General features: G+C 45.5%; 1 protein-coding gene, 2 non-coding genes and 1 pseudogene across 11 annotated transcripts; 2 read left to right on the top strand and 2 right to left on the bottom strand.

Moving 5' to 3' along the window:
- Positions 1-124,099: 124,099 nt before the first annotated feature.
- LOC144509816 (tumor necrosis factor receptor superfamily member 5-like) lies at positions 124,100-249,986 on the top strand. 9 transcript variants are annotated; one of them, XM_078238662.1, is made up of 17 exons: positions 124,100-124,406; positions 124,558-124,646; positions 149,850-149,937; positions 192,838-192,944; positions 194,123-194,145; positions 196,585-196,687; positions 201,138-201,263; positions 202,745-202,891; positions 213,909-214,002; positions 216,378-216,562; positions 217,508-217,533; positions 219,447-219,586; positions 226,970-235,595; positions 237,909-238,068; positions 240,537-240,676; positions 245,485-246,034; positions 249,493-249,984. In XM_078238662.1, the coding sequence occupies exons 5-13, from the start codon at positions 194,137-194,139 to the stop codon at positions 226,971-226,973; spliced, it is 834 nt and encodes a 277-aa protein (XP_078094788.1). In that variant the 5' UTR covers positions 124,100-124,406; positions 124,558-124,646; positions 149,850-149,937; positions 192,838-192,944; positions 194,123-194,136; the 3' UTR covers positions 226,974-235,595; positions 237,909-238,068; positions 240,537-240,676; positions 245,485-246,034; positions 249,493-249,984. The 9 variants fall into 9 exon arrangements, with proteins under 9 accessions (XP_078094788.1, XP_078094790.1, XP_078094791.1 ...); XM_078238664.1 differs by lacking the exon at positions 124,100-124,406 and adding an exon at positions 148,469-148,551 and having other exon boundaries at positions 124,489-124,646; XM_078238665.1 differs by lacking the exons at positions 124,100-124,406; positions 124,558-124,646 and adding an exon at positions 149,273-149,319.
- On the bottom strand, positions 155,387-155,520 carry LOC144510276 (U2 spliceosomal RNA; annotated as a pseudogene).
- A 16,209-nt stretch (positions 249,987-266,195) lies between the features above and the next one.
- Positions 266,196-266,359, bottom strand: LOC144510272 (U1 spliceosomal RNA). Its single transcript, XR_013500588.1, has one exon. It is a non-coding gene; the product is annotated as a U1 spliceosomal RNA (small nuclear RNA).
- A 2,790-nt stretch (positions 266,360-269,149) lies between these two features.
- Positions 269,150-269,313, top strand: LOC144510313 (U1 spliceosomal RNA). The gene has a single exon (XR_013500617.1). It is a non-coding gene; the product is annotated as a U1 spliceosomal RNA (small nuclear RNA).
- The last annotated feature ends 19,045 nt before the right edge of the window (positions 269,314-288,358 follow it).

Raw genomic sequence — 288,358 nt, 5'->3', positions numbered from 1 at the left:
ATCAGCTGGGGAACTGAGTTTAAAAATTGGCAAGTCATGTTGTAGCTTTATAGGACCTTAGTTAGGCCGCACTTGGAATATAGTGTTCAATTCTGGTCGCCACATTACCAGAAGGATGTGGAGGCTCTGGAGAGGGTACAGAAAAGATTTACCAGGATGTTGCCTGGTATGGAGGGCATTAGAGAGGTTGGAGAAACTTGGCTTATTATCACTGGAAAAATGGAGGTTGAGGGACAACCTGATAGAAGCCTACAAGATTATGAGGGGCATGGACAGAGTGGATAGTCAGAAGCTTTTTCCCAGGGTGGTAGAGGCAATTACTACGGGGCACAGGTTTAAGGTGCGAGGGGCAAGGTTTAAAGGAGATGTACGAGGCAAGTTTTTTACACAGAGGGTGGTGGATGCCTGAAACCCGCTGCCAGTGGAGGTAGTGGAAGCGGATACAATAGTGACTTTTAAGGGGCGTCTTGACAAATACATGAATAGGATGGGAATAGAGGGATATGGTCCCCGGAAGGGTAGGGGGTTTTAGTTCAGTCGGGCAGCATGGTCGGTGCAGGCTTGGAGGGCCGAAGGGCCTGTTCCTGTGCTGTAATTTTCTTTGCTCTTTGTTCTTTCCCGGTCAGGGAGGTCCTCGAGTTGGGGCCTGGGGGGGGGGGGGGGGGGGAGCTGTTCAGTTATGTGCTTGGTTCAGCCTGACCTTTCGTTGTACGTACTAACTTATCATTGGCAATAAAACCTTTGTTACTTTCAGCCACATCGAGTCACCCTCAATTTATTCCACAAAGTCATTGAGTGGGATTCTCCAATTTTGTCTGTTCCCGCCACTGCCGTCAGCATTAGAGAATCCCAGCCGCGGGCGAGGTCAGAGGTTTTTGGTGATTGTAACCATATGGTATGTAGGAGTCAGGCTGTTCTGCTGCACTCGTTCTCTTGGAGCCTCTGAGCCATCAGGCTACTGATGTCACACTTACATCTCTAGTGTCATCCGGGCGGCACGGTAGGACAGTGGTTAGCACTGATGCTTCACAGCTCCAGGGACCTGGGTTTGATTCCCGGCTTGGGTCACTGTATGTGTGGAGTTTGCACATTCTCCTTGTGTCTGCGTGGGTTTCCTCCGGGTGCTCTGGTTTCCTCCCACAGTCCAAAGATGTGCGGGTTAGGTTGATTAGCTGTGCTAAAATTGCCCCTTAGTGTCCTGAGATGCGTAGATTAGAGGGATTAGCGGGTAAAATATGTAGGGATATGGGGGTAGGGCCTAGGTGGGATTGTGGTCGGTGCAGACCCGATGGGCCAAATGGCCTCTTTCTGCACTGTAGGGATTCTATGATTCTATGATTCTATGGTCTCATCAACCAGGTGACATGGTGGCACAGTGGTTAGCACTGCTGCCTCACAACGCCAGGGACCTGGGTTCAATTCCCAGCTTGGGTCACTGTCTATGTGGAGTCTGCATGTTCCCCCTGTGTCTGCATGGGTTTCCTCCGGGTGCTCCAGTTTCTTCCTACAGTGCAAAAGACGTGCTGGTTAGGGTGCATTGGCCATGCTAAATACTCCCTCAGTGTACCCGAACAGGCGCCAGAGTGTGGCGACTAGGGGATTTTCACAGTAAATTCATTGCATTGTTAATGTAAGCCTACTTGTGACAATAATAAATAAACTTTAAACTTAGCTATGATCAGTTAACTCAACACCAGCAAGGAATCAAATTTGGGATGAATTGATCTGTACAACTTTGGGCCAGGTTGAAGAACATTTTTCCCGTATTGGGCCATGGAAGAAGCTTTGTGTGAGGGTGTTAACATGCAATTAAGCATCATTTCACTTTGCCTTTTCAGATCCTTTCATTGTTGAAGTAAGAGAAATGTCAGCTATCAACTGAGCTTACAAGTTTGTATGTTTTTCAATAACTATAATCTAAAAACAATTATGATCTCAAAAGTGTGTGGTTAACAGGATTGTACAACATTAGCGTTGCAGAGTTTTGAAACAGCGTTGCCTTGTTTTAAAGTGATCGATCCCTCATGCATCGAAACCCATGCTAAATACACACTCTCTCATTCATTGCTGTCTGATCCAGCAGACATATCGATAACTATGGTTACGTAGATTGGCTAAATCTCAGAGGGGGTCGATTGCAGGGGTGGCACGGTGGCACAGTGGTTAGCGCTGCTGCCTCACTGCACAAGAGACCGGGTTTGATTCCCAGCTTGGATCACTGTTTGAGTGGAGTTTGCACGTTCTCCCCATGTCTGCGTGGGTTTCCTCCGGGTGCTCCGGTTTCCTCCCACAGTCCAAAGATGTGCAGGTTAGGTGCACTGGCCGTGCTAAATTCTCCCTCGGTGTAACTGAACAGACGCCGGAGTGTGGCAACGAGGGGATTTTCACAGCAACTTCATTGCAGTGTTAATGGAAGCCTACCTGTGACTAATAAATAAACTTTACTTTACCAAGAATTAGGTATTTTGTGTTTAATTGATTATGTTATTATGTAGGTGATAGCCCAGTGGTATCACTGAACTATTTAACCCAGGAACTCAGTTAATATTTTGGGGACCCGGGTTCAAATCCTGCCACGGCAGATGGTGGAATTTGAATTCAGTAAAAAAAATCAGGAATTAAGAATCTAATGACGACCATGAAACCGTTGTCAATTGTTGGGAAAACCTATCTGGTTCCTTTAGGGAAGGAAATCTGCCGTCCTTATCCGGTCCAGCCTATATGTGACTCCAGAGCCACAGCAATGTGGTTGACTCTTAACTGCCCTCTGAACAAGGGCAACTAGGGATGGGCAAGAAATGCTGGCCTGCCAGTGACGCCCATGTCCCATGAATTAATAAAGAAAATGTTCCACAAAACCTTGGCCTTTTCCTCAACTTTTCTCGACTCTCCTTTCCCAAGTCACAGGACAACGTAACATCATCTTACCCTCAGATCTTTAGTTCTGGGAGTTTCTGCCAGAGTTTCTTTTATCAATCTGTTTATTCTTTCAGGAGAGACAGATTTATATCCAAAGAATGTCTCCATAGATGGAAATATATCATAATTTCATAGTACACCCCATGTACATGCAACCTCTTGGTTTTAATTTGGTGTTATCCATATTATGGGGAGGTGATCCATATATGGGGAGGCGATGGCCTAGTGGTATTATCGCTAGACTATTAATACAGAAACTCAGCTAATGTTCTGGGCACCAGGGTTCGAATCCCACCACGGCAGATGGTGAAATTTGAATTCAATAAATAACATCCGGAATTAAGAATCTACTGATGACCATGAAACCACTGTCGATTGTCGGAAATACCCATCTAGTTCACCAATGTCCCTTAGGGAAGGAAATCTGCCGTCCTTTCCTGGTCTGGCCTACTTGTGACTCCAGACCCACAGCAATGTGGTTGACTCTCAACTGCCCTCTGAAATGGCCTAACAAGCCACCCAGTTTCAAGGAAAACTAGGGGTGGGCAATAAATGCTAGCCAACCAGCAACGTCCATGTCCCATGAATGAATGAAAAAAAATATTATACTTTGGTAACTCAATCAACTTGGAGATGGTAACCATCTGAGAATTTCAAAGAGTTCTTTCCCAATGTGCTCTCATTAACCCAGAAAAATCACTCAAACAGGTTGCTTCGCTTATTGCTGTTTGGGGAACTTTGCTGTGTCCAAATTAACCACCTTTGCGAATGAATCAAACTGGTATTTTGCATCGGTCTTCACTGTAGAAGACACAAGTAACATCCCAGAGATAGCTGTAAACAGGAAATGGAAGGGAGGGAGAAACTCAGGAAAATTACAATCACCGGGGAAGGGGCACTGAGCAAATTGTTGGGGCTGTGGGCTGACAAATCCCCGGGTCCGGATGGTATTCATCTTAAGGTCTTGAAAGAAGTGGATACTGAGATTGTTGATGCATTGGTTTTAATTTCCCAAAATTCCCAGGATTCGTGGAAGGTTCCATTAGATTGGAAGATAGGAAATGTAACTCCTTGATTCAAAAAGGAAGGGTGACCGAAAGCAGGAAACTACAGGCCAGTGAGCCTAACATCTGTCATAAGGAAAATGTTAGAAGCCATTATTAAAGATGTTACAGCAGGGCACTTGGAAAAATTCAAGATAATCAGGCAGAGTCAACATGGTTTTGTGAAAGAGAAATCATGTTTAATCAATTTATTGAAGTTCTTTGAAGGAGTCACATGTGCTGTGGATAAAGGGGAACCAGTGGATGTACTGTACTTAGATTTCCAGAAGGCATTTGACATGGTGCCACATCAAAGGCTATCATGGAAAATAAAAGCTTATGTTGTAGGGGTAACAAATTGGCAAGGATTAAAGATTGGCTGGCTAACAGGAAACAGAGTTGGCATAAATGGGTCTTTTTCTGGTTGGCAGGATGTGCCTCAGGGATCAGTGCTGGGGCCTCAATGTTTTACCATTTATATAAATGAGTTGGTGAAGAGACTGAGAGTATGGTTGCTAAATTTGCTGACAGCACAGAGATGGGTAGGAAAGCAAATTGTGAAGAGGGCGTAGGGAGGGCACAAAGGGATATAGATAGGTTAGGTGAGCCATTGTTCATTTTTGCTGGCAGAGTAAAAAAGAAGTTTATTATGTAAATGGTGAGAGATTGCAAAGCTCTGAGGCGCAGAGGGATCTGGATGTCCTAGTGCATGAATCACAAAAGGCTAGTATACAGGTACGGCAAACAATTAGGAAAGCTAATAGAATGTTACTGTTTATTGTGAGGGGAATTGATTACAAAAGTAGGGGGGTTATGCTTCAGTTGTGCAGAGCATTGGTGAGACTACATATGGAGTATTGAGTAGTGCGTTGGTCTCCTTATTTTAAAGAAAGATGTAAATGCATTAGAAACAGTTCAGAGAAAGTTTACTAGACTAATCCCAGGAACGGGTGGGTTGTCTTATGAGGAAAGGTTGGAGAGGTTAGGTTTGTATCCACTCAAGCTGAGAAGAATAAGAGGCGACCTGATCAAAACTTTTTAAGATCCTAAGGGGTCTTGACAGGTTGGATGTGGAGAGGATGCTTCATCTTGTCTAGAATCTAGAATGAGGGGTCAGTTTTTAAAAATAAGGGGTCACTAATCTTAGACAGAGGTGAGGTGCATTGACCGGAACAGGCGCCGGAGTGTGGTGACTGGGGGATTTTCACAGTAACTTCATTGCAGTGTTAATGAAAGCCTTACTTGTGACACTAATAAATAAACTTTACTTTACTTTTGAGTGTTTATTCCTCTCAGAGGATGGTGAGTCTCTGGAACTCTTTTTCTCAAAAGGCAATGGAAGCGATGTCTTAGACTATTTTTAAGGCAGAGCTAGATGGATTCTTGATTAACATGGGGGTGAAAGGTTATTGGGGTAGGTGGGAATGTGAGGTTGAGGTTACAATCAGATCATGAATGGCGGAACAGGCACGAGAAATTGAGTGACCGATTCCTGCTCCTAATTCATATGTTTGTATGTTTTTCTCCCCCCCCAATAGTGATTAACCACAAAACCACCGTTGGTGGCACAGTGGCACAGTTAGCACTGCTGCCTCACAGCGCCAGAGACCTGGGTTCAATTCCCAGCTTGAGTCACTGTCTGTGTGGAGTTTGCACGTTCTCCCCATGTCTGTGCGGGTTTCCTCCGGGTGTTCCGGTTTCCTCCGATAGTGTGAAAGACGTGCTGGTTAGGTGCATTGGCCATGCTAAATTCTCCCTCAGTGTACCCAAACAGGCGCCAGAGTGTGGCGACTAGGGGATTTTCACAGTAACTTCATTGCAGTGTTAATATAAGCTCACTTGTGACACTAATAGAGATAGTAGTAGAGGCGGGTACAATTTTATCTTTTAAAAAGCATTTAGACAGTTACATGGGTACAATGGGTATAGAGGGATATGGGCCAAATGCGGGCAATTGAGATTAGTTTAGGGGTTTTTAAAAGAAAGGGCGGCATGGACAAGTTGGGCTGAAGGGCCTGTTTCCATGCTGTAAACCTCTATGACTCTATGACTAATGAATAAACTTTAAATTAACAAATTGGTTATGAAGTGCCTTGGGATGTACTGTGGATAAGACAGGAACTGTACAAGTAAGTTTGTTCTTTTATCATTTATCAACAGCAATTAATCACAGTTCGATGAGGTGATAATCGGTGTGGCGGGATATGCTTACTTTTCTATTTCCTTATCCAATATAGTGCTCTCGGACATATCGTAGCCAAGCCAGAAAATAATGAATTACACCCCATTGAGAGGAATTAATATTCATCATCAAAGATTCAAAATGGTGTTGTCCTAATGAGAGGCTTGAGCCAACAGTGACTGGATGGACTTCATTGAAGAAACTTTAACCTTGCTACCTTGCTCTTTAATAAATGAGGCTGGAGAGATCGAGATATACTGAGAGATGTTTGCAATGGCTTATTTTCTTGACTTGCCTCAAGCGGTTATTATGCGAGGGTGACCTTGTTCCCCTTTGATGAGCAATAATACAACATGGCTGTTGGCTTTCTGGTGTGAAACACGTTGACATTCCAGGCTCCTGTCGTCTGATCTAGTTTTCTGAATGGTCTTCAGCTGCACTGAAATTGAATTATTCTGATCTTCAGTGGGAGCTCTCTCCAGATAAATGTGTTTGCCAGCGAGGGGTACGTTCGACAGGATCCTGCTCTTCATGCATTCTCTCCTGGCAGAGCGAAAGTAAAGAAAGTTGCTCTGAACTCACTCTCGCTGCAAACTGCTCGTTCTTTAAGTGAGATAGCAATTTGTAGACATGCTGAGGAATTCTGAAGACAATGACCGTAGATTTCCTGGGAATCGTAGCGGGCGAGACAGAAAATTCGGCGGAACAATCAAAGGTCTGTTGACCTTGGGCGGGAATTTTTGGTCTTGGGGCGCGCGAGCCGGCGAATCCTGCCCAATGGGTGGGATCTCGAGCCCGCACGCTCCATCCACGAGATCGCCAGCGGGGGCTCAAGATTCGCCAACACGTTTGCGATCTCTGATTTGTACCGCCCCGCTCCAGCCACGTAATTAGGTTCATGCCCATGATGGGAGAAACTAATTTGCATTCATTTAAATGAATTTTAATCTCATTAATGACCCCCCCCCCCCCCTCCCCCCCAACTCCCACCCCTCACTAGATTTTCATACCTCGCCAATGTGACCTGTTGAGGGGATTTTTCCCTGGGGCACAAAGGTCACTATAGCCCCCCCAGGGCAGAGGGACATTGTCAGGCAGTATCCTAGCAATAAACCCTGGCACTGCCCCAGTACAGGGTTGCACTGGCAGGCTGGCAGTGCCAAGAGGCAGTGCAGAGGTGGATCCTATGGAACACCTCACATGGGGATTCATTTATTTGTGACGGGGGGGGGGGAACGGACATTGCGAGTGATGGGTTTGTCAATGATGATCGGGGGGGGGGTGATGCTGGTGATGATAGGCGGTGTGGGAGGGAGGGCAGCAGGGGACTCCGTGGTGGAGGAGAAGGGGGTCGATTAATTTTAGTTATCAGGGTCGCCCCGGTTCCCGGCTCTAAGAGTCCCTGCCTCGCCAGAGTGACGGCGCAAATCGCAACTATTCTCTTTTGGCAGTTTTAGTGAGAAGGTCTGGAGGGAAAAAACTGATGTTTTTAATAACCTGGTGTTGTTAAACTTCTTACTGGGAAAAAACTGGCCAGTGGAGCGAGAGAGTTCCAGAACTGACACTCTGCCAAATTTTTAGAATATTCGGCCAATTTATGAGACCACATATCCACCATTGCGCTAATTCCTTTGCTAAGGTGGTTTCCAGCTATAAAGGCCACAATTCCCTGGACCACTTTGATTCACAGCGAACTAAAGTTAAAGTTTACAAAGTTTACTTATTAGTCACAAGTAAAGCTTACATTAACACTGCAATGAAGTTACTGTGAAATTCCCCTAGTTGCCACACTCCGGCACCTGTTCGGGTACACTGAGGGAGAATTTAGCACGGCCAATGCATCTAACCAGCACGTCTTTCAGATTGTAGGAGGAAACCGGAACACCCGGAGGAAACTCACGCAGACATGGGGAGAACATGCAGATTCCACACAGACAGTGACCCAAGCCGGGAATCGAACCCGGGTCCCTGGTGCTGTGAGGCAGCAGTGCTAACCACTGTGCCACCATGCTGCCCCTGAACTAGAAAACTAGCTAACCAACAGAGAGCTGATACAGCTAGGCACTCAAAAACTTGGACACAAGTCTCTGGCCTGTAAAATCAAATAATAGTGAAAACGCGGCAGGGCCCAGGGTAGTGAGTTGCAGATGCACTCAACACTCCTTCATTCGCTCGAGGGAAAATAGATCAAAAATACATGGAATGCTGTAACAAGTTCACAATGCCCACAGTGTGACCTACTGTTCAATAGCCTATGGCAACAGCAGCAAGTGGAAACACAGGACCACAGGGAAGAAACTCGGGACCGATGTGGATTTTCAACCCATGTTTTAGACACTGCCGTAGGAATCATAGAATCATAGAATCCCGACAGTGCAGAAGGAGGCCATTCGGCCCATCAGGTCTGCACCGACCACAATCCCACCCAGGCCCTATCCCTATAACCCCACATATTTACCCTGCTAATCTCTCTGACACGAAGGGGCAGTTTAGCATGGCCAATCCACCTAACCCGCACATCTTTGGGCTGTGGGAGGAAACAGGAGCACCCAGAGGAAACCCACGCAGACACGGGGAGAACGTACAAACGCCACACAGAGAGTGACCCAAGGCAGGAATCGAACCCAGGTCCCTGGTGCTGTGAGGCAGCAGTGCTAACCACTGTGCCACCGTGCCGCCCATAAATGTTGCCTGCCTCGGTCAGCTGTGGTCAGTCAGTATGTATGGACTGATGTTGTGACTGGGAAAACAGCACATGGTATATGATTGTCTATAAATATGGAACTTTGGGCCCAAAAATGATTGGTGTGAGTAGTTGACAAATGCTTAACATATACACGTAACAAGTTATTGCCTGTTTATTTTAACATGTGCATTAACTGGTTCATTTTAAACTTCCTTTAAAAGTGCATCAGAAAGATATATGTGTAGTTAAGTGTTTGCCCATTTATATCAGCAATAATTGCCAGTCTAAGACTTAAAGATTTGCCATAAATGCAATTCAATCCATTAGTTTTGGGAAGAAGGTTTCCTCCATCCTTTGGTCTGATACTTCTAATTACGGTGCAAGAAAATAAACTTGATTTGATTTGATTTATTATTGTCACATGTATTAGGATACAGTGAAAAGTTATTGTTTCTTGCGCGCTATACAGACAAAGCATTCCGTTCCCTAGGACCATGCATTTCCCTAGCTAGTCCCCCTGACACTAAGGGGCAATTTAACATGGCCAATCCACCTAACCAGCACGTCTTTCGGACTGTGGGGGGAAACCAGAGCACCTGGAGGAAACCCACGCAGACACGGGGAGAATGTGCAAACTCTGCACAGACAGTGACCCAAGCCAGGAATTGAACCTGGGTCCCTGGCGCTGTGAGGCAGCGGTGCTAACCACTGTGCCACCATGCCACCACTGACATGTAGGTCAGACCAGGTAAGGATGGCAGATTTCCTTCCCTAAAGGGCATTAGTGAACCAGATGGGTTTTTACAACAATCAACAATGGTTTCATGGTCATCATTAGACTTTTAATTACAGATACTTTTTATTGAGTTCAAATTTCACCATCTGCCGTGGCGGGATTCGAACCCGTGTCCCCAGAACATTCGTTGTGTTTCTGGATTAATAGTCTAGCAATAACACCACTAGGCCATCACCTCCCCCTAATTCAGCCTCTTAGAGTCATTACTCTAGAGTGCATTACAGCCAGTGACGTGCTGTGACACAGAAAACACAGCCGACAGCTTGTGCACAGCAAGCTCCCATAAACAGCAATGTCAAAATGAGCAGATCATCGGCTTCTGTGATGTTGATTGAGGGAGAAATATTGATCAGGACGCCGAGGTATTTCCCTGCTCTCTTTCGTGCTTCTTTTTAACATCCACCCTAGGCAGGACCTCAGTTAAAGTCTTACCTGTAAGAAGTCACCTCTGCAGTACACCTTCAGCACTGCCGCACAGTTTTAGCTGAGACTTTTTAGCTCAATTCCTGAGTAGGACTTGAACCCACAATCTTCTGATTTAGAGATAGGCGTACTCACAATTGAACCATGACTGACACAGCACAGCACATGTGGGTTGGGGCAGCACATTTTGGAGGCATATCAGTTTAGATAAGTTCATTTCTCGATGCTCCTGGTCATGTTATTTCAATAGGGTGATTAGCCATAGAATAGAATCATAGAATCTCTACAGTGCAGAAGGAGGCCATTCAGCCCATCGAGCCTGCACCAACAACAATCCCACCCAGGCCCTATTCCAGTAACCCCACATATTTACCCTGCTAACCCCCCTGACACTAAGGGACAATTTAGCATGGCCAATCAACCTAACTCGCACATCTTTGGACTGTGGGAGGAAACCGGAGCACCCGGAGGAAACCCACGCAGACACAGAGAGAACGTGCAAACTCCACACAGACAGTGACCCAAGGCCAGTATTGAACCCAGGTCCCTAACGCTGTGAGGCGGCAGTGCTAACCACTGTGCCACAACGCCACTTGTTAGTCGCGACAAATGAGCACAAATGATTAACATACTGACACAGCTGAATTTTTTCTGATATCCAAGTTTGCTCATTTCTGAAAATTGTCGTCATTTCTCACCTGAAATCTACTGATTTCTGATTTGGTTATTCAGCTGTCAAGCTCAGAATAAGGTCTGGAGGCACCCACATTCCCGAAAATGGTGCCACTCCTGGTGAAATCTGCTAGGCAAGGGAATCAGAGGTTAATGGGGGTAGTTGGGAATGTGGTATTTGAAGCACAAACAAGCCACGATCTTATTGAATGGTAGGCTCGAGCGGCCGAATGGGCTACTTTTGCTCCTATGGTCATATGTTCCTGTCAATCTCTTAATGAGTTGACAGTAGTTTGTCATTATCCACTTCATATTCAATCTTTCCCCCCAATGCATTAGCCACTGTAAAGATGCCAAATGTGTTCTTTAAACATCACTCGTAGAAATTCAGACAGAATTGCCGATTGGAGGGGTGCAGCTAACAATCTCGACTGAGGGAAAGGGGTTGAAAGTGAAAGAATGGATTTCATTTCGGAGGAGATAGATTATCAGGAGCCTTTACAATATCTTAAACTGAGCCTCTCCGTGTGGATATGATCTTTTGTAGGTCAGTATTGTTCGCGCAGAGGTAGAAAAGGTTATGATTGAGGCCTATAGAAGTAGTGTGTTTGAATTGTGTAGATAATTGTAGGTTGTCATTTACCTTAACTGCACGTTATCAGTCGTTTGCTTGTTTTCTTGCAGCTCAGCGATGTTCTGAATAAAAATTAATTTTCACTGATTCTGCCTGAATTTGTTACAGATTTTCATATTCTGTTTCTGCACCTGATCTTGATGCCAGATCTGAATACCCCAAAAATCCTGCTTAGATCAGCAATAAAACTGACTACAAGAGCTTCATTTTCCCACTGGGGGTAAGGAGCAGAGGTCGGGACGGTTTCCAGGCACTGAACCCACCCAGCCCCGGGGAGAAACTCCCACCCGTGATTTTCCCCGGGAAGGCCAATTAATAACATGGGGCATGGGGTTCGCCTTTGACCTGAGGATGGTGGGTGGGCTTTCAAAGCTGCAGGGCCACTCAGAGTTCTCCCACTTCAAGATGGAGGCACCCTCTGCCCAATTCATTTTAAAGCCTGAGGTAAGAAATAGATTCAGCAACCACTGGGGTTGGGGGAGAGGAGAGAGAACCCTTTACAATGAAGGTGTCCTGGCTGATCCTGCACCCAGGCTGGTAGAGACGGCCTCCAGGCTCGCATGGAGCATTGATTGCCAGGCCTTGTGCTGGGTGCCCCTCTCCAGGCTGTACAATACCACCTAAAGGAACCTACAGGCCAAGGGTGTCCTTTGGCTGGTCTCAATAATGAGCCGATCAGCTTCATGCCATGTTTTTGTTCTGGTTGAGTTCAATGCTGTACAACCTTCAGATCCATCTGGACCCTGAACCCGCTTTTGAACCTCACTTAATGCACCGCCATGAATGTTTAATTCCCGCACCTTTCTGAAATATCATTCACTTGCTGCTTCCCTCCACATTTTCTTGAAAACTTTCACTCACACCTTTCTCACATCCAAGCCCACTTTCGTCCGTCCCCTCCTTGCTGAGCGCCCGAGTTCCACCTGACCAAACTCCAGCTCATCCTGAACGCTACATCTTGCCTTGTGCTAGGCCTATCATCTCAGATTTTTTTGATCTCCATCGCTTTTAACTCAGCAAACAGTGTCTCAACTTGTCCTGCTCTTCCGTATATGAGTTCAAGTGTATCTCTGGCCCTTCTCTCAAACAGCCAGGAACCATCACAGCTTGGTCTCACTAAACACCTCTACAATGGCAATCTCCCCACATCTCCAAAAGCCTCACACCTTCTCCCAATCCTTTCTTACCGGGTTGATATTTGCTTATATGAAGTTTCTTCACTGTGTTGGAGTTGCTAAACATGTGTCCTTCTTACTGAGATATTGATGTGTGGGCAGATTGAAAGGGGAACACTTTAAATCACACCGGGCCTAGTATTATTGACACTAATAAAGACGAAGGGTTGTGGGTAGCAGGAGAGCAATGAACAAGTACATAAGAATTATCTGACTAGCGTTATTAGGCATGTTGTGGAGGAGGAGGAGAGGGAGGTATGGAACCAGAGAAACCATTGGAAGATGATGAGTCATCGCAGGTACAAACTGAATCTCGATATTGCTGATGTGGAATTATCCTGCTGTGTATCATTATTTTAGAAGACATTTCACATTCAAGTGGAAATGTGAATCTTCCTCACTTTGCTGAATGTCAGCATTAAGTATTCAAGTTAAGTTACGGACATGGAAAGTGATGTCCGAGTGTTACTTACTGGAAGCTGCTGAGGTGCAAAGCGACTCTTTGTCGAGATTTGAATTACAAGTCCTTTGACCGCCCTGAGAAAGACTTTTTTGAAAATCTCAGTGTTCCACACTGCAGTTCCATTTGCTTTCACATTCAGCGGCACAGCCACGATGGACAGTTCAAGGGGAAGCTTTAATCGAAGGTAATGTTCAGTTTTTTGAAAGGGGATGTTCGTCATGGTGTAAAGTACATTAAGTAGAAAGCGCTTGTTCTCTTCCAAGGTTTCCTCCTGCCATTCTGAACAGGTGGTTCACAATGCTTGGTCATAGAATCCCGACAGTGCAGAAGGAGGCCATTCAGCCCATTGAGCCTGCACCGACTCGTCGAAAGAGGATCTAACCCAGGCCCACCCCCACCCCCCCACCCCCACCTTCCCCATAACCCTGCGCATTTAACAAGGCTAGTCCACCTAGCAGGCATTGTGGGAGGAAACCAGAGCACCCGGAGGAAACCCATGCAGACACAGGGAGAACATGCAAACTCCACACAGAAAGTCACTGGTTCTCCTTAATCAACCTACTAATCACATCCTCAAAGAATTCCAATAGATTCATCAAGCATGATTTCCCTTTTGTAAATCCGTGCTGACTTTGTCTGACTTTACCACTGCTTTCCAAATGCCGAGTTATGAAATCCTTGTTAATAAACTCCAGCAATTTCTCCAGTACCGACGTTAGGCTCACTGGTCTATCGTTCCCTGTTTTCTCTCTACCTCCCTTTTTGAATAGTGGACTTACATTAACTACCCTCCAATCTGTAGGAACCAATCCGGAGTCCAAAGAATTTTGGAAAATGACCGCCAATGGATCTACTATTTCCAGAGCCACTTCCTTAAGTATTCTGGGATGAAGATTATCAAGACCTGGAGGTCTATCCACCTTCAATCCCATCAATTTCCCCAAAACCATTTCTCTACTAATGCTGATTTCCTTCAGCTTCTCACTAAAACTTGCATTTCTCAGAACTTCTGATACACTATTTATGTCTTCCTTTGTGAAGACTGAAGCAAAGTATGAATTCAGTTCCTTGGCCATTTCTTTATTCCCCATTATGAATTCTTCCGTTTCTGACTGTAAGGGGCCTACATTCATTTTTCTCAATCTTTTTCTCTCTGCATACCTAAAGAAACATTTGCAATCAGTTCAAAGGAGTTTGAAGAGAGATGATTGAACTCCCAAGACTGACAAGAACACAATTAGGCTGGGGGGAGGGGGGGTGCGGTAGGGTTGCTGCAAAAGACTTGGGAGGGGGTGGGGGAAGATGTAGTATTAGGGTTTTAAGGGTTAATGTGTGTAAGTCACAATGATATGATAAGGAGAGGAAGTGGAGAATATACATGGCTTCAGCAGTGTAACACCTAGTCATGGATAGCTGGACATAGTTCAGTTGTATGAAATACACCAATCATTGTTTGAACAGACCAGCTTATCAGTAATTATTGTGGAGCTAGACTAACTGATATGCGACAATATGCACTGAGCTACAGCTGATATTTTAACTTGCTGACATGTGGAAAGTGGCAGTGGACCCCACAAAGCCGGATTCTCAGCCCCCTCTGATCTTTCCCAGCACTTGGCGTGTGCTATCCGACTGCACTTCCTACATTACAACAATGCCTACGCTTACTGTAATTAACTACCTGTTAAACATTCTGGAATGTTCCGAGGTCATGAAAAGCACTGTATAAATACAGGTGCGTCTGTCTATCTTTCTTTCTGCCTGTTTATGATGTAACTCGGACCCCTGTTGCTATTTTAAGGTTGGGACCAATCCAGCAAGGATGCTGGAGAGCTGTGTGTGGAATTAATCTTGTGGGCGATAGAGGTGCAGGAGTCCTGCTACGGGATACCCCCCGATCAGTCTCCGAACTGCAGCCTCCCACCTCGATCTCCCATGATTTAATGCACTGACTACTGCCCCTTCAATCTGGAGCTGCATTATGAGTGGCACGGTGGCACAGTGGTTAGCACTGCTGCCTCACAGCGCCAGGGTCCCAGGTTCAATTCCATCCTCGGGTCACTGTCTGTGTGGAGTTTGCACGTTCTCCCCGTGTCTGCGTTGGGTTCCTCCGGGTTCTCCGGTTTCCTCCCTTTCGATGTGCGGGTTAGGTTGATTGGCCATGCTAAATTGACTCATAGAAAGATTCCCTCTGGTTGTATCACAGCTTGGAATGGCTCCTGCTCTGCCCAAGACCGCAAGAAACTACAAAAAGTCGTGAATGTAGCCCAATCCATCACGCAAACCAGCCTCCCATCCATTGACTCTGTCTACACTTCCCGCCACCTCGGAAAAGCAGCCAGCATAATTAAGGACACCACGCACCCCGGACATTCTCTCTTCCACCTTCTTCTGTCGGGAAAAAAATACAAAAGTCTGAGGTCACGTACCAACCGACTCAAGAACAGCTTCTTCACCTGCTGCTGTCAGACTTTTGGATGGACCTACCTCGCATTAAGTTGATCTTTCTCTACACCCTAGCTATGACTGTAACAATACAATCTGCACTCTCTCATTTCCTTCTCTATGTACGGTATGCTTTGTCTGTATAGCGCGCAAGAAACAATACTTTTCATTGTATGTTAATTTATTATTGCATGTGACAATAATAAATCAAATCAAATCAAAATCAAAATCAAACCCTTAGTGTCAGGGGGATTGGCAGGGTAAATGCGTGGGGTTATGGAAATATAGGGCCCGGGTGGGATTGTGGTCAGTACAGACTTGATGGGCTGAATGGCGTCCTTCTGTACTGTAGGGATTCTATGATATCATGATGTGCGTTAGGCATGGGATTTTAATGAGGCCATCACACTCACAATTGCAGCCAGTTTGGCCGCACAATGTTAAATTATGAGCCATTGTACCTCCCGGTGTCTGTGATCTTTAAGTCATCTTCAATTACTGCAAGGTTCAAAAAAAAAATCACTTTCAAGCCATACCATTTTCTTTCAGAGATTGCTTACAATTAATAAATTGATTTATTACTATCCCATTCTAATCTTCTAAATTAAAATATTTTACTACATAAAACACTCCATCTTTGTACATGTCTTCACATGCCTTGGGGCTTCTCTCTAATCGACCACTTGGGACTAATGTCTTACTGAGTGAGATTTATGAGTGGAAAGATTTCCAAGCAGTCTATGTTATGTAAAATTCTGATAAATTTCAACTTAGGTCCTCGTCCAAGCCTCTATAAACACAACCTGTCCCCAATTTTGTTTCGGATTAGCGGAACTTTTGTTTATCCTGGTCCATATTAATTTCTTACATAAGGGTGACAAATGGACCTTACCATTTGTGTGACACGTTGTAGGTGGCTCTTTCTTTCCCCACCTTTTTGAACCACAATATTAACAAACTTCAGATCTGCAGCAAAATCACATTCTGAGTCTGACCCAGAATTATGATGGCATTCATAGGTGAAAGATTCCTTAAAGATTCTCAGTTTCTTCTTGCATTCAGATGTTCTCTGTCAACTTTGTTGTCTTTTTGCTCTCTATCTTTCCTGGCCCTGCCTTCCACCTGCCATTTTACCAAGTAGTGATGTGTAGTAGACCGTAAGACCATAAGATATAGGAGCAGAATTAGGCCATTCGGCCCATTGAGTCTGCTCCGCCATTCAATCATGGCTGCTATGATTCTCAACCCCACTCTCCTGCCTTCTCCCCATAACCCTTGATCCTCTTATTGATCAAGAACCTATTTATCTCTGTCTTCAAGACACTCAGTGACCTGGCCTCCACAGCCTTCTGCGGCAAAGAGTTCCACAGATTCACCACTCTCTGGCTGAAGAAATTCCTAGTACCGCAGAATATAACTTGCATTGAACAAATAGGATCCGGAATTCTCCAGTCTCGTGCATCCTGCTGTCACTGGCAGCGAGAACAGAGAATTTGACACTCCGTTCACAGCAGCAGGACTGGAGAATCCCGGCCATGGGCAAAGTGGGGGGATTCCAGCCGAGATGAGAGAAAAAAGGACAAATGAATTGCGAAGGGAAATCAGGGATCTTTGATGTAAATTTGTCACATTATTTCTTGGAAAGTGTGGTTAAGGTTGATGGAAGTTTGCCTGAGTTACATTGTCAGCGGGGACGTTGTGTAGGCAGGACTGCGGGACCCCCTGCCTGGAAGCCAAAGACTCCAGTGGTCAGAAGTCAAATTCCCTATGACATGTCCCTTTGGTCCAAGGTATCTTCCCATCAAATTTGCTTGAGATTGGCCCAAGAGTTTGCCAACAGATAGACATTTCGCTTTTATATATATAGATAAGAACAGGGAGAAGGCCTAGGGTGGTACAGTGGTTAGCTCTGCTGCTTCACATCGCCAGGGACCCGAGTTCAATTCCGGACTCGGGTGACTGTCTGTGTGCAGTCTACATGTTCTTCCTGTTTCTGTGTGGGTTTCCTCTGGGTGCTCCAGTTTCCTCCCACAGTCCAAAAGGTGTGCGAGTTAGGCTGATTTCCCCTTAGTATCAGGGGGATAAGGACTGTAAATATATGGGGTTACAAGGATGGGACCTGGGTTGGGATTGTTGATGGTGCAGGCTCGATTGGCCAAATGGCCTCCTTCTGCGCTGTAGATTCTATGAAATGCCATTCAGTCGATCAAGCTTGTGATCCCACTCAGTGAGACCAGGGCTGATCCGCATCCTAACTTGATCCTTGGCTCCCAATCATTTCACACCTTTGTCTAGCAAAAATCTATCCATCTCAGGTTTAAATTATTTATTGAGCGAGCATCTGCTGCTTTTTGTGGTGTGACCATGACTTTGAATCTCTGAAGCTAAACTTTCTTCCCTTTATATTCTTGCTGTCTAGACAAAAGCATTAACACATTAGTCTTTTCGATTTTCTTTGTACCTGACCACTACATTTTAGTCATCTGCGGACATGGATTCCTAAATCTCTTTAGACTTCCACTGCTCCTAGTTATTCACCATTTAACAATATTCTGATCAATCCATTTTTGGTCCAAAATGGTTCACCTCATACTTACCTGCTACAGAGGGAATGTTCACCAGACTGATTGCTGGGATGGCAGGATTGTCGGATGAGGAGAGATTAGGTCAACTGGGCCTGTATTCACAGGAATTTAGAAGAATGAGGGGGGATCTCATTGACACATGCAATTCTGACAGGACTGAAAAGATTGGACGCAGGGCTGGTGTTTTGTCGAGCTGGTGCGGGTTGGAGGACAAGAACAAATGGTCAGGTCTCAGGATAAGGGGGAAGCCATTTACGTCAGAGAGGGAGAGAAATTTCTCCACTCAGAGGATGGAGAACCTGTGGAATTCTCTACCTCACAAGGCTGTGACGGCCAAGTCACTGAATATATTTAAGAGGGAAATAGGAAGATTTCTAAACTCGAAAGGTGACAAGGGTCATGTGGAGAGAGCCAGAGTATGGCATTGAGGTACACGATCAGCCATGATCATATCGAATGGCAGAGCAAGCTCGAGGGTGCAAATGGCCTACTCGTGTTCCTATATTCTATGGGTGGGATTTTCCAGGCCTTTCCTTCAGCAGAATCTCCCTCTCCCCCCCCCCCCCACTCCCCAACCAAAACTGGTGACAGGGCTGGGAAAACCTGGCCTACGTTTCTATAGTTTTTCAAACACACTTTAAACCTCTTTGTAACTTTATGGTTGGAATTTTACCGGCACGTCCGTCCCAGAATCGGGGCGGGCGAGGCGCACAGAATGGCATTCTCCGTTGGACTCGGGCAGGATCGTACGAGCCTCAGGTGGGTGAGGTGATAAAATTCCAGCATAGGGGTCCATTTACACCACCTTTTATGTTACTAACCTTTGTGTTTTCAGCAAGCTTGGTACATGACTCTCTATTGTGTTATCTAAGTCATTAATAAACATAGCGACTAGTTCAGGTCATTTAGTAGTACAGGAACGATTTGAGTGCACGCCCTTTATCCCGCTGCCGTTTCTTTTACCATCTGGCCAATCTCCTAACCTGATCAATAATTTGATTTCAGTTCCATGAGCTTTAATTTTAGCTGACAGTCTTGTGGGTGGCCCTTTATTGAATACCCTCTGGAAGTCATTATTAAGTACAGACATTTCCCTGTCCGCTACTATCGTTACTGACTCAAAAAAACCAGTGCCCAGTAACTCTGCCCTTAAATATAAATTCCAATAATTCCTCCACAATAGATGTTAAACTAAAAAAGTCGATAATTTCCAGCTTTCTCTCTCTCTCTCTCCTTTCTTAAATAGTGCTGTGATATTTGCAATTTTCCAATCTAAAGTTGCTGAAAGCAGTTATAATATCCTCATGCCCTTCCTTTAGAAACCTGAGTGAACAGTGATGTAAGTGGATGAGACATAAGCCCATGGTAGATGGTGCAATTTAGATTCAGTCAATAAAATCTGGGAGTAAAGCTAACCACAGTAAGGGTGACCCTGAAGCTATAATGGATTGCCCATCTGGTTCACCAATGTTCTTCAGGGAAGGAAATCTGCCTTCCTCACCCGATCTGGCCTACATGTGACTCCAGACCCATAGCAAATGTGGTTGACACTAAACTGTCCCCTCTGACATGGCCCAGCAAGCCACACCCCATGAATGAATAAATTTTTAAAAGACTCAGGTCCTGGGACGATGAATCAATCTTTGGTGCTTTTCACTTTGGATGTCAGCTGTAACCCTAATAGGGGAGAGCTGCTGCTTTAACAGAATCAAGAGGGAGTGTCGCGTTAACAGTCTAGAGAATAATTTCTCTTTTTCAACTGACAGGCTTGCACATTTGTGTCTGTGGAGGAGTGTTTTGTGCCTTATTGTTTGCATGACTATGAAGTACTAGGATGAAAGAGCTGGCTTGTGAGCTGGCTTTGATTAAGATCTAATTGTTAACATTTGACATGCCTTATTATCAGTGAACTGTTATTGAAAGAATTTGACTCTGAATGTTGGCAGTATAAAGCCAGGGACTGATTTAAATGTGCAATATTATATACAGGTCTGACTATAGAGCCTGAAAAACTCTTCTGAAATTGTAAAGCTGTATGCTTCTGCATTTACAGGCAAATAAATACAGTACAGCAAATCGTCAAATGCAATGAAACCATCAACATGTGTCCCTCTTATTGTAAGATGCAACGCACAGTCACACGTGTGTTTACTTTGCAGAGAGTCATGCGCCATGGGAAAGATGCTGTCCATGTGTTAAAATGAATAGATTGATAAATTATACAGGGCTTTCAAATCTTCTGTGGCTGAAAATGCAGTAAACTATATTTATATGAACAAACTATAGGTTATTCACGCAAGTATACTTTATTCTAATCCACTTTGTGTCTTTGGGCCAGAACTGGTTGTGGAGTCATTTGTTAACTGTAAGTTGGTGCAGCTTCAAGTAGGAGATTGACTTTCAAATCCCATAGCCATGGCAATCCTTGAAGCATTGCTTTTGCCCTGAATCTCACTTAGAAACATAGAAAAACTACAGCACAAAACAGGCCCTTCGGCCCCACAAGTTGTGCCGAACATATCCCTACCTTTTAGGCCTACCTATAACCCTCCATCCTATTAAGTCCCATGTACTCATCCAGGAGTCTCTTAAAAGACTTTATTGAGTTTGCCTCCACCACCACTGACGGCAGCCGATTCCACTCGCTCACCACCCTCTGTGTGAAAAACTTACCCCTAACATCTCCCCTGTACGTACCCCCCAGCACCTTAAACCTGTATCCTCTCGTAGCAGCCATTTCCACCCTGGGAAAAAGCCTCTGAGAGTCCACCCGATCTATGCCTCTCAACATCTTATATACCTCTATTAGGTCTCCTCTCATCCTACATCTCTCCAAGAAGAAAAAACCGAGCTCCCTCAGCCTATCCTCATAAGGCATGCCACTCAATCCAGGCAACATCCTTGTAAATTTCCTCTGCACCCTTTCAATCTTTTCCACATCCTTCCTGTAATGAGGCGACCAGAACTGAACACAGTACTCCAAGTGGGGTCTGATGAGGGTCTTATACAGCTGCATCATTATCCCCGGACTCCTAAACTCAATCCCTCGATTGATAAAGGCCAGCACGCCATACGCTTTCTTAACCACCTCCTCCACCTGCGGGCCCGATTTTAGAGTCCTATGGACCCGGACCCCAAGGTCCTTCTGATCCTCTACCATACTAAGAGTCTTTCCCTTTATATTGTACTTGTTGAAGAGAATTGGTTTAGTTCTTTCTTGAGACCTGTTTGGGTTTCTTATTCCACCGTGTGTCTAAGTTAATACTTTTGGTTAAAATAAAAACTCAGCTTGCGTTAATTCTTCCTCTTTTGCCATTCATTCGTAAACGTCACAATTTTTTGCTTACATTCTGTGCGTAGATTAAAATCTGTCCAAACCTTTTATAATTTATTAGTGTCACAAGTAGGCTTACATTAACACTGCAGTGAAGTTACTGTGAAAATCCCCTTGTCGCCACACTCCGGTGCCTGTTCGGGTACACTGAGGGAGAATTTAGCACGGCCAATGCATCTAACCAGCACATCTTTCAGACTATGGAAGGAAACCAGAGTGGCCAGAGGAAACCCACGCAGACACAGGGAGAACATGCACACTCCACACAAACAGTGACTCAAGCCGGGAATCGAACCCGGGTCCCTGGCGCTGTGAGACAGCAGTGCTACCGTGCCACTATTTTTGCTGGAAGCAGCCCTGATTAATTCTAATAATTACAGTGAAAGTGTCCATTACTAAAAACACTGGAAAATTGCAAAATAAATTTGGGATCAAAATGGTCGCTGCGTGTTTTAATGCTGATTTTCAGCCCTCGTCACAGATCAATTCCACTTCATATCAAGAGAAGTTTGACTTTTCATATAACTTATATTGACGGGACATAGCTGTATCCCACCTTGTTATGACTGAATATTATTTTATAGAATTGAAACAAAGTCAGTGAGCTGCCATGGAATGCATACGGATCGTTTACACAATGCAGGAAAATGGGGGAGACTTTCAATAGCCTTTTATGCTACTTTATGTTAAATCCCTGATTTCTCAGCCCCTGTTTAAGAGACGGCAGCTTCTGCATTGGATTTTCAGAGTAAATGACATACCATGCAGCCTATAGTGTGAATTTACTGCATGGCATTTAACATGTAACTCTGGATATTGGTGTGATAGCTTCATAGAGGAGGGACCAATGGATAGGGAGGAATTTCCTGAACATAAGGACATAAGAACTAGGAGCAGGAGTAGGCAATTCAGTGCCTCAAGCCTGCTCCGCCATTCAATACAATCATGGCTGATCTTGTCTTGGCCTCAACTCCATTTTCCTGCCCATTTTCCATAACCCTTCAACACATTACTCATTAAAAATCTGTCCATCGCCTCCTAAAATTTAGTCAATGTCCCGACATCCACTGCACTCTGGGGTAATGAATTCCACAGATTCACCTCCCTTTGAGAGAGGTCATTCCTCCTCTTCTCCGTTTTAAGTCTGCCATCCCCTTATCCTAGAACTATGACCTCTTGTTCTAGATTGCCCCACAAGAGGTAGCTTGACATCTACTTTGTCAATCCCCCTTATACACCTCAGTTAGATCTCCTCTCAGTGATGTCAGTGTACCTTTAAGAGTGTTTCTTTAATTCATGCTCACAGCCTTAGGTGATGTCATTGTTGGGAGGAGAGAAAACTGTGGGAAGGTCAGGTGACAGGAATTCATTTTCAGTTTCAGTTCTGGGAGTTGGAGTTTTAGAAGGGACAGCACATTAAAAAGAAGTGTTTTCCCTCTCTCCCTGTTGCTTTGAAAATTCTGTTGGTTAGCTGAGAACAAGATCTTGTTTATCTGAAGGTGAAAACCTGCTGTTGTTGGGAGTTGGACCAGAGTCTCTCTGGGGTTTTGGGAAGCTGTCTTGTCTTCAAACTGTTCTGAGTCTCAAGAGCATTTGACTGCAGAATTCAACAAAAGGACTCAAATTCCCTTATAATGTAAACGTTTATTTATTTATTGATCACAAGTCAGCTTACATTAACACTGTGTTGAAGTTACTGTGAAAATCCACTAGTCGTCACACTCCGGCACCTGTTTGAGTACACAGAGGGAGAATTTAGCATGGTCAGTGCACCTAACCATCATGTCTTTCAGACTGTGGGCGGAAACCGGAGCACCCGGAGGAAACCCACGCAGACATGGGAGAACGTGCATACTCCACACAGACAGTGATCCAAGCCGGGAATCGAACCGGGTCCTTGGCGCTATGAGGCAGTAGTGCTAACCATTGTGCCATCTTATCGCATGATGAAGATTGTTCTAAGTTCCTCCCTTTCTATTTCCTCTGGTTGGATGCTAATGAAGCTTCTTTAAAGTCATTGATAATTGATGCAGCTAATGATATTTGTTGAAAATGTGAATGTTGTTGGTTTCACCATTCCATAAGTAATCTCGAATGTATTGGGGGTAAGAGATCGGACGGCCTGCTTCTAGGAAAGCCTCCTTCCGGAGTTGGCCTGTACTTGACCTGGGGACCTGGAGGCCAATTGGAAAATTCCCTGTCCTGCCCACCTCAACCCCCTCGCCTCGGGCAGGCTGGAGTCGGGTGGCATGATCTTACCGGCCATTCACACCACACACCCGTTGCAGTGAAGTCGGAGAATTTGGCGGCCAGTGAAATCTCCATTCACTGCGGTGGGATGGGAAAATCCCGCCGGCATGAATGGTGGTAAGATTCCAGCCAGGGAATTGACACATCAGCCAGCGGCGAGACATTCCACAACTACCCACCTCCGCACCTGCCCGGTTAGGTCCAGAAATACAGTTCAAAATGTTTTAATGTCTGCACCTGTCAGGCATCAGAGATGAAGCAGGACCCAAGGGGTTAAATGGAATTAGAAAACTAAAATTGCAAATGGCATCAAAACCTCAAATATTTCCTGTTTTCTCTGTTCTGGGTAAATTGGTGAAAATGCTGGTGGAGTTCTGGCATTCGGACATCCTGCTGTTCAATGCAAAACTTATTTGATCTTTTGTTGCTGCTCGACTGATCTGTGAATCAGGACTGGCTCACTCGACAAGAGCATTGCTCACCTGAGACACAAAGTATGACAAAGGCATCTTGATAATGGCAGCTAAGTTGCTTCTGGCATCTCAAATGAGGCAGCGACAGAACAGGTTAATATTAGTGTGACCTTTACATGCAGGGGCTGAACATGATTGATTTCTGGCAGTATTAGATTCAATATTTCCCCTGAACCCGTGACAGATGTGTACTTACTGAACATCTACCTCTGGTGACTTTACTGTCCATCTGATTGTGCAACGTTGACGCGGAGTTGTCATGGAGTCTCTTCTCTCAGAGTTACCATCTTAGTGTCATGTAGACATTAAGAGGAGTCCTACTGTAAGAAACAAAACCAGCGGTAGTGCAATATGCCACTTGAAATGTTTTTATGTACGTAACAGAAGCTTGAAGCTCCTGTCATTCAATTCTCTGCAATGTGACAATTTACAGATCAAGAAAGTCTAATGAATAGTTGAACAATAGTCATTTGTGAAGGCATCCATCCATTTAAATACTTAATAGTGATACTCAACAAAAGCTACACTGGCAAGTACTGTTTCCACAATTTCACAGTTCATGTAACATAAGCTGGATTTTATTACAATTATTTCACAGTCTTTGGCACGATGCTTTTCTTTGATCTACCAGCTTTAACATCTTGAATTTATTGGCCCAAGTTCTGCGGTCAGTAGCGGTTGACCTCAAAGAGAGTTGCCCGTATAGACCTCACGCTCTCAGTGCTGTGGTTTCCGACTTTCTCAATGGCACTTTCAGTCTGGTGCTGAGTCCAAGGGGATGTCTTGACATTCAGCAGCAGTGACACCAACAAGCAAGCAGGCAGCCAATCACATTGATGTATTCCCACAGGCAGCAAACCAGGAAGTCAAAAGCATTTCGTAGAGTCATAGAGTCATAGAGGTTTACAGAATGGAAACAGGCCCTTCGGCCCAACTTGTCCATGCTGCCCTTTTTTTTTAAAACCCTAGGCTCGTCCCAACTGCCCACATTTGGCCCATATCCCTCTATACCCATCTTACCCATGTAACTGTCTAAACGCTCTTTAAAAGACAAAATTGTACCCGCCTCTACTACTACCTCTGGCAGCTTGTTCCAGACACTCACCACCCTCTGTGTGAAAAAATTGCCCCTCTGGACCCTTTTGTATCTCTCCCCTCTCACCTTAAACCTATGCCCTCTAGTTTTAGACTCCCCTACCTTTGGGAAAAGATATTGACTATCTAGCTGATCTGTGCCCCTCATTATTTTATAGACCTCTATAAGACCCCTCAGTCTCCTACACTCCAGAGCAAAAAGTCCCAGTCTATCCAGCCTCTCCTTATAACTCAAACCATCAAGTCCCGGTAGCATCCTAGTAAATCTCTTCTGCACTCTTTCTAATTTAATAATATCCTTTCTATAATGGGATGACCAGAACTGTACACAGTTCTGTACACAGCTCTGTCACATTTTCATATAGCAAAATAAACTATTGTGATTGAATTAAGATAGAAATTAAAAAGAAAAACAAATTTCTTACAAAGGAATTTGTATTTCACAAATGTAAAATTAGCTATTCAGGGCCAGTGAGGGGAGGCAGTCACCTCATGGTATTATCGCTAGACTATTAATCCAGAGACTCAGCTAATGTTCTGGGGACTTGGTTTCAAATCCCACCACGGCAGATGGTGGAATTTGAATTCCATAAAAAATATTTGAAATTAAGGATCTGCTGATGACCTTCCATGATGTGGAGATGCCGGCGTTGGACTGGGGTGGGCACAGTAAGAAGTCTCACAACACCAGGTTAAAGTCCAACAGGTTTATTTGGTAGCAAATACCATAAGCTTTCGGAGCACTGCTCCTTCGTCAGATGGAGTGGATATCTGCTCTCAAACAGTGCACAGACACAGAAATCAAGTTACAGAATACTGATTAGAATGCGAATCTCTAAAGCCAGCCAGGTCTTAAAGGTACAGACAATGTTTGAGAGCAGATATCCACTCCATCTGACGAAGGAGCAGTGCTCCAAAAGCTTATGCTATTTGCTACCAAATAAACCTGTTGGACTTTAACCTGGTGTTGTGAGACTTCCTACTGTGATGACCATCCAAACATTGTCGATTGTCGGAAAAGCCTATCTGACTCACTAATGGTCTTTAGGGAAGGAAATCTTGCCATTCTTACCTGGCCTGGCCTACATGTGACTCCAGATCTACAGCAATATGGTTGTCTCAACTGCCCTCTGAAATGGCCTGGCAAGCCACTCAATACAAAGGGCAACTGGGTATGGGCAATAAATGCTGGTCAGCTAGCGACGCCCATGTCCCACGAATGAATAAAACAAAAATGAGGGTGTTTCTCAGTAATTGTAAACACTATTAAAAAACAAGTTGCATCTCGTTGCTCAAGGTGGGAAGGTTTCAGGAGATTTCAGGAGTTTTTACTGAGTGCAAGATCTCGACAATGCAATTAATTTCCTATTGGTGGACTCTGGGGATCTTCAACAGTGCCCCCACTGGAGAAGCATGGAATCACCATCAACAGCTTTTCACACTTAACTGTGCGTGTGCAGACTTCCGAAGTTGCTGTCAGTTTCAGTGCTATAACCACACCAAACACTGGCAATTTCACTGTCCAAACCACTGCAAAATCCAGGCCATTGATTTGGCAAAGGGGGGAAGTAACGGACCTGTCTCTGCGACGCCATGCTGCAACCTGAGGCAGCAAGAGTACAATGAATGTCACTGCATAGTTTAAAAAGTTAAAGTAGAATTGAAAATGCTTAGAAAGACCTTAGTTTATGGGCCATCCAATATCTTTCCTGTGGAGTGAAGATTGGAACAGAAACCAACCTTCTCAACATGGGCTCGAATTAAATCGCAATATTGGTGCAGTGCAACTTTGTGCCACAAATAAGCTGCGGTAACTGTAAAAAATGACATGAGTATAAACTGTAAAGGTATAAAGAATCCATTATGGGTAAATGAGAGACTGCTGCATTATTTAGCATTGTCATTTTGCGTTATCGTTACCCAGCATTCAACTCACATTAACGAAAGAGAATCCTGATAAGATTCAAGCCACAAAGCTCAGAAACGCAGCCAGCATAATCAAGGACCCCACGCACTCCGGGCATGTTCCCTTCCACCTTCTTCCATCAGGAAACAGATACAAAAGTCTGAGGTCGCGTACCAACCGACCCAAGAACAGCTTCTTCGCTGCTGCCATCAGACTTTCAAATGGACCTACCTTGCATTAAGTTAATCTTTCTCTACACCCTGGCTATGACTGTAACACTACATTCTGCACCCTCTCCTTTCCTTCTCTATGAACGGTATGTTTTGTCTGTATGGCGCACAAGAAACAATACTTTTCATTGTATACTAATACATGTGACAATAATAAATCAAATCAAATCAAATTAAATTGTAGAATATAATGTTCTGAGACTCCTTGTTTAGCAGATGTCAGATTCCCATTGCAGGTGCTGGTTTGGACAGTGTTACTCACTCACTGGACCGATGGTTTCTATTCTTGTTTCTCAGTTATATTTCATTAGTAATCAAATGTTGGAACGCTTCATTCTGCTTTGGCACCATTTAAGGGTAGAAAATTAATGTTCAGGATATTAGCAGAAAAGTGTTCAACGTAATTCTATCATTTTCTTCTGTCCTCCCTTTTAAGCAAGACATTAACACATTTATATTCAATGGACTGACACTAATAGTAAATTCTACCCCTAATTTCTCATTGTAGCTTTTTACATTTTGATTTGGCTTGATTTATTATTGTCACCTGTATTAGTATATAGTGAAAAATATTGTTTCTTGCATGCTATAAAGAGAAACCATACCATTCATAGAGAAGGAAAGGAGAGGGTGCAGAATGTAGTGTTACAGTCATAGCTAGGGTGTAGAGAAAGATCAACTTAATGCAAGGCAGGTCCATTCAAAAGTCTGATGGCAGCAGGGAAGAAGCTGTCCTCAGACTTTTGTATCTTTCTCCCGATGGAAGAAAGTGAAAGAGAGAATGTCCAGGGTGCGTGGGGTCTTGATTATGTTGGCTGCTTTTCCGAGGCAGCGAGAAGTGTCGATGGAGTCAGTGGATGGGAGGCTGGTTTGAGTGATGGACTGGGCTTCGTTCACAACCCTTTGTAGTTTCTTGCAGTCTTGGATAGAGCAGGAGCCAGACATTCTCTGTTTGGCAAGTCATTCAAGTCTTTCTTTGTTTAGACAATGGTAACTTGTACATCTTTTGTGCACAATTTTGTTGGTAATTGGTGGAACCTTCCCAGCCGAAGGTACTGGCTGCCCGATAACATGGACACTCAGATTCGTGTCCCGCTGACAATGTGCTTTGGTGCTCGAGAATTCTTCACTGAGTGTCTGGATCGGATGAAGCATTCAGCCAAGTGAAATTAGCAAGTCTCTCATGTTTTTGGGATCTCTCTGTGTATCAAGCTGCATTGGTTGATTGTTGAGAGTGAATATTGGCATCGTTTGGCTGATCTGCTACACTTGTTAATGTCGTTATTGTCCTCTTTGGCCAGTGTTCAGTTGTAGATTCGTCGCTTGTAATGTGTGCAAACCAGAGCATGATCCATCAGATCGCTTCACTATTCACTGCCGTATAAAAAAAACCCATTCAAACTTTCACACATGTGGGTAATGGTTATTTGAAAGGTCTACAAACAGCATGTATAATCACTCCCAGTCCCACCTCTTTCCATCTCAACTCTATCTGGTCAGATCTCTGATAGAACTGCTCACATGTCATGATGAGATCAGAGAGGTTAAGATTATCAGAACAAGTTAAAGCAGTCTAAGTGGTAATAATAGTTGTTACAATATCCACGAAAGTTTCTTATTCTTTTAGTTTCTGTTTAAAAATTTAGATTTTAAAACAATGTTTGAATTTTTCACTTTTTTTAATGAGATGTTCAGGTTATGTGAATTGGCCATGCTAAATTGCCTCTTGGTGTCCAAAGGTGAGCGAGTTAGATGGATTGGCCATGGTCAATGCGCAGGGTTACTGGGATAGGGCGGGGGAGTAGGCCTAGGTCGAGTGCTCTTTTGGAGGGTCAGGGCAGACTCAATGGGCCAAATGGCCTCCTTCTGCACTGTATGAATTCTTTGGATGTTGGCATCACTCGCAAGGCCAACATTTATTGCCCTACATGTCACTGAGCTGATTGAAACAGATAAGATTCAATGACATTGCTGTGAGTCTGGAGTCACATGTTATCCACACCAGGTAAGGATGGCAGGCAGACACTAAGAGGCAATTTAGTATGGCCAATCCACCTAACCTGCACACCTTTGAATTCTGGGAGGAAACCGGAACACCTGGAGGAAACCCACACAGACATGGGGAGAACATGCAAACTCCACACAGACAGACACCAAGGCCGGAATTGAACCCAGGTCCCTGGCACTGTGAGGTAGCTGTACTAATCATTGTGCCACCGTGCCCCCCTATATGACACAATCTCCCACCTACGACCTAACTGAGGTTCTTCAAACCTGAAGAAAGAAGAGCTCTCTGTGGAGTGTGCCAGGTGCTGGAATATTTAGATCACGGCCCAACGTTGGGGCGACCTCAGACCCAACCCTCTGCGTGATTCTGGGCTCGGAAATGGGCCGAGATTAATTTCTACCCCAGTGAACAAAGAACAAAGAACAATACAGCACAGGAACAGGCCCTTCGGCCCTCCAGGCCCGCGCCTCTCCCTGGTCCAAACTAGACCATTCTTTTGTATCCCTCCATTCCCACTCCGTTCATATGGCTGTCTAGATAAGTCTTAAATGTTCCCAGTGTGTCCACCTCCACCACCGTGAGTGTGGGACAGCCTGTTTGAACCTAATGTGGAAAGTTCCAGAAAACGGCTGTAATTATTTGTGCTGTCAATTGACATTCTTAGTTTACCGTTCAGCATGACGTACACCCTTGTTATGATTTGAATAAACTAGGGCATAAACTTAAACAACACTGGCTTTGCTTTTCCCTGTAATACATTTCAGAAATGTACTGAATTGTATTTCACCACTGAAGTGATTAAAAAGTCCCACTCTGTATCTCAGTGGAGCATCACTAATTTGACTGCTGGTTATTAATAAAAGGATAATGATAGTGGGGCTTCATTATTTTTTGAATGAGACAATTGAATTCTAAAGAGGCTGAAGCACTTTTCAGGTGACCTACACAAACTGTATGAAAAATTAAATAACATTTGATTAACGCAATATGCAAATGGAATAAACATGCTCTGAAGGTTTGCTCAAATCCTTCATTTTTATACAGATTGTGTTTTAATGATCTTTGTTTATCATTTTAAAAATATGAATTGCCCCATCTTGATTTAGATGCAGCAAAGCGTTTTAGTGCAAATAATCGGATTTTTCATATTCCATTTTAAGCTGGGCTATCGGCAGGCACGGCAGAAAATGCAGCGGGGAAAGTTGGAAGTCTAGCAGCCTCTCAGATTAGAGAAAATCTTATATTTGTAATCTCACGGTGGCACAGTGGTTAGCACTGCTGTCTCACAGCGCCAGGGACCCGGGTTCAACTCCAGCCTCGGGTCACCGTCTGTGTGGAGTTTGCACATTCTCCTCGTGTCTGCGTGGGTTTCCTCCGGGTGCTCCTGCCACACTCCATGGATGTGCGGGTTAGGTTGACTGGCCGTGGTAAATTGCCCCTTAGTGTCAGGGGGATTAGCAGGGTAAACAGGTGGGGTTTCAGGGATAGGACTTGGATAGGATTGTTGTCGGTGCAGGCTCGATTGGTCGAATGGCCTCTTTCTGCACTGTGGGGATTCTAAGAAAGGAGGAAGTTGAGCAGTTAAACCATTTTTTAAAATTTGATTTGATTTATTATTGTCACATGTATTAACGCACAGTGAAAAGTGTTGTTTCTTGTGTGCTACACAGACAAAATATACCGTTCATAGAGAAGGAAACGAGTGTTACAGTCATAGCGAGGGTGTAGAGAAAGAGAAAGATTTGTTGGAATTTTAAAATTTGTTTGTGGAATGTGGCCATACCAGCATTTGTGGCCTAACCCTCATTGCCCTTGAGAAGGTGGTGGTGAGCTGCCTTTTTGAAGCGCTGCAGTCCGTAGGTACATCCACACTGCGTTAGGAAGGGAGCTTCAGGATTTTGATCTTGCGACTGAATCGTCACGTGTACATCATCTGTTCCACCAATAACAGCAGAATATTGGACTTTTCACTCCTGAGGTACTAAAGATCAAAACTTATTTGCATTATTGCAAGAAGAGATGGTTGTGAGGAGTTGTCAGTGGGATGTCATGCACCAGGTACTTGTCCTGAATATTTTGCATGTTTCTTCAGCAATTAAAAATGTTATGGAAAATTAACTTATTTTGCCTAACGTGTTCAGTTCCATCTGTGCTGGGAGATTCTGCACTTCATGGTGAAAACTAAGATTAGCTATGGCTGATTAAAGAGGTTAAAATATGATATTTATGCTCATGACTCAGCTGAATAGACAGGAGTTAGCAGCTTAATAATTGCAACATTCTTAATTCGTATAGAGAAAACTACAGCTGTACACTTTTCAAAGAACAAAGAAAATTACAGCACAGGAACAGGCCCTTCGGCCCTCCAAGCCTGCACTGACCATGCTGCCCGACAGAACTAAAACCTCCTACCCTTCCGGGGACCATATCCCTCTATTTCCATCCTATTCATGTATTTGCCTCTTAAAAGTCACTATCATATCTGCTTCCACTCCCTCCCCCAGCAGTGAATTCCAGGCACCCACCACTCACTGTAAAAAAACTTGCCTCATACATCTGCTTTAAATCTTGCCCCTCGTACCTTAAACCTACGCCCCCTTGTAATTGACTCTTCCACCCTGGAAGAGTCACCCAGACTATCCATTCTGTCCTTGCCCCTGACAATCTTGTAGACTTCTATCAGGTCACCCCTCAACCTGCGTCATTCCAGCGAGAACAAACCAAGTTTCTCCAACCTTTCCATACCAAGCAACATCCTGGTAAATCTTTTCCAAAGCCTCCACATCCTTAGGGGAAATTGGACATAATTTGGACCATTTTGCATCTGTGAAGAAGTCCAAATTGTTCAGTATAGTCTGTCCCTTATTAATTTGTTTCGACACATGCATTGCACACTTCACCTTTAAAACATTCAGGTCTTCTAATGATATACATGCAGATTGTTGTTGGCTGAGCATCTGGTATCTGCTGGTTGCTCAGTTGACAATGCCTCTCCAGGGAATGCCATTGCTGTGCTCAGTGTTGCTGAGGGTGATGTGAAGATGCTATGTAATGCTGAATTGTTCAATCATTCATGGATTGTCTGAATTCTTCACTTGAGAACTGAGGACCATTGCCACTCATCACAATGTCAGGATTGCCATGATAACTGAAGCGTGCTTTCCGGCATTCTACAATCTCACTCATGGCCATTGACACCAGCTTGGCAAACACACAGTCATCACAGGAGTTGAAGGCGATGAGATAGTCAGTTGCAAAGGGATTCAAGAGGTCTACTCCAAGGTTTGTCTGGGATGTGATGAGTCACGAGCTTACTTAGCTTGATGTTCTTTACAAACACTACATTGACTGTTGTGGTCCTTAATCTCACTGCCCACATCTGGAGTAGAGTACTTCTCTTGCCTTCCTTAAACCAGACTCGATTCCTTGATGGCTTGCATGGATGTGTCTCAGTGTTCCTCTCCTCATTTCCTTACGGATGATAAAGCTGCATCCTTAGTAGAACATGTCATCATGGAAAATCACTTCACCTTTCTATGCCCAATACTCTCTTGTAACAACAGGTATGTCCTCAGTGGTTTTAGCTCATTCTCTCATTACCACTTCCTGTAACTCTTGGAGAGTTGCATCTCATTGCAGAGTTTGCTTGATCTGAGCAAGATCCTTTTCTGTCAGATTCAATGCCTCTGCTGGCCTGATGACCTCCAGAGCCTGTCTTACTATTGGATTGAAAAGGAAGCCTTAAGTAAAAAAAAGTTCAGTGGGATTTGATCCTTGATAACTGGGGTTCCAATGCGTGACACTGAGGGCTTGCCCTCAGCTTGTCCATGCATTGAATTCCTGATCTAACCCATGATTTTTGGAGATGCAAGTGAAGAGACTGGCTGGAATTCTCCGACCTTGTCCACAGCTGGGATTCTCCAGTCCCGCTGCTGAGCGCCAAATTATCCGATCTCGCTGGCAGCGATGGCAGGGCAAGAGAATTCTGGCCAGAAGCTTCAGGGGAGTCTGGGGAATGGGGAGAGAGTGGGTGGTGAATGGAAACCCTCAGATTTTGAAGGACCACTCTTGCTCCTTAGCTGCACATTTTAAAAAAACATTTATCTTTTTGATGCCAGCCTCAAGTGGTCCGTTAAAGCAGCCCTGCTGAGGCCATGTTCAGTAATTCTCTCATTCATTCTTGCAAACCCATTTTAAAGGAGAGTAACTGACAGGAAAATCTGTAATGGTCATGGTAGGGCGGCCCAGTGGCACAGTGGTTAGCATTGCTGCCTCACAGTGCCAAGGACCCGGGTTCAATTCCGGCCTCGGGTCACTGTCTGTGTGGAGTTTGCACGTTCTCCCCGTGTCCGTGTGGGTTTCCTCCGGGTGTTCTGGTTTCCTCCCGCAATCCAAAGATGCGCGGGTTAGGTTGATTGGCCATGCTAAATTGACCCCAGTATCAAGGGGATTTGCAGGGTAAACATGTGGGGTTACGGGGATAGGGCCTGGCTGGGATTGTGGTCGGTGCAGACTCGATGGGCCAAATGGCCTCCTTCTGCACTGTAGGGATTCTCTAAGTTGCAAATATTGCAGCAAAAGGATTAAAGCATTTACAACAGTCACACACAACAAAAAGACATTGCAGTTTGCTGGTGACTTCAGCAAAACAATCGATTGAACAATATAAAATTTAGAAATAGTTCCCTAGATTCTTAATACAATATTCTTCTAAATGAGAAGATTCTAATTGTTAGTGAAATGTCACATTCATTGGGGAAGGCATCCTGAAAGTCTGTCAGCTGGAAGAGGATGAAAGAGCCAGTGATCTCCCTCACTGGCATCTCACAGAATCATTCACTGGATAAACATAGCACAGGGGAACCCAACACGTGTGTCTTCCTCAATCAATCATTAAACTCATTCTTCCTTCATTTGTGCAGAAGAACGAATGAGAACAGCTCAAATATTGCCACGTTGATGAATGAAAGAAATGTGTTAAATAAAAAAAAGCAGCTGGAATGGCCAACATCGACCATTAACATTCACATGGTCTGTATGCAAATATTGATAGTATTAAAGATCCAATTCACTCATGGTTACATGGTCAGCCAGGGCATTCACTATATATGTGCAATTAGTTTGAGTCAAATTTTGAACTTTGGGAAGGAGTAAGGATACAGCTCAGAGCAAAGCAGCATATTTGCCCTGGAAAGCTTGGAAATGCGACACAGAAATGATTTTGCAGCAGGGCAATCAGAGTGTCTGAAGAACGTGGAGGATTCCACACAGGTGAAGCTAGGCTTATGGGGAGGGAGGAGGATGCAGGAACTTCCTTCAGAGAGAACCAGTAGACAAATATTTTTTAATATATCCAACAACTGAGTACAAATGATGGTCTCATTGAATGGTGGAGCAGACTCGATGGGCCAAATGGCCTACTTATAGAATCTCTATATTGCAGAAGAGGCCATTCGGCCCATTGAGCCTGCACCAACTCTCTGACAGGGTATTTTATCCAGGCCCTCTCCCCAGCCATATCCCTGTCACCACACATATTTACCCAACATATTTATCTAACCTACACAGCTTTGGATACTAAGGGGCAATTTAGCAAGGCCGATCCACCTAACCTGCACATCTTTGGACTGTGGGAGGAAACCAGAGCACCTGGAGGAAACCCACGCAGACATGGGGAAAATGTGCAGTCTCCACTCAGACTGTCACCCAAGGCTGGAATTGAACCCGGGTCCGTGGCATCATGATGTAGCAGTGCTAACCACTGTGCCACCGTGCCGCCCCACTTTTGCCACTTCAGCTCCTACACCATACAGTCCTACAATTCTGAGGACGGGACTTGGCAGTCAGCCACTAGCATGATGACAATCTCCCAACAACATCCCCTCCCCCCACCTCTCCTCCCAACCCCCTCCCCATCTCCCCATTCTTCCTGTGTCCTCCACCTCCAGGGAGTCTGTATCTCATTTACGTAACCCTCCGGTTGTGGAGAAGATTTATGAAAATGAGCGGCAGCATCTGAAGAAAGGGAAAAGGAAGGAAAACTGATCTAAAAAAAGAAAACTGTCCTTTTATTCGTGAAGATTGCAGCAAATTAAAACGGTGTGCTATCAGGATGCTGCTTGTGGAATAACCCCTGAAGATCAAGTAATTAGAAATGTGTCTCCTTGATAGTTTTATTCCGGATTACATTGATTTACACATCTGTTCCACTGCTGAAGAGCGTTTTGAGTAACATGGTAATGGCACCACTATCTTAGTTAATTTCGTCAACAAAACAAAAACTGTTCTATGATATCAAAGCTAATTTATTGTACGCATCTTGGGGGGAAAACTGTGACAGATTAATAAACTCGACTTTAAAACATATGGAGCGTTTAGCCAGATGTGGGACACATGTTTCCCGCTGCCTTGAATGCAAAAAAAAAGATAAAAAGGAAAGTTTTCACTTTGTAATAAGTTTGGTGGTCAAACGATAGGTTGAGTGATAAAATAAACCACATGAAAACAGAGGAAAATCCAGCTCTCGTACACAATAGTGACTTTTATAGAACATATGGGAATCAACTCTTCAAAAAACTATAAAAAGCATGTTGGTACCACTTAAAAATAGGAAGATGTAATCTTTTAATCATTAAAATATGTTTCAAAATTATTTATGGAAGTTTAGTCATTTATCCAATATTACTTTTTAATAATTTTAATCCCTATTTTGTTTGTATTCCACAAGATGGTTTAGTTTGAGTTAATTCACTGATTGAACACCCAGTTTAAAGCAACTATTTCCCTCTATTAATTTCTATCAAAGCCCTGTTTTGTTAGTATATTTAGCATGTCATTTGTGCCCTATTCACATCCTTGAAAATGTTAATCTGTTAATTGTTCATCTAAAATAGGTCATTTTAACAGCTCATTATTCACTAACTACAATGCTGTGTATCAAGTGGAAATGTCACATGTAAGGCGTCGCAAACTGTCTCATTATTGTAAACATGTTAAAAATGTTTCCAAGTGTACCTGTTGTTCAAACGCAGCTTGTGGGTCCCCCGTCATTTTTTAAAAATGTATCTTAAAAAATAGTAAGGAAATAGAAATGTGAGAGGAATTTGTTGAACACTGTTCTCATCACCAGCTATTTATTGATGCCGCTGTGGGCAATGTCTGACTGATAGATTTGGTTTGCTTTGTGACTTGTTATTAAACAGTTTCCCCGCTGTACAAATTGTTACTTCCAATATTAAAACTCCAGCACTAAATAAGTCCCTGTGTTGATAACCGTGCTGCTACATTGTAAAGAAAATTCAATTCCATTTCTCGCAAGACATTTTTCGACCCAGCTTTCAGAGATCAGCTCCTTGAATCCGATTCTTCCTGGAATTTTGCTGGAATCTTTTTCTCCTGCCTAATTTCTTGGATACAAATGGAACACAAACTCTCCACCTTCTGATTTTCACACTGGCAAACGTGCAAAGATATTTTTCCAAAACCGTTTTATCCCATCACGTTTGTCTTGTTTCACGCTGTTCTCCCTCCATTTATCCAGATTGCCTTTCTTTCAGTTATTTATTCCTTGCTGCTGCCTTGTTTACATTCTCCTCTTTTTCTGCAATTTATCAGATGTTTCTCTTTCCTTCACTCTTTTTGTATTCCTCCGTTTACTCCCCGATGTTTTCCTGTTCTCCCTCCCGTTCTTACCTCTCTATTTTTCCTTCCAGTATATTTCTCTTTGTATTACAGATATTAATCTGAGACTGTTATGAACTTTGAGTTGCTTAATGTTTATGTGACGATTCGCTTTGCATTATTTCTAGTCACTTCTGACAGCCTCTTTCATAAACTTCTCACATGTGGTCATCATATTTCTATCAGTCACTGTCCAGTCTGGAGTCCTCTGATGGTGACTTTTTCAACTAATTGTTGTGTTTTAATGGAGGCTTAATCATGACTGAACCAGGAAAGCCATTTGCTATCACTTAAAATCCATCTGAATATCATAAAAATTAATCTATTGTGCATCAATGGGTTGTGATACCACATAGTCACGCTTCACTTTCAAAAATTCAAGTATCCTGATCCTGGGTTGAGATTATTCTCAATTTAAACTAAAACATGTTCTGCATTAACTGCGAGCTCCCCAAGGCCCTCCCTGCTCTCGCTTACTCCTCTCTCCAACCCCCCCATTCATGTCTTTTTATATTCGTTCACTACATTTATTGTCCATCACTAATTGCCCATGACAAGGTGTTGGTGAGTTGCCTTCTTGAATTAAGTCTGACTGCATATGGGCGTGGACCACTTCGGTATCTGAGGGGTTGCTGGACATTGCTCGATTATCCCCACTTCTGACCTTACGATGGAGAGAAGGTCATGGATGAAGCAGCTGAAGACGGTTGGGCCCAGGACACTACCCTGAGGGACTCCTGCCGTGAGGATGGATGTGACCTCCAACTAGCACAACCATCTTCCTTGGTCATATTAATAACCTCCTCTGCCTATTCAAGGTGCACTGATAGTTTCACTCTACATTCTCATCAACTTACTTTTCACAAAACACAGCCTTAGCCTTAGCCCACATCCTGTACAGAAGCTAAGTTTCTCCTCCCAGTGTGAGGCCTGAGGCCTAAGGCTTTGAACACAGCCAAAGTGACTAACGTGTTGACCAATACAAGAGTAAAACAAAATAAACATACGGTAATCTTTAATAAAAACAGAAAATGCTAGAAAGATTAAGTAAGCCTGGCAGTATCTGTGGAGAGAGAAACAGAGTTAACAGCCAGGATTTTCCGGCCATCCATGCCCCGCAGTTGCTGCAAGTGAGATGGAGAATTTGGCGCTCAGCCATATTTCTGTTCACTGCAGTGGGATCGGAAAACCCGCCGGTGTGAACGGCCAGAAAATTCCGCCCAACGTTTTCGAGTCCGTCTGACTTTTCTTCAGAGCTTTTATTTACTTAGTAATCTTTCATGGGATGTGGGTATCACCAGCAAGGCCAACATTTCTTGCCCATTCCTAATTACCCTTGAACTGAGTGACTTTCTAGGCCACACAGTGGCACAATGGTTAGCCTTCCCTGCAGGGCATCTGTGACCCAGATATGTTTAAATCAATGATAGTTTCATGGGACATTTTATTGAAAATTTCAGATTTACTAATTAAATTCAAATTTAACTTCCGCCACGGTGGGATTTGAACCCATGTCCCCAGAGAATTAGTCTGGGCCACTGGATTAGTCGTCTAATAATATTACTTCCATGCCACCATTTCCACATACGATGCAATACAATACAAAGCAGAAGTGTTGTGAAGATGTACATCTGAAAATGAAGGATTAATGATTTGGAAAAACATAATGAATGGCTTTCTACTCAGAACTATTTCCCATCTGCATCATTACAACGAATAAATAAAATTACAAGCACAATAATATATTTCAGTGAAGTCTGTACTTGAAAGAGAAAAATATGCAGAGATATGGGGAAAGAGGTGCATGGAACTGACTGGATTATTCTTCAAAAGAATCAACTCAGACACAAAGGGCCAAATGACTTCCTCAGGTACTGTGCTTATTACTTGATTCTATTCTTCCATGGCGATCAGCATCAGTATCAAGTCTTGTATATGTTAAAAGCTGAATGGTTAACGGTGCAGTGACACAAGATAGAGAACCACCTTCAATAAAGGTTTAGACCATAAAACGTAGGAGCAGAATTAGGCCACTCGGCCCATCGAGTCTGCTCTGCCATTCAATCATGGCTGATAGTTTTCTCATCCCCATTCTCCTGCCTTTTCCCCATAACCCCTGATCCCCTTATTAATCAAGAACCTATCTATCTCTGTCTTAAAGACACTCAGTGACCTGGCCTCCACAGCCTTCTGCGGCAAAGAGTTCCACAGATTCACCACTCTCTGGCTGAAGAAATTCCCCCTCGTCTCTGTTTTAAAAGATCGTCGCTTTAGCCTGAGGTTGTGCCCTCTGGTTCTAGTTTTTCCTACTAGTAGTAACATCCTCTCCACGTCCATTCTATCCAGGCTTCACAGTATCCTGTAAGTTTCAATAAGATCCTCCCACATCCTTCTAAACTTCAACAGGTACAGACCCAGAGTCCTCAACCGTTCCTCATACGACAAGCTCTTCATTCCAAGGATCATTCTTGTGAACCTCCTCTGGACCCTTTCCAAGGCCAGTACATCCTTCCTTAGATACTGGGCCCAAAACTACTCACAATATTCCAAATGGGGTGTGGCCAGAGCCTTATACAGCCTCAGAAGTACATCCCTGCTCTTGTATTCTAGTCTTCACGACATGAACGCTAACATTGCATTTGCCTTCCTAACTGCTGACCGAAACTGCACGTTAACCTTAAGAGAATCTTGAATAAGGACTCCCAAGTCCCTTTGTGTTTCTGATTTCCTAAGCATTTCCCCATTTAGAAAATAGTCTATGCCTCCATTCCTCCTTCCAAAGTGCATAACCTCACACTTTTCCACATTGTATTCCATCTGCCACTTCTTTGCCCACTCTCCTAACCTGTCCAAGTCCTTCTACAGCCCCCCTGCTTCCTCAAACTACCTGTCCCTCTACATATCTTTGTATCATCTGCAAACTTAACAACAGTGCCTTCAATTTCTTCTTCCAGATCGTGAATGTATATTGCAAAAAGTTGTGGTCCCAGCACCGACCCCTGAGGCACACCACTAGTCACCGGCTGCCATCCTGAAAAAGACTCCTCTATCCAAAGTTTAGGGTATAAGAATTCTTGGTTATGCCTATGCAATGCTGGCCGTGTACAGCATTAGTCTCTGTTAGAGATACAGTAATTGAAGTCTTTAATAATTTCCCCAGCATCCCTAATAATGTGAGAAGTGTATTAACTATTATCATTCAAACCCACTGGGTTTGCAATGATCGTGATGTGTTCCTTGCATTTGTTGTTTATACTTTGCTTTGCCTGACTTGTGACAAAGTCAAATGATTCATTCCTGGTACTTAAGAGGTGAAGTTTTCATTTTCTGTGGAGGTCCAGAATACAAGGAGAGTCAAGCTACAGCTATACAAAGTCCTAGCTGGACAACAGCTGGAGAACTGCATGCAGTCCAGCGTAGGAAGAATACTTTAGCCCAGGATTTACCTGAATGATACTTGCTCGGTTAGTTCAGTTGGCTCGATGGCTCGAGGGAGATACAGAGTGAAGCCAAGAGTGTGGATTCAATCCCTATGTTGGCAGTGGTGGTTCATGAGGACCTGCCTCTCCACTTTGCCCCATGCTTTTGTGGTGAACCCACTGTAATACTGTCTGTATATGGGATATGCCTGGGCGCGCCCCTGCTGCCTCAATCCGGGGCTCCGCCCTCCTCGGGTATAAAGGTGGCTGCTCTCCGCCCCTTTTGCCTCAGTTCGGGTTAGCCATCGGTTTGGGAGTGCTTCTGTTCTTGTTAATAAAAGCCTGTTGTTTCACAACATCTAGTCTTTGCGTGTATCAATGGTGCATCAATTTTATTAACAACATTTTTGAAATGGAGCAACTCCTGAAACCTGACAAATTGGATTTGGATCCACAGGCAGTTGGCGCCTCTAACTCTTTTGATCACTGGCTGCGCTGTTTTGAGACCTTCATCGCCTCCTCCTCCTTCGCCGTCGTAACCGACATCGACAAACTGCATGTGCTCCACGCCCGCGTCAGCGCTCACATCTTCGCGCTGATCCGAGACGCAGAGACCTACCAGGAGGCAATCGATCTCCTCATGAGCCAATACAACCGGCAGCCGAATGAGGTCTACGCCAGACACCTGCTGGCCACTCGCAGACAGCAGCCCGGGGAATCGACTGAGCAATTCCTGTGTGAACTGCGTGCACTCGGCAGAGCCTGCAACTGCAAGGCCGTTTCAGCCGCCCAAAACACCGACGACCTGATCAGAGATGCCTTTGTCGCGGGCATCAAGTCGGCCTATATCCGGCAGCGCCTGCTGGAACAAGGTGGGCTGGACCTGAAGAAAACTGTGGAGCTTGCCGGCTCACTGGAGGTAGCATTCCGGAACCTCGAGGACTACACCCCCGACCACGAGGGCGCACCATGGACACCGCGACCGCAGCCATCGCTGTACCCGGGAGGGCCGCAAACCTACGCCACGCCCCGTCCCGAAGCCGAACTGACCACTGCGGCAGTCCCCGGGGGCCCGAGGTGCTACTTCTGCGGCCTGGAGAAGCACCCACGACGACGCTGCCCGGCGAAAGACGCGATCTGCTCTGGCTGCGGTAAGAAGGGTCATTACCTGAAAGTTTGCAGGGCAAAACGGAGCCCAAGGCCCAGCAGCACCACGTGTGATCTGCGGGAGGGACTGCCTTCGACGCCATCGACTGCGTGCGATCCGTGGGTGCCGCCATTTTGGACGCCAGCGGCCGCGTGCGACCCATGGAGGCCGCCATCTTGGACACCATCAGCCACGTGCGACCCACAGGAGCCGCCATCTTGGGTGACGTCAGCCGAGTCACGGGGGCCGCCATTTTGGGAACCGTCCACCGCATCGCCTAATCCGACAGTGGCCTCGGTCGCGTTGGACCAGTCCAGGCCTCACCAACTCGCCTGGTCGATGATGGACATCAAGGTAAACGGCCACACTACTAACTGCTTATTTGACAGTGGGGGTACGGAGAGTTTCATCCACCCTAACACGGTGAGGCGCTACGCACTGCCAATACTGCCAATGCAGCAATCATAGAAACCCTACAGTGCAGAAGGAGGCCATTCGGCCCATCGAGTCTGCACTGACCACAATCCCACCCAGGCCCTACCCCCACATATTTACCCGCTAATCCCTCTAACCTACGCATCCCAGGACTCTAAGGGGCAATTTTTAACCTGGCCAATCAACCTAACCCGCACATCTTTGGACTGTGGGAGGAAACCGGAGCACCCGGAGTAAACCCACGCAGACACGAGGAGAATGTGCAAACTCCACACAGACAGTGACCCGAGCTGGGAATCGAACCCGGGACCCTGGAGCTGTGAAGCAGCAGTGCTAACCACTGTGCTACCGTGCCGCCCAATCAATCTCTATGGCTTCGACGTCCCGGTCAGTGAATGTCCTCGGGTACTGTGCAGCAAATCTGACTGTACGGGGCACGGTGTACAACAAGTGCAGGCTCCTCGTGCTGCCACAGCTCTGCGTTGCCGTACTACTGGGGCGAGATTTCCTGTGCCACCTTGGGAGCATCACTATGGTGTATAATGGGCCTTTTCCCCCAATCTCCATCCAAAATCCACAGCTAACCAGCCACCGCGCACCACCTGTGGTCTCCCGACCCTCAAAGTCGCCCCTCGCTCGCTCTTTGAGCACCTCACCCCCGACTGCAAGCCCATTGCCACCAAAAGCAGACGGTACAGCGCTGGAGATAGAGTGTTCATCAAGTCCGAGGTGCGACCCCTCCTCGGGGAGGGGATCATTGAGGCCAGTACCAGCCCCTGGAGGGCCCAAGTGGTGGTTGTCAAGACTGGGGAGAAACTTCGCATGGTCATTGACTACAGTCAGACCATCAACCGATACACGCAGCTGGACACGTATCCCCTTCCCCGCATCTCTGACATGGTCAATCAGATTGCACAATATGGGGTGTTCTCCACCATTGATTTGAAGTCTGCATACACCAGCTCCCTATCCACCCAGAAGACCGCCAATATACTGCCTTCGAGGCGGATGGCCATCTCTACCACTTCCTTCGGGTCCCCTTCGGCGTCACCAACGGGGTCTCGGTTTTCCAGCATGAGATGGACCGAATGGTGGACCAGAACGGGTTGCGGGCCACCTTTCCGTACCTGGATAACGTCACCATCTGCGGCCATGATCAGCAGGACCACGACGCCAACCTCCAAAAATTCCTCCACACTGCGGCACTCCTCAACCTGACCTACAATAAGGAGAAGTGTGTATTCCGCACGTGCCGCCTCGCCATCCTTGATTGTGTTGTGGAGAACGGGGTCATCGGCCCCGACCCTGACCGCATGCGTCCCCTCCTGGAACTTCCCCTCCCCACCACCCTCAAAGCGCTGAGGAGATGCCTGGGCTTCTTCTCATACTACACCCAGTGGCTCCCCAATAATGCGGACAAAGCCCGTCCGCTCATCAAATCCACATCTTTTCCCCTGGCGGCGGAGGCTCGGCTGGCCTTTGACCGCATCAAAGCGGATATTGCGAAGGCCACAATGCACGCTGTAGACGAATCCACCCCATTCCAGGTGGACGGCGATGCGTCTGATTTTGCCCTAGCCGCCACTCTTAACCAGGTGGGCAGACCCGTGGCCTTCTTCTCGCGCACCCTCCAGGGCCCTGAAATTCGACACTCCTCTGTCGAAAAAGAGGCACAAGCCATCGTGGAGGCTGTGCGACACTGGTGCCACTACTTAGCTGGCAAACGGTTCACCCTGCTCACGGACCAACGGTCCGTTGCCTTTATGTTCAGTAATGCGCAGCGAGGCAAAATCAAGAACGATAAGATTTTGAGGTGGAGGATCGAGCTCTCCACCTACAATTACGACATTTTATACCGGCCTGGGAAGCTCAATGAGCCTCCAGACGCCCTGTCTCGGGGGACCTGTGGGCGGCACGGTAGCACAGTGGTTAGCACTGCTGCTTCACAGCTCCAGGGTCCCGGGTTCGATTCCCAGCTCGGGTCACTGTCTGTGTGGAGTTTGCACATTCTCCTCGTGTCTGCGTGGGTTTCCTCCGGGTGCTCCGGTTTCCTCCCACAGTCCAAAGATGTGTGGGTTAGGTTGATTGGCCAGGTTAAAAATTGCCCCTTAGAGTCCTGGGATGTGTAGGTTAGAGGGATTAGCGGGTAAATATGTGGGGGTAGGGCCTGGGTGGGATTGTGGTCGGTGCAGACTCGATGGGCCGAATGGCCTCCTTCTGCACTGTAGGGTTTCTATGATTTCTATGATTTCTAAGCACGAACCTAGACCGGTTACAGACCCTCCACGATGACCTCTGCCACCCAGGGGTTACCAGGTTCTTCCATTTCATCAAGGCCCGGAACCTGCCATACTCCATCAAGGAAGTCAGGTCTGTAACCAGGCACTGCCAAGTCTGCGCGGAGTGCAAGCTGCACTTCTATCGGCTAGACAGAGCGCACCTCATCAAAGCCACCCGCCCTTTCGAACGCCTGAGCGTTGACTTCAAAGGTCCCCTCCCCTCCTCTGACCGCAACGTATACTTCCTCAACATCGTTGATGAGTATTCGCGGTTCCTCTTTGCTATTCCCTGCCTGGATATGACCTCGGCCACGGTCGTCAGGGCCCTGCACAGCCTCTTCACCCTGTTTGGTTTCCCCAGCTATATTCATAGCGACCGGGGTTCCTCTTTTATGAGTGACGAGCTGCGCCAGTACCTACTCTCCAAAGGCATAGCCTCGAGTCGGATCACCAGCTACAACCCCAGGGGGAACGGACAGGTGGAGAGGGAGAATGCGACAGTCTGGAAGGCCATTTTATTAGCTCTCCGGTCTAAGGGTCTTCCAGTCTCCCGTTGGCAAGAGGTCCTCCCTGATGCGCTACACTCAATTAGGTCGCTACTGTGCACGGCTACCAACGCCACCCCTCATGAATGAATGTTTGTTTTCCCCAGGAAGTCCTCCTCGGGGACCTCACTACCATCGTGGCTGACGTCCCCAGGCCCTGTCCTGCTCTGGAAGCACATGTGGACCCATAAGTCGGACCCCCTGGTCGAAACGGTCCGGCTCCACACCAACCCCCAATACGCCTATGTGGCGTATCACGACGGGCGGGAGGACACGGTCTCCATTCGCGATCTGGCCCCCGCAGGTACTACATCCCACGGCCCTTCACCCCCAGCTCCCAACGTTGTCCATGATGCACCAGAGTCGCAGCACGCTCATTTAGCCCCCGTGTACGGCACGCCTGAGCCCCAGGAGCAGCCTCCACACACCCGGCAGTCTGAAGGCGCGACGGACGACTTCACCGGTTATGGACTGGCGTCTGACCCATCACCGCGGCCTCCTGAACCGGCACCACGGCTGACATTGCGGCGGTCACAGCGGCAGATCAAGCCCCCGGAGAGACTGAACTTGTAACTTGAATCAATAACTTGTGACTGTCGTCCCACCACCTCGCCCCCGCCGAACTCTTTTTTAAACAGGGGGTGAATGTGGTGAACCACTGTAATACTGTCTGTATATGTGATATGCCTGGGCACGCCCCTGCTGCCTCAATCCGGGGCCCCGCCCTCCTCGGGGTATAAAGGTTGCTGCTGTCTGCCCCTTTTGCCTCAGTTTGGGTTAGCCATCCGTTTGGGAGTGCTTCTGTTCTTGTTAATAAAAGCCTGTTGTTCCGCAACATCTAGTCTTTGCGTGAATCAAAGGTGCATCAGCTTTGCCCCATGATGCCCCTCTCTCTAATGGAGAGAGATACCTCTTGTTCTTTGGGAACTATGGCTGATCACTTACTTACCTGGACTCAAATGGTTAAACTGCGAGCAGATATTACACATACTCAAGCTGTATTCTCTGGAATATGATCAAAGGTTTTAAGCTATTAGGGAGAACAGATAGAGTGGAACAGCTGTGGCTTTATTGCCTAAGTCATGAGGTTCTGAGATTGAGACACAATCCAAAACATCCTCACCAAAAGCTGACATTCCAGCGTAGTGCTGAGCGAGTGCGTCACTGTCAGGGGCACTTCCTTTTGGATGAGACTTGAAACCAAAGGCCTGTCTGCCCTCATGAACCTCTCAGGACAACCTAAAAGATCCCATGGAACTTTTTCGAAGACGAGCAGGGGACTTAACCCCAGTGTCCTGGCCAATATTTATCCTTAGTAGATGATCTGGTCATTGTCACCTTGCTGTTTGTGGGAGCTTGCTGTGCACAAGTTGGCTGATGTGTTTCCTACATTACATTACAACACTCCAAAAGTACTTAATCATAGAAACTAGAAGCAGGCCCTTCGAGCCTGCTCCGCCATTCATTTTGATCATGGCTGATCATCAAATTCAATATCCTGATCCCCCTTCCTCCCCATGTCCCTTGATCCCTTTAGCCCCAAGAGCTATATCTAATTTCTTTATGAAATCAGACAATTTTTCGGCCTCAACTACACCTTGTGGTAATGAATTCCATACATTCACCACCCTCTGGATTAAGAAATTTTTCTCACCTCAGTTCTAAAAGGTTTACCCCCTTATCCTCAAACTATGACCTCTAGTTCTGGACTCCCCCCCACCACTGGGGACATTCTTTCTGAATCTACCCTGTCTAATCCTGTTAAATTTTTATAAATCTCTATGAGATTCCCCTCTCACTAATCGTAAAGTGTTTTGAAATATCGGGTGGCTGTGAAAAGTGCCAGATAAATGCAAGCATTTCTTTTTTTCTGATTGGGGAATTGAGGACATGGGGGAAAAGTCCGAAGGTTAGATCTTTCAGGAGTGAAACATTTACGCACAGGCATGGTAGAAGTTTGGGACTCCCTTCCACCAATGGTATTTGATGGGCAGATAAATTTTAACTTTGAGAGTGATGGATTTTTGTTGACTAAAGGTATTGAGAGACATGGAGCAAAGGAGAGAGGAGGTCTGGTGGTATATGCAGCTAGGTCACAGATCAGCCAAGATCCTATTGATTGGAGCAGAGTCAAGCAGCTAAATGGGCGCCTCCTGTTCTCATGTCCCTATGTAAAAACTCAGATCCTGGTTGAAATTTTACACCAAGATGTGTGAGATGAGGGTATTCAATAATGTAGCTCTCGTAAACAACAAAAGGAGTTGACATTTTTTAGCTGTTAGGAATGGGTTAACTGGAACCCCCCACTTCAGACCCAATTTGGATGTTAATTATTTAATAAGCACTCACCGGGATATATAAAGGGGTTACAGGTGGCACTGGGTGTTGGGGATGTGTATGTGGAGCTGAATCAGAAAATAAAGGAAGTTTATGAAGAAGCAGGACTTGCTTTTCCTTTACTGGACTGCAACTGAGAGACTCAAATATCAACAGGCTACAGGGATTGGGGAAACCAGACAGAGAGTCTAACACTGTGTACACTGCAGCTAGCAAAGTTTTACAACACTCTAAAGCCTACATTTCATTATAGCTTAGATGTGATGATGCTGGTGTTGGCACAGTAAGAAGTCTCACAACACTAGGTTAAAGTCCAACAGGTTGATTTGGAATCACGAGCTTTCGGAGCACCGTTCCTTCATCAGGTGAGTGGAGAGTGCACAAACAGGGCATATATAGGCAAAGACACAATTGCAAGATAATGGTTGGAATGCGAGTCTTTACAGGTAATCAAGTCTTTACAGGTACAGACAATGTGAGTGGAGAGAGGGTTAAGCACAGGTTAAAGAGGTGTGTATTGTCTCAAGCCAGGACAGTTAGTAGGATTTTGCAAGCCCAGGCCAAATGGTGGGGGTTATACGGAGTGTGACATGAACCCAAGATCCTGGCTGAGGCTGTTCACATGCGTGCAGAACTTGGCTACCAGTTTCTGTTCGGCAAATTTGCGTTGTCATGTGTCTTGAAGGCCGTCTTGGAGAACGCTTACCCAAAGGTCGGAGGCTGAATGCCCCTGACTGCTGAAGTGTTCGCTGACAGGCAGGGAACACTCCTGCCTGGTGATTGTCAAGCGGTGTCTGTTCATCCGTTGTTGTACCTTCTGCATGGTCTCCCCAATGTACCGTGTACCTGGTGGATGGTGTTCTCATGTGAGATGCTGGCATCCGTGTCGATGATCCGGCACGTCTTGCAGAGGTTGCTGTGGCAGGGTCGTGTGGTGTCGTGGTCGCTGTTCTCCTGAAGGCTGGGTACTTTGCTGCGAACAATGGTCTGTTTGAGGTTGTGTGGTTGTTTGAAGGCAAGTACTGGGGGTGTGGGAATGGCTTTGGCGAGATGTTCGTCTTCATCGATGATGTGTTGAAGGCTCTGAAGAAAATATCGTAGCTTCTCCGCTCCGGGGAAGTACTGGACGACGAAGGGTACTCTGTCCGCCGTGTCCCATGTTTGTCTTCTGAGGAGGCCAGTGCGGTTTTTCGCTGTGGTGCGTCAGAACTGTCGATTGATGAGTCGAGCGCCATATCCTATTCTTATGAGGGCGTCCTTCAGTGTCTGTAGGTGTCAGTTGTGATCCTCCTCATCCGAGCAGATCCTGTGTATACGGAAGGCTTGTCCGTAGAGGATGGCTTCTTTAACGTGTTTAGGGTGGAAGGTGGAGAAGTGGAGCATCGTGAGGTTATCCGTGGGCTTGCAGTACAGTGAAGTGCTGAGGTGACCATCCTTGATGGAGATGCCAGGAATGCAACCGATTCCGGAGAGTAGTCCATGGAGAGTCTGATGTTGGGTTGGAACTTGTTGTTGTCATCATATAGTTGTTTCAGTGATTCTTCGCCGTGAGTCCAAAGGAAGAAAACGTCATCGATGTATCTGGTGTATAGCGTTGGTTGCACACATTGGCTGCTGTGTTCACGAGTGACAGCACTTCAAAAAGTATTTCACTGGCCGTAAAGCACTTTGGGAGCAGTTTGTAATAGGTGCTATATAAATGCAAGCTCAAGATTAAATGTTCAACTCTAGGTTAACTTGCCTATTTGACATGAATCTGGAGATGACATCACTGCATGGGCTTCTGTCTGGAAGTTTCATCATCTCCACCTCCAACTTCCCTATTAGTCAAACAGCCTCCTCTTCCATCTTAAATATTGTTATAACTAAGAAATAAATATATTCAAATAAAATTTTTAAAAAGTATACACAACAATTTTAACATCCTGATGATTTTGCACCCTTGTTGCTGGTGTGAACACCTGCGTTGGTACCTGATCTCCATCTGTCAGATTTCTTTTTGAACGTTTCCCATTCAATCCTGGGGAATTGACATCCCTTTCCTGCACAACACAGTGGGCAGGGATACTGGAGAACCTTTTCCCCAATCCGAGTCACTGAGGCACAGTGGTTAGCACTGCTGCCTCACAGCACCAGGGACCTGGGTTCGATTCCCGGCTCGGGTCACTGTCTGTGTGGAGTCTGCACGTTCTCCCCGTGTCTGCGTGGGTTTTCTCCGGGTGCCCTGGTTTCCTCCCATAGGGGGTGGGAGTTAGGTGGATTGGCTATGTTAAATTGCCCCTTAGTGTCAGAGGGACTGGCTAGGGTAAATACATGGGGTTATGGGAATAGGGCCTGGGTGGGATTGTGGTCGGTGCAGACTCGATGGGCTGAATGGCCTCCTTCAGTACTGTAGGATTCTATGAATGCACTGGTCTAGCCACATGTAGGATGGTGATGGGAACATGTTGGAGAGTGAAATGCCTTTCTCCTGAGGCTCCACTGATGCCCACAGCTCCATTAGTGACGTGAGTCAGACGTTTGGGCTGGAATACCACAATCTCTGGCCCAGATTTTTTTGAGGCAAACTCCAACACTAATTAAATACAAGCCAGAATTCTCCGGCCGCTCATGCCCCACTGGCACTGCCAGTGAGAATGGAGACTTGGACACCCAACCAAATCGCTGGCCACTGAAGCGGGACTGGAAAATCCCAGCCACGGGCGAGGTCGGAAAATCCAGTCCACAGAGTAAAAATTCCCCCTGTTTTCCCCTCATCAATAATCTGCACCAATTTTGCACCATTTTCCCCTTCCCTATCTCAGCCTACGGCCAACCTTTGACCTCTTGGAAGATGTTCAGGCTATGGACAGTTTAGTCCTGTCACTGTAAGGATTTGGATTGGTGCTGCCCAGTTTGTTTCATGTACCAATGTGAGAGACTCATTTCATTCTAAAGTCTTGGCTAACTTCAACTCAGCCCCAGAGTTTAAAGGTCAATATATTTACCCGTTGCATCATAATCTAAATCCCCTACATGCGATTAATGTTGATTGTGGGTCATTTTCTCAAATATTTTAAGAAATTATTTTATCTAAATTATGAAGTTGAAGATTGTTTGTGGTTGATTCTGAACTCAGGCAACTCTATGGGCAGAATTTAATGCCCTCCCACATGGTGATATTGGGCATTTAATCGATTGGGTTCCTCACAGCTCTTCCCCGATCCGCAGCAGGGAGGGCTGTGCATGGCCTTCCAGTCCCGCTGCCAATCGAGGCCCATAAGAGAGACATTAATGCCCACTCGAAGGTCTCGCCTGGAAAACAAACTGTTGGTGTTGTTTGCAGGCTCCCAGACGGAGTCCCTCGTTCAGACGCACCTGGTGCCTGATCAAAGGACCCAGCATCAGGAAGAGGAGCCCAAATGAGAATTACCCACTTACCCTCGCCGTTGAACCGCCCTCCCTCTCCCCTGCAACCCAAACCCTGTGATTCCGCACCGCCCCCCCCCCCCTCCCCGCCCCCCCAATCTGCCAGCACTAAGCAGTTGCCTTGGTCCCTCGGTGATCCTGGGTACATTGCCAACATCAGCCAACCCTCCCTGGTAATGTTGCCCAGCAATGAGGAACTCTAATTGGCTGACAGTTCTCAGAGGGTGGGACTTAGACCATTGGGAAGATCCGCCACTGCCAATTTAGAGACCTTCCCAAAATGAGGTGACATGGGGCATCTCTACGGTTCTCCAGCCAGTGGGTACGATCTTCCCCCCCCTACCCATCGACCCCACTCCACCTCCTACATTAAAATCCACCCTGCGTATGGAATAGAAACTAGAATCAGAGGAGGCCATTCAGCCCTTCGAGCATGCTCCACCAGTCCTTTTGATCATGGCTGATTATCAAATTCAATATCCTGATTCCCTCTCCCCCCACCCCCCGATATCCCGTGATCCCTTTAACCCCAAGAGAGATATCTAATTTCTTCTTCAAATCACACAAGGCAGCCCTTTAAGATATATCTGCTTATTTTGCAGTAAATATGCGGCCGTCGTGTTAACATTTTTATTTAAATTACAGATTGCAGCATTTATCTGATTTAATAATCTCGTTTTACCATCTGTGCGTTTCCTGGAAGCTCTACATTGACATAACTCACACCTACCAGTTCCAGGTTGAGGATCCATGGAGCATATTTATCCCTCAGTTCTATTAATCCTACTGCAATATTTTCACACACTCCCAGAATTAAGGTTATTTTTGTGAGTGTTAAAATGAGTTATTAATAATTATAAATCAGTAAACTATTATTTTCTTGCATCGAGTCTGGCCAATCCCTACACGCAGGAAAGTGGTAGCGTTTAGCCATTGATTCAATTCTACAGCTACCTTGCACCTCTAATAATTCTTCATCAGCCTGACTTCAAAAGAATACTTCATAACAGCACTGGTATGAAATGGTGCATTTTCTAGTCCTGTGTTAAAGTGGCAAGGCAACATAGAAACTAGAAGCAGGAGTAGGCCATTCGGCCCTTCAAGCCTGCTCCACCATTCATTTTGATCATGGCTGATCATCGAATTCAATTCCCTGATCCCGCCAACATCTAATTCTTCTACAGTGGAAAGTACAATGAGCAGCCAATTCACACTACAGTTATTATTCAGTGGAAAATATAGTTCACACTGATGTTTGTGGGAAATACATTGACGCAAAACACAAATTCGACTCAATTGAACCTTTGAGGAGAGAGAGACGACAGGAGTTGAGGCGGGGCGGGGCGGGGGGGGGGTCTCTGACTCTCACTGACAGTGTTTTCCTGTGGGTTACAATACCCTTCCAGCAGATACCACAACATCTCTACTGATTCTCTCTGAATTGGCTACGGACTGATCTGCAGACTAGGGAGCCAGTTTTCCCTAGTCTAGGGCTGGCACGGTGGCACAGTGGTTAGCGCTGCTGCCTCACAGCTCCAGGGACTCGGGTTCAATTCCGGCCTTGGGTCACAGTCTGTCTGGAGTCTGCACATTCTCCCTGTGTCTGCATGGGTTTCCTCCGGGTGCTCCAGTTTTCTCCCGTAGTCCAAAGATGTGCAGCTTAGGTGGATTGGCCATGCTAAATTGCCCCTTAGTTTTCCACTGATTTGTAAGTTAGATGGATTAGCCGTGGGATATGTGTAGGGTTACGGGGATTGAGTGAGAGAGGAGACCTGGGTAAGATATTCTGTCAGAGAGTCGGTGTAGACTCGATGGGCCAAATGGCCTCTGATACACTCTAGGGATTCAGTGATTCCCCATGCTTACTGGCAGGTAATAAAAACAGAACATTTTGGAAGCATTTGGCAGATCTGGCAGCATCTGTGGACAGAAAGTCCAATATGAATCATCACATCCATCTCAAAATTAACTGTGTTTCTCTCTCTGCTGATGCTGTCAGACATTGTAAGTATTTCCAGCACCGCTGTTTCTATTTCTGGTATCCAGTATCTGCAGTGTTTTGCTGTTGTCGATGGGGTAAATGTGTCAGGATCAGCTGATGTGGTTGCTGGGATGTCAGGAGGTCAAATCAGTCCAGCTCTGAAAACAACTCAACATTTCCTCATCTATTTTCTATCACTCAACCACAAATTGCCGCATTTCTGCGTTTTGGAACCAACTCGTGTCATTAATTTAAGCTTCCAGCGAATGCAGGACTTTCACTAAGATATTAAAATTCCCTTCAAACATCCATCGTCTGAAATATGCAGAATTTTACAGAACAAAAACAAGCCATTCGGTCAAATACTGGATCTCACAGGTGCCTCCAACCGCGCTTCACCTCACCGCTCTCACTGGTCCTTTCTCCCTCAGGTAATTATCTCACTTTCCTTTAAACATTTGTTTTTCATTTCCCTCCATTTCTGTTGCAGTTTTTAAAATGCTACAGTTTCATCCAGTGATTTAATTGGTTAGAAGAGCGAGTACAGGTGTCGCGGTGAGTACAGGCGTCGCGGTGAGTACAGACGGTGCGGTGAGTACAGGCGTCGCGGTGAGTACAGGCGGCGCGGTGAGTACACAGGCGTCGCGGTGAGTACAGGCGGCGCGGTGAGTACAGGCGTCGCGGTGAGTACACAGGCGGCGCGGTGAGTACAGGCGTCGCGGTGAGTACAGACGGTGCGGTGAGTACAGGCGGCGCGGTGAGTACAGGCGGTGCGGTGAGTACAGACGGTGCGGTGAGTACAGGCGGCGCGGTGAGTACAGGCGTCGCGGTGAGTACACAGGCGTCGCGGTGAATACAGGCGTCGCGGTGAGTACAGACGGTGCGGTGAGTACAGGCGTCGCGGTGAGTACAGACGGTGCGGTGAGTACAGGCGTCGCGGTGAGTACAGACGGTGCGGTGAGTACAGGCGGCGCGGTGAGTACAGGCGTCGCGGTGAGTTCACAGGCGGCGCGGTGAGTACAGGCGTCGCGGTGAGTACAGACGGTGCGGTGAGTACAGGCGGCGCGGTGAGTACACAGGCGGCGCGGTGAGTACAGACGGTGCGGTGAGTACAGGCGTCGCGGTGAGTACAGACGGTGCGGTGAGTACAGGCGTCGCGGTGAGTACAGACGGTGCGGTGAGTACAGGCGGCGCGGTGAGTACACAGGCGGCGCGGTGAGTACACAGGCGTCGCGGTGAGTACACAGGCGGCGCGGTGAGTACACAGACGGCGCGGTGAGTACACAGACGGCGCGGTGAGTACAGGCGGTGCGGTGAGTGCAGGCGATGCCGTGGAACAGCCGCCCGATCTCTCTAGCACGAGGCACAGACAATTTAAGGTCTGCGTCTCATTAAGCTGCTGACATTGCGCTGGAGGCCCCACACGAGCCTCTTACTGCAACTCGCTGGCTTCAGGATCTGCTCAATATCAAACAACCTGAAGGCTGATCCAGATGAAATGAAGGTACAACCAGGGAGGGCTCTGATTCCAGGGCAGACTGAGCCCTGTTATCCTCCCCAGCCCCACAACAAATACCTTCAGATTTACTTTTCTGAGATCTCTCCATCGAGTCACTGAGAGGCCATCCACACCCTGTCCCACAGCACATCCAACCTGTCCGACAATCTGATTCTTGCCATAAGGCCCAAGGTGCATGGATTAAAAAGACTCCTGTCTGATTGAGATGGGAGGGTCAGTCACTGAGTCTAAGTTCCAAACCCGACTACCGTTCTGTTTGCGCCAGACACAAGGAGTTAAAGCTGCCTACGTTATCCCTATTAAGCATTCGTACACCTCATACAGGTGGAAGTTGGTAACAATGGTTTGGGAGAACTCTTGTCTCTATTCCAACCCGCCAGCACCTGGTGGCATCAACAAAGTTAACCCTAGAATGTTCGCATTCCTGTCGCGAAGATTTTGGGCTGCAAGCTTCAATGGACAGTGTTTAAATTTATTTATTATTAGTGTCACAAGTAGGCTTACATTAACACTGCAATGAAGTTACCTCCAGGTGCTCTGGTTTCCTCCCACAGTCCAAGGATGTGTGGGTTAGGTTGATTGGCCATGTTAAATTGACCTTAGTGTCAGGGGGATTGGCAGGGTTAATATGTGGGGTTACGGGGATAGGGCCTGGGTGGGATTGTGGTCACTGCAGACCCGATGGGCCAAATGGCCTCCTTCTGCATTGTAGGGATTCTACTGTGAAAATCCCCCAGTCGCCACACTCCAGCACCTGTTCGGGTACACAGAGGGAGAATTTAGCACAGCCAATCCATCTAACCAGCACGTCTTTCAGACTGTGGGAAGAAACCGGAGCACCCGGAGGAAACCCACGCAGACACGGGGAGAATGTGCAGACGCCGCACAGACAGTGACCCAAGCCGGGAATCAAACCCGGGTCTCTGGTGCTGTGAGGCAGCAGTGCTAACCACTGTGCTACCGTGCCGCCCATTTCAATTCTTTTGGTTACTGAGAAAGAGAAAGGTTCACCCTTTATCGGTTGCTCAGAATTCTGTGTTTACAAAGAACCAACAAGGGTGGCACGGTAGCACAGTGGTTAGCACTGCTGCTTCACAGCTCCAGGGACCTGGGTTCGATTCCCGGCTTGGGTCACTGTCTGAGTGGAGTTTGCACATTCTCCCCGTGTCTGCGTGGGTTTCCTCCGGGTGCTCTGGTTTCCTCCCACAGTCCAAAGATGTGCGGGTTAGGTTGATTGGCCAAACTAAATTGCCCCTTAGTGTCCTGAGATGCGTAGGTTAGAGGGATTAGCGGGTAAATATGTAAGGATAAGGGGGTAGGGCCGGAGTGGAATTGTGGTTGGTGCAGACTCGATGGGCCAAATGGCCTCTTTCTGCACTGTAGGGCTTCAATGAATATTCTATGAATAAAGGTCACCAGTGGAAAGCAACAGCAAAACACAACAACACATTTATCATATAGAATGTAACAGAAATAAAACAAATTAATATATTCCACAGCCCGCTATGTGTCAGTTATCCAGGGGGAAACCAAACAGACTAAATACGATGGGGGAAATTTTACCATTTTGAGTCTAAGTGCCGAATCTGGGCGTCAAATAGATCCGCGCCTGGAATCCTCTTTCCAGCGCGCCCATACGCGTTTTTCCGGCTCCGGCCCGATCCGCGCTGTGGGCGGGGCTTAGCGCTGGCGGACCAATCGGACCTCTGAACTGTGCATGCGCAGTTCGAAAAAAATCTGACAGAGCGCCCCCGGGCACGAAAAAAAAAGCAGAAAGCGGAGAGAGCGGTTCTCTGACGGTCATCCTCTGGTCAGGGGGGGGGGGTTCCGCTGCGTGTCTGCGGCCGATCCCTCCTGGCACCATCACTGGGACACTACCAGCCACAGATTACTCTTCCCTGCAGGTGCGAGAGAGCGGGAGAGATGGCTGTGGCTGGTAGTGAACCAGTGATGGTGCCAGGAGGGATCGGCCGCAGATGAGCAGCGGAACCCCCCTCCCCCCCCCGACCAGAGGATGAGACGTCACACCCTCTCTCCTCCCCCCACCCCCCCAGGGGATGATCAGTCACACCCCCTTCCCTCCCAACTCCACCCCCCCCCCCCCCCCCCAGGAGGATGAGACGTCACACCCCCTACCCTCCCACACACACCCCCCCATCCCCAGGGGATGAGACGTCACACCCCCTCTCCTCCTCCCACTCCCCTCCCGCCCCGACCAGAGGATGACCTGGGTCAGAGAGCCGTTGCAGTCTCTGACCCCGCTCCCCGGAGGCTGCAGCGGCGACTTCAGACTTTTATTCTGCAGGTCGGTAACAGCGCGGACGCGGATCGGGCCAGAAGACGGTAAAGTGGGATTTGGCGGGAGAGTTGGGCACGCGGTTCATTAAATCGATTTAAATGCATGCAAATGCATTTAACTCGTCGGGCCGCCCCGATTCAGGCGCAGGCCAGACCCAGGTGCAGATCGCGTTAAAGGCCCGACGCCCAACTTTACCGCGATTTCGCACCTGAAAACGGGCGCGAAGCTTTGGTAAAATCAGGCCCGATATCTTTGCAACAAATGTAATTTATCAGTTCTCCCCTTGAACTGATCCCCACTTCTGACCTTATGATGAAGGAATGGTCATTGATGAAGTAATGTGACCCATTTTGCCACGATTCTTGCATTGACTATCCTTGCTCCTGTGTTCACTCGCTGAATGCCCCATTTTGGAATATCTATAACATGCTTTCTGCTGTTTAGAATTCTTTCAGGCAGTTCCCAACTTGTGGATCTTCATTCCTGCACCAAATTGTGGAACCTCTTTAAAAGCCAGTTACATCATCGCTGTGATTTCTACCGTTGTCTTTAAAGTCAAAGCATGTTCAGTAAGCAATCTTTCTGGATGGCCTCATTTTGAAGTCCACAAACTAGACGATCTCAAATAGTATCTTCTAATGACTCACCAAACTCACAATGTTGTGCCAGCCTTTTTAAAGTTGTTACAAACTGAGCAATGCTTTTGTCTTCCACTTGATTCCTTTGGTGGAATCTGAATCGTTCCGTGATGATCAGAGGCTTTGGAGAGTAAAACTCTTCAAGGATCTTTGTCAAGTCATCGCAAGTTTTGGCTGCTAGTTTTGCTGGATGAACCAAGCTCTGGAGCAAATTAAAGGTTTTACTTCCTATTGTACTGAGAAAAGCTGGTATGAGCAACTCATTGGCAATTTCATTCACCCGTACAAAGTACTGAAAACACTGTGCATAGGAACTCCAGGATTCATTTTCTTCATTGGAAGTCCCCATGGCGTCTAATTGACCCACCATTCCTCTTGCAGACACTAGCAACTTGAGACTACTCAGTGTATATATATTATTGTCTTCCCAGTACACCCCCTTGTTACCCTGGAGACCGTTGACTTGATGTATTCTTCTTTCAGACGCCCCCTGCTGCACAGCAAAGTATCCCTTCTTTTCAAATACGCCGGATATTGCCTGGAATCTCGCTCTTCTCTGATTGGAAAATCCCCCTCTTATATATACACTCAGGGAGTGTCCACCCTTTTTCAAATGTGTAGTGAGTGTTCCGCTCTGCCACTACACATTGCAACACGTGCGCAGACCCTGTAGCTTAGAGAAATCTATCCAATTAATTTTCCGGTAATAAACACGTTATTTTTTCTTTTTGTTTTCCTGACTTGGTCTTCCATCGCTGGCACTTCAATCTTTAATCGTGTTGTTGATTTTCCCCAGCTTTCCAATATTTCCTTTTTATTTAGGCTCTTTTCCCGATGTTCTTGATAAAACAAAATCCTGACTCGTTGCCAATTTTCTTTTTGTTCTAACTTCGATCGAGGTTGTGGGTTTTAAACAAAAATGAAAAAGTTGTGGTTTGCACATGTAGATTCAAAATGACAACAGCAGATTTATTGTAGCAGCTGAACCTAATCTTGAACTTCCTAACCCACAGACTGCAATCAATAACGATAGGCAACAGCACCTCCTCCACGATCATCCTCAACACCGGTGCTACCAGTTCTCAGCCCCTACTATACTCCTTATACAACTATGACTGTGTGGCCAAATTCCCCTCCAACTTGATTTTCAAGTTTGCTGACGACACCACCGTAGTGGGTCGGATCTCAAACAATGACGAGACAGAGCACAGGAATGAGATAGAGAATCTGGTGAACTGATGCGGCAACAATAACCTCTCCCTCAATGTCAACAAAATGAAGGAGATTGTCATCAAATACAGAAAGCGTAAAGGAGAACATGCCCCTGTCTACATCAATGGGGTCGAAGTAGAAAGGGTCGAGAGCTTCAAGTTTTTAGGTGTCCAGATCACCAACAACCTGTCCTGGTCCCCCCCATGCCGACACTATAGTTTAGAAAGCCCACCAACACCTCTACTTTCTCAGAAAACCAAGGAAGTTTGGCATGTCAGCTACGACTCTCACCAATTTTTACAGATGCACCATTCTTTCTGATTGTATCACAGCTTGGTTTGGCTCCTGCTCTGCCTAAGACCGCAAGGAACTATAAAAGGTTGTGAATGTAACCCAATCCATCATGCAAACCAGCCTCCCATCCATTGACTCTGTCTACACTTCCCGCTGTCTTGGAAAAGCAGCCAGCATAATCAAGGACCCCATGCACCCCGGACATTCTCTCTTCCACATTCTTCTATCGGGAAAAAGATGCAAAAGTCTGAGGTCACGTACCATCCGACTCAAGAACAGCTTCTTTCCTGCTGCTGTCAGACTTCTGAATGGACCTACCTCGCATTAAGTTGATCTTTCTCTACACCCTAGCTATGACTGTAACACTACATTCTGCGCTCTCTCATTTCCTACTCTATGAATGGTATGCTTTGTCTGTATAGTGCGCAAGAAGTAATACTTTTCACTGTATACTAATACATGTGACAATAATAAATCAAATCAAATCAAAAAGCAGTTGCCTTTACAGATTAGAAAATGAAACTAAAGCAGGAGCCTGTGAAAATCCTCAGTGACATCACCATCAAATCATACGACTGGATCTTAAAGCAATTATGCAACCACTTAAATATATAACAGTTACCATGACTGAATACCCCACAATCAACATCCTGGTGCTTATCATTGGCCAGAAATGGAACTGGACTAGCTATGTAAATACTGTGGCTACCAGAGCAGGTTGGAGGCTGGGAATCCTGCCGCGAGTAACTCACCTCCTGACTCTTCAAAGCCTGTCCACCATCTACGAGACACAAGTCAGGAGTGTGATGTAAACTCTCCACTTGTCTGGATGGCTGCAGTTCCAACAACACTCAAGAGGCTCAACACCAAAGCAGCCTACCTGATTGGCATCCCTTCCACTAACATTCACTCCCTCCACCATCGGTGCACAGTAGCAGCCGTGTGTACTATCTGCAAGATGCACTGCAGTAACTCACCAAAGATCCTTAGACAGCACCTTCCAAACCCAAATCCACTACCATCTAGAAGGATAAGGGCAGCAGGTACATGGGAACACCACCACCCAGAAGTTCCCCTCCAAGTCACTCACTGCCCTGACTTGGAAATATATCACCGTTCCTTCACTGTCACTGGGTCAAAATCCTGGAACTCCCTCCCTAACAGCACTGTGGGTGTACCTACACCACCAAGACTGCAGCGGTTCCAGAAAGGGCCTCACCCACCAACTTCTCAAGGGGTGAACAATAAATGGTGGGTCTGCCCAGAGACGGCCCATGTCCCATGAATCAATCATAAAAAATGGATAAAGAAATTAAATTGTTCTTTCTTAATCACCGCCATTAATTTCCATCCAACTATTTTTAGACGGCAGCTTGCTGCAAATAAATGCTAAAGACACATGATGAATTTGAAATAAAAGTATTGAAGACAGGAAGTTACATCGCTGAGGTAAGTCCATCCACCTGGTTTGAATATATCGGATATTTGAAGTTGGGTTCCAGGGTCTTTGTATTTCATGTGTTTTTATTGAATAAATTACATCCTTATTTTATCAAACTTTGGGAAATATTGCGATGTAGTAGCTGTCCCCATCCACCCCCCCTCCCCCAGGAAACACTCACAAACACAAGAGTTAAGTTATTATAAGTGGATGATCTTTGCAGGACCTTTCTCTGTGTCTCTCCAATGTCTGTTCAGTTCATGTGTGCATCTAAATAGCTTTGAACTGTTTCGAAGCCACTCCGTGCTGTTCATTCAGCGTCACAGACAACTCAGAGTCAGGTATGGGTCCTCTGATATTCTGTTCATTTATGTTACCTTAGCTCATTCGTAACTTTTCACCTCAGATAACCCATCCCACCAGTACAGGAGTGAGAGAGTGCTGTATTGTCAGTACAGGAGTGAGAGAGTGCTGTATTGTCAGTACAGGAGTGAGAGAGTGCTGCATTGTCAGTACAGGAGGGAGAGAGTGCTGTATCGACAGTACAGGAGTGAGAGAGTGCTGTATTGTCAGTACAGGAGTGAGAGAGTGCTGCATTGTCAGTACAGGAGTGAGAGAGTGCTGCATTGTCAGTACAGGAGTGAGAGAGTGCTGCATTGTCAGTGCAGGAGTGAGAGAGTGCTGCTTTGTCAGTACAGGAGTGAGAGAGTGCTGCATTGGCAGTACAGGAGTGAGAGAGTGCTGCATTGTCAGTGCAGGAGTGAGAGAGTGCTGCATTGTCAGTACAGGAGTGAGAGAGGGCTGCCTTGTCAGTACAGGAGTGAGAGAGTGCTGCATTGTCAGTGCAGGAGTGAGAGAGTGCTGCATTCTCAGTACAGGAGTGAGAGAGTGCTACATTGTCAGTGCAGGAGTGAGAGAGTGCTGCATTGTCAGTACAGGAGTGAGAGAGTGCTGCATTGTCAGTACAGGAGTGAGAGAGTGCTGCATTGTCAGTACAGGAGTGAGAGAGTGCTGCATTGTCAGTACAGGAGTGAGAGAGTGCTGCATTGTCAGTACAGGAATGAGGGAGTGCAATAATTCCTCCATTATTGGGTCAATTCTTGTTGTTACAATACAATTCAGTTTAGTGAGGGGATACCTGCATGGTATGCTCAGGTACTTACCTCAGCCTTCTCCCTCGACAGCATGCGTTTTGCCTGTTCCTGAAACTTTCCTGTAGCTTTGTCCTTTGACAGAGTTCGCAATATTGCGTCAACTGGCAACTACACCCCCCTGGAGTATGTTCTTTAGTGCTCTTGGAATCAGCACTGTCATTCAGGTGGTGGCATTAGGGTTCCTGTATCAAATGGGACCCTTTAATACCCGCCTGATATTAGCACTCTCTATTGAGGACTGGTTGCATGAGATCCCTCCCCTGAGTTGGAGGTCGCTGCTGCCTGATGCCCCTTGTAGCTCCTCAGCCCCGTTCTCTGGATTCTCAGAGATGACGTTATCTCAGCAGCTTTTTAAAAGTCCAAGTTAGCTTCTGCCAACAGCTTCTTTTGGATGGTTAGGTCATTTGTGCCACAGGCCAATCTGTCCCGGAACATTTCATTGAGAGGTTGTCCAAATTCGCAATGTTCAGCTAGTTTCTGCAACCTAGCCAAGAGCTCAGTGACAGGTTCCCCAGGGGGGTTTTCCAGCCGTGTTGAAGCGATATCGTTGGAGAATGACTGGGGGCTTCAGGCCGTAGTGGGTTTTTTATCAGGTCTATCAGTTCATTAAAAGTTTCTGAGTCGAAGGTATCAGGATACGTCAGACTTCTTGTCACACTGAAAGTCGGGGCCCCGCATGTCATCAATAATATCACTTTTTGCTTTTGTCTCCTTCAATACTGTTAGCAGGGAAGAAGTAAGGTATGTGGTCAGCGTACTGTGCCCAGTCTTCCCAGTGGGGTCAAAGGGATCAAGTTTCTCGAAGAGAGGCATACTGGAGAAATTCTTGACGTTCGGAGGTTGTCTGGGGGGAAAAGATGGAGGCAAATTTTTTTTCCTCGTCGCCAATGTAGCAATTCAGCCAAATGCTAGTTTCCGATCACCAACACCCTTCATTGTGCACCAAAGGAACAGGTCACTCCCGCGGCTTACAGTCAGGTAGTCTTCACCTCGGGATCTACAACTTTGTTCCGGGTAAAGTTACAGGGTTAAAAACCCTGCTGGCTGCTTCCCATTGGGCGAGCTGCCACTCTCTCAATACGGCAGCTCATACTCCATAAAGCCCACGGGAAGATCCGCCGTGGCCTTCATCGTTGTCATAACAATTTCTGAAGGAGAGTAGGAGGTTTTCTCAATGCCTTGGCCGATATTTATCGCTGAACCAATTACAAAAGCGGATAAAATGGTTGTTCATCTCATTTCTGCTTATGGGCTCATGTGAGGATATTAAGTCCCAAAAGTATTTGACTGGCTGTGAAGTGTGTTGGAATATTCAAAGAACATAAAAGAAAAGGACTGCCATTTATATCGTTTTTCATAACCACCCAAAGTCTCCAAGCACTTTGCAGCCAATGAAGTATTTTCTGAAGTGCAGTCACTGTTGCAATGTAGGGAAGGTGGCAGCCATTTTGTGCACAGCAAACTCCCAGAAACAGCAATGTGATAAATGACCAGATAATCTGTTTTTGTGATGTTGATTGAGGGATAAACATTGGACAGGATATCAGGGACAACTCCCCAGCTCCTCTGCGAAATAAGAAATGATGTGGAGATGCCGGCGTTGGACTGGGGTATTTATTTGGTAGCAAAAGCCACACTTTGGTGCACAATGAAGGGTGTTGGTGACAGGAAACTAGCATTTGGCTGAATTGCTACATTGGCGACGAGGAAAAAAATTGCCTCCATCTTTTCCTCCCAGACAACCTCCGAACGTCAAGAATTTCTCCATTATGCCTCTCTTCGAGAAACTTGATCCCTTTGACCCCACTGGGAAGACTGGGCACAATACGCTGACCACATACCTTACTTCTTCCCTGCTAACAATACTGAAGGAGACAAAAGCTTTTGCTACCAAATAAACCTGTTGGACTTTAACCTGGTGTTGTTAAACTTCTTATTAAATAAGAAGAAAGGCCGAGGAGCTGGAGTAGATCACACGGCTCATGGAGCCTGCTCCACCATGCAGTACAATCATGGCTGATCGTGGGTTTCAACTCCATAATCCCGTCCATTCCCCTCATCCCAGTCCCAATGGACAGAAACTTTCTGGGTTTTGATGTTGAGCATTTTACTGCAATAATTATCAGCAAAATTCCCAAAAGTCGCGTACGAAAGAGAAAATTATATTTCATCTTCGTGTCATCACTACAACGGGGGAGGCAGTGGGGTAGTAGTATTGTCACTGGACTAGTAATCCCAAGACCCAGGGTAATGTTCTGGGGACGCTGGATCGAATCCCACCACAGCAGGTGGTGAAATTTGTATGCAATAAAAATCTGGAATTAAAAGTGTAATCATAGAATCCCAGCAGTACGGAAGGAGGCCATTTGGCCCATCAAGTCTGTACCGACCATAATCCCACCCAGGCTCTATCCCCGTAACCCCACACATTTACCCTAACTAATCCCCCTGACACCAGAGGCAATTTAGCATGGCCAACCAACCTAACCCGCACATCTTTGGACTGTGGGGGGAAATCGGAGCACCCGGAAGAAACCCACACAGATACGGGGGAAACGTACAAACTCCGCACAGATAATGACCAAAGCTGGAAATTGAACCCAGCCCTGGGCGCTGTGAGGCAGCAGTGCCAACCACTATGCCACCGTGCCACCTAATGATGAATCAATTGTCAGAAAAACCCACCTGATTCACTAGTGTCCTTTAGCGGAAGGAAATCTGCCATCCTTCCCCGGTCTGGCCTACAGGTGACTCCAGAGCCACAGCAATGTGGTTGACTCTTAAATGCCCTCGGGAAAGGGCAATAAATGCTGGCCCGGCCAGCGACGCCCACATCCCATGAACAAATAAAAAAATGTCTCAAGTTAAAATTCTCATCCTTGTTTTCAAGTCCCTCCATGGCCTCTATAACCTCCTCCAGTGCCACAATATCTGCGCTCCTCCAATTCTGATCTCTTGCAATTTCCATCGCTTCAGCTGCTTGGGTTCTGGAATTCCCTCCCTAAACCTCACCTCCTTTAAGACACTCCTTAAAACCTACCTCTTTGACCAATTCCTTGGTCACTTGTCCCAGTATCTCGCCATGTGCCTCAATTTCAAATCTTGGTTTGATAAACTCCTGGGAAATGATGGGAGGATTAAAAATCACTACTTCAATGCAAATTGTGATTTAATGCAAATACAGATCAGCAAAGTGCAAAGGCAGGTTTATAACACTCTGCCAGTCAGCTCATCTTCTCGACCTACCTCTGGCTGTCTCGTTACATCTGGGGAAGTTCCACAGGCAGAACTATAGAATTCCCATTGATGGTTTGAGACACGCTAAACTTCCACAGCAATATCTCAAAATATAATGTTTATTCACAGGACATAGTTAAATAAAATGGAGATGTTACTTTTAAGACAACCTTTGAGACTGTTTAGAATTATTCCAGTTCCCATTACGTGGATATAGTGAGGATACTGGGAAATCAGGAACTGGCATATTGTTTTGGGCAGTAGAAACTTCCCTTGACTTAACAAATGGAACTCAACGTTAGGAGTTGGAGAAAGAGGTGATTTACTGACACCATGTGGCCAGGATGTGTAAAGCGCCACATGTCACTTCAATCTAGAAAAGCTGGCAGGAAAGTGTGGTAACAAAATGAATAACAGACCCTGCAGAGAAAAAGAGAGAAGCCTCCGGAAATGATTTTCCGCTGGTTTTGATGTTTCTCCTCACATTGTTCTGTCTGATGTTGATCCTGATAATGACACCAGCATCTTTGCTCCATCCATTTCCCAAACTCGAAATTTCAGGGAAATAAGTCCAGCTTTATTCTGGTCACATGCCCAAACCACTATAACTTCCTTCACACCACCAAAAAGAGGGAATACAGCGCAGTGTAAAATGTGGGAACATAAAGAAACTATTTGGCTGGGCTTTGTAAAAAAGGTTTTCCATTTTTCTGATGTAGAATTATTGCCTGTTTTTAAACTTGGAAACATTGGGAGTGAAACTAAACATTGGCAAAAGTCAAAACGCACCTCAGCAAATCAGCAAGGTTGTTAGGAACCTGTCCGATTCTCCTATTCATTACAATCAATCAGTTGGGGGTATGGTTGGCAGCCAATCGTAGAATAGAATCATAGAATCCCTACAGTACAGAAAGAGACCATTTGGCCCATCGAGCCTGCACCAAGAACAATCCCACCCAGGCGCTATTCCTGTAACCACATGTATTTACCCTACTATTTCCCCTGACTCTAAGGGGCAATTTGCCAAGGCCAGTCCACCTAACCTGTATATCTTTCAGACTGTGGGAGGAAACCGGATCATCCGGAGGAAACCCATGCAGACACGGGGAAAACATGCAAAATCCACAAAGACAGTGACCCAAGCCAGGAATCGAACCCTGGCGCTGTGTGACAGCAGTGCCACCACACCGCCTGTGCCTATTTTGCACCTCCAAAATTAAAGGTCGCCTCATCATTCTTCAATCTTCATTGACAACCTTCTCCACCTTCTGAACGATTTGTTCAAAGTCTTCGAGTTCAGGAAGGGTTAAAATAAAGTTTATTCCCTCTGATTGGCAAGCTGATAACCAGTGGAAATTCCAGATGATCAGATTAAGAATGGAGAGAGAGCTCGGAATTAGTTTCTTTCCACAGAGGGTGATACCATGTGGGATCCTTCTGCCCCGAATTGTCATTGAACTGGGACCCAGAGCCTTGCAAAAGAGGGAGTGAATTGTATAGCTGTTTTTATCAGGGGACAAGCCAGTGAGTGGGATTAAACTATATGGGTGATGTGGAGAAAGGAAGAAGTGCTGATTTCATTTGTGAATGTTCTGTTTTTTAAGCTGTAACGTTCCACAATCCGAAACAAAACTCTTGTTCCAAATATAAATGGATTTAGGCAACATGACTTTTAGCTCCCTCACATTAAACGTCAGTTAATACTGCAGCTGTACAGAGAGGATAACCTAGCCAAGAAGGCTGACTGTAGCACCTCTTTTACCAACTAGCCTGAGGCAAACTCACTCAACGCAGGCTCAGAATCCTGACTTCAGTACACTGGAGGGCGTATTTGCCCCACTGGGGAGGGAGATAACAGGTCAACTTTTGAATATGAATGTGGAAAATGTTTGCCTCGAATCCCAGATGGATTCAATAGTTGTACATCGGTCTAATATACATTCCACACATGAACCAATGAAACCAGACTGTGCTTCCTTTATTCTGTATAAAAGGTGGAGCTAATAATTTAATTAACACATGACAACCTGCCTTTCCCCATCTCTGTTTGTAAGTTACTTGTGATGGATATATTTTTATACTTCCTATATTCTGTTTTATATTTAAACCCCATAGTTCAGAATGGAATGAACATTTCTGGTTAATCAGCCTCAAAGTTTTCTCTATGTTTAATTTAATAACTCTGATGGTGTAATGGGAATGGTAAAGTCATCATTGCTGCTGCTGCTACCTGTCTTTTGTCTCTTCCTGGTCGTCAGTGATTTATTTTAAAAACTAGTGAATCGAACTGACGGCAAAACAGCTGAGAATTCAGCAAATTCCGGGCACAGTTTCAAAATGAGGGGGAAGCTACTTAGGACTGAGATGGAGAGAATCTTTTTTACTCAGAGGGTTGTGAATCGTTGGAATTCTCGAGCTCAGGAGGCTGTGGAAGCTCAGTCATTGAGTGTGTTTAAAGTAGAGATTGGCAGATTTCTAAATGCCAGTGAGATACAGGGGAGAGTGTGGAGGAAAAAGCCTTGAAGTGGGTGATCAGCCCTGATCATATGGAATGTTGGCACAGGCTCGATGGGCTGAATGGCCTTTGTCTGTGCTGTGTACCTCTAAATAATTGATTCCAATATTGGTAGCAAAGAAGGGAAGAGTTTCACTCACCAGTAATAACATCCAAAATCACACTGAAATGCACAAATAGTTTTGTTTAATTACGTTCAGTTGTTCAGGTGATGTCGACCTTTTGTCTGTTCTTTTTATCATTAATATCTTCTCAATGAATACCATGTCACCGTGCTGTGCATTCCAGGAGGTTTGCGGAATATTTTTAAATGTAATCCAATATTTACCAAGGTAACATCAAAGACCTTGAGGTTCTGCTGTTTGGAATGCAAATTCTTCATTTTTCAGACGACACTCCCTCGTCCTCTATTTTAAAGAAAATGTTAGCCCACTTATTTTAACAATTCCTATCTGAATCATCACATAACATAATTTCAAGACCTAAGAGTTTGCTGCGACATTTAATATTTAGCTATGTCGTGTCTTGGCGAATTATTGCTGTCACAAGCTTCAATGAGAAGTTTCAGATGCTGTTGATGTGTTGTAAATTTTACAAGGCTCCCATCTGTCTCTGTGGGCAGCTCCAGAGTTGACTCTTTCCCAGTGCGTAGCATCTTTACATTTTCCTCATCTCTCCATCTAACTGAACACTTGGACTCGATACTTTAAAAAAAACAGTTTGTTGAAAAAGATTGCAGAGCCCTTTCAGTATCTGCTGTATTTGTGAATGTTTCTTGTGCATCAAGAATAGTGTGAATGATACCAGAGTTAGTTGCAAGATGTCAAACTACTGATGTCAGGCGCAAGCAACATACTGGAGAGGCCGAATGGCCTTTACCTGTTCCCACGTCAATACTTCATGGTCTTTCTCCATAGTCTGCTGTCATGATGACATTTGCCATTGGTAATTGATGCGCGATTAATTCACTTGAGATGCTCGATCGTACTCGGGAAATAAAGGCTTTTATTAGCAACAAGAATAGAGCATACTGTTTAACCATACAATCCTAGACTAAAGGGTCACTAGGAAGCGCAGTGACCTTTATACCCCTATAGGAAGGCGGAGCCAACCGGAGTGTACCATAGAACAATACCAACAGGTAGAACACCCCAACCCTAACCCCAACAGCAAGCAGAGTAACATATGTACAAGTACCCATAGTGATAACCATCTATGGTTCACCACAGTAATGTTGTTTTCCGCACTTCATAACTTGTAAAATAGGTCGATAACATTTTAAATTTGATTTAGATAGAACAATTAATAATATTTCCAAATTCCCATTAATAATTTGTCCTGATTGCTAATGTAGATGCTGCTCCATTGATTTGGTGATGGTGAGAAATATCTAGTCCAGGTAAGTATTTTAGAGGTAATGTTTTGCTCTGGGAAGATTATTGTTGTGAGGGTAAGGTAATTAAATGTTGGGCTTTAGAGATTACCACAGCACCTAAAAGACAATGGCAGTTCAGAATGTTGCCCATGTTCGTTTAATAGAGTATGAATAGAAAGATGGAGCCATTAAACAGTAGGTGGGCTTTCTTAGCTGGAGAACCGGAGACGTACGCCGGAATCTTGCTGCCATTCACAACAGTAGGATCTTACGGTCCCAGCGATGACGCTCCCCTGCAGTGGGTTTCCCAGCAGTGAGGCGTACGTTCAACAGGAAACCCTGTTGACAATGGCAGGAGCATAAAATCCCGTTGCTAGCAAGCAGCGTTCCGTCTCCCGCATCACGGAACACGCCACAGAGGGGGAGGAAAATCCCGCCTGTGATGCCTACACTGCTTGCAAAAAAGTGCAGTCCAGAGAGAGAGATTTTGTTTTGGGCATTAGAGCTAAATTAGTTCAAAAGCATTTAGTGAACCCTGAAAGGCTATGTTGCCATGGAGATGGGTGGAACTTAAAAAGGTTCTCTGGTTTCAATGTATCAGTGTGTTTGCTAGGAGAGGGAGTTGGGTGCAGTTTGGACCTTGTATGGTTTGCAGTTCACAAAAATTCCCTGGGAGCTGTTAGCAGACTGTCGGCATTTGGAGTTCAGCAAAGTCCTGAGGAGCTGAGATGGTGGTGGAGAGTCACTGGTTCCATGCTGGTGAGGATCAGGGCTCAGAAGAAGTCTTGGGAACCATTTATAGCTTGGTGCAGCCGGCAGGCTAGAGTTAAGAATACCCCATGGGGCAGTGTCAGTTTAGTGAAGTTAGCAGTCTGTGAAAGAGTTGAAAGTGAGTCAGTAATGAGAAGCAGGATTGCAGATTTGTGAATCCCATGGAACGCAATCTCAGGGTGGAGCCGTCAGGAGACGAGCGGCTGGTGTGAGTCAGAGCAGCGTTTAAGGGAATTCAGAGGCTAGGCGTGGGATTATCCAGTCCCTTCCACCAGCGGGATCTTCTGGGCATGCCAAAGTTAACCCCCCCCCATGGTGGCGAAGTGGCTGAACCATGCAAAGGCCTGTAAGATCAGAAGATCCTACTGACAGCCAATGGTTCACCGCAACCAGCATGGGGAAAATCCACCATGGAGGTGCTAGAAATTTTTAAAATTAATTTATGGGGTGTGGACATCGCTGGCTGGGCCAGCATTTATTGCCCATCCCTAATTGCCCTCCATTTCAGAGGGCATTTGAGAGTCAACCGCAGTGTTGCAGATCTGGAGTCACATGTGGGCCAGACCAGGTAAGGAGGTCAGATTTCCTTCCCTAAAGGACATTAGTGAATCAGATGGGTTTTTACGACAATCGATGATAGTTTCATGGTCACCAGTAGACTTTTGATTCCAGATTTTTTCTATTGAAATCAAATATCTTGGTGGTGGGATTTGGACCCAAGTCCCCAGATTTGCCCAAGGTCTCTGAGTTAGTAATCCAGTAACAACATCACTATGCCACCACCTTCACACACACAAAATCCCAGCCTAGATCTTTGCAAGACCAGAGTTAAAATCCCTCGTGAGGAAAACAGAGTTCTAACAAAATGTTGTGACTCACAGTGCTCTTTGATGTGCGTGTGGGTTGCTGAGATGTCCTGGTTGCCATTTATTGTGCAGTGTAACATGTTTGACCACAGTTTCCCCATTAATTTATGTTTACCTCAGAGTGTAAGGGTCAATGCTGTAGATTGTTCCACTTTTCTGACTTTGTGGAATAAAGTTTATTTTATTTGTTTCCTCCTGCAAGCTGTAAGTGTAAAGGTCCTTTCTTAATGTAGCTATTGTCTATTTTCTCATTTCATTCACAAGTTAGGGTGGCGCGGTGGCACAGTGGTTAGCACTGCTGCCTCACAGCTCCAGAGACCTGGGTTTGATTCCCAACTTGGGTCACTGTCTGTGTGGAGTTTGCACATTCTTCCCGTGTCTGTGTAGGGGTGCTCCAGTTTCCTTCCACAGTCTGAAAGACATGCTGGTTAAGTGCATTGGCCATGCTAAATTGTCCCTTACAGTACCCGAACAGGTGCCAGAGTGTGGCTACTAGGGGATTTTCGTGATAACTTCATTGCAGTGTTAATGTAAGCCTATTTGTGACACTAATAAATAAACTTTACTTCATAAAAGTTGCATAGCATTTGGCTGTTGTAGTCATTGGTTTAAAAGTACATTTGTTGGTCCCAGTGTACCTAGTTCGGCACTCAATGTATACTTCGATATATTTAATAAAATAAACTCTTTATAATTGGAAATGGTTTTCCTGTGATATTGAGACTGAGTGGGTTGACGCTGACACTGACTGGGATTTTCCTGCCCTTCCTGCTAGCGGGATCATCCAGTCCCGCCAACGGTGCAGCCCCACAGCGGGTTTCCCGTTGGCCAAGAGTGGATTCAATGGGAAATCCCATTGATGGCGGCGGGACCAGAGGATCCCACCACCGGTCAAAGGTGAACTGCCTCCTGGCACTGAGAAACACATCGCGGGAGGCGGGGCGGTGGGGGGGTGGGGGGTGGGGTGGGGGGGGCGTGGGGGGGGTGGGCAGGGAATCCCACCCACTGATTCCTGACTTGGGAACTTGAATGTCTACTTTGATCATTCTCTGCATTTCTGAAGATGTTTATATCCGGCTTATATCCAGCTATGTTACCGTCACCATGAGAATTTATTCAGTGATGGACATTCTTTCAAACAACAAAATCAAAAAATTGTTATCTATAAACTCCACTGTGTTGTTTAAACTTGTTCATCCGACTACTTTTAGCTTATTTGTTTTGGAACCTTTTCCATAAGAACTTGGTGAAACCTATAAATGTGCCGATCCCTGTGCCGATTAAAAAGTTTGCTTGTTCCGTGTCATTCGTAATATGGATGGAATGGAAATGGTGTTCCAGTGACTTACAGCATTCGTTTTCCATTTCACCATTCACTCTCTCTCCATTTCACCATTCACTCTCTCTCCATTTCACCATTCACTCTCTCTCCATTTCACCATTCTCTTTCCCTCCATCTGACCGTCCTCTTTCTCTCCCCGTCACCATTTACAGCAGCTGAACTGTATGAGTCAGTGACGGGGGCACTCATCGCATTCTCGCCATGAATTGCATCACATGCTTTGTTGCTGTTGAATTGGAGTGGGTGTTCCGTCTTTTGGATAAGGCCTTAGACCAGCGGTCTCCAAACTCCAGTCCGGATGCGGCCCACTGCGGGCCGGATGTGGCCCGTGGGCCGTAGTTTGGAGACCCCTGACTTAGACTCAAGGTCTGTCTGCCCTCTCAGGTATTGCACGGCACTGTTTCGAATAGGGAAGTTATCCTCTTTGTCCCGGTCAATATCTATTCCTTTATCAACCGTTGTCACTAAAACGGGATTGGCTGGGATTATCCGTTCCCGCTGCAGTGAATGGAGATTTGGCTGAGCGACAAATTCTCACTGGCAGCAGTAACAGGGCCTACGAGAGCAGATAATTCCGACCTTTATCTGGCCATGATCACGATGCCGTTTGTGGGATTTCTCTGTGCACAAATTAGCTGCCAGTTTCCTCCATTTCAACAGTGACTGCACTTATTAAGGTTACATCAGTGGCTGTAAAGTGCTTTGGGACATGCGGTGATTGTGAAATGTGTTATTTTAATGGAAGTCTTTCTTTGTCAATCTTGATATTGAGAAATAATACCATTTATTTCTGACCTTGGAATTCATGGAATCTTTATTACGTGATTTTCTGGAATTACCTCCCACACTGAAACTGACTGGGACATCATTGGTACCAGAGTGTCGAGTGATATTGATGATAAAATGGGTTTCTTCATCATTGATGTCGACTTTATTTTCCTTCCATTTTTTTTTAAACCATCACCATTTGAAAATGTCACAAACGGACGACAGTCACAGATTGTACCCATCTCATTGAGAAAAATAGCTGTTTTAATTGTTATTCCCCATGATAGAACCATTACCTTATCTCCAAAGGTCGTACAGATTCTAGTCATTGTAACATCACTAGACATCTGTTCATTGATATTATTCCATTCGGTTCCATGGTTGTTTTTGCTGTTGCAGTTTTAATTGAACTTGTGGTTTGGTTCATGTTAATTCAGAACATTTTTGCCATCACTAAAATCACTGAGGTTGATCACACAATAGACGTTGACACCTTTCTCATTAGTAACCTTCCATCAAGCTGTTCCCTATCCTCATCCTTTTAGCTAATATTGGCAAATGGAAGTTCTGTTGTTAAAGCCACCGTATGAGGACTTTATCATTGGATATTTACGTGATGGATAAGACATCATTTTAGGAACTAGATTTGATGAACCAGTGTAAAGTTCAGAATTTGTCTTTATTGCCTGCTTTGCAATTGTCATTTTGTGTAATTCTTTGGATGACATTTGCGGTGAGTGAGAAGGCTTTCTGGCCAATTAGGTTAACTTTTGTGACAGGAAAATGGGCATTGGTGCATTATTGCCACCGACACCAAACTTACTTGTCCATTGCGTGTGTTTTCTGCTGAAGCCGCCCCACTCCATAGCCCAGCTTCAGATTGTGTGACAGATGCCTGTGCTGCTCTCTCTGCGGTTTGCAAAGCTATCATCGTCGAAGGTAATTTTGAAGGAACGGTGGGAAACATTTTCTCTTTTAGTTTGGAATTTGTGGGATAGGTTGCTGCAGCAGGAGACGTTGTCTCATTTGGTTTTGTAAAACATGACAGATGTTGACATATTAGAGAAAACTTGAGGTAATTGGAATTTTCGATGCTGATTCTGATGCCATTGAAGCTGATGATTCAAAGGGTATTAAAGTTGATCTAGTTTTTGGAGTTAACCTGTCAGTGTGATTTATTGTGACCTCTGTAAATGATACCACTAAAGTATTTAGATGCCATTCTTCCTCTGATGCATGTTGCACCACCATTGATTCAGTTTTGGTATTTAGTGCTGAAACAGTTATAACATAAATGCTGTAGCCAGTCACTGGTGCACAGATTCTGCCTCTGAAAACTTGGCTATTGCAGATGTGGGTCTTATGTAGCATCTGGAGGATTTTGTGTTAGGGGATATTATAGGAGTTGGCTTTGTACTTAACCCTGACTCTGATTCACTGTGTGAAGTCCCTTGGGGGCACGGTGGTTAGCACTGCTGTCTCACAGTGCCAGGGACTCAGGTTCGATTCCTGGCTTGGGTTCACTGTCTGTGTGAAGTTTGCACCTTCTCCCCGTGTCTGTGTGGGTTTCCTCCGGTTTCCTCCCACAGTCCGAAAGACATGCTGATTAGGTGGATTGGCCATGCTAAATTCTCCCTCAGTGTACCCGACAGGCGCCGGAGTGTGGTGACTAGGGGATTTTCACAGTAACTTCACTGCAGTGTTAATGTAAGCCTTACTTGTGACACGAATAAATAAATAAACTTGTTTCTGGCAAATGGTGACACTGCACAAATTTTAAATAATAAGTGAACCTGTCCCAGTGTACTCAGACCTAAACATTGAAGTTTGTCAGTATCTGAAAACACACATTCTGTTTTGAATTTCCTTTTATCCAGGCAATCTATCAAGAAAGCTGTGCATACACAGATATTCTGTAGATTTCTACATCAAACAATCAATTATAATTATTCCATCAGAAAAAAAATCACTGATACTGATGTCTTTACTATTTACTTAATAAGACTAATTTATCGATTTAAACAGTCTGTTAAATAATTATCCAGATAATTTTTAAATGACATCAAATTCCTTACACTTGCAATCGAAATAATTGTTCAAATTCCAATGAGCTTCATTAACCATTTCTTTGATTGTCAGTTTCACATTTACTTTAATGAAAGGCTGCAGATCCATAGTTCTGATCGACTCCTGACATACCTGAAAAGCTGCTTAACTCAGTATAAAAAAGGCATTGATTAGTCAACGAGTAAGATTCACTCTTCACTGTACTTACCAATCTCCTTACCTCTGCACACAGTATCGCTGAGAACCCGCGAAAGGCCTACACATCATGCAAAAGCAATAGAGTGCTTGAAACAAGACTTGAGCAAAGGGTTGACCTAAAATAAGGACTTTGCCACACGATGCAAGCAGTTTAATTTTACTTAAGGTTCAAGTTTATTTATTAATCACAAGTAAGGCTTACATTAACACCGCAATGAAGTTACTGTGAAATTCCCCGAGTCGTCACACTCCGGCACCTGTTCGGGTCAATGCAACTAAACAGCACGTTTTTTTAGACTGTGGGAGGAAACCCACGCAGACACGGGGAGAACGTGCAGACTGCACACAGACAGTGACCCAAGCCGGGAACCGAACCCGGGTCCCTGGCGCTGTGAAGCAGCAGTGCTAACCACTGCCGCTCCTTTTGAAGGTTTATTGCTCAAATATTGTCCCACAGCTCCAGAATAGAAGTTGCAAGGATTAATCAGGACTTTATTGGTATAATTGCACAGTTCGATTACAATTCTTAGTTGGGTGGTTAATAAACCATCCTGCCCCAATACTCAGAGAAACGAGAGATCTTGGGTTCACAACTAATCAGCGGGCAAGTGCCTGTCCACTTGGCAAATCTTGTTGTTGGTGTATTATGGGTGTCAGCGTTCTAACGTCCCCCTTTAAGGGACAATCCGTCAAGGACCTGACCGGAGCCAATGGAGCACGAGCGCACAAACCTGGGCCAATCGGAAGCGAGGGCAAGCAGTGCTGGGGCTGTGGAGGGCTTCAGTTGGAGTCAGGGTGTTGTTAGGAGTAGATTGTATTAGTTGTGCTGTTGAATCCTTGATAAGAAGTTTAACAACACCAGGTTAAAGTCCAACAGGTTTATTTGGTAGCAAAAGCCACACAAGCTTTCGGAGCTCCAAGCCCCTTCTTCAGGTGAGTGGGAATTCTGTTCACAAACAGAGCATATAAAGACACAGACTCAATTTACATGAATAATGGTTGGAATGCGAATACTTACAACTAATCAAGTCTTTAAGAAACAAAACAAGAAAGAAAATCTCCACATCGAATCCTTGATGCACATAGTTCTTATTATCAATAAACCTTTTAGTTATCTGTTTGCCACATCGCGTCGCCTGGAGTTATTACATAACCGCTCCAAGTGGGAGAGGCACTGAGATAGCTCCTGGAGAGAAGGTGTGACCTCTGAGGTCTGAACATACCAAGGACAAAACATTCATCTTCAACAGCTCATTAATGCTAAAGAAACCAGTATGGCACAACACTGCCATCTAGTGAAGGAAAATGATGTAAGATAGCAATGACATGGAGATGCCGGCGTTGGACTGGGGTGGGCACAGTAAGAAGTCTCACAACACCAGGTTAAAATCCAACAGGTTTATTTGGTAGCACAAGCCTCAAGCTTTTGAAGCGCTGCTCCCTCATCACCTGATGAAGGGGCAGTGCTCTGAAAGCTCGTGCTACCAAATAAACCTGTTAGACTTTAACCTGGTGTTGTGAGACTTCTTACTGTAAGATATCAATGCAAGGGTTGAACACTGGGAAGGAAATTCTTTAACTCTGATAGCCTCTTTAAGGTAGTTTGTTTTCAGTTTTGGTTCTGGTCCTGCTGGGTTGTTTCACACTGAATTCAGGCTCTTTGTTCTCCACCAATCTCCACCTAAGGGTGTTGGCATCTTTTTTGCTGTACAATTCAATAGAACAACAATAGCAGGGGCAGCACAGTGGCACAGTGGTTAGCACTGCTGCCTCACAGTGCCAGGGACCCGGGGCAGCACGGTGGCACAGTGTTTAGCACTGCTGCCTCACAGTGCCAGGAACCCAGGGCAGCACGGTGGCACAGTGGTTAGCACTGCTGCCTCACAGTGCCAGGGACCCGGGACAGCACGGTGGCACAGTGGTTAGCACTGCTGTCTCACAGCGCCAGGAACCCAGGGCAGCACAGGAGCGCAGTGATTAGCACTGCTGCCTCACAGCGCCAGGGACCCAGGACAGCACGGTGGCACAGTGGTTAGCACTGCTGCCTCACAGTGCCAGGGACCCGGGGCAGCACGGTGGCACAGTGGTTAGCACTGCTGCCTCACAATGCCAGGGACCCGGGACAGCACGGTGGCACAGTGGTTAGCACTGCTGCCTCACAGTGCCAGGGACCCGAGGCAGCACGGTGGCACAGTGGTTAGCACTGCTGCCTCACAGTGCCAGGGACCCGGGGCAGCACGGTGGCACAGTGGTTAGCACTGCTGCCTCACAGTGCCAGGGACCCAGGACAGCACGGTGGCACAGTGTTTAGCACTGCTGTCTCACAGCGCCAGGGACCCAGGGCAGCACGGTGGCACAGTGGTTAGCACTGCTGCCTCACAGCACCAGGGGCCTGGGTTCAATTCCGGCCTTGGGTGACTGTCTGTGTAGAGTTAGCACATTGTCTGCATGGGTTTTCTCCAGGTGCTCTGCTTTCCCCCCACAGTCCAAAGATGTGCGAGTTAGGTTGATTGGCTATGCTAAATTGCCCCTTAGTGTTAGTGGGTTTTAGCAGAATAACTACATAGGGGTTCCGGGGATAGGGCCTGGGTGGGATTGTTGTCACTGCAGGCGCGATGGGCCGAATGGCCTCCTCATGCACTGTAGGGATTCTAGAAGCCAAACCGCCTGTTTCCTCACCAAAGCTGCCATTCTCTACCACAAGCCCAGCAGGTGAGCACAACAAGTCTTTGAACTACGGATAGCCCTGGTATCACTGATAATCCCAATCCTGTCCTCAATGAATGACCACCACACACTCATACCTGCAACACAGGGCACCAGATGCCAATCAGGAACATGTGCCCAAGCCTCTTTGCCCCTACTTAGTACTGCAGAAATCATAGTTGAACATTTCTACTGTCACCAACTCAACAAAGACCAGGGATGGAACCTGGAACATTTCTGGTTCTTTTCCCTTCGTTGAACGATGGTGCGGGCAGAGGTGTTATTTTTATTGGGGTTTTTTTATATTTATTTTCTTGACTTATTTCTGTAAATGCATCAAAGTGGATGTTTCTTTAAGCAGGCCATCAAATAAAACAAGACTTATCTCATTCCAAAACCAAGAAATAAGACAATTGTTCCCAGGGAACTATTTCAAGCCAGTTTTTCACTGTATTAAATTCTCTGTAAATTTTAGCTGATTGATTTGATCAACAATAGAATCCACAAAATCCCTGCAATGCAGAAGGAGGCCATTCAGCCCATCAAGTCTGCACCGACCCTTCGAAAGAGCACTCTACCAAGTGTATGGGGTTTAAATAAAATAACATTACTGACAATAACAAGACTTCCAGATTACGGCAATTTAAAAAATTTCTCAAACTTCCTGTCTGCAAAAACATGCTTCTGGTTGTCAGCTTTTGCCATTGCAGATTCTTGTGCCTACAGGTGTTCTTCTGGTGCCCTGTGTTGCAGGGGTGGCACGGTGGCACAGTGGTTAGCATTGTTGCCTCACAGCGCCAGGGACCCAGGTTCAACTCCCGGCTTGGGTCTCTGCCTGTGCGGAGTCTGCTCACTCTCCCCCGTCTATGTGGGTTTTCCCCGTGTGCTGCAGTTTCCTCTTTTGGAAAGACGTGCTGGTTAGGGTGCATTGTCCATGCTGGATTCTTCCTCAGTGTAACCCAAACAGGCAACGGAGAGTGGCGACTAGGAGAATTTCACAGTAACTTCATTGCAGTGTTAATGTAAGCCTACTTGAGACTTTTTACGTTGCTAATGACAACTGCCTGTTGTCAAGCTGTAATTACATACTCCCTCATAAATGGTGGCATTCCCACGCCACAGTTCGGAGTCTCCCTGCTCCTATATCGCAGACAAACTCCCAAATACTCACCAGACACGACAGTCAGGCCTTCTCACTCCTGTGTTTGTTAGGCCGCACTTTTCTGTCCACCAAAGTAAAGCTTTATGCTTTCCAACTTGCTATCCATTTTGTCATTTAACTATACCCAACGCTATAAAATATTGGATAATAATAAGCAGAAAATGTATGTCTTCAAAATGAAAACTTAATGTTATCTGCATGTTCTGACCCAAACATTAGCCCCCCTGTTATCCCTCTGGCCTCCCATGTGCAAAATGACACAAGAGTTTTAATAACATTGATTTTGGTTTCTCTTCTGGTCATCTGAATAACTCGTTGTATCTATATTCACTTTTCGAAATCAGGTTGCTCTGTATGAATCACATATCTTCATTACTCTCGTGATTTGATTAACCCACAGAAATCATGTTAGCCCACATCCCCACTATTGATCGGGATGCTTTAATGGAACCTTGTGACATAGTGAGCAGCAACTCTCAAGATTTCTTCTTCCAAAGAGTGTTCTTTCTCCTCATCTCTTCACAGATCCAAGTATGTGTGTCTGTGTGTCTCTGTGAGTGCGATCTTACCGGCCGTTCACACCACATTCCTGCTGCAGTGAGATTGGAGAATTTGGCAGCCAACGAAACCTCCTTTCACTGCCAAAATCCCCCCGGTGTGAACGGTGGTAAGATTTCAGCCTGTGTCTGTGAGGTAAGGGTCCAGGTTTGGGGCTACTCTTCCTGTTATTATTGTCCTGGTTTGTCTCAGGAATCCTCTTCTCCTCGCCTCCCCACATTCACAGTCTCATTCCATCAGCTCTACTGAGTGCCAGAGGAACTGCCTCGCTCTTCTTCAATCAGTGCAAGGGGATTTTTAAAATCTGGATAAATGGCTTGACCAGAACTAGGTTAAACAGCCCGTACAAATGCTGGTGCTTCCAACAATGCACAACTCAGTATTGAACTGGAATGTGAGCTCAAATTTTTCCTGCTTTTGTCCTGCTTAACACCACAACCGTCTGAGGCAGAAGTAATAGGCCTTCAAGCAGTCACGGTGGCACAGTGGTTAGCACTGCTGCCTCACAGTGCCAGGGACCCGGCCTCGGGTGACTGTGTGGAGTTTATACAACTCCCGTGTCTGCGTGGGTTTCCTCCGGGTGCTCCAGTTTCCTCTCACACTCCAAAGATGTGCGGATTAGGTTGATTGTCCATGGTAAATTGACCCTTAGTGTCAGGGGGATTAGCAGGGTAAATAGGTGGGGTTAAGGGGTTAGAGTCTGGGTGCAGGCTCGATGGGCCGAATGGCTTCCTTCTGCCCTGCAGGGAACCTATGAGATAGGGATCCTATGATTCTCTGAGTCTCGGTTACAGCCACTATCCGATTCATATTAACCACGTAGGAGTCACACTAAAGAGGCTGTCTACGAACCCTCCTTGCACATTTCAAATACTATCTGTGTTTCTTGTGCAACCACTTTGGGGACACTGATCAGTATAAACTATTTTCCGTCAATGTTTATATATCCACCTGCATTACAGTGATTAACTTCAGTGTTAGAATTTATATGACAAACTTCGATCGACCAACCCCGTCCTCTTTTATGAGGGGTATGTAAATCTCTTCAGAAAATACTGACACAGAGAGAACAAAGCTATAAATTGACCATCAAACTTCAATCGTTGAAAAGTACCATTTAGACCAGTGATGGGCAGCCTGGGCTAATGAGTTGGCTGCATTAGTGATCCTCCTTCATCGTGTGGGCCGCAAAATTGAAATCCGGCTTGTTCACTAACCATGACCCCATGAATAAGATTAAATAGACTTAATATAAGCCAAATATTTAATAGCGAGTTATAGAAAATGCTTAATTATTTATATATTGATAGAATTGTCATCAACTTCAAATGGTAAAAACAAGAGAAATCCTGACACTTTGGACACATGGGGAGCGCACAGCTCTCACAGTCAGTGTTGTGAGAAATCAGCACGCACCTCACTTCACTCGCCTTTGCTTTACATGTATGGCATGTTGAGGACCAGATCAGAAACTCCAAGGTATATTATGAAGTTAGACTAGACCCCAACTATTTTTGATTTTGGCATTAGCGCGAGCATAAGGTGTTCTTCCACTAGGAAGCTTTTATTAAAACAAACTTAATTTACCAACACGGTTAAAATATAACAAAAAGAATTGGCATAATTTTTACCAACTGAACTACTTAAACATGACAAGGTATAATTCTTAACTTCTAGTTTTCACAGTAGTTCCAATTTAAGCAATATCTCCATAGATGTAAACTCCTGTTCAGAATCAGTTAGCAAAACACACAGGCTTACATGAATTCCCAGTTCTCTGGCCTTTTCACCCCTCTGAACAGAGATACAGAGAGACATCTGTCTTTTGACTCCAAGACAGCAGCCTCCAAAGGAAAATCTGTCTTCACACAGCAGAACCCCAGTTAGACAGAGAAGGAGAAAACACCTCAACTTTTACAGACCTCTGAAGAGAGATATGTAATTTCTAGCAGGTTCCAGACTTCAATTTCCAGAAATAGACAGAGAGGGCGGAAAAGAGCTACTGTTCCTTTTCAAATTCAAACTGCAACTGCCTGCTTGTTTTTCCTCTCTCTAAGCCTAGCTCCACCCACTCACAATTTTCTTCTCGCCAATCAACCTAATCAAACCCTACTCTGAAAACCCCCCCCAGGGATAACCCTAAGACAACAAAACTGCATTAGCCCAGATTTAAACAAACATTCCAATATATTGGAGCAATTAACCTCCTGCACACTCAACATGTGGGCAGCCGGTTGTAGACAATTCGGCACCGAAATCAGAGTTGAAATATAAAACAGTGCCTTCAGAAGAAACATGACACAAGTACATTTCTTTAAGGCAGAGACACTTCAGTCATACTGGTAGGAAAACAGCTACATGGATGGGAACCAGCAGAATGTGGCAACTCTGCATATGGCAATTGTAAACAAAACGTCTCGTGGGCCGCACTCAGAACCCTGGTGAGCCCCGGGCTGCAGGTTGCCCACCACTGATATAGAAAGATTGGAGCAATTATTTGCCAAGTACTGGTGTGGGTACCAGATGTGCAACAACAACAGAAAGATTGGATGTTAAAGGGTTATGTGAGTAGAAAGGAGAAAACATCTGTTGGACATAAACTCTGGTCTAATTGATCAATTGGAAAATTGATACATAATTTTATTCATTCATGGGATGTGGGCATTTATTGTCCATCCCTAACTGCCCTGGAGAAGATGGTGGCGAGCTACCTTCTTGAACCGCTGTAGTCCAGGTGTGCAATTTGTTTAAAGTTTATTTATTCGTGTCACAAGTAGTCTTACACTAACACTGCAGTTGTTACTGTGAAAATCCCCTAGTCGCTACACTCAGTTCAGGTAGACAAAGGGAGAAGTTAGCATGGCCAGTCCACCTAACCAGCACGTCTTTCAGACTGTGGGAGGAAACCGGAGCACCCGGAGGAAACCCACCCAGACACGAGGGGAATGTGCAAACTCCGTACAGTGACCCAAGCCAAAAATCGAACCCGGGTCCCTGGCGCTGTGAGGCAGCAGTGCTAACCACCGTGCCACCGTGCCACCCCATTTTTGATGGATAAATGTGCCTTTGTAAATGGAAAACTGTTGATCTGAAACATGATTTAATTTCACTCGGGTTTAAGAATTCACACTCAAAACACATACTCCATTGAATATTCAGAATAACTCTGCCACCATCCAGGGAGGCAACATTTCTACAAGGGATCCCATATCCAGGCTTTAGATGGACAAGAGTTAATTACCTGGCTCCTGTTGGTGAACCTAAATCAGAATGTACAAAATTATTTGCCAACAATGAAAGCTAATTCTGAAATATCTTTATTTTCCAGAGTGAATTTTCTTTCTCACTTTCTCCTGTAGGTGTTGTCTACACGAGCTCCAGGTATTTCCAGTAACTCACATGGCCTTCAACCTGGGTGAGTGTGGAATCATGCTCCAACATGAACACGTTTGATATGAAATGTAAACATTGTGAATGTAACCTGCAATGGCAGGGACAGTGAATCACCTCTATTACAGTGAAAGAAATTGACCTGCGTTGCACTTTATGTCACATCAAATTTGAACGACTCTGTAATTTCACAGATTTTATGAATAAAGTGTAATTGGGGGGAAAAATGAATCATCGCTTTCGGGAAAGAAGGGGTGGGAATCAGAGGCGGAAATGTTTAGAATTTCTTGTTGCTATTTGTATTCAAAGGCACATTGGCTACCTCGTCGCTTCCTGCTCCACATCCCACAAAAATAAATGAAACCAGTAGAACAAAGAAAAGAATCGAATTCTGCAAGTCATTTACAACAACAACTTGCATTTATATAGCGCCATTGACGTAGGAAAGCATCCCGAGGCGTTTCACAGGAGCGTAATCAAGCGGAACCCAACACTAAACCACAGAAAGGTGATATGTGGACGGGCAGCCAAAAGCTACATCAAGAGGTAGGTTTGAAAGCGTGCCTTGAAGTGGTGGAGAGAGAGAGAGAAGCAGAGAAGTTTAAGGACAGAAACATGACTCTCAGTGACTTATGGTCACCATTTTTTTTAGAATTCCCTGCAGTGCAGAAGGAGGCCATTCAGCCCATTGAGTCTGCACTGACCACAATCCCACCCAGGCCCTATTCCCGTAACCCCATGTATTTACCCTGCTTGTCCCCCTGACACTAAGTGGCAATTTAGCATGGCCAATCAACCTGATCCGCACATCTTCAGGCTGTGGAAGGAAACCGGAGCACCCGGAGGAAACCCACACAGACACGGGGAGAATGTGCAAACTCCACACAGACAGTCACCCAAGCCGGGAATCGAACCCGGGTCCCTGGCCCTGTGAGGCAGCAGTGCTAACCACCGTGCCAGCAAGCAGTACAAGTTATATTTATCGAAGGTGGGACATAAGCCAAGAATGTGTTGAATTAGTCCTGTCCAGAGATAATGGAGGCTTGGATGATGATATCAGCAGTGGCTGAGTGGCTGAGGTGGGACAGGGGAAGGTCAGGAAATGTTAACGGGGTGGAAATAGGCGGTCACAGTCATGGCATGAAGTGGACAGAAGCTCATCTCAGGTGTGGCACCAAGGTTAAGAGGTAGAAAATACGTTTTGCTGTTCTGGAACCATTTCCATTGATTGTGTGGTTCAGATGAAATAGTTCAGGGTGAAGTTAAGCATGCAACAAGTAAAGACTTACAGCCCTATCTGATCCAGGTCTTTCATACTCACCACATCATAAAGACTAAACGTTAAACACAAGTCAGAACAATCAATCCGGCCAACAAACTTTGAAACCTAATAGTTCCTTTCTTGACGATGTGGTTGACCTGAGGCAGTGTGGGATAAATGCCAAAGTGCAACTGGAGATACGGAGCCAGATTCACAATCCCAATGGACCCACATTTCCGACAGAAATGTAGCAGAGTTTACTGCATGCAAATTGAATTGCAATTTGGGAGTGATACCCCTTCCACTGGGTTCAACTGTACACTTGGGTTACATTCCAGTTGTATCATTACCGGGTGACTGAGCTAAAGGCTCAGTACAGATGTTTGGGTTCATGCACAGAGGTTTGTCGAGATGACAGAATTGTCTTTTGTATTGGTGCAATGATGGTTCATCCGACACATCTCCATCCATTTCAGTCTCCAGCTCCTGTGAGAATCCTCTCATCCCTTCCCAGTCCAGTCTCGACATTTCGCAAAAGCAAGATACTGTGGATGCTGGAGATCTGAAATAAAAACAGAAAATGCCAGAAAAACTCAGCACATCTGGTATCAAGGAGCCCTCGCAAATCCAGAGTCAATGGGAATCAGGGGAAAACTCTCTGCTGGTTGTAGTCATGCATAGAAACATAGAAACTAGAATCAGGAGGAGGCCATTCGGCCCTTCGAGCCTGCTCCGCCATTCATTTTGATCATGGCTGATCATTGAATTCAATATCCTGATTCCCCCCTGTCCCCCATATCCCTTGATACCTCGCACAAAGGTTGTTGTTGTTGGTGATCAGTCATCTCCAGGTCATCAGTGCAAGAGTTCCTAGACCTAACTATCTTCAGCTGCTTCATCACTGACCTTCCTTCCATCATAAGTGGGATGTTCGCTGATGATTGCACAATGTTTCAGACATGTGTCCCGGATACCAATTGAGGAACCTTCACCAAAAGGTGGGTGAAGCACGTCTGGGGCGGAACGAATGGCATCTGGTGCTCACTAAATTGAACCCCTAGGCTCCAGTTATTCACCTGTAAAACCCTCAATACTAGCATGTCACCACGGAAACACTGCATAATAAAGTTGTTTACACTTGATAGACAATTAACAAAGCAATAATCATCATTCATGTCAAAAGAGTCATAGAGTCATAGAGGTTTACAGCATGGAAACAGGCTCTTCGGCCTAACTTGTCCATGCCGCCCTTTTTTTTTAAAACCCTAAGCTAGGCTCAATTGTCCACATTTGACCCATATCCCTCTATACCAATCTTACCCATATAATGCTTTTTAAAAGACAAAATTGTACCCGCCTCTACTACTACCTCTGGCAGCTTGTTCCAGACACTCGCCACCCTCTGTGTGAAAAAATTGCCCCTCTCTCCCCTCTCACCTTAAACCTATGCCCTCTAGTTTTAGACTCCCCTACCTTTGGGAACAGATATTGACTATCTAGCTGATCTATGCCCGTCATTATTTTATAAACCTCTATAAGATCGCCCCTCAGCTCCAGAGAAAAATGTCCAGCCTCTCCTTATAACTCAAACCATCAAGTCCCGGTAGCATCCTGGTAAATCTTTTCTGCACTCCTTCTAGGGTGACCAGAACTGTACACAGTATTCCAAAAGAGCTTACCCGAAAATACTCAACGCTCCAGAGGACACTTTCCATGCCTGAGATAAAGACTACCATTGGACATTTCATAATGTGCTCCATTCATAACTTCCATTTTCCAAACAATGACTTTCAGCAAATGATAACCGCCCGGGAATAAAACATTTGGAGTAACAGACAAATTTATCTATACTGGGTTCACCCATTCAGTAGCTCTTTATATTGCCAATAGCTGGGGCCCAAGCACTGCCCCCTACAGGACCCCACTAGTCACTGCCTGCCACTTCGAAAAAGACCCATTTATTCCTACTCTCTGTTTCCTGTCTATGAACCAATTCTCAATCCACGCCATTATGTTCCCCCAATTCCATGCACTTTAATTTTGCACACTAACCTCTTGTGCGGAGCTTTACCGAAAGCTTTTTGAAAATCCAAATACACCACATCCACTGGTTCATCATTATCTATTCTAGTTACCTCTTCAAAGAACTCCAGTAGGTTTGTCAAACACGATTTCCCTTTCAGAAATCCATGCTGACTTTGTCTAATCCTATTGATATTTTCTAAGTGTCCTGTTTATCACACCCTTTATAATAGATTCTAGCATTTTCTCCACTATCGACGTAAGACCAATTTACCTATAATTCCCTTTTTTTTTCTCTCTCCCTCCTTTTGCAAATAGTGGAGTTACATTTGCCACCTTCCAATCTGCCGGGACTGTTCCAAAATCTACATAATTTTGGAAGATGACAACCAACACGCCCACAATTTCCATGGCCACCTCTTTAGTACCCTGGGATGTAGATTATCAAGTCCTGGAATGTAGATTATCAGACCCTGGGGATTTATCAGCTATCAGTCCCATTAATTTCTCCAGCACTATTTTTCTGGTAATACTAATTTCCTTCAATTCCTCCTTCTCACTGGACCATTGAGTTTTTTTAGCTATTTTGGGAAGTTATTTGTGTCTTCCGCCTTAAAAACAGAACTAAAGTTGTTGTTTAATTGCTCTGCCATTTCCTTGTTCTGTATTATAAATTCTCCTGTTTCAGACAGTAAGGGACTTACATTTATCTTCACTAATCATTTTCTTTTTATATACTTGTAGAAGCTTTTGCAATCTGCTTTAATGTTACTTGCAAGTTTAAGAGTAAACTCTATTTTTCTCTTTTTATCAATCTCTTGGTCCTCCTTTGCTGAATACTGACCTTCTCCCAATCCTCAGGTTTGCTACTTTTCCCAGCAACTTCTCAAGACTCCTCTTTGGATCTAACTATCCATAATTTATTTTGTAAGCCATGGTTGAGATTACGTTTCTTGTGTTTTTGCGCCAGAAAGGAATATAACTGTTGCAACGTAGACATTTGTTTCTTAAATATTAGCCATTGTGTTATCCATGATGTGGAGATGCCGGCGTTGGACTGGGGTAAGCACAGTAAGTAGTCTCACAACACCAGGTTAAAGTCCAACAGGTTTATTTGGTAGCACGAGCTTTCGGAGCGCTGCCCCTTCATCAGGTGAGTGCAGGATTTGTTTCACAAACAGGGCATATATAGACACAAACTCAATTATAGATAATGGTTGAAATGCGAGTCTTTACAGGTGCAGACAATGTGAGTGGAAAGAGGGTTAGGCACAGGTTAAAGAGATGTGAATTGTCTCAAGCCAGTCGATATGTAGATTAAAGTCACCCATGATTACTGTAGCACCCTTGCTACATGCATCTTAACTTTCCTGTTTAATCCCATCCCCCACCTTACCACTGCTGTTTGGAGGCCCATAGATGACTCCCACGAATGTTTTCTTGTTGCTTTGTAGCTCCACCCAAACTGATCCTATGTCTAGATTTTCTGAGCCAACCTCACTATTGCACTGATTTCCTCCTCAACTAACAACGCCACCCCACTTCCTTTCCCTTTATGTCTGCCCTTCCTAAATATCGAATACTCTCGAATATTCAGTTCCCAGCCTTGGTCACCCTGTAGCCATGTCTCCGTAATTGCAATCATAACGTAATCATAATCATAACAATTAATTCATCTACTTTATTATGGATGTTTCAAACATTCAGATACAGTGTGAGGAATTTTCCCATTCTGCCCACCACGGAAATTTTAGCGGGGGGGGGGGTGGGCGGGGAGGTGAACCACGCAAAGGTCCGTTGACCTCGGTTGGGATTTTCTGGTTCTGGGGTGAGCGCAGCCGGAAAATCCTGCCCAATGCCTTTGAACTTGTTTTTGTAACATTTTTACTTAATTCCAAAAACACTCATCTTTATGACTCAGGTTGTTCATTTGTTGCCTATTTGGGACAGATTGTGGGTTGTTTTATATTCTGGACTTGTACCTGCTTCGGAAAAGAGTTCATTTGATTTTACTTGTTTACTGGATGTGGGTGTTACTGACAAGGCCAACGTTTAATGCCCTTCCCTCATTGGCCTTGAGAAAGTGGTGATGAGTCACTTTCTAGAACCATTGCACCCACAGTGCTGTCAGACAGGAAGTTTTAGAATCATAGAAACCCTACAGTGCAGAAGGAGGCCATTCGGCCCATCGAGTCTGCACCGACCACAATCCCACCCAGGCCCTATCCCCATAACCCCATGCATTTACCCTCGCTAGTAAGGGACAATTTAGATGGCCAATCCACCTAACCCGCACATCTTTCGTAGGTTTTTGACTCAACCACAGTAAAGGAACGGCGATATATTTCCAAGTCAAGCTGGTGTGTGACTTGGAGGAGAACTTGCAGGTGGTGGTGTTCCCATGTGTCTGCTGCCCTTGTCCTTCTAGATGGCAAAGGTCACGGATTTGGAAGATGCTGTAAGAATTATATCCAATCTTGATTAACACAAAGGACCGTTACGGGTAATAAAGTGAAGAGAATGTCATCTCAGCCATCACCAAACGTCCTCGTGGTGAAAGACAGTATCTCACCCCGAATGGTAGCTGATCCCTTTCCTTTTAATAAACCTGGCAGTTCCAGAGAGAATAATTATTTGATTTGATTTGATTTGATTTATTATTGTCCCATGTATTAATATACAGTGAAAAGTATTGTTTCTTGCGCGCTATACAGACAAAGCATACCATTCATAGAGAAGGAAAGGAGAGAGTGCAGAATGTAGTGTTACAGTCAAAGCTAGGGTGTAGAGAAAGGTCCACTTAATGCAAGGTAAGTCCATTCAAAAGAATTAATAGATAAATGCAAGAATCCGGAAACATCCAGAAATAATGACTGTTCGCAATTCACCTCCTTTGTGCTGTTTCATTCTGTAAATTCCCAGCCTCCAGTGAAGTAGAACTTCACCCAACAGAAACCCGCGATCGGCACATGAATGATAATCATCCCTATTATTTAGAGTTGGGGAATGGGACCAATTGGAAAGCTTGTTCAAAGAGCTGGCAAGGGCACGATGGGCTGAATAGCCTCCTTCTGAGCTACATGATTCTGTGCCGATTTGCTGTAAGAATGCGAACAGCGTGACAATTGAGCTGGGAATACATGACTTCTTCAACAGGACGCAACATGAAAAGTGTTCCTGTCCCAGGAGTGTCACCTCGCATGTGGAAAAACATAAAATCCGCTTCTGAACAAGGATAAAAATGAATAAAATAAGATGCGATTGTGGTGGGACGTGAGGTCCCAGCAAAGGGTGACACGCAAATCCCTGTGCCATAAGCACGATGTCTTTTGTCAGTTCTTGGCTGGATGCCTGGGTACAATGCCTCATGGAGCCATTTCTGTTGCCAGTTTGGCTTTAACAAGAATAAGCAAATGCTGCACTTTTAGTCCCTGCTGAACAATGTGTATTTATCATAAGTGAAAGAGCAAACAAAACGAGTACAGATTTCACCACATTCCCCACAGAAATAGGCTTCGCTTCCTCAAAGCAAACCTCTTCTATCTGGCACAGCCTGAGAAAGAGGACAGGTCTCTCTAGAATCGCCAACTTTGAAACAGATTTCCCATCAGAAGCACCTCCTCCCCCACCCCACGGATCCATTGGGAGGAAGGTCAGCCAATCATAAGGGCTCAGGATTGACCTATTAACATAGAATCATAGAATCCCTACAATGTAGAAGGAGGCCATTCGGCCCATTGAGTCTGCACCGACTCTCTGACAGAGTATCTTATCCAGGCCCTCTTCCCCATCCTATCCCCATAACCCCACACGTTTACCATGGCCAATCCACCTAACCCGCACATCTTTGGACACATTTTTGCGATAGTCAATAAAGGTTTAAAATTTTAAAAGACTTGCATTTTTATCGCACTTTTCACCACCACTGGATCTCAAAATGCTTTACAGCCAATAAAATACAAACGTTGTTATAATATAGGGAGCGCAGTAGCCATTTTATGCACAGCAATCTCCCACAAACAATAATGTGATAATGTCAAGCAGAGTCAGCATGGCTTCATGAAAAGGAAATCGTGTCCGACTAATTTATTGAAGTTTTTCGAGGAAGTCTCAACCAGAGTGGATAGAGTAGTAGGTGTTGTATTTGGACTTCCAGAAGGTGTTCAACAAGGTACCTCACAGAGGTCTATTGGCACGGATAGAGAATTGGCTATTGGGCAGGAAACAGCAAGTGTGGATACAGGGTTCTTTTTCAGGTTGGCGACCTGTAACCAGTGGGGTTCCACAGGGATCGGTGCTGGGATTGCAACTGTTTGAAATATATATTAATGATTTGGAGGAAGGAAGCAAATCTGTAGCCAGATTTGCAGATGTCACAAAAATAAGTGGAAAAGCAAGCTGTGAGAGGGATACAAGTTTACAAAGAGATATTGACAGGTTAAGTAAGTGGTCAAAATGTTGCAAATGGAATATAATGAAGGAAAATGTGAAGTTGTAAATGTGAAGGGGATTTTCACAGTAACTTCATTGCAGTGTTAATGTAAGCCTTACTTGTGACTAATAAATAAACTTTAACGTTGTTCATTTTGGAAGGGAGATCAAAAGACCAGAGCATTATTTAAATTGAGAAGAGCTGCAGCACAAAGGGATTTGGGGGACTAGTGCACAGAATACAGAAAGCTAGCACGCAGCAGGTATTAAGGAAAGCGAATGGAATACTGGCCCTTATTTCAAGGGGGTTGGAGTATAAGAGTAAGGAAGTCTTGCTGCAACTGTACAAGGTACAGGTGAGACCACATCTGGAGCACTGTGAGCACATCTGGTCCCCTTAGTTAAGGAAAGACACCGGGCAGAATTTTCCCAAACTGATTCTAAATGACATAATAAAACAGGAGTGATCTGCGCCGGTCTCTCAGACGCGCTCTGTATCGCACTCTTTCAATACTCAGTCACTTTTTTGGAGAGTTGTGAGTATAGTGCAGGTTCTTTGGGGGAGGTGGGGTGGGGGGGAAGACTAAACACGCCAATGAAACCGGCTTCAGAGAATTCAGTCGCCATTTCACAAGAGCCCCCCTCCCCGATCTCACAATGCACGATCCCACCCCCTCACACATCGGATCCTCCCCTCCCCCCACTTCATCAGCGATATGTTCTCCCCCCACGCCGACACAGGTCACCCGCATCAGGGCCCACCGTATGGCTGACCCCTGACATGTCCCCATATCATGACCCCCTTTGCATGATCTCCCTGCATAGACCCACAGCGTAGCCCCGTTGCATAGCATCATGTCATTGCCCCCCTCCAGCCCCCTCCCCCCCCCACCCCCCCCCCCCCAGCCCTGACTCTGGCACACAGGTGGTGCCTGATGTCCACTGCCGGGTGTCTGGTGGGCACTGCCCGATGGGCACTGTCCAGCCATGCCCCTGACCAGCCAGAGGTTTGATGGACTCCCAGCCCCCCGGCGTGACCAGCTCGCCAGGATTGCGCTAGTGCAAACCGGTAGTGATTCACGCTGCATGATGTCTCATCAGGAGAGGGGATGCATCCAGGAGGGGGGAGCATATGTGCCGAACTCCCTAATGATATTGAAATCCAGTCAATCTCATGCTAATATGGGCGGCATGGTGGCACAGTGGTTAGCACTGCTGCTTCACAGCGCCAGGGACCCGGGTTCGATTCCTGGCTTGGGTCACTGTCTGTGTGGAGTTTGCACATTCTTCCTGTGTCTGCGTGGGTTTCCTCCGGGTGTTCCGGTTTCCTCCCACAGTCCAAAGATGTGTGGGTTAGATAGATTGGCCATGCTAAATTGACCCTTAGTCTCAGGGGGACTAGCTAGAGTAAATGACTGGGGTTATGGGGATAGGACCTGGGTGGGATTGTTGTCAATGAAAGCCGAATGGGTCGAATGGCCTCCTTCTGCACTGTAGGGATTCTATGATTCTAATAAGCTTCACGACCTTTCTGGGCGCAAAATGGTTTGTGCCATTAAAAAGGGGCTGGGGACATACAAAACATTTCGGAGTTTTAATTTTGCCACTATTTTCCCAGCTCGCTACCCTGATCGCTGGGCACAGCAATGTGGTAAAATCACACCCATTATCTCATTGGAGGCAGTTCAGAGAAGGTACACCAGGGTGAGAAACACTTAGGAAGGATCTATTGGCTCAGGAGAGAGAGCAGCGTAGGGTTACAAGAATGATACCTGGACGTCAAGGGGTTAATTATGAGGAAAGATTATACAAATTAGACCGGCTTTTTCGAGAAGTTAGAAGATTAAGGGGTGATCTGATCAAAGTCCTCAAGACACTAACAGGGCGGTACGGTAGCACAGTGGTTAGCACTGCTGCTTCACAGTTCCAGGGACCTGGGTTCGATTCCCAGCTTGAGTCACTGCCTGTGTGGAGTTTGCACATTCTCCTCATGTCTACGTGGGTTTCCTCCGGGTGCTCCGGTTTCCTCCCACAGTCCAAAGATGTGCGGGTTAGGTTGATTGGCCATGCTAAAATTGCCCCTTAGTGTCCTGAGATGTGTAGATTAGAGGGATTAGTGGGTAAAATATGTAGGGATATGGAGGTAGGGCCTGGGTGGGATTGTGGTCGGTGCAGACTCGATGGGCCGAATGGCCTCTTTCTGTACTGTAGGGTTTCTATGATTTCTATGATTTCTATGAAAAGACAAGATAGATAAAAGATAAACTATTTCCACTGGTTGGAGATTCTAGAATTTTGGAGCATAGTCTAAAGATTATGGCCAGACCGTTCAGGAGAGACGCTAGGAAACACTTCTACACACAAAGGGTGGGAGAGGTTTGGAACTCTCTTCCACAAACAACAGTTGATGCTAGATCAGTCGCCATCTTTAAATCTGAAATAGATTTTTTTTTGTTAAGCAAAGGTATTCGAAGATATAGGCCAAAGGCAGGTATATGGAATTAGACCACAAATCAGCCATGATCTCATTAAATGGTGGAACAGGCTCGATGGGCTGAATGGCCTGTGCCTGCTCCTATGTTCCTATGATCTCCAGTATGGAGGGATTGTCTTATGGGGGAATGGTTAAACAGGTTGAGTCTCTACTCATTGGAATTTAGAAGAATGAGAGGTGATCTCATTGAAACAGATAGAATTCTTGAGGGGCTTAACAAGGTAAATGCTGAGAGGATGTTTCCCCTCACGGGAGAGCGTAGAACCAGAGGGCATTGCCACAGAATAAAGGGGCGCCAATTGAAGACTGAAATAAGGAGAAATTTCTTCTGTCAGAGGATTGTGAGTTTTTGGAACTCCTTGCCACAGAGAGCTGTGGGAGCAGAGTTCTTGTGTATATTTAACGCTGAGATAGGTAGATTTTTGATCAGTATGGGCATCAAGGGTTACAGGGAAAGGGCAGGAAAGTGGATGCGAGGCATGTCGGATCAGCCATGATCCTACTGAATGGTGGAGCAGGCTCGAGGGGCTGAATGGCCTACTCCTGTTCCTATTTCATGTGGTCTTATGTCCTGATAATCCTGTTTTTTGTGATGTTGCTTGAGGGATAAATATTGACCAGGGCATTGAGGGGAACTTCCTTGCTTTTTTTCAAAATAGTATCACAAGACCTTTGATATCTACCTGAGTAGACAAACAGGGTCTCAGTTTATCTTCTCATCTGAAAGTCGGTACCTCTGACAATGCAGCACTCACTGCACTGGAGTGTCAGCCTTGATTTGTGTGCTCAAGTCCTGGAATCATAGAATCGTAGAAACCCTACAGTGGAGAAAGAAGCCATTCGGCCCATCGAGTCTGCATCAACCACAATCCCACCCAGGCCCCACCCCCATATCCCTACATATTTTACCCACTAATCCCTCTAACTTACGCATCTCAGGACACTAAGGGGCAATTTTAGCACGGCCAATCAACCTAACCCGCACATCTTTGGACTGTGGGAGGAAGCCAGAGCACCCGGAGGAAACCCACGCAGACATGAGGAGAATGTGCAAACTCCACACAGACAGTGACCCGAGCCGGGAATCGAACCCAGGTCCCCGGAGCTGTGAAGCAGCAATGCTAACCACTGTGCTACCGTGCCGTAGAGTGGGATTTGAACCCACAGCTTTGTGGTTCAGAGGTGAGGGACCGGTATTACATAGACAGCGGCCATTCTATACAAACGGTCACGCCTGGACTCATTTTTCTTCATAAATCGTGAAAGCAATTAGGAAAAGTTGATTTCCATTAAACGTTATTCAAGCCGGATGCAATGGAACCCAGATCAGATACAATAAGGTCATTAATTACCTGGTATTTGTCTGGATCAATCAGTCAATTTTTAAAGACATCAATTCTCTCTTTCTGAATCCAGAGTTCCATATATTTAAAAAAACTTTCCCTGAAAATGTGTTTTACAGAAACTGTTAGACTGGACTCCATTTATGAGGCATTTTATAGATCATAATCTTAAGGCAGTTAATATTAATGGGCATGTAATCCGTGGATATATATTAAGTAATGGAAATCTGCACAATCTAATCATTTGTAGGATATTATTACCACCAATATCTCCGTATACATATAGGCTCAGGCCTATATATATCCAGGCCCCCGCTCTCTAATATCCATTCCTCAAGATCATTTCCTGGATATTTGATTCCAAGATGAGCTTTAAACCTCATGTCCTCTCTAAGACCATTGTTCTCCATCACTGTAAAATCACTCAGCTTCAGCCCTGTTTCAGCTCACTTGCTATTAAAACCCTCATCTATTGTTACCTCCAGTCCTGACTATTCAACACACGCCTGGCTACTCTCCCACATCTGTCAGCTTGGAGCGACATTCCGAAAGCTTGTGCTATCAAATAAACCTGTTGGACTTTAACCTGGCGTTGTGAGACTTCTTACTGTGCCCACCCCAGTCCAACGCCGGCATTTCCAGATCATAGCTTGAGGTCACCCATAGCTGCTGCCTGTGTCTTACCCCCTCAGGGAGTCCCATTCCCCGCTCCCCCCCCCCCCACCCCCCCACCCCTCCCCTGCGCCCTCCCCCCCCCCCCCCCCCGGGTGTTCATTGACCTATATTGACTCTGGGTTAAGCAGATTTTAAAATTCTCAACTTTGTTTTCAAATCCCCCCATGGCCTCACCCACCCTATCTCTGTAATCTCCTCCGGCTCCACGACCTTCCGAGTTATCTGTGCTCCTCTAATTCCGGCCTCTTGTACATTCCCAATCGTAATCGCTCCATCATCGGTGGCCGTGCCTTCAGTTGCTGAGGCCCCTAGTTCAAGAATTCCTCCCTTACATCTTTATCCCTCACTTTCCTAATTTAAAACACTTCAACAAACCGATCACATTGATCAAACGTTTTGTCATCTGACCAAATATGTCCTGACGCGGCTGAGTGTCACATTTTGTTTATAATGCCCCTGTGAAACACCTTGGAAACATTTCATTGTGTTAAAGGTTCTATATAAATATAAGTTGTTGTTGTGCATCACCTGTCAGATTCTCTAATATCTAGTCTTCATCGTTTAACCCATCTGGTTCACTAATTGGCCTACCTCTTATTCTGAGAATGTGTCCCTCCGGCCAGGGGAACCATCCTTCCTGCATCTACCTTGTCAAGCCCTGTAAGAATTTACATGCTTTAATGAGATCACCTCTCATTCTTCTGAACTCTGGAGGATACAGGCCCAGTCTCCTCAACCTCTCCTCCTCGGGCAATCCTGTCATCCAGGAATCAGATGGGTGGAACTTTCCTCAATGACCAGTAAATCCTTACGTCAAAGAGTCATAGAGGCCATAGAGGTTTACAACATGGAAACTTTGGCCCAACTTGCCCATGCCACCCAGTTTTTACCACTAAGCTAGTCCCAATTGCCCGCATCTGGCACATATCCTTCTATACCAATCTTACCCATGTAACTGTCTAAATGCTTTTTAAAGGATAAAATTATACCCGCCTCTACTACTGCCCCTGGCAGCTCATTCCAGACACTCACCACCCTCTGTGTGAAAAAATTGCTCCTCTGGACCCTTTTGTATCTCTCCCCTCTCACCTTAAACCTGTGCCTTCTAGTTTTAGACTCCCCTACCTTTGGGAAAAGATATTGACTATCTAGCTGATCTATGCCCTTCTTTATTTTATAGACTCTATAAGATCACCCCTAAGTCTCCTATGCTCCAGGGAAAAAAGTCCCAGTCTATTTAGCCCCTTATAACTCAAACCATCAAGTCCCGGTACCATCCTAGTAAATCTTTTCTGCACTCTTTCTAGTTTAATAATAGGAAAGGAGACCAAAACTATACACAATACTCCAGGTGTGATCTCACCAAGACTTTATCCAATTGCAGCAAGACACCTTTACTCCTGTACTCAAATCCTCTTGCAATAATAAAGACCAACATACCATTTACCCTCCTGATTGCTTTCTGTACCTGCATGTTAGCTTTTGGTGACTTCTGAACAAGGGCACCCAAGTCCCTTTGTAAATCTACACTTTCTAATCTCTTACCATTTAAGAAATACTCTGCACATCTGATCCTCCAATGTAGATAACTTCACATTTTTCCATACGACATTCCATCTGCCATGTTCTTGCCCACTTACTAAGTCATTTTCTATTTATGTCGAATTTAACTTGATTTCAAAATTTATTTTTAGATACACGATATCGATACACAGCACGATAGCGCAGTGGTTAGCACTGCTGCTTCACAGCTCCAGGGTCCCGGGTTCGATTCCCGGCTCGGGTCACTGTCTGTGTGGAGTTTGCACATTCTCCTCGTGTCTGCGTGGGTTTCCTCCGGGTGCTCCGGTTTCCTCCCACAGTCCAAAGATGGGCGGGTTAGGTTGATTGGCCAGGTTAAAAATTGCCCCTTAGAATCCTGAGATGCGTAGGTTGGAGGGATTAGCGGGTAAATATGTGGGGGTAGGGCCTGGGTGGGATTGTGGTCGGTGCAGACTCGATGGGCCGAATGGCCTCCTTCTGCACTGTAGGGTTTCTATGATTCTATGAATATGATGTAGCTTCAAGAAATGTTTTAAATAAAAAGCATGTTGATCATTGACAGAATTTAGTAAAGAGTTTGATCGGAGAATCTGGTCATATGTTCAACCGTGGTGAATTCTGGTCCTTTGAGATAAATGTGAGGTTATCCACTTTGGTAGCAATAATAGAAAGACAGATTATTACTTGAATGGGTGTAAATTGAGAGAGGTGGATACTCAGCGAGACCTTGGTGTCCTCGTGCATCAGTCACTGAAAGTAAGCGCCCAGGTACAGCAGGCAGTAAAGAAGGCAAATGGTATGTTGGCCTTCACAGCGAGAGGTTTTGAGTATAGGAATAGGGATATTTTAATGCAATTGTATAGGGTGTTGGTGAGGCTGCATCTTGAGTATTGTCTGCAGTTTTGGTGTCCTTATCTCCAAGGCAGCCTTCACGACACACGACAACGCAGAGTCGCTGAGCAGAGACTGATAGCCAAGTTCCGCACACATGAGGACGGCCTCAACCGGGATATTGGGTTCATGTCACACTATCCGTAACCCCCACGACTTGCCTGGGTTTGCAAAATCTCACTAACTGTCCTGTCTGGAGACAATACACATCTCTTTGACCTGTGCTTAACGCTCTCTCTACTCACATTGTCTGTACCTTTAGGACTTGATTACCTGTAAAGACTCGCATTCCAACCATTATTTTGTAAATTGAGTTTGTGTCTTTATATGTCCTGTTTGTGAACAGAACTCCCACTCACCTGACGAAGGAGCAGCGCTCCGAAAACTAGTGGCTTTTGCTACCAAATAAACCTGTTGGACTTTAACCTGGTGTTGTGAGACTTCTTACTGTGATTCCTGGAATGGCAGGTCTGTCATATGAAGGGAGACTAAGTCAGTTAGGATTATACTCACTGGAGTTTAGAAGATTGAGAGGGGATCTCATAGAAAATTCTAACAGGGTTAGACAGGGTAGATTCTGAAAGAATGTTCCCAATGGTGAGGGAATCCAGAACTAGAGGTAATAGTTTGAGGATAAGGGGTAGATCTTTCAGAACTGAGGTGTGGAGAAATTTCTTCACCCAGAGGGTGGTGAATGTGTGGAATTCACTGCCACAGAATGTAGTTGAGGCCAAAACATTTTCTGATTTCAAGAATAAATTCGATATAGCTCTTGGGGCTAAAGGGATCAAGGGATATGGGTGGAAGGGGGGGAATCAGGATAATGAATTTGATGATCAGCCATGATCAAAATGAATGGCGGAACAGGCTCGAAGGGCCGAGTGGCCTCCTCCTGCTTCTAGTTTCTATGTTTCTATGGGATCTCACCAAAGTTTCTCAGTGAAGAATTCGAGGGTCAAATATCAGAGCTGCAATTTTCCAGCATGAACAGCTGGTAAATTCCACCCAGATGTTTATTAATCCAAGGTGAACTCTAATGTCAGTTAGATAAAACCTCTGAGTCCTGTTGGGGTAATAGCATCCCAATTGGAATGAGCATCTGAGGCTCTGACCAGTTTGAAGAACCTCCTGTGTAGAGTCACACCCTCAGGATAAAGGGTTGATCATTCACAACTGAGATGTGGAGAAATTTATTCACCCAATGGGTTGTGAATCTTTCAAATCCTCCACCCAAGAGAGCAATAGATGTTCAATGTTGAGTACAGTATATTTAAGGCAGACATTTTAGGGAGGGAGTTTATTGGCTTGGATGGCTGGCTTGCAATGTGGAATGGCACCAACAGTGTGGGTTCAATCCCCACCCTGGCCAGGGCCTCCTCACCCTGCACCGTCCCTCAGTGGAGTTCTGCCCCTCAAACTATATAACCAATTCTCACTCTCCAATGGAGAGTGACAGCAATGATCCGTTACGGACCACAGCCAATTATTTCTCAGATTTTGAGGGTAGGGCAGGAAGATGGAGCTGAGGCAGAAGTTGATTGAATGGTGAAGTGGGCGTGAGGGACCGAATGGCCTGCTTCTCCGAGTCTCCCAGCTTTTTACTATTTCAAAAGAGCAGGATGAGTGAGGAATTCCCCGCTCTGTTTTCACCGTCCTCTGTGATCAGTGAGCTCTGCGCTGTCGAAGCCAACAGTACGTTAACAACCGGAAAAAATACTAAATTAATTAGTAATGGGTGGAAACATGGAGAAGATGGATAAATAGTGAATAGAAACTGCTTCATGGGATTGTGAATCAATCCTGGAAACACTAACCCTGTTCAACACTGTCATCTCCTCTGCAAAATGCTTTACACAACATATTGTAGAATCATAGAATCCCTCCAGTACAGAAGAGGCCTTTCGGCCCATTGAGTCTGCACTGACCGTCTGACGGAGTATTTTACCTCGGCCCGCTCCCCCGCCCTATCCCTATTATTATTAAAGACTTTCACATGAATGAAAGTAGAGTACTTTCACCCAAACTATCTCCCCTTAGTTATGGTAAGAAATTATAAACTTACCTCCATTTTGGCCTTCTTTGCCAAACACTCAACATGAATACCCTCTTCTGTGGCCTTCCCTGTTGGGTCACTGAGCGACACCAGGCCAAAGGATCCTAAATTGTATCCATGGCAAAGAGATTGGGTCTACCAATCTGCTTTCGGGAAAGGCAGGAGGAGATCGTAGAAACCGCACTGAACCATAGCAGGATTTACAAGGAATGAATAACCCTCGGTCCAGTCTGAAATCCCACCAGCGCCCGATTGTTATTGGAGCCTGTCCAGTACATGACTCTTTGAGTTGATTTATTATTGTCACATGTATTAACATACAGTGAAAAGTATTGTTTCTTGCGCGCTATACAGACAAAACATACCGTTCATAGAGAAGGAAACGAGAGAGTGCAGAATGTAGTGTTACAGCTTTAGCTAGGGTGTAGAGAAAGATCAACTTCATGCAAGGTAGGCCCATTCAAAAGTCTGATGGCAGCAGGGAAGAAGCTGTTCTTGTGTAGGTTGGTACGTGACCTCAGACTTTTGCATCTTTTTCCCGATCGAAGAAGGTAGAAGAGAGAATGTCCAGGATGCGTGGGGTCCTTAATTATGCTGGCTGCTTTGCCGAGGCAGTGGGAAGTGTAGACAGAGCCAATGGATGGGAGGCTGGTTTGCATGATGGATTGGGCTACATTTATGACCTTTTGTAGTTTCTTGCGGTCTTGGGCAGAGCAGGAGCCATACCAAGCTGTGATACAACCAGCAAGAATGCTTTCTATGGTGCATCTGTATAAAAGTTGGTGAGGGTCGTAGCTGACATGCCAAATTTCCTTAGTCTTCTGAGAAAGTAGAAGTTGTGGTGGGCTTTCGTAACTACAGTGTCGGCGTGGGGGGACCAGGACAGGTTGTTGGTGATCTGGACACCTAAAAACTCGAAGCTCTCGGCCCTTTTTACTTCGCCCCCGTTGCTATAGACAGGGGCATGTTCTCCTTTACGCTTCCTGAAGTCGATGATAATCTCTTGTTGACATTGAGGGAGAGATTATTGTTGCCGCACCAGTTCACCAGATTCTCTATCTCATTCCTGAACTCTGTCTCTGACTCTCCACAAAATGGACCACCAGTGGAAAGGGGGACTCAAACCGAGGCTCCCCCAACACCAGGAAGATTGACATTTTAAAGAGAAAGTGGTGAAATAACTTTAATGGTGGGTTTATTACGTTCTTCTGTAAAACGGGGAGTACTCTGAATAAAAACGATTCCCCCTGGACCTCCTGCTTCTTTCAACAAGCTAATTAATTCGTGAGGGATAAATTTATAACCATAATTTAATTGCAAATGTATTTTACGATAAAAGTGAAGCTTACGTGATTGTACCAGTGAGCTCAAACATGTGGTATTACTGCTAAAGATGTCAGCTTCAGATGCTGCTTTATGATTCATATCAATATTTTATTATTAACTGAGGTGTTAAAACTAAAAAGTGATGTTTTAACTTGTTCCTAAGTCAAACTTTCAACGCCCGGTTTATTATTAATTCCTGTGCCTCCATATTTTTATTCAGAGTAGATCACTTGGCAGCAATTACTGAAATAATTTCAGGTTTAATTGAATAGCTTTGATCTTGTCACTTCACAATCATCCTTCAGAGTCAGGTTCCAACAAGGTCTCACTGCGTTTGGCTACTGCATTGGAACGCTCCCCTTCTCTTCACTGAATATTGACGTGGGATCGACCCAGAGGCTTTTTTTCGTTCATGGGATGTGGGCGTCGCTGGCTGCGCCAGCATTTATTGCCCATCCCTGAGGACATTTCAGAGTCAACCACATTGCTGTGGGTCTGGAGTCACATGTAGGCCAGACCAGGTAAGGACGGCAGATTTCCTTCCCTAAAAGGACATTAGCGAACCAGATGGGTTTTTCTGACAATCGACAATGGTTTCATGGTCATCAGTAGGCTTTCAATTCCAAATTTTTATTTAATTCAAATTTCCATCAGCTGTGGTGGGATTTGAATCTAAGTCCTCAGATCTTGCCCTGGGTCTCTGGATCACTAGCCCAGTGATAATAGCACTATGCCACTGTCTCCCCATAACACCATGTTCAGGAGACAGCACCCCCCATAGTGTTGAACCCCTTCAGTGCTGGAGAAGCAGTCTAGATTATGCACGCACTGTCCTGACTGCACAATCAGGATAAAGGCAGCTCACTATTCCGAGCAAAGGTTGCAAAGAGGCCCTTTTGCAGCACGTGGTGGGATTTTCCCCCATCATCCAATCGTCCATTAAGTAGCATGGATCTAGAATACTTCCAGGCCAACATGGTGTGAATATATCGGGGCCTAACTGAATGGTGTCCTCTCCCCTGAGGACCATCAGCCAGCCCTCACTCTGTGAGCTAAGTTGGAGCAGTAGAAGGTTCACTTACCCTCGCGACACAGATGAGGTAGTTCATCTTTTTCCTGCACTGCGAGGCTGTCCCCTGCTTTGTGTTGTTCACACTCACCACCCTAGCGACTGCCTCCATTACAGAGTCAATGTGTGTCAGGGAGGAGAGCATTTATTAGGATGGATGTAATGATGCACGCTCACAGACTACAGAGAAATTGTACAGAGGCCAATGCCACCCCCCTCCCACTCCCCCCTCTCCCACCTCCCGCTGCCCGGGAACAGCACACTGGCTGCCCAAGTCCCTACATGCCTTCTGCCTAAGAGAGGACTCCATCTCCTGGGGTGATTACCCACTCTCAGTCCCAATTGGTCCCTCAAGCCAGATGACCCTCTTCTGCTGTGTTGCCCTTAAGGGACAATCACCACATCCCTCTCCCTTTAACTCCTTTATACAATCTTCAAAAGGTACTCATTCCTAAACATTAACTAAACAATTTGGACAATTAGAAATCGAGTCTTGGAGGGGTTTTTTGTTTCTTGCAGAGTGGAGTAATTCTGTAGCCTGAGATACTTCCACTGGATCGAGATTAACAGGAACCGCAAAAGCAGAAACCTCTTCTGGTGCGGGCGGTTTGTTTCCATGGAGATATCAGTTATGTCTCTAACAAGTCGATTGGATACGCGGGTACTTCAGTACTTACGGGTTCAAAAGCTTTCCTGATGGCAACACTGACTGCTGGAGCGTCTCTCTACTCCTCAAGGTGACCAACATGTTTATGAACAATCCGTCCCTCCATGTCCGCTGGGTATGACAGGAATCCCGTCTCAGAGACAATAATTCCAGGGATCTAACTTGATCCGAAGTTTCATATTCTGGCACCATGTCATATTATAAAGTTAATAAGTGTTTTTTTCAGTTGTTGCTGTGGTGATGGCTCTTTGATGAGATCGTGAGGCTTGTATGTCCAAACATGAACACTTGTATTGGATAGGCTTTAACTATCCACAGTTGCAAATATGGTCTTGCATGGATCTGTTCCATACAGGCTTGCTGCTTTTCCATTTGTCTCGCCATTCCAGCCATCTTGTTCTGGCACGTAATCTCTGTTTCTTTCTCTGTCTGAATTGCTGATTCTGCTGTCAATTTTAATCATAGAATCCCTACAGTACAGGAGGAGACCATTCGGCCCATCAAGTCTGTACCAATCACAATCTCACCCATGCCCTATTGCCGCAACCCCACGCATTTACCCTGTTAATGCCCCCAACACTAGCGTCAACTTAGCATGGCCAATCAACCTAACCCGCACATCTTTCGACTTCTGGGAGGAAACCGGAGCACCCGGAGGAAACACAGTCCAACACCGGCATCTACACTTCTGTGAGATAGCCAGTTACTTATCCAATCAGCCAAATCTCCCTCTATCCCACACCTCCTTACTTTCTTCATGAGCCGACCACGGGGAACCTTATCAAACGCCTTACTAAAATCCATGTATACGACATCAACTGCTCTACCTTCATCTACACACTTAGTTACCTCCTCAAAGAATTTAATCAAATTTGTTAGGCAAGACTTACCCTTCACGAATCCGTGTTGACTATCCCGGATTAAGCTGCATCTTTCCAAATGGTCATAAATCCTATCCCTCAGGACCTTTTCCATTAACTTACCGACCACCAAAGTGAGACTAACCGGCCTATAATTCTCTTTCGTAAAAAGTTCTCTTTTTACGGCTAAAAAAACTCTCCTGGTGATCGCGGCAGGTTTTTCTTCCGCCCGAGAGGCAGTGTTTTTTCTTTCTCAATGTGATGGTTTCTATTGTTAATTTCACTGCGGGATCCAGCGCCCCCTGTTAGGGATTGTTGTTTTTTAACTTTTTACCTTCTCCCTGTCTAACAGTTTGGTGCATTCTCTTCTCCCCAAGACCTCAGAACGTTGCTGTCTGCAATCCTTCAGTGCGGAGGCTACTGCCACAGACACTCTGTGAGCTCCACGTGGATCAGGAACCGGCAATCGCAGCCTCTTCATCTCCCCGCTCCTTGGAGCATTTTCTCCCCAAAACCTCAAACACTGTGCTCTCTCCTCAAAAAAACTCTGCAGCAAATCTTTTCTTTTGAACTTCCATTTCTTTTCCAATCTCAGAGGCAGTGGCGCAGTGGTATTGTCACTGGACTAGTAATCCAAGACCCAGGGCAAGAGCTGGGGACCCGGGTTCGAATCCCACTACGGCAGATGGTGAAATTTGAATTCAATAAAAATCTGGAATTAAGAATCTACTGATGACCATGAAACCATTGTCGATTGTCCGAAAAACACATCTGGTTCACTAATGTGCTTTAGGGTAGGAAATCTGCTGCTTACTGGTCTGGCCTACATGTGATTCCAGAGCCACAGCAATGTGGTTGACTCTTAACTGCCCTCTGAAATGGAGGGGAGTTTGGGATGGGCAATAAATGCTGGACCCAGCCAGCGATGCCCACATCCTGTAGATGAATAAAGTCACAGCTCTTGCTTCTGAGGTCGATTCTCTTGATTTTTTCTTCTATACATTTCCAAACCTTTGACTGCACTGGCCAATCCAGGCTCATTCTGCATCACCCCTCAAGGACCGGCAATTTCTTAACATCTCACTAGGTCTGTATTCACCCAAAGACAAGCATTCTGGTGAAGTATTTCTTTCTTCAGACTTTGACTAAAACAGGATACTCACACGTATCGGGCCAGAGGCAGTGTCTTCATAACCCACCCTATCCTCATTGCCAATGTAATGATGCACACTCACAGACTTTGTCAGGAACACAAAGGGTTATAGAGTCATAGAGGTTTACAGCATGGAAACAGGCCCTTCGGCCCAATTTGTCTATGCCACCCTTTTTTTTAAACCCCTAAGCTAGTCCCAATTGTCCGCATTTGGCCCATATCCCTCTATACCCATCTTACCCATGTAACTGTCTAAATGCTTTTTAAAAGAATAAATTGTACCTGCCTCTACTACTACCTCTTGTTCCAGACACTCACCGCCCTCTGTGTGAAAAACATTGCCCCTCTGGACACTTTTGTATCTCTCCCCTCTCACCTTAAACCTATGTCCTCTAGTTTTAGACTCCCCTACCTTTGGGAAAAGATGTTGATATCTAGCTGATCTGTGCCGCTCATTATTTTATAGACCGCTATAAGATCACCCCTCAGCCTCCTACGCTCCAGAGAAAAAAGTCCCAGTCTATTCAGCCTCTCCTTATAACTCAAACCATCAAGTCCCGGTAGCATCCTAGTAAATCTTTTCTGCACTCTTTCCAGTTTATTCTAGGGTATTTATTTATTAATTAAGAGAAACTATACAGAGGCCAGAAGCACTCCCACCGCTCCCCCCCCCCCCCACCCCCCACCCCCCTCCCCTACCCCCCCTATCCCTGGAGCAGCCCCAGTCCCCACGCATCAACTATATGCTTTCAGACTATCTTCTGCCTAAGAGAGACTCCACCCCCTGGGGTGATGACCCACTCTCAGTCACAATTGATTCCTCAAACTAGGTGACCCTCTCCTGCTGTGTTGCCCTTAAAGGGACAACCACCACCGTGGAGATTTCAGAAAAGATCAGGAGATCTTCAAGCTTTCAAATCAGGAAGTCGGAAATGAACTTTCGCCTGGGGATGAAAGCAAAATACTGCAGATGCTGGAATCTGAAACAAAAACAGCATCTCGGGGGGGGGGGGAAATAGAGCCAATGTTTTGAGTCTGGATGAACCTTCATCTGAGCTGAGAGCAAAAAGAATCAGCAGAGATTTATACTATGAGGGTGGGGACTGTAATTGGACAAGGGGAATGTAAATGAGGATACAGGAGGCTGAGAAGGTGCTAAAAGTGTCCATTCAGTGCTGAGAATGTGTGAATGGCAGAACAGAGGGACAGATTGTTCAAGGGAGAAGGGCAGAAAAAAAGAAAGATCTTAGTTGTTTAAGAGTGCAATTTAGGCTGGGGGAACAGATTTACCAGGGGCCCAGGAAAATTTGTGGACACTGAAGCAAAATAATAATCTTGCAACACGGTAATCAGACTGTTCGTGTGCATTCCGCGTGGCTTATTGACACTGAACTTGTCTCATGAACTTGATCGAGTTTTGCGAGGAAGTGACGGAGATGATTGATGAAGGTAGGGCAGTGGATGTTGTCTACATGGACTTCAGTAAGGCCTTTGACAAGGTCCCTCATGGCAGACTAGTGCAGAAGGCGAAGTCGCATGGGATCAGAGGTGAGCTGGCAAGGTGGATACAAAACTGGCTCGGTCAAAGAATGATGTGGAGATGCCGGCGTTGGACAGGGGTGAACACAGTAAGAGTTTCCACTCCATCTGACATTTCCACTCCATCTGACGAAGGAGCAGCGCTCCGAAAGCTAATGGTATTTGCTACCAAATAAACTTGTTGGACTTTAACCTGGTGCTGTTAAAACTCTTACTCGGTTAAAGAAGACAGAGGGTAGCAGTGGAAGGGTCTGTTTCTGAATGGAGGGCTGTGACAAGTGGCGTCCCTCAGGGATCAGTGCTGGGACCTTTGCTGTTTGTAATATATATAAATGATTTGGAGGAAAATGTAACTGGATTGATTAGTAAGTTTACGGACGACACAAAGGTTGGTGGATTTGCGGATAGCGATGAGGACCATCAGAGGATACAGCAGGATATAGATCAGTTGGAGACTTGGGCGGAAAGATGGCAAATGGAGTTTAATCCGGACAAAGTGAGGTAATGCATTTTGGAAGATCTAATACAGATAGGAAATATACAGTAAATGGCAGAACACTTAAGAGTATTGATAGGCAGAGGGATCTGGGTGTACAGGTACACAGGTCACTGAAAGTGGCAACGCAGGTGGAGAAGGTAGTCAAGAAGGCATACAGCATGCTTGCCTTCATCGGCCGGGGTATTGAGTTTAAAAATTGGCAAGTCATGTTGCAGCTTTATAGAACCTTAGTTAGGCCGTACTTCGAATATAGTGTCCAATTCTGGTCGCCACACTACCATAGGATGTGGAGGCTTTGGAGAGGGTACAGAAAAGATTTACCAGGATGTTGCCTGGTATGGAGGGCATTAGCTATGAGGAGAGGTTGGAGAAACTTGGTTTGTTCTCACTGGAGCGACGGAAGTTGAGGGGAGACCTGATAGAAGTCTACAAGATTATGAGAGGCATGGACAGAGTGGATAGTCAGAAGCTTTTTCCCAGGGTGGAAGAGTCAATTACTAGGGGGCACAGGTTTAAGGTGCGAGGGGCAAGGTTTAAACGAGATGTATGAGGCAGATTTTTTACACAGAGGGTGGTGGGTGCCTGGAACTCGTTGCTGGGGGAGGTAGTGGAAGCGGATATGGATACTTTTAAGGGGCGTCTTGACAAGGGCATGAATAGGATGGGAATACAAGGATATGGTCCCCGCAAGAGTAGGGAGTTTTAGTTACGTCGGGTAGCATGGTCGGTGCAGGCTTGGAGGATTGAAGGGCCTGTTCCTGTGCTGTAATTTTCTTTGTTCTTTGTTCTTTCTTTGATTACACAATGACGGAATGTGAACAGGGAATGGAAATTGAAGATGCACAGTTTAGAAGGAGGCCATTTGGCCCATCGAGCCAGCAACAACAATCCCACCCAGGCCCTAATCCCGTAACCCCACGTATTTACCCTGTTAACCCCCGACACAAAGGCCGAAAACCTACCGATTCCGGGGCGGACGAGGTTCCCAGAACAGAAATCCCCATTGCCCTTGGGAGGGGTTTATGATCTCGCCCGAGCGAGGGCGTAGAATGGGTCCATTTGGCACGGCCAATCAACCGAACCAGCACGTCTTTCGGACTGTGGGAGGAAACCGGAGCACCCGGAGGAAACCCACGCAGACACAGGGAGAACGTGCAAACTCCGCACAGAGAGTGCCCCAAGCCGGGAATCGAACCCGGGTCCCTGGCGCCGTGAGACAGCAGTGCTAACCCACTGTGCCGTCCTTACCAGACCTGGACAAGCAATAGATTGTGACAGACAACAGGGTAACTGAGAGTAAATCGCATGATAGTGAAGATCAGGAAAGGTCGCAAAAATCATTGAGCAAAAGGCTGGAAGGTGGCAGGTCTGCCTGAAGGGGGCAGTGGAGGGAAACTATGAGAGCTGGAAAGGCAGAAAAGGCCACAGAGAAATACAAAAATCGGCTGAATGCGCAAATCGAGGGGCAGAATATCAGAACCATGGATCGGCAGAAATGAGGAAAGCCAGGAAACACTGGCTGAAAATCTCCCACCTCGCCCGCCACGGGAATCGGAGCGAGCGAGACAGAAAATTCGGCGGACCGTTTAAAGGCCCGTTGAGTTTGGGCAGGGATTTCCGGTCTTGGGGCAATGAGGGGCTGGAGAATCCCACCTATTGTGCCTCGCTCGTCCCGAAACCGTAAAATCCCGCCCCGAGGTCAATGGACCTTTCCATTGTCCGCCCCTCGCCCGCTCCGATTCCTGTGGCTGACAGGACGGTAAAATTCCAGCCATAGTGTCAGTTCAGACAGTGGATCTAATGGTGATGGCAACCCAAGGAAAAGATCAACAACTTGTGAAAGGAAGTCGAGGGACCAGAGGGACAGGTCGAGTCATCCGGATAGGGAGAGGAGATCGAGTAGGAGATGTAATTTAACAAGAAGAAAGACCAAAGAACAGGAGAGGAGTGTCTTCGATAGGCAAGCTCTTGTGGCTACCAACAAGTTAAGTGATAAACGGGTAAAGGAGGCAAAACAAAAATAACTTAAAGTTTATTATTGTCACAACTAGGCTGCAATGAAGTCATTGCGAAAATCCCCCAGTCACCACACTGAGGGAGAATTTAACCTGGCCAATGCACTAACCAGCACCGATTTCAGACAGTGGGAGGAAACCGGAGCACCCGCATGCAGGACACGGGGGAGAACGTGCAAACTCCGCACAGACAGTGACCCGAGCTGGGAATTGAACCCAGGTCCCTGGCGCTGTGAGGCAGCAGTGCTAACCACTGTGCCACCGTGCCGCCCGTGGACTTGACAGCTGTAGAGAGTTTGGCGTTTATACGAAGGTGCTGGAGAAAGCACAGAGAGTGGATATGTACGGAGAAAGTATTCCTCCATGGTACGTATTAAGCTCAAGCCAGACTTACAGCTCTGGGGTGTGAGGGTTCACTGGGCAACCAGGAAGTTAGAGCAACTCCCCAGTAGAAGGAAAAGTAAAGCTGAGGACTTTCCCAGCACTTTTAGCAACACACTCATGGCAATGTAAACCTATCGATGTCAAAGCAGCATTTTTGCAAGGGGCAGAAATTTCAAAGAGAAATATTCTTAAAGCCTCCAAATGAAACTGGAAATATAGAGGGGAAATTATGGGAGCAAAATCAGTATATATGCTAAACAATGTGTTATACATTTGTCCCTTTCGGCTGTTGTAGTCATGTATGCAAGGAAGTGATGTAATGCGAAGTAGAGCAGGAAATAGAGAAGCAGCAGAGCGAGAACACACCAGAATAAAGTTACATTCGTTTGTTGAATGTTCCTGAGTGTCTTTCTCCAAACACACAACAAAATTGGTGACGGGGGTTCGTGAACCTGCACTTGCTGAACCACTCGAATGAAGAAGTTTAAGCAAAGAAAGGACAGATAAGGGGAAACTTTTCAGATGTACTGCTGTCTACAGAGAAAGTCTGGTGTGGATTATGAGTAAAATATATTCTGAAAGCAGAGTCTCGAGCCTGCTGGAGTAAATAACCGACTGAAAGTCAAATTAATACCTCGTGTAAATAAGAAATCTGAGGAAGCCGCAGGAAACGCGGTTGTGAAATACACAAGCGGGAAACCTGCAAGAGTGAAAATGGCGGGAGTTTTTGGCATTGTCGGAGGTGTTGAGAACGTGGCGAATTGGAGCTCTTACACTGAGCGATTTGGTTACTTTGCGCTGGTAAACAAACAGATCAAGACATCATGGTGCCCACTTTCCTGAGCATGATGAGAGGTAAAGTTTTTAATCTCTTCCACAGTATTGTTTAACCTGTAACATACAAGCAAATTGTGGATATTTTGCAAACACATTTTTTGTCTAAGCCCCTGGTGGTTGCAGAGCGCTTTCATAGAATCATAGAATCTCTACAATGCAGAAGGAGGCCATTCAGCCCATCGAGTCTGCACCGACCATAATCCCACCCAGGCCCCATCCCCGTATGCCCACCTATTCACCCTACTAATCCCCCTGACACTAAGGGTCAATTTAGCATGGCCAATCAACCTAACCCACACATCTTTGGATTGTGGGAGGAAACCAGAGCACCCGGAGGAAACCCACGCAGACATGGGGAGAACGTGCAAACTCCACACAGACAGTGACCCGAGGCCGGAATTGACACCGGATCCCTGGCGCTGTGAGGCAGCAGTGCTAACCACTGTGCTACCGTGCCGCCCCAATTTCAATCCTATAAATGAAACCAAGAGGAGGGGGATTCAACCTCACAATTTGTGGCGGCGCTTAAAAGACTTGCAGGTGTGTTGTGAGTTTGGAGATGTGCTGAATGACACTATTCGTGACAGATTTGTTTGCGGTTTCCGCAGTGAAGCAACTCACAAACATCTGTTAACTGAGAGAATCTTACTCTGCGGGAAGCCATTGAAATTGCTGTTTCTATGGAACTGGCTGCAAAGAAAGCCCAGCAATTGAATTCATCCAACCAGGTGTGCAAAATGTCCACAGAATCGACATCCAAAGCCGCCAGGGTCTGGACATGTGACCGATGGGCAAAGCCAGGGCATTCTGCGACTGAATGCTGGTGTAGAGGTCAAAGGTCAAAGCTGTGGAGAAAAAGGACACAAAGGTCACGATTTTACCACTTTGATTCTAAGCGCTGAATCTGATTCAGATCTGACTCGGAAACTTGTTCCCAGGTGACCCCGTACACACTCAGCCTGAAAAAAAAATCACGAGTCTGAATCGCGCTGTGGGCGGGGCTTATCGTGCCCGAAACGCTGCTGCTCCAATCGGAGCTCTGAACTGCGCGTGCGCAGTGAAAAAAAATCTAAAAATCGCGCCACTGTCACATCGCTCCCAGGCCGCAAAAAGCGGATAAAACAGCCCGGGAGCGAAAAGCGGGAGCGATGGACCCATAGCCATTGCCCCACCCCCACAACATAACTGTCCCCCTTATCCATCCCACCCCCCCCCCGCTACCCAGACCTATCGTGATCCTCTGCCCCCCTTGCCCCCCACCGATCACCCGCAGGGTGGCAGCGGACCTCTCCTGCTCCTGCCCCCCCTGCCCACCCCCCACCAGAGAACCATCTGGCCTCCCTCCCCCACCACCAGAGAGCGATCTGGCCTCCCCCCCCCACCCCACACTGCCCCCTACACCCCCCAATCTGAGTCAGAGAGCCGTTGGAAGCTCTGAATTTACCTCTTCAGAAGCTGCAGCGACGAAACAGACCTTTGCCGAGCAGGTCTGTTTCACGCCGAATCTGGACGCGCGAATGCGGCAGTAAAGGGGGAAATGCCGGTTAGGTTAGAAATGCTGGTTAGGTTAGAAATGCTGGTTAGGTTGGGCGGGCAGCCCATTAAGTCAATTTAAATGCAATGCAAATACATTTAAATCGCCGTTGCACCCGTTTCGGGCGCGGTTCGGATCACAGCAATTTTCAGGCCTTGGTAAAGTGGGCATGTGCGCAGACATGGGCGCGGATCGCGCTAATCGCCTCATGCCCAACTGTACCAAGTTTTCGTGCCCAAAAATGGGTGCGACGCGATGGCAAAATCGGGCACAAAGAGCGTGTCCGCAGGAAGAAAAAGCAAGCTATAAATAAAAATAAAAAGCAGAAACAAACCAAAATAACATTTAAAAAAAAATAAAAGGAGAAATGTCTAGACAACAAGGTCGAGAAGTGCAAAGTGACATACATTCAGAGGAGGAGCTATTACTAAACGTGTTAGCTATCACTGGTACCACACACAGATAATGGGTCACTCCATTGCTGGAAGGACAACTAATAACGATGGAAATTGACGCTGAAGCAGCAGTCTCGCTGGTGTCAGAAACTATCTACAATGAGAAACTCCAACATATTCCCTTAAAACCATATTGTTGTACACAGGAGAAGTGGTTCCCCTGAAGGGCCACATTGAAGTGACTGGGCAACCCAATGGATAAACAGCAGATTCCCCGCTACATGTAGTGAAGGGAAACTATCCAGTGTTAATGGGTGACACACAGTCAGAGGCAGAGCTATCACTAAAGGTGTTAACCATCACTGATACTGCACACAGATACTGGGTCACTCTAACTCTAAACAGAGGAGCTGTTTCTGCGATTGGTGGGAGGCTAAAATTTCAGCAATTTCAGGCCTGAGCCAGGCTTACTTGCAGATGAATGTGGACAAGAGGTCGCAGAAACCTCTGACAATCGTGATACATAAAGGCTTGTTCCAGTGCCGAAGATTGCCATTTGGTGTCACATCTACTCCTGCATTGTTTCAAAGAGCAATGGGCCAGATCCTGAGTGGGCTGAACAGGGTCCAGTGCTATCTGGATGATCTCCTAGTCACTGGAAGAGATGAAGAGGAACATCTTCGAAACTTGGATTCCACTCTCCAGAGATTGGAAGACTCAGGTCTGAGAGTCCGTAAGGACAAGTGTGAAGTTTTCCAATCAAGATACAAAAGTCTGAGGTCACGTATCAACCAACTCAAGAACAGCTTCTTCCCTGCTTCCATCAGACTTTTGAATGGACCTACCTCGCATTAAGTTGATCTTTCTCTACATCCTAGCTATGACTGTAACACTACATTCTACACTCTCTCCTTTCCTTCTCTATGAACGGTATGCTTTGTCTGTATAGCGCGCAAGAAACAATACTTTTCACTGTATGCTAACACGTGTGACAATAATAAATCAAATCAAATCTTCCATTGAGTATTTGGGACACGTGATAGATGTCACAAAACCTTCACAAATCTCCTTCGATGGTTAAGACCACACAGAAGTGCCTGCACCTCGGAATATTAACCAGTTATATTCCTTCCTGGGATGGCTGAATTATTATGGAAGATTGGTCTGAAACAATCCTGAAACCATTATATAATCTCTTGTGTCAGAACAAGATCTAAAAGTGGTTGAATCAATGAAATAACACCTTCACGCAAGCCAAAGAAGTGTTACAAAGTCTCACACACTTTGATCCTACTTTACCCGTACAGTTAGCTTGTGATGCATCCCCCATGGTGTGGGAGCGGTGATCTCCTACATCAGACCATCGGGTGAAGAAACATCCATTACTTGTGACTTCGGAACTATCACCCAACCCGAAATCTTACTCCAGGAGTGTGGCATGCTGGCACATTCCAGATCCAAGACTATTTTATTCATAAACCTTTCAAACGTACATTCTGTAATTGTTGTAAGGTCAGTCCAGGTCATTAGAATGTGCCAGTCTGCATCACTCAGTCGGGGACAATTCCTTGCACTGGAAGCGTCTCTCACCTGTATCTGGGTTTCCATTGCGGATGTCAGAACAGCTTTCTTGAAGGTCAACCCACAGAAAGCATCTGACCCGGATGGGGTATCCGGACATGCATTCAGATCCTGCGCAGACCAGCTGGCGGGGGTATTCGCAGACATCTTCAACCTTTCTTTACAACAATCTGAGGTCCCTATCTGCTTCAAGAAGACGACCATCATCCCGGTACCTAAGAAAAACCAAGCAGCGTGCCTTAACGACTATCGGCCGGTGGCTCTGACATCCATCATTATGAAGTGCTTCGAAAGGTTAATCATGGCGTGAATCAATTCCAGCCTCCTGGACTGCCTGGATTCACTACAGTTTGCCTATCGCCGCAACAGGTCCACAGCCGACGCCATTTCCCTGGCCCTGCACTCAACCCTGGAACACCTAGATAACAAGGACACCTGTGTCAGACTCCTATTTATTGACTACAGCTCAGCCTTCAACACTATTATTCCCACAAAACTCCTCTCCAAACTCCGTGGCCTGGGCCTCGGCACCTCCCTCTGCGACTGGATCCTGAACTTCCTAACTCACAGACCACAATCAGTAAGGATAGGCAACAACACCTCCTCCACGATCATCCTCACCACCGGTGCCCAACAAGGCTGTGTTCTCAGCCCCCTACTATACTCCTTATACCCCTATGACTGTGCGGCCAAATTCCCCTCCAATTCGATTTTCAAGTTTGCTGACGACACCACCGTAGTGGGTCGGATCTCGAACAATGACAAGACAGAGTACAGGAATGAGATAGAGAATCTGGTGAACTGATGCGGCAACAATAATCTCTTCCTCAATGTCAGCAAGATGAAGGAGATTGTCATCGACTTCAGGAAGCGTAAAGGAGAACATGCCCCTGTCTACATCAATGGGATGAAGAAGAAAGGGTCGAGAGCTTCAAGTTTTTAGGTGTCCAGATCACCAACAACCTGTCCTGGTCCCCCCCATGCCGACACTATAGTTAAGAAAGCCCACCAACGCCTCTACTTTCTCAGAAGACTAAGGAAATTTGGCATGTCAGCTACAACTCTCACCAACTTTTACAGATGCACCATAGAAAGCATTATTTCTGGTTGTATCACAGCTTGGTATGGCTCCTGCTCTGCCCAAGACCGCAAGGAACTACAAACGGTCGTGAATGTAGCCCAATCCATCACGCAAACCAGCCTCCCATCCATTGACTCTGCCTACACTTCCTGCTGCCTCGGCAAAGCAGCCAGCATAATTAAGGACCCCACGCACCCCGGACATTCTGTCTTCCACCTTCTTCTGTCGGGAAAAAGATACAAAAGTCTGAGGTCACATACCAACCGACTCAAGAACAGCTTCTTCCCTGCTGCTGTCAGACTTTTGAATGGACTTACCTTGCATTAAATTGATCTTTCTCTACACCCTAGCTATGGCTGTAACTACATTCTGCACTCTCTCTCGTTTCCTTCTCTATGAATGGTATGCTTTGTCTGTATAGCGCGCAAGAAACAATACTTTTCACTGTCTGTCAATACATGTGACAATAAATCAAATAAACCAAGTTGATCACCCTCCAGCAGCAGTTGATATTTGTCTTGGTGTGCATCCCTGGGAACGGCCCGTAGAGCACAGAGTCCTGCGTCACCGAGCTGCTCGGAATGAATCTCGATAAATACCACTGCAGCTCACTCCAGAAGCTTCTTTGCAAAAGCACATTCCACAAGGAGGGGGGCAGCTGTCCCTGTCCCACCACAGTCACCTCAAGGTAGAATGGGGGAGACTCTGGGCATGTCAGAAGGATCAGACGGGCAGGGCCTTTCTCACCACCTGCCCAGTTCAGTCTTGGTGCTTGATTGAAGATTCTGATGATGAGGCATTCAGCCAGAATGCAGAATGGGGGCAGCACCATGAGACACAGGAGCAGAATTAGGCCACTCGGCCCATCGAGTCTGCTCCGCCATTCAATCACGGCTGATATTTTTCTCATCCCCATTCTCCTGCCTTTTCCCCATAACCCCTGATCCCTTTATTAATCAAGAACCTATCTATCTCTGTCTTAAAGACACTCAATGACCTGGCCTCCACAGCCTACTGTGGCAGAGTTCCACAGATTCACCACTCTCTGGCTGAAGAAATTCCTCCTCATCTCTATTTTAAAGGATCATTCCTTTAGCCTGAGGTTGTGCCCTCTGGTTCTAGTTTTTCCTACTAGTGGAAACATCTTCTCCGCGTCCACTCTATCCAGGCCTCGCAGTTTCCTGTAGGTTTCAATAAGATCCCCCCTCATCCTTCTAAACTCTAACGGGTACAGACCCAGAGTCCTCAACCGTTCCTCATACAACAAGCTCTTCATTCCAGGGGTCATTCTTGTGAACCTCCTCTGGATCCTTTCCAAGGCCAGCACATCCTTCCTTAGATACAGGGCCCAAAACTGCTCACAATACTCCAAATGGTGTCTGACCAGAGCCTTATACAGCCTCAGAAGTACATCCCTGCTCTTGTATTCTAGCCCTCTCGACATGAATGCTAACATTGCATTTGCCTTCCTAACTGCCGACTGAACCTGCATGTTAACCTTAACAGAATCTTGAACAATGACCCCCAAGTCCCTTTGTGTTTCTGATTTCCTAAGTATTTTCCCATTTAGAAAGTAGTCTCTGCCTCCATTCCTCCTTCCAAAGTGCACAACCTCACACTTTTCCACATTGTATTCCATCTGCCACTTCTTTGCCCACTCTCCTAACCTGTCCAAGTCCTTCTGTAGCCCTCCTGCTTCCTCAATACTACCTGTCCCTCTACATATCTTTGTATCATCTGCAAACTTAGTAACACTGCCTTCAGTTCCTTCCTCCAAATCGTGAATGTATATTGTGAAAAGTTGTGGTCCCAGCACTGACCCCTGAGGCACATCACTAATCACCGGCTGCCATCCTGAAAAAGACCCCTTTATCCCCACTCTCTGCCTTCTGCCAGTCAGCCAATCCTCTATCCATGCCAGGATCTTACCCTTAACACCATGGGCTCTTAACTTATTTAACAGTCTCCGATTCGGCACCTTGTCAAAGGCCTTCTGGAAATCTAAATAACTCACGTCCACTGGTTCCCCTTTATCTCAATTCCTTGTTACGGTGGCACAGTGGTTCGCACTGCTGCCTCACAGCGCCATGGACCCAGGTTCGATTCCCACCTTGGGTCACTGTCTGTGTGGAGATTGCACATTCTCCCCGTGTCTGCATGGGTTTCCTCCGGGTGCTCTGGTTTCCTTCCACAATCCAAAAGACGTGCTGGTTAGGGTGCACTGGCCATGCTAAATTCTCCCTCAGTGTACCCGAACAGGCGCCGGAGTGTGGCGACTGGGGGATTTTCACAGTAACTTCATTGCAGTGTTAATGTCAGCCTACTTGTGACACTGATAAATAAACTTTAAGCAGATGGCTCTGACAGTCTGCTCAGGGAACCATCCGACAGGATCCACCATCTCCTTTTCCCGTAGGGTCTCTGGGACATTGCGTGCAGACCACAGCTTGATCATCTTGTGGTCAAAGGCGGTTTTCTGCATAAACGTTCCCACAAGGGACAGGGGTACAACCAGATGGAGTGTTTCTCAGCAATGTGCCCAGAGCCATCAGCAGCAACATTGGACTCAGACAGAACCTCAGCGTGTAGTTTGTGTACTAATGGTCTATGTACAGCTTGGTGCAGCCTCACACACAGGTGGCCATCAGCCTGGGGATGTGATGGTAGGTACACTTTTCCCCCTTTATCTGGAGTTTGTACATCCCGTTCCTGCCAACTCGGTCCAGTTTCAACTTGAAAGAAAAGTGGAAGATGGTTTGGAAGCCACCAGAATGCAAGAGCAAAGTATTGGGACAAATCTGTGTCACATACAGCAACAGAGAGAGTGTTTTCCTGTCTCATAACTGGGTGTGAGAGAAAGGATTACTTCCACACCCCCAGTCTTGTTCCTTCCTTTGGCTAAAGTGCTCTTCTCAGACTTTGGTGCACGTCCCAGCCCCATCAAACCATATTCCCAGCACATTGAAATACAACTATAGTGGTGTGAATTTAATCATTATAATTAATACAGACCTGAAGCACAAACCCTTCCACTGTGTGTGTGGGCAGATTGTGAGGTTTTATTATAAATGTAATACTAATAAACAGCACTTGAGGGCGCTGCAGACCGCTTAATGATCAATAGCGCTTTTTGGCAATGTTGCCCTCTGTAGGATGTTGGCGGTACTACAGCTGTGTGCACTACATCATTGTCGCCAACAGGCGGCGCTGCACACACATTTTAACCAATTAAATTCTATTTCCGGCTTTGGGCAGAAGATCTGCCTTCCTGTAACTCCAGCTGCTTTGTGTTATAATATATTAGCTGGGAAAAAGGAGGGGAATAGAACATAGAAAAAATACAGTACAAACAGGCCCTTCGGCCCACAAGTTGCGACGGTCATGTCCCTACCTACCTAGGCTATATATAGGCTTACCTATAACCCTCAATCCTGTTAAGTCCCATGTACTCATCCAGGAGTCTCTTAAAAGACCCTATTGAGTTTGCCTCCACCACCACTGACGGCAGCCGATTCCACCCACCCATCACCCTCTGAGTGAAAAACTTACCCCTGACATCTCTCTCTCCCTACTCCCCAGCACCTTAAACCTGTGTCCTCACGTAGCAACCATTTCAGCCCTGGGAAAAAGCCTCTGAGAATCCACCCGATCTATACCTCTCAACATCTTGTACACCTCTATCAGGTCACCTCTCATCCTTCGTCTCTCCAAGGAGAAAAGACCGAGCTCCCTCAGCCTATCCTCATAAGGCATGCCAACCAATCCAGGCAACATCCTTGTAAATCTTCTCTGCACCCTTTCAATCATTTCCACATCCCTCCTGTAATGAGGCGACCAGAACTGAGCACAGTACTCCAAGTGGGGTCTGACGAGGGTCTTATATAGCTGCATCATTATCCCCGGACTCCTAAACTCAATCCCTCGATTGATGAAGGCCAGCACACCATGTGCCTTCTTAACCACCTCCTCCACCTGCGAGGCCGATTTAAGAGTCCTATGGACTCGGACCCCAAGGTCCTTCTGATCCTTTACACTGCTAAGAGTCTTACCCTTGATATTATACTCCTTCATCCCATTTGACCTGCCAAAATGGACCACTACACATTGAAGTCCATCTGCCACTTCTCCGCCCAGTCTTGCATCCTATCTATGTCACGCTGCAGCTTCTGACATCCCTCCAACCTATCCACAACACCACCAATCTTCGTGTCGTCAGCAAACTTACCAACCCATCCCTCCACTTCCTCATCCAGGTCATTTATGAAAATGACAAACAGCAAGGGTCCCAGAACAGATCCCTGGGGCACTCCACTGGTGACTGACCTCCATTCAGAAAAAGACCCATCTACAACCACTCTCTACCTTCTGCAGGCAAGCCAGTTCTGAATCCACAAGGCAACAGCCCCTTGGATCCCATGCCCTCTCACTTTCTCGAGAAGTCTTGCATGGGGGACCTTATCGAACGCCTTGCTGAAGTCCATGTAAACCACATCTACCGCTTTTCCTTCGTCAATGTGTTTAGTCACGTTTTCAAAGAGCTTCACCAGGCTCGTAAGGCACGATTTGCCTTTGGCAAAGCCATGCTGACTACTTTTGAGCATACTAAACTTCTCTAAATGTTCATAAATCCTGTCCCTCAGGATCTTCTCCATCAACTTACCAACCACTGAGGTTAGACTCACCGGTCGGTAATTTCCTGGGCTATCCCTATTCCTTTTCTTGAAAATAGGAACCGCATCCGCAATCTTCCAATCCTCTGGAACCTCTCCCGTCTCCATCGACGACGCAAAGATCATCGCCAGAGGCTCTGCAATCTCTTCTCTCGCCTCCCACAGTAACCTGGGGTACATCCCATCCGGACCCGGTGACTTATCTATCTTGAGGCTATTCAAAATTTCCAACACATCCCCTTTCTTAATGTCCACATACTCAATCTTTTCAGTCCGCCTCAATCCTGTAGTACAACCACCCAGGTCTTTTTCCACCGTGAATACCGAGGTAAAATATTCATTAAGCACCTCTGCTATTTCTTCCGGTTCTGTACAGACTCTCTCACCTTCACCTTTTACAGGTCCTATTCCTTCACATCTCATCCTTTTACTCTTCACATATTTATAGAACGCCTTAGGGTTCTCGCTAATAGAATAGCACTAAGTCCAAATGCATGAACCCTGAAAGACTGAGGTGATAACCTCCCTGTGTGTTAACCTGAACTTAATGTCCTTTTACTGCAAATGAGGTCAAATTATATTCATGATTATCTAATTTATTTGCAGTACCCGACTACATAAAATAAGTTACTGAGGCACAGACCCTAACCAGAGAGAGAGTTTCATCATCTTCCCTCTCACCAGGGACATAAGAACATAAGAACATAAGAAATAGGATCAGGAGTAGGCCATCTGGCCCCTCGAGCCTGCCCTGCCATTCAATAAGATCATGGCTGATCTGATAGTGGTTTAGTTCCACTTACCCGCCCGCTCCCCATAACCCTTAATTCCCTTATTGATCAGAAATCTATCTACCTGTGACTTAAACATATTTAACAAGGTAGCCTCCACTGCTTCAAAGGGCAGAGAATTCCAGAGATTCACTACCCTCTGAGAAAAGAAGTTCCTCCTCAACTCTGTCCTAAACTGACTCCCCCTTATTTTGAGGCTGTGTCCTCTAGTTCTTGTTTCCTTTCTAAGTGGAAAGAATCTCTCTGCCTCTACCCTGTCTAGCCCCTTCATTATCTTATATGTCTCTATAAGATCTCCCCTCAGCCTTCTAAACTCCAATGAGTACAGGCCCAATCTACTCAATCTCTCCTCATAAGCTAACCCCCTCATCACCGGTATCAACCTGGTGAACCTTCTCTGTACTCCCTCCAAGGCCAATATATCCTTCCGCAAATAGGGAGACCAAAATTGCACACAGTACTCTAGGACAAGCAGATGGAGTGAGCAAGAAGGCTGGACCTGCGCTGTACCCAGCAGGAAGATCTCTGATAGCCTCGCGCTATTCAGGGGTGTGATTTTGTTTTGCAAAAATATACTTTATTCATACAGAGTCCCCATCCCTGGGAACAGCCCATGCAGCACTGAGTCCCCGTCCCTGGGAACAGCCCGTAGAGCACAGAGTCCCTGTCCCTGGGAACAGCCCGTAGAGCACAGAGTCCCTGTCCCTGAGAACAGCCCGTAGAGCACAGAGTCCCTGTCCCTGGGAACAGCCCGTAGAGCACTGAGTCCCCATCCCTGAGAACAGCTCGTAGACACAGAGTCCCCGTCCCTGAGAACAGCCCATAGACACAGAGTCCCCGTCCCTGGGAACAGCCCGTAGACACAGAGTCCCCATCCCTGAGAACAGCCCGTAGACACAGAGTCCCCGTCCCTGGGAACAGCCCGTAGACACAGAGTCCCCATCCCTGAGAACAGCCCGTAGACACAGAGTCCCCGTCCCCGGGAACAGCCCGTAGACACAGAGTCCCCATCCCTGAGAACAGCCAGAAGACACAGAGTCCCCATCCCTGGGAACAGGCCATAGGACACAGAGTCCCCGTCCCTGGGAACAGCCCATAGTAAGAAGTTTAACAACACCAGGTTAAAGTCCAACAGGTTTATTTGGTAGCAGAAGCCACACAAGCTTTCGAGGCTCTGAGCCCCTTCTTCAGGTGAGTGGGAATTCTGTTCACAAACAGAACTTATAAGACACAGACTCAATTTACATGAATAATGGTTGGAATGCGAATACTTACAACTAATCCAGTCTTTAAGAAACAAAACAATGGGAGTGGAGAGAGCATCAAGACAGGCTAAAAAGATGTGTATTGTCTCCAGACAAGACAGCCAGTGAAACTCTGCAGGTCCACGCAACTGTGGGAGTTACAAATAGTGTGACATAAATTCTGATTCTAGGATCGCATGATAAAGACTCAGGAGGAAAAAAGCAGAAATATTTATGTGAAATAGTGTGACATAAACCCAATATCCCGGTTGAGGCCGTCCTTGTGTGTGCGGAACCTGGCTATCAGTTTCTGCTCCGCGACTCTGCGCTGTCGTGTGTCGCGAAGGCCGCCTTGGAGAACGCTTACCCGAATATCAGAGGCCGAATGCCCGTGACCGCTGAAGTGCTCCCCAACAGGAAGAGAACAGTCTTGCCTGGTGATTGTCGAGCGGTGTTCATTCATCCGTTGTCGCAGCGTCTGCATAGTTTCCCCAATGTACCATGCCTCGGGACATCCTTTCTTGCAGCGTATCAGGTAGACAACGTTGGCCGAGTTGCAAGAGTATGTACCGTGTACCTGGTGGATGGTGTTCTCACGTGAGATGATGGCATCTGTGTCGATGATCCGGCACGTCTTGCAGAGGTTGCTGTGGCAGGGTTGTGTGGTGTCTTGGTCACTGTTCTCCTGAAGGCTGGGTAGTTTGCTGCGGACAATGGTCTGTTTGAGGTTGTGCGGTTGTTTGAAGGCAAGAAGTGGGGGTGTGGGGATGGCCTTGGCGAGATGTTCGTCTTCATCAATGACATGTTGAAGGCTCCGGAGGAGATGCCGTAGCTTCTCCGCTCCGGGGAAGTACTGGACAACGAAGGGTACTCTGTCCACTGTGTCCCGTGTTTGTCTTCTGAGGAGGTCGGTGCGGTTTTTCGCTGTGGCGCGTTGGAACTGTTGATCAATGAGTCTAGCGCCATATCCTGTTCTTATGAGGGCATCTTTCAGCGTCTGGAGGTGTCTGTTGCGATCCTCCTCATAGACACAGAGTCCCCGTCCCTGGGAACAGGCCATAGGACACAGAGTCTTTCGTCACAGAGCTGCTCGAGAAAAACAAGAAACAAGCGCAGGAAACTTAAAAAACAGCTAGTTAAGGAAACTAGAGCAATGAAGAGATGTTTCTACAAAATCTTAAGTTAAAAGAATAAAGAGGAACTGCCTCTGGGATCAGGATATTGTATATGAAACATAAAGTCAGACGGGGGAAAGAGACAAATTGATGAGGCTGGCTACAGATAAGCCACATTATCTGAAGCAATCGTAAGGCTGAGTATCCTTATTTCCAGCATTTGAAACGAGAGTATTCTGCTGGGGACTGAGTACCTGAGTTTGAGTAAAAACATGAAGACAGAGGAAACCTGAAAGGAGAGGTGGAAAACTTGGTGCTGGATTCCTTGTTAAAAAGTGGAGCAGAAGCTTTGATTTGATTTATTATTGTCACATGTATTGGTATAGGGTGAAAAGTATTGTTTGAAAGGATAGTTGGAAAACCTGGAAAGGATTCTTAATACAAACAGCTGTTGGAAAGCATTGTTTGAAAGATGATTTTAAAACATGTCTTTTTTGAGAGTGGAGTTTGGAAACATTCATGTGACAATCATCGGGGGGGGGGGAGTGGGGGGAGGGAATTTGAGAAGATTGGTTGAGTGGCATCAGCCATTCAGTTTCAGAGTGGGGTGTTATCTGTGAATTGTACATATTTGTGGAGCTAAGGGGGGGGAGTAGTTAAGGAGTATGGTATTATTATCAAACTTTTCATGTTGTAATAAATTTCTGTTTCTTGTGGCTAATTAATGATCCTGTGACTCTGCTTCTCTCCACATCGTTTAAAAATGTAAAAGTTCTGATCTTTCGAAGCAGGGTTCCATTCTGGAGTCTTCCTGTCCAGGAGTAACACCAACTGGGATTGTAATGTAATTCTATGAGCCAGCTTGGTAAGATTTAAATCAATGTCCTCAGAGCATTAACCTCTGCCTCTGACGCACTACTCCAATATATATTAGCCCTGCACTATAATCCCAGTGACACTTGTAATGCTCCCAAATGTGAGATACTTGATTATAAAGTTTGTGGTAATGGGAACTGCATTCACACTATCCTCTGGTTTTCATCTCAAAAATATATTTACAAGTGTCTTTTAACTCTCCCTTAACCAGGTTTCATTCTCCCCTTTGCAATTAATGTGCAAGAATTATAAAGTAAGTTTCTGGCAATCTGTGAGTGTTTCCTTTATATGCAAGGCAGACCATCTTCTGCTATTGACATTCTTGACTCCCAGCTGAGGCTCTGGTGTTTAAAGTTTATTTAGTGTCACAAGTCAGCTTACATTAACACTGCAACGAAGTTACTTTGAAAATCCCCTAGTCGCCTGTTCAGGTACACTGAGGGAGAATTTAGCACGGCCAATTCACCTGAACAGCATGTCTTTCGGACTGTGGAAGAAACCGGAGCATCCGGAGGAAACCCACGCAGACACGGGAAGAATGTGCAAATTCTATACAGACAGTGACCCAAGCCAGGAATCTAACCCAGGTCCCTGGCTCTCTGAGACAGCAGTGCTAACCACTGTGCCATTCACAAGGGTAACATTCTTACCTCTAGGTGGATTGGCCATGCTAAATTGCCACTTGGTATCAGGGGGACTATCTAGGGTAAATGCATGGGGTTATGGGGATAGGGCCTGGGTGGGATTGTGATTGGTGCAGACTCGATGGGCCGAATCTTGGTGTTGTTTCTGGATGGTGTTCATTCATCCATTGTTGTAATGTCTGCATGGTCTCCCCAATGTACCATGCCTCGGGACATCCTTTCCTGCAACGTATCAGGTAGACAATGTTGGCCGAGTTGCAAGAGTATGTACCGTATCCCCGATAAACACCAGCTGAGAGCACTGCGGACCGATTAATGTTCAAAAGCGCTGGCCAACAACATTGCCCTCTGTACATAGAACATAGAACACTACAGCGCAGTACAGGCCCTTCGGCCCTCGATGTTGCGCCGACCAGTGGTACCAATCTAAAGCCCCTCTAATCTACACTATTCCAATATCATCCATATGTTTATCCAATAACCACTTGAACACTCTCAACATTGACGAGTCCACCACTGCTGCAGGCAGGGCATTCCACGCCCTTACTACTCTCTGAGTAAAGAACCTACCTCTAACATCTGTCCGATATCTCTCACCCCTCAATTTAAAGCTATGTCCCCGCGTGCTAGCCAACACCATCCGAGGAAAAAGGCTCTCACTATCCACCCTATCTAATCCTCTGATCATCTTGTATGCCTCTATTAAGTCACCTCTTAACCTTCTTCTCTCTAACGAAAACAACCTCAAGCCCCTCAGCCTTTCCTGTCGGATTCTGGCGGTACAATGCTGTGCATTACATCATTGTGACCAACCGGTGGCGCTGCAGACATTTTTAACATTTAGAACTATTTCTGGATTTGGGTGGAAACTTCCCTTTCTGTTGCTAAAAGTTTAACGTTTATTTATTGGTGTCACGAGTAAGCTTACATTAACACTGCAACTTTTATCACAAACAAATTCGATGGGATAGAGGAGGGGAAAAGCACCAAGTCCAGAGATTGTATTTAATGTTCGGTTTGTGCTGATGGAACAAGTTACATTAATGATTAACTCATTTATTGTCAAAGTTGCAGAATCAGTCCACAGAAACTGTGCTGTAGCCCATTCAGCAATGATATAAAGTTAAACACATTTACTTCGACACAGAGATGTGAACAAAGTGTAAAGAGCCTCTTGTGAAGTGTCAGTGAGAAAAAAGCCAGTTCCGGACTTCCCCTCTGCAAAATGGAGATAAACAAAACTGAAAGTCTCTGATAGGCTGGGCACAAAAATTCCCCTTTTGGACGTTCTCTGTGAAATCTGTCATCTCCAACTCTTCAATTCTGACAAAAGATCCACGAATTCTGCCACAGTGAGTCATCGACATAAATCACAAATAACCCCAGCAGTATATCTCTCTGTCATTTCCAACTGTTTCTCTATTGCAGCGGCAGCCTTTGTTTCAGGGATCCGGGTGTGCATTGCAAAATTGAATCATCTTGCTTTTACTGTTCTCCCCACAGGCCCGATGTCTCTCCGGCAGTTTCGTTTCTTTCAAAGCTCCGACTTTCCCAGTGACTTGGAAGCAGGTGTGGAGAATAATCCCAGAGGGGTAAGTGCAGGGAGGGGCTGGGAATGGGGAGAGACTGGAAACCTGGAACAGAGAATTGCTAGAAAAACTCAGCAAGTCTGGCAACCTCTGTGGAGAGAGAAAATATATTTAACTTTTCCTGTGACTCGTCTTCAGAGTTAGAGAGAAGAAGAAATGTGATTGTTTTTGTACTGTTGGAGAGAGGGTGTGGCAGCTGCACCAGAGCAGAAGTTAAGCGCTCCGAAAGCTAATGGTATTTGCTGCCAAATAAACCTGTTGGACTTTAACCTGGTGTTGTTAAAAGTCTGCCAGAGCAAAAGGGCAGCGATTGGTGGGAGCTGGGAGAGCTTGCAACAAAGATAAATGAAGCAGTGAAAACAAAACTAAAAAACAAGTAACAGATGGCCCACAGGGGGAGGGGAGTTGTTTTTGGGATGTGAAAAAAAGTCCAGATGGAGGAGAGTAATCTCAGTCTAAAGTTGTTGAACTTCGTGCTGAGTCCTGAGAGCTATAACGTGCCGAACCAGAAGATGAGGTGCTGCTCCTCCAGCTTGCCCCGAGCTTCACTGGAGCACTGCAGCAGGACAAGGCTGGATATAAAGGAGTTGCAAGTTAAAGCCTGCTTCACCTGAAAGGAGTGTTGGGGCCTTACCTCCTTTCAAAGAACAAACAAAGAACAGAAAATTACAGCACAGGAACAGGCCCTTCGGCTTAACTAAAACCCCTTCCAAGGACCGTATCCCTCTATTCCCACCCTATTCATGTATTTGTCCAGCCGCCCCTTAAAACTCACTATCGTATCTGCTTCCACTACCTCCCCCGGCAGCGAGTTCCAGGCACCCACCACCCTCTGTGTAAGAAAACTTGCCTCGTACATCTCCTTTAAACCTTGCCCCTCGCACCTTAAACCTATGCCCCCTAGTAATTGACTCTTCCACCCTGGGAAAACACTTCTGTCTATCCACTCTGTCCATGCCCCTCATAATCTTGTAGACTTCTATCAGGTCGCCCCTCAATGTCTCATCTTTTCATTCACCTCCTTTTCTCTTTGCCTGCCACTGTGAGCTCTCTCTCTTCTCCCGCTTTGCTCAGTCCTCCTTTCACATTGCCCCCTTTTCTCCATCAGGCCATTCCCTCGCCCTTCCCCCTCGCCCTCCCCCCTCGCCCCGCCCCCCCCTCGCCCTCCCCGCTCGCCCCCGCCCCCCCTCGCCCGCCCCTCGCTCGCCCTCGCCCCCCCTCACCCTCGCCCCCCCTCGCCCTCGCCCCCCCTCGCCCTCACCCTCCCCCCCTCGCCCTCGCCCCCCCTCGCCTCGCCCTCGCCCCCCCCTCACCCTCACCCCCTCGCCCTTCCCCCCCTCGCCCTTCCCCCCCTCTCGCCTTCCCCCCCTACGCCTTCCCCCCCCTTCGCCTTCCCCCCCTTCGCCTTCCCCCCCTTCGCCCTCCCCCCCTCGCCCTCCCCCCCTCGCCCTCCCCCCCTCGCCCTCGCCCTCCCCCCCCCCTCGCCCTCCCCCCCCCTCGCCCTCCCCCCCTCACCCTCCCCCCCTCGCCCTCCCCCCCTCGCCCTCCCCCCCTCGCCCCCGCAGCCATACCTCACACTCATCCCCGGTTGAAATTCAGACCTTCAGCACGTTCCACAGCACTTTCGCAGACAGTGTAACACTGGCCCCTTTACCTTCTCCCTCCTCACCATTCAAGGCCCCAAACACTCCTTTCAGGTGAAGCAGTGTTTCACTTGCACCTCCTTCAATTTGATTTACTGGTTTGGCTCAGCTGGCTGGACAGCTGGTGAGTGATGCAGAGTGATGCCAATAGCGAGGGTTCAATTCCCGTACCAGCTGCGGTTATTCATGACGGCCCCACCATCTCAACCTTGCCCCTCACCTGAAGTGTGGTAATCCTCAAGTTAAATCACCACCAGTCAGCCTGTGGTCTTCTGGGACGATGGGAACTTTACCTTTACAGTATTCATTGCTCCCAATGTTGGGGAGACTAAACGCAGACTGGGTGACTGCTTTTCGCTCAGTCCACAAGCATGACCCCCATCTTTCTGTCGCTCACTATTTTAACTCAGTATCTTGCACTTATGCCCACATGTCCATCCTTGACCTGCTGTGATGTTTCAGTGAAGCAACACTCTATCTTCTGGTTTGGCGCGTTACAGTTCTTAGGACCCAACATTGAGTTCGATACCTTTAGACTGTGAACTCTATCCTCCATCTTAACCTGTTTTTTCACATCTTAAGCACTTTTTGTCCAACACCACCCTGGACCATCTGCTGCTTGTTTTTTAGTTTTGCTTTCACTGAGCATTATTTCCCATTACTCTTCACAGTGGAGGACACAAATAGCATACCAATAATTGGCGGTCATGGGACTGTAGGGGGTGAGGACCTTAAAACGATCACTATTACTAAAGAGGTAGTGCTGGGTAGGCTAATGGGACTAAAGGTAGACAAGTCCCCTGGTCCGGATGGAATGCATCCCAGGGTTCTAAAAGAAACGGCAGAAGTAATAGCAAATGCATTAGTTGTAATTTATCAAAATTCACTGGACTCTGGGGAGGTGCCAGCTGATTGGAAAACAGCTAATGTAACGCCACTGTTTAAAAAAGGAGTTACACAAAAGGCAGGTAACTACAGGCCGGTTAGCAGTTGGGAAAATGCTGGAATCTATCATTAAGGAAGAAATAGCAGGACACCTGGAAAAGAATGGTTCAATCAAGCAGACGCAGCATGGATTCATGAAGGGAAAGTCATGTTTGACTAATTTACTGGAATTTTTTGAGGATATAACGAGTGCGGTTGACAGAGGGGAACCGGTGGATGTGGTGTATTTAGATTTCCAGAAGGCATTGGATAAGGTGCCTCACAAAAGGTTGCTGCATAAGATAAAGGTACACGGAGTTGGGGGTAAAGTGTTAGCGTGGATTGAGGATTGGCTATCTAACAGAAAGCAAAGAGTCGGAATAAATGGGTGCTTTTCCGCTTGGCAATCAGTGACTAGTGGGATGCCACAGGGATCGGTGCTGGGGCCTCAACTATTTACCGTATACATAGACGATTTGGAGGAGGGGACCGAGTGTAGGGTAACAATGTTTGTGGATGACACAAAGATGAGTGGGAAAGCAAATTGCGTGGAGGACACAGAGAGTCTGCAGAGAGATTTGGATAGGCTAAGTGAGTGAGCAAGGATCTGGCAGATGGAGTATAACGTTGGTAAGTGTGAGGTTATCCACTTTGGAAGGAATAATAGTAAAATGGACTATTATTTAAACAGTGAAAAATTACAACATGCTACTGTGCAGAGGGATCTGGGGGTCCTTGTGCATGAATCACAAAACCTCAGTTTGCAGGTGCAGCAGGTAATCAAGAAGGCAAATGGAATGTTGGCCTTTATCGCGAGAGGGATGGAGTATAAAAGCAGGGAGGTCATGCTGCAACTGTACAGGGTACTGGTGAGGCCACACCTAGAGTACTGTGTACTTATTTAAGAAAGGATATATTGGCTTTGGAGGGGGTACAGAGAAGGTTCACCAGGTTGATTCCGGAGATGAGGGGGTTAGCTTATGAGGAGAGATTGCGTAGACTGGGCCTGTACTCACTGGAGTTTAGAAGGTTGAGGGGAGATCTTATAGAGACATATAAGATAATGAAGGGGCTAGACTGGGTAGAAGCAGCAAGGTTATTTCCACTTACAATGGAAACATGAACTAGGGGGCATAGCCTCAAAATACGGGGGAGTCAATTTAGAACAGAGTTGAGGAGGAACTTCTTCTCCCAGAGGATAGTGAATCTTTGGAATTCTCTGCCCAATGAAGCAGTAGAGGCTACCTCGTTAAATGTGTTTAAGTCACAGATAGATTTTTAACCATTAAGGGGATTAAGGGTTATGGGGAGCGGGCGGGTAAGTGGAACTGAACCCACTATCAGAACAGCCATGATCTTATTGAATGGCGGAGCAGGATTGAGAGGCTAGATGGCCTACTCCTGCTCCTATTTCTTATTAACACATTCTGATATCTTTATGCCGCTATCAGCAGCTTCTCCTGACACTAACACTCCCTCCATTCCATGACTTGCTTATCTTTGTTGCGGTTTCTCCCAAACTCCCACCAATTGCTCACCTATTCTGCTCCAGCTACTCTACCCTGTATACAGTATAAAATCCATCACATTTTCCCTCTATTGAGCTCTGAAGGGTCACATTAACTCTTTCTCTCTCCACAGATGCTGCCACTCCTAGTGAGGTTTTCCAGCATTTTCTGTTTTCGTCATAGAATCACAGAATTGTTACAGTGCAGAATGAGGCTATTTGGCCCATCACGTCTGCACTCGCTCTCCAAAGGAGCATCATGACTTAGTGTCATCCCCCTGCCTTTCACAAAACGATGTCCCCCCCTATCCCTGCACATTGTTTCTATTCAAATCATCTAACGCCCTCTTGAATGCCTCGATTGAACCTGCCTCCACCGCACCTCCAGGCAGCGCATTCCAAACCCCAACCACTCGCTGTGTGAAAAAGATTATTCTCACATCACATTTGCCTCTTTTGCAAACAACTTTAAATCTGCGGCCTCTCGTTCTTGATCCTTTTACGAGCGGGAACAGTTTCTCCTAGCTGCTCTATCCAGTCCCCTCATGGTTTTGAACATCCCTATCAATTCCTCTCTTAGCCGCCTTCTCTCCAAGGAGAACAGTCCCAACCTTTCCAATCTATCCTCACCACTGACTTTTCTCATCACTGGAACCATTCTTGTAAACCTCTTCTGCACTCTCTCCAATGAGTTCACCTCCCTATAGTGTGGCAGCTAGAACTGTACACAGTATTCCAGCTGAGATCTAATTTGTCTTGTATAAGTTCAGCATAACCTCCTTGCTCTTTTACTCTTTACTCATGTTAATAAAACCCAGAATATTGTATGCTCTCTCCATCTGTTCTGCCACCTTCAATGATCTATGCATATAAACACCCAGGACTCTCTGCTCCTGCATACCCTGAAGAATTTTATTGTTTTATCTTGTCTCTTCATGTTCTTCCCACCAAAATGCATCACCTCAAACTTCTCCACATTGAATTCCAATTGCCATCTGCCCACTCCACCAACTTGTCTTTGTTCCTCCGAAGTTCTATTCTGTCCTCCTCACAGTTTACAAAACTTTCCTGTTTTGTGTCATCCACAAACTTTGAAAATGTCCCCTGTGCACCAAGATCTAGATCATTAATATATATCAGAAAAGGAGAGTCCCAATACTTACCCCCCCTGGGGGACTCCACTACAAACTTTCCTCCAGCTTGGAAAATATCCATTAACCATTACTCTCCACTTCCTATTATTCAGCCAATTTTGGATCCACGTTGCGACTGTCTTTTATTCCATGAGCTATAACTTTTCTCACAAGTTTCACACAGGGTTTCTATCATAAAGCAGTTTCCTCAGGGGAGTAGGAACAGGCGGTGTGACAAATTGGAAATGGCGGTGGAACCAAAGAGTGTGACATCACATCCCAGAGTTCCTGCTGCTCACAAATCCCTCAATATACCAAATATTGAGGTTCAGTAGAGCGGAGAGGTACAAATGAGGCCCCAGGATGGGAATCCTGGAAATAACTTGGAGGAAGAAATCAATGCTCTTAGAAAGGGGCAATTTTTTGATTTGATTTGATTTATTATTGTCACATGTATTAGTATACAGTGAAAAGTATTGTTTCTTGCACGCTATACAGACAAAGCATACCGTTCATAGAGAAGGAAAGGAGAGGGTGCAGAATGTAGTGTTACAGTCATAGCTAAAGAGGATTGACAGGGTAAACGTAGAGCAGATGTTTCCCCATGTTGGACATTCTAGATCAAGAGGTTAGGCTAAGGGGTGACAAATTTAAAACAGAAACAAGGAGGAATTATTTCAATCAAAGGGTTGTAAAATCTGTGGAATTCTCTACCCAGACTGCATTGGGTAGCAAAACGCTAAACAAATAGAAGGAGGCAATAGGTATTTAACTCGTAACGGAGTGAAGGGTTCTGGGAAGTGGGCCGGAAGATGGAGCTGAGATTAGCCAGGATTGTGTTGAATGACAGAATAGGCTGGAGGGGCTGAATGGCCTACTCTTGCTTCTAGTTATTATTTAAAATCAATAGTTGCACTCAGCATAAGGTGAACCCCTGACAAAACCTCAGCACCTACATCCCACCTCACACTGATCCTCAATCAGGGCGGCACGGTAGCATAGTGGTTAGCACAGCTGCTTCACAACTCCAAGGACCTGGGTTTGATTCCCGGCTCGGGTGACTGTGCGGAGTTTGCACATTCTCCCTGTGTCTGCGTGGGTTTCCTCCGGGTGCGCCAGTTTCCTCCCACAGTCCAAAGATGTGCAGGTTAGGTTGATTGGCCAAGCTAAGTTGCCCCTTAGTGTCCCGGGGTGCGTGGGTTAGAGGGATTAGCGGGTAAAATATGTAGGGATACGGGGATAGGGCCTGGGTGGGATTATTGTCGGTGCAGACTCGATGGGCCGAATGGCCTCTTTCTGCACTTCTATGGTTCAATGTTATATCAGCCATCTCCACCAACCACCACTGGCCTCATCTCCCTCAGCGCAGTGAATTCAGAATCCACGTCCTTCATTTCGCTTCATAGTTTTGCAAACATCTGCACGCATTGTACATGTCAGCACAGGCCCTCCATCCTTTGCAACCTTCATGCTCCACATAAACTTTCAGTGGCAGATTCTCAGACATTTTGGTCTCTCATTCTGGAACTTTCTCCCTGACTTCTGCTATTGGACATTGGAAGGGTGTTAAATGAATACTTCTCTTTGGGCTCCACTCTGAAAAAGGAGAACATAGGTACGGAATTCAGAAAAAGGGACTGTGAGGAACTTAAAAGTAAAATACTGCAGATGTTGGAATTTGAAACAAAAACAGAAAATGCTGGAAAGTCTCAGCAGGTCTACAGCTTCTGTGGGGAGAGAATAGAGCCAACGTTTCGAGTCTGGATGACCCTTCATCAGAACTATTCTCTCTCCACAGATGCTGTCAGACCTGCTGAGATTTTCCAGCATTTTCTGTTGTTGTGACTGTGAGGAACTTGCACAGTTTGACAGAGGAAATGGGGAAGTACTGGAAGCTCTGACAGGCTTAAAAACAGACAACTCCCATGGCCTGGATGAATTGCATCCTAGGCTGCTGTGGGAGGTAAGGCAGGAAATTGCAGGGGCTCTAACACAAATTTTTAATTCTTCTCTGGCCACAGGGGAAGTGAGGTGGAGATGCTGGCGTTGGACTACGGTAAACACAGTTAGAAGTCTCACAACACCAGGTTAAAGTTCAACAGGTTTATTTGGTAGCAAAAGCCACTAGCTTTCGGAGCGCTGCCCCTTCGTCAGGTGAGTGGGAGTTCTGTTCACAAACAGGGCATATAAAGACACAAACTCAATTTACAAAATCATGGTTAGAATGCGAGTCTTTACAGGTAATCAAGCCTCAAAGGTACAGACAATGTGAGTGGAGAGAGCGTTAAGCGCAGGTTAAAGAGATGTGTATTGTCTCCAGACAGGACAGTTAGTGAGATTTTGGAAGCCCAGGCAAGTCGTGAGGGTTACAGATGGGTGACATGAACCCAACATTCCAGTTGAGGCCGTCCTCATGTGTGCGGAACTTGGCTGTCAGTCTCTGCTCAGCGACTCTGCATTGTCGTGTGTCGTGAAGGCCGCCTTGGAGAACGCTTACCCAAAGATCAGAGGCCGAATGCCCGTGACCGCTGAAGTGCTCCCCAACAGGAAGAGAACACTCTTGCCTGGTGATTGTCAAGCGGTGTTCATTCATCCATTGTTGTAGCGTCTGCATGGTCTCCCCAATGTACCATGCCTCGGGACATCCTTTCCTGCAGCGTATCAGGTAGACAACGTTGGCCGAGTTGCAAGAGTATGTACCGTGTACCTGGTGGATGGTGTTCTCACGTGGGATGATGGCATCCGTGTCAATGATCTGGCACGTCTTGCAGAGGTTGCTGAGACATGGTGGTGTGGTGTCGTGGTCACTGTTCTCCAGAAGGCTGGGTAGTTTGCTGCGGACAATGGTCTGTTTGAGGTTGTGCGGTTGTTTGAAGGCAAGAAGTGGGGGTGTGGGGATGGCCTTGGCGAGATGTTCGTCTTCATCAATGACATGTTGAAGGCTCTGGAGAAGATGTCGTAGCTTCTCCACTCCGGGGAAGTACTGGACAACGAAGGGTACTCTGTCCGCCATGTCCCGTGTTTGTCTTCTGAGGAGGTCGGTGCGGTTTTACGCTGTACCTGAGGCATGGTACATTGGGGAGACCATGCAGATGCTACAACAACGGATGAATGAACACCGCTCGACAATTACCAGGCAAGAGTGTTCTCTTCCTGTTGGGGAACACTTCAGCGGTCACGGGCATTCGGCCTCTGATCTTCGGGTAAGCGTTCTCCAAGGCGGCCTTCACGACACACAACAACGCAGAGTTGCTGAGCAGAGACTGATAGTCAAGTTCTGCACACATGAGGATGGCCTCAACCGGGATCTTGGGTTCATGTCACACTATCTGTAACCCCCACAACTTGCCTGGGCTTGCAAAATCTCAATAACTGTCCTGTCTGGAGACAATACACATCTCTTTAACCTAACGCTCTCTCCACTCACATTGTACCTTTAAAACTTGATTACCTGTAAAGACTCGCATTCCAACCATTATTTTGTAAATTGAGTTTGTGTCTTCATATGCCCTGTTTGTCAACAGAACTCCCACTCACCTGACGAAGGAGCAGCGAGCACTCCGAAAGCTAGTGGCTTTTGCTACCAAATAAACCTGTTGGACTTTAACCTGGTGTTGTGAGACTTCTTACACAGGGGAAGTGCCAGAGGACTGGAGGATGGCTCATGTGGTTCCACTTTCCAAGAGGTAGAGCTAGAATATAGAATCCCTACAGTGCAGAAGGAGGCCATTCAGCCCACAGAGTCTGCACTGACGACAATCCCATCCAGGTCTTATCCACATAACCCCCACACATTTACCCTGTTAATCCCCCTGACACGAAGGGGCAATTTAGCATGGCCAATCAACCTAACCCGCACATCTTTGAACTGTGGGAGGAAACCGGAGCACCCGGAGGAAACTGACGCAAATACAAGGAGAGTGTGCAAACTCCACACAGACAGTGACCCACGCCAGGATTTGAACCCGGGTCCCTGGCGCTGTGAGATGAACCAGGAAATTACAGACCGGTGAGTCTCATGTCAGTGGTAGGGAAATTATCGGAGAAAATTCTGAAGGAGAGAATTAATATCCGCTTGGAAAGGTATGGGTTAATAGGGATAGTTTGTCAGTGGGAGGTCATGCCTAACAAATTTGTTATAATTTTTCAAAAATATGATCAAGTGTGGGGATGAGAGATCAGCTGATGTATGTCAAATAGTTCGGATGGGGCAGTTTTTGTGCAGTGTGTGCAGGAGGGTTTCCTGACACAATATGTGGATAGGCCGACAAGAGGTGAGGCCACATTGGATTTGGTACTGGGAAATGAACCGGGCCAAGTGTTAGATTTGGTTGTGGGAGAGCACTTTGGAGATAGTGACCACAATTCGGTGTCTTTTGTTATTGCAATGGAGACAGATAGGGTCGTATGGCAGGGCAAGGTTTACAATTGGGGGAGAGGTAATTATGATGCGATTAGGCAAGAATTAGGGGGCATAAGATGAGATCAGAAACTGTCAGGGAAAGGCACTAATGAAAAGTGGAACTTTTTCAAGGAACAAATACTGAGTGTCCTTGATAGGTATGTCCCTGTCAGGCAGGGAGGAAATGGCCGAGTGAGGGAACCATGGTTCACGAAAGAGGTGGAATGTCTTGTGAAAAAGAAGAGGGAAGCTTATGTAGGGATGAGGAAACAAGGTTCAGATGGCTCGATTGAGGGTTACAAGTTAGCAAGGAATGAGCTGAAAAAGGGGCTTAGGAGAGCTAGGAGGGGACATGAGAAGTCCTTGGCGGGTCGGATCAAGGAAAACCCCAAGGTTTTTTACCCTTCTGTGAGGAATAAAAGAATGACCAGGGTGAGGTTAGGGCCGGGCAAGGATAGTAGTGAGAACTTGTGTATGCAGTCAGTAGAGATGGGCGAGGTGATGAATGAATACTTTTCTTCAGTGTTCACCAAGGAGAGGGGCCATGTTTTTGAGGAAGAGAAGGTGTTACAGGCTAATAGGCTGGAGGAAATAGATGTGCAGAGGGAGGATGTACTGGCAGTTTTGAATAAACTGAAGGTCGATAAGTCCCCTGGGCCTGATGAAATGTATCCTAGGATTCTTTGGGAGGCAAGGGATGAGATTGCAGAGCCTTTGGCTTTGATCTTTGGGTCCTCACTGTCCACGGGGATGGTGCCAGAGGACTGGAGAATAGCGAATGTTGTTCCTCTGTTTAAGAAACGGAATAGAAATGACCCTGGTAATTATAGACCGGTTAGTCTTACTTCGGTGGTTGGTAAATTGATGGAAAAGGTCCTTAAGGATGGGATTTACGACCATTTAGAAAGATGCGGATTAATCCGGGATAGTCAGCACGGATTCGTGAAGGGCAAGTCGTGCCTCACAAATTTGATTGAATTTTTTGAGGAGGTAGCTAAGTGTGTTGATGAAGGTAGAGCAGTTGATGTCATATACATGGATTTTAGTAAGGCGTTTGATAAGGTCCCCCATGGTTGGCTTATGATGAAAGTAAGGAAGTGTGGGATAGAGGGAAAGTTGGCCGATTGGATAGGTAACTGGCTATCTGATCGAAGACAGAGGGTGGTGGTGGATGGAAACTTTTCGGACTGGAGGCAGGTTGCTAGCGGAGTGCCGCAGGGATCAGTGCTTGGTCCTCTGCTCTTTGTGATTTTTATTAATGACTTAGAGGAGGGGGCTGAAGGGTGGATCAGTAAATTTGCTGATGACACCAAGATTGGTGGAGTAGTGGATGAGGTGGAGGGCTGTGGTAGGTTGCAAAGAGACATAGATAGGATGCAAAGCTGGGCTGAAAAATGGCAAATGGAGTTTAACCCTGATAAATGTGAGGTGATTCATTTTGGTAGGACTAATTTAAATGTGGATTACAGGGTCAAAGGTAGGGTTCTGAAGACTGTGGAGGAACAGAGAGATCTTGGGGTCCATATCCACAGATCTCTAAAGGTTGCCACTCAAGTGGATAGAGCTGTGAGGAAGGCCTATAGTGTGTTAGCTTTTATTAACAGGGAGTTGAAGTTTAAGAGCCGTGGAGTTATGCTGCAACTGTACAGGACCTTGGTGAGACCACATTTGGAATATTGTGTGCAGTTCTGGTCACCTCACTATAAGAGGATGTGGAAGTGCTGGAAAGAGTGCAGAGGAGATTTACCAGGATGCTGCCTGGTTTGGAGGGTAGGCCTTATGAGGAAAGGTTGAGGGAGCTTGGGCTGTTCTCTCTGGAGCGGAGGAGGCTGAGGGGAGACTTAATAGAGGTTTATAAAATGATGAAGGGGATAGATAGAGTGAACGTTCAAAGACTATTTCCTCGGGTGGATGGAGCTATTACAAGGGGGCATAACTATAGGGTTCATGGTGGGAGATATAGGAAGGATATCAGAGGTAGGTTCTTTACGCAGAGAGTGGTTGGGGTGTGGAATGGACTGCCTGCAGTGATAGTGGAGTCAGACACTTTAGGAACATTTAAGCGGTTATTGGATAGGCACATGGAGCACACCAGGATGATGGGGAGTGGGATAGCTTGATCTTGGTTTCAGATAAAGCTCGGCACAACATCGTGGGCTGAAGGGCCTGTTCTGTGCTGTACTGTCCTATGTTCTATATAGTTTATATGGATTTTAGAAACATAGGAAAACTACAGCACAAAACAGGCCCTTCGGCCCCACAAGTTGTGCCGAACATATCCTACCTTTTAGACCTACCTATAACCCTCCATCCTATTAAGTCCCATGTACTCATCCAGGAGTCTCTTAAAAATCTCTATTGAGTTTGCCTCCACCACCACTGACGGCAGCCGATTCCACTCGCCCACCACCCTCTGAGTGAAAAACTTCCCCCTAACATCTCCCCTGTACCTACCCCCCAACACCTTAAACCTGTGTCCTCTCGTAGCAGCCATTTCCACTCTGGGAAAAAGCCTCTGAGTGTCCACCCGATCTATGCCTCTCAACATCTCATATATCTCTATTAGGTCTCCTCTCATCCTACGTCTCTCCAAGGAGAAAAGACCGAGCTCCCTCAGCCTATCCTCATAAGGCATGCCACTCAATCCAGGCAACATCCTTGTAAATCTCATCTGCACCCTTTCAATCTTTTCCACATCCTTCCTGTAATGAGGTGACCAGAACTGAGCACAGTACGCCAAGTGGGGTCTGACGAGGGTCTTATATAGCTGCATCATTATCCCCGGACTCCTAAACTCAATTCCTCGATTGATAAAGGCCAGCACACCATACGCCTTCTTAACAAATTTTGACAAAGCTTTTGACGAGGTCCCACAAGGGAGACTGATTGAGAAGGTTAGAGCATATGGAATTCAGGGATTTAGCGAGATGGATCAGAAAATGGCTTAGTAATCGGAGTAATGGTAGAAGGCTGTTCGAGTGACCGGAGGCCGGTGTCCAGCGGTGTGCCACAAGGATCAGTACTAAGGCCCTTATTGTTTGTTATATACATAAATGACAATAGATGAAAATGTGGGGAGAATGATAAGCAAGTTTGATGACACTAAGATTGGTAGGATGGAGTAAAGAAGATGGTTGTAGGTTACAGGAAGGTATAGATGGATTTGTCAGATGGGCAGAGCAGTGGCAGATGGTATCTAATCCTGATAAGAGCAAAGTGAAGGAAGAAGTAACAAGATGAGTGAGAATGAATGGCAGGACTCTGCACTCTCTTGTTTCCTCCTCTATGAACGGTATGTTTCGTCTGTATAGCGCACAAGAAACAATACTTTTCACTGTATGTTAATACATGTGACAATAATAAATCAAATCAAACCAAAAAAAAACACTGAGAAGCTCAAAGGAACAGAGGGATCTTGGGGTGAATATTTGCAGATCCCTGAAGGTGGCAGAGTACCCGATTAGGAGAGTTAAAAAGGCATATGCAACACCTGCTTTTATCAGTTGTGGTACAGAATATAAGAGCAAAGAGGTAATGTTGGAGTTGTACCGAGCATTGGTTAGGCCACTTCTTCCTTCACTTTGCTCTTATCAGGATTAGATACCATCTGCCACTGCTCTGCCCATCTGACAAATCCATCTATACCTTCCTGTAACCTACAACCATCTTCTTTACTCCATCCTACCAATCTTAGTGTCATCAAACTTGCTTATCATTCTCCCCACATTTTCATCTATTGTCATTTATGTATATAACAAACAATAAGGGCCTTAGTACTGATCCTTGTGGCACACCGCTGGACACCGGTCTCTGGTCACTCGAACAGCCTTCTGCCATTACTCCGATTACTAAGCCATTTTCTGATCCATCTCGCTAAATCCCTGAATTCCATGTGCTCTAACCTTGTCAATCAGTCTCCCTTGTGGGACCTCGTCAAAAACTTTGTCAAAATTTGTTAAGAAGGCGTATGCTGTTCTGGCCACCTCACTATAGGAAGGATGTGACAGCACTAGAGGGGTACAAAGGAGGTTCACCAAGATGTTGGATAGGCTTGGATTGTTTTCTTTACAGCAGAGAAGACTTAGCAGGGGCATGACTGGGGTGTATAAGATAATGAAGGGTATGGACAGGGTGAGTGGGGAGCAGCTGTTCCTCTTGGTTGAACGGTCAATCACAAAGGGGCATAATTTGAGGGCAAGGGGCAGGAGATTCAGAGAGGATTTAAGAAAAAACTTTTTCACTCAGAGGGTGGTGGGAATCTGGGATGCACTGCCTGGGAAGGTTGTGGAGGCTGGAAACCTTACCAGCTTTAGGAGTTATTTGGATGAGCACTTGAAATATCATAACATTCAAGGATAAATGTGAGGTGATTCATTTTGGTAGGACTAACTTAAATGTGGATTACAGGGTCAAAGGTAGGACTAATTTAAATGTGGATTACGGGGTCAAAGGTAGGGTTTAAATTTGGTAGGACTAATTTAAATGTGGATTACAGGGTCAAAGGTAGGGTTCTGAAGACTGGAGGAACAGAGAGATCTTGGGGTCCATATCCACAGATCTCTAAAGGTTGCCACTCAAGTGGATAGAGCTGTGAAGAAGGCCTATTTTTTTTAATATTTTTCCAATTCAATCCAGTTAAATCCAATTCAGAGTCTCAACAAGTTGAGACATTTCAGATCCAGGCTGACAAGACAGGGCGAGCGACCAAACCACCCTGTCCTGGGCCTGATCTACATGAGCCAAGCTGATTGGAGAAGGGGGAGGTTCCTCCTCCAAGACTTGAGCTCATTTGCATCTTAGCCAAAAGGCTGAGATGCCACTTTTAAAAATTGCTTCATATGAAACATATGAAGGTTCAGTGTAACCTAATGACCTCAACCAAGTGCGGCCGACCATGGGCTGCCGACCATACTACACTTGATCTTAGCCAAAAGGCCAAGAAGCGACAAGTGGCTAGAGCTGTGAAGAAGGCCTACAGTGTGTTAGCTTTTATTAACAGGGGGTTGGAGTTTAAGAGCCGTGGGGTTATGCTGCAACTGTACAGGACCTTGGTGAGACCACATTTGGAATATTGTGTGCAGTTCTGGTCACCTCACTATAAGAAGGATGTGGAAGCGCTGGAAAGAGTGCAGAGGAGATTTACCAGGATGCTGCCTGGTTTGGAGGGTAGGTCTTATGAGGAAAGGTTGAGGGAGCTAGGGCTGTTCTCTCTGGAGCGGAGGAGGCTGAGGGGAGACTTAATAGAGGTTTATAAAATGATGAAGGGGATAGATAGAGTGAACGTTCAAAGACTATTTCCTCGGGTGGATGGAGCTATTACAAGGGGGCATAACTATAGGGTTCGTGGTGGGAGATACAGGAAGGATATCAGAGGTAGGTTCTTTACGCAGAGAGTGGTTGGGGTGTGGAATGGACTGCCTGCAGTGACAGTGGAGTCAGACACTTTAGGAACATTTAAGCGGTTATTGGATAGGCACATGGAGCACACCAGGATGATAGGGAGTGGGATAGCTTGATCTTGGTTTCAGATAAAGCTCGGCACAACATCGTGGGCCGAAGGGCCTGTTCTGTGCTGTACTGTTCTATGATATGGGACAAGTGCCGGAAAATGGGATTAGCGCACCTTTAGTGATAGATATTGTCCATGCAGACTTGATGGGCCAAAGGGCCTTTCTGCGCTGTATGACTGTGTGGTTAACTGATGGGAAGACTAATGGATGATGCAGTGTTTTTTCTGTAAACAGGGCAGCTCAACTCTGTGCACACTCAGATTTAAACACTATGCTCAGCAAGTTCAGCTCTATTTCAGTTTTACCGCTCACACACACACACTGAAGAAAAATCTCACATTTAAAGTCATAAAATGTGTCATATATATCACACTTTGTGTCATATAATGTGACACTTCTCACCCTGACCATTACATTTATTGGAATTGTCAAAGGTGGGCACACTTTGCATCGGGGTATTGCATCGCCCACCATTTACTTTACCCTGCTTCACTTGCAAGAAATGCAACTGCTACTTGAAAGTGTGGTTTTGACACTTCGAGACACTTTAACATTTACAAGTCACCTGCATGTCAACACTCTGGGGTCTCTTCCAACCAATAGTCATGATGCGCGTCAATTGAACACGAGGCACGAAGCTTCGGTAACAGAAGGCTTTTATTGTCTAACAATGGAACTAATAGAACGTAAACACACTATCCCAGACTGACGAGGTCCCGCCCGAGCAGGGGGTCTTATACCTCTCCCAGGAGGCGGAGCCCGACTGGGATGTGCCACAACAGTAACAACCACAGGTGTATTAATCCCACCCTAGCTCAACAACAACATTAGAACAATCCCACAGTGGGAACCAACGATGGTTCACCACAAGTCATGAGACACGCTTCTGTGTCTGACAACACTTCCTCTTTTAGTGGATTTAATATTCTCAGTCTTGGATTATATTTCTGCATTTCCATTTTAAAGTCAAAATGAATCTCTTCTCAGTTCAGCAGGTTGATGTGCACCGCAGTTTAAAAATGTATTTTCACCACCATTATCTCTCGATTGTAAACTTTCCAAAAAGCAAGGTGATTTCCATAGGGACTGGTTAAACCTATTCACGATGTGGAGATGCTGGCATTGGACTGGGGTAAACACAGTAAGTCGTCTCACAACATCAGGTTAAAGTCCAACAGGTTTATTTGGTAGCAAAAGTCACTAGCTTTCGGAGCGCTCGCTGCTCCTTCATCAGGTAAGTGGGAGTTCTGTTCACAAACAGGGCATATAGGACTCCATTTTGAAAGCAATTCACTGACTGTGAAGCATTCTAGTATGTTTTGAGAATATGTAAAATGTGTTCATAAAGACAAATTTGTTCATTCTTAAGTCATAGGCTGTTTCTATTATCTATTTAAGTTATTTACTGCTGTGGGGCTGGAAGGAAGTAGTTCCTGCTTGTGAAATGATAGGAAGGGGGCACGGTAGCGCAGTGGTTAACACTGCTGCTTCACAGCTCCAGGGACCTGGGTTCGATTCCCGGCTTAGGTCACTGTCTGTGTGGAGTTTGCACATTCTCCTCGTGTCTGTGTGGGTTTCCTCCAGGTGCTCCGGTTTCCTCCCACAGTCCAAAGATGTGCGGGTTAGGTCGATTGGCCATGCTAAAATTGTCCCTTAGTGACCTGAGATGTGTAGGTTAGAGGGATTAGCGGGTTAATATGTAGGGATATGGGTGTAGGGCCTGGGTGGGATTATGGTCGGTGCAGACTCTTTCTGCACTGTAGGGTTTCTATGATTCTATGATATAAAGACACAAACTCAATTTACAAAATAATGGTTGGAATGCGAGTCTTTACAGGTAATCAAGTCTTAAAGGTACAGACAATGTGAGTGGAGAGAGGGTTAAGCACAGGCTAAAGAGATGTGTATTGTCTCCAGCCAGGACAGTTAGTGAGATTTTGCAAGCCCAGGCAAGTCGTGGGGGTTACAGATACTGTGACATGATCCCGGTTGAGGCCGTCCTCATGTGTGCGGAACTTGGCTATCAGTCTCTGCTCAGCTACTCTGCGTTGTCGTGTGTCATGAAGGCTGCCTTGGAGAACGCATACCCGAAGATCAGAGGCCGAATGCCCGAGACCAAGCGGTCACGATCACATAAGAACATAAGAAATAGGAGCAGGAGTAGGCCATCTAGCCCCTCAAGCCTGCTCCGCCATTCAATAAGATCATGACTGATCTGATAATGGGTTCAGTTCCACTTACCCGCCCGCTCCCCATAACCCTTAATTCCCTTAATGGTTAGAAATCTATCTATCTGTGACTTAAACACATTTAACGAGGTAGCCTCCACTGCTTCATTGGGCAGAGAATTCCAAAGATTCACTACCCTCTGGGAGAAGAAGTTCCTCCTCAACTCTGTTCTAAATTGACTCCCCCGTAGTTTGAGGTTATGCCCCCTAGTTCATGTTTCCATTGTAAGTGGAAATAACCTCGCTGCTTCTACCCTGTCTAGCCCCTTCATTATCTTATATGTCTCCACAAGATCTCCCCTCAACCTTCTAAACTCCAATGAGTACAGGCCCAGTCTACTCAATCTCTCCTCATACGCTAACCCCCTCATCTCCAGAATCAACCTGGTGAACCTTCTCTGGTGAACTTTCACTGATAGCCAAGTTCCGCACACATGAGGACGGCCTCAACCGGGATCTTGGGTTCATGTCACACTATCTGTAACCCCCACGACTTGCCTGGGCTTGCAAAATCTCTCTCACTATCCTGGCCGGAGACAATACACATCTCTTTTTAGCCTGTGCTTAACCCTCTCTCCGCTCACATTGTCTGTACCTTTAAGACTTGATTACCTGTAAAGACTCGCATTCCAACCATTATTTTGTAAATTGAGTTTGTGTCTTTATATGCCCTGCGTGTGAACAGAACTCCCACTTACCTGACGAAGGAGCAGCGCTCCGAAAGCTAGTGGCTTTTGCTACCAAATAAACCTGTTGGACTTTAACCTGGTGTTGTGAGACTTCTTACTGTGTAAACCTGTTCATAGCAGAGACATGTGCTGTGTCTTCAATCTCTGAAATCTGTCCCTAGCCAGCACCCACACAAGAGGCCTCTCAGAGTTTAGTGTAAACAGAATGATTAAAATTGACTGTCAATATGGAAGCATTGATCTCAGCATTTTCATACAAAGTGGGCAGAATCGGGGGGATTCGACCTTCCAGCAATAGAGTAAAATGAACAATATCAGATCAGCCACACACACTCCTATAGTTTTCCTTTTTACTGAAGGAGATTCTGTGCAGCCAATCAGACTTATCCACATTACACTATCATTGAAAGTTAAAATTACCCCTATTGAATCTTGATTGTTTAACTTGGATCTGGTTTTCAGTCATTTGGTCGCAGACTCAACTGTCTAGCAAAATGGAGCCAAAATATTTGACTCTGAGCAGTGTGTTGTCACAGAGAGATCGGACATTGTGCTTTCCAAACCACCACATCACTTTGCTGAGTTCCCGATCTTAATAACCACACTGGGTTCTGGGACTCAACAGTTTCTGCAAGGTGGGAGAGTCACCTCAGGCATTCATACATCGACCTCTACTCCATTCCAGAGGACATTGCAACCCCTCACTCAACAAAATAATTAATCAAGGTAGAGGGAGGATTCTAGGCAGTGCAACAACGTAATATATTTCAAAAGAAAGCCATTCCCTTCAGCAACTTGAATAATTCCCAGGTTTTGTTGTCCCCCAGGGAGAACTGAAGGAGGAAAAGGGAATAAAAATGTTTGAAAATCCCCAGATCAGATTTGAACACAGGAGGTCGATTCATGAGAGGCAGTCTCTCGTGCAGCTGGCACAAATGAAAAGCGTTGGGGCTGACTCTTTCCTCCTGCCAGGTGCTTCACTGTTGTTTAATACTGAACACCTGTTTAGCCTATTTAAAAATACACTGAATATTATCAGCTGCAGTTTCATATACAGAGTATAGTTCTCTATATACGCTGTGTCCAAATGAGGAAGTGATGCCAATAATGTTTTGCACTAAACCAGAAGTGAGAAAGGGCAGGTCAGCAGGCAAATAATCTTGGGAATCTGGGCCTCCTGCAGAAACTCTGATGTTTTTCAAGCATCATATCAAACCAAGAAAGGCGGACTCAACAGATTCTTAACTGATTGCCTCGGTGTCAACAGGAAGGGAGGGAGGGGGAAATGTTTACAGAAATTAGAAGTCACTCTGCAACTTCTTTTTAAAAATTGCTGCCAAAATGCGACATTCCGAGCCCATTAGAGTTCAAGGGAGGCCTTGTGGATCTGAAGATATGCTTGAAAAAGTAAACTTCAGCCTCAGCAACTTTCCGCCCTCCTCCACACAGACACCCAACAAGCCTCAAGTCTCATCGACTAGGCTCAAAAATGGACGAGGCCCGAAATTCCATGGTGCTTTTCCCAGTCTCCCGTCTTAATTCTGAGAGAAGACCGGTGACATCAACTACCTGCTGTAACCAGGTACGCTGCTATTTTAGTCAGATTATTGGGAATATCAGGAGATTTTCCCTCTATGGAATTTTCAGGACTCTGGTTGATTTGAACCTATTCCCTTAAACAGTCACAACTTGCTTTATTTACAGCTTGCTTTATTTAGGGTAGCACAGTGGTTAGCACTGCCGCTTCACAGCGCCAGGGACCCGGATTTGATTCTGGGTCACTGTTTGTGTGGAGTTTGCATGTTCTATCCGTGTCTGCGTGGGTTTCCTCCGAATGCTCCGGTTTCCTCCCCCAGTCTGAAAGACGTGCTGGTTAGGTGCATTAACCCGAACAGGCACCGGACTGTGACGACTAGGGGAATTTCACAGTAACTTCATTGCAGTGTTAATGTAAATCTGACTTGTGACTAATAAATAAACTCTACTTTGGGTTTGTAATTGATCTCCCTGTTATTTGGTCATAAGTCTCATTGCTGACATTTCCTGTCCTGGTTCCAATCTCTGGAATTCCCTTTCCCTCTCTTTTCTTCCCTAAGACAATCTTTAAAACCTTCCTCTTTGAGCAAACTGTTGATGACCTGAACTAATATATTCTTAAGTGGCTCAGTATCATACTTTGGTTTATAATGTTCCTGTAAAGTGTCTTGTAGCATTTTAACGTTTATTAGTGTCACAAGTAGGCTTACATTAACGGTGCAATGAAGTTACTGTGAAAATCCCCTAGTCGCCACACTCCGGTGCCTGTTTGGATACACTGAGGGAGAATTTAGCATGGCCAATGCACCTAACCAACATGTCTTTCAGACTGTGGGAGGAAACTGGAGCACCCGGAGGAAACCCACACCGACATGGGAAATACATGCAGATTCCACACAGACAGCGACACAAGTCGGGAATCGAACCTGGGCCCCTGGCGCTGTGAGGCAACAGTGCTAACCACTGTGCTACCGAGCCGCCCTCATTTTATAACTTTAAAAATGCTATATAAATACAAGTTGTTATTGACAGCTCAGCAGCTATACCATGTCAAACTGAGACATTGTGAGTGAGGTTCTATTAAACATTCGCATAATTTCTACTGATGCCAGCTACAAACCCTGCTCTGTGAACCGATCCCAGAATCATTCTGACCCATCATTGAGAGAGAACCAATTCAGCAGAATTTCAGAAAAAAGAGAGGCATCTGACGATTGGGTACATAAAATCACCCCGATCTATACTGAGTTTCCCCTCAGGTAATGTGCACAATGTCTGATGTAAGTGACCACACATTGTATCTGTGACTGCTGAACCTGTCACATACCAGGTGCAACCTAAAGTGAAAGCAAAGACTTGCATTTGTATAGTACCTGTCACTACCTCAGAACATTCCAAAGCACTTGATAGTGAATTCAAACATTTAAGTTTGACATGTGTTAGGGTCCCAGAGCAGAACCTCAAGTTACATTAGGATGCCAGACTAGACTCCAACAATTTCTCTATTCTGGCATAAACGTGAGGAAAGGATACTTCCTCCCAGGAATAATTCCACTGACAAAATGTCTTTATTAAAATTTTAAAACAAACTTTATTTAATAACACATTTTAAATATAGCTCTAACAAATGAAGCAGTTTAACAATTAACAGTTGAACAATATTTAAAAATGAAAAGCAAACAAATTTAATTTCTAATTTACCACTTTTTCAGTTCCAAATAAGCAACATTCCTCTTAAAGGGCTTAAATGCCGCTTTAAATACAGTCAGCTGTTCATCCAGCAGAAGAATTCTTCAGTTACAAGCAATAAAAGAACATACTTCAGTAAGTAAATCAAAGAAAAAAGGTTTAATAAAGAAACTTCATTACTCTAATGCTTGAGACCACACCCTGGGCCATACAAGCTCCCCACAATTCCCAACTGCTTATTTATTTATACTGGATCAGCTGGTCAGCTGACCACCATATCATTTTATCATTGGTTACACTGTCGACTTGGTCAGCTGACCCTCACAGCATGTTACCATTGGTTACATTATAACAGGTCCAATGTTATCATTGGTACAATCTAACATTAGCAACTGTAAATATACTTGCTAAAAATGTAAACAGTCTTGAAGATTTCAGAGAGAGATAAAGTTCCAGAAGCTTGCAAAATGCTTCTAACCTCAACCAGGCTTCAGCTGCAAAACAAAACTGCTTTCTACAAAAGCTTTTTCTCTCTGTTATAGACTCAACACTGCACATAAACGACATTATCACATGACTCTGTCAGTCACTCTAATCAGAAATTCCAGGAGAACCTACGTAAACAAAAGTTCATTAACTCAACATAACTACTTGCAAGGCTAAAATGAGTAATTATCCTCCTCTCCCGGCATCTAATTTGCATTCCCTCCAAACATACTGACTGCCTGAGGCATGAAGCAGATTTTTTTTAAACATTCCCCTTAAACATAAAACAATATATATTGTATAATTATATCAATTGCACTGCTATCATCACACATGTAGTTATTGTTGCAATGTAGAAAATGTGGCAGTCGATTTGTGCACCGCAAACTCCCACAACAGGACTGTGACAATGACCAGATAATTGGTGGGGTGATAAATAATGGTCAGGACACTGGGGAGGACTTCCCTGTTCTTCTTAAAAATTCTGCCATAAGATCTACATCCACAGGGCAAAGGGGGAAGGGGGGCTTAGTTTATCATCTCATCATAAAGGCATTTTATAATTTCATTTTTATATATATCTACATTTTATCATCTCATCACTCTCTTAGTATTGCAATCGACCATCAGCCTAGACGTTGTGCTAAGGTTCTTGGAGTGGGCCTTTAACCCACCCTTCTAGCTCAAAGCTGAGAGAGTGCTACCGCTGAACAATGGATGATGATGACAGGCACAAATATAGTCAATTTTTCACATTGTAAACATTATTAAACTCAGTACTATAATATCCTCCTTATGAGAAGCAGAGAAAGCTGAAATGTTGCTTTAAAGTTGATTACTGTGTTTGTTTGGTTGCCAACTCTTGTTGAAGATTAAATTGTGTAACATTTGCTCACACGGTATTTGATCACATTACAACTGCTCGTGTGATCTTTGATCACAGGACATTTGATAGTTTGATATTTGCCCTGTTTATGCTTTTGCATTTACTGAAGTTGTGTGTCTCAGTATCATCAAGCCCCCAATAACATATTTGACTTTTTGTTCGGTAACAAATGGCATAATTTCTAAATTAGAGAATGAATGAACACAAAATTGAGAAAGATTTAAAGTAAAAGCTATCCCTGTGATGTTCCTAGCGAATCAACTGCATTGAGAAACACGAAGTAAATTCCACTAATAAAAAGTTTTAAAGTTTATTTATTAGTCATAAGTAGGCTTACATTAACACTGCAATGAAGTTACTGTGAAAATCCCCTGGTCGCCATACTCTGGCTCCTGTTCGGGTACACTGAGGGAGAATTTAGCACGGCCAATGCACCTAACCACGTCTTTGGACTGTGGGAGGAAACTAGAGCACCCAAAGGAAACCCACACAGACACGGGGAGAATGTGCAAACTCCACACAGACAGTGACCCAAGCTGGGAATCGAACCTGGGTCCTTGGTGCTGTAATTCATTGTGCCACTGTGAATTAACATAAATAACTTCATAGCTTTTTTAATACAGTTCAATGACATTCACAATACATAGTTAGAAAAAGTTACATTCCAAGTTATAAAAATGATAAACGAAATCAAACTCAAACCTAATCCACTTCACTGATTCCCACATCTCACACTGATTCTGTTGGATGATGAGGTTGTCCTCAGGGACAAACAGTAAAGCTGCCTGATTTCTGGAGAAAAACACATGATGCAACAGCTGGTGCACATCAACAACAACTCTCCATTCCTCCAGTTTTTGTCTTTTTCTCCCTTTCCAATTTGCAATTCTTTCTCCCTCCCCCCTCCTTCCTTATCATGTTTCTCTCTCCTTCATCCCCAGCGGGGTCCAGGTAACATGGTTTGGTTGCAAAATAATGCAAACCCAGTACTGTACATGCATAAACTGAACGCTGAACACTTTCTCTCGTGTCACAAGAGGCAGCAACCAGAGACCAGTCCAACTGCAAAATGTTACAGGGCAGAAAATCTGAAGTAGAAACAGAAATTGCCAGAAATGCTCAAGGAGATCTGGCAGTATCAGTGGAAAGAGAAACACAGGATTAATGTTTCAGGTCATGACCTTCTCAACAGAACCGAGAACCAATCGTCCATTCTGGTGGTTTTCTGTCTGGGAACTCCATGTCAAATGAATATGAACTCATCTGATCAATAAGGTTAGCATCTTTTTTTAATTCGTTCATGGGACATGGGCATCATTGATTGGCTGGCATTTATTGCCCATTCCTCATTGCCCTTGTTCTGAGGGCAGTTGAGAGTCAACCACATTACTGTGGCTCTGGAGTCACATGAAGGCCGGGTAAGGACGGCAGATTTCCTTCTCTAAAAGACATTAGTAAACCAGATGGGGTTTTCCGACAATCGACACTGCTTGGATATATGACCAGAGGTTTGATCACTTGACAATCATTTGATTCTGATCATGTGCTCATCCATGATCTAAATTTACATCCGCCCAAAAGGTCATTAGTCTGTGTTGAGTGTTCACATTATCATCAAACCCCGAATAAAATATTGCTATTTCTGATTTGCTGAAGCTGTCAATGAATGAGTCATAATTTATAAATTACGGAAGGAATAAAAAGATTTAAGAGCAACGTTTAAATGTAAATTACTGCTGATTGTACAGTATTGACTGCAATGAGAAAAACGGAGTCATTTTCATTAATTCTACAAAACAAAATCATAAATTTAGGTCATTTCTAACCGATGTTCTTGTATAATTTAAGGACTTTTTATATTTTGGCTAAGATGCAAATGAGATCAAGCCCTGGAGGAGGAAGACCTGCGCCTACTCCAATCAGCTTGGCTCATGTAGATCAGGCCCAAGACAGGGGTTGCAGACCCTGTCTTGTTAGCTTGGATCGGGAATGTCTCAACTTGTTGAGACTGTGAATTGGACTTGATTTGATTGAATTGGAAAAGTATTTTAAAAAATTTTTTAAGAACTACTTTTGTGTCCGAACTATTTATTCAGGCAGAGTGATAGAAGGCCAAAAGAGAAAATGCTGGAAAATCTCAGCAGGTCTCGTAGCATTTGTCAGGAGAGAAAAGAACTGATATTTCAAGTCCGGATGACCCTTTGTCAAAGCAGGTGATAGAAGGCCACATGGCTGAAGAGCCTGAATTCAGTTCCTTTTCGACACTACGGCCTGGACTATCGATGCACCCAGCTCAAGTATAGGCCCTAGTCAACAGTGGAATTGGGGAGATGAAGTGTACACAATAACAAGCTGGATTACAGGGGGATCTTTTCTGAAGAACAGTCACATAAAACACTAGATAAAAGCAAATTAATGAGGATGCTGGAATCTTTGACAAAGGGCCATCTGGACTCGAAACGCCAGCTCTTTTCTCTCCTTACAGATGCTGCCAGACCTGCTGAGACTTTCCAGCATTTTCTCTTTTGGTTACATAAAACTCAAAATGTTAACCTCTGTTTCTCTCTCCGCAGATGCAGCCGGACCAACTGACTTCGTCCAGCACTTTCTGGTTTTATTTTTGATTCCAGAGGGAGTTAAGAAGACAACAGCATGGAATAGGTAAGTGTGGAGGAATTGGGGTTAGGTTACCAACCTCCAGGATCAGCCCGGAGTCTCCAGTAATTGAAGTAAACTCCAGGGCAGTGCTTTGTGCAACAGTGGAGAAATATCAGTGGGGCATTTAAAAATATGTTCTTCTACATTTTCTTTAAGCGTTTTTCTTTATAAAAGATATGAAAATATTGAAACTCAAGGCAGTGCAGAGTTGAGGGAGGCTGTTTGGCTTATAGTCAAGCATCCTTTGATTGCGTATTGAGTTGTGTTGCTTTCCAATTGGTCCAGGAAGGGAGTGTGACAAAGATGAATGTGTTGACTGACCAATGGCTAGAGCACAGGGGGAAAGTCATGTGATGAAACCTCCAGGAACACATTTAATCACAGTTGGCAACCCTCAACCGGCGCCAGTTTCAGTGTCCCGGAAACCTGGAAATAGGAGGCATGGAATTTCAGCACATTTTCCCTATTTTCTGTGCAGCAGCTAGCTAGATTGAGGGGTTGGTTGTCATTTGGGGGTGAAGGCCATTGTTAGAAGGTCGTAGCTGGGGATCAGACAGGAGGGAGGGAGAGACAATGGTAGGTAGGGCGGAAGGGCGCATGGGCAGGGGCTCACCACCAGGAATGCTGCAGGGAATCTAAAAAATTGGGACACATCTAACATAAAGAAATTGCTTATCGCCACATTTTGAAACTTTCCTCTGAAAGCAAGTTAGTTCTTGCACCAGGAAACAAGTTAACAAAAAACAAAATTCAACCAGAGGCTCATTAACACCTTTTGATAAGACAAAAGATCACATTCTTTCCTAATCTCCACTCACTGCCAAAGTTCAGCATACAGGCACCAAACACTCATTATCTTATTGTTGGAATTGGATTCTGTTGTGCCAGTTTACATGCATTCTGTTGTTGCAGAAGTAATTTAAAATAGTGTAACATCACACTATTTGAATTTGCCTCACTCTTAACTTTCTTTTTCACCACAATTCTACTTTTTAAAAGAGAAAGTATATTTGAAAGCAATAACATGATTTATTATTTTGTAATAATAATGCTTTCAGTTACAATGAAATGCTTTCAGTTACAAGTTGCAAATCCAAGTTATTTGTATTTTTCAACTTAAACTGAGCCATATTTTCTTTGGAATTTTAATCTGTTCTGACTTTCCTGTTGACAAGGGGTAGCCAAGTTATTTCTTTCGGATCCAGATCTTCTAGGAACATATTTTAAAAATTAATTCGTGGGACATGGGCATCGCTGGCTGGCCAGCATTTATTGCCCATCCCTAGTTGCCCTTGAACTGAGTGGCTTGTTAGGCCATTTCAGAGGGCAGTTGAGAGTCAACCACATTGCTGTGGCTCTGGACTCACGTGGGCCAGACCAGGTAAGGACAGCAGATTTCCTTCCAAAAGGGACATTAGTGAACCAGATGGGTTTTTCCAACAATGGTTTCATAGTCATCATAGAACATTACAGCGCAGTACAGGCCTTTCGGCCCTCTATGTTGCGCCGACCAGTGAAACCAATCTAAAGCCCATCTAACCTACACTATTCCAATATCATCCATATGTTTATCCAATGACCATTTAAATGCCCTTAATGTTGGCGAGTCCACTACTGCTGCAGGCAGGGCATTCCACATCAGTAGGTTCTTAATTTGGCGTGATTGGAGAGCAATTTGTTAGATGTGTCCAGGAGGGCTTTTTGATATAGTATGTTGACAATCCAACAAGGCAGGGGACCATACTAGACTTGGTATTGGGGAATGAGCCAGGTCAGGTGATCGATGTTTCAGTCAGGGAGCATTTTGGGCTTAGCGACCATAATTTCCTAAGATTTTGGGTAGTCTTGGATAAGAACAAGAGTGGCCCTCGGGTGAGGATGCTTAATTGAATGAATAAGAAGTCTCACAACACAAGGTTAAAATACAACAGGTTTGTTTGCTATCATGAGCTTTCGGAGCGCTGTTCCTTCATCAGGTGAGTTCATCATGGCACGATGGTACAGTGGTTAGCACTGCTGCCTCACAGCGCCAGGGACCCGGGTTCAATTCCCAGCTTGGGTCACTGTCTGTGTGGAGTTTGCATGTTCTCCCGTGTCTGCATGGTTTCCTCCAGGTGCTCCGATTTCCTCTCACAGTCCAAAGATGTGCAGGTTAGGTGAATCGGCCATGCTAAATTGCCCTTTAGTGTCAGGGGGACTAGATAGGGTAAATGCATGGGGTTATGGGGGTAGGGCCTGGGTGGGATTATGATTGGTGCAGACTCGATGGGCCGAATGGATTCCTTTTGCACTGTAGGGATTCTAAAAGTCAACCACCCAAGGACAATGGAGAGGAGTTATGCTTGGAGCCACAGGAAGTGGGTGAGATCCTTAATGAGTACTTTGTATCGGTATTCACCAAAGAGAAGGACATGACGGATGTTGAGGTCAGGAATAGGTGTGTGAAAGCTCTAGAGAATGTCAATATATCGAAGGAGGAAGTTTTGGGTATCTAAAATTGCATTAAGGTAGACAAGTCCCCAAAGCTGGATGGGATCTATCTCAGGTTACTGTGGGAGGTAAAGGGAGAAATAATTTGGGCCTTATAGACATCTTCACATCCTCTTTGACCACAGGCAAGGTTCCAGAGGACTGGAGAATAACCAATATTGTTCCCTTGTTTAAGAAAGGAAGTACGGATCATCCAGGTAATTATAGGCCAGTGAGCCTGACATCAGTGGTGAGGAAGCTTTAGGAGAAGATACTGCGGGACAGGATTTATGCACATTTGGAAGAAAATGAACTAGTTATTGACAGGTAGCATGGTTTGTACAGGGAAGGTCATGTCTCACCAACTTGATTGAGTTTTTTGAAGAGGTGACAAAGATAATTGATGAGGGAAGGGCTGTGGATGTAGTTTATATGGACTTTAGTAAGGCGTTTGATAGGATCCCACATGGTAGACTGGTACATAAACTAAAATCACATGGGATTCAAGGTGGGCTAGCTAGATAGATACAGAACTGGGTTGGTTATAAAAGACAGAGCGTAGCGGTGGAAAGGTGTTTTTCACAATGGAAATCTGTAGCTAGTGGTAGTGGTAGCCCTACTACAAGAGGGACGTGGAGGCTTTGGAGAGGGTACAGAAAAGATTTACCAGGATGTTGCCTGGTATTGAGGGCATTAGCTATGAGGAGAGGTTGGAGAAACTTGGCTTGTTCTCACTGGAACAACGGAGGTTGAGGGGCAACCTGATAGAAATCTACAAGATTATGAGGGGCATGGACAGAGTGGATAGTCAGAAGCTTTTTCCCAGGGTGGAAGAGTCGATTACTAGGGTGCATAGGTTTAAGGTGTGAGGGGCGAGGTTTAAAGGAGATGTACAAGGCAAGTTTTGTTTTACACAGAGGGCGGTGGGTGCCTGGAACTCGCTGCTGGGGGAGATAGTGGAAGCAGACACGATAGTGACTTTTAAGGGGCGTGTTGACAAATACATGAATAGGATGGGAATGGAGGAATATGGTCCCCGGAAGGGTAGGGGGGGTTTTAGTTAAGTCGGGCAGCATGGTCGGTGCAGGCTTGGAGGGCCGAAGGGCTTGCTCCTGTACTGAATTTTCTTTGTTCTTTGGCGTTCCGCAGGGACCTCTGTTGTTTGTGGTATATATAAATGATCTGGAGGAAAATGTGGGTGATCTGATTAGTAAGTTTGCAGATAACACCAATGCGATGTAATGCATTTTGGATCATCAAATTTAGGTGTGAATTATACTGTAAATGGCAGAACCCTTAGGAACATTAATATACAGAGGGATCTGGACATGCAGTTCCCTAAAAGTGGTAACATAGGTGACCAAGGTGATTAAGAAGGCATATGGTATGCCTGCCTTCATCAGCAAGGGTACTGAGTACAAGAGTTGGCAAATCATGTTGCAGCTATATAAAATCTTGGTTAGGCCGCATTTGGAATATTGCGTGCAATTCTGATCACCACGCGACCAGAAGGACATGGAAGCTTTAGAGAGAGTGTAAAAAAGGTTCCAGGATGTTGCCTGGTCTCAAGGGTGTTGATTATGAAGAGAGGTTGAATAAACTATGATTGTTTACACTGGAAAAATAGAGGCTGAGGGGAGACCTGATAGAGGTCTACAAAATTATGAGGCATAGACAGGGTGGATAATCAGAGGCGTTTTCCTCGGGCGGAAGTGTCAATTACAAGGGGGCACAAGTTCAAGGTGAGAGAGGGAAAGTTTAAGAGAGATGTGCAGGGGAAGATTTTCACGCAGAGAGTGGTGGGTGCCTGGAACGCGCTGCCAGAGGAGGGGTGGAAGCAGACACATTAGCAATATTTAAGAGGCATCTGGATGGGTCCATGAATAGAGAGGGAATAGAGGGATACAGACCGAGTAAGGACAGAGGTTGTTTTTTTTTTAAGTTAGGGCATCATGATCGACACCAGCTTGGAGGGCCGAAGGGCCTGTTCCTGTGCTGTACTTTTCTTTGTTCTTTGTTCAAATACTTTCAATTGAATTCAATTTCCACCCTCTGCCATGGTGGATTCAAACCTGGGTCCCCAGAACATGAGTTGAGTTTCTGGATTAATAGTCTCACAATAATACCACAAGGCTATCGCCTCCCCCTTGGTGGTTGATGCGCGTCAATTGAACACGAGGCACGAAGCTTCGGTAACAGAAGGCTTTTATTGTCTAACAATGGAACTAATAGAACGTAAACACACTATCCCAGACTGACGAGGTCCTGCCCAAGCAGGGGGTCTTATACCTCTCCCAGGAGGCGGAGTCCGACTGGGATGTGCCACAACAGTAACAACCACAGGTGTATTAATCCCACCCTAGCCCAACAACAACATTAGAACAATCCCACAGTGGGAACACCCTAGCCCAACAACAACATTAGAACAATCCCACAGTGGGAACCAACGATGGTTCACCACAGTGGTTATATACATTCAGGATTATTCAGATTCAGCTATGTATTTCTAGAACTCCAGCAAGTTATTTAAACATGATTTCCCCTTTGATCTTCCTAATCACCCCATATTTTCCTATGTGACTACTAATTCTGTAACAAATAATTTTTTCTAAACTTTTGCCACCACTGAAGTTAAACTGACTGGTCTGTAATTGCTGGGCATATCCTTACAACCTTTTTACGCGATAACATTAATGAATATGATCAAGTAAATATGGAATCCTGAAGGCTGCTGAGATGGTCAGCAGTTGGAGAGGTGAAGGGTAGTGCCAAATTTTTTTTGAATTCCAATTCAATCAAATCAAGTCCAATTCAGAGTCTCAACAAGTTGGGACATTTCCGATCCAAGCTGACAAGACAGGGCCTCCACTCCTGTCTTGGGCCTGATCTACATGAGCCAAGCTGATTGGAGTAGGTGCAGGTCCTCCTCCTCCAAGGCTTGATCTCATCTGCATCCTAGCCAAAAGGCCGAGATGCCGCTTTTAAAAATTGCTTCAAATGAAGCTTAAATGTAACCTAATGACCTCAACCAAGCACACCATCCTATCCATACTACACTTGATCTTAGCCAAGGAACAAATACTACACTTGATCTTAGCCAAAAGGCCGAGAAGCGATCCAAATATTATACTTTAGTGAGGCAAGGCGATGGAGGGATTTACAATGCAGCACACAAGTCAGTATCACCTAATAAAGAAAAGATAAACATTTTGGACAATCTTCATTTTGTTCTTTCTGCCTTTTCAAAACCATTAATTGTCTGCATCTTATTTAATTGTCCTTTGTCACAGTCAGCTCCTTCTGCTGACAAAATTAGGATTTACAGACCAACAAAAGCCAGATTTTGTTTTTCTGATTTCTGTGCCAGATCTCTCATTGGTATGTATAAACAGATTCTGCTGGGATCTGTTTTCTAAGAAGTGGTTCTGAATTATTTTACTTTCACCCTGGCAGTCACTGTGTATTTGCTAATGTGTGAAGTGGATGGAAGAAATAGAATAATGAGCAATGAGGAAAAGATCTTCAAAAACTGAATAGGAAGGAGAGGGAATACACTTTTAGTAGATATTGAAAGAAAGGAGAATATTATAGTCAAAACATACTCAGAAAAGGGTTTAGGGGGATGTAAAACTGCCCACTCCATCAAAAATAACTTTCAATCCATGTGTTTGCTTTCTCTTTCCTTACTGCTAATAGAGTGTTGGAAATCCCCATCATGTGATTTCCTACAAATGATTAGGCATAGATATAAATTCCAGCAAATCCTCCAGAAGTGGAAACACTAATTTTGTAAACTTCAAGTTTCAATCTTCCCAAATCACCAGTTTCCTTCTGTCGAAGCAGCAGTGTCATTTTGCTCTTTTTAAATTAATACTTTTAAGAGATTGGCTGGCTCCTCAGCAGAGACTCTATTGCATTAGGAGGGGAGAGAGGTGACCTGGAAGGCCTGGAGTGAATATTCAAGATTGGAATTTTTCTCTCGTTGTTGATATTTTCTCAACTGCCACATTACCAATCTCTGAGCCTGTGCATTATTCGGGCAGCTAACTGGGTGTTGGCTTCACTCTGAAACTTTATTTATTTATGCCACTTCCTGCTATTCGACACTCACAACATGGTGAGAGATTTGTGGGGGAGAAGACTGGTGAGCAGTGTTGCTGCTGCTTGAGTCTTACATTACTTGGTTTCTCAAAGTGGGGAACTCAGGCAAGCAATACTGCCAAAGCTTGAAGCTTTTGTAGATTTGTGATGGAAACTATGGCTGATCATAAGATCTTGAGCAAAGGACAGCTCCAGAGAAGCTGGCCTGACTGTGGCCTGACCTTTGCAGTGATCTGTGGGTTTACCCAGGCAGTGATATAGTATTGTATTGATTTGGATTGTGGGCAGCTCTATAAATTCCTGAAGCTGCACAGGTACTTGGCACACACTCAATGTCCATCTGCCCTGCTGTCACTCAGCCACTACTGAACAACATGGATCATAGGATCATAGAATCCCTACAGTGCAGAAGCAGCCATTCAGCCCATCGAGTCTGTACTGACTTTCTGATAGAGCATTTTTCCCAGGCCCTCTTGACTGTAATTCATTTTCAATTATTCTGTAGCATATCAGATTTTTGCAGCTTTTTAATTTTAAATGTGAAAGAACAGAGAAGAACAGTACAGCAGAGGAACAGGCCCTTCAGCCCACCAAGTCTGTGCCAACACAGATGCCTCTCTAATCTAATATTTTCTTGCCTCTACATCGTCCATATCCCTCTATTCCCTGCCTATTCATATGACCACAAGCCCATAAGACACAGGAGCAGAATTAGGCCATCGAGTCTGCTCCGCCATTCAATCATGGCTGATATTTTTCTCATCTCCATTCTCCTGCCTTTTCCTTATAACCCCTGATCCCCTTATTAATCAAGAATCTATCTATCTCTGTCTTAAAGACACTCAATGATCTGGCCTCCATAGCCTTCTGTGGCAAAGAATTCACCACTCCCTGGCTGAAGAAATTCCTCCTCATCTCTGTTTTAAAGGATCGTTCCTTTAGCCTGAGGTTGTGTCCTCTGGTTCTAGTTTTTGCTATTAGTGGAAACATCCTCTCCATGTCCACTCTATCTAGGCCTCATAGTATTCTGTAAGTTTCAATGAGATCCCCCCTCATCCTTCTAAACTCCAACGAGTACAGACCCAGAGTCCTCAACCGTTCCTCATACAACAAGCTCTTCATTCCAGGAATCATTCTTGTGAACCTCCTATGGACCCTTTCCAAGGCCAGCACATCCTCCCTTAGATACAGCGCCCAAAACTGCTCACACTACTCCAAATGGGGTCTGATCAGAGCCCTATACAGCCTCAGAAGTGCATCCCTGCTCTTGTATTCTAACCTTCTCAACATGAATGCTAACATTGCATTTGCCTTCCTAACTACCTGTTCATGTATCTATCCAGATCCCTCTTGAACGTTGTTATATAATCTGCTTTCACCACCTCCTCCTGCAGCGCGTTCCAGGCATTCACCACCCTCTGTGTGAAAAACTTGCCCCTTACACCTCTTTTAAACTTTCCCCCTCTCGCTTTCAACCTATGCCCCCAAATAATTAACCCTTCAACCCTGGGAAAAAGACTGACTATCCACTCTATCCAAGCCTGTCATAATCTTGTTCCCCCCACCCTTTGACGCTCCAATGAAAACAATCCAAGTTTGTTGAACCTTTCTTCATTGTCCATATCCTCCAAACCAGGCAACATCCTGGTAAATCTCTTCTGCATCCTTTCCTATGCATCAACATCCTTCCGGCAGTGTGGCGACCAGGCCACAATACTCCAAATGCGGCCTAACCAAAGTCTTCTACAGCTGCAACATGATTTTCCAATTCCTATACTCAACGCCGCAACCAATGAAGGCCAGCATGCCATACATCCTCTTGACCATCTTGTCCACCTGAGTTGCCACCTTCAGGGAACTGTGGATCTGCGCGCCTAGATCCCTCTGTATGCTAATATTTCTAAGGGCTCCACCATTTACTGTATACTTTCCTTCTGCAGTAGACCTTCCAAATCATATCACCTCACATTTGTCCAGGTTAAATTCTGCCATCTTTTGGTCCAGGTCTCCAGCCGATTTATATCCTGTTGCATTCTCTGACAATCCTCCTCACTAACCGCTACTCCCCCAATTTTTGTATCATCTGCAAATTTATTAATCAGACCACCTACATTTCCTCCAAATCATTTATTTTTATATATATATTATATATATATAACAAATAACAGAGGCCCCAACAGGTGCAGCACCCCAGGCAGGCTAGATTTATATAGTACCTCTCATGACCATAGCTGTCTCAAGGTACTTAACAGCCCACAAGATACATTTGACGTATAGTCACTATGGTAATGGAATAAAACAGCAGCCAATTTTCACACAGCGGGATCCCACAAATAGCAACATGATAATGACCAGGGAAACAGTTTTTGATGTTGATAGACAAATATTGGCCAGGATTTTTGAGAAACGCCCCCTCGGCCCCAGCTCTTCTTCAAAATATTCCACCTCAGAGGGCAGACAAGGCTCGGTTTGATGTCTCATGCAAGGGACGATACCTCTGACAGCGCAGCACTCCCTCAGTACTGCACTGTGTCAGGCTAGATCTTTGTGCTCAAGTCCCATTACCTTACCTCTTTGTGCTGCCTCAGCAGGTGACCCTGGAGGCGAAAGTGCTACTATCAGGCTGACACTTTATACACACTGTATCATGAAATGCACAGAGCAAGCAGTGGTATGTGAATTGGGGCAATTGTTTGATTCAATTCAAATCATGCCTTCATGCTTTTGCGATCGGGAGGCTACTTTTGGGCATTCAGTTGTCTTCTGGATGACATCAACTGGCAAGTTCCTGATGAACGAGCACATAGGCTGACCTGGTGTGGGTTATCAATAACATGCAGGTTTCAGAGAAGGAAAAAGCTGCTTCTACCTGGCCCTCTTACTCACGACCAACATGGAGGTGCAGGTTCCAGAGCAGCCAAAGGCAATTGGACAAGCAAGTGACTTGGACTTACTGAAATGCTACTTTCAGATCTGATGCCACCACCTAATCCAAAGACATTTGTGTCGTGTAGAGTTCCACTTGAACTATAATGCCACCTGGGAAGAATTCAATGTTTCCTTCTACGAAAGGCAATTCTCAAGAACCCCAACGAAAATACCTTGCTGTCACTCTGAACAGGACTCTCACCTATGGGCCTCATCAACACCAGCCAAAAAGTTAAAACTTAACGGTAAACCCAGTTCAAACTGAGTGACTCCACATTGCTCTCTCTGCAATTCACCATGACACCAATGTGCTGAGAGATTTTAGATTTGATTTATTATTGTCACATATATTGGGATACAGTGAAAAGTTTTGTTTCTTGCGTGCTATACAGACAAAAGTATCGTTCATATAGTACATAGAGGAGGTGTAGAATATACTGTTATAGTCATAGCTAGAGTATAGAGAAAGATCAGCTTAAAAAATGTTAGGTCCATTCAAGAGTCTGATGGCAGATGGGAAGGTGTTCTTTAGTCAGTTGTGATCTCAGACTTTTATATCCTTTTCCCGACGCAAAAAGGTGGAAGCGAGTATGTCCGGGTGCATGGGGTTCTTGATTATGCTGGCTGCTTTTCCAAGGCAGCAGCAAGTGTTGACGGAGTCAATGGATGGGAGGCTGGGCTACATTCACAACCCTGGAAAATGCCATGAGCTTGACGAATATTCTATTCAACAAGACTTGAAAAAGCCATCAAGAAAGCCTTAAAATTGTGTTGACCATTCTGGGAGACCAAATATTAACTGTAATTAACCCATTATCCAGATGGATGGAGTTGTAGGACACATGCAGCATAAAGAACTAATACTTCATCACTCATCCAACAGCAGAGATTCGTGGCTGCATCTTTCCTCAAAGACAGCAAACAGCGTTCAAACAACTCCACACAGAGCACAGATGATGCTTCCACCTGCTTCATAAGTGGAAGATGAAGGATAACCTAAAGTACAATTGTGGCCCTAAGTTCCCAACCGTGGAACACATTCCATCAATCTATCCACTGAGATCTTTTGCAGGAGACACCCCATTTCTCCACCCAGCAATGCAGAAGGCCATTGAATGGACAGCAAACAGACAACCCATTATAAACTGTCTACCACATACAAAAGTAACAGTAATTCAAATCATGAAAATGTCTGAAATCCAGTATGAAAATAAAAACATTTATGATGCTTGAAGAGTCACAAAATAAACTTCACACTCCCTTTCCTCACCCCCTCCCCTTCTTCCTGTCCAAGACAAGTCTGAAACAAACACCATTGTCCGTCGACACATCGGATCACCATGGAAACTAATAGTTTGAAAATATTGAAGAGTACAATTTTGACTTGTGAATCTTACTACGTTCCAGCAAGTTTGAGGAAGCAATGCAATCTGATCCTTTTCAAATCCTATCTCCAGCCTCATGAACTTTCCCGATTGTCATAGGATAATGACTGAGAGGAGATGTCTGGTTTTTTTACCTCACTGGAGCTGAGATTCTAATCAGTTTTCTGCAAATAACAGAAGAAAACACACAATAAAGGGAACTTTATTAACATTGTCTGCAGTAGAAAGAATACAAAAACAGGCAATGGAAACTTTAACGCTCTCTCAGGTGTGAATCTCAAGTTCCATTTTATGAATGTTGTGGAAACTGTTAGTCGGCAGGTGAAGGAGGCTGTTGGCAAAATGGAAAAAGTAGGTGTTCAAATGACAGTGTTTCACAAATGACATTTTGCTTTGATCATATCAGAGTGGAAAAAAACAGTCATTCAGAAAGGATTTTCCACTTCCTCTCTGAAGAAGTCATTCTTTCCTTTCCGTGAAACTGTTCCAGAGCCTTCAGGCAGCCCCCAGTATTTCTCCCAATCATTTATTATATTTTAGTGAGCCTCAACAGTGGAATATTGGCAGGCTATTAAAACACAATGGGGAAAGGACACTTTCTAAGCTCCATCAGCCACTATGCTTGTTGGAAGGTATGAAAAACCTCTGGATGGGAGAGTAAGGCGGGGGGCTGCTGCTAAATGTTTGACTTGTAATGAACATTCTATTGTACAGTATCAGAAGAAATTGATTTGTTTTGTACTTTATGCAATGTCAACCTTGAATGGTCATCCACTTCACTTTTATAAATTTTATGGATAAAGTACGTTTTGGAAAAAAATATTGGCAGACTGTTCAACAATAGGATGCATTGCCATTTGTATCCTCAACAGGTGGCCATACATGTTAACTTCCTGAATGAGTAGCCATAGTGGTCAAAAGGAATGCATTCTTTTTTTCATTCTCTAATGCAGGGGCAACATGGCCAACCATTATCTGCCCCAATGCCTTTCTCAATTGAAATTGGTTAAATCAGTCCAAGCTGGAGATCAAAGTTGAGCCGCTTTGGGTCATACTACTCAGTAGACATTGATTGATTGAGGCACCAAAACAGCCAGCTTGAGATTTTCTTACATGTTCTCTAAATATAACAGGATGCTCCAATTAAAATCTTAGCTCACTTAAGACATTAAAACTGCAGTCAAATAGAGGGCAAGTCACGATTAGTAGAGATAAACTTCTTCACAACTGAAGCTGAACTGATAATGCAAGGCAAAGTCCAAAGTAAATAAACAAGTTCTTGGTTGGTTGGAAGTTTCATCACATGATGCACACTGCCATCAAACCTGTCAAGTTGAACAACCTTTTCTCCCATTTCCAATATTTACATAACAAATGATCAAAAATATTCAAATACACTTTTTTAAAACACAAAAGATACCCACGTATCCTGTGCTTATCCTGGATATTGGGCCTCAGATCACATTCACATAAAGATGATTCAAAGTCCATCCAATGCTATCCAGAATTCAGCTCCAGTGCAAAGAAGGGCTTGGACACTTTACACCAACTGACTCAGAGACAGGAATGCTAACATAAGCTAAAAGCACACAGTGGATTCAGTGGGGAAGGTATTATGGCAAATGATAGAATTGGCCAAGCTTAAAGCCAGTAATGCATCATTTGACCCTCATTCATCTGTCCTGTCATTCAGTATGTTTCACTTTCTGGTACTTGCTATACATTGGAATATCACTGTCGCTGGGTCAAAACACTGGAGCTCCCTCCCTAACAGCACTGTGTATGTATCTACACCACAGGGGCTGCAAGTTCATGAAGGAGGCTCACAAGGGCAATAAATGCTGGCCTAGCCAGCAACGTATAAATCAATGAAAAAATTTCACTGATGTGAAACACAACTGTTAAAACTGTTGGGAGATATAGAACATAGACATAGAACAGTACAGCACAGAACAGGCCCTTCGGCCCACAATGTTGTGCCAAGCTTTGTCTGAAACCCAGATCAAGCTATTTCCTCCCTATCATCCCGAAGTACTCCATGTGACAATCCAATAGCTTCTTAAACGTTCCTAAAGTTTCTGACTCCACTATCCCTGCAGGCAGTCCATTCCACACCCCAACCACTCTCTGAGTAAAAAACCTACCTCGGACATCCTTCCTATATCTCCCACCATGAACCCTATAGTTATGCCCCCTAGTTACCGCTCCATTCAACCGAGGAAATAGTCTTTGAACGTTCACTCTATCTATCCCCCTCATCATCTTATAAACCTCTATCAAGTCTCCTCTCAACCTCCTCCGCTCCAAAGAGAAAAGCCCAAGTTCCCTCAACCTTTCCTCATAAGACCTACCCTCCAAACCCGGCAGCATCCTGGTAAATCTCCTTTGCACTCTTTCCAGTGTCTCCACATCCTTCTTGTAGTGAGGTGACCAGAACTGCACACAATATTCCAAATGTGGTCTCACCAAGGTCCTGTACAGTTGCAGCATAACCCCACGGCTCTTAAACACAAACCCCCTGTTAATGAACGCCAACACACTATAGGCCTTCTTCACGGCTCTACCACTTGAGTGGCAAACTTCAGAGATCTATGGATATGAACCCCAAGATCTCTCTGTTCCTCCACATTCTTCAGAACCCTACCTTTGACCCTGTAATCCACATTTAAATTTGTCCTACCAAAATGAATCACCTCGCATTTGTCAGGGTTAAACTCCATTTGCCATTTTTCAGCCCAGCTCTGCATCCTATCAATATCTCTTTGCAGCCTACAACAGCCCTCCACCTCATCCACTACTCCACCAATCTTGGTGTCATCAGCAAATTTACTGATCCACCCTTCAGCCCCCTCCTCCAAGTCATTTATAAAAATTACAAATAGCAGAGGACCAAGCACTGATCCCTGTGGCACTCCGCTGGTAACCGGTTTCCAGTCTGAAAATTTTCCATCCACCACCACCCTCTGTCTTCTGTTAGATAGCCAGTTACCTATCCAATCGGCCAAACTTCCCTCTATCCCACACATCCTTACTTTCTTCATAAGCCGACCGTGGGGGACTTTATCAAACACCTTACTAAAATCCATGTATATGACATCAACTGCACTACCTTCATCAACACACTTAGTTACCTCCTCAAAAAATTCAATCAAATTTGTGAGGCAAGACTTGCCCTTCACAAATCCGTGCTGACTATCCCGGATTAAGCTGCATCTTTCTAAATGGTCATAAATCCTATCCCTAAGGACCTTTTCCATCAACTTACCAACCACCGAAGTAAGACTCACTGGTCTATAATTACCAGGGTCATTTCTATTCCCTTTCTTAAACAGAGGAACCACATTCGCCACTCTCCAGTCCTCTGGCACCACCCCTGTGGACAGTGAGGATGCAAAGATCAATGCCAAAGGCTCTGCTATCTCATTCCTTGCCTCCCAAAGAATCCTTGGATATATTTCATCAGGCCCAGGGGACTTATCGACTTTCAGTTTATTCAAAATTGCTGGTACATCTTCCCTCCGAACATCTACTTCCTCCAGCCTATCAGCCTGTGACACCATCTCTTCCTCAAAAACATGGCCCCTCTCCTTGGTGAACACCGAAGAAAAGTATTCATTCATCACCTCTCCTATCTCTTCTGACTCCATGCACAAATTCCCACTGCCGTCCTTGACCGGCCCCAGCCTCACCCTGGTCATTCTTTTATTCCTCACAGAGTAAAAAGCCTTAGGGTTTTCCTTGATCCGACCCGCCAAGGACTTCTCATGCCCCCTCCTAGCTCTCCTAAGCCCCTTTTTCAGCTCATTTCTTGCTAACTTGTAACCCTCCATCGAGCCAACTGAACCTTGTTTTCTCAACCTAGCATACGCTTCCTTCTTCCTCTTTTCAAGACATTCCACCTCTTTTGTGAACCATGGTTCCCTCACTCGGCCATTTCCTCTCTGCCTGGCAGGGACATACCTATCAAGGACACGCAGTATTTGTTCCTTGAAAAAGTTTCACTTATCATTCGTGCCTTTGCCTGACAATTTTTGTTCCCATCCTATGCTTCCTAATTCCCACCTGATTTCATCATAATTACCTCTCCACCAATTGTAAACTATGCCCTGCCGTACGGCCCTCTCCCTCTCCATTGCAATAACAAAAGACACCGAATTGTGGTCACTATCTCCAAAGTGCTCTCCCACAACCAAATCCAACACTTGGCCCGGCTCATTTCCCATTACCAAATCCAATGTGGCCCCACCTCTTGTCGGCTTATCCACATATTGTGTCAGGAACCCCTCCTGCACACACTGCACAAAAACTTCCCCCTCCGAACTATTCGACCTATAAAGGTTCCAATCAATATTTGGAAGGTTAAAGTCCCCCATGCCAACTACCCTGTGACCTCCACACCTATCCATAATCTGATTAGCAATTTCTTGCTCCACATCTCGATTACTATTTGGAGGCCTATAGTAAACTCCTAACAACGTGACCGCTCCTTTCCTATTCCTAACCTCAGCCCATATTACCTCTGTAGGCAGATCCCCTTCCAAATGCCTTTCTGCAGCCGTTACACTCTCCTTGATTAACAGAGCCACTCCTCCACCTCTTTTACCAGCTACCCTACACTTACTGAAACATCTATACCCCGGAACTTCCAACAACCATTCCTGTCCTTGTTCTACCCATGTCTCCGTAATGGCCACAACATCGTAGTCCCAAGTGCCAATCCACGCCCCAAGTTCACCTGCCTTATTTCGGATGCTCCTTGCATTGAAGTAGACACACTTCAACCCACCTTCTTGTCTGCTGGTACCCACCTTTGACCATGATACCCTTCCCAGTACCTCACTGACCTCCGGACTACAACTCCTTTTCCCATCCTCCTGACAAATTAGTTTAAATCCCCCGAAGAGCCGTAGCAAATTTCCCTCCCAGGATATTGGTGCCGCTCTGGTTCAGGTGCACCCCGTCCTGTTGGTACAGGTCCCACCTCCCCCAGAAAGTGTTCCAATTATCCACATAGCTGAAACCCTCCCTCCTACACCATCCCTGCATATGCTGGAATATAGCCAGGTACTTTCTGAAGCTCCTTAGACAATTAATTTTTTCGCAAGAATTTTGATATCGTGTGGTGAATATAATATGAGGATGTTTAATAAGACATAGTTCAGCTTTGATTTTTGCAGCATTTCCCCATACCATTTAATTTCAAAATCCCGTGTATGCTCAGTCGCTCAACGTTCTTTACACTGGATTCTGCAGCAGCACCCGACACAAACTCCAATTCACTGAGAAACTAGTAACCCTGTATTCCAACCCACACAAAATGCAACACTCCCATTAATCCTTAGCAGCCTCCACTTGCTTCTTGTGTTGCAAAATCATCATACTCCTCTTCAAATTGCTCTTTGCTGAAACCCCTAACTGCAATCTTTTCCTGTTCTACATTGCAACACCCACTGTTCACAAGTAGGCTTACATTAACACCGCAATGTGAAAATCCCCTAGTCGCCACACTCCAGCACCTGCTTGGATTCTTAGCCACACCCATCCCACAATATGAATGTCCTATAAAGTCCCAATTTATTTCAATTTTTTTCCACCTAGAAAAACTCCTGCTGATTACCACATGCCACTACCCCCACCCTATCTCACCCATTGCTTGCCATGTTGAATACCGTTGAGGGTAACAGTATGTACTCTGGTTGGGGACATCAGTGTCCGCCATCAAGAATTGTTTGGTTGTACACTACAGACCGAGCTGGCCAGATCCTAAAGGACATAGGCTGCTAGACTGAGTCTGCAGCAGGTGGTGAGGGAACCAAGAGGGAAAAACAGACTTGACCTTATCCTTACCAACCTGCCTGCCACAGATACATCCATCCATGACAGTACTGGGAAGAGTGACCACTGCATAATTCTTGTGGAGACAAAGTTTCGATTTCACATTGAGGAACCCTCTATTGTGTTGTGTATACTAAATGGAATAAAGTTTGAACAGATCTCACAACTCAAGATTGAACAGAGGCACTGTGGGCCATCAGCAGAAGCAGAATTGTACTCAACCACAATCTGTAACCTCATGGTAGAGTGGGGAATGTCATATCCCCCACTCTACCATTACCAACAAGCCAGGAGGTCAATCCTGCTTCACTAAAGCGTGCAAGAGAACATCGCAGTAGCATCAAGCATACCTAAAATGAGCTGTCAACCTAAAGAAAAAGTATTGGTCCAATTTAACCCAAAGTTGAAAATTCAATTACTATGTGATGCATTACCCAATGGGGTGGGTGCAGTTGTCTCACACGTCATGTCAACAGGGGAAGAACGACCAATAGTATTTGCATCTTGAACTTTATCAAGCACTGAACAGAATTATGCTCAATGTGAGAAAGAAGCCCTTAATCATAATTTTTGGAATCAAAAGATTTCACCAATACCTATTTGGGAGACTTTGTTGACTGACCACAGGCCGTTGACAAAAATTTTAGTCCTTACAAGGGAATTCTATCATTAGCTGCAAGTTGTCTAGGATTGGAGAAACATAGGAATGAAGGAGCAGATGTAGGCAAATCCAGCCCTTCGAGCCTGCTCCACCATTCAATCAGATCATGGTTGATCTCTCCCTGGTCTAGGGAAATCCACCTCCCAACCTGTTCCTCATATCTCTCTTCTTTTTTATTAGAAATATGTCTATCTCCCACTTGAAATCATTCAACAATTCACACTCCACTACATTATGGGGCTGTGAGTTCCACAAATTCACTACCCTCTGCAAGTAGTAGTTTGTCCTCATCTCAATTTTAAATCTACCGCCTCTCAAACTATACCTGTGACCGCTTGTTCTAGATTGCCACATAAGAGGAAGCATTTGGTCTACATTTACTTCATTAATCCCTTTTAAAATGTTATATATCTCAATCCCCTCTCATCATTCTAAACTCCAGCGAGCACAAGCCCAAACTGTGTAATCTCTCCCCTACATAGAACATAGAACAGTACAGCACAGAACAGGCCCTTCGGCCCACGATGTTGTGCCGAGCTTTATCTGAAACCAAGATCAAGCTATCCCACTCCCTATCATCCTGGTGTGCTCCATGTGCCTATCCAATAACCGCTTAAATGTTCCTAAAGTGTCTGACTCCACTATCACTGCAGGCAGTCCATTCCACACCCCAACCACTCTGCGTAAAGAACCTACCTCTGATATCCTTCCTGTATCTCCCACCACGAACCCTATAGTTCTGCCCCCTTGTAATAGCTCCATCCACCCGAGGAAATAGTCTTTGAACGTTCACTCTATCTATCCCCTTCATCATTTTATAAACCTCTATTAAGTCTCCCCTCAGCCTCCTCCGCTCCAGAGAGAACAGCCCTAGCTCCCTCAACCTTTCCTCATAAGACCTACCCTCCAAACCAGGCAGCATCCTGGTAAATCTCCTCTGCGCTCTTTCCAGTGCTTCCACATCCTTCTTATAGTGAGGTGACCAGAACTGCACACAATATTCCAAATGTGGTCTCACCAAGGTCCTGTACAGTTGCAGCATAACCCCACGGCTCTTAAACTCCAACCCCCTGTTAATAAAAGCTAACACACTATAGGCCTTCTTCACAGCTCTATCCACTTGAGTGGCAACCTTTAGAGATCTGTGGATATGAACCCCAAGATCTCTCTGTTCCTCCACAGTCTTCAGAACCCTACCTTTGACCCTGTAATCCACATTTAAATTAGTCCTACCAAAATGAATCACCTCACATTTATCAGGGTTAAACTCCATTTGCCATTTCTCAGCCCAGCTTTGCATCCTATCTATGTCTCTTTGCAGCCTACAACAGCCCTCCACCTCATCCACTACTCCACCAATCTTGGTGTCATCAGCAAATTTACTGATCCATCCTTCAGCCCCCTCCTCTAAGTCATTAGTAAAATTCATCCCCGGAATCAATCTGGTGAACTTTCTCTGAACTGCCTCCAGAGCCACCAAATCCTTCCTCAAATAAGGAAACCAAAACTGGACACAATACTCTATACTCCAGTCCTTTTGCAATAAATGCCAACATTCTATTTGCCTTTTTTATTATGTGCTGCACCTGCATACCGACTCTCTGCAATTCATGAACATGGACACCCAGATATCCACTCCATCTGACGAAGGAACAGCGTTCTGAAAGCTAATGGCATTTGCTACCAAATAAACCTGTTGGACTTTAACCTGGTGTTGTTAAAACTCTGGAATGTTGGCATTTATTGCGCTGCTCCTTCGTGAGATGGAGTGGATATCCATTCCACTGATATCCACTCCATCTGACGAAGGAGCAGCATTCCGAAAGCTAATGGCATTTGCTACCAAATAAACCTGTTGGACTTTAACCTGGTGTTGTTAAAACTCTCACTGTGTTTACCCCAGTCCAACGCCGGCATCTCCACATCATTACTGTCAGTCAGCCAATCTTCAATCCAATCTAGTACTCTACCCCGAGTCCCCTGCGATCTTACCTTCTGGATCAGTCTTTTATGTAGCATCTTGTCAAATGCCTTCTGGAAGTCTAGATATACCACACTCATTGGTTCCCCACTATCCACCTTGCTGGTTATGTCCTCAAAGAACTCGAGCAAGTTTGTCAAGTATCACTTTTCCTTCATAAAACCATGCTACCAGACTATAAAGAATGTCTTTAATACTAGCAGCGCATAATTATGACATCAAGTAAAAGAGGTCAGAGAACATACCAATGCCAGCTGGTGCCTTATCAAGATTGCCAATTCAGGACAAAACCAAATCACAGGATAGCTAGATCAACATATTATACTTTTCACAGATAGAATGTACCAATAATATCGTCCCACACGAGGAATGATCTGGTAATGGGGAAGGTTATGAACATGGTGTTAAGAGGAACATCACTGGACAAACAAAGGAAGAATCCTGAATTCAGACCTCATATTATGAGGAAACTTGAATTAACTGTCCAAAATGGAGTACTGCTTTGGGGGATCACAGAGATAATTCCTCCATGTTTGTCAAGTCGAATCCTGGATCAACTGCACGAAAGTCATCCAGGGATAGTAAGAATGTAAGGGTTTGCAAGAAGTTATGTCTGGTGGCTGGGATTTGACACACAAGTAGAAGAAAATGTGGGGCAATGCCAGTCCTGCGCTCAAATACAAAATACTCCATCTCTGCAATTATTTCATCCATCGGAATGGCTGAAACAACCATAGCAGAGAATACACATTGGGTGGGATCTTACTGGCTCATCACACCGATCGACCAGCATGACGAGCCGGTAAAATAGGACGAGAGGCGAAAAATCGGGTTCACGCCAGATTTCTCACCTTTCTGGCCCCGTTCTGCCAGCAAAATCACCCTCGCGCCTGGTAGGTGGCACCAGGCAATACCAAGGAGGTGGGGCCTAAGGGGAGAGGGCCTAATGGGGGCAGAGACCTAAGGAGATGGGCCTATTGGGGGCAGAGCCTGAGGGGACGAGGCACGATGACAGATCTCCCAGTATACTGGCAATGGTGCCACGAGAGTCCAGCAGCCAGTCTCCCATGCGGGTTGAGACTCTGTGCCCCAACCCCTCCCTATTGACGAGAGTCACATTTCAGCTTCTGGATTCTCCCACATGAGGAAACATGCTTTCCACATCCACCCTCTCAAAACCCTTCAAGATCTGGTATCTTTCAATCAAATCTCACTGTTCTAAATACCAGCAGATACAAACCTAGCCTGTGCAAACTTTCAGACTGGGACAATCCATTTGAGAAGTGGACATGGTAACCTGCAAGTTCTCTTATGACCATGCAAAGACCATGAAACAAAAATGTTGTAAAAAATGTACAGTTCTGCTTCTAATGCACTCTCAGATGCAGTACAATTCAGAGAATCATACATATTCCCAGCATTACTTCTCCATCACTTCCCCTTCCAACCCACTCTTACTTCCTGAATGCCCTTCCCCATTTTATCTCTACCCTTTGTCTCCAAAATCGCACTTGTAGAAAACAACCCAAAATACTTTAGAGAAGAAAAAAACAGTTGAAGGAATGGACGCCATTATGGGAGTTTGGATAAATGACCAAAGAACAAAGAAAATTACAGCACAGGAATAGGCCCTTCGGCCCTCCAAGTCTGCACCGACCATGCTGCCTGACTGAACTAAAACCCCTACCCTTCCAGGGACCATATCCCTCTATTCCCATTCAATTCATGTATTTGTCAAGATGCCCCTTAAAACTCACTATCGTATCCGCTTCCACTACCTCCCCCGGCAGCGAGTTCCAGGCACCCACCACCCTCTGTGTAAAAAACTTTCCTCGTACATCTCCTTTAAACCTTGCCCCTCGCATCCTAAACCAATTCCCCCTAGTAATTGACTCTTCCACTCTGGGAAAAAGCTTCTGACTATCCACTCTATCCATGCCCTTCATAATCTTGTAGACTTCTATCAGGTCACCCCTCAACCTCCATAGTTCCAGTGAGAACAAACCAAGTTTTTCCAACCTCTCCTCATAGCTAATGCCCTCCATACATGGCAACATCCTGGTAAATCTTTTCTGTACCCTCTCCAAAGCCTCCACATCCTTCTGGTAGTGTGGCGACCAGAATTGAACACTATATTCCAAGTGCAGCCTAACTAGGGTTCTCTAAAGCTGCAACATGACTTGTCAATTTTTAAACTCAATGCCCCGGCCGATGAAGGCAAGCATGCCATGTGCCTTCTTGACTACCTTCTCCACCTGCGTTGCCACTTTCAGTGATCTGTGTACCTGTACACCCAGATCCCTCTGCCTATCAATACTCTTAAGGGTTCTGCCAAGGCCAGGGTTTTCCCCAATATCGGCAAAGGCTGATGTGAGACGGAAAAAAATGGTGTTCAAGCACCAACTGCAATGCGGCTTTTCCTGCCAAACAGTGTGGCACTTAGAAAAACAAATTTCACCCATGGGCTCCACACTGAATTGCTGGCGGGCAGCCTCTTATTCACCCACCCCGCCATCACCTCTGTGCAGCAGTCACCGGCACAGCACATTTCAAAGCTGCCCCAGCACACAGTAGCCCCACTTTACAGAAAGTGATGTCTGCCAGGAAATCTGCCCCAAAGTTCTCCAAAGCCTCACTGAAGAGATTGCAAGGACATGAACCTCGCACAGGAAGCAGTGGCAGCAATGGTCAGCACTAATGCCCTGCAGAACAAGACAGTCATCCAGGAAGAGAGGTACAGAAAAGTGACAGAGAATCTGGTAAAATGGTGGAACAACAATAATCTCTCCCTCGATGTCAGTAAAATTAAGCAGTTAGTCATTGACTTCAGGAAGCATAGTGGAGGACATGCCCCTGTCTACATCAATGGGGATTACAGCAAGAAGTCTCACAACACCAGGTTAAAGTCCAACAGATTTATTTGGTATCACGAGCTTTCAGAGCACTGCCCCTTCATCAGTGAGCGGAGAGTTGGATTCACAAACAGGGCATATATAGACACAGACTCAATTGCAAGATAATGGTTGGAATGCGAGTCTTTGCAGGTAATCAAGCCTTTACAAGTACAGACAATGCCAGTGGAGACAGGGTTAAGCACAGGTTAAAGAGGTGTGAATTGTCTCCAGCCAGGACTGTTAGTGAGATTTTGGGACATGAACCCACAATCTCGGTTGAGGCCATCCTCTTGTGTGCGGAACTTGGCTATCAAGTTTCTGCTCGGCGATTCTGTATTGTCGTGTCTTGAAGCCGCCCTGGAGAACGCTTACCCGAAGATCGGAGGCTGAATGCCCTTGACTGCTGAAGTGTTCTCCAACAGGAAGGGAACACTCCTGCCTGGTGACTGTCGAGCAGTGTCCATTCATCCGTTGTCGTAGCATCTAGCGTCCTCATCACTACTCTCAACCTGTATTTTTCCCTTACAACTCCCTCAAATTGACTTGCACTTTTTATTTCCAGTTTCCGAAGTTCAAATTCTCTCTCTCTTTCTCTTTCCTCTCTCACTATTTCCCTTGCCTGCAATTCAAGTAGTCTCGTGTTTTTTGCCCTCTCCCCTCCCCCCACTTTCTCTTGCTTTTTCTGCTGCAATGGCCTCCCTTACTCTGGCTTTTGCTAATCTCTCTCTTTCCCTTGAATTCATGTTGCTTCATTTGTAATTGAATTCTAGCCATTCCCAATGATTCTGACTGTGTTTCTGGAAATTTTAAATGCTGAGCTGTCACATCAATTATCTCCTCCTTCCTCACACCATCAGGTAATGTCAACTACAATGTTCTTGCTAATTCCAAAAGCTTTGTTTTACCTTTTGTAAACCACCCTGAGTGACTTCTTCCACCCCCAGGAACTTCTTAGCCTCTAAAAGAGAGCCATTATTCCACAAGACACTCCCTATTTAAACCTAAGTGGGCATATTAGTGAGACACAACATGGTTATATGAAAGGGGGGGGGGGGGCGGGGGGGCGGGTCGTGTCTCACTAACTTGATCGAGTTTTTCAAGGAAGTGACAAAGATGACTGATGAGGGTAGGGCAATGGATGTTGTCTACATGGACTTCAGTAAAGCTTTTGACAAGGTCTCTCATGGCAGACTGTACAGAAGGTGAAGTTGCATGGGATCAGAGGTGGGCTGGCAAGATGGATACAGAACTGGCTCGGTCATAGAAGACAGAGGGTAGCAGTGAAAGGGTGCACTTCTGAATGGAGGGCTGTGACTAATGCCGTTCCTCAGGGATCACTGCTGGGACCTTTGCTGTTTGTAATATATATAAATGATTTGGAGGAGAATGTAACTGGTTTGATTATTAAGTTTGCAGACAACACAAAGGTTGGTGGAATTGCGGATAGCAATGAGGACCGAGGGGGAACAGCAGGGTATAGATCGGTCGGAGACTTGGGCAGAGAGATGGCAGATGAAGTTTAATCTGGACAAATGTGAGGTAATGCATTTTGGAAGGTCTAATACAGATGGGAAATATACAGTAAATGGCAGAACCCTTAAGAGTATTGATAGGCAGAGGGATCTGGGTGTACAGGTACACAGGTCACAAAGTGGCAATGCAAGTGGAGAAGGTAGTCAAGAAGGCATACGGCATGCTTGCCTTCATTGGCTGGGACATTGAGTTTAAAAATTGGCCAGTCATGTTGCAGCTTTATAGAACCTCAGTTAGGCTGCACTTGGAATATAGTGTTCAATTCTGATCGCCACACTACCAGAAGGATGTGGAGGCTTTGGACAGGGTACAGAAAAGATTTACCAGGATGTTGCCTGGTATGGAGGGCATTAACTATGAGGAGAGGTTGGAGAAACTTGGTTTGTTATGACTGGAACGATGGAGGTTGAAGGGCGACCTGATCGAAGTCTACAAGATTATGAAGGGCTTGGACAGAGTGGCTAGTCAGAAGCTTTTTCCCAGGGTGGAAGAGTCAATTACTCGGGGGCATAGGTTTAAGGTGAGAGAGGCAAGGTTTAAAGGAGATATACAAGGCAAATGTTTTTTTTACACAGAGGGTGGTGGGTGCCTGGGGGTCATAAACTCCCAGAGAGCGCATTAGGCCCAGGTTAAAAATAAAAACCCATTAAATCATTTAAGCAGCAATTAAAGGACATCTACTCAGACAAGTCGGCAACAAGCATAAAAGGCCCTCTTAAAAGAACTGCGGAGAAACAGGATTAAAGTACATTTCTTAAAGGCACAGTAGCTTCACAGACTTCCTGTTTAGTTTGGTAACTGGCCTTTTCCCCATCCATGGAGAACAATAATCTCTTTGAGCACGCAGCACTTCCCACATCATCTCCAGGAAAGATTTAGAAAACCGGGAAAGGCAACCTTCTCACATCTCATATATATCCTTTTGCTTTGTGCAGCCTTCAGAAACAAAGCTGGAAGTGGCCATTCTGACCAAGTTCAGAGTCCCTTTAAATAGAAATTCTTTCATTGGCAAGTGATGGTCATCATCATGTCTATGCTCTGTGATTGGTCAGCAAACCTGGATGTTAGGCAGCCACAGCAAGCCTGGTCCTGCAATGCTGGGGTTTCCAACCTCTGCCAGAAACTCCCCTACCGCTGTGAGGTTAATCCCATTAAAATTCCAACCCTAGGATCAAATCTTAACAACAGCTTGCATTTATATGTGCTATATAGAGAGAACAGTGTTCAAAAAGCATTTCACAGCTTTTTTCTGGACTGGATGGACAGTTACAAAAGCTCACATGATATAACTGGTGCTCAAAATTGCTGTCTTTCGCAAAGCTTCATTTGTTGAAAGTAGGAACTTGCTTTGAAGGCACAATAAGCATCATTTAGTTTTACTGGACCATACCAAGAAGCTTCGAGTCTCAGGCTCAGTTTACCAAATAAAATGAACGTGCTTCATCATTTCATATTATCACTGACCATAATAAAAATGCAGTTGAGAAATTGAAGAAAATAGACAACAAATTTGGAGTAAACACAACTATCCAAAGGGATAACAATGGCCTCCTTGTGTGCCACATCATTGTGATTTTATTATAATTACGTAGCAGGATAAAGGGTGCATTCATCAGTCATGGGCACCGTTGGCAAGACCAGCATTTATTGCTCATTTCTCATTCCCCTTGAGGAGGTGATGCATGGTGAGCTGCCATTTAGAACTGCTTCAGTGCTGTTAGGTTGGGACTTCCAGGATTTTGAACCAACAACAATGAAGCAATGGCAAAATGGTTTTAAATACAAATACTTTTAAAATAACTGTTGCTTCAGTCATTAAGAGTATAAAGCATCTTCTAAAGATCCAGGTCATGACATTTCCAAAAGTTTCCCTAATCTCTCAATTTAACTTTAGCATCACATTGACAAAAACACCAGAGAAATGATATAACTGGTCCATGTTTCTTTGGTTTGTGTTGATATTTCAGCACGGGATTGGGGAATGCCTGTGGAAATTCATTCCTTCCCCCAATTTTCTTACATAGCCTGATAGCCAGGACCAGTAGAATAGCAGGAAGCTCACTGCATTCAGTTTTTGTTCTTGTTTCCCATAAAACAATGTTGCAATTTTATTTTAGCCAATTAAGTGAATTTAATTTTGTATTTCCAATGAACTAAGTCATAGTCACATAGAGGATGTCATTTTCAGATTGTCAGGAACCCTAAGTGTGCAAGAGTATTGGCTCTCAGACATCAAACCAACTCCCAGTTCAGATTAGGAATCCACTCCTGGGAGTGAGAATTGTCCCTAAAGAATCACTTGGCGAACCACTGTATACGTCAGTGACCCATTCATCAAAGTAATTGAAAAGTGATTTGATGGTCGCTTTATTCTAGGCCCACAGTTTAACTTTATTTATCAGGACTCTCACTCTTAGTAGTGGGATCTCTACAGTGCAGAAGGGGGCTTTCGGTCCATGGAGTCAGCACCAACTCTCCAACTGAGCACCTTACCAAGGCCCCCACCTCCGTAACCCCACGTATTTACCCCACAAATCTCCCTAACCTACACATCTTGGGACACCTAGGGACAATTTAGCATGGCCAATCAACCTAACATGCACATCTTTGGACTGTAGGGGGAAACCAGAGCACCCAGGGGATACCCATGCAGATACAGGGAGAATGTGCAAACTCCACACAGTTACGCAAGGCCGGAATTGAACCCGGATCCCTAGGTCTGAGGCAACAGTGCTAACCACTGTGCCACCGTGCTGCCCTCCACTATACATCCTTGTTTACACTATATTGTTTATTCCTGCTGAATGTTTTGACTCTCGAATCTATAGCAATACAATTAACCCGTTGTGGCAACTTCCTAATATTTGTATTAACATTTGACTGATTTGAACGTTAAAGGGAATTATCATTGCACTGTGAAGTTTCCATGCAGGGTTCTAGGGAATCTTCAAGTCAAACTGTGTTCCTGCTTCTGATATGGAATCCAGGTTTCAGCTGCAGACAGCAATCTACTTAGTTGGATGGGAATTGTCAGATTGGGGTTTTCCAGGCTCTTGCTGGAAGCTTTTCTAATGTTGTAGCAGCTCGAATACACGCTGGTGTCCCCCTCACCAAGCTTCATTTCACTTGAGATTGTCGATGTCAGCAGAATATGTCTACCTTGTTCACTTCAGTGTTATTCAGTTGTAATGTTACTTCAGACTGGCCACCTCATGTCATTGTCACTGTTTTATTGCTGGCTAATCCTGAATCCAAATTACTCTGCAACAGTTGAGAAAGTGTGTGGAATTGACTATGCACCTTCAGATGAATGAACCACAAAAACTGCATCATTGGCAAAGACTAGCATGCAGGTACAGCAAGTAATTGGGAAAGCTTATCAAACATGATTGTTTATTGTGAGGGGAATTGATTATCCCCAAAAGTAGGCAGGTTATGCTTCAATTATACAGGACACCAATGAGATCACATTTGGGGTACTGTCTACAGTAATGGTCTCCTTTTTGAAGAGAAATGGAAATGCGTTTGAAACAGTTCAGAGGTTTACCAGCCAAATACCAGGAATGGGCAGGTTGTCTTATGAGGAAAGGTTGGAGGGGTTAGGTTTGTATTCACTGGTGTTTACAAAGAGGTGTTTGAAATAAGATCCTGAGTGGTCTAGACATGTGGCCCAACTTTTTGCTCTGCCATTCAGTTAAATCAGGGCTGAACATCTGCATCAACCCCACTATCTGTTTCTGTCCTCGTATCCCTCGATTTCCTTAGTGCCCAAAAATCTATCCACGAGTCTTCAATATAAGACCATAAGACCATAAGACATAGGAGCGGAAGTAAGGCCATTCGGCCCATCGAGTCCACTCCACCATTCAATCATGGTTGATTTCAACTCCATTTACCCGCTCTCTCCCCATAGCCCTTAATTCCTCGAGAAATCAAGAATTTATCAATTTCTGTCTTGAAGACGCTCAACGTCTCGGCCTCCACAGCCCTCTGTGGCAATGAATTCCACAGACCCACCACTCTCTGGCTGAAGAAATTTCTCCTCATCTCTGTTCTAAAGTGACTCCCTTTTATTCTAAGGCTGTGCCCCCGCGTCCTAGTCTCCCCTGTTAATGGAAACAACTTCCCTACGTCCATCCTATCTAAGCCGTTCATTATCTTGTAAGTTTCTATCAGATCTCCCCTCAACCTCCTAAACTCCAATGAATATAATCCCACGATCCTCAGACGTTCATCGTATGTCAGGCCTACCATTCCTGGGATCATCCGTGTGAATCTCCGCTGGACCCGCTCCAGTGCCAGTATGTCCTTCCTGAGGTGTGGGGCCCAAAATTGCTCACAGTACTCCAAATGGGGCCTAACCAGTGCTTTATAAAGCCTCAGAAGTACATCCCTGCTTTTGTATTCCAAGCCTCTTGAGATAAATGACAACATTACATTTGCTTTCCTAATTACGGACTCAACCTGCAAGTTTACCTTTAGAGAATCCTGGACTAGGACTCCCAAGTCCCTTTGCACTTTAGCATTATGAATTTTGTCACCGTTTAGAAAATAGTCCATGCCTCTATTCTTTTTTCCAAAGTGTACGACCTCGCACTTGCCCACGTTGAATTTCATCAGCCACTTCTTGGACCACTCTCCTAAACTGTCTAAATCTTTCTGCAGCCTCCCCACCTCCTCAATACTACCTGCCCCTCCACCTATCTTTGTATCATCGGCAAACTTGGCCAGAATGCTCCCAGTCCCGTCATCTAGATCGTTAATATATAAAGAGAACAGCTGTGGCCCCAACACTGAACCCTGCGGGACACCACTTGTCACCGGTTGCCATTCTGAGAAAGAACCTTTTATCCCAACTCTCTGCCTTCTGTCTGACAGCCAATCGTCAATCCATGTTAGTACCTTGCCTCGAATACCATGGGCCCTTATTTTACTCAGCAGTCTCCCGTGAGGCACCTTGTCAAAGGCCTTTTGGAAGTCAAGATAGATAACATCCATTGGCTCTCCTTGGTCTAACCTATTTGTTATCTCTTCAAAGAACTCTAACAGGTTTGTCAGGCACGACCTCCCCTTACTAAATCCATGCTGACTTGTCTTAATCCGACCCTGCACTTCCAAGAATTTAGAAATCTCATCCTTAACGATGGATTCTAGAATTTTGCCAACAACTGAGGTTAGGCTAATTGGCCTATAATTTTCCATCTTTTTTCTTGTTCCCTTCTTGAACAGTGGGGTTACAACAGCGATTTTCCAATCCTCTGGGACTTTCCCTGACTCCAGTGACTTTTGAAAGATCATAACTAACGCCTCCACTATTTCTTCAGCTATCTCCTTTAGAACTCTAGGATGTAGCCCATCTGGGCCCGGAGATTTATCAATTTTCAGACCTTTTAGTTTCTCTAGCACTTTCTCCTTTGTGATGGCAACCATATTCAACTCTGCCCCCTGACTTTCCTGAATTGTTGGGATATTACTCATGTCTTCTACTGTGAAGACTGACGCAAAGTACTTATTAAGTTCCTCAGCTATTTCCTTGTCTCCCATCACTAGATTACCAGCGTCATTTTGGAGCGGCCCAATGTCTACTTTTGCCTCCCGTTTGTTTTTAATGTATTTAAAGAAACTTTTACTATCATTCCTAATGTTACTGGCTAGCCTACCTTCATATTTGATCCTCTCCTTCCTTATTTCTCTCTTTGTTATCCTCTGTTTGTTTTTATAGCCTTCCCAATCTTCTGACTTCCCACTACTCTTTGCCACATTATAGGCTCTCTCTTTTGCCTTGATGCATTCCCTGACTTCCTTTGTCAGCCATGGCTGCCTAATCCCCCCTCTGATAACCTTTCTTTTGTTTGGGATGAACCTCTGCACTGTGTCCTCAATTACTCCCAGAAACTCCTGCCATTGCTGTTCTACTGTCTTTCCCACTAGGCTCTGCTTCCAGTCGATTTTTGTCAGTTCCTCCCTCATGCGCCTGTAATTACCTTTATTTAACTGTAGAACCTTCACATCTGATTCTGCCTTCCTTCTTTCAAATTGCAGACTGAATTCTACCATATTATGATCACTGCTTCCTAAGTGTTCCCTTACTTTAAGATCTTTTATCACGTCTGGCTCATTACATAACACTAAGTCCAGAATAGCCTGTTCCCTCGTGGGCTCCATCACAAGCTGTTCCAAAAAGCCGTCCTGTAAACATTCAATGAATTCCCTTTCTTTGGGTCCACTGGCAACATTATTTACCCAGTCCACCTGCATATTGAAATCCCCCATGATCACTGTGACCTTGCCTTTCTGACATGCCCTTTCTATTTCGTGGTGCATTTTGTGCCCCTGGTCCTGACCACTGTCAGGAGGCCTGTACATAACTCCCATTATGGTTTTTTTGCCTTTGTGGTTCCTCAACTCTACCCACACAGACTCCACATCGTCTGACCCTATGTCGTTTAGTGCTATTGATTTAATTTCATTTCTAATTAACAAGGCAACCCCGCCCCCTCTACCCACCTCTCTGTCTTTTCGATAGGTTGTGAATCCCTGGATGTTTAACTGCCAGTCCTGAACCCCCTGCAACCACGTCTCTGTGATGCCTACCACATCATACCTGCCAGTCACAATCTGGGCCACAAGCTCATCTATCTTGTTCCGGACACTGCGGGCATTTAAATATAGCACCTTTAATTCCCTATTGACCGTCCCTTTTTGTTTTCGTAGTGTGGTGGACCTTGGTTTACTGAGCCTTTCCAGACACTGTGTCATATTTTGTGAGATGGGGACTATCGTAACCTCTCCTGAGCGCTGTCTTTTCGTGATTTTTTGTAATCCTAAGCAGCTACGCTTCCCACTGATTCCTTCACCTCTTGGTTCCCTGACTTTCCCTTCCCCCCCAATCTCTAGTTTAAAGTCCTATTGACCACCCCATTTACTCTCTTCGCCAGAACACTGATCCCAGCTCGGTATGCAATATATGCAATGATTGAGGATCTAAAGTCCTCTGAGGTAGAGAATTTCAAAAATTCTCCAAATGAAGAATATTCTCTTCATCTCAGTCCTAAATTGCTGATCCCTTAACCAGAGACTACGAACACATGTTCTAGAATAGATTCTTCAGCCAGTTGCATCGAAAGGTAGAATCCAGGAACTAAACTGTGTGCAGTTTTTGATTGTTTTGGGTAATGCTGACGAAATTCCTTCCTGCTGTTTAACATTGTTTAAAATTTGGCTATGAAGCATCAGATGAAGCCCAAGATGGGGTGGCACGGTAGCACAGTGGTTAGCACTGCTGCTTCACAGCTCCAGGGTCCCGGGTTCGATTCCCGGCTCGGGTCACTGTCTGTGCGGAGTTTGCACATTCTCCTCATGTCTGCGTGGGTTTCCTCCGGGTGCTCCGGTTTCCTCCCACAGTCCAAAGATGTGCGGGTTAGGTTGATTGGCCAGGTTAAAAATTGCCCCTTAGAGTCCTGAGATGCGTAGGTTAGAGGGATTAGCAAGTAAATGTGTGGGGATAGGGCCTGGGTGGGATTGTGGTCGGTGCAGACTCGATGGGCCGAATGGCCTCCTTCCGCACTGTAGGGTTTCTATGATTTCTATGATTCTAATAACGGTAGCACAGTGGTTAGCACTGCTGCTTCACAGCTCCAGGGTCCCGGGTTCGATTCCTGGCTCGGGTCACTGTCTGTGTGGAGTTTGCACATTCTCCTCGTGTCTGCGTGGGTTTCCTCCGGGTGCTCCGGTTTCCTCCCACAGTCCAAAGATGTGCGGGTTAGGTTGATTGGCCAGGTTAAAAATTGCCCCTTAGAGTCCTGGGATGCGTAGATTAGAGGGATTAGTGGGTAAATATGTGGGGGTAGGGCCTGGGTGGGATTGTGGTCGGTGCAGACTCGATGGGCCGAATGGCCTCCTTCTGCACTGTAGGGTTTCTATGATTCTATGAAATGCCTCATCTTGTCGGCTTGGACCTTGTTTGTCTCTTATGGGGACAATGAATTGGATTTTTAATTTGGTTGTTGGAATTGGTTTGGGTTTGCTCAATCCATTCTGAGCATTGTCTTTATGACTTTATGAATGGAGTAAAAAAATGTAAAAAATTTTTTAAATGTTGAGGTCAAGGCAAGGTGTAGGTTGGGGCACAGTGTTTGAAAATGGCAGCACTGGCTTCAAATCAGCATTGCACACCAACTGGCATCAATGTGTGCTCCTAAACTGATCAAGATGTTTTTTGGCACACTTCCCACCAAAAACACACACATCTCACTCCCCATTTTCAGCATCAGGAAGCCACGCAGCACCTAAAACTACAGTGAGCACCCGAGAGCCTTGTTTCTCCCCCAGCTTTTCTGGTTGGTGCCACTGTGGGAATGGAAATTGTACTGTCAGAGGTGAACCTAACAAAGAGCAACCGAGTACACTGAAGCTGTTTGTAAATTAGCCTTTAAAACATTAGCCCATTTCACACAAACACTGAGGGAGGGGGAGGCTGCAAAGAGAGAGACAGAGTCCAATGTTCAAGCACAAACAGGACTTGGTTCCAACACTGACTCACCACAGCCTGATTCCACAGATTAAACCTTGTGATTGGGTCTTGTGGTAGTTCCGGACCAAAACTGAAAGTAGAAACAGACGTTTCCGCCTAACGTTCGGGTGCGGAGCAGCGCGTTTAGAAAGCGGAGAGTTTAAAAAGCGGAGAGTTTAACAAGCGGTTCCCCTGCGGATGGGGTCTGGGTTTCCCATCCCGATCGGGGGGAGAATTTCACCGGTGAGTGACTGGGTTTGAGACCGTGTCCCCCGCGGGATCGGGGCGGGAGGGCCCCCGCGGGGCTCTCAGGCCCTCGCGGTTAAAACCGGGAGGGGGGAGAGATTGATTGAATTCCAGTGGATGTTGTGGAGATGGATGGGGCAGCGCCACATTAGAAAATCACAAGTACACATTATTGTCGATGGTGTTTGCTGAAGACGGAAAGTAATTCTCACCGACCGCCTGTCTCTCTGTCAGTGTGGTCTCTCTCTCTCTCTGTCAGTGTGGTCTCTCTCTCTCTCTCTCCCCCTGGCGGACAGCCTCGAGATGGCGGTTACTCTCGAGCGGATTTGAACAAAGGGGTCGAGACGCATGCGCAGTGAGTGGGCGGTAGCAGGTCAGCAACGCACATGCGCGGTGTGGTCGGTATCTGGGTATCAGCGCGCATGCGCGGCGTCCATCTTCGTAGGGACAATGTTGACTGAGTCCAATTTATTTACTTTCAGCAGCTACCCTGCGTCAAAATCAAGTGTCTGTCAGTCTCAGCATATTCAGTTCGGCAACATCATTAATTCATCGATCCTTCTTAAACTAAGTGATTTTAGTAACAAATCTCACAACACCAGGTTAAATTCTAACAGGTTCATAGAAATCATAGAAACCCTACAGTGCAGAAGGAGGCCATTCGGCCCATCGAGTCTGCACCGACCACAATCCCACCCAGGCCCTACCCCCACATATTTACCCGCTAATCCCTCTAACCTACGCACCTCAGGGGCAATTTTAACCTGGCCAATCAACCTAACCCGCACATCTTTGGACTGTGGGAGGAAACCGGAGCACCCGGAGGAAACCCACGCAAACACGAGGAGAATGTGCAAACTCCACACAGACAGTGACCCGAGCGGGGAATCGAACCCAGGTCCCTGGAGCTGTGAAGCAGCAGTGCTAACCACTGTGCTACCGTGCCGTGTTGATTTGGCCTTGGACTGTTGGACTTTAACCTGGTGTTGTGAGACTTATTACTGTGCCTACCCCAGTCCAATGCCGGCATCTCCACATCATAACTGATTTTGGAATGTGACAGACGTTTGAAGACAGACCTTTTGTGGAATTTGTGAGCGCAATAAAGCTTTGCTCTCGGATCACTGAATATTCAGCAATATAGAACCATAGAAAATTACAGCTCAGAAACAGGCCATTTGGCCCTTCTTGTCTGTGCCGAACCATTTTTTGCCTAGTCCCACTGACCTGCACTTGGACCATATCCCTCCACACCCCTCTCATCCATGAACCCGTCCAAGTTTTTCTTAAATGTTAAAAGCATTTACCACTTTATCTGGCAGCTCATTCCACACTCCCACCACTCTGCGTGAAGAAGCCCCCCCCTAATATTCCCTTTAAACATTTCTCCTTTCACCCTTAACCCATGCCCTCTGGTTTTTTTCTCCCCTAGCCTCAGCGGAAAAAGCCTGCTTGCATTCACTCTATCTATACCCATCAAAATCTTATACACCTCTATCAAATCTCCCCTCATTCTTCTACGCTCCAGGGAATAAAGTCCCAACCTATTCAATCTCTCTCTGTAACTCAGCTTCTTAAGTCCCGGCAACATCCTTGTGAAGCTTCTCTGCACTCTTTCAACCTTATTTACATCCTTCCTGTAACTCGGTAACCAAAACTGTACATAATACTCTAAATTCGGCCTCACCAATGCCTTATATAACCTTACCATAACACTCCAACTTTTATACTCGATACTCCGATTTATAAAGGCCAATGTACCAAAGGCATTCTTTACGACCCTATCCACCTGTGACGTCACTTTTAGGGAATTCTGTACCTGTATTCCCAGATCCCTCTGTTCAACTGCACTCTTCAGAGTCCTACCATTTACCCTGTACGTTCTTCTTTGGTTTGTCCTTCCAAAGTGCAATATCTCACACTTGTCTGCGTTAAATTCCATTTGCCATTTTTCTAGTTGGTCCAAATCCCTCTGCAAGCTTTGAAAACCTTCCTCACTGTCCACTACACCTCCAATCTTTGTATCATCAGCAAACTTGCTGATCCAATTTACCACATTATCATCCAGATCATTGATATAGATGACAAACAACAATGGACCCAACACCGATCCCTGCGGCACACCACTAGTCACAGGCCTCCACTCAGAGAAGCAATCCTCCACAACCACTCTCTGGCTTCTTCCATTGAGCCAGTGTCTAATCCAATTTACTACCTCCCCATGTATACCTAGCGACTGAACCTTCCTAACTAACCTCCCATGAGGGACCTCATCAAAGACCTTGCTGAAATCCAGGTAGACAACATCCACCGCCTTCCCTTCATCCACTTTCCTGGTAACCTCCTCGAAAAACTCTTAATAGATTGATCAAACATGACCTACCACGCACAAAGCCATGTTGACTCTCCCTAATAAGTCCCTGTCTATCCAAATATTTGTAGATCCTATCCCTTATCACACCTTCCAATAACTTGCCCACCACCGACGTTAAACTTACTGGCCTATAATTTCCCGGATTTCTTTTGGAACCTTTTTTAAACAACGGAACAACATGAGCCGCCCTCCAGTCATCCGGCACCTCCCCCGTGAATACTGACATTTTAAATATGTCTGCCAGAGCCCCTGCAAGTTCAACACTAGCTTCCCTCAAGGTCCGTGGGAATACCCTGTCCGGTCCTGGGGATTTATCCACTCTGATTTGCCTCAAGACAGCAAGCACCTCCTCCCCTTTAATCTGTAAAGGTTCCATGACCTCCCTACCTGTTTGCCCTATTTCCGTAGACTCCATGCCCGTTTCGTCAGTAAATACGGATGCAATAAAACCATTTAGTATCTCCACCATCTCTTTTGGTTCCATACACAGTCTACCACTCTGGTCTTCCAGAGGACCAACTTTATCCCTCACTATCCTTTTGCTCCTAACATACCTGTAGAAGCTCTTTGGATTTTCCATGTTTGGATGAAGGCTATATTGAGGTCAGGAACTGAGTGGCCCTGGTGGAATCAAACTGATTGTTAGTGAGCATGTTATTGCTAAATAAATGCCCCTTGATAGCACTATTGATGACCCCTTCCATCACTTTGTTGATGATTGAGAATAGACTGTTAGGGCAGTAATTTGGCAAGTTGAATTTGTCCTGCTCCTTATGTACAGGACACACTGAGTACCACCTGTCCCCAACTGTTTTTTTGCATTAGATAAGCCGTGGGCTGCATGTCATGTAAATCTGAGTCCTTACATTTACTAAACTTCAGGCCTCATAGCATTCAACTTTGCAGTTCAAGTTGCCTATCAGTTGATCTCACTTGCTTCCACTAATTGGACTTCAGGGCTTGCGCCACTTATTCATTCACTTCGATGGACAAACAGAGAAAGTGGGCCTCAAGCTCACTTGCAGTTGGCCAAGCGCAGAAAAGCTCATCACTCAATATTAACGTGCAAATAGTCTGCATCTTACTCAACACTGCTTATTTTTATTAGCTAAGGGCCAGGTTTCCATGTCACTTGACCATTTATTGTTTTCAACTGACCTCAATTGACTCCATTCGATGAAAACACCAAAGTTGTGCATCAATCAGCTTTGCTTGCTTTTATTAGTTTTGCTTTTTATTAGTTAAGTAGTAGTCATAGCAAAGCATTTCATCAGAGGAAAAAAAATCTCAAACGGAAAGACCTCCCAAAGAAAGAAAATCATTTAGAATGTTAGAAGCTTACAGCAGTCATTCGGCCTTTTGAGAACAATCCAAAACTAAGTTAACTATCCTGCTTTCTCTCTCCATATTCTATCTCCCTCTGCTTCAAGCCTTTTGCCAATGTTTCCTTAAATGATCGAAGCCTCAACCATTTGCTGTGGCAAAGCTTTTTCTGCTCCAAAAACCGATTGCATAAATAAATTTATCCCAACCTCTATCCTCACTTTTTCAGTGAAGGTTTAAACCAATAAATATGTGATCACTGTGCTTATAAATTTGAAAGATGACAAAGATCATTCCAGTGAGTTGAAGTATTGGCATTTAACAACAATTCTGGATTGTTCCTGTGCACGAGACAAAGTTTGAGCTGCTGGATAGTCATAGAAACTTGGTGAGATGGATCAAAAACTGGTTTAGTAATAGTACTCAAAGGGGAGTGGTAGAAAGCTGTTCGAATGACCAAAGGCCAGTGTCCACCGGTGTACCACAAGGTTCACTTTGTTTTATACATAAATGAAAATCTGAGGGGAATGATCAGCAAGTTTGCAGACAACACCAAGATTGGTAGGGTGCTTAACAGTGTAGGAGATGATTGTAGGTTACAGGAAGATACAGATGGGTTGATCAGATGGACAGAGCAGTGGTGGACAGTATTTAACCCTGATAAGTGTGAGGTGATGCACTTCAAGAAGAAACAAGACAACGGGGTATTTAATGGATGGCAGGACACTGCGAAGCTTAGAGGAACAGAGGGATCTTGGGTTATTCACAGATCCCTGAAGTCAGCAGAGCACGTGAATAGGATAATTAAAAAGGCATATGGAACACTTGCTTTCATCAGTCATGGTTTGGAGTATAAGAGCAAGGAGGTAATGTTGGAGTTGAACAGAGCATTGGTTAGGCCACCGCTTGAGTACAGTGTGCCGTTCTGGTAACCTCACTGTAGGAAAGATGTGATAGCACTAGAGGGGGTGCAGAGGAGATTCACCAGGATGTTGCCTGGGATGGAGCATTTGACCTATTAAGGAGAGACTAGATTGACTTGGATTATTTTCTTTAGAGCAGAGAATGCTGAGGGGGGACATGATTGAGGTGTGTATGAATATGAGGGGTACGGATAGGGTGAGTAGGGAGCAGCTGTTCCCTTTGGTTGAGGGGGCATAGTTTTAGGGTAAGGGTCAGGGGATTCAGAAGGGATTTGAGAAAAAACCTTTTCACTCAGAAGATAGTGGGAATCTGGAATGCACTGTCTGGGAAGGTAGTGGAGGCCAGAAACCTTACAACCTTTAAAAAATATTTGGATGAGCATTTGAAATGTCAGAATATTCAAACATATGGGACAAGTGCAGGAAAATGAGATTAGCGCATCTTTAGTGGTAGATATTGTCGGTGCAAACTTCATGAGCCAAAGGGCTTTTTCTGCACTTTACGACTGTGTCTACTGGATTTCTGGAGGCCATTCATTACGTAATATTACAGCAATTTTTTACTAGATACGCACTGCCCACAGAAATACAATCAGATCAAGGATCAAATTTTACGTCAGTTATTCAGGTAAGGAGTAAAACAATTTAAAATCAACTGCATACAATACAGAATCACAGGGAGTATTAGAACAGTGGCATCAAACTTTAAAGATCATGTTGAGGGCCGATAGTCAAGATTATCCAGAGGATTGGGATAAAGGAATTCCATCTATACTCTTTGCTGGAAGGATGCACCGAATGAATCAACCAAATCAGTCCATTTGGATTGATTTTTGGTCATGAGGTCAGAGTACGACTTAAATTGATTAAGGAGAAATTGGTGAGTCAGCATTTTGAGATTACATTTTTGGACCATGTGTCAAACTTTATGGTGAGATTAACTAGAATGAGCGAGTTGGCTAGACAGCATTTAAAAGTGGCACAGCATGTGATGAAACAAGAAATGGTTAAGAAATCAAAAATTTATAGTTTTGCTAGTGGCGATAAAGTGTTACTATTACCAGTAGTAAGTGAACCTTTAAAAGCAAGGTTTAGTGGGCCTTATCAAATCAAAAGGGAATTGAGTGAAGTGAATTATTTGATAAGAACACCAGATAGAAGGAAAGCTCAGTGTGTCATGTGAATATGCTCAAATGCTATTTTTATCGGGAAGGAAAGCAGAAGAAAGATTTGTCCGTTGTTAGAACTCAGAATGAAGAAACAAATTCTGTTGATTCTGATATTCCTGAAATTTGATTGGATAATGAAGAAGCTATCAGAAATTGGAATAAATTATTGAGTTACCTTCCAGCAGAAAATCAAAATGACCTGAAAGGGTTATTACAAGCATATGGAGATATATGTGGGAATGAACTGGGAAGTACTAAAGTAATTATGCCTGATATAGATGTAGAAAATGGTGTTCCAATTGAGCAATATTCATATAGACTTCATCCATTCAAGTTGACACAGTCTCAGAAAGAGAAGCTGATGTTTGCTCAATCTGAAATGCAGCAGTTGAAAGCCTCTGGTCAAACACTATGAAGGGCTGGTGGATAGTTACCGCTTTGAGATAAATGAAGACACAAATGGAGATAAATGAATGCAATGTAAAACTGATGAAGCTAGAAAAGGAGTACCAGTTACTGGACAATGATGTGAATAAGGAAAGTGAGCAGTGCAGAGACAGATGCAAGAAAATTTGACTGATTTGGAACTTATTCCTGAGTTATTGAAATTACTTAAGTATAAACTGCAGGACTGTCAACAACAGCTCATCATTCTTGAGAAGAAAACTGCAGATGAATCAGCAGTCATGTGTGATCTCAAATCAGAGATTGAGGAGCAGAAGTATTTTACTCCTCCAAACAAAGGAAACGGACAACAACGTGAAGTAAGCATGTTTGATGAAACTGTACAATCTTTCAAAATGAACTGCTGGAATACTGAATCGTTACAGCTTGCACAGACGTGGATGCCAAGAGAAACAATACTGTTCATAGCTGATGATAAAGTCAATTATGATGGTTTTTGCAGCAGCACAACTGCCACAATGATCACTAAAACCATAATTATAACAGATCTTGCCAAAGAATATGCAGGAAATGATTGAGGATTCAGAACAAGCAAAGGAATTAATGAACTACCTTGGAACAGAAAGATATACAATGGAGATGCTGAAAATAATTTTGAGCGTATCATTTCACAACAGAAGGTGGAGTTGGGGGACTGCCTGACAGGGAACTAAGGCCATTTAACAAGAAAGGAGAGAGAGATAAAGTAACCTTACTGAATGGCCTTGATCATACATATGTGAAGTTGAAAAAGCGAGAAAAGTGACAGGTTCTCTTTGACAAGTTCAAGTGAGCAGTTCAACCTTCTGGAAAAAGATTACTTCATTTTGATGTTTTGAGACTCTGAAAATGAAACGAACTGTTTGGACCCAGCAAAGGAAATTAGAAATCAAATTCAAAAGTGGTTTGTGCTAGTTTGCATCCAGTGTAAAGTTTTATCCTTCTGATTCTGCCGAGCTCTGAGGACAATACCAGAACTACTTTACATTCATGACGACAAAATTAAGCTTGGATTTGGAATCAAAGTAGGTTCAAAGACTGAAGGAGGTTTCTGAAAGGAAATCGGAAGCAGCTGAACAATAGCAGCGTGTTGAGAAAAGAAGGAAGAGAATGTGATTACTGATGCTTTATCACGATTTTAATGAAAGAAAAAGGAATATTCAATATCGGAAGAGAAGGACTGGACTGTACTACTATTATAGAACATAGAACATAGAAAGCCACAGCACAAACAGGCCCTTCGGCCCACAAGTTGCGCCGATCACATCCCCACCTCTAGGCCTATCTATAGCCCTCAATCCCATTAAATCCCATGTACTCATCCAGAAGTCTCTTAAAAGACCCCAACGAGTTTGCCTCCACCACCACCGACGTCAGCCGATTCCACTCACCCACCACCCTCTGAGTGAAAAACTTACCCCTGACATCTCCTCTGTACCTACCCCCCAGCACCTTAAACCTGTGTCCTCTCGTAGCAACCATTTCAGCCCTTGGAAATAGCCTCTGAGAGTCTACCCTATCCAGACCTCTCAACATCTTGTAAACCTCTATCAGGTCACCTCTCATCCTTCGTCTCTCCAGGGAGAAGAGACCAAGCTCCCTCAACCTATCCTCATAAGGCATGCCCCCCAATCCAGGCAACATCCTTGTAAATCTCCTCTGCACCCTTTCAATGGCTTCAACATCTTTCCTGTAATGAGGTGACCAGAACTGCGCGCAGTACTCCAAGTGGGGTCTAACCAGGGTCCTATAAAGCTGCAGCATTATCTCCCGACTCCTAAACTCAATCCCTCGATTAATGAAGGCCAGTACGCCGTACGCCTTCTTGACCGCATCCTCCACCTGCGAGGCCGATTTAAGAGTCCTATGGACCCGGACCCCAAGGTCCTTCTGATCCTCTACACTGCTAAGAATGGTACCCTTCATATTATACTGCTGCTTCATCCCATTGGATCTGCCAAAATGGATCACCACACACTTATCCGGGTTGAAGTCCATCTGCCACTTCTCCGCCCAGTCTTGCATTCTATCTATGTCTCGCTGCAACTTCTGACATCCCTCCAAACTATCCACAACACCATCTACCTTGGTGTCGTCAGCAAACTTACCAACCCATCCCTCCACTTCCTCATCCAGGTCATTTATGAAAATGACAAACAGCAAGGGTCCCAGAACAGATCCCTGGGGCACTCCACTGGTCACTGACCTCCATGCAGAGAAAGATGCTTAGATTTAATAACGTGTGTGTGTATATAATGGATGCTTATGTTTGGATGCTTAGATTTAATAACGTGTGTGTGTATATAATGGAATACTTATAGTGTAAACCCAGAGGTTTTGAAAAATTCAGCTATCTTTGAATATTGATGGTTCATTTTTTAAGAGGGGAGGTCAGAAGACACTGTGCCTTTAACAAAAGTATTTGTGTCACGTTTCTTGTGAGGGGGCTGTTTTATATTTCAACTCTGATCACAGTACCAATTGTCTACAACCAGCAGCCCACATGCTGGGCAGGCAGAAGAGTGATTGCTCCAGTTTATTGGGGTGTTTGATTTGATTTATCATTGTCACATGTATTGGTATACAGTGAAAAGTATTTCTTGCGCGCTGTACAGACAAAACGTAGCATACATAGAGAAGGAAAAGAGGGTGCAGAATGTGGTGTTACAGTCATAGCTAGGCTGAAGAGAAAGATCAACTTAATGCGAGGTAGGTACATTCAAAAGTCTGATGGCAGCAGGGAAAAAGCTGTTATTGAGTTGGTTGGTACGTGTCCTTAGACTTTTTGTATCCTTTTCCAGACGGAAGAAGGTGGAAGAGAGAATGTTTGGAGTGGGTGGGGTCTTTGATTATGCTGGCTGCTTTTCCAAGGATGTGGGAATTGTAGATAATGTCAGTGGATGGGAGGCTGGTTTGAGTGCTGGACTGGGCCTCGTTCACAACCCTTTCTAGTTTCTTGCGGTCTTGGACAGAGCAGGAGCCATACCAAGCTGTGATGCAACCAGAAAGGATGCTTTCTATGGTGCATCTGTAAAGGATGGCGAGAGTCATACCGAACATGCCAAATTTCCTTAGTCTTCTGTGAAAGTAGAGGCATTGGTGGGCTTTCTTAACTATAGTGTTGACATGGGGGGCCAGGACAGGTTGATGATCTGGACACCTAAAAACTTGAAGCTCTTGACTATTTCTACTTCATCCCCATTGATGTAGACAGGGGCATGTCCTCCACTACGCTTCCTGAAGTCGATAACTATCTCCTTCGTTTCATTGACATTGAGGAAGACATTATTGTCATCGCACCAGATTCTCTATCTCTTTCCTGTACTCCGGCTCATCATTGTTTGAGATCTGACCCACTATGGTGGTGTCATCAGCAAACTTGAAAATAGAATTGGAGGGAAATCGGCCACACAGTGATAGGTGCATAAGCAGTTCCGTTAGGGGCTGAGGACATTCCGGAAGGATAGACAGGATGAGACAGGAGGTGCAGTTGCTTTTTCAGTTACAGATGACATCGAGGCTATATTAAGAAATAGCATTGGCAATAAGAGCAACATGTTCAATCATGGGTGGAAATAAAAAACATCTTGGTAAGAGTAATTTACAGACCCCCGAGCAATACTTCCAAAGTGGCACGTAATATAAACCAAGAAATAATAAGGGCTTGTGAAAAGGATGCAACAGTAATCATGGATGATTTTAACATGCATATTGACTGGATCAATCAAATTGATAAAGGTAGCTTCGAGGGAGATTTCATAAAGTGTATGAGATTGTTTCTTAGAGCAATATGTTATGGAGCCAACCAGGGATCAAGCTATTTTTGATTTAGTATTATGTAATTAAGAAGGGTTGATAAATAGTCTTTTGTTAAAGATTCTATTGGGCTCTTGGAGGGATCAAAGAATATTTTTCACCCGAATGGTCATTGGGGTTTTTTGGTTTTTCAATGTCCTGAGAAGCGACATGGCATCTACAAGGTAAGGAGTTTCTTGACCTTAGTACATAAAGTACCAGAACTGCATGGGACAGTTTAATTACCTAGTTGCTCTTTTCTAGGCTAACATTTTTGTACATTCATATCATCAGGATTAAGGTCTGATGTATTTTTTTCCTCTATTTCAGATGCTGGATTTCTTTTAATTGAGGAGCTGGATAAGATTATATATAACATTATAATATTTTGTAAAGTATTGCTACTTTACGCTTAGAGAAAAAACTTCTTGTGACTTGTGAGTATACTTATCTTGCATACATACGTATATAGGCACAAGCAGAGCTGTTTCAGTATGTCTTAATGACAATTGAAGGATATGATGGAGAGGAGTTGATAGTTGAGAGTGGTAGCAGAAGGGGAGAGAGGAAGGGGTGTCATTGAGAGACATGAAGAGGTGCACTTGTCATTGTTACTCTTGTGAGATCATTAAGCAACAATTTGTATTGTGTAACTTTGGCCAATTCAGCAGGCGATTTCAGGGCAGCCCAGCCGTCAGTTGTGGCAGAGTCTGGAAATTAGAATCAAAGTTTAAATGTCCACATCTTAAGCTATTGCTTTGAAATGGATTGGTCAGATTCCATTTGTAATACTGTGTTCAATTCTAATTACTGCAAAAGATATTCATACTTTGAGAGGTAGAGAAATTAATTGCAAAGATGATCTGAAATGGAATAACTGCAGCTCAACAGAGTGAAAAGCGTCTGGTAAGGAGAAGATTTGAATGGGGTATGTGTAGAATAGTGAGAAGTGAATTTGACACTGATGCCAGGGAGATCCTTTTAAAATTCACTGAAGGGAGTTCACTGGGGTGGAGAAAGGAACTGATTTCATGGTTTGAGTCCGTATAACTCTTCAGTGTTAAATAATATTAGAAACAACTTACATTTACATAGCTATAGAGCGACCCAAGTACCATGAGTTATTATACATTGGAAGGGCGTTATCCTGCCTGGAACCTGGATAGATGAACAGTCAACATTGTGCGGGGAGGAATGGTGAGGAAAATAATGGATAGATTCGGATGATGAATAGAGTTTTTTGTTGATGTGGAAAAGGAATGCAGTGGACTCAAAGTCAGATCATAAGAAATGGGAGCAGGAGTAGGTCATTCTGCTCATTGAGCCTTTGAATAATAAGCGTGGGAACCTGATCAGGGCCAGTGTGGCAGGCTGGGTGCATCATAATGGGCACAAAACCTATTTTTCTGCTAGTGCCAGATTCTCTGAGCCAACGTGATTCCCACCAGGGAGCTAGCAGGCCTGAAGTAAACCCCAATTAGTGTTTCCATATCCTACCATTCAAATTTTGATTTTATTTTCCGTGTAAATATAAAGCTATTATCAGTAAAAGTAAAAATGTTAAATTCTGCAAATTCCTTTCAGAAATTTATTTACATTATTTTTATATTATCAGGAACTAGAAGAATAATGAAACAGGTAAGAATCCATTGTATTCCAAGACCCATTGCATTGCCAATTATATAGTATTGTTTTTCTTTCATGGAATATGCCTGTTGTTGACTAGGTCAGCATTTTTATTGCCCATCCATAATTGCCCTGGAGAATGTGGTGGTGCGCTGCCTTCTTAAACTGTAGGTGTAGGTGCACCTACAGTGCTGATAGAAAGTGAGTTCTAGAACATTGACCCAGCAGCAATGAAAGAATGGCAATATAATTCCAAGTCAGGATGGCGCATGTCTTGGAGGTGGTGGTGTTCCCATGCATCTGCTGCTCTTGTTCTTCTAAATAGTAGAGGTTGTGGGTTTGGAAGGTGTTGTTGAAGGGACCTTGGTGAGTTGGTGCAGTGACTGTTATAGATGAAACATACTACTGCTGCTCTGTTGGAGGGAGTGTTGAAGTGGGGTGGATGGGGTACCAAACAAGTGGGCTGCTTTGTCCTGGATGGTGTCAAGCCTCTTGAGTGTTGTTGGAGCCACACTCATCCAAGCAACTTACCTCTGACTTCTGCCTTGTAGCCATGATCTTATTAAAGGCAGAGCAGACTCAAGGGGCTGAATGGCCGACTCCTTGTTTGTATGTTCATAAGATAATGGGCAGAATGTTCTACTCCCACCAGTGGCAAGCATTGTGGTAACAAAATTTGGAGTAATTTCAAAAGTCAGCTTGGAATTTTGTTCTCCTGATTTTGATGGCGGGCTAAAGGCTTTGCTGCTGATCTATGATTGGATCCTCAATTGCATCTCATGAATGCTCATTAAAAGGCAAGCCAGAATCACATCTCCCCTCCAAATTAGTGCATAGAATGTTGTGCAGGGAATGGTCGCTGAACAGAATGGTGCACAGGGCATTTAGTCCTTGATGTCATAGTCATGAGAGTCAACGAGCACAGTAACATTGATTGGAGGCTTTTGGATTTGGGAGGTTGGTAAATGCGGAGTCATTGAGGGTATTGTATGGCCTCATGGGGTGGGTCTCTGAAAGTGAGGGTGCAAGAGGGCTCAGGAAGAGATGGGTCAGATCAACAAATGGCATGGGGACATCAACATCGAAGAGAATGTGAGGATATCAGGGCTATCAAAATGCACAGTGGTGGGTCAGAGGGAACAGCAGGGAAGATGAATCACTGCCCATCCACCATGAGATTTGACAAGCTCCTCACTGCTGCAAAATTAGTGAGCTGAAGAGCAGAAGATTGAGTGCAAAAACCTGCCCCGATGCTCAGTGGGAAGCACACCAATTTTCCGATCGCTATCACATTTCCATCTCCAAAACTGAAAATTCCACCTGACATCTCCAACAGTGATTAGGGAATGCTGCACTGAGGTAGTCTTGATACTTGTGCTAGAGCTTTCTGACTTGGATGTGAGTGTCTCACCAACAAATCCCCCTACTATACTCCTTTTACACCTATGACTGTGTGGCCAAATTCCCCTCCAATTCGATTTTCAAGTTTGCTGACCACTGTAGTGGGTCGGACCTCAAACAATGATGAGACAGAGTACAGGAGTGAGATAGAAAATCTGATGAACTGGTGCGACAACAATAATCTCTCCCTCAATGTCAACAATGCGAAGAAGATTGTCATCGACTTCAGGAAGCGTAAAGGAGAACATGCCCCTGTCTACATCAACGGGAACGAAGTAGAAAGGGTCAAGAGCTTCAAGTTTTTAGGTGTCCAGGTCACCATCTCAGAGTCAAACACAGCTTGACTTGATGATCTTTCATTTGCTAACCCAAAAACCGGATATCCACCCCATGGCATGATTAACTTCCTTGTTGCTGTCTCTCTATCATCCGAATGCCTTTCCCAGTGACACTTTGCCAAGACAATTGACTGTATCGGTCCAGGGCCCTTCAGACAGATACATTCTTATGCCCAGGCAATAGGGCCTTTCACTTTGACATTAAGTGTTTCAGCATTTGTCCTGAGTTTGAAACTTCATTGTGCTTCTGCTGACTAAATGGCTTTTGCCGTTGAACTCTTGAACTTCTATAGTCTCTGCAATGTTCGCATTTTGACTGAGGCGAACAAATATATTTGAATTAAATTCAATATCTTAATATATATTATTTAACATATATATAGATACTTAACATTAAAATCATCTCTTATTCAATTTTAATTGTGTCTTTTATGTTTAAATTTTTAGTTGTGTCTTGAATTGAGACTTCTTGCCTTTGCGAGTTAATTACGTTTTTAAGAGAATCAGGCCACTGACAGAGAAACCCCCACTACATGCCCTATTATCTCCTGTAACCCGGTGTCATATTGTGTTTTATAAAGCTGCTGTAATGCGCTTTGAGACATGTTATTACATTAAAAGTGTTTAAATAGTATGATTTTGTTGAAGAGGTAAATGGACAAGAAGTAAAATCTAACAATGTAAGTGCATGTCAATTCACTCCTCATTACAGATTCGTTTAATCGCCTTATTGGTTCTTAACCTACAACTCATAGTCTGTTGTGGCCCAGCCGAGTATTTGAATGATGGAGAGTGCTGCTCGATGTGTTCACCAGGTAAGTGATGGCCCCTATTTTAAACGATCCTCTCCACACAAACACCATCATTTTCTTTAACTTTTCAAAGTGCGAATGTTATGAATCATTGAATAGAATCCCTGCAGTGCAGAAGGAGGCCATTCACCCATTGAACCTGCACCGATAACAATCCCACCCAGGCCCTATCTCTGTAGCCACACGTATTTACCCTGCTAGTCCCCCTGACATTAAGGGTCAATTTAGCGAATCCACCTAAGCTGTACATTTTTGGACTGTGGGAGGAAACCAGAGCACCCGGAGGAAACCCACGCAGACACGGGGAGAACGTGCAGACTCCACACAGATAGTCACCCAAGGCTGGAATTGAACCCGGTGGCAGTGTCACCGTGCTGCCCATAGTTTTGATTCATATAAAATGCATCATGAATAAATGTTCCCTTATCAATGCCAGTTGCTTTATTGTGTGAGACACGTGGCTCCTGCTTCCTCTTCTCTTAATTAAGATCTTTGTTTAATTTTTCTGTAAATCATTTCAGTTTCTCAGAAGTATTCACATCACTAATTGTTTCAATATTGAAAGCTTTCAATAACAGTTATATTTTTGATTATGTTTTCCAATGACACCTACCTAGTATGCACGGTGGCACAGTGGTTAACACTGCTGTCTCACAGCGCCAGGGACCTGGGTTTGATTCCCGGCTTGGGTCATTGTCTGTGTGGAGTCTGCACATTCTCCCCGTGTCTGCGTGGGTTTCCTCCAGGTGCTCCGGTTTCCTCCCACAGTCCGAAAAGATGTGCTGGTTAGGTGCAGTGGCTATGCTAAATTCTCCCTCAGTGTACCCAAACAGGCACCGGAGTGTGGCAACTAGAGGATTTTCAGAATAACTTCATTGCCGTGTTAATGTAAACCTAATTGTGACACTAATAAATAAACTAAACTTTAGTATTTGTAAAATTGGTTTTAATGTAATCAGAACAAACTTTGAAATATTCATTTTCAGCTTTACTTATTTAAATCATAAATAAAACCAGCCTGCAGAAAATTCTGAGGTTTCACATTTCAATGCTCTTGTTAGCATGGTGACTGCTCCATGTTTTCCAAGGAGCCGTTCACCTCACTGACAGCTGCCACATAGTTTTTGCAGTCCTTTGAGCAGAGAGTTTCTCTAATCAGACATCTGATCCAGCACAGCATGTCTTCCACAGGGCATGTGTGAGTAGGATAAAAAAAACAAGGCTCTTCAACCAATCAAATTGAACCCTTACTGAAACACACACAGGGTTAAATTGGATAACCCCTGGAAAACAGCACAGGGACTGTGATACACAATTAAACCACACCTATATTTGGAAGGCAGGCAAAACGTCAAACCTGTGCCTGTGCCTTCCAATGGTTTCTGTGAGCAGTCAACACTCCCCACTCCGTTCACTGGATACACACACCAACAGGTGGATCAATAGCATTGGCATCTTGACTTTTTAAAATTAATTTGTGGGACATGAGCTTTGCTGGCTGGCCAGCACTCATTGCCCATCCGAGTTGCCCTTGAGAAGGTGGTGGTGAGCTGCCCACAATGGCATTAGGGAGGGAATTCCAGGATTTTGACCCAGCGACTGCGAAAGAAAGGCAATAATACTTCAAGTGATGTTCCCATGTATCCGCTGCCCTTGTCCTTCTAGATGGAAGTGGTTGTGTGTTTGGAAGGTGACTGCATCTGTTAAAGGGGAAGGACATTGTGCCTGCTGGTGATGCTGAGATCATTCTAAATATTGTGCTGTGAAGGAATCAATAATGGCTAGCAGCTGGAGTGAGCATGGACAAAGGTTTTCAGATGCTGCGCTGGAGCTCTTGGTGGAAGAGATTAAAGAAAAACGCGATATTCTGTACTTTCCAGGCACGTGCTCAGAAGGCACTGACGAGGGAGAAGAGGTCAATGCTGTTGTGGGAAAATTGCCACTTCGGAGTCAGACTTGGAGGTTTCAACAATACAGTTTTATTTAACGAAGCTTCGTGGAGAAAAGGCACTGGCACTCCGTGGTACTTTAGGCAGCTACCTTCTCTCAATGATACAATAGGAGTGGTTCATTTTTATACTTTTCACACAATGGATAGCCCGGACATTAGCCATTTAACACATCGTTATAGCTGAGTAGGATCGATAGTTTAACACATCGTTACAGCCAGACATATACAGACATTGGCTTTTAACATCGCATTGTTTCATAGAACGGGTACATTTTCCCTATCAATGACTTAGTTTCGGTCTATACATACAGTAATTGGTTTTCCTGCATTTATGTATTCCCGTTCCTGTTTGTGGCTAACCTCTTTATCAGTCCTTATTGTCCTAGATCTGTCCTTATCCTAAAAAGTGCCTCAAGCCCTGGCTGGCTTCCTGCAGGATCTGATACCTGCATGTTTAACTTTAAATAACTGTCTGTCCTTCATGTTTTAATTTCAAGTAGCTGTCTGCACTAAAAGTTAGTGCCTGTTTAATGTCTCTTTCCCAGGTGACTGTTTATGTGCCAGGCAGCCATTTTATGTGTTATGTACCCATCTTTATGTTTTTCCCACTTCAATGCCAAGAATCTAGTCCCAGGGACCAAGATGCAGTGAAGGAAAATGTTTAATGATCTCACACAAGTTATCTCCGTTAACAAATACACCTTCAAATGCCATAAGGTTGCACACTAGTTCTACAGCAGAGGACTCAACTGAAGACTTTATATAGACCAAGCTACAGATAAAGGCTGATGGGTGCGCACAGAGAAATGCACATGGTACACTGGGAAACGTGCAGGAAAAACTACATTCAGTGTTAATGGAGAAATCCAACACCAACTCTCTGGAGTGTTGCAATGGAAGCTGACACTGCAATCTGTTATGGAAGAAACTGATTTTTTGCACAAGTCATTAACATCTGTAGATTATTGAGACAAATATGGAAAAGCACTTGCTCCTGAATGCGGCAGCCCTAACTTTTCTGATTCTTTTTATTTGTTCACGGGATGTGGGCCTCACTGGCTTGGCCAATATTTATTGCCCATCCTGAGGGTATTTAAGAGTCAACCACATTGCTGGAGTCACATGGAGGCCAGACCAGATAAGGCTGACAGATTTCCTTCCCTAAAGGACATTGGTGAACCAGATGGGCTTTTATGACAATCAATTCATAGTCGTCATTAGATTTATAACTCCAGATTTTTTTTAAAAATCTAATTCAAATTTCGCCATCTGCCATGGTGAGATTTGAACCCAGGCCCCTAAAACATTACCTTGGCTCTTTGGATTACTAGTTCAGTGAAAATACTACTGCCTCCTCCTGTGTGTTTAATGATATCTAGTGTGTTTAATGGTATTTAATGGTTAAGTATCTATGTCGCAATTCTCCCAAAATTCTAAATGTCGAATTCATGGGAAAACTGGTGCAAATCATGCCAGTTTTTTCAGTGCGACTTCACACTTGAATCTCCCAAACTCTGTGCAATGCAGAGCTCACAATCGTGAACATAATTAAAAGCTCAGGGGCCTATTCATGCCGGAGGCTGACAGTTGCGCACCGCTGCCAGTGTGCAGTGGCCCCTATTTATCAGCCTGCAGTTTGCTGGCCAGCCCGGGACCTGTGCAGTGCTGCCTCTCCCGCCCACCATCCCAGAGTGCCCCGATCTTCAGACCCTCACGCCCCAGCAGTGACAATCCCCCGAGGCTACCCCGATCGCTGGCCTCCCTCCAGCCCGCCCGATCACCAGGTAGAGTGGCAGCGGGACCCACCACCACCACACCCATGGATCGCTCCCTTGGGACTGCTCAGTGGTCACCCGGGCATGGCCATTTTGCCCCTTGGGCAGTGCCAGAGACATAGGCTGGCACAGCCAGGGTGCCCATGCCCAGACGGCACCCCCCCACCCCCCTTTTACTCTATTGGGGTCTCCCGCTAGTTCCCCGAACGTGGGGAATTACTCTAAACCCCACCGGAGTGAAATATCCCTGACGGGGCGGGAGATGCTAGCGGGCCCGGAGAATTCAGTCCTGGGCCCACTAATCACAAAATAAGATTAAAAACAGATGCAAAGTACTTAGCTTGTGTTCTCGCCGGTTTCCAGACGGCGCCGGATATCGGCGCTGGAAAATGCGCACATGAATCGGCTGACACACGATTCTCCCAGCCCGTCGTGCTAATTGTTTAGGGCGCAAAGCTAAAAAATTAGCGTGGTGGGATGGGAGAATCGCCCCCCTCCCCCAAACTTGCATCCTTACGTGAGTAAGCTCCTGGATTACACTCTGATGTGCCTGTGCCTCCTCAACTTCCGTTATTGCTGTCTAAAAATAATAAAGCTTCTCATGTCATTTCCAATTTTATTTTTTCTGAGCCTTTTGCAGCAGAATTCTTTCTGTCAACAGTTTTCCAGGAACATTATAAGTATTCTGATTCCATAACTGACTTGCACATGTTTTTTTTTCTTGCAGGCACCATAGTGTTCAGACATTGCACAACAGATTTTGGTACAACATGTAAACCTTGTACAGATGGAGAATATATTGAACATCCAAATGGCTTAGAAAAGTGCCTCAAATGTAAAGTTTGTGATCAAGGTAAATATCACAATCACATTTATTTCATTGTCATGGAGGCTGACTTATTTAAAATATTCAAGGTGCAGATTGGCAAAGTTCTGGGAGTCGAGGGTTTTGGGGAACAGGCTGGAAAGTGGAGTTGAGGCCATGAGCCCTGATCTTATTGAATCATGGGACAGAATGACCTACTCCTGATCCTTTCGCTTATGCTGTAATGAGTTTTGGAGATTGAGGGCGGAATTTTACGGCCGCGCTTGTCCCGAAACTATAACATCCCACCCGAGGTCAACGGACCTTTCCATGGTCCACCCCACGCCCACTCCGCTTTCCCATGGAGGGTGGAATGGGAATATTTGCCCCCTCAGTGTTTTCTCAGGAACAGTAATAAAGCGGTTGTTTTAACTGTTGGTCAGAATTTATGCTCCCCCATTCCCCCCGATGGGTTCCGAATCAGGTGGGTGGGCGGAATGTAGAATTGCATGGATGGAATTTCACTCACCCTGACCAAGACACGATTGCTGGAGACGGGGCCTCGGACAGGGAGCTGGCCCATGCCTGTATTCCCTTTCCAGCCCAGCCTCAATTTATAGGCTGACAAGTGCCTGATAACTGAGGGTGGAATGCTGAAACACTTCTCACCCTCTATCTCGGGCAGGAGGTGGGGGAAGTGCCTCCATTGGAATGTCCTTTCAGATTGGGGACACCTTCCCCTGAGGAACCGGAGAGATCCAGCCCATCTCTCCTTCCCCCCACCCCCCATTTCCGGTCTGCCCCAAATCTTAAATCGCCCCAGTAACCCTGGTACATTTAATTTGTATTCCTTGAGCTTAGTGTTTGAGGGTTGAACTAATTAAACTCTTTAACATTTTAAAGGGATTGAATCGAGAAGATACAGAGAAACTGAGATGGGGGTAATCTTAAGATTATTGCTAAAAAATAGACTTTTTGTTGAAGCTTTTTGTCTTGTACTCATCACAACAATCTGCAAGAACACCACATGTAAAGGGAAGAACAATTTTTATTATGAGAAGAGAATGCTGAATGATTGGCAGGTAGACTCTGATTGGTAGAGGTGTTGCCATGGAGGATGAACCAGTAAATGATGACTGACAGTTATTAATTTTAAGATTAGAACCTGTCCATTTAAGAATTAAATTGTGAAGCAGTTTTTCATGTAAAGTATAGTGGAAATTTGGAACTGCCTCCCCAAAGGTCTCTGGATTCTGGATCATTTGTCATGAGGTAGAATTTTGGTACGAGCGATTGGTGAAAGAACACACACAAAGCAGAGGAAAACGTTAAAAATATAAACTGAGAAATGGTCACCTCTTCTTCATGGAATTGGACAATTGGCTCCACCGGGTTAATCACCCAAAAATCAATCCTCTGGATTATAAAAATAAAGTTCCTCTATTTCATTGCCTAGCTCGTAAGGAGGTATAAAGTGAAATGGTTCATACTGATTCCACTTGTAGCTTATTCATGTTTTCTGTTTATAGAGTTGGGGCTGCAAGCTAAACATGTATGTACCTATACACGTAATACAATCTGTGGACCGAGAGAAGGATATTACTGCATTGACAAAACCTGTCAGATGGGCAGAAAGCACAAAACATGTCCTCCAGGTGAAGGAGTTAAAGAAAAAGGTATGGTTTGAATTTCCTTATATTTCATCATTAAATCCTGCCTTGTGGTGGAAGATATGTGTTTGACTTTCCTCCACTATACACTTCAGAATTAGGCGGTACAGTAACAGCAGAGGATGGACAATCAGGCATGTAGGCAGGTTGCTAAACACTTGATCCTAAAATGCCATTTAGCCCTCAACTGGTCTATCAAATTAATTATGGGCAGTGCTCGGGAAACAAACCAAAATTGATATAATTATGAGGGAATTTGCTCCCAGAGAAGCAAGCTGCATTGGGTCACCCGATTGGCTCCTGCGGTTTGTCAGATTTACCCCAATGGGGATCATGGACAAATCTGTGTCTGTCTTTGAGCTGAAACGTTTGGGCGCTGCCAACATCGGGAATAAAGGCAGATTGGGCTTAAAAATGATGTAGCTGGCTGGCTTCCCAACTCCTTTCTTTAGTGACCCGTTTGGGTTCAGCAGCCTGGAAGGTCACTCACTCCACAAGGCCAACAGGCAATTAAAGTCATTAAGAGCCTTGTTAAAGGTCGGAAACCGAGGCTGACTAGGAGTTTCTAGTTGGTCTCCAGTTTCAGGTCACAAAGGGGCAAGTCACCTGTCTGGAGGCAGGCACACAGCAGTAGCCCAGGCAAACCTACAGGCTCCGTCTGTCTACCTCGGTGGGGTTTACAGCCACAAATCACCCTATAGAGGATTCCACCCCCTTTCCCCTCGGTGATAGCTTTGTATGTTTTTTAAAAAATTTTAATTGGCTGAGAGGGCACCTTGTTATTGAAGTGACCTTGAAATTACTCGGCTTGCACTGCAACCAGACACACCTCCTGAAGCTGGAAGGCCTCAGGTAATCCAGCTTTGAGAGACTATTAACTGCTGTTAATTGGATAAGAAACCAGTCCAAATGTTAATTAAGAGAGTCTACGGTCAACGTTTCAGGTCAGTGATTATTGCCCCTCCACGGGTGGGTTTGAGATCCGGAAATAGACCCCGTTCCTGTTTTGCATCCCCAAAGTGAAAATTCAGTCCTTTAGGCCTCTCTTTTCAGATGCACTAAATCATCCCAGCAAAATGTTTTTCATCTATAATTAGGCCATATTGATTTAGGCTCCCATTGCTTTACCTACCTTTAACGGTCAAAACTCAATTCTGTCCAAAGCTTGAGTTTCCCACATTCCTGTCCACACTATTATCCCATCGTCTCCAATCACTAATATACATTCCTGCTCTGTTACACAATATATCCAAATTAAAATCACTGGCCTTATCTGGCACGGTAGCACAGTGGTTAGCAACGCTGCTTCACAGCGCCAGGGACCCGGGTTCGATTCCTAGCTTGGGTCGCTGTCTGTGTGGAGTTTGCACGTTCTCCCCGTGTCTGCGTGGGTTTCCTCCAGGTGCTCCGGTTTCCTCCCACATTCTGAAAGATGTGCGGGTTAGGTGCATTGACCCGAATTGGTTCCGGACTGTTGCGACTAAGGGAATTTCACAGTAACTTCATTGCGGTGTTAATATAAACCTTGTGACTAATAAATAAACTTTAACTTTAAATCTCTCTATGGATTTTCATATTCCTATCACTGCAAATGCCTCAAGCCACAAATTATTTTGTGAACTTGACAATCCTCTGACCCCAGCCTTCTGCACAACCCTCAGTCCCTCGCTATTCCTCACCATTGGTGGCAGAGTTTTGATAGCCTCGTTCCTACTATCTGGATCTTGTAGTATAAAGGGTCAATGTGGGACTGGAAACAGTACTGTCCACATAGTGATTAAGAGAACACATGACCTGTACAATCAAAATTTGAATTCTTTACACTAATGTACGGACTATACGGCACAAACTGAATGAGCCTCAGGGACAGATTCAAATCAGTAACTGTAATGTTGTAACCATTACTAGGACATGGATACAGAATGGTCAAGACTGGGAACTAAACATGTCAGGTTATTACGGAAGGGATAGAGCAAACTGCAGAGGGTGTAGCAATTCTGATCAATAACAGAATCACTTCTATGGTGAGGGAGGATTAGGGGAAAGCATGCAGTAGAAACCCGAAGGGTGAAACTGAGGAACCAAAACCACAATGGGTGTCAGATATAAACCACCTGGTAGTAGCCCAGAAGACAGTAGACGGTATAAATGCTGAAATTGGGCAACTATGTAGTAAAGCAGAGTAGATGGGCGATTTGAATCTTAACATGGACTGGGAAAGACAGACAAGTCCCTGCCAGAAAGGTTATGAATTTCTGGAGTGTGTCTGGGATAGTTTCCTACAGCACCATATCTTGGATGCGACAAGGGGTCAAGCATTACTGGATCTAGTACTGAGCAATGAACCTGATTTAATTAGTGACCTAGTTGTTCGTGAGCACTTGTTAAACAGTGATCATAACATGACTGAGTTTAGTGTAGCATTTAATGGGCGGCACAGTGGTTAGCACTGCTGCCTCACAGCGCCAGGGACCCGGGTTCTATTCTGGCCTTGGGTCACTGCCGTTGTAGTTTGCACATTCTCCCCGTGTCTGTGTGGTTTCCTCCGGGTGCTCCAGTTTCTTCCCACACTCCAAAGATGTGCAGGTTGTTAGGAATGGGTTAACAGTCATCTTCCACTTAAGTTCTAACTTGGATGTTAATCATTTAATAGAGGTCACTGGGATATATAAAGAGGTTACAAGTGGCACTGGGTGTAAAGGAGAATTTTATGCAGAATTTGATCAAAGAAATAAAGGTAGTTTTATGAAGAAGCTGAACTCATGTCTCCTTTATGAACTGCAACTGAGAGGCTCAAACACAGGTTTGCTGGATTGGCCATGCTAAATTGACCCGAGTGTCAAGGGAATTGGCAGGGTAAATACATGGGGTTATGGGAATAGGGCCTGGGTGGGATTGTGGTTGGTGCAGACTCGATGGGCTGAATGGCCTCCTTCTGTACTGTAGGAATTCTATGATTTGAAAGATAAGCAAAGATCGGACATGAAAATTTTGGATTTAAGCAAGGCGGACTTTAATGGGATGAGGCAAAGACTGTCCGCAATAAGTTGGGAAACTACGCTCACGGGTAGAAAACAACTGAGGAACATTGGAGGGTATTCAAAGAAAATTTAATGCTATTCAGCAGCAGTTTGTGCCCATGAGAAGGAAAAGTTCTGCCTCACTTAAAAACACAGTAAGAAGTCTAACAACACCAGGTTAAAGTACAACGGGTTTATTTGGGAGCAAACGCCACTAGCTTTCGGAGCGTGCTGCTCCTTCGTCAGGTGGAGTGGGAGACCTGCTCACAAACAGGGCATACAGAGACACAAACTCAATTTACAGAACAATGATTAGAATGCGAGTCTTTACAGCTAATCAAGTCTCAAAGGTACAGACAATGCGAGTGGAGAGAGCATTAAGCACAGGTTAAAGAGATGTGTATTGTCTCCAGACAGGACAGCTAGTGAGATTTTGCAAATCCAGATAAGTTGCGGGGGTTACAGATAGTGAGACATGAACCCAAGATCCCGGTTGAGGCCGTCCTCATGTGTGCGGAACTTGGCTATCAGTTTCTGCTCAGTGACTCTGTGTTGTCGTGAAGGCTGCCTTGGAGAACGCTTACCCGAAGATCAGAGGCCGAATGTCCGTGACCGCTGAAGTGCTCCCCAACAGGATGAGAACAGTCTTGCCTGGTGATTGTCAAGCGGTGTTCATTCATCCGTTGGCGTAGCGTCTGCATGGTTTCCCCAATGTACCATGCCTCGGGACATCCTTTCTTGCAGCGTATCAGGTAGACAACGTTGGCCGAGTTGCAAGAGTATGTACCGTGTACCTGGTGGATGGTATTCTCACGTGAGATGATGGCATCCGTGTCGATGATCTGGCACGCCTTGCAGAGGTTGCTGTGGCAGGGTTGTGTGTGTCATAGTCACTGTTCTCCTGAAGGCTGGGTAGTTTGCTGCGGACAATGGTCTGTTTGAGGTTGTGCGGTTGTTTGAAGGCAAGAAGTGGGGGTGTGGGGATGGCCTTGGCGAGATGTTCATCTTCATCAAACATCCACACCCCCACTTCTTGCCTTCAAACAACCGCACAACCTCAAACACACCATTGTTCGCAGCAAACTACCCAGCCTTCATGAGAACAGTGACCACGACATCACACAACCCTGCCACAGCAACCTCTGCAAGACGTGCCGGATCTTCGACACGGATGCCATCATCTCACGTGAGAACACCATCCGCCAGGTACACGGCACATACTCTTGCAACTCGGCCAACGTTGTCTACCTGATACGCTGCAGGAAAGGATGTCCCGAGGCATGGTACATTGGGGAAACCATGCAGACGCTACGACAACGGATGAATGAACACCGCTTGACAATCACCAGGCAAGACTGTTCTCTTCCTGTCGGGGAACACTTCAGCGGTCACGGGCATTCGGCCTCTGATCTTCGGGTAAGCGTTCTCCAAGGCGGTCTTCACGACACACGACAACGCAGAGTAACTGAGCAGAAACTGATAGCCAAGTTCCGCACACATGAGGACGGCCTCAACCGGGATCTTGGGTTCATGTCACACTATCTGTAACCCCCACAACTTGCCTGGACTTACAAAATCTCACTAGCTGTCCTGTCTGGAGACAATACACATCTCTTTAACCTGTGCTTAATGCTCTCTCCACTCACATTGTCTGTACCTTTGAGACTTGATTAGCTGTAAAGACTCGCATTCCAATCATTATTCTGGAAATTGAGTTTGTGTCTCTGTATGCCCTGTTTGTGAGCAGATCTCCCACTCCACCTGACGAAGGAGCAGCGCTCCGAAAGCTAGTGGCGTTTGCTACCAAATAAATCTGTTGGACTTTAACCTGGTGTTGTTAGACTTCTTATTGTGTTTACCCCAGTCCAACGCTGGCATCTCCGCATCATCACTTAAAAACAGCCATGGACTTTGAAGGATGTAAGGGACAGCATAAAATTAAAAAGCTTATGAAAATGCAAAGAATAGTACAATCTCTCAGAATGGGACACATACAAAGACCAACAAAGGGCCACAAAGCGGCTTATAAGAGCGACAAAAAAAGGATTATGAAAGGAAACTTGCAGAGACTTTATAGTTATATAAAGGGAAAGTGACTGGTTAAAAACTCTATTGGCCCACTGAAGACTGAGGGTGGGAATGTTGTCAATGAACTTGGGGAAATTGCAGACTTGCTGAACGAGTATTTTGCTTCAGTATTCACAATAGAAAGGGAGGATAGCTTGCCGGAAGTCCCACAGAAACTAATAGAGGATCAGGAACAGGGTCTAAATAGAATTAGCTTAAGTGAATCATCAATAATGGGGAAACTAATGGAACTGAAGAGTAATTCCCAGGGCACGATGGTTTCCGTCCATGCATGTTAAAGGAGGGAGAAGAGCACATTGTCAGTGCCCTAACTAATCTTTCAAAGTTCCCTAGATTCAGGAATCATACCCCTGGACTGGAAATTGGATCATGTCACTCTGCTCTTAAAGAATGGTGACAGAGGAAACCAGGGAATTACAGACCAGTTTGCCTAACGTCTGTGGTGGGGAAATTGTTGGCATCTTTATTCAAGGATTGCATAACTGATCATCTCGAAATTACAGTTAATCGGGGAGAGTCAGCATGGATTCATGACGAGTAGGTCATGCCTGACAAACCTCATAGAATTCTTTGAAGAGGTGATAAAGATGGTGGACAGAAGCAAGTCAATGGATGTTGTTTATATGGACTTCCAGAAAGCTTTTGATAAAGCCCCGCACAAGAGATTGTTAGCTATGGTGGAAGCCCATGGAATCGTAGGTAGATTGCTGACGTGGATAGGAAATTGATTGAGCAACACGAAACGGAGTTGTAGTAATGGGTAAATACTCAAATTGGGGGGATGTGACTAGTGGTGTCCCGCAGGGACTGTCTTGGGGCCTCAATTATTTACAATATTCATTAACGACATAGATAATGGCATAAAAAGTAAAATATCCAAATTTGCAGGTGACACAAAACTGGGCAGCATTGTAGGTAGTGTTGTGGACAACATTAAACTGCAACAGGATATTGATTGGGTGAATGGGCCAAGCTATGGCAAATGGATTTTAATATAAATAAGTGTAACGTTATCCATTTCAGATCAAAAAAGGATATATCAGGATATTTTTTAGAAGGCACTAAGTTAAATTTAGTGGATGTCCAACAATATTTGGGGGTTCGGGTGCATAGCTCCTTAAAATGCCACAAACATGTGCAGAAAATAGTCCAGAAGGCCAACGGAATGCTAGCCTTCATATCTAAAGGGCTGGAGTATAGGGAAGCAGGTGTTATCAAAAGAGAAAAGGCTGGAAAATCTCAGCAGGTTTGGCAGCATCTGTAAGGAGAGAAAAGAGCTGACGTTTCGAGTCCAGATGACCCTTTTGTCAAAGCTTTGTTCCAGCATTCGCAGTAACTTGCTTTTATTTTTTGAAGCAGATGTTGTGCTGCAGTTGTACAAAACCTTAGTTAGACCTCACTTAGAGTATTGTGAGCAGGTATGGGCACCACACCTTAGGAAGGATGTTTTGGCCTTGGAAGGAGTTCAACACAGGTTTACAAGAATGGTGCCTGGACTCCAGGGGTCAGGTAACGAGGAGAAATTAGACAAATTAAGCCTTTACGTGGCCACAGATCAGCCATGATCTTATTGAATGGCAGAGCAGGTGGAGGGGCTGAATGGCCAACTCCTGTTTCTATATTCCTACATAGAGTATAATGTCATGTTGGGACAGAGCTGTGTGTAGATGCAAGCATGGAGACAGCACCTAGCTTTTACCCTTTTACTGTATACATGTATATTGTTACCAGTAGTTAATATTTACTGTTGAACAACCTAAGAGTATGATATTTTATTGTGACCTACCAAACTACTGAACATCTTGTAACATGGTGGTGGCAAATGGAACAATTCAAAACCTCACAAAGACTGCAGAAGAACATTAAAATCCTGGAAAACCAATGAAGCATTCTGACCTGAAGAAAAGGTCAAAAAGTGAAGGAGCAGAAGGAAATCGTCGGAGAAAAGCTCCAAAGAGAAGCTGAAGACAGAAATAAGGCTCTTCACTGCAGCCAAAGACTCCATGGAATCCTGTGGAAGTCCAGCTTCAAAACCCAGGCAGTGAAGAATCAGCAGACCTCGCATGGATGAGCTAAAGATTCAAAACTCCCTGGACTAAGCAAGTACTGAAAAAGTTCAGACACTACAGTGGTCAGAAATTACTACTTAAATCACAGTGTGATACCCGAGTCTACGCCCAAACACATGACGGCTTCAAAACCCAGCAAAAGCTGGGATGCGACAATTCAACAACCTGAAAACATAACGCTAAAGCCCCATGAGAACTCTTACCAATGGGTCCAGGCATCCATTGTTGAAAAAAATCTAAACATTGAGATCATGAGCAGCATTACTGTGGGAGCCTAACACTACCAGCAAGTGTGGGAAAACCCTTCCTGCAGAAACGCTGCATCAGCTTGGATTTTCTGAAATCTCTTCAAGCTAAATCTGAATGTAAAAATATTTAACCATTGATCTGAAATTCACCCTTCTCAATCAATTTTGACTTATCCAAGGCCCAGATCAATCACAGAATTGGGAATCTAGAGAGATTCGTTAGATACAGGATTCAGATCTGGATAACAAGACAGAAGGTGGCACGGTAGCATAGTGGTTAGCACTGCTGCTTCACAGCTCCAGGGACCTGGGTTCGATTCCCGGCCTGGGTCACTGTCTGTGTGGAGTTTGCACATTCTCCTCGTGTCTGCATGGGTTTCCTCCGGGTGCTCCGGTTTCCTCCCACAGTCCAAAGATGTGCGGGTTAGGTTGGTTGGCCATGCTAAAAATTGCCTTAGTGTCCTGAGATGCTTAGGTTAGAGGGATTAGTGAGTAAATATGTGGGGGTAGGGCCTGGGTGGGATTGTGGTCGATGCAGACTCGATGGGCCGAATGGCCTCTTTCTGTACTGTATGATTCCTATTAAAAAAAAGCTAAACAAGATAACATACTATCAGTAGGCCTGATAGCTGATGGTATATAGCTAGACAAGGGATAAACAAATTATCTACAAAATTCAGTGAAGTTTTAAATTGGTGTGACATTTGTTTAACCTCCAAAATAACAAAATCCTTGAAAAGGCAAATTTATTAAACGTGTCTGGCAGCCAGGAGAACCTGTGGACTTCTTTGTTAATGAGCTATACAGAATGGCCAAAGGCTATGATTACAGTGCCCTAAAATCTGAGCTCATCACAGATAGAATTGATGTAGTTGCGGACAATGACGTGCTTCAAGTGAAGGAAGATCTAACCTTTTGAGAGAGCCACTCAGATTGACAGGCAATCTGACAGTCCAAAGATGTGCGGGTTAGGTTGATTGGCCATGCTAAAAAATTGCCTCTTAGAGTCCTGAGATGCGTAGGTTGGAGGGATTAGTGGGTAAATATGTAGGGATATGGGGGTAGGGCCTGGGTGTGATTGTGGTCGGTGCAGGCTTGATGGGCCGAATGGCCTCTTTCTGCACTGTCGGATTCTATGATTCTATGATCTGAAATCCATTTACAGCACAGATCCATATTAAGAGAAGAAAATACTGTGGTACAAAGTAAACTCCACAGTCCAGCTCATGAAACAGCACAGCAACAGAGGCAGTCCAGGCAAAGGGAAGTAATATCCTCACTGACCAGTTAAGTGGCCATGTCAGCAATGTGGAGCAAAGCCTTCCACAGCTGTGATTAGCGTCTTATGATTTCAGTCCAATGCTTTCATTGTAACTGAAAAATACATTTGTGAAAAACAGGGACAGCCCAGAGGAATCCAACTTTGGTTTTAGGCATTATTCTGGAACCATTGAAGTATGGTGTCAAACAATCTTCCAGCTGGTGTGTGTCATCAATAATCAGTCTTTTTCTCTCCTGAGCAGTGATGTTTGTGTTGCCCTAAATCTCCTCAAAACAGCAGAAGATTTTTTTTTATTAGTGTCACAAGTAGGCTTACATTAACACTGCAATGATATTACTTTGAAAATCCCCTAGTCACCACACTCCGACGCCTGTTCAGGTACACTGAGGGAGAATTTAGCAAGGACAATGCACCTAACCAGCAAGTCTTTCGGACTGTGGGAAGAAATCAGAGCACCCAGAGGAAACCCACGCAGACACGGTGAGAACGTGCAAACTCCACAGAAAAAGTGACCCAAGCTGTGAATCGAACCCGGAGCCCGAGTGCTGTGAGGCAGCAGTGCTAACCATTGTGCCACCATGCCGCCTGTATTGTCAAGAGAACCACATATAAATTATACAGAATTGCAAGTTCCCAAGAACTCACAGAAGAAAGGTCCTCCTGGCTGGGACTGTAGCTCTGAATTGACTTCTCTCTTTGTCGAGCCAGTTTATCCACGTCCTGTACAGATGCCAGAAGCCCCTCATTGGTCAGACCAACCAACCACTCACATGGTTACCATGATGCCTCAAGCGGATGGTCATCTAGAAAGGAACCAGTAACCAGAAGAGCCTCAACCTCCTGCTGAAAGACAAACCCAGAGACCACAAAAGAGATGCTGTAATCCCCAGTCAGCATGACGATGGCAGAGACCATGCTAGAAAAGAGTAGCAGCCATCCATTGGTCACAGCATAGCACATGGCCAAACAAAGAGGTGAGCTTAATACTAACATGCTCACAACAGGAAGGACCCTCTTCTGCCCCCACCTTTGCTATGGCGAACTGCATGAAGGAGGAAAAGGGAGAACACTATAGAGATGGGCTGAGAGTTCCTTCGCCCTGTGGAAAATGGGATAAACCAGCTATCTTCCGTCACTACAGTTAGGGAATTGGTAAAGAACGATTCAATGCCAAAGAACAGAAAAAAGATAATGAAGATATCCAGATGGCAGAATAACTTCCAACTCAACAAAGTTTACCTGCAGCAATAGAGCCTACCACACTGATTGGGATTGTAACAGCAAGCAGAGATGAATCAATGTTGTAGACGATGGTACAGAATTTCTAACAGAAGCAGCGTAGATAGGGTCAGGTTCCAACTTAGGCCAGAACTCCCTTTCTGTGATGTTGCTAGTTCAGTGATAAACTGCAAACTGAGACTTTGCAGTTCAGCAAGGCAATATTACTGGTTCCACATGCCAGAGGTGTTTGTCACATGACTTCCAACTCTCCAGATTGTTTTTGCCGAAGAATGTGCATCCCTCACCTGGGTCCTTGAGATTGTTGAATGTCTCAATCATCAGGAATTGAAAGGAAGGTTGGAGGTCCCTTTGTATGGATAGATGAGTAGATGCTGGTGGACCAGCCTAGGTTATAGGCTGATGGCCTTTGAATCACTCTCTGAAATTTGTCTGTGCAACCCTTCAGGGATAACGATGTGCAAATTTCCCCCATACTGCCAGGTAGCTTCAGTTGTTCAGGGTCACAGGCATGCGCCAAAGTCTTGCTGCAATTCGCACTGGCGGGATCTTATGGTCCCACCAATGGCGCACCCCTGGGAGCAACACGTTGTCTCCACAGCTGCGAAACACACTGCAGAGAGGGAGAAAAATCCCACCCAACAATTTTGGGTCTTTTTCTGGTTTGAAATAGCAGTTAGCAATGAGCTTATCTCTGTATATTTTGTTTTTTAAAAAAAAATACAGGGTGAGGTCTTGGTCCCTCACACCTATTTTAAATCTGGGCAGTTTTAGTGAAAAACCCATTAAATTGTTGAGTAAACTGGAGTACATTAAACAATAACAGGAAGCATGGTCCAGATTTTTAGGTCCCAACAGCAGGAGACACACATCAGGGGAGCCTCTAATGATGGTCCCACTGGGCCGCGCTCTCAAGACGCAGGGACCAGTAATGGGTAAATTTGAACAAATTACACAGATTTGAAGTGCCCTGTATTAGAGCTGGTCACCACAAGCACAGAACTGCATTTCAAACTGCCCTTAATACAAGTTCAGTTCCAATGATCTGGTGTTGATTTTGATACATTTATTTTTCAGGTACACAGTTCGAAGATACTGTGTGTGAGGGGTGCCCTGAAGGAACGTATTCGAACAATGATTCATCAACTCACACATGTGAGAAATGGACTGTGTGAGTACATCGAAAAGAATCCAGAATGTTTATACTTGCAACATCAGTGTGCAGCTGGTTGTAATTTTTAAAATTCATTCATGAGATATTGGTGCCACTGGCTAGTGGGGAATTTGAACGTAACAGTATGTGGTTGTTTATTTATTAGTGGCACAAGTAGGCTTACATTAACACTGCAATGAAGTTAATGTGAAAATCCCGGGGATCGAACCCAGATCCCTGGCACTGTGAGGCAGCAGTGCTAACCACTGTGCCACCCCTGCCCCGTTGCTGAGGAACGCTGTCATTTTGTGCCGGTTGGGACAGGTGTTGGGTTGTTAAAGAAGCAAAAGGTGCAGCATATTTGGAATGAAACAAGAACCCAACGGTGCCTGCATTTAACCAGTGCTACCTCAGAGGCAAACGCAATACCCCGGAGGGACAGTTAGGGCAGTGCTTTAGTAACATTAAAAACCAATTGTCTGAAGATTTATCTCTGCATTCTGACTTTATCTGCCAGCAACCTGGTTTCCAGGGCTGTGAGAAGCTCGACAGAATGAACCAGGTGAGAGCACAACAGGACTAACGGAACCCTGAAAATGAAAAATTGACCCAGGAAAGGTGTTTATTTCCCAAAGTGAAAGGATTTTGCTTACAGGAATTGTTCTGTGCTTCTTGTGGGTAACCAATAAACTATACCAACAAATTGAGGGATAAATTCAAAAGGCAGAATAAACTAAATTAAAGGGATACAATGGCTGGGATTCTTGCAAAACAAAAGTGCCCAATGGTTGGGAAAATGGGAGAATTTCCTGCCCCTGTTTTGGGTATACTTAGTTTAATGAATCTCCAGCACTCTGTAATGCACAGAGTGCCACGGAGAGATTCACGCCAAAACGTGGGATGGCAGGGCCTCATCCCACTGGAGAGGCCAGCAGCATAGTGCTCAGCGGGTCACTGCGCATGCACCAATCTGTCAGTGGGGAGATCGGCACTTGTGCACTGGCCACCTCCCGATCACCCCCTCCCTTCCCCACTGATCCCATCGCAGAGTGCGCAGTGGGCTCCTCTTCCCTGCCCATGGAACTGCCTGGTGCTCCTTGGCACCGGCTTGATGGTAATGGTAGGGTGGCGGATGTGCTGGGTCGTGCGGTTATAGATTGTGATTGAATTCAATTCTGCTGCTGCTGATGGCCCACAGCACCTCCATAGATAACCACATTTGAGCTGTTGGATCTGTTCTAAGTCTGTCTCAATAAGCACGACGGCAGTTCCACACAGTAGAGGGTGTCCTCAATGCGAAGACAATACTTGGTCTCCACACGCACTATATGGTGGTTACTGCTACCGATACTGTCATCGACAGGTGCATCTGTGACAGCCAGACTGGTGAATGTGTGGCCAAGTCAGTATTTCCCTCTAGATGGTTTCCTTATTCCCCCTGCTGCTGGCTTCAGCAGAAATGTCCTTCAGGACCTGGCCAGCTCAGTCATTGGTGCTTCTGGAATCAGTAGAGCCACTTCTGGTGATGGACATTGAAGTACCCCACCCAAGAACATTTTGTGTCCTTGTCACCCTCATTGCTGCTTCCAGGCAATGTTCAACATGGAGGAGGACTGATGCACCGGTTGGTGCAGTAGGTGGCAATCAGCAGGAGGTTTCCTTGTCCAGGTTTGACCTGATGAGCCTGTTAATAGTAAATGACACTTTACTACCCTCAGTCATCTTTCCTCCTATGTTAATGGTTAATAACTGTTACAGAAGTGTCTGACAGACTCCTTTCGTGTTCACCTGATATTATCACAAGTAGGCATTTCTAGATTTTTAACTAATCTAGTCTTTTCTCTAAAATTTTCTTTTTCTAGATTTTTAAAATTTTAGAGAAAAGACCAGTTAGTGTTTCAGTTCGATCCTTCGGCAGAGCTCAGTTCTGAGGTTTTACTTCAATAAAACTCTTTTAATTCTGTTACAAGAATTGGGTGTCACTGGCTAGGCCAGCATTTATTGCCTTTTAGCCACTGCACTCTTTCTGATTTATGAACACCCACAGTGCTATTAGGAAGGGAGTCCCAGAATTTTGATTCTGTGTCAGTGCAGGAACAGCAATATCGTTCCAATCAGGCTGGAGTGTGTCATGAAATAACAGACCTCATTATAGTCTTTGGAAGAGGGGTTTGGGAGTTATTCAAGGTGCCCTGGCCAATAGTTATTTTGGTCAAATCAAATGGATCAGCCTTCAATCGTTTCCTGCAATGGTAATAGCAAATTGAATTCAGACTCAACTGGGCTTGGAATAAGATTTCAATAAGAGATTAATTGTAACAAATTAGTTATAATTATATAAACAAATATAGTAGATATTTGTGTTGATTTAATATTTTCGACATTTTCCGCAGTTGTGAGGAAATCAAACAAAAGCAGGTCACACTCGGAACTGCTAGAACTGACACGGTGTGTGAAGAAGAAAAGAGTAGGACCGTCGTTATAATTGCAGCTGTTATCGTGCCCGTGTTGTTGATCATAGCTGGTCCAGTGCTTTTATATCTTTGCAAGAAAAAGGGGAAGCAATCAAAATCTATAGGTGAGTAATTCATTTGAGTTACTGTGTGCATCTTCCTGTGCGAGGATGATTTTCCAAATTCTTTCAGTTAGATTACAAATAATTTTCCTTCTTTTACAAAAAAGTTGCCAGAGACCCAGATGACCATAGGCTGCTCTCTCTACTGAGTGATTTTAACCTGAGGATCACCACACCTCAGGCAAGGGGCAAGGTTGAGAAGGTGGAGCCTTCATGAATAACCTCAGCCGGTATGAGAATTAAACCCACACTGTTGGCGTTGCTGTGTATCGCTAACCAGCCGTCCAGCCAACTGAGCCAAACCAATCCCCTTTTTCAACACTGTAAACTGGAATCAAACCTGCGTGGAAATTTGGCAGCAGGAGGTCACAGCAGAGAAATCCTGGGATTGGTATCTGACAATTAGTGGGAAGGGGGTTTGGAGAGGCTCATTCAGGATGGGGAAAAGTGCAGATGGGAATTGATGGTACCACAGCGGTTGGGTACACTTCAGAAAGTCTGGGCAGTGGTTTTTGGGGGTAATGGGGACATTCCTGATCCTCCTGGTCCACAAGGAGTCCGAGCTCAGATTTTCTCGTTGATACTTTGCTGCCAGCAGTGTAGGGATCCTCCTGACTGCTTCTTTATTACTTGGCAGCTTTATGACATCTTTGGGCTGAGACTTTGGGCTACCAGTAAATTAAATCCAATCTGCGCGGAGTTGAGAGCCTTGGTTACCTTCAAATTTGGCAAAGGCAAGATAGTGGCAGGCAGGTGCCATGCAACCTCGGACTGTTAAGTCACCTCAGCGTAATTTTAACCATTGCTGTGTACAATGAGTGGAGGTTAAAATGGAGACCTGCGTGTTATTTGCTAAGATGAACACCTTCATGTTAATAAACAGTGGGACAAAAATTGAATACATCCAGTTAACAGCACTTATTCTATTTTTTTTTCTTTTATTGACAGATATCAAGCACAGACGGGCTGAAATGGTAAATAAACATTTTAATATACATAGTCAAGCATATAAAATCGTAATATCTGCAAACCTAAAAGCTCAAAACATTCCACAATCATATTCCAATATCATTTTAAAGTTAGCATCATATTAGTATTTTCTCCTGTCCAAGATCTCGATTCCGCTCTGTTTGTTTTGGTAACTTGCTTGGGGCGGGCTCCCTGGCAGCATGCACCGCGCTGGTATGCTGGCTGCTCCCGAAACTGGAAATCTCTCTTGGCCAGTGTCAGAATATCGTGGTTTCTTTGCTTGCCCGTTTTTCCTTGCCCAAAGATGGGTTTCACAAGTATGTTCAACCAGGGACCTGGGTCTGCGGTAGGGGACTCACCCAAACCTATGGATGTTACTATTCAAAGATCCTCGCATCTCTTGGGCCCCTTAATCCGCATTCTCCCAAGCTAAGGCCAGTTCTATGGCTTGTTTTAAATCTAGGTTTGGCTCTGTCAGAAGTCTCCTTTGGGTTGCTAGATCATCTGTACCGCACACTAAATGGTCTCTCAGCATTTCTGGTAATGCTGTGCCATATTTGCAATGCTCTGCCAGTTCTCTTAGTCGCATCAGGAATTCCGTCACTGATTCCCCTGCAAATCTAGCAGTTGTATTGAACCTGTACCGTTGCAAGATCATGGAAGGTTTAGGATCGTAATGACTTGCCACCATTTCTACTAGCTCTTCGAAGGTCTTGGACTCCGATGTTTCCAGATATGTCAGAGCTTTTATAATACTGAATGTTGCAGCCTCACACGCAGTCAACAGAATGACCTTTTGCCGAGTAGCTCCTTCTATTTTGTTTGCTCAAAAGAAGTACCTCATTTTCTCAGCATATTGTGGCCAGTCCTCAATACTCACGTCGTATGGTTCCAACATCCCAAAAAAATGGCATTGCAAAACTGAACAACACAGGCTTACCAAGTTTTGATGAGCAGTGTTACCAAAATGTTCCTTGTACCTCATCGCCAATACAATAATTCCAGGAGTCGGCTGTAAAGGAACCATGCTTTTATTGCACTAAATGAAAATAAACAATAACCACAAGCCCGTGGTGAACACACAGGTCCCAATTGGGACTAAAAGGTTAATGGGCCCTCTCAGGGTCTTGCTTTATACAGGGCTTGGTATACGAGCTCCACCTGGATGGCTCATTACCAATCCCCAGGGAGCTCATATTCAACAAGCCCAACTTGGAGGTCAATGAGTGATTCCCCACGCAGATCGTGGGGGTCATCACAGTTATGGAGAAGAACAGTTTGAAATTGTTTCTGCTTTCCAGATTAAGAGGATGTGACTGTGCTAATGGAATGATGGTAAACTTTGAAGTGCTCAAATCAAAATTGGCCATAAATAGTCAAGATAAACGCTTGTCATGTACACTTCAGATTATGGGGAAAGATGTTAACAGGGATTATCAGCTCTGGGCATACGGGGAAAAGAGGATGAGTCAGGTGGCACAGTGGTTAGCACTGCTGCATCACAGCACCAGGGACCGGGTTCGATTCCCGGCTTGGTTCACTGTCTGTATGAGTCTGCACGTTTTCCCTGTGTTTGCGTGGGTTTCCTCCGGCTGCTCCGGTTTCCTTCCACAGTCCAAAAGACGTGCTGGTTAGGCGCATTGGCCATACAAAATTCTCCCTCAGTGTACCCGAACAGGCGCCGGAGTGTGTGGCGACTCGTGTCAGAGAGATTGATCTCCCAGCTGGAAACATCAGAATTCTCAAGGTTACGTGTGGTGTTTCTAAACTAACAGTGATAATTAATACAGAGCATAGAACAAATATCCTGTTTCATTCAGTGTTACATTCAGAAGGTTTAACTCGGACAAGTGAACCATTAATTTCAAAATGTGACTTTCCACATTTGCAAGTTTAATAACATTTTTTTTCATGTTAGGGACAAAGTCCACAAAGTGCCGACCAGCCTTTGATGGAAAAAACAGGCTGCTCCAGGGAGAAAACAGAAAATTCAAACAAGGACCAAACAACAGGATCCTCTGTGCAAATTGTGACAGCAGATGCAGCATGTTATACTAAGTACAACACACTTCCCTTCTGAATTTATATTGTATCATATTTTCCCTCAGGCTCTCCCCTTTTCTGCTTTTCTCTCCCACAGTGATGCAGATTGGGTTACGGTTCCTCTGGTGTCTGTACCTTGCACAAATATCCATTTTTTACCTGCAAATTGTTTAATTGGTGGAGGGGCAGTGATTACATAACAGGGAAGCCAGATGTAGAATCAGATTGGTTGAGATAAGAAATGGTAAAGGAAGAGGTCACTCGTGGGAGTCAGACCCCAAACAGTTGATGCTATGACCATACATACGAATTAGGAGCAGGAGTCGGCCACTCGGCCCTTCAATCCTGCTCTGCCATTCAATAAGATCATGGCTGATCTGATTGTAACCTCAACCTCACATTCCTGCTTACCCTCGATAAATTTTCACCCCCTTGCTTATCAAGGATCTGACTCGCTCTGTCTTAAAAATATAGAAAGGGCGCAATCTTCCCAAAAATTCTAAAGGCAGAATTTTCTCCAAAAAAATTCATAGTCGATCAGGTGTGAAAATGGCAGGTTTTCTTGCTGTTTTTTTCAACAAGGCAAGTATCGGGAATTTACGGCACTCTGTAACAGGAGCTGTCATGCAATTCTCGCCAGTAGGGGTGTGGAGCCTCAGCTCACCTGTGAAGCCAGCTGTTGAGCTCTAGGGGAGCCATTGCAGGCCCCAATCTCCCAGTATACAGTGTACTGAGACCCCTCCGGTCCTCCCCGCCCCCCCCCCAACATCATCGCCACAGACATCTGCAGAGTTCTACCCACCTCCCACCCCCTATCGCTGCTCCAGCTGATGAAACCCACACCCAGCAGAGATCCCCCTCCCACCCCCCCCCCCCTCCTCCCAGGCCCCGCTCCTTGGCACTGCCAGGGTGGGCAATGCCAGGATACAGGCCTGCTCCCAACCACCCAGGAACTTCAATGCCTCCACTCCCATCAGCGAGACCATCACGTCTGGCCCCGTTGGTGGGGACCATCTGTGATTTTCACCAATGAGGACCTCAGCAACCGAGGGGGGTCAACATAAGTGAGCCCGGACAATGGAGATCAGACTCGTCAATGACATGTAAATCATGTCATTGAGATTGAAATCGGGTGCGAGGCTGATTTTGCCGGCAAAACAGTCCTGCTAAGATCGCGAAAGACGAGAAACTGTGCGCGAACCTGATTTTTCACCTCCCACCCTGTCTTACCGGCTTACAATGCCGATCGACCGGCGTGGCGAGCCGGTATGATCGCGCCCCAAGCGTCATAAAAGTCTGAAACCAGGTTTTCCAGTGAGCTACCCTGCGCAATCTTCCCACATTCTGTCAATTTTTTTTAGCAGCTGGGAGATTCACGCTGGTGGGGGTGGGGAGGTGGCAGAGCCTATGCTCACCAGGGAAGCTGGCTGAAGACTGCTCGGGATGCAGTACTGCAGGCGGCTCAATCACTGAGTGCACTGGGAGATATCCTGCCAATCCTCCCCCACGGACATTGACTCCAACCCCCCATCATCACCGACAGTGTAACCCCTCATGGCAACATGGGTCGCGGGCATCGGGACCCTCCCAATGAGTCCCCCATCACAATTCCCTCTGCAGCCTCCCCTCACGCACCCCTTTTGCCGATTATCCACCTTTCACACCCCACCTTTACCAATCACCCCCCGCTTGCATACCCAATCCCTTGCAGAGCTCCCTCATTGCCTTCCTCTGAAGTGCTTCCCTCTTATGCAGAGCTCCCCACTTCCCTCACGCCCTGTTGTCCCATCCCCACTCAGGCCCATCTTCTTGGCACGACTGCCATAGTTATGATGCCCAGTGGGCAGTGCCAGTGTGCCTGGTGAGTAGTTCCAGGCTAACAATGCCTGATGGGCACTGCCCAACCTTGCCGCCGAGCACCCAGGTGCTTCAATGACATGGCCATGGCACCTGGTCCCTGTTGGTGGGACCACGAGTAATTCTATGAGGCAGGAAATGTCCAGGAGGCCAGATTTGTTGGTTCTTAAAACTTTCCCAATCCTGTTGTTTACCACTTCTCTTTGCCACATTGTGGGGGCGATTTTACCATTGCGCCCTGAGCAGGGCGAGACGGTAAGATTGTGCGAGAGCCAAAAAATCGATTTCTCGCCTCTTGCAACTTTACCGGTACCGGATATTTGGCGAGGTCAACCTTGAATCCACTTCCAGCGCGAGGCTGAATAAATTATTTAAATATATTTAAAACGTATTTTACATAGATTTAATGAGCCCAGGAGGCTATCGTCCAGACTCATTTGCCTCTGTGGCTTCCAACATGAATCCAGCAACGTGGATCAATCACGAAGGCCTTGCCGGTAGAACCGGAGGCCATTGAGGCCCCCCCACCCTCCCCGGGTGGTCCAGGGCAAGGGGGAGTGCCCCTTGGTCAGTGCCAGCCTGACACCCAGGCATGGGGAGGGAGGGGGGACACGCTGCCACTCTGCAATGGGATCAGTGGAGGGAGGGAGGGGGATGATCAAGGCTGGCATTGGTGGGGGGGGTTGGGTAACCAATCGTACGGGGGGTCAGCGACCGATCACGGATGGGGGAAGAGAGGGAGAGGGCAATCGGTCTGGGCAGGTGGTAGGGGTCACAATAGGCTGCGGACTCCCACATAGCTGGGGGGTGGCTGTGTTTGTGAGGCATGTACTTTGTGGGAGCTCTGGAGGCAGGCTGAGCGCAGCAGAGGCTGCGCAACAGGTCTCTGCGCATGCACAGGTCTCTAGCAGCAATGACGCCCTCTGCTGCTCTCAGCCAACATTCAGGTGACTTATGCCCCGCTCCCCTCACCCTACAGCGAGAAACCATTTCTGCTGATTTTTCATGCACTGAGTGCATAAGATAGCAGCTTTGAACTTGCCCAAAAAACAGATCTGAACCTCTCCCGTTTTCCCGCCCATCCTGGATTTAGAATTTTTTTGGTAAGATCAACCCCGGTATGTTTTCGTTTAATGCAGCCCCCATTTTTCCAAGTACTGATCCCAGTACCCCATGAATCGAAACCCACTTCTTCCATATCAGACTTTGAGCCATTTATTCATCTCTCTAATTTTACGTACCCCATGCCAATTTGCAAGAGATTATAACCTTGGAGGTTCAGTTGTTTAATTTCGTGCCTAGCTCCTCAAACTCTCCATGCAGAGAGATGGTGTCAAGTTTCTTGAGTGTTGTTGGAGCTGCAGTCATCCAGGCAAGTGGAGAGTATTCGATCACACTCCTGACTTGTGCCTTGTTTTGCCTCGCTCGTAAAATCCCACCTGAGGCCAATGGAGAATACCGTTCTGCGAGCCTCGCCCGCCCCGATTCCAGGACGGGTGAGGCGGTAAAATTCCAGCCATAAGACCCAGAGTGGACTTGATAGGGTTGATTCACAGGATGTTTCCTCTTGTAGGGGAGACTAAAACAAGGGGACTGATTTGGAAAATAAAATGTCTCTGTTTAAGACTGAGATGACGAGAAAATTTTCTCCCAGATGGCTGGGATGTCGAATTTGTTTCCCCAGGAAATAGTGGATGCTGTGTTTTTGAATTTATTTAAGGCAGAGTAGATGTTAAGCAAGGGAGTCAGGGGTTATGGGGGTGGGGGCTGCAGACAGGACGTAGACTGAGACCACAACCAGATCAGTTACGATCTTATTGAAAGCTGGAGCAGGTTTGAAGGGCCAAATGGCCGACTCCAACTTCTATGTTCCTATGTTGACCTCCTCTGTGCACATTTCCTTCCACGGTTAATGCATGGTGACGACAGAGGGAGAAATACTAAGGCCATTTGTAGATCCATTGTTGTCCCAGCTAAGATCAGCAAACATAGTACAGACATTTTTTTGTCATTCATTTCTCAAGTTACAAAGGCAGTCGTAGAGTGGACAGGGAAATGTGGGAAACCCTTAATCCATCTCCTTGTTTACTCCAAAAAACAATTCAAATTGAAGTTAATTCATGGTCCCCACAAAAGAGCCATACTAGATCCAAGCTGACAAGAACAGGCATTTCCCCGATCTGACACTTGATTTTAGCCAAAAAGCCGAGAGGTACAGACACGTTGACCGGAATACTTCGGCCATTCACACCCAGCCAGTGCTGCCAGCGAGAATGGAGAATTTGGCGCTCAGTGGGACTGGAGAATCCCAGCTGCAGGAGAAGTCGGAGAGTCTAGCCCATTGAATCTGGAAGGGTCTGGATCAACGTGTTTCAGTGCTAAAGCTTTCAGTGTGTTAACCCACCAAGCATCGTTTTTGACACCCTTTATGATTATGGTGTCCATGTAGTTTCACTTTCTGCAGATCAAACAGAAGGAACTTGCAAGTGACTACCTTTGGTGGATCTTCTGTACTCAAAAATCCTTTTAGAATCAGAAAGGTTACACTGCAGAAGAAGGCCATTCAGCCCATGTTCTCTATGCCGGCTCTCTGCAACTCATGATGCAGAATCCCATACCGATCACTAAACAACGTGATATGTTAACGATTCACTATTCCCTTAAAGTCAGAGTTACATGCTTTCAAGAACAACTTACAGGTTAATATAAAAACCTCTTAAGAAATATTTTGGCTCCACTGATTGTAACTACTTATGGACATACCAGGCAGAATTCTCTCAAAAAAATTCTAAGTGTCGAATTCGGGTGAAAACTGGAGTAATTCACACTGGTTTTTTCAGTGGGAGTTCAGAGAAGAATCTCCCACACTCTGTGCATTGCAGAGGTCACCAGGGTGAATATCATTAAATTTCAGGGGGCAGGGCCTATTCCTGCTGGAGAGGCTGAAATCACTGTCTGTGCGGAGTCTGCACATTCTCCCCGTATCTGTGGGGGTTTCCTCCAGGTGCTCTAGTTTTCTCCCGCGGTCTGAAAGACTTGCTGGTTAGGTGCATTGGCCATGCTAAAATTCTCCTTCCATACTTTACATTCCATTCCCCTTGCAACAAATGACAACATTCCATTTGCCTTCATAAATACTTGCTATCATTGTTGTGATTCATGTACCAGTATACCCGGATTCCTCTATGCCACAGAGTTTTTAAAAAGTTCCTTTCATGGGATGTGGGCATCGTTGGTGAGGCCATGTTTTATTGCCCTTGAAAAGAGTGGTTTGCTCAGTCATTTCAGAGGACAATGAAGAGTCGATCAGTTATTGTAGATCTGGAGACGCATATAGACCAGACCAAATAAAGATGGGAGTTCTCTTTAATTCCCAAAGCTTGTTGCTACCTCAAAGAACTCGAACACGATTTCCCTTTCACAAAACCATGTTGATTCTGCCTGATTGCATTGTGATTCTATGGGGCCCCCACTGTAACCTCCTTCATAATAGAGTCTAGCATTTCCCCAGTGATGGATGTTAGGCTAACTGGCCTGTAGTTTCCTGCTTTCTGTTGTCCTCCTTTTTGAATAGAGGATTCACATTCACTATTTTACAATCTAATGAAACCTTTCCACAATCTTGGCAATTTTGGAAAATTGAAACCAATGCATCTACAGTCTCAGCAGCCACTTCTTTTAACACTCTAGGATGAAGACCATCAGACCCAGGGACTTGTCAATCTTTAGTTCTAACAATTTTCTCAGTTCCCTTTACCTGGTAATTGTAATCTTTAAGCTCCTCCTTCCCTTTCAGCTCTTGATTTACAATTATTTCTGGGATGTTATTTATGTTTTCTGCAATGAAGATAGGCACAAAATATCTGTTCAATGTATCCAGCATTTCCTTATATCCCATTGTTAATTCCCCAGACTCACTCTCTGGAGGATCAACACTCATTATAGTTACTCTTTTCCTTTCTAAATACCTGTAAACACTAACTGTTTTCTTATATTTCCAGCCAGCTTTCTTTCATACTCTATAATTTTTGCCTCAATTCTTTTTGTCATTCCTGACTGTCTTATATTCTGTCCAATCTTCTGACCTGCCACTAATCTTCATTCCTTTTCTTTCAATTTTAAACTACCTTTAACTTCCTTTGTTTGCCACAAATGACGCATTCTTTTCCTAGAGTCTTTCCTTCTCACTAGAATGTATCTTTGCTAAGTGTTATGAAATAGCACCTCAAATGTCTGCCACTACATCTCTACTGATCTATTCCTTAATCTGATTTCCCAGTTGACAATGTCCTTTATTTAAGTTTAAAACATTAGTCTTAGACCACTCTTCTCTCCCTCAAACTGATTATGAAACTCAATCATGTCCTGATCACTTAAACCTGGGGGCTCCTTTACCATGAGGTAATCTGTTTCATTGCACGTTACCAGATCTAGAATAACCTGTTCTCTGATTGGCGCTAGAATGTGCTGCTGTAAGAAACTGTCCCAAAAACATTCCATGAACTCATCTTCCAGGCAACCCTAACCAGTCTGATTCATCCAATCTATAACTAGATTGAAATCGCCTGTGATTATTTCCATACATTTCTCAGAAGCCCTCACTATTTCTTCCTGTAAACCACATCCTACATGTAGTTTTCGGGGGAGCTGTAAACTACTCCCACAAGTGAATTCTTACTGCAGCTATTTCCTATCTCTATTCAAACCGATTCTACATCTTGATCTTTAGAACTAAAGTCATCTTTCACTACTGTACTAACGTCACCCTTAATTAACAGAGCTGCTCCACCATCTTTTCCCAGCTTCCTATCTTACCAGAATGCCAAATACCTTTGAATGTCCCAGGAATCCCAGTCTTGGGCACCTTGCAGCCACTTCTCCGTAGTGCCTACACATATTTATTTCTACTTGAGCTGACAGCTCCTCTGTTTTGTTAACAGTTGCTATACACGTTAAGATAAGAGTCTTTATTTCTATCTTTTCACTATTTTTGCAACCTCTGGCTCTCTCTGCTGGCACAATCTGAAGTGTGAGCGTTTTGCCCTTTCCTGCCAAGCTGTCATTACCCTTATTATTTCCTTGCTTACCTGCCTTGCCCTGTCCAGTTAACTTATCACATCTTCCCTCACCTTATCCATGGCTCTCACTCTTTATGGCCCTCTCTGCTGCCCTGGTAGACCCACCAGAACACTGGTCCTGGCAGATAATTAGATATTAACGAGTTTTATTTTCAGATTCTGTTGACTCTGAAACACAACAAACTCATTAATCAACAATTGCAACTGCTAAACACCAAGAGTGACCAAACTGCCGTAATTCCAGGTGCATGCATGGATTGTCACATGACCATTAACTCCATTGTATTAAAGGACCTGCCCATTGCTTCATGTCTGTCTAGCCACATGCAAATTGGTTCAGTTTCAGTACTTAATTATTTTCCTGTTCTGTACATATTGGTCTTTAGGCTCTTCATTTAGTCTGTATCATCATTTCATAAAGTTAAGCAGTAATTCTAAAGTGACATTTCTGTATTTTTTTTAGGTGAAACTTCTGATTCAGGAATGGGGGGTCAAAGTTCACCTGGAATTAGTTCACAGGCTCACCAAAAGAAAATAGATTCAAGAACTAAATGATCACTTTGGCTGTTTGGCCTGGCTGTTTTATGCATTGGACTTGTCAGATCCAAATTCACTTTAATACAGTCAGTGCAGGAAGACGAGAGGATTGTCAAACGAGATTAACAAGGAAGCACGGTGTAACCTCTAACAATGGATACATCTGAACAGAAACTCATTGACAATATCAATATCAGATCAATCGCATTGTAAAAGATACAAGCTGCACTTTGAAAGCATCGACAGTCGCAAATTCTGAATTAGAGGCAGCAAGTTTGTTTCTACTTTTATAATGCCAGAGCTTGTTATAACCTTTCAAAACATTGAAAGTGTGAGCTGTATGTAATATATTTCGTGCAACATGAATGACCACAACTGAACCACAGTTCGGATCCAGCAAAAGATCCGGCTCTCATACTCTCAACCTACTGAGCGGGGAGAGGGAACTGTTAGATTGTGTTTAATTTTTGTTTTAAGGGCTCATTGTTGGGCTGTACAAAGACAATTTTTTTACCTCAATGCACTTTAATGCAAGGATGAGCCACTGTGAAGATTCATATCTGGTGTCAAACGCCTGATGGCGAGTCAAGTCTGGAAAAAGAAGTCTTTTAAAAGGACGTTTGAACACATGTCGAGTGCATTCGGCTGGTTCATTCTGCGAAAAATGATAGCAGTCTTGGTTCTGAGTCAGAGGATTTTGCAAACAAGTCAATCCTACCCTCTCTCAAAACTGGACACAAACTCTTAAAGACTACAAACAAAGGGTAAAAATCAGATTCTTTTTTAAAACATCGTATGTTATCTTAACAAAATGATAAACCTCAATAGGATCATAAACCTTAGTGACCTTTCTATGAGGTCATTTGGACTCAAAACGTTAACTGTTTCTCTCTCCATAGGTGCTGCCAGACCTGCCAAGTTTTTCCAGCATTTTGTGTTTTTGTTTCAGATTTCCAGCATCTACGATATTTTGCATTGATTTATAAACCTTACTGGGTAATTAGTCATAGATGTTTGCAGCATGGAAACAGGCCCTTTGGCCCAACTTGTCCATGCTGCCCCTTTTTTTAACCCCTAAGCTAGTCCCAATTGTCTGCATTTGGCCCATATCCCTCTATACCCATCTTACCATGTAACTGTCTAAATGCTTTTTAAAAGACAAAATTGTACTCGCCTCCACTGCTCCTCTGGCAGCTTGTTCCAGACACTTACCACCCTCTGTGTGAAAAAATTACCCCTCTGGACTCTTTAACTGTCCCCTCTTACCTTAAACCTGTGCCCTCTAGTTTTAGGCTCCCCTACCTTTGGGAAAAGATATTGACTATCTAGCTGATCTATGCCCCCCATTATTTTATAGACCTCAATAAGATCATCCATAAGCCGCCTACGCTCCAGAGAAAAAAGTCCCAGTCTATCCAGCCTCTCCTTCTAACTCAAACCATCAAGTGCCGGTAACATCCATGTAAATTTTTTCTGCACTCTTTCTAGTTTAATATCCTTTCTATAATAGGGTGACCAGAACCTTACCCGAACTTTGGTAAATTGATGGAAAAGGTCCTTCGGGATGGGATTTACGACCATTTAGAAATATGCGGATTAATCCGGGATAGTCAGCACGGATTCGTGAAGGGCAAGTGTGCCTCACAAATTTGATTGAATTTTTTGAGGAGGTAACTAAGTGTGTTGATGAAGGTAGGGCAGTTGATGTCATATACATGGATTTTAGTAAGGCGTTTGATAAGGTCCCCCATGGTCGGCTTATGATGAAAGTAAGGAGGTGTGGGATAGAGGGAAAGTTGGTCGATTGGATATGTAACTGGCTATCTGATCGAAGACAGAGGGTGGTGGTGGATGGAAAATTTTCGGACTGGAGGCAGGTTGCTAGCGGAGTGCCATAGGGATCAGTGCTTGGTCCTCTGCTCTTTGTGATTTTTATTAATGACTTGGAGGAGGGGGCTGAAGGGTGGATCAGTAAATTTGCTGATGACACCAAGATTGGTGGAGTAGTGGATGAGGTGGAGGGCTGTTGTAAGCTGCAAAGAGACATAGATAGGGTGCAAAGCTGGGCTGAAAAATGGCAAATGGAGTTTAACCCTGATAAATGTGAGGTGATTCATTTTGGTAGGACTAATTTAAATGTGGATTACAGGGTCAAAGGTAGGGTTCTGAAGACTGTGGAGGAACAGAGAGATCTTGGAGTCCATATCCACAGATCTCTAAAGGTTGCCACTCAAGTGCGAAGAAGGCCTATAGTGTGTTAGCTTTTATTAACAGGGGGTTGGAGTTTAAGAGCTGTGGGGTTATGCTGCAACTGTACAGGAACTTGGTGAGACCACATTTGGAATATTGTGTGTAGTTCTGGTCACCTCACTATAAGAAGGACGTGGAAGCGCTAGAAAGAGTGCAGAGGAGATTTACCAGGATGCTGCCTGGTTTGGAGGGTCGGTCTTATGAGGAAATGTTGAGGGAGCTGGGGCTGTTCTCTCTGGAGCGGAGGAGGCTGAGGGGAGACTTAATAGAGGTTTATAAAATGATGAAGGGGATAGATAGAGTGAACGTTCAAAGACTATTTCCTCGGGTGGATGGAGCTGTTACAAGGGGGTATAACTATAGGGTTCATGGTGGGAGATATAGGAAGGATATCAGAGGTAGGTTCTTTACACAGAGAGTGGTTGGGGTGTGGAATGGACTGCCTGCAGTGATAGTGGAGTCAGACACTTTAGGAACATTTAAGCGGTTATTGGATAGGCACATGGAGCACACCAGGATGATAGGGAGTGGGATAGCTTGATCTTGGTTTCAGATAAAGCTCGGCACAACATCGTGAGCTGAAGGGCCTGTTCTGTGCTGTACTGTTCTATGTATTCCAAGTCTGGCCTTACCAGTGGCTTGTACAAATTCAACAAGACATCCCAAATCCTGTATTCAACGTTCTGTAAGAAGTTTAACAACACCAGGTTAAAGTCATCTTTGTAGAAACTTGATGTCTGTGTCGATATGCGCGATCTTCTTGGCGATCCTCTCCACTTGGAGCCGGCAGTTTGCGGTGTCGATGTCATCTTTGTAGAAACTTGATGTCTGTGTCTTACTGTGTTTACCCCAGTCCAACGCCGGCATCTCCACTTCAACATTCTGACCAATGAAACCAAGCATGTCATAGAGGTTTACACAGTAAGAAGTTTAACAACACCAGGTTAAAGTCCAACAGGTTTATTTGGTAGCAAAAGCCACACCGGCATCTCCACATCATAGAGGTTTACAGCATGGAAACAGGCCCTTCAGTCCAACTTGTCCATGCCGCCCTTTTTTTTTTAAAACCCCTAAGCTAATCCCAATTGCCCGCATTTGGCCCATATCCCTCTATACCCATCGTACCCATGTAACTATCTAACTGCTTTTTAAAAGACAAAATTGTACCCGCCTCTACTACTGCCTCTGGCAGCTTGTTCCAGACACTCACCACCCTCTGTGTGAATAAATTGCCCCTCTGGACAATTTTGTATCTTTCCCCTCTCACCTTAAGCCTATGCCCTCTAGTTTTAGACTCCCCTACCTTTGGGAAAAGATATTGTTGACTCTTATCTGCCGCACAGTCTGTTTTAACCCTTATACGGTGGACAAATAACCATGAGTAGACGTCTTATTAGTACAACCAATATTTATTTAAACCCACACAATCAATAATCACCCACCTAACCAACAATAAGTTATCTTACAGGAAAATACTAGAATTCAAGTCCAATACAAGACCTTGACTGAACTTTGCGTGACTGGCGAGTACTCAAGGAGATATTGGCCTTTATCTGTGCGCTGGTCTCGGTCGTCCTCTGCGTAAGTCTGGTCTGGCACTCTGGCTCTGGTCTTCCTTCCTTCTCGGGTGTGGTGGCTCTCCTCGTGCTGGTCGTCGCTGGCGATGTTCACCGTTGTTGTAGCTCGTTCGTGGGATCAGAGAGAGAGATTCCTGGTTGCGCAGCACCCTTTATACCCCGTTGGGTTTCACGCCCCGTTTGGCCATTGCTAATCAATCGATCAGGACTTGATCACCCTGATCGATAAGAGTCCAATCAGGTGCTGCCACACCGATCTCTGGGTGTATACCCAACAGCCATGCCTGTAGGTGCTGGAGGCACATAGAGTTCACACCTTTCCCCCAAACAAGGGGCCACGGCGCCCTCATGTCTGGTAAACAACCCAGGGTGACCAGAAAGTCTCTTTCATCCTGGAGATGAAACATATCCTGTTTATTCACTCATCAGGGTTGCAGCCTGTTTGTCTCTGTCTTTAAACTGCAGCCTGTCGATTTAGTTCTTGCCCATTTGTCCCAGAGTGCTTTGCAAATCGCCATTTTAGGTGGCCCGTTTGGCCACAATATTGACTATCTAGCTGATCTGTGCCCCTCATTATTTTATAGACCTCTAAGATCACCCCTCAGCCTCCTATGCTCTCGAGAAAAAAGTCCCAGTCTATCCAGCCTCTCCTTATAACTCAAACTATCAAGTCCCGGTAGCATCCTAGTAAATCTTTTCTGCACTCTTTCTAGTTTAATAATATCCTTTCTATAATAGGGTGACCAGAATTGCACACAGTATTCCAAGTGTGGCCTCACCAATGTCTTGTACAACTTCAACAAGGCATTCCAACTCCTGTATTCAATGTTCTGACCGATGAAACCAAGCATGTCGAATGCCTTCTTCACCACTCTGTCCACCTGTGACTCCACTTTCAAGCAGCTATGAACCTATACCCCTCTTTGTTCTATAACTCTCCCCGGCCCCTCCCCCACCTCCCTCAGTATTAACTGAGTAACTCCTGCCTGGTTCAATCTACCAAAATGCATCACCTTGCATTATTAGCATTAATTAGTTTAACCACCATTAACAGAAGCAAGGTGTTTCATTACACATTTTCGGGTAAAGATTCTGAGAAAGAAATTCTACCTGATGCTGGGACAGTCATCAGTTGCTGAAAGAAGAGTGATTAGACTAGAGTACAGTGTGGACAGGAGTCACAGTGTGGTCAGGGGGGAGTCTTCCTGTGCTGGACTGACTTCCTGCTGTGATCTTCACTATAGCAGTCACAGGCAGTGGAGAGGTGGATCATCGCACCAAGTGTAAATTGTATGAGTGAGAAAAAGCAGATCTGCTGTTTATATTATGTATTACAGGATGTTTTTTAAGAATAATACTGAATATTACTACGTTACTTTATTGCTGTTTTATTTTTGCTGCTGTCTGGGTCATGTTAATTTTCAAGAATGTTTCTAACATTTATTCTTTCATGGGATGTGAATATTGTTGGCAAGGCCAGCCTGTTACAAATTCCTAATTACCCTTTAATGGGGCTGATGAGTTAAAATAGGGTCACTGAATACTGAGGTCACTGGTGATTTGATACAAATGCATCGTTGCAGAGTCCTGATGGTTCTAGAAGGTAAACAAAGCAAAAAAATTAATGTTACTTCCCACTTGAAATCTAATAGTTCCACCCACTTGAAGTGTCCTAGAAGCATTTACATTTCACTACAGAGTATAAAAAGTGCTATAATTACAGGATGCTGTCACTGACAGTAGGGAGGTCAATTTAAACTGCTGATTTTCCCACTCTCGACCCATCCATAAACAGGGGTTTTTTTATTCTGTTTTTCCCAACTCTTAAATTTGGAAAGGTTCCAATCCTCCAGACGTAACTTGCTCAGCAAACTTGAGATAAGATGAAATAAAAGGTTTTGTTTATTTTTGCACTCTCACACGACAGGGTTTTCATAATGTCCACCCCTTTTACACACACACAATAAATAAGGGAATAAGGAAGAGGGTTCAGGGCATGATAAACTACAAGTAGGGGTTTTACAGTCCAGAATCAGAAGTCAACTGGAATGTTCTTTCCGAGGGGAGGTTGATTGGTCACAGAATGATTCGGCTTTTCTGATTGAGACTTGCACAACATGAGAAGGCACATAGAATGATTCAGTCAGGAGGCATGTGTTCCAAAGTTCCAGTAGTTGGATGTTTGATGAGGGTCGGCACAATGGTTAGCACTGCTTCCTCACAGCTCCAGGGACCCGGGTTCAATTCCAGCCTTGGATGACTATCCATCTGCTCATTCTTCCAGTGTCTGTGTGGGTTACTTCCAGATGCTCCGGTTTCCTCCGACAGTCCAAAGATGTGCAGGTTAGGTGGATTGCACGTGCTGAATTACTGCTTAGTTCCCCAAGATGTGTAGGTTAGATGGATTAGCCATGGGAAATGTGTGGGCTTATGGGGATAGGGGTGGGCAGAGGGCCTGGGTAAGATACTCTGTCAGGGAGTCGGTGCAGACTCGATGGGCCGAATGGCCACTTCTACACTGTAGGGATTCTATGGTGTTAGGATCGGAGTTCTTTCTGCTGGCACTGGCTTGATAGTAGACACCACAGGCTGGTGCGTGGAGTTCTGTACACGTTGGAAATCAGACATGAACTACTGCAATTGAGTTCCAACAGACAAGATCACAGTGCAGCTTGGGGGAGGTCATGTGATAGACCTCCTCAATGTTGTTACAGGATGACTGGAATCTTGAAGTTTAATTGAATCATAGAATCCTACAGTGCAGAAGGAGGCCATTCGGCCCATCAAGTCTGCACCGACCACAATCCCACCCAGGCCCTATCCCCATAACCCAATGCATTTACCCGAGCTAGTCCCCCTGACACTAAGGAGCAATTTAGCACGGCCAATCCGCCTAATCCACAAATCTTTGGACTGTGGGAGGGAACTGGAGCACCCGGAGGAAACCCACACAGACACGGAGAACATGCAAAACACACACACACACACACGAGGCTGGAATTGAACCTGGGTCCTTGGCGCTATAAGACAGCAGAGATAACCACTGTGCTACCGGGCCGCCCGTTGGAGTCGGGATTCCTTTTGTTTTGGGAGACGCTGGTGTCGGGTTAATTAACTGCCGCTCTCTTTGTCAAACCCGTGGTGTTGGGACTGCTCATGCTTCGGCCATTAGCATCATTATGGGAGGTTAGGACCTGCAATGGATTTCCTTTATTTGGAGCTGGCCGGACCAGACTCCCCATCCTCACGACCACTGTTATTTTCAAATTGTTGCAAGGCATCAGGTGATCGGCTGGGGACATGTTGTTAGCTCAGCAAGTTTCCATTTTTAACAACACAGAGAAAAGAAAATGACTTTATAAAATAATCCAGGAATGTATTTTTTTATCTTTCATGTCTCGACCTTCGCACACCTCCCCCCCCACCCCCCCATCTCTCTCCCCCCCCCCTCCCCCCGCCCTTTGCAGGAATGAAATGTTTAATTTAATAATTAATTTTTTTCTGTTTGCATTTTTTTTTAATGCGATCAGACGAAGGAATGATTGGGAAACTTGGTAGTACAGAGGCATACTTTAATTCACATCGCAAATTCAAACGCACAATCAGCAGGTGGAAATGACAGTTTTTGCTGCATCTTTGTTTTCAGTTTCGGGGCTGAATTCTCTGATTGTGGTAAACCACTGTTGTCTGTAGTGGTTAACCACCATAGTTAGTATTTCTCAGGACCTGTATATGTGGCACATCCCTGTCGGTTCCGCCCAAGTCTCCTCCCCCTGGTCCGGGTATAAAGGCGGTGGCTCCTCCCCCTTGCCTTCAGTACAGACCAGATCACCAACAGGGAGGGCTCCAGGTTCTTGCTAATAAAAGCCTATTTGTCTTGTTCACAACTAGTCTTGACTCGATTGATAGTGCATCAATTTTATTAGCAAGTTTTTTTTGAAGAATGGAGCAGCTACTGACAGCCGAAAGGCTGAATCTGGACCCGCGAGCTGCTGGAGCGTCAAACACGTTTGACCACTGGCTGCAATGCTTCGAGGATTACATCGAAGCCTCCACTGCCATCAGTACAGATGCTGACAAACTACGGGTGCTCCGCGGCTGGGTAAGCGATGTAGTATACGCTACGATCCGAGACGCGGAAAATTACACGACTGCTATCGAACTGTTAAAGGGCCTGTATAATAAACGGCCTAATGAAGTCTACGCGAGACACCTCCTCGCTACACGCAGACGGCAGCCAGGTGAATGTTACTTCTGCGGCCTGGGTAAGCACTGCCGACAACGCTGCCCGGTGAGGGAGTCGTTCTGCTCCGCGTGTGGGAAGAAGGGGCACTATGCCAAGGCCTGCCGTAAGTCTACCCCCAAATCCATGAGTGCCGCGTGTGACCCACGGGGGCCGCCATCTTGGACGCCCCCGGCTGCGTGCGACCCGTGGGGGCCGCCATCTTGGATGACCCTGGCCGCGTGCGACCCGCGGGGCCGCCATCTTGGATGACTCTGGCTGCGTGTGAATCGTGGGGGCCGCCATCTTGGATGACATCATCGGCCATCGGCAACCCACGGGGGCCGCCATCTTGTACGACAACGGCCGCGAGTGACCAGCAGGAGCCGCCATCTCCTACCTCATCAGCCCCCTACGGCTATCTGCAGGATTCAACGGTGGCATCGGTAACCCTGGACCAGACGAAGCCTCATCGTTTCGCCGAGTCCATGATGGACATTGAGGTAAGGACAGGATTAAGGAGAATCCCAAGGCATTTTATTCATACGTTAGGAACAAAAGGGTTGTAAGGGAAAAAATCGGACCTCTCAGGGACAAAAGTGGGGACTTATGCTTGGAGCCCAAAGAGGTAGGGGAGATCCTAAATGAATACTTTGCGTCGGTATTCACTAAGGAGAGGGATGTGTTGACTGGGAGTGTCTCGGAGGGGAGTGTTGAACCGTTGGAGAAAATCTCCATTACAAAGGAGGAAGTGTTAGGTTTGTTAGAGAATATAAAGACTGACAAATCCCCAGGGCCTGATGGAATCTATCCAAGGCTGCTCAGGGAGACGAGAGGTGAAATAGTTGGGCCTCTGACGCAAATCTTTGTCTCGTCACTGGACACAGGTGAGGTCCCAGAGGATTGGAGGATAGCCAATGTGGTCCCGTTATTTAAGAAGGGTAGGAAGGATAACCCGGGTAATTATAGGCCGGTGAGCTTGACGTCCGTGGTGGGGAAGTTGTTGGAGAAGATTCTTAAAGATAGGATGTATGCGCATTTAGAAAGGAATAAACTCATTAACGATAGTCAACATGGTTTTGTGAGAGGGAGGTCATGCCTCACGAACCTGGTGGTGTTTTTTGAAGAAGTGACCAAAATGGTTGACGAAGGAAGGGCCGTGGATGTTGTCTATATGGACTTTAGTAAAGCGTTTGACAAAGTCCCTCATGGTAGGCTAGTGAAAAAGGTTGGATCCCATGGGATAAAGGGGGAGGTGGCTAGATGGGTGGAGAACTGGCTTGGTCATAGAAGACAGAGGGTGGTAGTGGAAGGGTCTTTTTCCGGCTGGAGGCCTGTGACTAGTGGTGTACCGCAGGGCTCTGTATTGGGACCTCTGCTGTTTGTGATTTATATAAATGATCTGGAAGAAGGAGTAACTGGGGTGATCAGTAAGTTTGCGGACGACACAAAACTGGCAGGACTTGCAGATAGTGAGGAACATTGTCAGAGGCTACAGAAGGATATAGATAGGCTGGAAATTTGGGCAAGGAAATGGCAGATGGAGTTCAATCCTGATAAATGCGAAGTGATGCATTTTGGTGGGAATAATGTAGGGAGGAGCTACACGATAAATGGAAGAACCATAAAGGGTGTAGAGACGCAGAGGGACCTGGGTGTGCAAGTCCACAGATCTTTGAAGGTGACGTCACAGGTGGAGAAGGTGGTGAAGAAGGCATATGGCATGCTTGCCTTTATAGGACGGGGCATAGAGTATAAAAGTTGGGGTCTGATGTTGCAGATGTATAGAACGTTGGTTCGGCCGCATTTGGAATACTGCGTCCAGTTCTGGTCGCCACACTACCAGAAGGACGTGGAGGCTTTGGAGAGAGTACAGAGGAGGTTTACCAGGATGTTGCCTGGTATGGAGGGGCTTGGTTATGAGGAGAGATTGGGGAAACTGGGGTTGTTCTCCTTGGAAAGACGGAGGATGAGGGGAGACTTAATAGAGGTGTATAAAATTATGAAAGGCATAGATAGGGTGAACGGTGGGAAGCTTTTCCCCGGGTCGGTGGTGACGTTCACGAGGGGTCATAGGTTCAAGGTGAAGGGGGGGAGGTTTAACACAGATATCAGAAGGACATATTTCACACAGAGGGTCGTGGGGGCCTGGAATGTGTTGCCGGGCAAGGTGGTGGAGGCGGACACACTGGGAACGTTTAAGACTTATCTAGACAGCTATATGAACGGAGTGGGAATGGAGGGATACAAAAGAGTGATCTAGTTTGGACCAGGGAGCGGCGCGGGCTAATTGTTCCTGGTTTCTCGTTTCAAGGCTTCATTCTACGATCATCTTGCTGGTGCCAGTACAGAGTGAGACTGCGGATAGTTGGGAACCTGTCTCGGGGGCAGGGGATTCATATGGTGTTCGTGGAAGTGGAAATGACTAGGGTTGGGAAGCATTTTCCGATCGGGGCCATTGTGATCTCCTGGACTCGTTTCGATCGCCTCAGGGGGTCGGAGAGGAATTTCCCAGATTTTTTTTCCCCATATTGGCCCTGGGGTTTTTCACTCTGGGTTTTCGCCTCTCCCTGGAGATCACATGGTCTGGAATGGGGGGGTGGGGGTAAGTTAATAGGTTGTAATGAACAAAGCATCGTAGCTGTGAGGGACAGCTCGGTGGATAGGATATTGGTATGTAGATAGGCTGGAAAATTGGGTGGGGATCCTGGATTCAGGATTCAATCCTGGACCGGGGAGCGGCGCGGGCTTGGAGGGCCGAAGGGCCTGTTCCTGTGCTGTATTGTTCTTTGTTCTTTGTTCTTAAACGGGCACAGGGAGCATTGTTTGTTTGACAGCGGGAGTACGGAGAGCTTCATTCACCCTGATACGGTGCGCCGATACGCCTTTTCCGTGTGGCCCGTCAAGCAGATGATCTCCATGGCATCGCAATCCCGCTCCGTGAATGTCTTCGGCTGCTGCGTGGTGACCCTGAAGGTGAGGGGCACAGTATACGATAACTTCAGGCTCCTCGTGCTGCCACACCTCTGCGCTTCCGTACTCCTGGGGCTAGACTTCATGACCCATCTGAAGAGTGTCACTATATAGTATAATGGGCCTTTTCCCCCACTCTCCGTCTGCAATCAGCAGCGTCTAAATTGCCCACCGCGCATCACCTGCAGTCTCTCGACTCTTAAGATCGCCCCTCCCTCCTTCTTTGCGAATCTCACTCACGACTGCAAGCCCATCGCCACCAAGAGCAGGCGGTATAGTGCTGGAGACAGGGCCTTTATCAGGTCCGAAGTCCATCGGCTCCTCAGGGAAGGGATCATCGAAGCCAGTACCAGCCCCTAGCGAGCACAAGTGGTAGTCGTTAAGTCCGGGGAGAAACACAGAATGGTCATTGACTACAGTCAGACCATTAACTGATATAAGCAGCTGGATGCGTACCCCCTTCCCCGCATATCTGACATGGTCAATCAGATTGCACAATATCAGGTGTTCTCCACCATTGACTTGAAGTCGGCGTACCACCAGCTCCCTATCCACCCGGAGGACCGCCAATATACGGCGTTCGAGGCGGCTGGTCGCCTTTACCACTTCCTTAGGGTCCCTTTTGGCGTCACCAACGGGGTCTCAGTCTTCCAGCGCGAAATGGACCGAATGGTAGACCAGAACGGGCTGCGGGCTACCTTCCCGTACCTGGATAACGTCACCATCTGTGGCCATGACCAGCAGGACCACGATGCCAACCTCCACAAATTCCTGCACACGGCTAGTCTCCTTAACCTAACCTACAATAAGGAGAAGTGCGGGTTCAGTACACACCGCATCGCCATCCTCGGGTACGTAGTGGAGAATGGGGTCATCGGCCCCGATCCCAACCGTATGCGTCCCCTCCTGGAACTTCTCCTCCCCACTAGCCTCAAAACACTGAGAAGATGCCTGGGTTTCTTCTCGTACTATGCACAGTGGGTCCCCAACTATGCGGATAAAGCCCGTCCGCTCATAAAATCCACCCTTTTTCCCCTGACGGCGGAGGCCCGTCTGGCCTTCGACCGCATCAAAGCTGACATCGCGAAGGCCACGATGCACGCTGTAGACGAATCCATCCCGTTCCAGGTGGAGAGCGATGCGTCTGATTTCGTCCTAGCCGCCACCCTTAACCAGGCGGGCAGACCCGTGGCCTTCTTTTCACAAACCCTCCAAGGCCCCGAAACTCGACACTCCTCTGTCGAAAAGGAGGCCCAAGCCATAGTGGAAGCTGTGCGGCACTGGTGCCACTATTCAGCTGGTAAACGGTTCACCCTACTCACAGACCAACGATCCATTGCCTTCATGTCCAACAACACGCAGCGGGGCAAGATCAAGAACGACAAGATATTACGGTGGAGGATCGAACTCTCCACCTACAATTACGATATCTTGTATCGGCCCAGGAAGCTCAATGAGCCACCTGACGCCCTGTCCCGTGGAACATGCGCCAGTGCACAGGTGGACCGGTTACAGGCTCTTCACAACGACCTCTGCCACCTGGGGGTCACCAGGTTTTTCCACTTCATTAGAGCCCGAAACCTGCCCTACTCAGTTGAGGATGTCAGATCCATAACTCGGAACTGTCAGGTCTGCGCGGAATGCAAGCCGCACTTCTACTGGCCAGACAGGGCACACCTCATAAAAGCCACCCGCCCCTTTGAACACCTAAGCATCGACTTCAAAGGCCCCCTCCCCTCATCTGATCACAACATATACTTCCTCAATGTCATTGACGAGTACTCACATTTCCCCTTTGCAATTCCCTGCCCAGATATGTCCTCGGCCACAGTCATTAGGGCCCTGCGCAGCCTCTTCACTCTGTTTGGTTACCCCAGCTATATCCATAGTGACCGGGGATCCTCTTCCATGGGTGAGGAACTACAACAGTACCTGCTCTCCAAAGGCATAGCCTCAAGTAGGACTACTAGCTACAACCCCCGGGGTAACGGACAGGTGGAGAGAGAGAATGCCGCTGTCTGGAAGACCGTTTTACTAGCACTACGATCTAAAGGCCTTCCAGTCACCCGCTGGCAAGAGGTCCTACTGGAGGCACGACACACCATTAGGTCCCTCCTATGCACAGCAACCAATGCCACCCCTCACAAACGGATGTTCGTGTTCCCCAGGAAGTCTTTCTCAGGGACTTCACTACCATCGTGGCTGGCATACCCGGGCCCTGTCCTGCTTTGGAAGCATGCCAGGACCCGTAAGTCTGACCCCCTGGTCGAGAGGGTACAACTCCTTCATACCAACCCCCAGAACGCCTACGTGCTGTACCCCAACGGGCAGGAGGACACAGTATCTATCCGTGACCGAGCGCCCGCAGGTGACTCAGAGACCTCTATAGCCCCCAGCTCCTCACCCCCAACCCCTGACTTTGTCCCTACCATGTCAGAACCACTACTCACTCCTCTCGCCCCCGTGTACAGCTCGCCTGAGCCCCAGGAGTTATCACCACGCACCCGATGGGCGGACGAGACCACGGATGACAGCTACGTTCCGGCGCTCGAAACGACACCACGACCTGAAACCACGTCGGAAGCGGCACTACGGCGATCGCAGCAGAAGAGTAAGCCTCTGGATAGACTAAATCTGTAAATATTGTAAATATTGTTCACTCTGTCTCACCCCCGACGGACTCTTTTTTTTAAACAGGTGGTGAATGTGGTAAACCACTGTTATCTGTAATGGTTAACCCCCGTAGTTAGTATTTCTCATTACCTGTATATGTGGCACATCCCTGTCGGTTCCGCCCAAGTCTCCTCCCCCTGGTCCGGGTATAAAGGCGGTGGCTCCTCCCCCTTGCCTTCAGTACAGACCAGATCACCGACAGGTATGGCTCCAGGTTCTTGCTAATAAAAGCCTATTTGTCTTGCTCACAACTAGTCTTGACTCGATTGATAGTGCATCACCGATCTCACCCGCAGCTGGGATTCTCCAGTCCCGCTGCTGGGAGTGGAGATTTGGTTAAGTGCCAAATTCTCCATTCTCACTGGCAGCCGTAGCAGGATGTGAATGACTGGAGGATTCCGGCCTTCGACTCTGGCCGTCTGGAGGGCATTGTCCTTTGCAGCAATGTAAGTAATTCGGTGAGGATTTGAATTTCATCTGCTTGGGGAAGCCTACTTGAGCACAAAACTTCTGAATTCATCTTCCTTCTGTTGTTGGGGGTTGGGGGGGCGGGGGGAGGGGGTGGGTGCGGGGGTTCAGGCATATCACCCTCCTGTATCTGAGACTGCAGGATTTATAGGGTGATGAGACCAGAGGGGTTGAATGTGGATTGAGCAGCTCTGTGAGATGCATGGGAATCCTGGACATCTCACTCTGGTGGCGCCAGGACCTGGGATTATCTGATTGAACTGCTCTTAATATAGAAAGATAGAAAATAGGAGCAGGAATAGACCATTCAGTCTAGGATAACATATTCTCTAGTTGGTTCCTCAACCTGTTGGTCCATAGCAGGAGTAGGCCAACTGGCCCCTCGAGGCTGCTCCGCCATTCAATAAGATCATGGCTGATCTTTTTGTGGACTCAGCTCCACTTACCCACCCGCTCACCTTAACCCTTAATTCCTTTACTGTTCAAAAATTTATCTATCCTTGCCTTAAAAACATCCAATGAAGTAGCCTCAACTACTTCACTGGGCAGGGAATTCCCCAGATTCACAACTCTGTGTGAAGAAGTTCCTCCTCAACTCAGTCCTAAATCTGCTTCCCCTTATTTTGAGGCCATGCCCCCTAGTTCTAGTTTCACCCACCAGTGGAAACAACTTCCCTGCTTCTAATCTATTCCTTTCATAATCTTATATGTTTCTATAAGATCTCCCCTCATTCTTCTGAATTCCAATGAGTATAGCCCCAGTCTACTCAGTCTCTCCTCATAAGCCAACCCTCTCAACTCCGGAATCAACCTCGTGAATCTCTTCTGCACCCCCTCCAGTGCCAGTATATCCTTTCTTAAGTAAGGAGACCAAAACTGTACACAGTACTCCAGGTGTGGCCTCACCAGCACCTTATACAGCTGCAACATAACCTCGCTGTTTTTAAACTCCATCCCTCTCGCAATGAAGGACAAAATTCCATTTGCCGCCTTAATTACCTGCAAACCAACTCTGAGATTCCTGCACAAGGACACCCAGGTCCCTCTGCACAGCAGCATGCTGCAATTTTTTACCATTTAAATAATAGTCCATTTTGCTCTTATTCCTACCAAAATAGATGACCTCACATTTACCAACATTGTACTCCATCTGCCAGACCCTCGCCCACTCACTTAGACTATCTATATCCCTTTGCAAACTTTCAGCGTCCTCTGCACACTTTGCTCTTCCACCCATCTTAGTGTCATCTGCGAATTTTGACACACTACACTTGGTCCCCAACTCCAAATCGTCTATGTAAATCGTAAACTATAGCAGTCCCAACACTGATCCCTGAAGCACACCACGAGTCACTGATCGCCAACCAGAAAAACATCTATTTACCCCCACTCTTTGCTTTCTGTTAGTTAACCAATCCTCTATCCATGCTAATACATTACCCGTAATACTGTGCACCTTTATCTTATGTGGCAATCTTTGGTGCGGTACCTTGTCAAATGCCTTCTGGAAATCCAGATACACCACATCCACAGATACACCAGATCCACAGATACACCACATCCAGAAAACTATCCCGTATACTCTCCAGGAATTCCTCCTCAATGGCATTGTTACTAATCTACATGCAAATTAAATTCACCCATAATTACAGATATTCATTTATCACATGCATCTGTAATTTCTTTTTCATGCCATTCCCAACATCACCTCTGCAGTTTGGGGATCTATATCCAACCCCCACTAATGTTTTTTGCCCCTTGGTGTTTCTCAGCACTACCCATACAGATTCCACATCATCGAAGCTAATTTCCAACCTCACTATTGCACTAATTTCCTATTTAACCAGCAATGCAACTCCACTGCCTTTTCCTCTTGGTCTGTCCTTCCTAAATACTGAATACCCCTGAATGTTCAGTTCCCTGGGTCACCCTGCAGTCATGTCTGCATAATCCAGACAATATCATTGACATCTATTTTTGTGTTTAATTCATCCATTTAATTGCAAATGCTCTGTGCATAAAGGCACAAATCCTTAAGGCTTTAATCCATTATTTTTCACTATGGCTCAGTTTGATTCTGGCCCTTGGTTTTTCTGTCTATCACTTCTTATTTCCCTTTTCTGTCTTTTGTTCTTGTCTGTGTCTCCCCCTCCCCTGACGCCTTGCGTTGGTTCCTAATCCCTTGCAATTTTAGTTTAAATCCTCCCAATCGCTCCAGCAAATATTCCCATTCCCACAAGGATATCAGTCCCAGTCCTGCCCAGGTGTAACCTGTCCAGTTTGTACAGGTCCCACCTCCCCCAGAACCAGACCCAGGAATCTGAAAACCTCCCCCTTGCACCATCTATTCAGCCACGTATTGATCTGATATCTCCTGCTGTTTCTACTCTAACACATGGCACTGGGAGTAATCCTGAAAGCACTACCTTTGAGGTTCTACTTTTCAACTTACTTCCTAACCCCCTATAATAAGCTTTTAGGACCTCATCCCTTCTTTTACCTACATTGTTTGTACCAATGTGTACCACGGCCAGTGGCTGTTCACCCTCCCCATCCAGAATGTCCTGTAGCCGCTCGGACATCCTTGATCCTGGGAGTTTTGTTTGCAGCCACAAAAATGTATTTCTATTCCCTTACAATTGAATCTCCTATGCCAGGAAGTGTTAGGATGCCATTAAAATGAATGTATAGTTTTTTTTGCACAAGTAAAATCAAACTGGCATGTAGCTTGGAAACTGTGTCTAGACAACACCTCAGATAAAGGAAAGAATAGGGAACAGGGTGTTCTTCGCAATTGGTACAATTAGTATTCAGAATGCTGTGAGCTCGGAAGCAGTTTAGACACAGACGGGGTGTTGAAGAAGCAGCAGCAAGAAAGAGAGAGAGGCAGCCGTTCTCAACTCAGCTAGAGATGAGCTGCTAAAGGTAAGCCAGTTTTTGCAAAAGATTGTTTTCTTTGCTAATCCGAACACCATTCCCAAATCCTGCTCATTTAAGCTGTATGGTGCAGTAGTCACTGGCTCGATTTGACCAATGGTTGTTGTTTGGGAAATGGGGGTCTCAGCAAAGTTTAGGATTAAGGGTAAACAAACACCTCTGGGTTTTCAGCCTTTGAGGGATTAAGTTTTTACTGTTAATTTGCCGAAGTTATTTGTCGTGTTTTATTATATTTCTTCTAGTTAAGAAATACTTGTATTTGTTCAGTAAAAGAGAGGTCTGAGTTCTTACTGTTCCCGCAAACGTTTCTCGCTAATATCCAAAAAACGAATGCACCATACAAAACCAGTATTTCAGGATGGAATACTACCACGCATAGCATCAACGGGGTTTTGTAACTTAAAAATTGGGGGTTCTCAGCATCGCTGTTTTATCCTCCCGCTCCATTCTCAATCTTGCTCTTTTATCCTCCTGGCCCCACTTTTTCTCCTGCTTAGCACCCGTCTGTTCATTTGGGTGACCTGGAGCTTCAGTTGCTTGGACCCAGCAACGAGGATTAGGCCAAGTGTCAGGAGAATGGGAGGTTTTGCAGGACCTTTGGCTGGTTTAGGGGATAGTGCAACTGGAGAGTTGGCCCCAGAACTTGGGTCGGCTTTTCTGGGCTGAGATGATAGGGAGAGGGTTTTCATACTGGATATGACTACAGATAGTATCCTGGTGGGGGTAAGCATGAGGTCCAAACTGGTTGGGGTCCCTCTGCTGGTGAGTTGGTTTGTGTGTCTTTTGGGACACTATTGCCCACTGGGGAATGGCCAGCTGCTACTGGTGTACCTCCAGGTGGCTTATCAACTGGGGGAGGCATAACACTCCCTCCTGGGTGAATTTGGGAACTTTTCAGCTCCACGGTTCTTCTTGCTCTGGAGCGATTTGCGAAAATGGTCACGGGCTTCCTGAGCCAGGGCCTTTGGATTTGGAGAGGGTGGGATGCTAACATATTTCAGGTCCTCTGGAACACCACTGCCCACTAGTGGGGGTGCATCCTTAGCTAGGCTGTCTTGGGAGCTCGTCAACTGGGGGAAGCCGTCTGTTCACTCTGAAACACAACAAACACTTTAGTCAATGATGCATGGATTGTCACATGACCATTAACTCCATTGTATTAAAGGACCTGCCTATTGCTTCATGTCTGTCCAGCGACATGCAAATTAGTTCAGTTCCAGTACTTAAATATTTTCCTGTTCTGTACATATTGGTCTTTAAACTCTTCATTGAGTCTGTATCATCATTTTGTGAAGTTAAACACTAATTCTAAAGTGACATTTCTGCATTTTTCTTTTTTAGGCGATATTTCTGATTCAGGAATAGGGAGGGAGCCAAAGTTCATCTGAAAGTACTCCTGATCAAGAGGAAATAGATTTCAGAAAGATATGATCAGTTTGGCCCGTTTGGAATGGCTGTTTTATGCACTGGACTTGTCGGATCCAAATTTACTTTAATACAGTCAGTGCAGGAAGACAAGGGGATTGTCAAAAGAAATTAACAAGGAAGCACGGTGTAACCTCTACAAATGGACACATCGCAACAGAAACTCATTGACAATATCAATATCAGATCAATCGCATTGTAAAAGATACAAGCTGCACTTTGAAAGCATCGACAGTGGCAAATTCGGAATTATCGAGGCAGCAAGTTTGTTTACCACACATTGTACCAAAGCCTGTTATATAATCTTTCAAAATACTCTCCGGGTATAACATAATCTTCAAGGAACAAAGAACAGTACAGCACAGGAAACAGGCCCTTCGGCCCTCCAAGCATGTGCCACTCATTGGTCCGACTAGACCATTCGTTTGTATCCCTCCATTCCCAGACTGCTCATGTGACTATCCAGGTAAGTCTTAAATGATGCCAGCATGTCTGCCTCCACCACCCTACTTGGCAGCGCATTCCAGGCCCCCACCACACTCTGTGTAAAAACGTCTCTCTGATATCTGAGTTATACCTCGCCCCTCTCACCTTGAGCCCGTGACCCCTCATGATCGTCACCTCCGACCTGGGAAAAAGCTTCCCACTGTTCACCCTATCTATACCCTTCATAATTTTGTACACCTCTATTAGGTCTCCCCTCATTCTCCGTCTTTCCAGGGAGAACAAGCCCAGTTTACCCAATCTCTCCTCATAGTTAAGACCCTCCATACCAGGCAACATCCTGGTAAACCTTCTCTGCACTCTCTCTAAAGCCTCCACGTCCTTCTGGTAGTGCAGCGACCAGAACTGGACGCAGTACTCCAAATGTGGCCTAACCAGCGTTCTATACAGCTGCAACATCAGACTCCAGCTTTTATACTCTATACCCTGTCCTATAAAGGCAAGCATACCATATGCCTTCTTCACCACCTTCTCCACCTGTGCTGCCACCTTCAAGGATTTGTGGACTTGCACACCTAGGTCCCTCTGTGTTTCTATACTCTTGATGGCTCTGTCATTTATTGTATAACTCCCCCCTACATTAGTTCTTCCAAAATGCATCACTTTGCATTTATCTGGATTAAATTCCATCTGCCATTTCTCCACCCAATTTTCCAGCCTATCTATATCCTGCTGTATTGTCCGACAATGTTCATCGCTATCCGCAAGTCCAGCCATCTTCGTGTCATCCGCAAACTTGCTGATAACACCTGTTACACCTTCTTCCAAATCATTTATATATATATCACAAATAGCAGAGGTCCCAGTACAGAGCCCTGCAGAACACCACTGGTCACAGACCTCCAGCCGGAAAAAGACCCTTCGACTGCTACCCTCTGTCTCCTGTGGCCAAGCCAGTTTTCTACCCATCTAGCCACCTCTCCTTGTATCCCATGAGCCTTAACCTTCTTAACCAACCTGCCATGAGGGACTTTGTCAAATGCCTTACTGAAATCCATGTAGACGACATCCACGGCCCTTCCTTCGTCAACCGTTTTTGTCACTTCCTCAAAAAACTCCACCAAATTTGTAAGGCACGACCTCCCTCTTACAAAACCATGCTGTCTGTCACTAATGAGATTGTTCCGTTCTAAATGCACATACATCCTGTCTCTAAGAATCCTCTCCAACAATTTCCCGACCACAGACGTCAAGCTCACTGGCCTATAATTATCCGGGTTATCCCTGCTACCCATTCGCTATCCTCCATTCCTCAGGGACCTCACCTGCGTCCAATGAAGAGACAAAGATTTCCGTCAGAGGCCCAGCAATTACATCTCTTGTCTCCCTGAACAGTCTAGGATAGATGCCATCAGGCCTGGGGATTTGTCAGTTTTAATGTTATCTAAAAAACCTAACACTTCCTCCCTTGTAATGGAGATTCTCTCTAACGGGTCAACACCTCCCTCTGAGACACTCCCAGTCAACAAGTCCCTCTCCTTTGTGAATACCGATGCAAAGTATTCATTTAGGATCTCCCCTATTCCCTTGGGTTCTAAGCATAATTCCCCTCCTTTGTCCCTGAGAGGTCCGACTTTTTCCCTGACAACTCTTTTGTTCCTAACATATGAATAAAATGCCTTAGGATTCTCCTTAATCCTATCTATCAAGAACATTTCGTGACCTCTTTTTGCCCTTCTAACTCCCCGTTTGAGTTCTTTCCTACTCTCTCTGTATTCCTCCAGAGCTCCATCTGTTTTCAGTTGCCTGGACTGAACGTACGCCTCTTTTTTTCTTTTTGATCAGATCCTCAATTTCCCTGGTTATCCACGGCTCTCGAATCCTACCTTTCCTATCCTTCCTTTTTACAGGCACATGCCTGTCCTGCAGCCTTATCAACTGTTCCTTAAAAGACTCCCACATGCCAGACGTGGACTTACCCCTGAACAGCCTCTCCCAATCAACGGCCACCAATTCCTGCCTAATCCGGCTATAGTTAGCCTTCCCCCAATTTAGCACCTTACCCTTAGGACAACACTTGTCCTTGTCCATTACTATCCTAAAGTTAACAGAGTTGTGGTCACTATTTGCCACATGTTCCCCTACCGAAACTTTGACGACCTGACCGGGCTCATTTCCCAGAACTAGATCCAGTATAGCCCCCTCTCTAGTCGGGCTATCTACATACTGTTCCAAAGAACCTTCCAGTACGCATTTTACAAATTCCTCCCCGTCCAGACCCCCAGCCCTCAGCACTTTCCAGTCTATACCAGGGAAATTGAAGTCTCCCACTACAACAACCCTATTTTTTCTGCACATATCCAGAATCTCCTGACATATCTGTTCCTCCACTTCCCGTGGGCTGTTGGGTGGTCTGTAGTATACCCCCAGCATAGTGATTGCACCTTTCCTGTTTCTGAGCTCCACCCACAGCGACTCATTACATGACCCCTCTAAATTGTCCACCCTCTGCACCGCTGTAATATGCTCCCTAACTAATACCGCTCCTCCCCCACCTTTTTTAGCCCCTCCTCTGTCTCGCCTAAAACACTTATACCCCGGAATGTTCAGCTGCCAGTCCTGTGCATCTTTTAACCATGTCTCCGTCACCGCAACCACATCCAAATTCCGAGTAAGCATTAAGGCCCTAAGTTCGTCTGTCTCACCCGTTACGCTCCTCGCATTGAAGCAGATGTACTCCAGACCTCCAGTCCCACTCAGGTCATCCTGCTCCAGAATGCTCTTCTTCTTAGCTAGCCTTGCCCTGGCCCCCAGCTCAACCCCAGCCTCAGTACTTACTGACCTACTGTTTTGATCCCCACCCCCCTGCCACACTAGTTTAAACCCTGCCGAAACACTCTAGCAAAACTCCCAGCCAGGATATTTGTGCCCTTCCAGTTAAGGTGTAACCCATCCTTTCCATACAGGTACCATCCTCTCTTGAAGACTTCCCAATGATCTATGAATTTGAAACCCTCCCTCTTGCACCAGTCCTTTAGTCACGTGTCCAATTGTAGAATCTCCCTGTTCCTGGCCTCACTAGCACTAGGCACTGGGAGCAGTCCAGAGATTGCTACCCTAGAGGCCTTATTTTTTAGCCTAGCACCCATCTCCCTGAATTGCTCTCGTATGACCCCCCTGCACTTTCTACCTACGTCATTTTCACCAATGTGTACAATTACATCTGTTTGATTACCGTCCCTTTTTAATATGCTTCCTACCCTCTCGGAGACATCCAGTACCCCGGCACCAGGGAGGCAGACTACTATCCTGGAGTCTTCCTTTCAATTCTTAACGGTAGAGTCATTCAACAGAGATCTAAACGAGCCGTCCCTTTTCAAAGACAGTGTGGAGAGGTGGGAGTCATGTAATATGGGCCTCTGGAACCAGCCTTGCTGAACTGTATACTCTCAATTTGTTTTTTTACCATCTGACCACCAGCCTCATAGACCAGGAGCCCTGGTCCAGGTTGGACACTGGCACCATCTGCTGAGATTCGATGCCATCGCCTACAAGACTGGTTAATCTCTGCATACCCATCTCATCATGTGAAGTCAACACCACCAGAAAAGTGAATTATCCAGCATCAGTTGTCAACCTACTGACCGAGCTTGGTGAAGGAATACCTCACTGGACTTTGATTCTAGACTCTGGAACCCACGTGAAACTATTTCCTTTATGGTCTCTGCACTGTAAATCATTCCTTTCTCTATCCCTGTACGAATGCAAAAGGAATGCTTTGAAACCCCCCTCCTGCGTTTTGACTGAGTAGCGCTCCTTCCTCAGTGTTAGGAGATCGTCCAGACACGTCAACTCTATCATCTCTCAATCAGGAGACAAACTCTTAAAGATTTTAATAATGAAAAAATCAAGAATAAAGATAGAAAATACTGGAAATTTTAGCACATCTGGCAGCATCTATGAAGAGAGAAACAGAGTTAACATCTAGATATTTCAGCTCATAAAGGGTCAAACTTTTGCACGGTGACACAGTGGTCAACACTGCTGCCTCACAGCACCAGGGACCCGGGTTCGATTCCGGCCTTGTATTCCTCTCTGTGTGGAGTTTGCATGTTCTCCCCATGTCTGTGTGGGTTTCCTCTGGGTTCTCCGGTTTCCTCCCACATTCCAAAGATTGACCGTGCTAAATTTCTCCATAGCGTCCAAGGGTGGATTGGCCATTGGAAGTGTGCGGGGTTACAGAAATGGGATGGGATGGGGGTGGGGGTGGGAGTACTGGTAAGATGCTCTTTTGGTGAGTCAATACAGACTTGATGGAACAAATGGCCTCAATTTGAACTGCGGGGATTCAATGGTTCTAAGTGAGAATGGAAATTGAAGGGGCACTAGCCAAAATCTTCCAGTCTTCTCTAGACTCAAGGGAGGTGCCAAAGGACTGGAGATTTGCAATTGTACACCATTGTTCAAAAAAGGTTGTAATGATAGTCCTAGCAATTACAGATTGGTCAGTTTAACATCAGTTGTGGGCAAGCTTCTAGAAACAATTATGTGAGACAGAATAGTCACATGGAATAATGTGGGTTAATTAGGAAGAGCCAGCATGGATTTCTAAAGGGTAAATCCTATTTAACTATCTTCCTGGAGTTTTTTTGAGGAGCTAACAGAATGGGTCAGTGAGGGTAATGCTGTTGATATGGTGTACATAGACATTCAAAAGGTATTTGATACAGTGCCACACAACAGACTTATGAGAAAAGCTATAATTCGTGGGATAAAAGGAACAGTAGCAACATACGTACAAAATTGGCTCAATAATAGGAAGAAGTCTCACAACACCAGGTTAAAGTCCAACAGGTTTATTTGGTAGCAAATACCATAAGCTTTCGGAGCACTGCGCAGTGCTCCGAAAGCTTATGGTATTTGCTACCAAATAAACCTGTTGGACTTTAACCTGGTGTTGTGAGACTTCTTACTGTGTTCACCCCAGTCCAACGCCGGCATCTCCACATCAATAATAGGAAGCAGAGTGTAGCTGTTAATGGATATTTTTTCAGACTGGAGGAAGGTTTGTAGTGCTGTTCCCCAGCGGTCAGTATTGAGGTCCTTGCTTTTCCTGATATGTATTAATGATCTCGGTCTTGGTGTGCAGAGGACAATTTCAAAGCTTGCCAATGACAAAACTTGGAAGTATTGTAAACAATGAAAAGGACAGCGAAGAACTTCAAAATGATATAAGCCAGTTGGTGGAGTGGGCATAAAGCAGAAAAGTCTGGGGTGATGTATTTTGGAAGAATATGGACAATATTTCGATGATAGCAGTTGCCCCACAATTTGTTCTTATGTCAATCTCAATGGCAATTTAAAGGTGGGTGATAAATGGTCTTGCAGACACCCTTAAATGGATAAGGAGAACAAAAAAAAGTGGAAAAGATCAACACCAAGCAAATGAAGGAGATTTTGAAACAAATGCCCAAAAGCTTTGGTGAAAGAGGTAGACTTCAAGCCAAGAATGCCTCTAACCAGAAATGGCAAACCTATTTCTGACTCAGAGGGGAAATATTACTGAAGCTGTCACTTATTTGTGAGTTCTGATGAGATGGATATGTTCTTGTTGTTTTTACAGACAGGGAGCCCAGTCTCCACCGAGGCGTCAGCAGCTGAGGGACGCGCATGCGCAGTTAGTACTCGGAGAGCAGCATAGCGGCCGGGAGTGACCCCTGACCCCAGGGCGCCGCCATCTTGTCTCTGTCTCCCTCCGCAGCAAATGGCGGCGGCGCGGGTTGGGCCTCCTTCACTCACCGGGGAAGCTGTTGTTTGTTCCGGGGATGGAGGGGGCGGAGTGGGCACTCACTCGGCATGGGTTTGAGCGCGGTCAGCGCACAGGCCGCAGGGCCGGCCCGGGGCTCAGGCCGACAGCAGTGGAATTAGCGCAAAATTCAACCCAAAACATCACGTCAGATGTGGGTGAGCGCGGATTGTGATGCGGGCGGCTGGGTAACAGGCCCCGGGGGGCCCGGAACCGAGAGCCAGGCCCCCGGGGGGCCCGGAGCCGAGAGCCAGGCCCCGGGGGGCCCGGAGCCGAGAGTCAGGCCCCGGGGGGCCCGGAACCGAGAGCCAGGCCCCCGGGGGGCCCGGAGCCGAGAGTCAGGCCCCCGGGGGGCCCGGAGCCGAGAGTCAGGTCCCCGGGGGGCCCGGAGCCGAGAGTCAGGTCCCGGGGGGCCCGGAGCCGAGAGCCAGGCCCCGGGGGCCCGGAGCCGAGAGTCAGGCCCCCGGGGGCCCGGAGCCGAGAGTCAGGCCCCCGGGGGCCCGGAGCCGAGAGTCAGGCCCCGGGGGGCCCGGAGCCGAGAGTCAGGCTCGGCTCCCTGAAGGGAAGCCGCCCAACCCGACCCTGGGAATGGACTCTCCATAGAATCAGAGAGATTCACAGCACAAAGACCCTTCGGCCCATCGGCTCTGTGTCCGCCAAAGACAAACCACCTCAATATTCTCATCCCATTCTCCAACACTTGGCCCATAGCCATGAATGTCTCGGCATCGCAAATGCAAATCTAAATAATTATTAAATCTCATGAGGGTTTCTGGCTCCTGCAACCCCTCGGCAGTGAGTTCCACATCCCTCTGGGTGATGAGGTTTTTTTTCCTCACATTTCCTCTAAATCTCCTGCCCCTTAAATCACTGTGGAGATGCCGGCGTTGGACTGGGGTGAACACAGTAAGAAGTCTCACAACACCAGGTTAAAGTCCAACAGGTTTATTTGGTAGCAAATACCATAAGCTTTCGGAGCACTGCTCCTTCATCAGATGGAGTGAAAATCTGTTCTCCCAACAGTGCACAGAGACACAACATCAAGTTACAGAATACTAATTAGAATGCAAATCTCTACAGCCAGCCAGGTCTTAAAGGTACAGATAATGTGGGTGGAGGGAACATTAAACACAGGTTAAAGAGATGTGTATTGTCTCCAGACAGAACAGCTAGTAAGATTCTGCAAGATCAGGAAGCAAGCTGTGGGGGTTACTGATAATGTGACATAAATCCAACATCCCGGTTTAGGCCGTCCTCGTGTGCGGAACTTGGCTATCAGTTTCTGCTCAGCGAATCTGCGCTGTCGTGTGTCGTGAAGGCCGCCTTGGAGAACGCTTACCTGAAGATGGAGATGCCTCCTGATCTTGCAGAATCTTACTAGCTGTTCTGTCTGGAGACAGTACACATCTCTTTAACCTGTGTTTAATGTTCCCTCCACCCACATTATCTGTACCTTTAAGACCTGGCTGGCTGTAGAGATTTGCATTCTAATTAGTATTCTGTAACTTGATGTTGTGTCTCTGTGCACTGTTGGAGAACAGATTTTCACTCCATCTGACGAAGGGGCAGCGCTCCGAAAGCTTATGGTATTTGCTACCAAATAAACCTGTTGGACTTTAACCTGGTGTTGTGAGACTTCTTACTGTCCTTAAATCACTGCCTTGGGTCATTGATCCTTCCACCAAGGAGAGAAGTTTATTCCTGTCTGTCTATGCCCCTCATCATCTTATACATCTCAATTATGTGTTCCTCATTCCCCTCCGCTCCATAGAAAACAACCGCAGTCTATCCAATCTCTCTTCATTTCTAAAACTTTATACAGTCCAGACAACATCCTGGTAAATCTGCACTCTTTCCAATGCGATCACATCTCTCCTATAATGTGGGTTCCAGAACTGCACACAAAACTCTCACCGTGGCCTAACCAACATTTTATATATTTCCAGTTTAATTTCCCCGCTCTTAAACTTTGGACAGGCTGAGTGAGTGGGCGAGGATCTGGCAGATGGAGTATAACGTTGACAAATGCGAGGTTATTCACTTTGGAGGAAATAATAGCAAATTAGATTATTTAAATGGAAAAAAATTGCAACATGCTACTGTGCAAAGGGACCTGGGGGTCCTTGTGCATGAGATGCAAAAACCCAGTCTACAGGTGATCAAGCAGGCAAATGGGATGTTGGCCTATATCGCAAAGGGGATAGAATATAAAAGCAGGGATGTCTTGCTGCATCTGTACAGGGTATTGGTGAGGCCGCAGCTGGAATACTGTGTGCAGTATTGGTCCCCTTATTTGCGGAAGGATATATTGGCCTTGGAGGGAGTGCAGAGAAGATTCACCAGGTTGATACCAGAGATGAGGGTTTTTGATTATGAGGAGAGACTGAGCAGATTGGGTTTGTACTCGTTGGAATTTAGAAGGCTGAGGGCGGATCTTATGGAGACCTATAAGATAATGAAGTCGCTGGATAGGGTAGAGGTGGAGAGATTCTTTCCACTTAGAAAGGAAGCTAGAACTAGAGGGCACAGCCTCAAAATGAAGGGGGGTCAGTTTAGGACAGAGTTGAGGAGGAACTTCTTCTCTCAGAGGGTGGTGAATCTCTGGAATTCTCTGCCCACTGAAGTGGTGGAGGTTACCTCGTTGAATATGTTTAAATCACGGATAGATGGATTCCTGATCGGTAAGGGAATTAGGGGTTATAGGGATCAGGCGGATAAGTGGAACTGATCCACTTCAGATCAGCCATGATCTTATTGAATGGCGGGGCAGGCTCGAGGGGCTAGATGGCCTACTCCTGCTCCTATTTCTTATGTTCTTATGCCTCAGCTAATAAAGACAAGTATACTATATGCCTTCCTCACTACTTTATCCACCTATCCTGCTAACTTAAGGGAGTGATGTACATCCACACCACGGTCCCTCTGATCCTTAATGTTTCCCAGAGTCCTTCTGTTCATCATGTATTCCATTGCCTTGTTTATCCTGCCAAGTGTATCACCTCACACTTATCTGGATTGAATTCAATTTGCCACTAATCAGCCCATCTGACCATCTTTATGTTGATTAACTCTTTTTAACAGTTTCTTATATTATCCAGATGCCTTTTGTAAGCCCCGGCATAGTAACACCATTCTCTGGGAGAAAATCTGGAGGTGCAGCCTGGACTGAGTACCCCAGAGTGCCTCCCCCACCGCCTCAGCCGAAAATCCGGAAGGGAAGGTCCGGACAGATTTGGTCCGGGGTGGCCACCCCTCTTCCCCCCTCCGGCTGAACATCCGTAAGGTGTAACCCCAGGACATAAGTACCTCTGGAGGGTTGCCCCCCCCTGCCCCGGCAGGGGAAAAACCCAGGAGGCAGTGCCCTGGAGGGCAACGGATATGCTTCAGTGTTTATTTTTGTTGTGTAGAGTTAGTTTGCTGTGTTGTACTAATGTTTGTAGATTTGTAAATTGAGGTGTATTTAGAGGGCAATGCCCTGGGAAACTATAACCGACAATGAATCCCCCCTAAATAGAAGGTAGTAATTGTAGGTTATTGATAAATAGATGGCGTTAGCCATTGGTCATGTAATTTTCATATTCGTATTTTGAATATTTGTTTTTGTAATAATATTTGTAACAAAAGAAATCCAGGTGCCTTTTGTGAAATGTCTCTTCCCTTTCGCCCAGTTTGCAACAACTGGAGAATGTTAACATAATCCTTGTAAGTGTGGAATAAAAAACAGATTTTCTCTGCCCCAATGGGGAAAGGTGTGTTATATAGGGAGAGTGGGGGATTAATGGGGAAGATAGGGTGAATTGGGGGAGGGGTTTTAATGGGGAGGGGTGTAAACCTGGAAGACATTTAAAGGGGAAAAAGGGCCATATTACAGGAAGGATGTGGAGGCTTTGGAGAGGGTGCAGAAGAGGTTTGCCAGGATGCTGCCTGGATTGGAGGGTATGAGCTATAAGGAGAGGCTGGACAAACTAGGGTTGTTTTCTCTGGAGCAGCGGAGACTGAGGGGAGATCTGATAGAAGTCTATGAAATTAAGAGAGGCATAGATAGGGGTGACAGGTAGAGTTTTTTTCCCAGAGTTGAAAAGCCTAATATTAGGGGGCGTGCACTTAAGGTGAGAGGGGGAAAGTTCAAAGGAGATTTAAGGGGCAAATTTATTACACGGTGAGTGGTAGGTGTCTGGAATGTGCTGCCAGGGCTAGTGGTGCAGGCAGATACAATAGGGGCATTTAGGGGGCTTTTAGATAAGCATGTGAATACGCAAGGGACAGAGGGGTATGGACCAAGGGCAGGCAGAAGGGATTATTTTAATTTGGCGTCATGTTTGGCTCAACATTGTGGGCCAAAGGGCCTGTGCCGTACTGTTCTATGTTCCAAGGGGGTTAATGAGGAAGAAGGCGAGTGGGTTTAATTTGGAAATGGAATAATGGGAAAAGGGAGTAGTGAGGAGAAGCCACCATATTGGGATGCTAAATAGCACATTCTTGTCAATGAGGATGTTTCTCAGTGCAGCCAGGAACCTGGATCAGCTGAAGTTTAAAGATTCTTTCTTACGATGTGGATGTTGCTGAGGAGGCCAGAAGGCAATCCTTTGTTACCCTTGAACTGAGTAACCATTTCATTGAATCACATTGCTGTGGGTGTAGAATCCTATATAGGTCAGACTGGGTAACGATCGCAGTTTTCCTTCCCTAAAGGACATTAGTGACCCAGATGGGTTTCTACAACAATCAATGATAGTTGCAAGTCACCATTACTGAGACTAGTTTTAGACTCAAAAGAGTTTTACAGCAGAGGCTCTTTGGCCCAACGTGTCTGCTTCAGCCATCAAGCACCTATCCTAATCCCATTTTCCAGCTCTTGGTCCATAGCCTTGTATGCTATAGTGTTTCAAAGGTTCATCTAATTGCTTCTTAAACGTTGTCTGCCTCTACCATCCTTTCAGGCAGTGAATTTTAATTTCCCACCACCCTCTGGGTGCAATACACCTGCTCTACACATCGACTCTCTTCTGCTCTGGCTCCAGCTGAGGTTCCTTCCTAAATTGGGATGCGCTCCCTTGCACACATGATTTGATTTGATTTATTATTGTCACATGTATTAACATACAGTGAAAATTATTGCTTCTTGCGCACTATACAGACAAAACATACCGTTCATAGAGAAGGAAACAAGAGAGTGCAGAATGTAGTGTTACAGTCATAGCTAGGGTGTAGAGAAAGATCAACTTAATGCAAGGTAAGTCCATTCAAGAGTCTGACAGCAGCAGGGAAGAAGCTGTTCTTGAGTCGGTTGGTACGTGACCTTGGACTTTTGTATCTTTTTGCCGATGGAAGAAGGTGGAAGAGAGAATGTCCGAGGTGCATGGGGTCCTTAATTATGCTGGCTGCTTTGCTGAGGCAGTGGGAAGTGTAGAGAGATTTAATGGATGGGAGGCTGGTTTGCGTGATGGATTGGGCTACATTCACGACCTTTTGTAGTTCCTTGCGGTCTTGGACAGAGCAGGAGCCATACCAAGCTATGATACAACCAGAAATAATGCTTTCTATGGTGCATTTGTAAAAGTTAGTGAGAGTCATAGCTGACATGCCAAATTTCCTTAGTCTTCTGAGAAAGGAGAGGCATTGATGGTCTTGCTTAACTATAGTGTCGGCATGGTTGTTGGTGATCTGGACACCTAAAAACTTGAAGCTCTCGACTCTTTCTACTTCGTCCCCATTGATGTAGACAGGGGCATGTTCTCCTTTACGCTTCCTGAAGTCGATGACAATCTCCTTCGTTTTGTTGACATTGAGGGAGAGATTATTGTTGCTGCACCAGATTCTCTATCTCATTCCTGTACTCTGTCTCATCATTGAGATCTGACCCACTACAGTGGTGTCGCCAGCAAACTGACAATCGAATTGGAAGGGAATTTGGCCGCACAATCATAGGTGTATAAGGGATATAGTAGGGAGCTGCGAAAACAGTCTTGTGGGGCACCGGTGTTGAGGATGATCGTGGAGGAGGTGCTGTTGCCTACCCTTAATGATTGTGGTCTGTGAGTTAGGAAGTTTAGGATCCAGTCGCAGAGGGAGGTGCCGAGGCCCTGGCCACGGAGTTTGGAGATGGGTTTCGTGGGAATAATAGTGTTGAAGGCTGAGCTGCAGTCAATAAATAGGAGTCTATTATAAAAGGAGATTGGCTCGGCTTCCTGCGCTGCCTCTCCATAGGGTACAGCTTGATCACGCAGCCCTCAGGGATTGCCCTTTAAAGGGGCCACGCTACCACATAAGGGGAAAATTTTCTTCCTATCTACCCAATCTATGTCCCTCATAATTCTGTACACCTCGATCAGGTCTCCCTCAGCCTTCACTGCTCTAAGGAAAACAATCCGGCCTAACCAGCCTTTCTTCATAGCTGAAATGCTCCAGCCCAGGCAACATCCTGGTTAATATTCTCTGCACCATTTCAAGTGAAATCACATCTTTCCTATAGTGTGGCAACCAGAACTACACACAGTACTCTAGCTGTGGCCAAACAAGTGTTTTGTACAGCTCCGTCATAACCTCCTGCTCATATATTCTATAGTAAGAAGTTTAACAACACCAGGTTAAAGTCCAACAGGTTTATTTGGTAGCAAAAGTCACACAAGCTTTCGGAGCTCCAAGCCCCTTCTTCAGGTGAGTGGGAATTTTGTTCACAAACAGGGCATATAAAGACACACACTCAATTTACATGAATAATGGTTGGAATGCGAATACTTACAACTAATCAAGGTCACGGGCATTCGCCCTCTGATATTCGGGTAAGCATTCTCCAAGGCGGCCTTCGCGACACACGACGGCGCAGAGTCGCTGAGCAGAAACTGATAGCCAAGTTCCGCACACACGAGGACAGCCTCAACCGGGATATTGGGTTCATGTCACACTGTTTGTAACCCCCACAGTTGCCTGGACCTGCAGAGTTTCACTGGCTGTCTTGTCTGGAGACAATACACATCTTTTTAGCCTGTCTTGATGCTCTCTCCACTCGCATTGTTTTGTTTCTTAAAGACTTGATTAGTTGTAAGTATTCGCATTCCAACCATTATTCATGTAAATTGAGTCTGTGTCTTTATATGCCCTGTTTGTGAACAGAATTCCCACTCACCTGAAGAAGGGGCTTGGAGCTCCGAAAGCTTGTGTGGCTTTTGCTACCAAATAAACCTGTTGGACTTTAACCTGGTGTTGTTAAACTTCTTACTGTGTTTACCCCAGTCCAACACCGGCATCTCCACATCATATATTCTATGCCTTGGCTAATAATGGCAAGTATCCCGATTGTCTTAACCGCCTTATCTACCTGTCCTGCTACCTTCAGAGATCTTTGGGCTTGCACTCCAATGCCCCTTGCCTTGTTAGTCCTCCCAAAATGCAAACCCTCCAGATAGTTTCAATTGCAGATCGGTTTATTTATTGAATTTCAATTCCACCAGCTGCCACGTCCAGTGGCTGTCATGTGGGGGAGCCATTGGAAGAGGAGGCTCCACCCTCCAAATTCTGTAACCACCAGTACGGATAATGGTTTGCCTGCTGCTCTGAGGGATCTTTTGCTCCTCTGAAATATAAATGTTCACCTCCGAGACCTCATGGTTCACGACCTGCCTCAGCAGTGACCACCTCTCTTGATGAAGCTGCCCAAGCTTCAGAGCTGCCAACCCTCAGATTGGCCCAATTCAGAAGTCACGAAGATATCTGGGTTTTTATATATTTTTTCATGATAATGGGAGTTTTAGTTACTGTCTGTTATCAATGTTTGTGGGAGCTGTCAGTAAACAAAGAGTTAATTGCTGGACTGAAAACAGAAACGGCTGGAAAAACTCAGCAGATCTGACGGAGAGCCCAGACCTCTTTGGAACTGCTGGCTTGTGTTCTAGTGGGAGATTACTTCTCGCATTGATTCAGTTAGGCCTAAATAAAGGATGTCACACCGTGTTTAGGGAACATGTAGGAAGCTAGACATTTATGGAGACTAAGGATCAAAATAAACATTCAGAATGACTAAATGGAAATGAGAACAGTTTACATTGATTGAGTCTGTCTGTGGAATGTACACTTTGAAATGTGCAGACTCCAAATGATCTGCTAGACTTTGTAAACTGTAGTTCAGGATGCGGCTGACGGTTGTGTATTGATGGTCCAACATGTAACTGAATGGTGAATCAATGATATTGATTGTATTAGGAATGGTGCGAGTCAGTTGCTTTTACCAAAGAACAATACAGCACAGGAACAGGCCCTACGGCCCTCCAAGCCCGTGCCGCTCCCTGGTCCAAACTAGACCATTCTTTTGTATCCCTCCATTCCCACTCCGTTCATGTGGCTATCTAGATAAGTCTTAAACGTTCCCAGTGTGTCCGCCTCCAGCACCTTGCCTGGCAGCGCATTCCAGGCCCCCACCACCCTCTGTGTAAAACATGTCCTTCTGATATCTGTGTTAAACCTCCCCCCCCCTTCACCTTGAACCTATGACCCCTCGTGAACGTCACCACCGACCTGGGGAAAAGCTTCCCACCGTTCATCCTATCTATGCCTTTCATAATTTTATACACCTCTATTAAGTCTCCCCTCATCCTCCGTCTTTCCAGGGAGAACAACCCCAGTTTACCCAATCTCTCCTCATAACCAAGCCCCTCCATACCAGGCAACATCCTGGTAAACCTCCTCTGTACTCTCTCCAAAGCTTCCACGTCCTTCTGGTAATGTGGTGACCAGAACTGGTGTTCCGCAGGGCTCTGTATTGGGACCTCTGCTGTTTGTGATTTATATAAATGATCTGGAAGAAGGTGTAACTGGGGTGATCAGTAAGTTTGCGGACGACACAAAATTGGCAGTTCTATACATCTGCAACATCAGACCCCAACTTTTATACTCTATGCCCCGTCCTATAAAGGCAAGCATGCCATATGCCTTCTTCACCACCTTCTCCACCTGTGACGTCACCTTCAAGGATCTGTGGACTTGCACACCCAGGTCCCTCTGCGTATCTACACCCTTTATGGTTCTGCCATTTATCGTATAGCTCCTCCCTACATTATTTCTACCAAAATGCATCACTTCGCATTTATCAGGATTGAACTCCATCTGCCATTTCTTTGCCCAAATTTCCAGCCTATCTATATCCTTCTGTAGCCTCTGACAATGCTCCTCACTATCTGCAAGTCCTGCCAATTTTGTGTCGTCCGCAAACTTACTGATCACCCCAGTTACACCTTCTTCCAGATCGTTTATATAAATCACAAACAGCAGAGGTCCCAATACAGAGCCCTGCGGAACACCACTAGTCACAGGCCTCCAGCCGGAAAAAGACCCTTCCACTACCACCCTCTGTCTTCTGTGACCAAGCCAGTTCTCCACCCATCTAGCCACCTCCCCCTTTATCCCATGAGATCCAACCTTTTGCACCAGCCTACCATGAGGGACTTTGTCAAACGCTTTACTAAAGTCCATATAGACGACATCCACGGCCCTTCCCTTGTCAACCATTCTAGTCACTTCTTCAAAAAACTCCACCAGGTTAGTGAGGCATGACCTCTGCCTCACTAGGGAGGTCATGCCTCACTAACCTGGTGGAGTTAGTGGGTAGGATATGGGTAGGATTTGATTTGATTTGATTGATTATTGTCACATGTATTAGCATACAGTGAAAAGTATTGTTTCTTGCATGCTATACAGACAAAGCATACCGTTCATAGAGAAGGAAAGGAGAAAGTGCAGAATGTAGTGTTACAGTGTGTAGGGTGTAGAGAAAGATCAACTTAGTGCGAGATCGGACCATTCAGAAGTCTGATGGTAGCAGGGAAGAAACTGTTCTTGAGTCAGTTGGTACGTGACCTCAAACTTTTGTATCTTTTTCCTGACGGAAGAAGGTGGAAGAGAAAATGTCTGGGGTGCGTGGGGTCCTTAATTTTGCTGGTTGCTTTTCCAAGGCAGCGGGAAGTGTAGACAGAGTCAATGGATGGGAGGTTGGCTTGCAATGCTGGATGCCGGAGCTGGGGGGGGCAGCGAAACAATCCAGCATTCACTTCTACAGATTCACAGAAAAAAAAGAACCAGAAGAAAGAAGTCAGACCAGAGTCTGTGTGTGATCTGCTGGGAGAGTAAAGATCATGAGTGACTGGGAAACTAACTATAACCTGGTTGTTTATTATTGCTCTGTTTTGACCTGATGGAGAGATCATCTCGACTTGAAACTCTTGCCACAAACGCTGCCTGACCTGCTGAGTATTCCAGCATTTTCTATTTTTATTCCATTAAGGCAAATACTAACTGCCCATGCAATACTGGTAACTTGGTAAAAGATGGCCTTTGATCTGGAAAACAAAACATGCTGATCTCCCAGAGCAAGGTGCTGTCTGCCATTAAATGTGGCCGACCTGTCTTATTTCCCCTTCCAGAATTCTGTGCTGACCATTTGTGTTTGCACAAAGACACGGGGGAAAGGCTACAATTTGGTGAGTCCTGCCATCGTGCACCGAGAGGACGGATCCCGTGTCAGATCCTCAGTCTGAATGTTTACAAGCAACAATGGGAACAAAAGCTGCAGCTCAGATCGTTTTAAATAAAAATACATTCCAACACCAAACACTTGAATGTTTTTGGAAGTTTAAAACCTTAAATGTACCTCCTTGAACCAATAAACACAGTCTGTTCGGAACAGTGTCCATTTGTTCAGGGTTTTATTTTGCATTTATGAATAAACTTTCTTTCGGAAAGAAACAGCAATGTTTCTCATACGTGAACTTTTATCCACAATATTTATATTTGACAGACTGCTAGATTTTAGTAATGATATCAATTTAGTTTTTCCTTTTATAAATTCTAAACTCCACTGCACCTGTTCTGAGGCAGTTTGGAAAAGAATTTGATTTGATTTATTATTGTCACATGTATTATATACAGTGAAAAGTATTGTTTCTTGCACGTTATACAAACAAAGCATACCGTTCATAGAGAAGGAAATGAGAGAGTGCGGAATGTAGTGTTACAGTCATAGCTAGGGTGTAGAGAAAGATCAACTTAGTGCAAATTAAGTCCATTCAAGAATCTGATGGCAGCAGGGAAGAAGCTGTTCTTCAGTCGGTTGGTACGTTTCCTCAGACTTTTGTATCTTTTGCCAGACGGAAGAAGGTGGAAGAGAGAATGTCTGGGCTCCAACTCTGCCTTTCAGCCCCCCGCGGTGCCGCATCCCCTGAATCGGAACAATGCAGGGGCATTGGGGAAGGCAAGGGAATGGCACTGAATCATGATGCTGGTTTGGAGAGCCGGTGCAGACACGATGGGCCGAACGGCCTTCTGCGCCGCAACAATTCTGTGACTCTGACTTTCGGATCATGGCCTTTTCATTTGTTTCCTCCCCGTGCCATCTCTCAGCCTCTCGTGAATCCGCTGCCAATCCCATCAGATTTCTCATGGCCTTTAGTGATTGAGAAAGAGAGGTTCTGTCCCCAGTAATCCAGTGTGCAGCCGCCAGAGGAACGTCCTGCCCTGGGCCACCTTCCTGCTGCCACCTCATAGAATAATAGAATTCTACAGTGCAGAAGGAGGCCATTCAGCCCATCGAGTCTGCACCGACCACAATCCCACCCAGGCTCTATCACCACAACCCCATGCATTTACCCTAGCTAGTCCCCCTGACATGAAGGGGCAATTTAGTGTGGCCAATCCACCTAACCCGCACATCTTTGGACTGTGGGAGGAAACCGGAGCACCCAGAGGAAACCCACGCAGACACAGGGAGAATGTGCAAACTCCACACAGACAGTGGCCCGAGCTGGGAATCGAACCCGGGTCCCTGGTGCTGTGAGGCAGCAGTGCTAACCACTGTGCCATCTCCACTGCAGGATCACTGCCAGTGAATGGGTCGATCATCTCATCCAATCTGAGACCCTGTAACCCACAGAGCAACTTGGCTCCTACCCAACATTCTGTTGGTGAAAAGAATTAAACTCAATTAAACAAACTAAGGGATAAAGCAACAAGGGCAGCCCTTTAAAGGGGGAGCACCTGAAATAACAAAAGTGTGAATGAAACTTAAAACATCAAACCCAAAGGTGATAAATTAGGTCAACGATACACTCCAGTCCCTGTGGTGCACAATGATGATTGGAAAGCCTCAATGGTGCCCGCGGACACCGCATGCTCCCTCTCCAGGAACACTCAGCGGCAAATATAGCCGTGGTAGATGGGCGAGCAATCGGGTTAGATGACCTCCTCAGTCGCTCACTGCCTGGACCTGTTTATAGTAAGTTTGGACAGGCCCAGGAGCAGGTTCACAATGAGGTTCTCCTCCTTCCCCACACCCTCCGCACTGGGTGCCCCTACATCAGAAGCGGGGCTGAAATGCAAACAAAACATTAATAAAAGATTTTTCAGTAACTGAAAAGGAAGTGCCGCCTAAAACAATTCACAGAGCCGTGGTCTATGGACTCCATAAGACCTCAGAAAGGGCAGATTTCTTGTGAGCCATGAACCAGTGCAATGTACAGTTATTTGAGACCGCTGCGTGTATCACTCTCCATCCCAGGCCTCTGATGTTGAGTGGGAGTGAGGATCCCTCTGTTGAGGGTCCTCCACTGGGGAAGGCAACATGGGCCTCCTACCCAACTGCAGCTTTGGGCTCCAGCCACGGGGGAGATGTGAGGGCTTGAATGGGATGGGAACAAGTGACAGGGAGTGGGTTTAGGCAGAGGGGTTGCTGAGAGGGTAAGGCAGAGGGTGTGTTTGTGTGGGTGATGGGGGAGGGTCGGATGACAATGTGTGTGGTGGTGAGCGGGGCTTCACTGAATCTTCACCATGGAATATGGAAAGTTTGACTGAGATCTATATGTGTGTGGAAAATAATGAATGTTTTCCCAAGTACTCTCACGTTTCTATAATGCGTTATTTGATGTTCTGTAACACATGACCTTGAATAATAACATTGAATGTTCCTGTGCTGATTTATTGCTTTTTGTTGTTGGCACCTGGGGCTCATGGTAATTTTCAAGAATTTCAATGATATACTTTAATGCGATGTGGGCATTGTTGGCAAGGTCAGCCTTTGTTACCCATTCCTAATGACCTTTGAAAAGGTGGTGGATACAGCTCTCCCTCGGAGTGCTCCCCTGTTCTGTGAAAGGGCGCCACTGGCTCTTTTGCAACCATGATGTGGAGATGCCGGCGTTGGACTCGGGTAAGCACCAGACTGGGGTAATAATGGCTGCCAAATAAACCTGTTGGACTTTAACCTGGTGTTGTGAGACTTCTTCCTGCCCTTTTGCAACCACCAGAAAGGGCTGACCCCAGTCCTCAGTTTGATGCATGGTCCGAAAAATGTGAAGAAAACTTTTACTTTGCAACCTTTATTATTGGCTATGTTAGAGAGTGGTGATACAGCAAAGAGTGAGAGAGATTATTAAGCAAAGGAAGATTGGAATAAGCGATGGGATTTGGGTGAAATATTTTCAGCAAATAGAGTGAATCTGAACTTTAGGTAAAGTTTATTTTTCAGTCACAAGGCTTACACTAACACGGCAATGAAGTTACTGTGAAATTCCCCTGGTCACCACACTCCGGCGCCTGTTCGAGTCAATGCACTTGGATTAGCCAGAACCTCCCTCCAGGCTTCACGTGCAAAAGTTTAAAAGTGCTTTGCCAAAGACATGAGATTCTGAATGATATTTTCAAAGGATGGAAAGGCAAACATTGACCTCCGATACAATGTAAATCTTGTCGAGATTTCCTCCCAGAAACCGTGTGAGTGCTGATTCAGACAGCAGCAAGGGGCAGCCAGGGACAGTGTTTGAAAATGAAAACGCTGAAGGAAGGCAACCGAGGGAGGGTGAAGCATCTGGGTGGCACGGTGACCCAGTGGTTAGTATTGGGAGGGTGAAGCATCATACTTGAATGGTATGAGGGCGGTGCATGTCCTTTTAAGGTGCAGGAAATGCTGTTGTGTTAATATGTGTAGCGAATGGCTATGTTAGGGTGCAGAGTATTGTGAATGGAAGGAGGGAATGATTTTTGCTGAAGGGTATAGAGTTGTTAAAGTGTATTGAATTGTGTGAGGTGGCAGCGTGTGAGTTTTCAGCTTGGGGTGATTGTCACAGCACAGGAAGTGGGCCAGGCCTGGCCCTAATGTACAGCAACACCGAGAGTGCCTCGCAGCTGATGAGCCGGCAATGGAGAGGGAGCATCACTCCCACGCACCGTGTTTTTGATTGATTCTACCTACTCGCTCCTTGCAGTTTCCAACACCGTGTATCACCAGCACCCTACAGGCCGCCTGACCTTTGCATAAAGCAGCACTCGTAGAGCATCCCAAACTAGAAAGTGCTCCCTCGTGAGGAAACAAGCTGCAATTCTATCTTTCACTTTCAATCAGGGGAGAGCGCGAACGCAGTCCCCCACTACCACAAATTTTGCAGTCGAGTATCCCGCATTTGGGGACATCGCAGGCGTCAGCACACCCGAAGTGCAATGGGCTAGCCTCGTCCTGGGCGAACTACCTGCTTGATCATAGTTTCACCCCTGCCAGGTAAGTATGCCTGAAAAACCTCACACGCAGCCACCTCACACAATTCAATACACTTTAACAATCCAATACCCTTCTGTAAAAAATCATTCCCTCCTTCCATTCACGATACTTTGCACCCTAACATACCCATTCTCTACACATATTAACACAGCATCATTTCGTGCATCTCTGGAGAAAGTATTTCTGTTAGAGAGGCTGATCTCTTTATTTGCATATCACCCTTAAAAGGACATGCACCGCCTTCATATCACTCAAGCATGGTTCTTCACCCCCCCTCAGTTGCCTTCCTTCAGCCAAAGACTCTTTTCATTTTCAGTCTTTGCTGCTGTCTGAATAGCAGTCACACTGTTTCTGGGAGGAAATCTCGACAAGGTTTACATTGTATCGGAGGTCAATGTTTGCCCTTCCATTCTTTGAAAATACCATTCAGAATCTCATGTCTTTGAAAAAGCACTTTTAAACTTTTGCACCTGAAGCCCGGAGGGCGGTTCTGGCTAATGCAAGTTCAGATTCACTTCATTTGCTGAAAATATTTCACACATTTCCCAACGTTTATTCCAGTCTATTCAATAAACCTGCCTTTTCCTTTGCTTAATAATCTCTCTCACTCTTTGCTGTATCTCCACTCTCTAACATAGCCAATGATAAAGGTTGCGAAGTAAAAGTTTTCTTCACATTTTTCAGACCATGCATCAAACTGTGGACTGGGGTCAGTCTCTCTGGTGGTTGCAAAAGATGATAGCCAAGTTCCGCACACGTGAGGACAGCCTCATGTGATCTTGGTGAAGAAGGGAAAGGGTTAATGTTTTTTTGTACTCAATGTATTTTGTGCCTAAAAGGTTGAACTTTGTATCTGGAATGTATCATAAACATATCGTTTACTTGTGGCTCGTCACCCCTTTGTTTATATTGCTCCTGGTAGTAGCATAAGCCATTTGTTCATGTCTTTCATCTTTTACTTTTAGTATAAGCCATTTGTTCATGGTTCCCTCGCTTGTTTATATCATTCTGATAAAACAGACAGTTAAATATAGATGTTAGGGGGTAAGTCTTTCTTTCCCGTGGGCTTGTCTATGATTTAAACAGAGGAAGCAGCGACCAAATGGTAGAGTGCGAGAATGGCCGTTTGAAGGAGGACTCCCACTGGGACAGATGCACTCAGTCACTTCAAAGGAAACGCTGCGGGAAGAGCAGGGGACCAGAGGTGATTCCTTGACTGCAACGACCAGAAAAATTGTGCTTTATGACCCAAGGATACCAGATGGTCTCTAACCATGATCCAGAGACTATCAGAAGCTGTTAAAGGAACTATAATTTATGATCAAGGACTGTTAACTGGATTTTGCTTTATGGCTTGTATTGGGAACTCTGATGTATAAATATCAGGGGCGGCATGGTAGCACAGTGGTTAGCACTGCTGCTTCACAGCTCCAGGGTCCCGGGTTCGATTCCCGGCTCGGGTCACTGTCTGTGTGGAGTTTGCACATTCTCCTCGTGTCTGCGTGGGTTTCCTCCGGGTGCTCCGGTTTCCTCCCACAGTCCAAAGATGTGCGGGTTAGGTTGATTGGCCATGCTAAAATTGCCCCTTAGTGTCCTGAGATGCGTAGGTTAAAGGGATTAGTGGGTAAATATCTGGGGGTAGGGCCTGGGTGGGATTGTGGTCGGTGCAGACTCGATGGGCCGAATGGCCTCCTTCTGCACTGTAGGGTTTCTATGTTTCTATGTTTCTATATCCACGCTTCTTGTGTTCAGAGAGAACTTTGGCTTCCGCTTTCAAGGGGTCAAGTTCTCCCATAAGCTTATGAGAATAAAGCATGACTGTATTTTGACTCATACCAGCCTATAGAGGTATATTTTCCGACTTCATTGGGTTCATGTCACACATAGTGTGACACATAGTCATATACTTTATGATGCTCCCTCTCCCTTGCCCGCTCATCAGCTGCGAGGCACTCTCGGTGTTGCTGTACATTAGGGCCAGGCCTGGCCCATTTCCTGTGCTGTGACAATCACCCCAAGCTATGTGAGGTCACATGAGGCTGTCCTCACGTGTGCGGAACTTGGCTATCATCTTTTGCAACCACCAGAGAGGCTGACCCCAGTCCACAGTTTGATGCATGGTCTGAAAAATGTGAAGAAAACTTTTACTTCGCAACCTTTATCATTGGCTATGTTAGAGAGTGGAGATACAGCAAAGAGTGAGAGAGATTATTAAGCAAAGGAAAAGGCAGGTTTATTGAATAGACTGGAATAAACGTTGGGAAATGTGTGAAATATTTTCAGCAAATGAAGTGAATCTGAACTTGCATTAGCCAGAACCGCCCTCCGGGCTTCAGGTGCAAAAGTTTAAAAGTGCTTTTTCAAAGACATGAGATTCTGAATGGTATTTTCAAAGAATGGAAGGGCAAACATTGACCTCCGATACAATGTAAACCTTGTCGAGATTTCCTCCCAGAAACAGTGTGACTGCTATTCAGACAGCAGCAAAGACTGAAAATGAAAAGAGTCTTTGGCTGAAGGAAGGCAACTGAGGGGGGGTGAAGAACCATGCTTGAGTGATATGAAGGCGGTGCATGTCCTTTTAAGGGTGATATGCAAATAAAGAGATCAGCCTCTCTAACAGAAATACTTTCTCCAGAGATGCACGAAATGATGCTGTGTTAATATGTGTAGAGAATGGGTATGTTAGGGTGCAAAGTATCGTGAATGGAAGGAGGGAATGATTTTTTACAGAAGGGTATTGGATTGTTAAAGTGTATTGAATTGTGTGAGGTGGCTGCGTGTGAGGTTTTTCAGGCATACTTACCTGGCAGGGGTGAAACTATGATCAAGCAGGTAGTTCGCCCAGGACGAGGCTAGCCCATTGCACTTCGGGTGTGCTGACGCCTGCGATGTCCCCAAATGCGGGATACTCGACTGCAAAATTTGTGGTAGTGGGGGACTGCGTTCGCGCTCTCCCCTGATTGAAAGTGAAAGATAGAATTGCAGCTTGTTTCCTCACGAGGGAGCACTTTCTAGTTTGGGATGCTCTACGAGTGCTGCTTTATGCAAAGGTCAGGCGGCCTGTAGGGTGCTGGTGATACACGGTGTTGGAAACTGCAAGGAGCGAGTAGGTAGAATCAATCAAAAACACGGTGCGTGGGAGTGATGCTCCCTCTCCATTGCCGGCTCATCAGCTGCGAGGCACTCTCGGTGTTGCTGTACATTAGGGCCAGGCCTGGCCCACTTCCTGTGCTGTGACAATCACCCCAAGCTGAAAACTCACACGCTGCCACCTCACACAATTCAATACACTTTAACAACTCTATACCCTTCAGCAAAAATCATTCCCTCCTTCCATTCACAATACTCTGCACCCTAACATAGCCATTCGCTACACATATTAACACAACATCATTTCCTGCACCTTGAAAGGACATGCACCGCCCTCATACCATTCAAGTATGATGCTTCACCCTCCCAATACTAACCACTGGGTCACCGTGCCACCCAGATGCTTCACCCTCCCTCGGTTGCCTTCCTTCAGCGTTTTCATTTTCAAACACTGTCCCTGGCTGCCCCTTGCTGCTGTCTGAATCAGCACTCACACGGTTTCTGGGAGGAAATCTCGACAAGATTTACATTGTATCGGAGGTCAATGTTTGCCTTTCCATCCTTTGAAAATATCATTCAGAATCTCATGTCTTTGGCAAAGCACTTTTAAACTTTTGCACGTGAAGCCTGGAGGGAGGTTCTGGCTAATCCAAGTGCATTGACTCGAACAGGCGCCGGAGTGTGGTGACCAGGGGAATTTCACAGTAACTTCATTGCCGTGTTAGTGTAAGCCTTGTGACTGAAAAATAAACTTTACCTAAAGTTCAGATTCACTCTATTTGCTGAAAATATTTCACCCAAATCCCATCGCTTATTCCAATCTTCCTTTGCTTAATAATCTCTCTCACTCTTTGCTGTATCACCACTCTCTAACATAGCCAATAATAAAGGTTGCAAAGTAAAAGTTTTCTTCACATTTTTCGGACCATGCATCAAACTGAGGACTGGGGTCAGCCCTTTCTGGTGGTTGCAAAAGGGCAGGAAGAAGTCTCACAACACCAGGTTAAAGTCCAACAGGTTTATTTGGCAGCCATTATTACCCCAGTCTGGTGCTTACCCGAGTCCAACGCCGGCATCTCCACATCATGGTTGCAAAAGAGCCAGTGGCGCCCTTTAACAGAACAGGGGAGCACTCCGAGGGAGAGCTGTATCCACCACCTTTTCAAAGGTCATTAGGAATGGGTAACAAAGGCTGACCTTGCCAACAATGCCCACATCGCATTAAAGTATATCATTGAAATTCTTGAAAATTGCCATGAGCCCCAGGCGCCAACAACAAAAAGCAATAAATCAGCACAGGAACATTCAATGTTATTATTCAAGGTCATGTGTTACAGAACATCAAATAACGCATTATAGAAACGTGAGAGTACTTGGGAAAACATTCATTATTTTCCAAACACATATAGGTCTCAGTCAAACTCTCCATATTCCATGGTGAGGATTCAGTGAAGCCCCTCTCACCACCACACACATTGTCATCCGACCCTCCCCCATCACCCACACAAACACACCCTCTGCCATACCCTCTCAGCAACCCCTCTGCCTAAACCCACTCCCTGTCACTTGTTCCCATCCCATTCAAGCCCTCACATCTCCCCCGTGGCTGGAGCCCAAAGCTGCAGTTGGGTAGGAGTCCCGTGTTGCCTTCCCCAGTGGAGGTCCCTCAACAGAGGGATCCTCGCTCCCACTCAACATCAGAGGCCTGGGATGGAGAGTGATACACGCAGCGGTCTCATATAACTGTACATTGCACTGGTTCATGGCTCACAAGAAATCTGCCCTTTCTGAGGTCTTATGGAGTCCATAGACCACGGCTCTGTGAAATGTTTTAGGCTGCACTTCCTTTTCAGTGACTGAAAAATCTTTTATTAATGTTTTGTTTGCACTTCAGCCCCGCTTCTGATGTAGGGGCACCCAGTGCGGAGGGTGTGGGGAAGGAGGAGGACCTCATTGTGAATCTGCTCCTGGGCCTGTCCAAACTTACTATAAACAGGTCCAGGCGGTGAGCGACTGAGGAGGTCATCTAACCCGATTGCTCGCCCATCTACCACGGCTATATTTGCCGCTGAGTGTTCCTGGAGAGGGAGCATGCGGTGTCCGCGGGCACCATTGAGGCTTTCCAATCATCATTGTGCACCACAGGGACTGGAGTGTATCGTTGACCTAATTTATCACCTTTGGGTTTGATGTTTTAAGTTTCCTTCACACTTTTGTTATTTCAGGTGCTCCCCCTTTAAAGGGCTGCCCTTGTTGCTTTATCCCTTAGTTTGTTTAATTGAGTTTAATTCTTTTCACCAACAGAATGTTGGGTTGGAGCCAAGTTGCTCTGTGGGTTACAGGGTCTCAGATTGGATGAGGTGATCGATCCATCCACTGGCAGTGATCCTGCAGTGGAGATGGCACAGTGGTTAGCACTGCTGCCTCACAGCACCAGGGACCCGGGTTCGATTCCCAGCTCGGGCCACTGTCTGTGTGGAGTTTGCACATTCTCCCTGTGTCTGCGTGGGTTTCCTCTGGGTGCTCCGGTTTCTTCCCACAGTTCAAAGATGTGCGGGTTAGGTGGATTGGCCACACTAAATTGCCCCTTCATGTCAGGGGGACTAGCTAGGGTAAATGCATGGGGTTGTGGTGATAGAGCCTGGGTGGGATTGTGGTCGGTGCAGACTCGATGGGCCGAATGGCCTTCTTTTGCACTGTAGAATTCTATTATTCTATGAGGTGGCAGCAGGAAGGTGGCCCAGGGCAGGAGTTCCTCTGGCGGCTGCACACTGGATTACTGGGGACAGAACCTCTCTTTCTCAATCACTAAAGGCCATGAGAAATCTGATGGGATTGGCAGCGGATTCACGAGAGGCTGAGAGATGGCACGGGGAGGAAACAAATGAAAAGGCCATGATCCGAAAGTCAGAGTCACAGAATTGTTGCGGCGCAGAAGGCCGTTCGGCCCATCGTGTCTGCACCGGCTCTCCAAACCAGCATCATGATTCAGTGCCATTCCCTTGCCTTCCCCAATGCCCCTGCATTGTTCCGATTCAGGGGATGCGGCACCGCGGGGGGCTGAAAGGCAGAGTTGGAGCCCAGACATTCTCTCTTCCACCTTCTTCCGTCTGGCAAAAGATACAAAAGTCTGAGGAAACGTATCAACTGACTCAAGAACAGCTTCTTCCCTGCTGCCATCAGATTCTTGAATGGACTTAATTTGCACTAAGTTGATCTTTCTCTACACCCTAGCTATGACTGTAACACTACATTCCGCACTCTCTCCTTTCCTTCTCTATGAACGGTATGCTTTGTTTGTATAACGTGCAAGAAACAATACTTTTCACTGTATATAATACATGTGACAATAATAAATCAAATCAAATTCTTTTCCAAACTGCCTCAGAACAGGTGCAGTGGAGTTTAGAATTTATAAAAGGAAAAACTAAATTGATATCATTACTAAAATCTAGCAGTCTGTCAAATATAAATATTGTGGATAAAAGTTCACGTATGAGAAACATTGCTGTTTCTTTCCGAAAGAAAGTTTATTCATAAATGCAAAATAAAACCCTGAACAAATGGACACTGTTCCGAACAGACTGTGTTTATTGGTTCAAGGAGGTACATTTAAGGTTTTAAACTTCCAAAAACATTCAAGTGTTTGGTGTTGGAATGTATTTTTATTTAAAACGATCTGAGCTGCAGCTTTTGTTCCCATTGTTGCTTGTAAACATTCAGACTGAGGATCTGACACGGGATCCGTCCTCTCGGTGCACGATGGCAGGACTCACCAAATTGTAGCCTTTCCCCCGTGTCTTTGTGCAAACACAAATGGTCAGCACAGAATTCTGGAAGGGGAAATAAGACAGGTCGGCCACATTTAATGGCAGACAGCACCTTGCTCTGGGAGATCAGCATGTTTTGTTTTCCAGATCAAAGGCCATCTTTTACCAAGTTACCAGTATTGCATGGGCAGTTAGTATTTGCCTTAATGGAATAAAAATAGAAAATGCTGGAATACTCAGCAGGTCAGGCAGCGTTTGTGGCGAGAGTTTCAAGTCGAGATGATCTCTCCATCAGGTCAAAACAAAGCAATAATAAACAACCAGGTGATAGTTAGTTTCCCAGTCACTCATGATCTTTACTGTCCCAGCAGATCACACACAGACTCTGGTCTGACTTCTTTCTTCTGGTTCTTTTTTTTCTGTGAATCTGTAGAAGTGAATGCTGGATTGTTTCGCTGCCCCCCCAGCTCCGGCATCCAGCATTGCAAGCCAACCTCCCATCCATTGACTCTGTCTACACTTCCCGCTGCCTTGGAAAAGCAACCAGCAAAATTAAGGACCCCACGCACCCCAGACATTTTCTCTTCCACCTTCTTCCGTCAGGAAAAAGATACAAAAGTTTGAGGTCACGTACCAACTGACTCAAGAACAGTTTCTTCCCTGCTACCATCAGACTTCTGAATGGTCCGATCTCGCACTAAGTTGATCTTTCTCTACACCCTACACACTGTAACACTACATTCTGCACTTTCTCCTTTCCTTCTCTATGAACGGTATGCTTTGTCTGTATAGCATGCAAGAAACAATACTTTTCACTGTATGCTAATACATGTGACAATAATCAATCAAATCAAATCAAATCCTACCCATATCCTACCCACTAACTCCACCAGGTTAGTGAGGCATGACCTCCCTAGTGAGGCAGAGGTCATGCCTCACTAACCTGGTGGAGTTTTTTGAAGAAGTGACTAGAATGGTTGACAAGGGAAGGGCCGTGGATGTCGTCTATATGGACTTTAGTAAAGCGTTTGACAAAGTCCCTCATGGTAGGCTGGTGCAAAAGGTTGGATCTCATGGGATAAAGGGGGAGGTGGCTAGATGGGTGGAGAACTGGCTTGGTCACAGAAGACAGAGGGTGGTAGTGGAAGGGTCTTTTTCCGGCTGGAGGCCTGTGACTAGTGGTGTTCCGCAGGGCTCTGTATTGGGACCTCTGCTGTTTGTGATTTATATAAACGATCTGGAAGAAGGTGTAACTGGGGTGATCAGTAAGTTTGCGGACGACACAAAATTGGCAGGACTTGCAGATAGTGAGGAGCATTGTCAGAGGCTACAGAAGGATATAGATAGGCTGGAAATTTGGGCAAAGAAATGGCAGATGGAGTTCAATCCTGATAAATGCGAAGTGATGCATTTTGGTAGAAATAATGTAGGGAGGAGCTATACGATAAATGGCAGAACCATAAAGGGTGTAGATACGCAGAGGGACCTGGGTGTGCAAGTCCACAGATCCTTGAAGGTGACGTCACAGGTGGAGAAGGTGGTGAAGAAGGCATATGGCATGCTTGCCTTTATAGGACGGGGCATAGAGTATAAAAGTTGGGGTCTGATGTTGCAGATGTATAGAACTGCCAATTTTGTGTCGTCCGCAAACTTACTGATCACCCCAGTTACACCTTCTTCCAGATCATTTATATAAATCACAAACAGCAGAGGTCCCAATACAGAGCCCTGCGGAACACCAGTTCTGGTCACCACATTACCAGAAGGACGTGGAAGCTTTGGAGAGAGTACAGAGGAGGTTTACCAGGATGTTGCCTGGTATGGAGGGGCTTGGTTATGAGGAGAGATTGGGTAAACTGGGGTTGTTCTCCCTGGAAAGACGGAGGATGAGGGGAGACTTAATAGAGGTGTATAAAATTATGAAAGGCATAGATAGGATGAACGGTGGGAAGCTTTTCCCCAGGTCGGTGGTGACGTTCACGAGGGGTCATAGGTTCAAGGTGAAGGGGGGGGGAGGTTTAACACAGATATCAGAAGGACATGTTTTACACAGAGGGTGGTGGGGGCCTGGAATGCGCTGCCAGGCAAGGTGGTGGATGCGGACACACTGGGAACGTTTAAGACTTATCTAGCCACATGAACGGAGTGGGAATGGAGGGATACAAAAGAATGGTCTAGTTTGGACCAGGGAGCGGCACGGGCTTGGAGGGCCGTAGGGCCTGTTCCTGTGCTGTATTGTTCTTTGGTAAAAGCAACTGACTCGCACCATTCCTAATACAATCAATATCATTGATTCACCATTCAGTTACATGTTGGACCATCAATACACAACCGTCAGCCGCATCCTGAACTACAGTTTACAAAGTCTAGCAGATCATTTGGAGTCTGCACATTTCAAAGTGTACATTCCACAGACAGACTCAATCAATGTAAACTGTTCTCATTTCCATTTAGTCATTCTGAATGTTTATTTTGATCCTTAGTCTCCATAAATGTCTAGCTTCCTACATGTTCCCTAAACACGGTGTGACATCCTTTATTTAGGCCTAACTGAATCAATGCGAGAAGTAATCTCCCACTAGAACACAAGCCAGCAGTTCCAAAGAGGTCTGGGCTCTCCGTCAGATCTGCTGAGTTTTTCCAGCAGTTTCTGTTTTCAGTCCAGCAATTAACTCTTTGTTTACTGACAGCTCCCACAAACATTGATAACAGACAGTAACTAAAACTCCCATTATCATGAAAAAATATATAAAAACCCAGGTATCTTCGTGACTTCTGAATTGGGCCAATCTGAGGGTTGGCAGCTCTGAAGCCTGGGCAGCTTCATCAAGAGAGGTGGTCACTGCTGAGGCAGGTCGTGAACCATGAGGTCTCGGAGGTGAACATTTATATTTCAGAGGAGCAAAAGATCCCTCAGAACAGCAGGCAAACCATTATCCGTACTGGTGGTTACAGAATTTGGAGGATGGAGCCTCCTCTTCCAATGGCTCCCCCACATGACAGACACAGGACGTGGCAGCTGGTGGAATTGAAATTCAATAAATAAACCGATCTGCAATTGAAACTATCTGGAGGGTTTGCATTTTGGGAGGACTAACAAGGCAAGAGGGATTGGAGTGCAAGCCCAAAGATCTCTGAAGGTAGCAGGACAGGTAGATAAGGCGGTTAAGGCAATCGGGATACTTGCCATTATTAGCCAAGGCATAGAATATATGATGTGGAGATGCCGGCGTTGGACTGGGGTAAACACAGTAAGAAGTTTAACAACACCAGGTTAAAGTCCAACAGGTTTATTTGGTAGCAAAAGCCACACAAGCTTTCGGAGCTCCAAGCCCCTTCTTCAGGTGAGTGGGAATTCTGTTCACAAACAGGGCATATAAAGACACAGACTCAATTTACATGAATAATGGTTGGAATGCGGATACTTACAACTAATCAAGTCTTTAAGAAACAAAACAATGCGAGTGGAGAGAGCATCAAGACAGGCTAAAAAGATGTGTTTTGTCTCCAGACAAGACAGCCAGTGAAACTCTGCAGGTCCAGGCAACTGTGGGGGTTACAAACAGTGTGACATGAACCCAATATCCCGGTTGAGGCCCTCCTCGTGTGTGCGGAACTTGGCTATCGGTTTCTGCTCAGCGACTCTGCGCCGTCGTGTGTCGCGAAGGCCGCCTTGGAGAATGCTTACCTGAATATCAGAGGCCGAATGCCCGTGACCTTGATTAGTTGTAAGTATTCGCATTCCAACCATTATTCATGTAAATTGAAGCAATTAGGTGAACCTTTGAAATACTATAGCATACAAGGCTATGGACCAAGAGCTGGAAAATGGGATTAGAATAGGTGCTTGATGGCTGAAGCAGACACGTTAGGCCAAAGAGCCTCTGCTATAAAACTCTTTTGAGTCTAAAACTAGTCTCAGTAATGGTGACTTGCAACTATCATTGATTGTTGTAGAAACCCATCTGGGTCACTAATGTCCTTTAGGGAAGGAAAACTGCGATCGTTACCCAGTCTGACCTATATAGGATTCTACACCCACAGCAATGTGATTCAATGAAATGGTTACTCAGTTCAAGGGTAACAAAGGATTGCCTTCTGGCCTCCTCAGCAACATCCACATCGTAAGAAAGAATCTTTAAACTTCAGCTGATCCAGGTTCCTGGCAGCACTGAGAAACATCCTCATTGACAAGAATGTGCTATTTAGCATCCCAATATGGTGGCTTCTCCTCACTACTCCCTTTTCCCATTATTCCATTTCTAAATTAAACCCACTCGCCTTCTTCCTCATTAACCCCCTTGGAACATAGAACAGTACGGCACAGGCCCTTTGGCCCACAATGTTGAGCCAAACATGACGCCAAATTAAAATAATCCCTTCTGCCTGCCCTTGGTCCATACCCCTCTGTCCCTTGCGTATTCACATGCTTATCTAAAAGCCCCCTAAATGCCCCTATTGTATCTGCCTGCACCACTCGCCCTGGCAGCACATTCCAGACACCTACCACTCACCGTGTAATAAATTTGCCCCTTAAATCTCCTTTGAACTTTCCCCCTCTCACCTTAAGTGCACGCCCCCTAATATTAGGCTTTTCAACTCTGGGAAAAAAATTCTACCTGTCACCCCTATCTATGCCTCTCTTAATTTCATAGACTTCTATCAGATCTCCCCTCAGTCTCCGCTGCTCCAGAGAAAACAACCCTAGTTTGTCCAGCCTCTCCTTATAGCTCATACCCTCCAATCCAGGCAGCATCCTGGCAAACCTCTTCTGCACCCTCTCCAAAGCCTCCACATCCTTCCTGTAATATGGCCCCTTTTCCCCTTTAAATGTCTTCCAGGTTTACACCCCTCCCCATTAAAACCCCTCCCCCAATTCACCCTATCTTCCCCATTAATCCCCCCCTCTCCCTATATAACACACCTTTCCCCATTGGGGCAGAGAAAATCTGTTTTTTATTCCACACTTACAAGGATTATGTTAACATTCTCCAGTTGTTGCAAACTGGGCGAAAGGGAAGAGACATTTCACAAAAGGCACCTGGATTTCTTTTGTTACAAATACATTATTACAAAAACAAATATTCAAAATACGAATATGAAAATTACATGACCAATGGCTAACGCCATCTATTTATCAATAACCTACAATTACTACCTTCTATTTAGGGGGGATTCATTGTCGGTTATAGTTTCCCAGGGCATTGCCCTCTAAATACACCTCAATTTACAAATCTACAAACATTAGTACAACACAGCAAACTAACTCTACACAACAAAAATAAACACTGAAGCATATCCGTTGCCCTCCAGGGCACTGCCTCCTGGGTTTTTCCCCTGCCGGGGCAGGGGGGGGCAACCCTCCAGAGGTACTTATGTCCTGGGGTTACACCTTACGGATGTTCAGCCGGAGGGGGGAAGAGGGGTGGCCACCCCGGACCAAATCTGTCCGGACCTTCCCTTCCGGATTTTCGGCTGAGGCGGTGGGGGAGGCACTCTGGGGTACTCAGTCCAGGCTGCACCTCCAGATTTTCTCCCAGAGAATGGTGTTACTATGCCGGGGCTTACAAAAGGCATCTGGATAATATAAGAAACTGTTAAAAAGAGTTAATCAACATAAAGATGGTCAGATGGGCTGATTAGTGGCAAATTGAATTCAATCCAGATAAGTGTGAGGTGATACACTTGGCAGGATAAACAAGGCAATGGAATACATGATGAACAGAAGGACTCTGGGAAACATTAAGGATCAGAGGGACCGTGGTGTGGATGTACATCACTCCCTTAAGTTAGCAGGATAGGTGGATAAAGTAGTGAGGAAGGCATATAGTATACTTGTCTTTATTAGCTGAGGCATAAGAACATAAGAAATAGGAGCAGGAGTAGGCCATCTAGCCCCTCGAGCCTGCCCCGCCATTCAATAAGATCATGGCTGATCTGAAGTGGATCAGTTCCACTTATCCGCCTGATCCCTATAACCCCTAATTCCCTTACCGATCAGGAATCCATCTATCCGTGATTTAAACATATTCAACGAGGTAACCTCCACCACTTCAGTGGGCAGAGAATTCCAGAGATTCACCACCCTCTGAGAGAAGAAGTTCCTCCTCAACTCTGTCCTAAACTGACCCCCCTTCATTTTGAGGCTGTGCCCTCTAGTTCTAGCTTCCTTTCTAAGTGGAAAGAATCTCTCCACCTCTACCCTATCCAGCGACTTCATTATCTTATAGGTCTCCATAAGATCCGCCCTCAGCCTTCTAAATTCCAACGAGTACAAACCCAATCTGCTCAGTCTCTCCTCATAATCAAAAACCCTCATCTCTGTATCAACCTGGTGAATCTTCTCTGCACTCCCTCCAAGGCCAATATATCCTTCCGCAAATAAGGGGACCAATACTGCACACAGTATTCCAGCTGCGGCCTCACCAATACCCTGTACAGATGCAGCAAGACATCCCTGCTTTTATATTCTATCCCCTTTGCGATATAGGCCAACATCCCATTTGCCTGCTTGATCACCTGTTGCACCTGTAGACTGGGTTTTTGCATCTCATGCACAAGGACCCCCAGGTCCCTTTGCACAGTAGCATGTTGCAATTTTTTTCCATTTAAATAATCGAATTTGCTATTATTTCCTCCAAAGTGAATAACCTCGCATTTGTCAACGTTATACTCCATCTGCCAGATCCTCGCCCACTCACTCAGCCTGTCCAAAGTTTAAGAGCGGGGAAATTAAACTGGAAATATATAGAATGTTGGTTAGGCCATGGTGAGAGTTTTGTGTGCAGTTCTAGAACCCACATTATAGGAGAGATGTGATCGCATTGGAAAGAGTGCAGATTTACCAGGATGTTGTCTGGACTGTATAAAGTTTTAGAAATGAAGAGAGATTGGATAGACTGCGGTTGTTTTCTATGGAGCGGAGGGGAATGAGGAACACATAATTGAGATGTATAAGATGATGAGGGGCATAGACAGACATAGACAGATCTTGCAGAATCTTAATAGCTGTTCTGTCTGGAGACAATACACATCTCTTTAACCTGTGTTTAATGTTCCCTCCACCCACATTATCTGTACCTTTAAGACCTGGCTGGCTGTAGAGATTTGCATTCTAATTAGTATTCTGTGACTTGATGTTGTGTCTCTGTGCACTGTTGGAGAACAGATTTTCACTCCATCTGACGAAGGGGCAGCGCTCCGAAAGCTTATGGTATTTGCTACCAAATAAACCTGTTGGACTTTAACCTGGTGTTGTGAGACTTCTTACTGTGTTCACCCCAGGCCAACGCCGGCATCTCCACATAGTGATTTAAGGGGTAGGAGGTTTAGAGGGAATTTGAGGAAAAAAAACCTCATCACCCAGAGGGATGTGGAACTCACTGCCGAGGGGTTGCAGGAGCCAGAAACCCTCATGAGATTTAATAATTATTTAGATTTGCATTTGCGATGCCGAGACATTCATGGCTATGGGCCAAGTGTTGGAGAATGGGATGAGAATATTGAGCTGGTTTGTCTTTGGCGGGCACAGAGCCGATGGGCCGAAGGGTCTTTGTGCTGTGAATCTCTCTGATTCTATGGAGAGTCCATTCCCAGGGTCGGGTTGGGCGGCTTCCCTTCAGGGAGCCGGACCTGACTCTCGGCTCCGGGCCCCCGGGGGCCTGGCTCTCGGCTCCGGGCCCCCCGGGGCCAGGCTCTCGGTTCCGGGCCCCCGGGGGCCTGACTCTCGGTTCCGGGCCCCCGGGGGCCTGGCTCTCGGCTCCGGGCCCCCGGGGGCCTGGCTCTCGGCTCCGGGCCCCCCGGGGCCTGGCTCTCGGCTCCGGGCCCCCCGGGGCCTGGCTCTCGGTTCCGGGCCCCCCGGGTCCTGTTACCCAGCCGCCCGCATCACAATCCGCGCTCACCCACATCTGACGTGATGGTTTGGGTTGAATTTTGCGCTAATTCCGCTGCTGTCGGCCTGAGCCCCGGGCCGGCCCTACGGCCTGTGCGCTGACCACACTCAAACCCATGCCGAGTGAGTTCCCACTCCGCCCCCTCCATCCCCGGAACAAACAACAGCTTCCCCGGTGAGTGAAGGAGGCCCAACCCGCGCCGCCGCCATTTGCTGCGGAGGGAGACAGAGACAAGACGGCGGCGCCCTGGGGTCAGGGGTCACTCCCGGCCGCCACGCTGCTCTCCAAGTACTAACTGCACATGCGCGTCCTTCAGCTGCTGACGCCTAGGTGGGGTCTGGGCTCCCTGTCTGACTGTAAAAACAACAAGAAAATATCCATCTCATGAGAACTCACAAATAAGTGACAGCTTCAGTAATATTTCCCCTCTGAGTCAGAAATAGGTTTGCCATTTCTGGTTAGAGGCATTCTTGGCTTGAAGTCTACCTCTTTCACCAAAGCTTTTGGGCATTTGTTTCAAAATCTCCTTCATTTGCTTGGTGTTGATCTTTTCCACTTTTTTTTGTTCTCCTTATCCATTTAAGGGTGTCTGCAAGACCATTTATCACCCACCTTTAAATTGCCATTGAGATTGACATAAGAACAAATTGTGGGGCAACTGCTATCATCGAAATATTGTCCATATTCTTCCAAAATACATCACCCCAGACTTTTCTGCTTTATGCCCACTCCACCAACTGGCTTATATCATTTTGAAGTTCCTCGCTGTCCTTTTCATTGTTTACAATACTTCCAAGTTTTGTCATTGGCAAGCTTTGAAATTGTCCTCTGCACACCAAGACCTAGATCATTAATACATATCAGGAAAAGCAAGGACCTCAATACTGACCGCTGGGGAACAGCACTACAAACCTTCCTCCAGCCTGAAAAAATATCCATTAACAGCTACACTCTGCTTCCTATTATTGATGTGGAGATGCCGGCGTTGGACTGGGGTGAACACAGTAAGAAGCTTCACAACATCAGGTTAAAGTCCAATAGGTTTATTTGGTAGCAAATACCATAAGCTTTCGGAGCACTGCGCAGTGCTCCGAAAGCTTATGGTATTTGCTACCAAATAAACCTGTTGGACTTTAACCTGGTGTTGTGAGACTTCTTCCTATTATTGAGCCAATTTTGTACGTATGTTGTTACTGTTCCTTTTATCCCATGAATTATAGCTTTTCTCATAAGTCTGTTGTGTGGCACTGTATCAAATACCTTTTGAATGTCTGTGTACACCATATCAACAGCATTACCCTCACTGACCCATTCTGTTAGCTCCTCAAAAAAACTCCAGGAAGATAGTTAAATAAGATTTACCCTTTAGAAATCCATGCTGGCTCTTCCTAATTAACCCACATTTTTCCATGTGGCTATTCTGTCTCACATAATTGTTTCTAGAAGCTTGCCCACAACTGATGTTAAACTGACCAATCTGTAATTGCTAGGACTATCATTACAACCTTTTTTGAACAATGGTGTACAATTGCAAATCTCCAGTCCTTTGGCACCTCCCTTGAGTCTAGAGAAGACTGGAAGATTTTGGCTAGTGCCCCTTCAATTTCCATTCTCACTTAGAACCATTGAATCCCCACAGTTCAAATTGAGGCCATTTGTTCCATCAAGTCTGTATCGACTCACCAAAAGAGCATCTTACCAGTACTCCCACCCCCACCCCCATCCCATCCCATTTCTGTAACCCCGCACACTTCCAATGGCCAATCCACCTAACCTACATATCTTTGGACGCTATAGAGAAATTTAGCATGGTCAATCTTTGGAGTGTGGGAGGAAACCGGAGAACCCAGAGGAAACCCACACAGACATGGGGAGAACATGCAAACTCCACACAGAGAGGAATACAAGGCCGGAATTGAACCCGGGTCCCTGGTGCTGTGAGGCAGCAGTGTTGACCACTGTGCCACCATGCAAAAGTTTGACCTTTTATGAGCTGAAATATTTAGATGTTAACTCTGTTTCTCTCATCATAGATGCTGCCAGATGTACTAAGATTTTCCAGTATTTTCTATCTTTATTCTTGATTTTTTCATTATTAAAATCTTTAAGAGTTTGTCTCCTGATTGAGGGATGGTATGGTTGACGTGTCTGGACGATCTCCTAACACTGAGGAAGGAGCGCTACTCAGTCAAAACGCAGGAGGGGGGTTTCAAAGCATTCCTTTTGCATTCGTACAGTAAAACAGTGATTGAGAAAGGAATGATTTACAGTGCAGAGACCATAAAGGAAATAGTTTCACGTGGGTTCCAGAGTCTAGAATCAAAGTCCAGTGAGGTATTCCTTCACCAAGCTCGGTCAGTAGGTTGACAACTGATGCTGGATAATTCACTTTTCTGGTGGTGTTGACTTCACATGATGAGATGGGTATGCAGAGATTAACCAGTCTTGTAGGCGATGGCATCGAATCTCAGCAGATGGTGCCAGTGTCCAACCTGGACCAGGGCTCCTGGTCTATGAGGCTGGTGGTCAGATGGTAAAAAAACAAATTGAGAATATACAGTTCAGCAAGGCTGGTTCCAGAGGCCCATATTACATGACTCCCACCTCTCCACACTGTCTTTGAAAAGGGACGGCTCGTTTAGATCTCTGTTGAATGACTCTACCGTTAAGAATTGAAAGGAAGACTCCAGGATAGTAGTCTGCCTCCCTGGTGCCGGGGTACTGGATGTCTCCGAGAGGGTAGGAAGCATATTAAAAAGGGACGGTAATCAAACAGATATAATTGTACACATTGGTGAAAATGACGTAGGTAGAAAGAGCAGGGGGGTCATACGAGAGCAATTCAGGGAGATGGGTGCTAGGCTAAAAAATAAGGCCTCTAGGGTAGCAATCTCTGGACTGCTCCCAGTGCCTAGTGCTAGTGAGGCCAGGAACAGGGAGATTCTACAATTGGACACGTGGCTAAAAGACTGGTGCAAGAGGGAGGGTTTCAAATTCATAGATCATTGGGAAGTCTTCAAGAGAGGATGGCACCTGTACGGAAAGGATGGGTTACACCTTAACTGGAAGGGCACAAATATCCTGGCTGGGAGTTTTGCTAGAGTGTTTTGGCAGGGTTTAAACTAGTGTGGCAGGGGGGTGGGATCAAAACAGTAGGTCAATAAGTACTGAGGCTGGGGTCAAGCTGGGGGCCAGGGCAAGGCTAGCTAAGAAGAGCACTCTGGAGGAGGAGGACCTGACTGGGCCTGGAGGTCTGGAGTTCATCTGCTTCAATGCGAGGAGCGTAACGGGTGAGACAGACGAACTTAGGGCCTTAATGCTTACTCGGAATTTGGATGTGGTTGCGGTGACGGAGACATGGTTAAAAGGACAGGACTGGCAGCTGAATATTCCAGGGTATGTGTTTTAGGCGAGACAGAGGAGGGGCTAAAAAAGGTGGGGGAGGAGCGGTATTAGTAAGGGAGCATATTACAGCGGTGCAGAGGGTGGACAATTTAGAGTGGTCATGTAATGAGTCGCTGTGGGTGGAGCTCAGAAACAGGAAAGGTGCAATCACTATGCTGGGGGTATACTACAGGCCACACAACAGCCCACGGGAAGTGGAGGAACAGATATGTCAGGGGATTCTGGATATGTGCAGAAAAAATAGGGTTGTTGTAGTGGGAGACTTCAATTTCCCTGGTATAGACTGGAAAGTGCTGAGGGCTGGGGGTCAGGACGGGGATGAATTTGTAAAATGCGTACTGGAAGGTTCTTTGGAACAGTATGTAGATAGCCCAACTAGAGAGGGGGCTATACTGGACCTAGTTCTGGGAAATGAGCCCGGTCAGGTCGTCAAAGTTTCGGTCGGGGAACATGTGGCAAATAGTGACCTCAACTCTGTTAACTTTAGGATAGTAATGGACAAGGACAAGTGTTGTCCTAAGGGTAAGGTGCTAAATTGGGGGAAGGCTGACTATAGCCGGATTAGGCAGGAATTGGTGGCCGTTGATTGGGAGAGGCTGTTCAGGGGTAAGTCCACGTCTGGCATGTGGGAGTCTTTTAAGGAACAGTTGATAAGGCTGCAGGACAGGCATGTGCCTGTAAAAAGGAAGGATAGGAAAGGTAGGATTCGAGAGCCGTGGATAACCAGGGAAATTGAGGATCTGATCAAAAAGAAAAAAAGAGGCATACGTTAAGTCCAGGCAACTGAAAACAGATGGAGCTCTGGAGGAATACAGAGAGAGTAGGAAAGAACTCAAACGGGGAGTTAGAAGGGCAAAAAGAGGTCACGAAATGTTCTTGATAGATAGGATTAAGGAGAATCCTAAGGCATTTTATTCATATGTTAGGAACAAAAGAGTTGTCAGGGAAAAAGTCGGACCTCTCAGGGACAAAGGAGGGGAATTATGCTTAGAACCCAAGGGAATAGGGGAGATCCTAAATGAATACTTTGCATCGGTATTCACAAAGGAGAGGGACTTGTTGACTGGGAGTGTCTCAGAGGGAGGTGTTGACCCGTTAGAGAGAATCTCCATTACAAGGGAGGAAGTGTTAGGTTTTTTAGATAACATTAAAACTGACAAATCCCCAGGCCTGATGCCATCTATCCTAGACTGCTCAGGGAGACAAGAGATGTAATTGCTGGGCCTCTGACGGAAATCTCTGTCTCTTCATTGGACGCAGGTGAGGTCCCTGAGGATTGGAGGATAGCAAATGTGGTACCGTTATTTAAGATGGGTAGCAGGGATAACCCGGATAATTATAGGCCAGTGAGCTTGACGTCTGTGGTAGGGAAATTGTTGGAGAGGATTCTTAGAGACAGGATGTATGTGCATTTAGAACGGAACAATCTCATTAGTGACAGACAGCATGGTTTTGTAAGAGGGAGGTCGTGCCTTACAAATTTGGTGGAGTTTTTTGAGGAAGTGACAAAAACGGTTGACGAAGGAAGGGCCGTGGATGTCGTCTACATGGATTTCAGTAAGGCATTTGACAAAGTCCCTCATGGCAGGTTGGTTAAGAAGGTTAAGGCTCATGGGATACAAGGAGAGGTGGCTAGGTGGGTAGAATACTGGCTTGGCCACAGGAGACAGAGGGTAGCAGTCGAAGGGTCTTTTTCCGGCTGGAGGTCTGTGACCAGTGGTGTTCCGCAGGGCTCTGTACTGGGACCTCTGCTATTTGTGATATATATATATATAAATGATTTGGAAGAAGGTGTAACTGGTGTTATCAGCAAGTTTGCGGATGACACGAAGATGGCTGGACTTGCGGATAGCGATGAACATTGTCGGACAATACAGCAGGATATAGATAGGCTGGAAAATTGGGTGGAGAAATGGCAGATGGAATTTAATCCAGATAAATGCAAAGTGATGCATTTTGGAAGAACTAATGTAGGGGGGAGTTATACAATAAATGACAGAGCCATCAAGAGTATAGAAACACAGAGGGACCTAGGTGTGCAAGTCCACAAATCCTTGAAGGTGGCAGCACAGGTGGAGAAGGTGGTGAAGAAGGCATATGGTATGCTTGCCTTTATAGGACAGGGTATAGAGTATAAAAGCTGGAGTCTGATGTTGCAGCTGTATAGAACGCTGGTTAGGCCACATTTGGAGTACTGCGTCCAGTTCTGGTCGCCGCACTACCAGTAGGACGTGGAGGCTTTAGAGTGAGTGCAGAGAAGGTTTACCAGGATGTTGCCTGGTATGGAGGGTCTTAACTATGAGGAGAGATTGGGTAAACTGGGCTTGTTCTCCCTGGAAAGACGGAGAATGAGGGGAGACCTAATAGAGGTGTACAAAATTATGAAGGGTATAGATAGGGTGAACAGTGGGAAGCTTTTTCCCAGGTCGGAGGTGACGATTATGAGGGGTCACGGGCTCAAGGTGAGAGGGGCGAGGTATAACTCAGATATCAGAGGGACGTTTTTACACAGAGGGTGGTGGGGGCCTGGAATGCGCTGCCAAGTAGGGTGGTGGAGGCAGACAGGCTGACATCATTTAAGACTTACCTGGATAGTCACATGAGCAGTCTGGGAATGGAGGGATACAAACGAATGGTCTAGTTGGACCAATGTGCGGCACAGGCTTGGAGGGCCGAAGGGCCTGTTTCCTGTGCTGTACTGTTCTTTGTTCTTTGTTCTTTGAAGATTATGTTATACCCGGAGAGTATTTTGAAAGATTATATAACAGGCTTTGGTACAATGTGTGGTAAACAAACTTGCTGCCTCGATAATTCCGAATTTGCCACTGTCGATGCTTTCAAAGTGCAACTTGTATCTTTTACAATGCGATTGATCTGATATTGATATTGTCAATGAGTTTCTGTTGCGATGTGTCCATTTGTAGAGGTTACACCGTGCTTCCTTGTTAATTTCCTTTGACAATTCTCTTGTCTTCCTGCACTGACTGTATTAAAGTAAATTTGGATCCGACAAGTCCAGTGCATAAAACAGCCAGACCAAACGGGCCAAACTGATCATATCTTTCTGAAATCTATTTCCTCTTGATCAGGAGTACTTTCAGATGAACTTTGGCTTCCTCCCTATTCCTGAATCAGAAATAGCGCCTAAAAAAGAAAAATGCAGAAATGTCACTTTAGAATTAGTGTTTAACTTCACAAAATGATGATACAGACTCAATGAAGAGTTTAAAGACCAATATGTACAGAACAGGAAAATATTTAAGTACTGGAACTGAACTAATTTGCATGTCGCTGGACAGACATGAAGCAATAGGCAGGTCCTTTAATACAATGGAGTTAATGGTCATGTGACAATCCATGCATCATTGACTAAAGTGTTTGTTGTGTTTCAGAGTGAGCAGACAGCTTCCCCCAGTTGACGAGCTCCCAAGACAGCCTAGCTAAGGATGCACCCCCACTAGTGGGCAGTGGTGTTCCAGAGGACCTGAAATATGTTAGCATCCCACCCTCTCCAAATCCAAAGGCCCTGGCTCAGGAAGCCCGTGACCATTTTCGCAAACCGCTCCAGAGCAAGAAGAACCGTGGAGCTGAAAAGTTCCCAAATTCACCCAGGAGGGAGTGTTATGCCTCCCCCAGTTGATAAGCCACCTGGAGGTACACCAGTAGCAGCTGGCCATTCCCCAGTGGGCAATAGTGTCCCAAAAGACACACAAACCAACTCACCAGCAGAGGGACCCCAACCAGTTTGGACCTCATGCTTACCCCCACCAGGATACTATCTGTAGTCATATCCAGTATGAAAACCCTCTCCCTATCATCTCAGCCCAGAAAAGCCGACCCAAGTTCT

Source organism: Mustelus asterias, chromosome 22 (genome assembly GCF_964213995.1).
Source record: "Mustelus asterias chromosome 22, sMusAst1.hap1.1, whole genome shotgun sequence".
Taxonomy (NCBI): Eukaryota; Metazoa; Chordata; class Chondrichthyes; order Carcharhiniformes; family Triakidae; genus Mustelus; species Mustelus asterias.
This window is presented reverse-complemented; position numbering and strand designations above follow the sequence as displayed.

What these genes read in the sequence shown, in the direction of transcription:
- LOC144509816 (XM_078238660.1), top strand. Translation starts at nt 182,432, where the DNA reads ATGGGGTCTGGGTTTCCCATCCCGATCGGGGGGAGAATTTCACCG. An exon ending in CTGCTCGATGTGTTCACCAG is followed by an intron (nt 196,688 to 201,137) that starts GTAAGTGATGGC and finishes TTTTTCTTGCAG; the next exon opens with GCACCATAGTGTTCAGACAT. An exon ending in ATGTAAAGTTTGTGATCAAG is followed by an intron (nt 201,264 to 202,744) that starts GTAAATATCACA and finishes TTCTGTTTATAG; the next exon opens with AGTTGGGGCTGCAAGCTAAA.